At 46.9% G+C, this 283,880-nt stretch overlaps 11 protein-coding genes and 1 long non-coding RNA gene across 21 annotated transcripts in view; 7 read left to right on the top strand and 5 right to left on the bottom strand.

Moving 5' to 3' along the window:
* LOC309537268 (cationic trypsin-3-like) overlaps positions 1–10,443 on the bottom strand; it is a 13,062-nt gene extending 2,619 nt beyond the window's left edge. The window contains exons 1-4 of one of the 2 annotated variants that reach the window (XM_082232054.1): positions 10,426–10,443; positions 6,523–6,609; positions 356–536; positions 1–155 (exon numbers count right to left, since the gene is read on the bottom strand). The exon at positions 1–155 is cut by the window's left edge and continues 96 nt beyond it. In XM_082232054.1, coding sequence (XP_082088180.1) covers positions 1–155; positions 356–536; positions 6,523–6,565 — 379 coding nt within the window. In that variant the 5' untranslated portion in view covers positions 6,566–6,609; positions 10,426–10,443. Of the gene's footprint in view, positions 156–355; positions 537–6,522; positions 6,610–9,543; positions 9,577–10,425 lie in introns of those variants that run through there. The other variant, XM_082232055.1, reaches the window with a different exon arrangement.
* A 19,900-nt stretch (positions 10,444–30,343) lies between these two features.
* Positions 30,344–38,369, bottom strand: LOC309537588 (trypsin-like; the record flags this gene model as incomplete). The annotated part of the gene is made up of 5 exons (XM_082232484.1): positions 30,344–30,496; positions 30,923–31,059; positions 33,315–33,649; positions 37,168–37,327; positions 38,330–38,369. 5 exons carry the CDS (start codon positions 38,367–38,369, stop codon positions 30,344–30,346), a joined length of 825 nt encoding a protein of 274 aa, XP_082088610.1.
* A 7,086-nt stretch (positions 38,370–45,455) lies between these two features.
* On the bottom strand, positions 45,456–58,421 carry LOC309537272 (trypsin-like). 2 transcript variants are annotated; one of them, XM_082232065.1, is made up of 6 exons: positions 58,202–58,421; positions 54,818–54,916; positions 51,528–51,687; positions 49,312–49,565; positions 47,504–47,640; positions 45,456–45,960 (listed from the first exon to the last, which is right to left on the bottom strand). In XM_082232065.1, exons 2-6 carry the CDS (start codon positions 54,870–54,872, stop codon positions 45,808–45,810), a joined length of 759 nt encoding a protein of 252 aa, XP_082088191.1. In that variant the 5' UTR covers positions 54,873–54,916; positions 58,202–58,421; the 3' UTR covers positions 45,456–45,807. The 2 variants fall into 2 exon arrangements, with proteins under 2 accessions (XP_082088191.1, XP_082088192.1); XM_082232066.1 differs by lacking the exon at positions 58,202–58,421 and adding an exon at positions 57,784–58,067.
* Positions 58,422–80,305: 21,884 nt separating this feature from the next.
* Positions 80,306–90,831, top strand: LOC309537277 (trypsin-like). The gene is made up of 6 exons (XM_082232075.1): positions 80,306–80,345; positions 82,353–82,449; positions 83,949–84,102; positions 87,572–87,825; positions 89,330–89,466; positions 90,458–90,831. Exons 2-6 carry the CDS (start codon positions 82,401–82,403, stop codon positions 90,608–90,610), a joined length of 747 nt encoding a protein of 248 aa, XP_082088201.1. The 5' UTR covers positions 80,306–80,345; positions 82,353–82,400; the 3' UTR covers positions 90,611–90,831.
* A 2,255-nt stretch (positions 90,832–93,086) lies between these two features.
* Positions 93,087–97,029, top strand: LOC309537366. Its single transcript, XR_014221831.1, has 2 exons — positions 93,087–96,243; positions 96,633–97,029. It is a non-coding gene; the product is annotated as an uncharacterized lncRNA (long non-coding RNA).
* A 627-nt stretch (positions 97,030–97,656) lies between these two features.
* On the bottom strand, positions 97,657–123,202 carry LOC309537282 (synaptophysin-like protein 1). Its single transcript, XM_082232090.1, has 5 exons — positions 122,981–123,202; positions 104,324–104,442; positions 102,864–103,071; positions 100,487–100,672; positions 97,657–99,016 (listed from the first exon to the last, which is right to left on the bottom strand). Exons 1-5 carry the CDS (start codon positions 123,047–123,049, stop codon positions 98,885–98,887), a joined length of 714 nt encoding a protein of 237 aa, XP_082088216.1. The 5' UTR covers positions 123,050–123,202; the 3' UTR covers positions 97,657–98,884.
* A 6,245-nt stretch (positions 123,203–129,447) lies between these two features.
* KMT2B (lysine methyltransferase 2B) lies at positions 129,448–193,694 on the top strand. 2 transcript variants are annotated; one of them, XM_082231446.1, is made up of 37 exons: positions 129,448–129,909; positions 141,923–141,995; positions 143,795–146,049; positions 150,009–150,122; positions 150,406–150,568; positions 152,227–152,479; positions 156,070–156,125; positions 164,886–165,131; positions 165,973–166,067; positions 166,960–167,058; positions 167,632–167,745; positions 168,079–168,225; positions 168,982–169,077; positions 169,180–169,297; positions 170,206–170,319; positions 170,692–170,876; positions 172,139–172,231; positions 172,313–172,402; positions 172,601–172,674; positions 173,748–173,872; positions 174,744–174,847; positions 175,567–175,704; positions 177,309–177,467; positions 177,626–177,746; positions 179,159–179,237; positions 183,074–183,234; positions 184,256–184,471; positions 185,369–186,893; positions 187,069–187,164; positions 187,244–187,350; positions 188,372–188,509; positions 188,814–188,888; positions 189,372–189,549; positions 190,353–190,460; positions 191,398–191,481; positions 191,673–191,802; positions 192,788–193,694. In XM_082231446.1, exons 1-37 carry the CDS (start codon positions 129,580–129,582, stop codon positions 193,061–193,063), a joined length of 8,535 nt encoding a protein of 2,844 aa, XP_082087572.1. In that variant the 5' UTR covers positions 129,448–129,579; the 3' UTR covers positions 193,064–193,694. The 2 variants fall into 2 exon arrangements, with proteins under 2 accessions (XP_082087572.1, XP_082087573.1); XM_082231447.1 differs by having other exon boundaries at positions 129,565–129,909; positions 141,920–141,995.
* A 6,929-nt stretch (positions 193,695–200,623) lies between these two features.
* Positions 200,624–202,980, top strand: PSENEN (presenilin enhancer, gamma-secretase subunit). Its single transcript, XM_082232226.1, has 4 exons — positions 200,624–200,709; positions 200,861–200,935; positions 201,798–201,902; positions 202,618–202,980. The coding sequence occupies exons 2-4, from the start codon at positions 200,875–200,877 to the stop codon at positions 202,755–202,757; spliced, it is 306 nt and encodes a 101-aa protein (XP_082088352.1). The 5' UTR covers positions 200,624–200,709; positions 200,861–200,874; the 3' UTR covers positions 202,758–202,980.
* An 11,454-nt stretch (positions 202,981–214,434) lies between these two features.
* Positions 214,435–219,297, top strand: HSPB6 (heat shock protein family B (small) member 6). The gene is made up of 3 exons (XM_082229150.1): positions 214,435–214,742; positions 217,434–217,556; positions 218,687–219,297. The coding sequence occupies exons 1-3, from the start codon at positions 214,518–214,520 to the stop codon at positions 218,882–218,884; spliced, it is 546 nt and encodes a 181-aa protein (XP_082085276.1). The 5' UTR covers positions 214,435–214,517; the 3' UTR covers positions 218,885–219,297.
* A 9,915-nt stretch (positions 219,298–229,212) lies between these two features.
* On the bottom strand, positions 229,213–279,693 carry LIN37 (lin-37 DREAM MuvB core complex component). 6 transcript variants are annotated; one of them, XM_082231999.1, is made up of 10 exons: positions 279,689–279,693; positions 238,822–238,878; positions 238,516–238,591; positions 238,010–238,060; positions 236,580–236,609; positions 235,553–235,638; positions 234,319–234,485; positions 232,905–233,054; positions 230,502–230,575; positions 229,213–229,418 (listed from the first exon to the last, which is right to left on the bottom strand). In XM_082231999.1, exons 2-10 carry the CDS (start codon positions 238,853–238,855, stop codon positions 229,337–229,339), a joined length of 750 nt encoding a protein of 249 aa, XP_082088125.1. In that variant the 5' UTR covers positions 238,856–238,878; positions 279,689–279,693; the 3' UTR covers positions 229,213–229,336. The 6 variants fall into 6 exon arrangements, with proteins under 6 accessions (XP_082088125.1, XP_082088121.1, XP_082088126.1 ...); XM_082231995.1 differs by lacking the exon at positions 279,689–279,693 and adding an exon at positions 239,535–239,643 and having other exon boundaries at positions 238,822–238,876; XM_082232000.1 differs by lacking the exon at positions 279,689–279,693 and adding an exon at positions 239,326–239,528.
* Positions 242,590–265,539, top strand: PROSER3 (proline and serine rich 3). Its single transcript, XM_082232245.1, has 13 exons — positions 242,590–242,840; positions 254,703–254,806; positions 254,921–255,029; positions 255,581–255,879; positions 257,131–257,279; positions 258,176–258,237; positions 259,194–259,273; positions 259,415–259,533; positions 260,519–260,709; positions 261,259–261,765; positions 262,821–262,992; positions 264,000–264,081; positions 265,121–265,539. The coding sequence occupies exons 2-13, from the start codon at positions 254,796–254,798 to the stop codon at positions 265,185–265,187; spliced, it is 1,848 nt and encodes a 615-aa protein (XP_082088371.1). The 5' UTR covers positions 242,590–242,840; positions 254,703–254,795; the 3' UTR covers positions 265,188–265,539.
* Positions 271,105–283,880, top strand: part of ARHGAP33 (Rho GTPase activating protein 33) — a 52,092-nt gene continuing 39,316 nt past the window's right edge. For both annotated transcript variants that reach the window (XM_082231477.1, XM_082231476.1), the window contains exon 1: positions 271,105–271,375. In XM_082231477.1, the coding sequence (XP_082087603.1) occupies positions 271,370–271,375 (6 nt within the window). In that variant the 5' untranslated portion in view covers positions 271,105–271,369. The remainder of the gene's footprint in view (positions 271,376–283,880) is intronic.

The following is a 283,880-nucleotide window of genomic DNA, read 5'->3' as shown; positions in this document are numbered from 1 at the left end:
AAAGTCTGGCACAGGGTCGAAGTCGGAGAAGCATGAAATCCTTGTCATTTTGTCTCCGGTTGTACCCTGGGTACACTTTAACTTCAGCGATATCCAAGCACTGTTCTCCCTGTTCAACCCTCTTCAAGTTGTGCTTTCCTAAGCACACCTTCATTCTGTATGGGGGCACAAGGCAAATGCAAAACTGAACAAAAGAATAGATTGTGGATGAGCTGTGTGAATGCTGATCACAGATCAATCCAGTTTATGCCTCTTTGTCAGATTGCCAGGCTGTTAAAGTAAGGCTGTTGCTTGTCCCAGAGGAAGCATTCTTTCCCCCTCCGTGTCGCTGCATCTTGCTACAGCCTTCACTTACCCGGGACTGGGTCTGCAATGGGCTGCCGAGAGCACCCAACATGGATGCACTAAGCTTCCTCCACAGTAAATGTTCCAGTTGCCTCTGCGTCCAGTTACAATGGCCGCCTGGTAAGGTCTGGACTGTTGTGGACAAACGTACCCTCCAATTATTCGATCAGCTGTGCCTGGCTGGCCAAAAGCTGCAACAAAACAAAACAAAAACTTTGTGGTTACTTCCGTCATGTTTTTTTATACCAATGGTTTGTTTCAGGAGCTCGATTTCATGTAAGCTTAATGTGGGCAAGATTTTAAAAATTGTGAAATAATGAGAGATCCTGAGTATGTAATCTTGATTGGTGGACCACAGGATTTCTGCTAAAAGAAGGAACAGAAGAAGCTGCCTCAAAGCAGGTAAGACCATTGGTCCATCTAGCTCAGTATTGTCTACACAGATCGGGAGCATCTCTCTAGGATTTCAGGTGGGGAACATTCCCAGCCCTACCTGGAGATGCTGGGCTTTGAACTTGGAACTTTTTACATACAAAGAAGATGCTCCATCACTGACCTGTGGTCCTTCCTCATTCAATGGCCATTCAGGACCCACACAAAAAGTTGTTTTCCCAACCTGTGCTTCACAATTCACTCGTCAACATGGTTTGCCAGTGTCACCAATGCTCTTCAGAGTCTTGTGAAGGCTAGGCACATAGAAAAAATGCCATCTACCAGGGCAGACTATTTGTCCATCTAAGCACAGCATTGCCTACTCGGACGGGCAGTGGATCTCTCGGGTCTCAGGCAGAGTTCTATCACATGACACCTGCCTTTTAGTCAGAGATGCCAGGGATCAAAGCCAGGACGTTCTATGTGCAAGTGTGTGCTCTGCGTGCTCTACTACCACTGAGTTACGACCCCTCCATTATCTCTCTTCAGAAATTTCAGATGCCCCATATGTGAATGTGTGCAAATTCTGACCTATAGCAGATGGGAGAGGAGGCTGAGTGATGGGACTTGGCAACTTTCCCTGCTTCAGTAGTACTTATAAAGATAAAGGCAGGCTCTCCAATTGCAACTAACATGAGTTTGACCAAACTGCGGGAGGCAGTGGAAGACAGGAGTGCCTGGTGTGCTCTGGTCCATGGGGTCACAAAGAGTCGGACACAACTAAACAACTAAGCTACAACAGTTCTCTATCTTATAACAGGGGCAGCCAATATGGTGCCCTCCACATGAGGTTGGACTACAGCGCCCATCATCCATAGACATCAGCCTTGCCAGCTGTGACTTATGAGAGTCCAATAATACCTGGAGGGCATCTGTTGGCCACCCCTGCAGTACAGTATCATAGCTTCTTCCTATACAGTGCCGTGAGATCCAAATATGGAGGAAATAATACACATGGAGCATATAATTCTTACAACAGGAGCAAACAACTGTTGTGGGACATTATTGCAGTCAAACCAACAGCACATGGTTTACCGGCAAATTTAGGTTTGCCTGAAAAACATAAAAAGAGCCTGCTGGATCAAGCCAGTGGCCTATCTAGCCTACCATCCTGTTGTCACATTGGCCAACCAGATGCCTATGGGAAGCAGACAAGCAGAAGAACAGCCTTCTCTCTGTTTGTGATTCCCAGCAACTGACATTCAGAGGCATATTGGCTCCAACAGTGGGGACAGAACACAGCACAGGAACACAGGAAATTGCCTCATAGCAAGACATTGATTCATCTTTCTCAGTATTATCTACACTGGCAGGCAGTGGCTCTCCAGGGTTTCAGGAAAGAGTCTCTCCCATCTGGAGGTGCTGGGGGTTGAACCCAGGATCTTCCCCATGCAAAACAGAAGCTCTGCCACTGAGCTGCAGCCCTATAGAACAAACGGCCAGTAAAGCAGGTATGTAATATGGAAGCGTTCCAGGATCAGGACTGCCCATTGGTTAAGTAGGGATGTTGGGACAAGATGTCTACTGCTGTTTGATGTTAGGTATATTTATAATTGCTGTCTGATAGGCAGCCTGTTAACAACCTTGTTTATCGTTCCATCAACCTGTCTGGTAGGTCCTTATTACTTCCAGGTGAGAAATTGAGAGAGCGTGCCAGCACATTGCTGCCTCAGAACCCAGTTTGCCCAGCACTCTTTGATTACCTGTAAGTCTTTCCATTTAAAATCCACATAAATGGTTAAAACTTTTTTTAAAAAATAAAAATCACACTGGTTGGAATGTGGGAAGTTTCAACCAGAGAGGAAACCCCTCCCAGGTACCGAATACATAGTTTTTTTACCTGAGGCAAGGACAGATGACCCCCCCCCACTTTCATGAATATTACTTCATCACTGAGGTAGAAAGAGGCTCTTAAGGTTTCTGCTATCTGCCATTTTATTTCCCCAATACTACTACTACTTCTTACTATTATTATTATTATTATTATTATTATTATTATTAACCCACCTTTTACCCTAAGGCCCCAGGGTAGGTTACAATATTAAAACACAATATTAAAAACAGTTTGAAACAACTTACAATAGCAGAAATGGGGGGGGCGTTCCCTAAAAATATTCACGTGGAGTGTCAAATGCCAGGATGGAGAGATTCATCTTCAGAATTTGCTAGAAGCTTTAGAGAAAGAGTTACACGACTTAGGGGCTGTCACAGAGAATGCCCTCTGCTGGGCCGCCACCACCTTGTGTGTCTTGGGGGGCAAAGGAACTACCAAGAGGTCCCCGCCCTTGGCGATCTAAGCACCTGAGAGGGTCTGTATGGAAGAAAGCGGTCTTCCTGATTATTTGAGGGGCCTGAATCATTTAAGGCTTTAAACATAAAATGAGCACTCTGCAGTGGGTTCAGAAACCAGTGAAGCTGTTTTAAAACAGAGGTCAGAGCTGGCCTAAAGATGAGGCAGGGGGAAGCAACAGCCTCACATGGTGGAAGCGTGAAAGGAGCTGTCCTGCCCACCCACCCCATTGCTTCCACCACTAGCAGAACCCCAAACCCTCTCGTGAGAGGAGAGGCATTCCAGCACACCCTGTTGCCACTCAACCTCCCAGCCCTGGGGTGGAGAAGGTGAGCGGGAACACTTTGCAGAACGCCCCTTCTCTCGGAAAGTTTGGCAAGAGAAAGGGCATTGTGAAGGACAGGCAGGAGCCCGAAGGGGGGGCAGAGGAGGGGGGCAGGCATGAGGTAATCTAGGGGAAGGGGCCAGTGATTTGTGGGGTTCTGTGCCACCTGTGAAGCAGGGGGGAAAGGAAGAGGCCAGGTAGCCAGAGATGGGAAGAGAGGTGAGGCAGGCGATAGAGTTGCAAGAAGGCACAGAGGTGGGAGTGCCTAGCCATTAGAATCTGCTGAAGCTGCCATGCAGGAGAAGCGGCTGGCTGCTTGCATGCGCCATGTCAGAAGAAGGCGTTTAATGTGCTGGTGGAGATGAGGTCGCACTGCTGCTCCAACTGTCTGGGTTGGTGCACAGGTCTGAAGACACAGACGCCCAGCTAGCTATTTAGCAGAAGCAGTGCATGTGATTATTTCGTCCTAGAAGCTGATGTAGCCAAGTGCTTTGCCAATAAAGAACTAAACCAGGGGTTGGCAACCTAAGGCCCATGGGCCACAAGAGGCCCACGGGGGTCGTTTAACCAGTCCACGAGCCACCCCCAAACCGAGCCGCTCGCTCGGTGAGTCCCTGTGCGCTGTGCTAAACCGACGCAGAGCGGCGTGGGGACTCACTTCCATGGTGCCAAAAACTGCATCTGCACAGATGCAGATGCTGGAAATCGCAGGTGCGATCTGGCCCACAGAGGGATCTCCGCTGGAGTGAACCAGCCCAGGCAAAATAAACCTTACCGACCCCTGAACTAAACTTTCAATTGTGCGTCCTCATTGGGGGGGGGGGGTTGGGGTTTGCTCAGAACAGGCATTCTGGGGTGCTGCGTTGCCAGTGATCTTCCTGCCTCTGGGCTGGAGAAGGCGAGTGAGAACACCTTGCGGAACATCCCTCCCCTTGCAGAGTTTGGTGAGGTGGGGTGTTCTGATATCAGTGGAGGTGAGGGGTTGGAGCGTGGCAGGGGGACAGGGCAGGAGACAGTTCTTCCCATCTCACCTCAGGTGGCAAAATGGGACAGTTATTTGAGATCTAAACAGAACCGCAGTCAGTAATCTGGCTGCTGCATTTTGGACCAATTGAAGTTTCCAAGTCATCTTCAAGGACAGCTCCAAGTCACAGTGTATTGCTATACGCCAGTATGGAAGTTACCAGAGCATGGAGGACAGCGAACATGTCATCTCTTGCTCATCAAAGAATGTAGCCAGCAAATCAACTAGAGCTGGGGGGAAGGTACTGCTACCACTAAGGCCACCTGAGCCTACAGACAACAGTTTTGAAGCCAGGGGTACCCGCAAACTGTGAACCTGCTCTTTCCAGGGAAGTGCCACCCCATTCAGGGCAGGTCACCTCCTGTATGTGAAAACTTGAGACACATATCACCTCCATCTTTTTGGGATTCACCTTCAGCTTATTGGTCCACATGCAGCCCATCACCGCCTCCAGCACAGGCCTAGAACATCAAAGACCTCTTCTGGTTCAGTCAAAACAGAGTTGATATATAACATCGTTTGAAGGTGTGGGGGGGGGAGCCTCTGCAGGTGGCTCCAACCAGAAGGAAAACTACTCAGCGCCTCCCAAGACATTATGCTGCCTGAGGCAAAAGATAAGATGGCACCCTTCCTCCTCATCTTACCTCCTTCAACTGACAGGACTGGCAATGGAATCTTACTTCAGCACTGGGTTAAGACCCTTAAGGTCACTCCTGGCTGCCATCTTATTTCCCCCCAAGATGCCCTGGATGTAGTAACATCATCCTGGGTAGGGAAAGTGCAGTCTTCACTGAGGGTAAGTAAGTAAGTAAGTAAGTAAGTAAGTAAGTAAGTAAGTAAGTAATTGTCAGCACCCAGTGGTGGAGGAAAATAGATAAGGCTCAAATTACCACAGGTAAGCCCCTCAAACCCCCAAGAAATTTCATGGCTCCCCTTCTGAGAAACTGAATATGGGACAGAGAATTATGGGGGTGCACTCTGCGACCACTCAAACAGCCATGAATGTCAGGGGCTGGCTGGCTGAGGAAGAGTGGTGGAAACCACCCAACCAAGAGCCACCACCCCAGGGAAGGCACAGAGGAAGAGGAGTCTGGGGACTGGTGGTGGGACACTGGCCACACCTCAGAGGAGGGGATGAGCTGGGAAGTGCTAGAAGCAGGGCAGGGCACTTGAGGGGAAGCGAAGAGACAGAAACTGGCAGAAACTGCCCCAGCACAGGATACAGTGAGGAGGCTTCCGGTTTGGATGCAGGCACCGGCAGTGATGACAGAGGGGAGGTAGACCCAGCAGTTCTCCCTCAGAGCCACTCTGACAGCTTCTCTGCTGACAGCTTGCTGCCCCGCCATTCCTAGAATGAGGTGTTTGTTGCTTGCTGCCGAGCAGTGAGTCAGGCAGACAAAGAGGGAGTCCCCTTGAGCTCACTGGAGCAAAAGATCACAGAGGGAGCAGCCTGATGCAGAGGGCTAGAGAGTGAAGGAGGGGCTACACACCAGTTTCGAACAACTGCTTCATTAGGCAGCTTTACCTTTTAGAAGTCTCTGTTTGTTCTTTGTTTTGCAAGTTAGCCAAGCATCTCTCTCTCTCTCTCCATGGCCGTTGGCTAATGCGAATAAAGCCTATCTTATCTTATCTATCTTATCTTATCTTATCTTATCTTATCTTATCTTATCTTATCTTATCTTATCTTATCTTATCATCTTATCCTATCCTCTCTTCTCTTCTCTTCTCTTCTCTCTCTCTCTCTCTCTCTCTCTCTCTCTCTCTCCCCCTCTCTCTCTCTCTCCTGTGAATGACCTGCTCTGCCTGTCGGCTCCCTGACACTGGAGGGATACACATTTCCAAAATCAACAAATAACAACAACTTAGGAACATAACAAAGAGAGCTTCTCTTCCAGCATCCTGTTCTCACAGTGGCCAACCAGAGGTCTATGGGAAACCTGAAAGAAGGGTCTGAGCAGAAGACCACTACTCTCCCCATTTGCGATTCCTAGCAACTATTCTCATTGCTCCCAACACTATAGGCACAACAAGGGGGGGGAAAGGGGGGGAGAAAACAGTGAGCATGGAGCCGTTGCTGCCCCCATGTCACTTTGCTTATTTCCTTACCTCCAGAGCTCATCAGGAGCAGCCCAAACACCAACAGCTTCATCCTTGCACTGGCAGATCAAGGGACCAGTCTTCCCAAGGAACTTGCTGCAGGGTAAAACATTTACGGTGAACAATTGTGATGGATGGATGTCAGATTGAGTCACTGATACCGGTACCACAGCACACACCCAAATGACGATAATGAACAACATTATCATCAGTAATTGTTTATGTAAACAACTCACCAGTAGTTATTATTCATGATACATTATTGTTAGTGCTTATGCTGAAGCAAACGTCAAGGTAAATGCTTCCTGTTTGGTTGAGGACACGTGTGACCCCCCCACAGGGTCAGGGCTGAATGGAAAAGAGGATGAGATTTCTTTCCTATCAGCCTAACAACAACACTAATAAAATAAATGAAGGAGGAAAGCAATGATGATAACAGAATAGAAGAATTACTATGTTAGTTTAACTGGTTGTTAGCTGCTTTGGAGACTGAAGAGCAGAATGAAAAGTTATGATATGAATAGCAAACGCAAGACAAAGCTTTTAAAGCATTTTGAAAATCGGATGTGTTGTCCCTTAGGGTGGTGCATTATTACGAACCAATGCTAGTTCCACTCAGACCAGACCTATTGAAATTAATGGACATGACTAACTTAGGTCAATTGATGTCATTGGGTCTACTCTAGGTGGAACTTAGTTGGATGCAACCCCAGGGCAGAGACATTGAAATTAGTGGACCCAAGTTAACCATGTCAATTAATTTCAATGGGTGTACTCTGATGATGGTCAACACTAGATGCAACCCCAGGAATCCAAGTGAGAAAAAAGAGGGGCAGTGTGAAGTGATGAGAGAAAGATTGGGCAACTTGTTGCCCTCCCGGTGTCATTGGACTACACCTCTCATCATCCCTGATGAGATGGCAGTAGGATAGACAGCAGACACATTCTGTCTGCAGGCAGATGCAAATTCCAGCGGAGTATCATTGCAATCAGGTTGTAATCAGAGAGTATTTTTCATTCAACATCCCTGGTAATTGGGGGAGTAATTTTATGAGAGACAGAGCACTCTAGATTTACCTTGAAGCAGTCACATGGTGGAGAGGCTGCATGGTCAAAACGCAGGTGACTGCTAAAAGCTTTGTTCATTTACATTATGCTGTTGAAGTGAATTCCCTCCTGTCCTTTAATCTTAGCTGATTAGTGTATTTAGAAGCTATTTGATCTTATTGTTATTTTATTGATGTTTAATTATATATTGAGTGCGATCTTGCAGCTGGAGTCCAGCAACATCTGGAGGACCAGATGTTGTTGTCCATCTCTGTGTTAAAAGCCCTGGATTGGGGCAAGCCTGGGGACCCTGTGACCCTCTCATTGGTGTTCATCTGGTAGGTTGGGACCTGCTGCTGGGTTGCAGCTTAATCTAAGGCAATCTGAGACACAACAGCAGTACTACCATCATACAGACACAAGGGGGAATTATGGAGATGGGGATCTCCCAATGCATGTTTGGAATAAAGGTGGGTCTCAGATCTGAAAAGGTTAGGGAAATCCCTAACTCACCGAGGCTTCGACTACCCTCACGTGGTTTAGTCAGCCAGTTGAAGCCATTCCCAGAGTGTGGCCGCTGTTGCATCCGGACAGCTTCTAGAAGCCACAGGTGAAAGCTAAGCACAGAGTGGGGACCTAAGGTGGACAGGCTACCACAGAAGGAGCATGACATGTCCCCCACCAGAGGAACTACCTCTCCTCTAACCCTTCATACACCCCTGCTTATATATAGGTGCTCTCTGTATCTAACAGAAATTCACCTCTACTGAAAGCAAGCTAAATTCTAACAAAGGCCCACAGTATAATTCTGAAGCATAATTCCAAGAATTAGACAACTTCTTATCCAGGTGTCCATCAATACAACTGGCAATGGTGACCAGAAATGTAATTCTAGTGAACTGAAGGGAAAGCCTGTAGTAAACGCTACTGTGGGAATATGGTATTATTTTAAAAGCCACTTGGCGGGAGAGAAAGGGGTGGGGAGAGAGAAAATCTTTCAAAGTGACTGTGTCTTTTACCCTTTGCCTTCTGCAATAGTGGCCAAGGTTGCTTTTACTAATAGATAGATAGATAGATAGATAGATAGATAGATAGATAGATAGATGATAGACTTGTGGTAGCCACACAGCTTGGCATTCATCAGGCCAGCCAAAAATTTCAATCAATGATTACGATCACAGATCAGCCATACACATGACATATTTAAAACCTTGTCACACCACTTTAACATTCATGGCTTCCTCCCCAAAGAATCCAATGGAATTGTAGTTTGTTAAGGGTTCTTGAAACTGTAGCTCTGTGAGGGGTAAACTATAGCTCCAATGATTCTTTGGGGGAAGCCATGATGGTTAAAGTGGGATGAATGTGTTTCAAATATAAGGTGTGGAAGTAACTGCAGCCAACTGTGAAAGTTCAGACTCATCTGAATTTTGTGATGCAAGTCTCCAAATCATGTGTTTGAAAATTCACAGGCAAGATGGGCATAAATGCATATATTTGGATTCCAGAATTTCACATTTTGGGTTACACATTCCAACAGAACAATCCAACAGGTGCCTACTCAGAAGTAGGTTCCATTCAGTTCATTAGGGCCTATTCTAAGGGATAGCATGTCTAAATCCATGTTCTTATTTTGGAGTAGAATGAACACACACATGGGGAGAGACTACACATATTTTTGTGCCAAGACTTGAGTCCCAACAACAACAAGAGTAGCAGTGAACAAGACAACCAGATTTCACCAAAATTCCCAGTATTCTGATACTCTTAAGAAATTCATGCATTCTGAAATCTCATTGGGATGCTGTAGATATCTGAGTCATCCTTCAGTAAGGAACTCTGAAAACAATGGTGTATGGGCGGTATTCTCAAGTATCAGGTTCAATTCAACTCTGAACTTCAAATTGGAAACATTCACCAGACTCACACACAATGTCTCTTCAACTCTTTGAATCCAACTACCCTTCGTTAAGATCAACCCACCTGTAAGATCAACGCCCTGTAGCTCCATGTTGCATTTCTATCATCCAACTGTATAATCCACTTAGAAGCCAGCTGTGGCGTTAAGCAGTATGTAAAATAAATAAATAACTACCAGGATATATTTTTTAAAAAAAGAAGCAAGGAAACACAGGGATTTCCCCTTGCAAAATTGCCTTCCAACATCCTGAGAAACAGTAGCCAAGAATGACTCCCAATCTCTCCTATTGTTTGACTGCCAAGGCTGCAAGAGAAGGAAAACATAGGCATGGATGGCATGATGGATGCCTTTGCAGCTTAGCTCCTTGACAGCCGTGATGACGGATGGGTGTTTTAATTATTTATTTTAGGTTCTCCATCAAATAGCTCCCCAACGGCAGCCAGCAATATGCCGTTTCATATTTTGAATAGCACTCCCGACGACACAAACAGATAACCGGAAATAGCTGGAACAAGATATGATAGCCATGTTCAAATATATAAAAGGATGTCACATAGAGGAGGGAGAAAGGTTGTTTTCTGCTGCTCCAGAGAAGCAGACACGGAGCAATGGATCCAAACTACAAGAAAGAAGATTCCACCTAAACATTAGGAAGAACTTCCTGACAGTAAGAGCTGTTCGACAGTGGAATTTGCTGCCAAGGAGTGTGGTAGAGTCTCCTTCTTTGGGGGTCTTTAAGCAGAAGCTTGACAACCATATGTCAGGAGTGCTCTGATGGTGTTTCCTGCTTGGCAGGGGGTTGGACTCAATGGCCCTTGTGGTCTATTCCAACTCTATGATTCTATGATTCTAAGAATTGCCTGCTGATTAATAAGCACAGTTTCTTTGCCTCCTGGATAACATTCTAAACATAACCCCAAGAGCGAATCTATATGTAGGCTTACCTCCCGTTCCTGACGGAGAAACCCTGTGTGGAAGGAGCTTCAACAGTGATGTCTGGTAGGAGAGCAGGTGAATAACTAGTGGAGAAGTTAGCATTTAAATGCCAGGGGAGCAGGGCGGCCTTGATGGATTCCCTTCCTGGTGCATCACAGCTTTGAAGGCTCTCGCTGTGACTCAAAGCCGCGGCTGTCTATCTTCTGATCTCTGAACTTCAGCAAGGAAACCCACGTTAAGAGCTGAATGGGCCAAGCTGCTGATGGGTCCACCCTCCACCTCTTCATATGATTGCTCTTGCAGTCTTGCCAAGGGGCATTTGCAGGCAGGGCTCATCCCAGGATATTTATGGCACTATATGCAATGCATACCCAAGAGAACAGTGGCACCTCCACTGTACCTTTTTCCAGGGAAGGGTGGCGGAGGAAAGGGAAATATGAAAACCTTCCTTTGCGCTCCTGAAAAGATTGGCACTCGAGAAACCTGAAAGACAGGCTCTCCTTCACCTCCAAAGGAAAATCTAGATCTCTTGCATGCCCATCAATGTCAGGTATACAATCCACCCTTGTGAGAAGTTTCTATTACGCATGTCTGTTTTTCGTTTTCTGCACCGAGCAATGCTTCAGAAGAGACCTGGGCTTTTATCAATGTTCCAGGTAGACTCTTAGTGCAGTTGGATGAACCAGTGGCGTAGCGTGGGGGGTGCAGGGGGGGCCGGCCGCACCGGGTGCAACATCTGGGGGTTAGGGTTAGGGGGCGTAAATCCACGGGTTAGGGGGTGCAAATCCACGGGTTAGGGGGCGCAATTTACTTGCCTTGCCCCGGGTGCTGACAACCCACGCTACGCCACTGGTATGAACAGTGATTAGCAGGTGACCATCTATTGGAGCATCATGCCTTCAGGTTAAGACTTACAAGATGATTTCTGCATGTCAAGCTTCTGTTCACAGCAGGCATGGTGGGACCTGCGCAGTTTTGCTTATCACCTGTGAACGCTAGCCATGCTGGCTAAGGATGGGAGAGAACTGTGATTCAGTTCCCATTCAGAGGTATATTGCGTATTGCCACCATAACTTGTTGCAATTCATAAGACTCACCCTCTGTGGTTTTGCCTAATCCGCTTTGAAAGCTGTTGTTTTGCCTAATCCGCTTTGAATGCTATCAACACATCTTGCAGAAGCAAATTCCATAACATTGAACCCATAAAATAATGATACATTGTGTGAAGTTCCGTCTATCCTGAGTCTTTTGCCAGCCAGTTTCATTGGATGGTCCCAAGGTCTTCTTTCGTAAGTATCTAATGAGAAGCCCTTCAAATTGAAGCAGCTGAGTGGTGAAATGGAAGTTGCGATGAGCTGAGTCAACAACCCTGGGCAAAATCAGGAGCTGCTGACACATCCATGCCAGGATGAGAGATGGAGAAGAAAAAGCTGGTGGCTGTCTTTGGTGAGCAGCGTCATTCAAAATACCTTAGAGAAATGTGGTTAGGACAGCCAAGACAGGATTGATAATCAAAACGTATTGCTCATGTAGGAACAATCCCTGTGATAACCACCTTGAGACAGTTATAGTGCAGCCAGCATATGTTTGTATGTGTGAAAAGGCAGAACCCTCTCTTATGCAATATGGTAAGGGAGGCAGTAGTCTCTAATAATGAGGAATCAACAGTTCTGTGACAGCAAGTGTGTGGTTGAGCACACTGGTCTTTAGATGGTGGGTTAGGACCCACTAATCGTCATGACTTGATCTAAGGTGGTTGCTACAATGCACAACTACCAGACGAATATATGGTTTTTTTAAAAAAATCAAGAAATGGGCCAATGCATGTTTGAGTTCAAGGTGGTTCCCGGTCAGGAAAGGTTGAAGATTACAGGTCTATCTCATCCCTGTTCCTGGTACATCAGTCTAACCCCTCTAGATGACTTACCATTAATTAGAAAATTGTCTTTTATGAAAGTTATTATGACCGTTGTGCAAATCATGAATACCAATTGTTTCATAAATGAGGTCACTTCCAGTGACTATCTAGATCAGTGGTTCCCAACCTTTTTTGGCCATGCCTCACCTAAGCATCTCTAAAATCCTGGTGTTCCCCCCCCCATGACATATAATTCTTATTATTCAAAAAGTGAACTCCTATTCATGTGGAGGAAGCCTAAAAGGCCATTCACTGTTAAAAACTCATTCTTGAATTGCCCCCCCTTAAAAATCAAATTGCCCCCCTGTGGGGCGTGTGCCCTACATTGGGAACCATGGATTAGATGAACATGCCCAGCACAATACATGCTGGTGCGTGAGGCAAACCTCACTGCCAGAGGCCTCTGCCAGGGGCCTCTCCCTGCCAGAGAAGAAGTGGAGAGTGAGGACCTACATCAGGAACCCAGGGGTGAATAAAGATCTACATCAGGATCTGTGTTCCCAATGGATCCTGCCACCTGAGGTGGTTGCCTCACTCTGCCCCATGGGTGAGCTGGCCTGGAACATACCCAAGCTATGATCAGCATCTGAGACCCTGGTTTCTGGATTAGGGTTAGGGACAGGGCCTTTTCAGTGGTGGTACTGCTTTTGTAGATTTCCCTCCCTGGGGTGCTTTGCCAAGCCCTCACTCCCTATCCTTAGATAGTTTTTGAAAACTCATTTTTATCCAGGCTTTGTGGATTTTTACTGTTTGTGATATTAATTTATTTTTATTGTTGATTTATCATCCATATCAGGGTAGGGAACCTGTGGCTTTCAAGGTGTTGGTGGACTGCAACTCTCATCATCCCTGACCACTGGCTAAACCAGGGGTCTGCAACCTTTAAGACAAAAAGAGCCGCTTGGACCCGTTTCCGAAAAAAACAACAACAACTGGGAGCCGCAAAAACATTGCAACATTTAAAACAAATATAACACTGCATATATTGTTTCTGGCCTTAATGCTATATATACAGGATCGTGCAGTCAGCTGTCAATCTCAAGAAAAAAGGACAAATTAATAGCTAATTAAAATATTTAATTTACAACCAGGTAACCAGGTTAATGGGACTTTTGCTCCTGAACCTCAGTGCTCAGTATCTGCACATCAGGGCTGTAAGACGTCACCTTCATTTTCACACAGGCTTGCAAGCTGTCATCTGTGAGGCGTGATCGGTGTTTGTTTTTAATATAGTTCATGTTGGAGAAGACCTGCTCACATACATATGTGGAAGAGACCACAAGGGCCCTCGAGTCCAACCCCCTGCCAAGCAGGAAACACCATCAGAGCACTCCTGACATATGGTTGTCAAGCCTCTGCTTAAAGACCTCCAAAGTAGGAGACTCCACCACACTCCTGGGCAGCAATTCACCAAACTTTCACCTGCTTCAAGCAACTAAAAAGGGGCTTCAGGCAACTAACTCTACGTGGAATTCCACGCGACCGCGACTGCATAATCAATGCCACAAAATGCCAAAGAAAATTAACCAGGGCCCCAGTGAACCATAAATCATAATCAGTGCCTGATGTAAATAATAATTAATAATGAGGGCCCAATGTCATCCTCGTCATTATAAAAATAATCCCTCTCTTCGCGCCGCCCAGCCTCCCAAGAAAAAAACCCCACTTCAAAAGGTCACAAAGCACAAATTCCACGCGACCACAACTTGCTATGCCCAATAACCAATGCCCCAAAATGCCATAGAAAATTAATCAGGGCCCCAGTGTACCATAAATCATAATCAGTGCCTGATGTAAATAATATATAATAATGAGGCATTCGTCATTATAAAAATACCTTTTTTGACACTTTTTATTATTTCTTTGTTTGACCTCTCAGAATTACTCCTCCTCATATAAATAAACATTAAATTAACAAGTTTCCTTTTTTTGAGTGTGTGTTCTTCACTCCCCTTCAAAACAGTGACCAGTGTATATGCCCCCTTTCAATGCAGCCTGCTTACAAAGGCGGGACGACAAAGACCAGCAATAAGCTGTTGCATAACGTTAAGGAAAACAATTCACCAAACTTCCCCCTGCTTAAGTTTAAAAAGGGGCTTCAGGCAACTAACTCCCACGTGGAATTTCCTATAGTAAGATGGCGGCCGCCTCAGAAGACCACATGGGCAGATAAGATGGCTGCTGGGACGATCCGGTTACCCAGCAACAGCACAGCTGATTCCGACACTTTTGAAAGCAGCCGGCAAAGCAAGTGTTGGAGCTCCGAAGCCACACTGCTGCGCATGTGACCAAATAGCGAGGACTTACTTTGCTAGAGACAAGCCCCGACGCTACCACAAGCCTCCCTCTCTTCGCGCCGCCCAGCCTCCCAAGAAAAAAACCCCACCTCAAACAGTCACAAAGCACAAATCAGTAAACATAATAAACATTAAATTAACAAGTTACCTTTTTTTGAGTGTGTGTTCTTCACTCCCTTTCAAAACAGTGACCAGTTTTGAACAGTGGCTTCAGGCAACTAACTCCTCCGCCTCCTCCTCCCCTTGCGCCCTCCCCTTGACCCCGCCCCTCGCCTCCTTCCCTCACGCCCGCCCCTCGCCTCCTTCCCTCGCGCCCTCCCCTCGACCCCGCCCCTCGCCTCCTTCCCTCACGCCCGCCCCTCGCCTCCTTCCCTCGCGCCCTCCCCTCGACCCCGCCCCTCGCCTCCTTCCCTCGCGCCCTCCCCTCGACCCCGCCCCTCGCCTCCTTCCCTCGCGCCCTCGCCTCCTTCCCTCGCGCCCTCCCCTCGGCCCCGCCCCTCGCCTCCTTCCCTCGCGCCCTCGCCTCCTTCCCTCGCGCCCTCCCCTCGGCCCCGCCCCTCGCCTCCTTCCCTCGCGCCCTCGCCTCCTTCCCTCGCGCCCTCCCCTCGGCCCCGCCCCTCACCTCCTTCCCTTGCGCCCTCGCCTCCTTCCCTCGCGCCCTCCCCTCGGCCCCGCCCCTCGCCTCCTTCCCTCGTGCCCTCGCTTCCTTCCCTCACGCCCTCCCCTCGCGCCCTCCCCTCGCCCCCGCCCCGCGCCTCCGCCCCGGAGCCGCAGCAAAGGCTTTAAAGAGCCGCATGCGGCTCTGGAGCCGCAGGTTGCCGACCCCCGGGCTAAACTAACGAGAGTTGGAGTCCAGCAACATTTGGGAAGTCATGGGTTCACAAGCCCTCCTCTAGAATGATATCCTATATAGATGTTAGGGGTGGACAAATATATCAATTTCAGTTTCTCTCTATTTCTCCTTTTTCCAGTCTTAAATTGAGTTAACCATATTTCCACATCAGTTGGCGGTTTCATTTTAGAGCAAATTCCCCCACAAACCCATCTCTGCAAAGCAAGTTCCCCTAATGTAATGCACATTTGTATGTTATTTCCACTATTTTTTTATGTCCCAATATATGAATTTTTGTGCCTTCTATTCGGCTGAAGAACTGCACTGCAAAATTCAGAAAACTGCAAATTTCAAAGGATGGCTGTGATTCGGTTTGCATGTTGTTACAGAAAGTAACAAAGCATTTGTATCAAAATGTGTTTTGGAAGCTGAGATCAGTGAGATTACTGTTCAAATGACTTTGGTTCTGTTAAATATGCTTTTGGATAGAAATTTAGATCTTGATCATAAAGAGCTGTTGAACTATTGGCCGCACAAGAAGCGGTAACTCAGAAGTGGAAGTCACTGGAGAACATAAACCAGAGGTATCAAAAAGTATGACAATGTGCTCTTTTAGAGAAATTGACACAGAAAAGAAAAGCAACCAAGGGGCAAAAGATAAAGAAAATGCAGAGCTTTTGTGTTATCTCTTCACCCCAAAACCCTGCAAACAAAAATCCTGTAAAGAAAATATGAAGAAAGAACATATGGAGATTATCAGTATATATAGTCATTGGTCAATCTTAAGCCGGTTGTGGTAATAACTCACCCGTTGCACCTGTTTTGTACGTTTCATTTTTAATTTGTATCTTCCAGAAAGTTTAATAAAGAATTTTTAAAAGTGTGCATGTGGTAAGTTTGCCTTTACATGCAAGCTGAATTTAATTTGTCTTTCCTCCCTAGTAGCTGCACTGATTTACAATTTTACTGGTCCATCCCATCGTGGACCAATATTCAATACAGTATATGCTGTGCCATTTAACATGGCTTGTGTGGTGCCCTTCCGGCCAACCGGAAATCATGTTGCTAGTCATTGCTGTGACTATTTCAGTAATAGCACAACAATGCAGATAATAACTATGGTTGCAATCGAGGGGAGGGACTGGGTTATAGGTTACAGAAACACACCCAGAGGCCAGACTGATACTTCGAAATCCCAGCTGAGGTGTTCCAGGGAATCTCTGTGAATGGAGAAGCAGCCTTAATTGAGGTGTTTCTTTGGGCTGTTCCTTGGTGCAGATGAAGATGGAATAGTAAGAAACTCACCAAATTCCTGGAGAGGATGCACCTCCACAGGCACATACCTTCACATGTGGTGGGAATGTCCCCAAATCCAACTCTTCTGGACATCAATCATACAAGAAATATGCAAAATAACTAAGTAAGTATTAGAAGTCACCCCAGAACTGGCGCGACTAAATATCTTCCAAGATAATAATGCCCATTCACATCATAAAGAGCTCATAATCCACCTACTCTCAGCAGCCAGAAGCATCATAGCCAGACCCTGGAGAGACCTGTCAGGAATAAACATGGACCAATGGTATCAAATAGTATGGAAAACAGCCTTATTAGAAAAACTAACCAGTAAACTGAAACTGAAATAGAAGAAGATGCCTTCACTCCAGTATGGTTCCCCTTTATCACATACACAGCCCAACAAGACAATAAAAAGAATCCGCCAACAGCATACCAATCAATCTGGCTAACCTGATCCAAAAGCACGCACAACACACACACACACACACACACACACACACAAAACAAATCTCACTACAGCCAACCAAAGACAACCAACCAAAGCCTAGGCCACCCCCAACCTCTCTCATCACCAAGGAAATGTTGTTGTTGTTGTTTAGTCGTTTAGTCGTGCCTGACTCTTCATGACACCTATTGGCTTGTTGTATTGACTCCCAGGAAAAGACCCTGATGTTGGGAAAGATTGAGGGCACAAGGAGAAGGGGATGACAGAGGACGAGATGGTTGGACAGTGCTCTCGAAGCTACATACATGAGTCTGACCAAACTGCGGGAGTCAGTGGAAGACAGGAGTACCTGGCGTGCTCTGGTCCATGGGGTCACGAAGAGTCAGACACGACTAAATGACTAAACAATAACAGTGTTTAGTAGACTGAAAACCACAACAGCAGTGAATATGGATAGTATTTTTCTGGATTGATTCCCATTCAGGATGCGGAACGAATAAGCAGACACTATCAATTTCCATTTTCTTTGGAATCCTCCAGCGTTGATATTGAGAATACAGCAAAAGTTTTTTGTTTTGTCTTTTGCAGATGGGATTATCTTCATCACCCGCCTCCGACCGGATGAGGAGGCTAGAGAAAGAATCAAACAGGAGCAGGAAGTGTGCTGCTGTTGCAAACTTATCTTAAAGATACTTGTTTCATCAGATGATCTGTTAAGTGCATCTAAGGAAGGATTCTAGGAAGATAAAGACGAGGTTGGGGGCATGGAAGGCAACCAGCACAATGGGCAGAGCATCAAGGTTGACTAAGGTCAGTCAGGGATAGGGGATCCACCTGTCTGTTTTGTCCAAGAAGTCTGACAATGCTGGAAAGATGTAGATGTCTCTAACTGTTGCCAGCCTCAAGGCCCTGTTGCCACATGAGCAGGTACAGAGATAATAATGCAAACACTTGGCCGGGAGGGTGTGGGCAAAGTACATAATTTCTGGGTGTGGTTGTGACAGGTGTTGACGATGGCGACAGATGTCAGGAAAATGGGAAGCATGAATATGGAAAGTAGCAATTGCAAGTATGCAGGCAGGACGGAGTGTCCTGGCAATGGAGCAATTACTGCCAGGGACGCCTGAATGATCACAGGAAACCTCTGAACTGCACCAGAAAGTCGTTCCCAGAATTCCTGGGTGAACAGAATGTGAAATAAGTTCATTTTGGGGTAGAACTCTGAACAATTTCTAGTTCCTCTTCCAAGTTCATTTTCTTACAGGTTATTTTACTCTTTGGGCTTACTCCTAGGCCTTTAAACTTAAAGATCATATTAGTTGGGGAGAAGAAATTAAGCAATTTATATCCTACTGTGGTTTTGTTTTTTTTTAGGTTTATTGCTCTTCTTATTTTATACTTTAGCACAACAGCTTGCAGCATCCCAAGTGATTGATTGATTGATTGATTGATTGATTGCTGAGGAACATTTGGGCGAACCAGAATTGAACCTTGAACTTAATGTGAACTCAACTAGTCCATTTGATAAAGGGGGAAAATGTGATCCGGAATTAATTCCATTTTGAGGCCCACCAAGTGATTCTGAGAAGCACACAAGATGGATACAGTGAGTGGATTGAGCAGTGGCATCAGCCCCTTGTAAGAACATCATGATGTTTTTGCACATGACACACAAGCAGAGAGCGAGGGAGTAAGAACGGACAGCTCACGGAAGAACCCCGACCAAACCCAAGAGGAGGCGTGTAGTGGTGATAGGGGATTCCCTACTGAGGGGAACAGAAGCAGTGATCTGTGGGCCTGACAAGATGTCTCGGGAAGTGTGCTGTCTCCCCAGGGCTAAGATCCAAGATGTAACTGAACGACTGCAAGGAATCATAAAACCCACTGACGAATACCCCTTCCTCTTGGTTCATGTGGGAACCAATGACACTGCAAGCAATAGCCTCCAGAAGATCAAAAGAGACTACGAGGCTCTCGGCAGGAAATTGAAGCAACTAAATGCGCAAATTGTCATCTCGTCTGTCCTCCCAGTTGAACGACGTGGCCCAGGGAGAGAGGGGAAAATAGTGGAAGTGAACAGCTGGCTTCGCAAATGGTGTAAACAGGAACGGTTTGGATTCTTAGATCACGGACTGCAGTTTCTTGAAGATGGACTTCTGGCAAGTGATGGGCTGCACCTCACAACGGTTGGGAGAAATGTTTTTGCCAAAAATCTCAGAAACCTCATCAGGAGGGCTTTAAACTGACTAATGTGGGGGAGGGAGACAGTGCTCCTGAAGGTAGGAGTCTATCAATTAATGAAGATGATCATCCAAATGTCATAGACCAAATGGAGCAAACAGCACGCGGACCTAGTGGAGGGAGGAAAAAATCCTTAAATAAGAGACACGGGGGAATGATTAATGGACTTCAATGTCTGTACACTAATGCGCAAAGCATGGGAAATAAACAAGGTGAGCTTGAGCTCTTGGTACAGCAAACTAAATATGACATAATAGGCATCACTGAAACCTGGTGGGATAAGTCCCACGATTGGAATGTAATAATGGAGGGATACAATCTATTTCAGAGAAACAGACCAGACAAGAAAGGAGGAGGAGTGGCGTTATATGTCAGGGGTGTGTATACCTGTGAAGAGATCCAAGATTTAGAACCTCAAAGCCAAAGTGAGAGCATTTGGGTCAAAATTAAGGGAGAGAAGAATAACAGAGACCTCATTGTGGGAGTTTACTATAGATCCCCAAGCCAAACGGAGGACATAGATGATGCCTTCCTGGAACAGATGGCCAAGCATGCAAAAGGAAGGGAGATAGTAGTAATGGGGGACTTCAATTACCCGGATATTTGTTGGACGTCAAACTCAGCCAAGAGCATAAGGTCAAACAGATTCCTCACTGGCCTTGCAGACAACTTCATTGTCCAGAAAGTGGGAGAAGCAACAAGAGGAACAGCCATTTTAGACCTGGTCCTAACCAATGTTGATGACCTGGTTAGTGGGGTAGACGTGGAAGGATCATTAGGCGCGAGTGATCATGCTCTTCTGAAGTTTACTATACAGCGGACAGTAGCAGCCAAGCATACTAGGACTCAATTTCTTGACTTTAAGAAAGCCGACTTCATAAAACTTAGGGAAGTGCTGGGTGAGATCCCATGGACAGCAATACTAAAAGGAAAGGGAGTTCATGATGGCTGGGAGTTTGTTAAGACGGAGATAGTAAAAGCACAACGTCAGGCAATACCAATGAGACGAAAACATGGAAGGTGCCTAAAGAAACCAGGGTGGCTATCTAAAGAACTTTTAACTGAATTAAGATTAAAAAAGGATGTGTACAAAAAATGGAAAAGGGGGGAAACCACCAAAGAGGAATTCAAACAAATAGCCAGCACGTGTAGACACAAAGTCAGAAAAGCTAAAGCACAGAATGAACTCAGGCTTGCTAGAGAGGTTAAAAGCAACAAAAAAGGCTTTTATGGGTATGTTCGTAGCAAAAGGAAGAACAAAGAAACAGTGGGGTCACTCAGAGGAGAAGATGGTGAAATGCAAACAGGGGACACAGAAAGGGCTGAACTCCTCAATGCCTTCTTTGCCTCAGTCTTCTCCGATAAAGAAGACAATGCCCGACCTGAAGAATTTGAAGCAAATGATTCAGCAAAGGAAACACAGCCCAGAATAACTAAGGAGATAGTACAAGAATATTTGGCTAGTTTAGATGTATTCAAGTCTCCAGGGCCAGATGAACTGCATCCAAGAGTATTAAAAGAACTGGCAGATGTGATCTCAGAACCACTGGCAGTCATCTTTGAGAATTCCTGGAGAACAGGCGAAGTCCCGGCAGACTGGAGGAGGGCAAATGTTGTTCCTATTTTCAAAAAGGGGAAAAGAGAGGACCCAAATAATTACTGCCCAGTCAGTCTGACATCAATAGCAGGGAAGATTCTGGAGCAGATCATTAAGCAAACAGTCTGTGAGCACCTAGAAAGGAATGCTGTGATCACCAATAGTCAGCATGGATTTCTGAAAAATAAGTCATGTCAGACTAACCTGATCTCGTTTTTTGACAGAATTACAAGCCTGGTAGATGAAGGGAACGCAGTGGATGTAGCCTACCTTGATTTCAGCAAAGCATTTGACAAGGTGCCCCATGATATTCTTGTAAAGAAGCTGGTAAAATGCGGTCTTGACTATGCTACCACTCAGTGGATTTGTAACTGGCTGACTGACCGAACCCAAAGGGTGCTCATCAATGGTTCCTCTTCATCCTGGAGAAGAGTGACTAGTGGGGTGCCACAGGGTTCTGTCTTGGGCCCGGTCTTATTCAACATCTTTATCAACGACTTGGATGATGGACTCAAGGGCATTCTGATCAAATTTGCAGATGACACCAAACTGGGAGGGGTGGCTAACACCCCAGAGGACAGGATCACACTTCAAAACGACCTTGACAGATTAGAGAACTGGGCAAAAACAAACAAGATGAATTTTAACAGGGAGAAATGTAAAGTATTGCACTTGGGCAAAAAAAATGAGAGGCACAAATACAAGATGGGTGACACCTGGCTTGAGAGCAGTACATGTGAAAAGGATCTAGGAGTCTTGGTTGACCACAAACTTGACATGAGCCAACAGTGTGACGCGGCAGCTAAAAAAGCCAATGCAATTCTGGGCTGCATCAATAGGAGTATAGCATCTAGATCAAGGGAAGTAATAGTGCCACTGTATTCTGCTCTGGTCAGACCACACCTGGAGTACTGTGTCCAGTTCTGGGCACCACAATTCAAGAAGGACACTGACAAACTGGAACGTGTCCAGAAGAGGGCAACCAAAATGGTCAAAGGCCTGGAAACGATGCCTTATGAGGAACGGCTAAGGGAGCTGGGCATGTTTAGCCTGGAGAAGAGGAGGTTAAGGGGTGATATGATAGCCATGTTCAAATATATAAAAGGATGTCACATAGAGGAGGGAGAAAGGTTGTTTTCTACTGCTCCAGAGAAGCGGACACGGAGCAATGGATCCAAACTACAAGAAAGAAGATTCCACCTAAACATTAGGAAGAACTTCCTGACAGTAAGAGCTGTTCGACAGTGGAATTTGCTGCCAAGGAGTGTGGTGGAGTCTCCTACTTTGGAGGTCTTTAAGCAGAGGCTTGACAACCATATGTCAGGAGTGCTCTGATGGTGTTTCCTGCTTGGCAGGGGGTTGGACTCGATGGCCCTTGTGGTCTCTTCCAACTCTATGATTCTAAGAAACTGAGCATCCCCACCATTGCTGGAAGATACACTGCTCAATGCTCACAGGTGATACCGGGGATGTCAAAAGAAGCATTCAGGGCCAAAAGTGATGTCTAGACTTGCAAACTCTATTGGCAATCCACCTACGCTCAGAAATCTATGGAGCTGTAGTCTGGCTCAGCTGCCGCCACCGCCGCCACCGCAATCCTGCATCCTTCCTCCGCCATTTACGTACACCCAGACAAACAGCACACACTGTGAAGGCAGGATGGAGAAGAGATGCAGCTGTGGCGGTGGAAGAAAGCTCTTATTCTTGGCATCTTCATCCCTACCCAGTGAGGGGGAAGCCAACCTGGGAGTGTTCCTTGGCTGCTCTCATGTCCTTTCTCCCCACGCACCGACTCACAAGTACTTCCAGGAAATGATGCAGTTGCATTGCTCTGACATGGCTAATAATAAAAATAATAATAAATAATTTTATTTATACCCCACCCTCCCCAGCCAAGACCGGGCTCAGGGCGGCTAACACCAGGTATAAAAACAAATTGATTAAATACAACTTAAAAACAAGATTAAAATACAACATTAAAATGCAGCCTCATTTCAGTAGAAACTCAAATCAAATCGCTTATGTGATGATGCCAACTGCTTTGGAGCAGCGATGCATCTGGTTTGTGGTTCTAAGGCAGGGGTAGCTGATGGGGGTGCCCTCCAGACGCTGTTGAGCTACAACTCCCACCAGCCTCAAGCAGCAGGGCCAATGGGCAGGAATGATGGGAGCTGTAGTCCAACAATATCTGGAATGGCATCACATTGGCTACCCCTTCTTTTAAGATCTGTGGTTTTTTTGGAGGGGTGGTCTTCAGCGCTAGTGCTACTCAGAGTAGACCCATTGAAATCAGTGAGCATAGCTAATTTAGGTTTGTTACTTTTAACTGGTCTACTCTGAGTTGGACTTAGCCGAATACAACCCTCTAGATTGTTAGATATTTACATATTTCATTTTTGCTATCCGTGGTCTGTCTGTCTGTCTATCTATCTATCTATCTATCTATCTATCTATCTATCTATCTATCATCTATCATCTATCATCTATCTATCTCTATATGTATCTATCTTCGGAAAGGGCTGTATGCAGCGGAATTCTCCTGAGAGTAGATCCATTGCAATTAATGGGGCTAACTGTGTCATGCCCATAAATTTCAATGGGCCTATGCTGAGTTGGTCCGCCACTTGGACGCCCATGTCTCCCAAATTGGCATCTAACCATTCTGTAAATTTTGTACACAATCTGTAAATTGTGTACAAATCTGCACAGAATGTTGCTTAATGGTTGCCATTAATTTGATTTTAATTAATTTTATAATGAATGTTTTTAGAATGTTGGATTATTTTGATTGTTGTTAGCCGCCCTGAGCCCAGCTTCGGCTGGGGAGGGCGGGATATAAATAAAATTTTATTATTATTATTATTATTATTATTATTATTATTATTATTACACATTTTGGGGCAGGGCGGGGCCATAAGAGAACTGCGTAATACTGCCTTCCAGCTGTTCTCTGGGGTCACATTCTGCCCATCCACTGAATTTATTTTATTTTTATTTATTAAATTTATATGCCGCCCTTCATCAAGAGATCTCAGGGTGGTTCACAGAATAAAATACAAGATAAAACACAATCTGTCCAGATGTTCATCCATTGGCCATTGCTTAACTACAAGGTTGCTGTCTCTGATCAGTTCAACAGTTCCATGTACAATAACACATCCCTTACAGCAGAGTAGGTAACTGTTGGCCCTTTAGATTTTGCTGGGCTACAGCTCCCATCATGCCTGGCCATTGGGCATGCTTCCTGGGGCTGATGGGAGCTTTAGTCTGGCAACACCTGAAGGGCCAAATATTCCCCACACCTGCTTTACGCGTTCATTTTCCTAACAGAATGGATTCCCCTTGATCCTCATCATACATAACAATGAAGCCATCTGAGAATTCGGGAGCTTGTGATGTAGTCCTGGGTGTGTGAACATAAGGAGAGCGAAATGAAACTATTTGATCAGGTGTCACAGCAAAAAAGGATGTAGGCTTCTAATCTTATTTATTTATGCAAACATTTAAATCCCGCCCTTCGGCTGCGAAAGCACCACTTGGGGCTGCTTGCAACATTTAAAATTGCAGTTTGAACCACAATGTGATACAATGAACCAGGTGTAAAAACACCTGCCACATGCAAGAAAAGCCGGCCAAAATAAAATGGCCATTGGGTATCAAGGCCGAAGGGTGAGTTTTGCAACTCTGTTCCTCCTGCTTCTTTAAATTGACAGCATAATTCGAAATTGTCCCGGAAAAACCAGAACAACCCGTTTCCCCCCACAAGAGCACCAAGGCCATCACATGAGATCTCACCCTGGAAAAAAAACTTTGGGGGGGCTGTGCAGCCCTCCAAAACACATGTTTTGGGGTGTCATGAGGGCACAGCCCCCCAAAAGCATGTATTTGGAGCTCCATGATCTCACACGGGTTATGTGAGAAGACTTGTGTCCTGGTTCTGGGACTCAACATGTTGCGGAGTATGTGATGTTATTCTCTTATTGCAACAGGCCTCTGTGATCTACCAGCTGTGACAGCTGCCTCAGGAAACCACTCTCTGACAGGCCCCCTTCTGGGTCAGTGAGGTGGCTGCGGGTTGCCATTTTATATTTCCCTTAATGTCCCTTAGGGGCATTGTGGGAAATTTAAAATGGCCGCTTAGAGACCTAGCCACCTGGCGTAAAGGACTCAGGGCAGGTGTGAGGTGGCCAAGTGTCTTACGTTACAGTCCTCTGCTTTGGAAGGCTTTCATAGGACACGACTGGTTTCGAAATAATCCTCTCTTTTTTAAGAAGAAGAAGAAACCCTAAGGAAGGGAGAGCAGGAAGGGCCTTGGAGTTGCCTGTCAAGAGTTTGCACATGAGAAACAAACGGAGCAGGCACACAGGTCACTCGCTCATAGTTTTCTCAACCACTGTGAGATGTCTTGCATTTCCATCTAAATTGTAGTAATTCCGTCTACATTTTCATCGCTACATTTACATAAGCATATGCAAAAAATAATAATTAGCGCGTATGTGTCTTCATTTCTGGTGATGTATTTCCTTTTCTGTGGTGATGCATATGTTGCCACCCAAGCTGCGGTTGCTAAGATAGGGGTGGGGAGCCCTTTTCTCCCCAAGGGCCACATTCCCTTCTGGGCAACCTTCTGAAGGCCACATGCAAGTGGTGGGCAGGACTAGAGGCAAAAGCAGGCGGAGCAATGAATGCAAATTTTACCCTTATACAGCAGACTAGCTTCTGCACTCACACCTCTCTCTCCACCCTCCATCCAGGCAAGCAAGAGGCGTGATGAGCCTTCAAGGACACATTTGAGCCAAGCAGAAAGCTTGGGGTGCGAAGTAGGGCCAGCGAGGGATGTTGCCTGGTGACAAGGAGTTCCAAGGTCCAAAGAGAAAGGCCTGGAGGGCAACATTTGACCCCTGAGCCTGAGGTCCCCCATCCCTCCAACTAATGGAAAAGGCAATCACGTGACTAGAGACACTGAAAATGTGCAGCTCCCAGGTCAAGTGTATGGCAACAAGGAGCAGAGGGAATCTTCCAGGCAAGGGCTGTTGTTCTTGGCAAGTCTCGACAGGTGGTTAAATGAATGGAGCTGCAAAATAATTGGCCAGTGATGAGCTGCGACACCATTCCTCACCTGCAGCACTTCTTGAGGCTGGACCTTTCCTGTTTGGGGCAGGCTAGGAAAGCTGACTATGAAGAGCATTGTCCAATGAGGATAAGAATCCTATTAAGTATCTGTGCCCCTCAGTAATACCCTAGTGTGCATTAGCTGAGTTAATTATAATGCCTGCAACACAGCAAGCAACGCCTCTGTTCTGCTGGTGGGTGTGCAATTCCAGCACTGCCTCTGCGTCAACAAGACGATAATTATGCCAACCCGGCGACAACTGCTCACTCAGCAAATCCACACTTCCTGTGCTGGAACATCCTCTCATTCTTACTAAAGCACCTTTGAAAGATGGAAGCCAGACGCTGTGCCAAAGCTATCATTAAGATTCCACCTTGGCTTGGCATCCCTTTCCTCCGAGACTCAGGCAGCTGGATCATGTCCTCAAATTTAGCTGGTTTAAATGCCTCCTGGTTTGTGTTCATGCTTCCAAACCTGCTCCCTCCTATCACTTGACTGAGTGCAAACATTACGAGATGTATCCTTTCTCCCCTGATATATGTATAGAGGCGAGAAGCAGCTTCCAAACAAAAACACACACACCATGCAATCTGCATCAGGCAAGTTTTTTCCAGTTACAATCTGTGCCACTAGGATGGGTGACTAGGTCAATTTTGGTTACTCACAGTTTCTCACTTAGGTTCGATTCTCCTCATTGCCATAAAAAGGTAAAGGTAAAGGGACCCCTGATCATTAGGTCCAGTCGTGGCCGACTCTGGGGTTGCAGCGCTCATCTCGCTTTATTGGCCGAGGGAGCCAGCGTACAGCTTCTGGGTCATGTGGCCAGCATGACTAAGCCGCTTCTGGTGAACCAGAGCAGCGCACGGAAACGCCGTTTACCTTCCTGCCAGAGCAGTACCTATTTATCTACTTGCACTTTGACATGCTTTCGAACTGCTAGGTTGGCAGGAGCTGGGACCGAACAACGGGAGCTCACCCCATCGTGGGGATTCGAACCGCCAACCTTCTGATCGGCAAGTCCTAGGCTCTGTGATTTAACCCACAGTGCCACCCGCATCCCACTCATTGCCATATCCGTTTGCATTTTTTAAAAAAAGTTCTCAGGGAAATCCATCAGCCTTTTGGTACTTTTCTCTCCTAATATACACAGCTTAAGCAGTGTTTCCCAACCTTGGGCCTCCAGCTGTTTTTGGACTACAACTCCCATCATCCCTAGCTAGCAGGACCAGTGGTCAGGGATGATGGGAACTGTAGTCCAAAAACAGCTGGTGGCCCAAGGTTGGGAAACGCAATTTTGCCCAGTATATGCATTTTTGCAAAGGCTTTTTCCCCCTTAACACAATGCATATTGTATGTTAATTGCACTAATATAGGCATTTATATGCACACTTTACCTTACAATAGGCATTCTTGTGCACGTAACTTGGCTTGCAAAATTCAGAGAATTACAAATTTCAGAGGATGGCTGTGTTTGGGCTCACATATTGTTTCGGAAAGTGTGAATTAAATATGTTCACCTATAAGTGCGAACAGAATAAAATTCCCTCCTGTCCCTGTATGCCATTTAAAGTTGTCACTCTTCTTTTTGTCTAACCTTGACTTCTGTGTTTCAACAACAGCTTGACAGATGTCTGATGGTAGATGATGCTTTCCCCTGGTAAATGAAGTCATTCAAAAAGTCATATCCTAAATTTCTTCAGGGTTGTGCTGCTGTGAAACACGACAACCCTAGTGTTATTCAAAAGCTGGCTTTCAAAACAGTGTCCTGGGAACTTTGCTGTTTCTTTGCCAGAGATTCCACAATGAAGTCAGCGATGACAGACAAGCTTCTGCAACATTAACAATATTTCCTTCACAGTAGGGCAAGGGTGGCTAAGTGTGTGTTTTTTCCAGCCCAGGGCTGGATTCCCTCAAGGGTAATGGGTCAGGGGCTGCATATTGGCAGTGGGTGAGATCAGAGCCAGCCATAGGTGGCACTACTGCCACTCACCACCCAAGGCTCTTCCAGGAGGGCAACCAAAATGGTCAAAGGCCTGGAAACGATGCCTTATGAGGAACGGCTAAGGGAGCTGGGCATGTTTAGCCTGGAGAAGAGGAGGTTAAGGGGTGATATGATAGCCATGTTCAAATATATAAAAGGATGTCACATAGAGGAGGGAGAAAGGTTGTTTTCTGCTGCTCCAGAGAAGCAGACACGGAGCAATGGATCCAAACTACAAGAAAGAAGATTCCACCTAAACATTAGGAAGAACTTCCTGACAGTAAGAGCTGTTCGACAGTGGAATTTGCTGCCAAGGAGTGTGGTGGAGTCTCCTACTTTGGAGGTCTTTAAGCAGAGGCTTGACAACCATATGTCAGGAGTGCTCTGATGGTGTTTCCTGCTTGGCAGGGGGTTGGACTCGATGGCCCTTGTGGTCTCTTCCAACTCTATGAGTCTATGATTCTAAGAGCTGTTTATTGAATATTCTTCCTGATTTGCTTGCACAAAGTTTACACCCAGCCAGGGCTGGATTTAGGTTTGATGAGGCCCTAAGCTACTGAAAGTAATAGGGCCCTTTATAGGTCCAGGTGTCCTTTGTCAACAACAAATGGTCGCTGTTTTATGTGTTGAATATATGCTATATGGTAATTTATGGACCTAGTAGGTATCTAAAGCATTTGCACATGTTGCCATGAAACCAGTCCATGCAGAATGTAGGCACCCTATATATAGAAAGGAGCAAACCAGTGATATTTTAGAGAGCAGGCTAGCAGGTAGGCCCCGTTACTTACCTCATAGGAGCCTACACAACACAAAACACTGTTGCTGTATGTAGGTTTTATTTTATTTGTTTTTTATCTTATATTTTGGAAATGAACATCCAGGTTTTTCCCCCTTACATTTTTTTTTTTGGGGGGGAGAAAGTGGGGCCCTAAGCTATAGCTCGTTTAGCTTATACGTAAATCCGGCACTGCACACAGCTTAGATTACCGTATTTTTCGCTCTATAAGATGCACCAGACCATAAGGCGCACCTAGTTTTTGGAAGAGGAAAACAAGAAAAAAAATATTCTGAATCCCAGAAGCCAGGACAGGCAGCGGTCCCTCTGGCTGTCCTGGCTTATGGAATAGCCGCGTGCAGGCTCTCCCGGGCAGGGGATGAAGGCTCCCCTTGCCCGGGAGAGGCTGCGCGCGGCCAAGCAAGAAGCCAGGGCAGCCAGCGGGACCGCAGCACAGCGATCCTGCTGCCTGTCCTGGCTTATGGGATAGTGGCGCGCAGCCTCTCCCAGGCAAGGGGAGAGGCTGCGCACGGCTAAGGCTCCCCCAAGAGCCACGCGCCCTTTAAAGAGTGTGCGGAGTGTGTGTGCGGCTCTTGGGGGCTTTCCCCCTTCTTCCTCCTCGGGGAAAAGCCCCAAAGAGCCACACACACGCTCCACACGGCTCTTTAAAGGGAGCACTGAGCAGAGCCTCCCACCTGCATTCGCTCCATAAGACACACATTTCCCCTTACTTTTTAGGAGGGGAAAAGAGCATCTTATAGAGCGAAAAATATGGTATTTTATGCTTTTATTCAGCATTTCTTTGTGGGGGAGATTATACAAGAATGGGCATTCATCCTGATTTGTTTTCAAGATGATTATACACCTTCCTGTATAGTCATTCATTCAACACACACCTTTCTGTGCAATTTCTGTGTACTTTCCCAACTGAGAACAGACTGTTGTTTTTAAAAATTGATTTTTTTACACAATAGACACAGAGCACGTCAATTCACTTTAACTGCAAAACTGCAAAGCCGGCAACCTCTCCATCACATCATGAATCTTTGCACCTGGAACACAGCAAACCTCCCAGGACATCCTGTTACCTCCACACACTGCCCCATCCTCCTCTCTGCTGAATTCCACAATGGCAATGCTGAGAATAAGAAGGAAGAAGAGGACAGGCAATGCCACCTCCTGGACTGGAAGTAAATAAAAGGGCAAGCAGGTGGTAGCTGGCTGAGGGCAACCTGAGGTCAGTGATGTGGTGTCCCTCTCCCCCTAATGAACCAGACTCCACTGATTTATAGCAGGGTGCCACTGGTACAACCAACATCTGGAAGGACACAAAAGGCAAAGAGACAATACCCAAGACTTTGTTCAAGAGCCTTTATTTTGCAACCTGAGGACGGGAGGGATACTAGGTTGTATTCCTCAGAGATGTTAAGCCAAAGCCATGGTCTCCTGCAGCCAATTAATGTAGTTGCAGACCTTGACAAAGACGCTGGGGCTTTCTACCTGAGAGCATTTTTCAAAGCCCCAGGATGTGATGCCTTGCAGTGTGTTACGACAGACAAGGGGTGAGCCAGGGTCTCCCTGCGGAGGCAATGAAGAAATGCTGTTATGGAGTAAAAAAATCCAGCAATTCAAGGTGGCGGTACTGGGATATAAAGCCTGGGACCTGTAGCGACTAAAGGATGGCCTCACCTCCCATTTCAGGGGTGGAGGCCAGATCTTAATCTCCTCACCCATGTTCCTGGGAAATCCTGGGAACTGTAGTTTGTTAAGATTGCTGGAAAGGGTTGGTTTTTGAGGGGGAAACTACAGTTTCCAGGATTCTTTGGCAGAAGCCATGTGTTTTAAAAGTATTTTTGTGTAAACAGCCCTAGGCTCCATGCTTCCTGTCGTCAGCCATGTGCAAGTAAGTATCAAAGACTCTAGGAATAAATCAGGAGACACAGGCATTGGGGTGGCAGTGGTGTTTGATGGCTGGGAGAGGGTGGTAGGAATGGCCATGCTCACCTGGCAGGAATCAGATCCACCCATCTTGACAGTGGCACATAGCATGTGGCCCAAGTGGACAGCAGGATAGGCAGCCAAACATTCCTGGTCAGTCAGGGTGGTGATATTTCCACAGTAGAGGATGTCTGGTGGGTACTCTAATGGGGCAAGGGTAAGGGAGAGAGGAATGGATGAAGTAGGTATTTAACATGCTGCAAGAAAAGCTCACTCTCTAATTATTTGCTGGATTCCCCACCCCTGCCAACACACTTTAGCCTTTTCTCATGGGGCTGATTCACAGAGTTTGTGGCGGGTTCCTAGATGTAAGAAGGCATCGTTTTCCACTCCAAACCCATGCCTAGTCACATGCAGCGCTGTTTCCATTCCACTGCAATGCAGCTTCCAACAAAAAAAAATGTTATTCATCTCAGTGTTCACTGCAGCAGAATTTCATGGAATAAACTACACAGGTGCGAATCCAACTAAGTTTCACTCAGAGTAGACCCCTTGAAATCAATGGTCCTTCATTATATCCCTTAAATTTAGTGGGTCTCCTCTGAGCAGGACTAGCATTGAAGACAATCCATAATTAATCATGTTTTTATCACGGTATTCCACACCATTCATTTCAATGCAAAGGAAACACAATGCAAATGTAAGGGGGAAGTAATCAATTGTGTGTCATTTGTGGACTGAAAACAGCTACAGCAGCAAATACCGATTGTATTTGTTGGATTGAGTTTTGGGCTGAATGTGGGATGACTCAGCAAACATTGGCCATTTCTGCTCCCATTTCCATTTCCATTTGAATCCTCCGACATCTGTAGACCTCAAGCTAAATGCCTTCAGTCACTGTCACTACTGCCCATTTTCATGACCTTCTGCTCTGGGGCCAATGTCAGACTCCTGCACCCTCTTTCTCAGCCAGCTAGGGAGTGTTAGGACATTAATCCTTACAGAAAACCTAACCTATAACTGCTGTTTATAGATGCTTAATGGATTTTGGCAAAGTAGAAGTTGAGGAACTTAGAGGAGTGAGGAACAGGGAATTATAAGACATTATACAGCCTAAACAATGGGAAATTGCTATAGGATCTGTACAAAATATTTCCTTGGACCTGAAATTTGAGATTGATGCGGCAAGGATGAATATTTCAAGTATAAGAGGGCACTGTTTAAAGTACGAGGTGTAAAGCTGGGAATGTCTATTTGATGCATATGGAGTGGGTTTGTACAGTGATATATTTTCCTTTTGGTCTGAAGTTGTTAGTCACATCAATTTAGTATTGGCAAAATCCTTGAAATTTGCGGGTGTTCATGTACTTTCAAACTGTATCCCTGTAGTATGGGAATTAATAGTAGTAAAACAAGTGGGGTTTTCGTGAGCCATTATGATGACTAATAAACTTATATTTGATACCTGGAATAATACATACCCACTGTCTATTGCACAACGGTCTGAGCACCCTCACTGTCCTGGCTGCATGTGACCATATTGCATGCAGGCATCAGCAGTGCTATTTTTCTAGAAACTTTTCTAGAGGAACTCACCATGAACGCCTCCCTCTTTTTCTTATAATCGCAATGACACACACCTGCGAGGTGCCAGAACTCACTTGAGAGGTTCCGGAACCCACCTGAGAGGTGCCAAAACTGAGTTTCATCAAGTTCCCTCTGAAAAAAAGCCCTGGGCATCAGTGATGTGTGGCTACCTATCAGGACATCTGGATGGCTTATATTAAATTATATGTTTAATTTAAGATACCTATACTGATGCTCACTGTGTCCACAATGTGAACTGATCATGGTCTAGTATTGTTTGTATATTAATCGTCGTCGTCGTCGTCATCATCTCTTTCTTCTTTAATTTTATTTGACTTTTTCTCTTTTTCTGTTCCTTCTTAAGTTTTCAAATAAAAAATGAATAAGAAGGATGTTAATTCTGCCACATAGTGCATCAGGAAAATGGTGATCAGTGGAACTTGGAAGATAAGAAAGTGCAGTGATAGAGGCTTCTCCCACTTCATCAGCAATGGGGATTCAACCCCAGCACAATTTTAGTACACATTTTTTCCCAATGAGCACATTTTGTATGCAATTTTGCCAAATGTACACATTTTTACAAAACAAACTCCCATTATGTAATGCATTTTTGTGTGCTATTTCCCCTAATATCTGCATTTTCATGCAGACTTTCTCCTAATATACACATTTTTGCACCCATTTACTTGGCTGAAGAACCGTATTGCAAAATTCAGAGAATTGTGAAAGATGGCCACGTTTTGGTTTGTGTGCTGTTTCAGAAAATCTGAATCAGGTAGGTCCGCCCTTAAGAGCAAACTGAGTCAGAGTTCTCCCCCATCCCTGTTCACATCCTAGGTTCCTTCCAGCTCCCCACCCCCACCCCCAGTACCTTTCTGCAGAATGGGGGTGCCCCATCCAGCGACGACACAGTAGCTGCCAGGATCAACACAGCTGCTGGGCAAGGCTAGTGGCCGGACGCTGTCAGTCAACCTGATGGGGGTCAGGAGTTTGACCAACATGATGTCGTTATCCTTGTTGAAGCTGTTGTAAAAGGGGTGACGGATTGCCTTGATTCCGATCTTCATCTGCTCTGTCCCTTCAAAGCTCAGCAGGCTGTTTTCTCCAAGAGCCACATAGAAGAAACTGTGGTACAAGGAGCAGGTGTAAAGGACAAAGAGGCACCCAAAGGCATTGGAGCAGGTATGTGGCCCTCCAGGTCTCTCTCTGGCCCTTGGGAGTCTCCCTAGACCACACCCTCTCTCCAGCCACGCCCATCTTCCCAGGCCACTCCCCCTCACCAGCCCTGCTTTGTACCCTCTTGAGTGCTTTGGCATGGCTAGAATGTGTTCTGAGTGCTGATAAGGCTTTTGGCTTGCCTGGATGAAGGACAGTTTGCCTTCAGTGTCAGTATATATAAAAACTCCATTTCTCTGACCACTTTTGCCTCTTGTCTCACCAGGGCCAGCACATACCCTTGCACTGCTTGGCGAAACAGGAAGTCCTGCCCTGCTGCTGCCACTGCTGCCGCCCCCACCACCAAAGTACCATGCCTGCTCCTGCTTCCACCTTCACTGTACATTCTGCCACCTCCACCATTAGCAGAGAAGCATCACAGTCACCGGTGCCAATTTCGGGCAAGATTCCGGGGATTTCAGGGAGAGATCTCGGACAAAATCACACGAGAGACCTTGCACACCCCACAATATATTGGGTGATTTCGGCCAAGATCTCACCAGAGATTGCCACGATCTCTTCTAAAATCAGTGCTGATTCCAGCACTTCTCCACTGCTGGTGGAGGTAGAATCATAGAATAGAATCATAGAGTTGGAAGAGACCACAAGGGCCATCGAGTCCAACCCCCTGCCAAGCAGGAAACACCATCAGCCTCACCCCACCATCAGCCCCACCATCAGCCTCACCCACCACTGACATGTGGCCCTCAAATGATTGCCCAGAAAGGAATGTGGCGTTCAGGCTGAAAATTACTCCCCATCCTTGTTTTAGAGCACAAGGCTGCGCTCGCTACATTTGGTTCAGATATATCTGTTCCTTTCCCCAGGATTAAAGTCTGCCTCTAAACACGCCACGAATTGGTCTGATCCCCTTCTAAGGTCACCTAAGTGGGCACTCTGGATTTCGCCTTTGGCAGCCTTCTCCAAGCTGGTGCCCTCCATATGTTGTTGGGCTACAACTTCCATCAACCCCAGATAGGGATGTCAGAGGATTCTGATGAAAACGGAAATGGGAGGGGAAATTGCCAATATTCATTTTTGCTGTTGCTTTGAGCCTACAAACAATTATTTAATTGATTACAAACACCCCACTTTCCATTTGCATTGCACCTCATTGGTGCATAATACAATGGCAATGCAATTTACGCAATAAATTACACAAGTTACGTAGTTTTGCCACTGTGGACAGCAAGCTGAATAACAGACAAACTGCCTTAAACAGAAACAGGGCTAATATAGGGAAGAATGAACAATTATGCCTTTTTACATCCATAGCCCCAATCAGCATGGCCAATGGTCAGGGGTTGGTGGGAGTTGTACTCCAGGAACATCTGGAGAGCACAACTTTGGGGGAAAGCTGGCATGGGAAGAACGTGGCTGTTTGCCATTGGAAAATTGTGTAAGAGCTAAGTTGAGCCAGAGGACAGTAAGCTGGAATCTCCCAAGTTCTTTGTGATTAATGACAAGTCAAGGCAAACAACTTCTTGGCACGCCAATAAAATTTTCCCCCAAAGGGCCTCATGGCACTTCAAAGGGCATTCTGAAGCAGGGTGGCCAAATTTGCTCCCCATCCTGCTCCTGCACACCTTTGAACAGCAGCCTGACATAAAGGCATTGAGCAGGAGAAGCCTTTTTGTAGCATAGTGATGCACAAGGGGAGGGCCAGAGCTCAATGGAAGAGCATTGGCTTCACATGCAGATGGTACCAGGTTCAATCCACAGCATCTCCAGGTAGGGATGGGAGAAATTTGCTGCTGGAACCCTGGAGAGCTGCTGCCAGTCGGTGTAGACAATAGTGAACTAGGTGGGCCAACGGTGTGACTCTTTACTGGGCACCCCAAGACTGGCTCAATGCCTGGGGTATTCAGGGGAAAACAAGGTTCTATCAAGAGCAGCCACCAATGCAAACCCACTGAAGACACCTCACCTCTGAAAGGCATACATGGGGATCGCCAAGAGTGTCATTTACTCTCCAGGGTGAGCTCTTCTCAAAAAAGCTTAACAACTTTGGCTGGGTAAAAAGCCCTGGATCTAACCTTTGTAGACTTGGTTGCATTCCAGCCACACAAAAGCTAGATGCACTCCTCTCCCCATCCTGCATCCAGACAAGCAAGAGGCAACATCACAGTTCAGGGACACATTCCAGCCAGGCAAAGGCATGCAAGGAGGGTGTGGAGCAGGGCTGGTGAGGGGTGTGTCCTTGGCAGAGGGGGTGTGACGTAGGGAGATGCCCAAGAGCTGGGCAGAGAGGTCTGAAGAGCTGCATTTGGCCCCCATAACTGAGGTCCTCCCCCCTCAATATCTACCCTTCCCTCTCTCAGTTAGGGCAGTTCTGAATCTCTGAATAGCAGAATTTCTCGGGCTCTCTTTAATTCTCAAGACCAGGACCTGCCAAGCTCCCCTTCTTTATTGACGGCCCCATCTGCACTATACATTTGAAGCTCAGTGATACAGCTTGAAAGAGCCATTGCTTCCCCCAAAAGAATCCTGGGGAAGCCTCGTTCCTTGATGGTGCTGAGAGCTGGTAAAGGTAAAGGGACCCCTGACCATTAGGGCCACTTGTGGCCGACTCTGGGGTTGTGGCGCTCATCTTGCTTTATTGGCCGAGGAAGCCGGTGTACAGCCGGCGTACATGTGGCCAGCATGACTAAGCTGCTTCTGGCGAACCAGAGCAGCGCACGGAAACGCCGTTTACCTTTCCCGCCGGAGTGGTACCTATTTATCTACTTGCACTTTGATGTGCTTTCGAACTGCTAGGCGGGCAGGAGCAGGAAAATGGGAGCTCACCCTGTTGCAGGGATTCGAACCGCCGACTTTCTGATCGGCAAGTCCTAGGCTCTGTGGTTTAACCCACAGTGCCACCCGCGTAGGAGGCCCCTATTCCCCCGAGAGAGCTGCAATTCTCAGAGTGGGTGAACAGTTCCCCAGTTTCTTTGGAGGGAGCTATGACCAGGGCTGTCCACCCCATGATGCTCAGTGAGGCAGCTGCCTCAGGCAGCAGGCTCGGGACAGTTGAGAAGGATGGCAGATCCGGGCCCACGAGGACGATGGTGCTCACTGCCTCCTGTGCTTGTCACCTGCTGCCACTGACTCTTCCTCATTCTCCACCACTAGTGACGACTCATCCATCCCTGCCTCTTCTTCCACCACTGCCCATCCCGCAACTGGCCTCCTTTTCGGCCCTCTTTTTTCTCCCTTGCCACCTTCAGCAAACTGGGGCTTCCTTGGGCCACCTCAGGTGGCGGAGGCAGTGGCGGCAGAGTGGAGGAGTCATTGTCATTAGTGGCAGTGGCAGGGGAACATGGCGGCGGCGGCGGTGGTGGTGGAGGAGGCTGTTTTCTGTTTTGCTTCAGGCAGCAAAACATCCTGGTTAGGCCTGGTTATGATGGTGCAAAGTGGTAAGATGCAGCTTTGACTGTATAGCACAGACAGAGCCATAGTTCCACAATAACAGGCCTCCAGCTTGTCCTTCGCAACAAATGCAGCCCCTGCCTCCCAGTCACACATACCGATTTGTGAAGCACTGAGCAGCGGTGACCAGCCAGTGGCTGTTAATCAGAGTCCCTGTGCAGTGGAACTTCCCGCCATCAAACAGTGCTGCCGTCCAGGGCTGAGAGTTTTTGTTGCAGTGGAAACCCCTGAGCAATCCTGGTCCATTCTGTGCAGCCACTATAATAATAATAAAAATGGACAGGGATATCACAGCAAAGGGTTGGGAACGGAGGAAAGCAAATAATGTTCTTCTAGCTCTGCTGCAGCAAGGCATGGTCACATCTACACACCCACCCACCCTCCCAGCCGAGCAGAGAATACGGATGAGGGCAAATGCAACACTGCTCCACCAACCCCAGCCAGCCCTGCCTGCCTGTCTTCTTATTTGCGCCAGATCCAGGGGCTAGCCCTGCCTGGCTTGCCTCCCTCGCCCCCTGCGTTTCAGTGTTGCCCTGCATAACTCAGCCAGGGGAGGATGGAGTCAAAACTAGAATTAGTTGGCTCTCTTTGTCATTGGCTCTGGCACCACCCGCTGTTGGTCTTCCTGCCTTCTGTCCCACCAGTCCCAAAGCCACCAATGATACTGATAAAAAATGGTACTCATTTGTCCAGGTCGGCACCAGTGGCTTGGCATTGTTGGGCACTTGCTAAGAGCAACTCACCAGGAAGAGAGCAGGCATTGCCCATCTTTAGAGGCCCCTAGGCCCTGTTGCTTAAGAACACAGGAAGCTGCTATATGCTTGGGAATGAATCTGGGACCTTCTGCATGCAGAGCAGATGTTCTGCTGTTGAGCTATGGCTCATCCTCAAAGGAGTAGAGACACAGGAAGCTGTCTTATACAGACCATTGGTCTGTCTAGCTCAGAACCATCTCTACACTAACTGACAGCAGTTCTCCAAGATTTCCAACCAAGTTCTCTCCCAATGCCACCTGAAGATGCCGAGGATTGAACTTGGGACCTTCTGATTGCAAAGCTGATGCTCTACCACTAAGGTATAGCCAGTCTCCTCTTTGCTCCCCCTTCCTGTTCACCTGCCCTCTCTGAATGCACAAGCCGAGAAGCATGTATTGCCTATCTTGAATTCCTTTTTGAAGTAAGGCTGTATATAGTTTTCAAAAATAAATAAACAAGCATATCTGCTCTTCAAGTCTGACTCCCATAATATGCATGATCTTACCTGCTGCGACCAGAAGCACAGCCATTGCTGGAAGCTCCATGCCTGTCATCAGAACAGGCAGCAAGAGTAGGCTGTTGGGTCAACAGACGCTGGAAGGATTGAAGGAGAACTGTCATTGCCAGCTTGGGAACAAGGCTGTACAAAAGGGGTGGCCAATGTAGTGCCCTCTAGATGCCCTCCTCCACCTGACCTCTGGTCATCCATTTTTGCTGCTCCACATCAGGTCAGGGAGGGTTGAGGTCAGCATGGTTCGAAGGCACCGGTGGGAATGCCAACACATAGTATACAGTACATAAGCAAACAAAATAAATAAATTAAAAAAATAATTGTCCAGTAGCACCTTAGACATCAACTAAGTTTGTTCTGGGTATAAGCTTTCGTGTGCATGCACACTTCTTCAGATACATTGAAACAGAAGTCACCAGACCCTTATATATAGTGGGAGGGTGGGGTGGGGCTTTTCTCAGAAAGGTAGTGGGAGATGGGTGGTTGACTCAATGGGAATGGTAAACCTGTTGACGACTGTTAACGACTGCAGTTAGTCCTACAGGAAAAAGCAAGGGATAGTATGCAGATGACCAAAAATAGCTTTAGCATATGTAATGAGACAAGAATCCAATATCACTATTCAGACCAGGTCTCTCCATAGTTTTCAGTTTAGTAATAAGTTGTAATTCAGCAACTTTTCTTTCAAGTCTATTTCTGAAATTCTTTTGTAATAAGACAGCTGCTTTGAGATCCTGTATTGAATGTCTTGAATGTCGTAAGCAGTCCTTCATATATTGTTATTCGTTCAACGGTACACACACACAATGAATAGCACTCCTCCTGTTTCCATTTTTTTAATGTACCCTGGTTGTGGGGAATCTTTGGCCCTCCAGATGTTGCTGAACTACAACTCCCATCAGCCCCAACAAGCATGACCAGTGCCCACCCACCCCCACCCACCACGCACAGAAGAAGAGATTAGTAGGTTGGGGGGGGGACACCTCCAGTTTTTGCAGAAGTACAACAAAAAAACTTTAGGAGGAAGAAATCTAAGATGGTAGACACTAAAGAAATCCTAGTGAGGACTGAGCATGCTCAGTAGGCACAGGCTGCTGACTAACAGTTGGGGAGGAGGAACAGAATGGAGTGGCCGGAAAAGGAAAATGGAAGGAGAGAAACATAGCTTGTAAGGTCCACCCATCCCCTCGCTCTCTCGTCACCCCACACCTACCTAAGAACCAAGAGGTTTGAAGGCTTCCCTCAGGCAAATGCACAACATTTGTTATGGGCCCCCACGAACTTCAAAAGGTGGTATTCAACTAGGTTTTGCTCGGAATAGTTCCATTGCTGAAATTAAGGGGCCTAGCTTCATTCATTTCAATGGGTCTAAACTTAACAAAACTTAGTTGAATACCCCACCCATGATCATGATCACCCAGCCATGATCCAGCACGCCACTCAAAATGCCCACCACCACCCTGAAACAGCAGCTCAAAGAAGATGTAAACCCATCAAGTCACCTGAGGTCCCAATTTGAGATTTTGCTTTGAGGGAGGCTGTGATGGTCAGAAGCAGAATCCACAGGTAACAGATGATGGGGAGAGAGGTTCTCTTGGGCTGATCTCATGCAATGGGTTAGAGAAGCAACCATTCAGAGCAGAGCTTCACTTTCCTCCCCGCCCCTTTCACTGCCCAATGCCCATTGCACTGTTTGGAAGCCCAGCCTGTCCCTCCTTCCATAACTACACACTCCTTAGATTTTTAACTAGCTGTGCAGGTCAAGGGCATCAAGCAGCTGGTGGAATCTCTGGGATACCTCCCCCTCCATCATTAAAACTCTTGTGCTCGTTTCGAAAATTCTGCACAGTGACTCATTTTTATTTGGGGTGTCGCTGCTGCTTGGCCAAACTCACAAAGTGGGATTACGCCACTGATCTCATGCTGCAAACATGCACCGGTTGAGGAAACGCAGCAGCTGATTTGCTTCTTCCTCGCGTCGAGCACAACCAATAATTGCCAAGCGTGTTGGGAAGAACCAGGGACTAGGGATGGAGCGGCAGGCATCATCCCACAACGAAAATTAAGGTTGGAAGCTTCCATTCCTGGTCTCCTCAAACTGCACGGCAGTTAAATGCAGAAGAGAGAGTCTGGCTATTTTATCGTCCGATCAGGTGGCAACTCTGAGCAATGGCATTCCAAGTGATGGAGAACAATGAAGCAGATTGAAGATGGGATTTGCAAGGACATGTCCAGTAGGGCTGCACCAAGCGTCGTGTGCATGAATCAGGGGTAGGAGACCTCAGGTTCAATGGGGGTCAAACATGGCCCTCCCAAGCTGCACCCCCCCCCCAGAACACACCTTCCACTGACTTTGCTCATTTACCAAAGCAGAATGCAACCTGGAACTGCGATAAGCACTCATGCTTGCCTGGATGAAGGGTAGAGAGGGATGCCCATGTGTAGAAAGGAACATACTGAACTTTGGTAAAATTTAAATCCATTGCTCCATGCCCACTTTTGCCTCTGACCCTGCCTGCTACTGGAATGTGGCCCCTAGGAGGTTCCCCAGAGGGAAATGGTGGACCTCAGGCTGAAAAATGTCCCCTACCCCTTGTATAAATAATCAGTGCCAGGGTTGTGGAGGGCAAACAGGTCTGTGAGCAGTGGCAACAGAAATGCTCTGCATCAGCCCCAGGCAGTTGGGATTTGCCCTTTTGAATTTCCCTGTGTTATCCTGGAGTCATGCTATTCAGGAGACATTGAGGGTAACTAAACTGGTCACTCTCAGACCCAGCCACTTATTTAAAGGAGCGCAGGTGTAAACAGAGGGCTCTGCTTGGCTCTTGCTGTGCTGCCCAAGCCTGCTGGTGCCAAGATTCAAATAATTACTATGTTCGTGGCATTTTACAGAGGCAAAGAAAGACGAGGTCCCTGCCTTGAGGATCTTACAATCTAAACCACATTATTTATTTAAATAAATTCCAACAGTGGGTGTGAGGCTACAGAGGGTGAGGAAGGAAGGGAGTGGCAAAAGGATGAAGGCGTATTTGCATCAATGTGCTTAATAATGGTTTAATTTCTCTTTGCGTTCTAATACAGTCTGCTTATTTGTTTTAAAAAGGCTGGCAAGCAGGTATGGGCAATGCAATCAGGTATGTGCAACACGGCCCTCAGAGATTACCAAACATGTAGGATGGGGTCAGTCACATGGCATCATGTGACATCACATAGACCTGACATTCCATCATAAATTTGCGCAGTGCACACTCTAAGGTTCCCAGTGGTTCCTTTGCCTCTGTGGCTTCACTAGACACACCGTTGACATCAGATGGCACCAGGTGAGTGACAGGTGGGTGTGGCGGGGTAAATGGTCTTGTGGTCCTCATTTGCCCTGTGGGCCAGAGGTTCCCCATGCCCATTATAGGGAAAGATCAGAAGATCTTGTTACATTTGAATATCTTGATTACTATCAATGGCCAGGTGATGAATAGCTAGGGGTTTAATGAACTGCTGTTAATGTTCATTTAATGAACACTTAATGTTAATTTAATGATGTTAATGTTGGAAAGGAGTACACATTCTCCTGCAGAGAGTTGCGAGCTGAGAGTTGACTGAAGAGGAAGCTCCTTGAGATCCCAGGAATCTGATCCAGCTTAGGGACTCAGCTATACTGCTGCAAATAAAATGTTTTAAGCGTGTTGTAAGGTGCAATATACAAATGTGACACTAGATGGTGAAAGCGAGCTATGGCAAATTCAATATATTTTTCAAAACTTTTTTTTATAAAGCATTTTCACAAAGTTTTTTTTATATATGTGTAGATTCCACCTAGGAGTATTTGCTGCCTGCCGGAGGAGTCTCTGCTTGCATTGTTCTCTGCATGCATTGTTATAAATAAAACAATACTGCCTCAGGACCAGCAGCCACACATTTCCAAGCTCATCTTTTGTAGGCGTGCTAGTTGGGGCTAATGGGAACTGGAGCACACCAGGTCTGCGAAGGCTGATCTTAATGTGATAAATAATTGTGGGACTCATCCACTTTGGATTCACCCTGGAGCTTGTGTAAACTCATGATTTGGGTGCTAAAGTTCAAATCCCTTGGTGTTAGGACACTGTGTGACAGTTTCTTTATGCATGGAACAATTGTCCCAGTCACTCCCTTCTCCTTCTTGCGAGGAGAGGAGTGGTTGGTCACCCACGGCTATGGGTGATCTCACACTTCCAGGTTGCCATTCAGGGTGTTCCAACCTGGGGCACTGTTGCAGGGGATCATTAATGCATGTTTTATGATTTACTGTGCTGTAGAAGAAGCACAACGACAAGATATTGTTGCACTCCTCCCCGACCTCTGAGCGGTGCATGATTCCAGGGCCCATGGGGCCCGGGAGGAAACGGTTCTGAGCACAAAAGTGTTGGTGTTGATCTTTAAAGCCCTAAATGGCCTTGACCCTGGATACCTGAAGGAGTGTCTCCACTCCCATCATTCAACCCGGACACTGCGGTCCAGCTCCGAGGGCCTTCTGGTGGTTCCCTCACTGCAGGAAGTGATGTTTCAGAGAACCAGGCAGAGGGCCTTCTTGGTAGTGGCGCCTTCCCTGTGGAACGCCCTCCCATCACATGTCAAGCAGATAACCATTTATACGACTTTCCATAGACATCTGAAGGCAGCCTGTATCAGGAAGCTTTTAACGTCTGGTGTATCCTGTTACAGATGGGTAGCCGTGTTGGTCTGCCATAGTCAAAATAAAAAAATTTCTTCCTGTAGCACCTTAAAGACCAACTAAGTTAGTTCTTGGTATAAGCTTTCGTGTGCATGCACATAACTGAAGAAGTGTGCATGCACACGAAAGCTTATACCAAGAACTAACTTAGTTGGTCTTTAAGGTGCTACAGGAAGAAATTGGTGTATCCTGTGTTTTTTATATTCTGTTGGAAGCTGCCCAGAGTGGTGGGGGCAATCCAATCAGATGGGTGGGATACAAGTAATTATTATTATTATTATTATTATTATTATTATTATTATTATTAATAGGTTCCAAAACACAGGAGCCTCCATAATAGTGCCACTGTATTCTGCTCTGGTCAGACCTCACCTGGAGTACTGTGTCCAGTTCTGGGCACCACAGTTCAAGAAGGACACTGACAAACTGGAACGTGTCCAGAGGAGGGCAACCAAAATGGTCAAAGGCCTGGAAACGATGCCTTATGAGGAACGGCTAATGGAGCTGGGCATGTTTAGCCTGGAGAAGAGGAGGTTAAGGGGTGATATGATAGCCATGTTCAAATATATAAAAGGATGTCATATAGAGGAGGGAGAAAGGTTGTTTTCTGCTGCTCCAGAGAAGCGGACACGGAGCAATGGATCCAAACTACAAGAAAGAAGATTCCACCTAAACATTAGGAAGAACTTCCTGACAGTAAGAGCTGTTCGACATGTAAGAGCTGCTCTGATGGTGTTTCCTGCTTGGCAGGGGGTTGGACTCGATGGCCCTTGTGGCCTCTTCCAACTCTATGATTCTATGATTCTATGATTCATAAGTACAGACTTCCCCTGCTGCACACAGTTGCCCTTGAAAATGTGGAGAGTGCTGAGGGCAGGGGGTGATTGTTCAAGCTCCCCCTTTCTTGTCTGCTTATTTAAGTTAGGGGTGGGACACCTCAGACCTGGGGGCCACATACTAGCTCTGCTTCCCACCCTGAGTGTTCTTGCCTGAGTGGAATATGTCCTTGAACTCTGATAATGCCTCTTGCTTGTCTGGATGGTTGATAGAGAGTGGTTTTAGAGCATGTAGAAGCTAGACTACTCTACAAAGGCAACATTTACATTCATTACTGTACTTGCTTTGCTTCTGGTGCCGCTCACCACAATAATGTGGTCCTTAGAATGTTGCCCAGAAGAGAACACAGCCCTCAGGTCCTTTCCTGAGGTAATTCCTATTATGAACTCATAAATAGGTCTTGTGAGTTTGTGTATATGTGCACATGTAACAAACAGATAAATCTAGCTAGAGACCAACTGCCATTTTCCCCCCACCAAGAGGTTCTGGGAACTGTAGTTCTGTAAAGGAGCTGGGGATCTCAAATAGAGAATTTTGGGTGCCCTAACAAAAAAGGTGGGAGTTTTTGCATAGATTGATCAAAAGTCTTCCTGTTGTTAAAAATGAGATGTTCCGGATTTCAGGCAATAAGAGTCACATCACTGAGAGCTGCTATTGTGAGAGAGTTAGAGTCAAACTGAACCCAAAGCCTAGCAATTGTGTGAATGGGGTTTTTTTTTTAAATAAATTGCTGGTGGGGGTAAAGGTTCACAAACCTGGTATGAATGAATCTGCCAGTTATGTGTGTCTGCATTTCTTATCTTTCCCATCTTAAATTCAGTTTTTCACATTTCTGCAGCAATTTGTGATTTATTTTAAAAACGCATGAAAATTTGTCAGCATTTTAGTGTGAAATTCTCCTAATAAACACAATTTCACAGACAGTTTTGACTTGAATTAGGACTGCCATACATCCGGAATTTCCCAGACATAACCGGGATCTGCCCATCGAAAATAGCGTCTGGGTGGAACTTCTGGTCAGAGGTGTTGATTTTTTTTTTTTGCAATTTTCCCTTTAAAAATAGGTTAAAAACTTCAATCCCCCCCCCCCTGAGATTTTGCAAAAATAGTTCAACAGCTTTGGCCAAAAAAAAAAAAAAAGGTGTCTGGATTGAAATATGGCAACCCTACAAGAATACACATTTTTTCAAACAATTTCCCCTTACACGATGCATTTCTATGTGTTATTTTCACTAATATATGCATTTACACATATGTACACTTTACACTAGTATATGTGTAGAAATGCATTGCAAAATTTTGGATTTTGAAAGATGGCTGTATTTCAGTTGAGATCTTGTTTTGGAAAGTGCAGATTAGATAAGTTTGCTTTTAAATGTGCCAGGAATCATATTTCTCCTCCATCCCTACCCCCAACCTGCATGCTAGGGTCCCGTTCAGACTAGGGGCCCCACACCTGCAATTTACCTTTCAGTAGGCATTTGTTGTTAATTGCACAAAAGGTGGTGGTGTGTCTAATTTGGCCCTTTAGCAAAAAGCATTCATCAGCTTGAGGTGGTTTCAGAGGGCAGCAGAAGATTTGGTGGTCAAGACCAGGTTTTATTATTGTACATTTTTACACAGCGCCACAGAAGTGTCACAAACACCGCAAACCAACTTAGGGGAGTCTAGTGAAGTCCACAACAAAACATCAAGCATGTTCCCCCCTCACTTCAGAGTTTGTTCAGGACTGGAGGAGAAGCCGTAGCTTAATGGTAGAGCACTTGGTGGTGGGTTCAGTCTCTGGGATCTCCAGGAAAGGGTGGGATTGACCTCTGCCTTAAAACAATGGAGAGCTGCTTCTGGTCAGTGTAAACAGTACTGAACTCGATGGAGCAGTGCTCCAATTTGGTATAAGGCAGCTTCCTTTGCTCCAACTGCCACAGGATCATCAGTTATTGCGGATAGTTTCTCGGATCCAGTCCACATATCTGCATACATTCACATAGACGCCAGGCCTCCTAGGTTGTGCACAAATCTGGGGGCCCCAGGATACAAGCCCTTGCAGCTTCCCGTTGCAGACAAGGGGGCCGCCTGAATCACCCTGCAGAAAAAAACAAAACAAAGCACAATCACTTCTCCAGATCCTTCACTGACAGTTCACCTGTGAGGTAAATAAAGCTCAGGGAGAATGATTTGCACAAGGCCTGTGGCAGATCTTCAAAGTTTCTTATAACTAATTAGTGGTGTGTGTTTATTGTTGGGACAGGGCCTGTCCTACTATTAGGCAGATTTGGACAGCCACCTCAGATGGCAAATGCTGGAGGGTGGTATTGAGGTGCAGCAGACAAAGAAGCTCCATGTACTATATGGCTTGCCATCCTCATGGGTAGTGGAGGACTATGGGTTGTATACAACTAAGTTTTACTCTGAGTAGATCAATCAAAATCAGGCATAGGCAAACTCGGCCCTCCAGATGTTTTGAGACTACAATTCCCATCATCCCTGACCACTCGTCCCATCTCATGATGGGATGGGAGTTGTAGTGTTTGCCTATGCCTGATCAAAATGAATGGCTCTAACTTAGACATGTTTGTTCATTTCAGTGGGTCTACTCAGAGTAGGACTAGTCTTACCTACAACCCTATCAGCAGTATTGAAGTAAGATTCAGCTGCCACTTTGTTCAGTTTCTGTATGTGAATTGGTGAGGGCACCATTCTGTCTTTCGTCTCAGGCAGCTTGTTAGAAATATCAAGGGTGAATCTAGAACAGAAGATGTTTTGAAGACTGTGCTGGGCATGAGGAATTTCCATCCCATAGGCTGAATGTGACTCTCTGTCTGGCCCCTGGGACTCTCACTGGGATATACGCACACACCCCTCTAGGCTATGCCCCTTCTCACTAAGGCAAGACCCTCACTGGTCCTAATGCTCATTGAGGAGGAATGATGTCACTTTTGGGAGGCCAGCTTCATGGCTCAACCCTACCAAACAGAGCTATAGTGAAACAGGAAACCCAAATCACACCACAGGTTTAATTAACCACCAAGATGACACTGATAAAAGCCCAGATAAATGAGAGAAATCACAGAAGCACCAAACAATTATCTTTCAGCGGCTAATTCTGGTGGTTAATTCAGTTTGTTGTATGGTTCCGTTTCTTGTTTTACTGCTTTTGGTGGTTAATTTTATCACTTGATTCAATTTGCTCTGTGGTTTCATTTCTTGTTTCACTGCATCTCTGCCTCATTTGGCTTGTAGAGTTGGTTTCCTGCTATATGGGAAGCGTAATTATATAGCTTCATCACTAGGTGGCACTAGACTTAGTTCTATCTGCCGTTCTGTTCTTCTTCAAGAGGAACAATAAAGTTCTTGTTTAGCTTCCTGACTAGTACAGGTCTTCAACTGGTAGGATGTGACCCAACACTGGATCTTAACCTAAGACAGATCACAACAGCAGAGCTATCACAATAAGATCTAAAAACCTGAAGAACTGGGTCCTCAAATGCTTGATTAGGCTAAAGGTGGATTGTCTTAAAAGGTTAAAGAGTGCTAATCTACAAGATTCCAGAAAACACATTTATCCACTGGCATTCACCTAGTCCTCAGGAATATTCTCAGGCTTAGTGGAAATCAATTCAACTCACCTGGCAAGCATCTGTGCCTCCTTCCATAGCGCCAGCGCAAACCATGTTCTCATTGATATAATTAGGGTAAATGGACCGACAGTCGTCTTGACCAACAATGGTGACGTTTGCACAATGCAAAACACTGGGGAAGCTTGCTGTAAAACAACAACAACACAGTGTTTGGAGAGAGCGTCAAACATTACAGAATGGGTGGGGACAGAGCAGTATCCCCTGCTCCTTCTCATAGGAGCGTCTCCACCCCCATCGTTCTACCCAGACACTGAAGTCCAGCACCGAGGGGCTTCTGGCGGTTCCCTCACTGCGAGAAGCGAAGTTACAGGGAACCAGGCAGAGGGCCTTCTTGGTAGTGGCGCCCTCCCTGTGGAACACCCTCCCACCAGATGTCAAAGAGAACAACAACTACCAGACTTTTAGAAGACATCTGAAGTCAGCCCTGTTTAGGGAAGCTTTTAATGTTTGCTGTATTACAGTATTTTAATATTTTTTTGGAAGCTGCCCAGAGTGGGTGGGGAAGCCCAGCCAGATGGACGGGGTATAAATAATAAATTATTATTATTATTATTATTATTATTATTATTATTATTATTCTAGGACTTGGGGTCATTTGGTCCGATAACTGGAAGGAGATGCAGGACCTGACATCTTATGCATTTCTGAACACCTTTTTTCTCAAAGTATGCATTTCTAAATGCACTTTATCCTAACATACATACACACTTTTTTTTTTTTTAAAGATGAAACTGCAGCACAAAAGTCAGAGAAGTATGAAATCTGCGTTCCAGTCTGCAGGCTTTACTGGAGATTGCAGTTCAGATTAATTCATATCAGAATCCACAAATTCCTCAAGCATGCAGACCGTCATCACAGCCATCTCATTCACCCAGTGATGTCTGTCCTGTTCTTATTTATGCCTTCAGAAGAGGACGTCCATAAGAGAAATGGTGGGTTTGGGGTAGGGGTAGGGGTAGGGATAGGGATAAGGATAGGGATAGGGATAGGGATAGGGGTAGGGGTAGGGGTAGGGGTAGGGGTAGGGGTAGGGGTAGGGGTAGGGGTAGGGGTAGGGGTAGGGGTAGGGATAGGGATAGGGATAGGGATAGGGATAGGGATAAGGATAGGGATAGGGATAGGGATAGGGATAGGGGTAGGGGTAGGGATAGGGATAGGGGTAGGGGTAGGGGTAGGGGTAGGGGTAGGGGTAGGGGTAGGGATAGGGATAGGGATAGGGATAGGGATAGGGATAGGGATAGGGACTAACAAATGAAATGAGTAAAGGATTGTAGCCTTTGGTACAAGTGGGGAAGTACCAATCTATTAATTTCGGTTTCTCTCAGTTTCTCATTTTTTTCAATCTTAAATTCAGTTCTCCACATTTCCACATAGGCTTTCGATCTTTTTTAAAAACTCCTCATGAAAACTCATCAACATTTTAGCACAAATTTCTGCCAATGTACACAACTTTCACAAATATACACATTTTACCAAAGACTCTTCTTTTCTTATCTCTGCAGCTGCAATCACCTGGGTGATGCGGACGCCATTAGGCAGTTGAATGCGCATGCGTACTCCATTAGTTTCCCTCCCTGCAACCCTCCCTCTGCGTGGCTCCGGACTCTGGCAACCCACACTACGCCACTGGTTGGAAGTATTTAGGGGTGAAGATTTGGGAAATGGGTATTATTACTTTGTTTTTAACTGTTTTGTAATTTGCCATCCTTTGGGAGGAAGGGCGGGAATAAAATGTCATGAAATAAAATAAGAAATAAATGTTAGGTTGAAAGGACGCACTTTAAAAGGCAACATACCTTGTGGGCTTGTCGTGGTGCCCCATCCTGAAACGTGGCATTGGGTCCCGGGCACAGGGCAGCTGGTGGGCAAATCAATGACGTTGACTTTTTTGTTTAAGCAAACCGGGGTCAGCAACTTGACAAGCATGATATCGTTGTTCTTGGTCCGGGAGTTGTAGCCCGGATGCACAATGACTTTTGACGCTAGTTTCAGCTGCTCAGACCAGTCCAGTTGTGTGAGGTGATGTTCCCCGAGACGGACAGGAAAAGGACTAGGAGCAAATAAATATAAATGGCAAGTTAGGCTGGTAGGAGTGCTGCCAACAGTGCTTTGCTTTGTTTTTCTTACTGGACTTGATCCTGCACTTTTAACAGCATCACAGAAGTCCAGCAGGTGCAACGTTTTCCAACATGCATGCCAGACTGTTGCTAAAAGAATAGGAGCAGCACCTTTAGAAAAGTTGGCAACTCTACCTGGCAGTGAAAAAAGAGGTGGTGGTGGTGATGATTTAAATTTATATACTGCCATATACAGTGGTGCCCCGCAAGACGAATGCCTTGCAAGACGGAAAACTCGCTAGACGAAAGAGTTTTCCGTTTTGGAGGTGCTTCGCAAAACGAATCTCCTATGGGCTTTCTTCGCAAGACGAAAATGTCTTGCGAGTTCCTGCGGGTTTTTCCCCCTTTCCCCCACTTTTTTCTAAGCCGCTAAGCCGCTTATCAGCAGATCTGATAAGCTGATAAGCCGCTAAAAGCCGCTAATAGTGCTAATAGCGCTAATAGCGCTAATCCGTCAACGGGCTTGCTTCACAAGACGAAAAAACTGCTAGACGAAGAGAATCACAGAACGGATTCTTTTCGTCTTGCGAGGCACCACTGTACCCACAGGTCTCAGGACGGTTCACAGAGATGGTCAAGTATATCTATTTTTTTCACAGGAGGGATGGGGAAGCTGTGACCCTCCAGATACTGCTGGACTCCAACTCCCATCAGTCCTGAGCATTGGCCATCCTTCCTGAAGCTGATAGGAGTCGGAGTTGAACAGATTCTGGATGGCCGCAAACTCCCCTATCTTTGGTTTGTATGAACTGCAGTGAGACAGTGCAGGCAAAGCTCATCAAACATTCAAAAGCACTGTGCAAATGCCCATTATTATTAGGTCTTTTGGATGCAGCGCTAGACGCCACTTATGCAGGATTGAGAACAGAAGCAAGACTCCATTGCCGAGTGAGATCACTCACAATGACTATACGTGAGATTTACATTAATGCTGTGTGGGAATGCCTTCCATGTTGAAGTTTCGTAATGCGTGGCCTTCAGCTGGGTCGACGCATGCTTGCATATGATTTGCAGGGGCCTTGCTAGGTACTTAAAGGCTTGTGTCACAAGATTGCAACACATTTGCATATCCTAATTTGTCTGTATCAATGCCTCTGGAATATGAAGACTGTGGGTGGCTGGAAAGGCAACAGTACAGTGCCCAGCCTTCCTATAATCAAAGTAAAACAATGTTTGGAAAAAAAATTCATTTTTTAAAAAAAAGCAGGGGTGAGGCCCCACTGTAACAATGCCCCTGAGATTAGATGTGATAAATTCCCTGGGGAAAGGGATTGATTAAGACTACTCTGGAAAATGAAGCTCTGTGAGGGGAATTTAGGGCTCTCCTAACAACTCTCAGGTGGGATGCGGGTGGCTCTGTGGGTTAAACCACAGAGCCTAGGACTTGCCGATAGAAGGTCTGTGGTTCGAATCCCTGCAGTGGGGTGAGCTCCTGTTGCTCAGTCCTTGCTCCTGCCAACCTAGCAGTTCAAAAGCACGTCAAAGTGCAAGTAGATAAATGGGTACCACTCTGGCAGGAAGCTAAACGGCATTTCCGTGCGCTGCTCTGGTTAGCCAGAAGTGGCTTAGTCATGCTGACCACATGACCCGGAAGCTGTACGCCGGCTCCCTTGGCCAATAAAGCGAGATGAGCACCACAACCCCAGAGTCGGCCACAACTGGACCTAATGGTCAGGGGTCCCTTTACCTTTAACAACTCTCAGTGCCTTTAACAAACCACAGCTCCCATAATTATTTGGGGGGGAACCATGACTGAAGAGGTAGCATAGTGCTTTAAATGTACAGTGAGTGTAATAATACAGTGCCTCTCATGCCCACAAACAAACGCGTATTTTTCATATGTGTGCGCTGGCACACGCAAACCCCCAGCCCTCTCCCTGCCCGTGTACACTTACACTCCCATTTTACAGTGGGCAGCGGTGAGCACCCATCTGTTGGTGATCAGTGTCCCTCCACAGTGCAGTCTGAAGCCTGAAAAAAGTGCAGCCTGCCAGGGCTGGGAATTGATCGGACAAGGCCCCCCGCCAATTATCCGGTTTTCATCTGCTGTGGCAGCTGGAAGAACATAAAACCACAAATCATTACCATCTTGCCACATAAACAAAGCTCAATAGGTTACTACAGACCTCCAAGTGTCCCTATTTTCCATGGATGTCCCCAATTTAGAGAAACCATCCCAGTTTCTGATTTGATCCCAGAATGTCCCACTTTTCCTTAGGATGCCCCTATTTTCGTTGGAGAAATGTTGGAGGGTATATTACTATTAGTATATAAAGCACTTAACAGCTGGGGACCTGTTTACTTGTAGGATTGTTTTATCCCATATATGCCTTCTTGGTCACTTTGGTCTGCAGAACGTGCACTATTACAAGTGCTGCTGCGACATATAATACGCATTCAACACTTGTAGGAAACGGATCTTTGGACTCCCTTCCTGTTGATATCAGGCAGGCACCTTCGCTGTGCTCCTCCCAGTGCCTGACTAAAACATTTTTCTTTAGGCAAGCTTATCCAGACATGTAGAAGTTACACGTGTTGTTGTTTTTTTAAGTACCGTTGATTTTAATCATCTTCTGAATGTTTTCAAATACCTGTTTTTATCAATCATTTCAATGTTTTGTTTTATATTTTTGTAAACTGCTCAGAGGTTTCCTTACAACCAAGCAGCAATCTCAATGTTGTTAAATAAGTTAGACAAATCAAACAACTTTGTGTGATCATAGGACTGTTCACACGGTGAACAGAATGCGGCCACAAGCTGTCTCTGCACATGTACAAGCATTTGTATGAAAGAGTGTACACTAGCTGATTTGTACAGCTCAGCTATTATGCACACAGACACACAGATAGTACACTTGCTGAACATGTTGAATATGACACGTGAATAACTGTGCTAATGTACATCTCCGCTTTTTGGGTATGCTAGGATCGGCATATTTCAAAAAGTGAAAATCCGGACAGAATTTGGAGGGGGGGCAAGGGGTATGAAAGTTGTTGAGTTTTTTTTAAGGAAAATCATCAAAAGCAATACTGGATGGCGGCTAACAGATTGAGGTTGAATCCTGACAAGACAGAAGTACTATTTTTGGGGGACAGGAGGCGGGCAGGTGTGGAGGATTCCCTGGTCCTGAATGGGGTAACTGTGCCCCTGAAGGACCAGGTGCGCAGCCTGGGAGTCATTTTGGACTCACAGCTGTCCATGGAGGCACAGGTCAAATCTGTATCCAGGGCAGCTGTTTACCAGCTCCATCTGGTATGCAGGCTGAGACCCTATCTGCCTGCGGACTGCCTCGCCAGAGTGGTGCATGCTCTGGTTATCTTCCGCTTGGATTACTGCAATGTGCTCTACGTGGGGCTACCTTTGATGGTGACCCAGAAACTACAACTAATCCAGAACGCGGCAGCTAGACTGGTGACTGGGAGCAGCCGCAGAGACCACATAACACCGGTCTTGAAAGACCTACATGGGCTCCCAGTACGTTTCCAAGCACAATTCAAAGTGTTAGTGCTGACCTTTAAAGCCCTAAACGGCCTTGGTCCAGTATATCTGAAGGAGCGCCTCCACCCCCATCGTTCTACCCGGACACTGAGGTCCAGCACTGAGGGCCTTCTGGCAGTTCCCTCACTGTGAGAAGCCAAGTTACAGGGAACCAGGCATAGGGCCTTCTCGGTAGTGGCGCCTTCCCTGTGGAACACCCTCCTACCAGATGTCAAAGAGAACAACAACTACCAGGCTTTTAGAAGACATCTGAAGGCAGCCCTGTTTCGGGAAGCTTTTAATGTTTGATGTATTATAGTATTTTAGTATTCTTTTGGAAGCTGCCCAGAGTGGCTGGGGAAGCCCAGCCAGATGGGCGGGGTATAAATAATAAATTATTATTATTATTATTATTATTATTGCCAACTTGGGTTGCCAAACATCCAGATTTTCCCAGACATTCCAGTGATTTCTGCCTGGACACTGCTTCCGATGGCTGACTGCTGCCTATGTCTGGGAAATTCATGTATACATGCATACAGACGGTACACTAGTCAAATGTAATTTGTGAACACCCCCTAAGTTACACTTTTGTGAGGAATAGGTGCATGACCAAGGCCTGCTTCACAAGTTATGTTTTTAGGAGATATGAGTTGCAATACTAGAAAAAGAAACATATATATTGGGGTTTGATGGAGGAGGCAAAGTTCAATCTGGGGCAGAGGGAATTTTGGCTCATATGTTCAACTTCTGAAAGAGACATTTATTAGCTAAATATTTAAGATATTTGCATCCTGCTTTTCTGACTAACCTCACAAGGTGGATTACATAAAAATATTGAGACAAAAAGCATGAATTAAAACAAATAAGACAAGCAACTGGGGGTAGCCTTTATGAAAGCTAGATCTCTCCTTTCCTCAAAACATAATGGTTCTTGGGTAGCCTTGTGATGGCAACTCAAGGAAGAAGAGGCCACATCTGCAGCAATACTGGGAAACCATGTTGCTGTTAAAGATGGAAATATCTGCCAATTTTGGTTTCCCTCAGTTTCTCATTTTTAGTCCAGTCTTAAGATCAGTTCTTAGATCCTCCCTCTATTGTGTGGGCAGGTAATCCCTCCCCTACCTGGCCTGGTCTCCTTGGCAACGCTTCCCCCAGGCGGGATTGGACAACTGACTGGGGTAGGCGGAGACCTCCAGGTATCACACCTGAGGGAAGGCAAAGCCAAGCCTATGCTGTTGGGGCCGCTCCAGATCTAGGGGCTGCACGCGTCCATGCAAAGGGCGCCCCCGTTTTAAGCGGGGAGTGGTCATTACCACATAAAAAATATTAAAAGTAAAACTTTCAGGGAGAAAAAAGTCTACTCCCTGTTGGGCTTGCTCTTAATATCACCCTCCTGTAGTCTAAAATGGTACAGGCCACCCTCCTACCTCAGGATTCCAGCACCACATTCTGCTGGAAAAGAATGTCTAAATCAGTGCTACTTTCCTGGCCCTCAATGCTGCTGTCACTATTCCCTGCCCTCATGGATCTATTGATCTAACCTCAGTGGTTGGCCAAAAACACCAAACAGCTTTAAAATGTTTCCATGTGTTTTTCAACCACTAGATGCATCCTGTGCTGTACACTCTCAAACATATTTACCACACCTAAAAATACAATAACAACAACATCACACACTTATTTTGCCTGCCCTACAGATCTTACCAGGAGACACCAGGAACAAAATGGCAGTCAGCAATTCCAGTAAATGAGACGACATGGTGGTTGGGGGTGGGATGCAATTCTTTCCAGGAATAAGCTGTCCTGTAAGAGAGGAGATAATAATGCAATCTTTCCATTGTTCTAGGAGTTCCAGAGACACGGAGAAAGCAGTGGGAGAAAGGAGGACAGTTGAAGATAGCAAAGAGCCTCCAAAAAACCTGCTCCTTTTCTTTTCACCACAACTCCACAAATGTGAGATGTGAATCAAAATAACTGAGAGCCATTCTGCCCTTTACACAGAATGAGGTGTTGTTGTTGTTGTTGTTGTTGTTGTTGTTAATTACTGGCCCTTCACCCTAAGTTCCCAGCATGGGTTACAACAATTGGAAATGCAACATGAAAACAGTTTTTAAAACATACAATTCTAAAAAGCGCAACCACAAAAAAATAGGGTGGGTCATAAAAATTTACATCTCAGGTGCCCAAGGTTAGAGAAAAGAGGTGCACCTTTAGCATTTACTGAAAGCTGCAGAGTGAAGAAGCCAGACGCACCTCTGTGGGGAGGGAATTCCACAACATAGGGGCTGCCACAGAGAAGGCCACCTCCTGGACCACCCCACCCCATAAGCTTCTGAGAGCAGTGGAGCAACCCAGAAGGCTCCGTCTGCCCTGGCTTACTTAGGGCATTAAGCACTAATGTGAGCAACTTAAATTTGGCCTGAAAACAAACTGGCCAACCAAGGCAGGTGTTTTAAAATAAAACGGGGGTTTAGTGTCATCTAAATGGAACCCCAGCCAGTTACCTGGCTGCTATATTTTGGACCAGTAGACTGACATGGAAGGAAGACAGACTCTGCCATTTTATATCACAGGTAGGAGGTCCTGTTTTCAATTGTTCCTGCACATAAATGCTCCTTATATTCCCTGCATGGTAAACTAGGACATCACAGAGAAAGGTTAAATGCAGCCACTTCTCCCTGGTGTGCTATATTACTATAGGTAGAAAAATTCTTATGCGGAGGAGCATTCAAAAGTATCTCACTCACACACAGAGAGACCCCTGCACTCTGAAACAGTACCATTCAGATTTTACCACTTCATTCTGAACAATGAGTAGGACAGTGGAGTTAGTAATTGGCTTGAAGTCCATCTCCAGCCACTTGGGTAGTTATATCTGATCTTTTCCAAGATTGCTTCCAGACTTGAGTGATTTGCCAGTCCCCAATCATGGCTGTTCTGCTATAAGAGGGTTTGTGGATTAGCAACTCAGCTTCCACACTTCCGGAATCCAAATAACAACCTGTTGTAACCAAGAGGGCAGCTCGCCTCTCCCCAGCTTTAGTTGTCAGGGTGAATTTTCATTAGGATCACACCGTGGAGGGGGAAAGGGTTAAATACTCTCTTCCCCATCACTGCATTCCTGATCATGAGCCCCACTCTCTGTAAGCACACAAGGTGCTTCCAGGCTTAATGCTGTAAATGGGTCATTCAGATTTTTGAAACAGGCTGCTGGCAAGAGGTGTTTTTTAAAAAGGGGGGTGGGTTCCCCAATCCAAAAGGGTACATCCAGATTAAAGGGGATTCTGGCATTCTGGTGTCAAAGATGGCATGTGGACCCTACAATAAAAAACCCACAACAACTTGCATGCATAAGGAACACTGATCCCACAATATAAACCTGTCTGGAAGCAAGCACATACACACTTCAATTTAGGGACTGAATATAGATATACCGTATTTTTTGCTCTATAAGACTCACTTTTTCCCTCCTAAAAAGTAAGGGGAAATGTGTGTGCGTCTTATGGAGCGAATGCAGGCTGCGCAGCTATCCCAGAAGCCAGAACAGCAAGAGGGACTGCTGCTTTCACTGCGCAGCGATCCCTCTTGCTGTTCTGGCTTCTGAGATTCAGAATATTTTTTTTCTTGTTTTCCTCCTCCAAAAACTAGGTGCGTCTTGTGGTCTGGTGCGTCTTATAGAGTGAAAAATACGGTATATAAATGTCAATGTGACCTGGAAACGATTTGCCGCTCAGAACCAGAGCATCATGCAGGGCTGGTTCTTGGTGGCCACAACCTCTCCTCTTCCTCCTCAACCACTACGACAGGAACCAGCAAGGTTTACCTCGCCTGGGCCAGTTCATTCCCATAGAGATCGCTCCATGGGCCCGATCGCATATGCGCAGACATGATTTCTGGCATCTGCGTCTGCACAGGTGCGAATCCCTGCGCCATGGAAGCGAGTCCCCGCTCCGCACTGTGCTGGTTTAGCACAGCACACGGGGACTCGTCAAGTGGGCAGCTCGGTTCGGGGGCAGCTTGTGGGCCGTTTAAATGACCCCCATGGGCCATTTGTGGCCTATGGGCCACAGGTTGCCGACCCCTGCACTAAGAACTGTTCAAGGGAGGAAGTCACCAGCGGTGGCCATGGAAAGGCCATGGAGAGGCAACAGGATGCTTCCTCTCAGCTGCCACTCAGGGCAAGTATCAGCTCACCCTCCTCCCCAAAGTTGGTGGCAGCAACATTGTCAGAGAAATTAGGGACATTCCAGGATCAAATCCAGTGCTCTGGTCCATGGGGTCACGAAGAGTCGGACACGACTAAAGAACTAAACAACAACAACAAGGATCAAATCAGAACCCGGGGTGGCTTTTGTAATTCTTGAACTGTCCCTGAAAAATGGGGACACTTAGAGGGTATGTCATCTCCGCCTGAGCAAATTCTGCTACTGTCAGATTTTCGGTGTTCTGGGTTTAAAAAGAAAAGAAACTGAACAGAGAAAACATGAAAGGAGGATGTTCTGATTACTGCACCATGCAGATGCCCTCTAGAAAGCGAGCAAATAAAGATGCCAGGATCTAGATCTAATCAATCAATAGTTCTTGCAGGGCAACAAGCAGAACAAAGAAACAATATAAATCACTCCGGAGTGACTCAGTCTGTGCCATTCTTATCATGCCACATAACAAACCTTTTCAAATCCTGCACAGAAAGCTGTTGAGTAGACAGCCTAGAGATATATCTATGGTTTGCAGACTCCAACAAGAAAGCAGAAAGACGTATCAATTTGAGTCAACAGCAGGCAGCTCCTCGCTGAGAGGTTATGCTGGGGAGACGCTCCTTGACTGCAGGCTGCATCCAGAGGAATTTGTACAGCCTGCCCAGATCTGTTCAGATTCACCAAGTTGCAGATATTTCAGATAAGGAAACAAATAAATCAGGGTGTTGGCTATCAAGACAGAGATCTCCTGTCAGCTAACTCCCACTGCCTCCAGAGGAGAACCTTAAAGAGATGTCCCAGAGAAAATGCACTACCCAGAAAACAATACACCTAAGGTGGTTTTCAGACCTTGAAAACAGAAAGCCATAGAAGCATAGAGATGTCTTACCCCCAAAGGCTGCCGGAATCCAAGACACTGTCTCTCAGGCCCTTCTTGGCTTTTATTTCAACTAGTCCTGCCCTGGATTTACCCGGCTTTGGCTTTTCAGGAAGTGTTTGTTAACACCCCCGCCTTGCTCTTTCATAGCCGAGTGACTAGGACCAAATCCATTGTTCAGATTAATGCAGACTTCCCGATGATATAACAGGTGATTGTTAGAGGAGGAGGAAGAAGAAGATGCCCTCAGAAATCGCCTGTGTTGAGGGCTGAATCACACAGCCTCTCTCTGCTCACCACTGGACACCTGTTCTCCCTTGAGCAAGTTGTCTGAATCACTTGCCCTGTAGCATCAGCCAAAGATGGGCTTGCCCCACACTACCTGAAGCAGAGCCGGCCCTCCCATGAGACAAGGTGAGGTGGTTGCCCTCAAGCAGTATATTATGTCGGCGCTGTTATTTATGTGTGCATTCATTCATTCATTCATTCATTCATTCATTTTACACATTTATTCACAACATCTATTTTCTAGGCTACTGTCCATGCCCTCTCTGACCCTCAAAGCAGTGTATAGCCAGCCTCCATAAAACAATAAACATATTCAGTTTTAAAACACACCATTCCCAAATCTTGAAAGCAGAGACAACCAACAGGGTGATCTCCAAATCGTAACCCTCTTGTTGAACTCCAGTTCCCATCAGTGCCAGCCAGCATGGCCAGTGGTCTGGGGTGCTTAGTGGGTCTGTGACTTCATAATAAATGATTGCTGGGTCTGGGGTGATGGGAGTTAGAGTCCAGCAACATTTGGAAGCCACCACATGGGCTGCCTTAAAGAATGATTTTAATACAATCAATTGCCATAATTCTAACATCAGTAACCTTCAATACATAAGCCTCCTTCACCTGTGAATTTCATGATGGGACTTTGGGGCTGCACCTCTAACCCTGACCTTGAGGCCACATGGCTCCCCAACTCCCACCCCCAGTATCTGAGTATTATGGCTGGACATCTGCAGGGGAAAGCTAATGGATGAAGATATCTACATGTGTTGGCTTTCTGGTCCTGATTGCGCTGGGTTCTGGTTTGCATGAAAAAGCTATGCATGATGAAGTCTACGAGCATACGGTAGGTCATTCCTCAATATGTCCATGCCTACCTCATGGATGCCCAAGGTGGAGCCAAGGAGACGCATCTTCTCAGGAGCTGTGATGTGTCTTCATGAGATTCCTACACTGTTAGCACTTCAAAGGACTGCACAGACTTTTAGAAGACATCTGAAGGCAGCCCTGTTCAGGGAAGCTTTTAATGTTTAATAGACTATTGTATTTTAATATTATGTTGGAAGCCTCCCAGAGTGGCTGGGGAAACCCAGCCAGATGGGCGGGGTAGAAATAATAAATAATAATAATAATAATAATAATTATTATTATTATTATTATTATTATTATTATTATTATTATTATTATTATTATTACTGAAGTTGGTGGACTACCCTTCATTGGGGGGTTTTAAGCAGAGGTTGGATGGCCGTCTGTCATGGATGCTTTAGCTGAGATTCATGAGATTCATGCATTGCAGGAAGATGAACGAGATGACCCTGATGATTCTATGATTGAAGCACATATAAAGTAGCTTCCTATGTTCCTGTGTTCTTGTGTCCTTCTGAGGTGTGTTTGGTGTACCCAGCTGGCTTTGCTCTATATTTCTTTCTATACAGAAGCTTACTATGTTGGGCATGCTGTGAGTTTGGGGGCGAGGTTTTGAATCTTCTGGAAAGGCCACGTGAAGCTCCTTCATTTCCAGAAGTAGAGCCCTGCTGGACCAGACCAAAGGCCCATCTGATCAGCAGTCTGTTCTCACAGGGGCCAAGCAGAACGCCATTGGAAAGGCTCAGAAGCAGGACTCGTATCCAGGATGGCAAGGAACAACCATAAACTGGGTCATTGCATGAAATAGCCCCTGTTTAATGGCATTCACTTTCAGGTGACTTGACTAACAGAACACCAAAACAGCGCCACTAGTTATGATTCATGGAGGACGTATGCATGGAACCAGCAAAAAGGGTGGTAATTTGTTACCATCAAATTACCCAGCAGTGCTTTGGGTTTCTCTGTTTCTTTGACTTAATTACAATATATTTACTTCCCAGGGCCATGACATCTAAGGGTTGCTCAACTAATTCAGTTTCGATGCCTCCTGTGAAAGGGAACCTGCAAAGCTGGGAGACAGTGGCGAAACAACTCTCCCTGTGTCCGATGAAATAAATAAATTGGCCAGACCACATTATTACAGCCACTTTTAAAAGATGTCTTCTGTTGGCTGTCTAATGGCTGATCTTCAACTTGACACCTATCCTTACAGGAACCTGGGGTTGATATGGGTGTGAGAGCCTGTGGCGAAGCTCTGCATACTTCATCAGAACTTCTTATGACTTGTAATTGGAAAGATTTGGAACAGCTGCAACAGGTTATTTAGTCTAACACCTGTCCTAAGGCTGCTTGTGCACTAGGTATTTAGTGTGGAGCTGGCATGCCTCTTTTGATCACATTTTGCAGGGGTCCACGTGACGTTGTCGTCCATTTGCAACCCTCCTGCATTTTCCCAGCAATATGTGAGTGAGAGTTGGAGAGCTTCTCTAAACAGTGATGTGCTATGGAGATTCTGATTTCCCCCCCAAAAAGTATACTGTTGATTCTCTGATGTGTTGCATTCTGATTTTGTAGGTGGTTTTTGTTTTTTTTTAACATGCATCCCAGTGCATTTATCTGAGGTACTTATGAATAGGAAGGCGTCCCACAAAGAAGAATTCAGAACCTCAGTTGAGGCATCATTGGAAACAATTAAAACAGTAAAACTGTTCTGAAATCAGACAACAACACAGTTTAAACACACTTTTCTGATTCCTGTGTGGGGAGGTTATCTGATTTGCTTGTGGGGTGTTAACACATCTTCCCATTAGTCATTTGTGTGTTCCATACTTTTCAGTGTCCTTCTCTGTTGATTTTCCAAACCACAGAAAGTCCAATTCTTTTTAAAAAAATAGATTAGTTGTTCTAGAGCAGGCATCTCCAAACTCGGCCCTCCAGATGTTTTGGAACTACAATTCCCATCATCCCTGACCACTGGTCCTGTTAGCTAGGGATGATGGGAGTTGTAGTCCCAAAACAGCAGGAGGGCCCAGTTTGGGGGGGCCTGTTCTAGAGCAACAGAGAGCTCAAATCCACTTTAATTGAGCAAACCTCCTTTTTTTTTAATAGGTGCTTGAATTCTTCCCACAAAACTATGACAGTCTGGAGGCAAAAGCTCTTTCATTTTAGGCATTGCATCATGCTATGTGTCACAGCCTTGTCACCTGAGAAAGGAGAATTTTTCCCCCTCCCACACAGAAGGGATCCTTCTTTCAAGATGGTGCTTCTCGCTGGCAGCTTTTATAAGTACTTACATCTACTAAAAACATCCTAGTGATTAGCTGGAGCTACATTTTTAGTTGATCAGAATTATTAAAATTGATTGAACCGATTCATCTTCTGAACGCTGCGGCCCTGGTGGTTACTGTATGTGATCTGGTGGTCATCTTTATCTGTAGGCAGATAGGAGCACATGAAATTTCCTTACACCCATTCAGGCTATTTGTGCATCTAGCTCAATATTGTCTACAGGAGGGATGGGAGAGAATTTCACAATCATCACACATTAATGTGGTCTCTGCAGCTGTCCAGTCATTCACAAAGCCAGCAATTCAGTCGCTTTCCATGTATGGGCTGAGTGATTTGTTTTGGATCACATGTGCTGAAATGTGTATTCTATTGAACTCAGTTTCGCTGAGGTAATAATGGTAGTAGTAATAATAATAATAATAATAATAATAATAATAATAATAATAATAATAATAATAATTTTATTATTTACACCCTGGCCATCAGGCTGGGTTTCTGATATACACTACATATAAAACATAATGAAACATCAAACATTAAAAACCTCCCAATGCAGATGTCTTTTAAAAGCTGTGTAGTTCTTTATCTCCTTGACATCTGAAGGGAGGCCATTCCACAAGGAGGGCGCCACTACTGAGAAGGCCCTCTGCCTGGTTCCCTGTAATTTAGCTTCTCACAGGGAGGGAACTGCCAGAAGACCTCAGTGTCCGGACTGAGTGATGGGGGTGGAGACACTCCTTCAGGTATACTGTGTCGATGGCATTCAGGGCATTAACATTTATTCTTATGTTTCTTATCCTGTCTCCTTATTTACATAGCGCTCCAGTACATGGGTTTTTTTTGGGGGGAGGGGTTGTTGTTGACATCTGTCTGTCTCAAGAGACAATGACAGAGTGCACCTTTGGGGGTAAAGTCAGACCATTGGAGAGTGACAACGCCTGCTTTGACTGTGTAGACTGATAGAGGAGAGACATGTTTTATTGCAGGTGGGGCAGATGAAGGTGTTTGGTTTTGCTGCTACAGGAAGCACCATGGCGTTTCTTCTCAGGGTGTAGGGTTAAGGTAAGAATATAGGAAAAGCCTGCTGAACCAGGCCAGAGGCCCATCTAGTCCATCTAGTTCTATTCTCACAGTGTCCAACCAGATGCCTATGGGAAGCACTTGTGTCGTAAGCTAGCAACATTTAGGGCTTTTCCACACTTCTGCTTGTCCCATGCCTAGGAAACATGTGTTCTGGGCCAGTTGCCCCTTTCCCCACTCCTTTCCCAGGGAAAACCTACTCTTTAATGCCAGTGGCGTAGCGTGGGTTGTCAGCACCCGGGGCAAGGCAAGTAATTTGCGCCCCCTAACCCGTGGATTTGTGCCCCCTAACCCCCAGGTGTTGTGCCCGGTGCGACCGGCCCCCCCTGCACCCCCCACGCTACACCACTGTTTAGTGCTAAATCAGAGCAAACATCAATCCAGAGAAAACCTAAAATTGCTGTTTTTTCCAATTGAGCGCCGAAGAGCGGTTCCCACCCCACCCCATCTCCCGAGGGAAAGCAGCGGGACAAGAGGAAGGTGTGGAAAAGCCTTTAATTGTGGTATCGTTTTCACAAAGAAATAAGCAAAAGCATTTTAACAAAGATAATTGTTCTCTGAGCTTCTCGGGGTCACAGCCTCATGCGTTGCTGTACGAAAGCTATGTCAGTTTCACAACCCCAAAATAACTAAGGGAAAAGTCAGCTAGCTCAGTTCACCAAGTCTCTTCGTCATTTCGCTGTTTGGGGGTGGGGGTGGTGCAATCCCAGCCACGTATGCTTCATGTCCTTGCCTTCATCATCATCCGTGAGCCTCATCCTGTCACACACGCACCCCCATCCAAAATATTGGCAAATGTTTAAAAGAGTTGTCAGGGTAAATTGCACAATAACTAGAAATGGAGCCTTTAGTGTCATCAGCCCAGTATTGTGGAATACTATGCCAACAGAGATTTAGCAGGTGCCTTCTGCTTTGACTTTTTTTTTATGCACAGTGACTCAATGGAGATTTGCAGGGATGATGGAAGAGAACAGCTCCTCAGGTGCTTTGCCCTTGTCGCTTCCGAGGGCCACACCTGCCTCAACCTCACGGTGGCAGGTGGCAAACCCAGCTCACTGGCACCCTTGCCTGCCCTTATTGAACCTGACTGTCAAAAATGCCGTGCTGTTCACCCAGGCAAGCAACGTCATTCAGAGCCGTAATTACCTGCGACCTTTTCACTGGGGTCCCATTTGCATAATGTCTTCGTGGTATGCAGAAATCAACAGCCAAAGCTTCCTCTTCCTTCCCGGTCTCCCCCACCCAATTGTCACACAGCACTTTGTTGTTGTTTAGTCATTTAGTCGTGTCCGACTCTTCATGACCCCATGGACCAGAGCACGCCAGGCACTCCTGTCTTCCACTGCCTCCCACAGTTTGGTCAAACTCATGCTGGTAGCTTCGAGAACACTGTCCAACCATCTCGTCCTCTGTCGTCCCCTTCTCCTTGTGCCCTCCATCTTTCCCAACATCAGGGTCTTTTCCAGGGAGTCTTCTCTTCTCATGAGGTGGCCAAAGTATTGGAGCCTCAGCTTCACGATCTGTCCTTCCAGTGAGCACTCAGGGCTGATTCCACACAGCACTGCAATTATGCAAAGAAATGAAATGAACCTCTATCGCCAAGAAATGTTGTGCCGGGGACTGGCTGGACATTGAGGAGGATGAGTGGTGTGTGGCTGGGTGAGTGGGCACCTGGAGAACGATAGATGGAAACTCTGATTGAAGAAGGGATCCTGCCATTTCATAGAATCATAGAATCATAGAATCATAGAATCATAGAGTTGGAAGAGACCACAAGGGCCATCGAGTCCAACCCCCTGCCAAGCAGGAAACACCATCAGAGCACTCCTGACATATGGTTGTCAAGCCTCTGCTTAAAGACCTCCAAAGTAGGAGACTCCACCACACTCCTTGGCAGCAAATTCCACTGTCGAACAGCTCTTACTGTCAGGAAGTTCTTCCTAATGTTTAGGTGGAATCCTCTTTCTTGTAGTTTGGATCCATTGCTCCGTGTCCGCTTCTCCGGAGCAGCAGAAAACAACCTTTCTCCCTCCTCTATGTGACATCCTTTTATATATTTGAACATGGCTATCATATCACCCCTTAACCTCCTCTTCTCCAGGCTAAACATGCCCAGCTCCCTTAGCCGTTCCTCATAAGGCATCGTTTCCAGGCCTTTGACCATTTTGGTTGCCCTCCTCTGGACACGTTCCAGTTTGTCAGTGTCCTTCTTGAATTGTGGTGCCCAGAACTGGACACAGTACTCCAGGTGTGGTCTGACCAGAGCAGAATACAGTGGCACTATTACTTCCCTTGATCTAGATGCTATACTCCTATTGATGCAGCCCAGAATTGCATTGGCTTTTTTAGCTGCCGCGTCACACTGTTGGCTCATGTCAAGTTTGTGGTCAACCAAGACTCCTAGATCCTTTTCACATGTACTGCTCTCAAGCCAGGTGTCACCCATCTTGTATTTGTGCCTCTCATTTTTTTTGCCCAAGTGCAATACTTTACATTTCTCCCTGTTAAAATTCATCTTGTTTATTTTTGCCCAGTTCTCTAATCTGTCAAGGTCGTTTTGAAGTGTGATCCTGTCCTCTGGGGTGTTAGCCACCCCTCCCAGTTTGGTGTCATCTGCAAATTTGATCAGGATGCCCTTGAGTCCATCATCCAAGTCGTTGATAAAGATGTTGAATAAGACCGGGCCCAAGACAGAACCCTGTGGCACCCCACTAGTCACTCTTTTCCAGGATGAAGAGGAACCATTGATGAGCACCCTTTGGGTTCGGTCAGCCAGCCAGTTACAAATCCACTGAGTGGTAGCATAGTCAAGACCGCATTTTACCAGCTTCTTTACAAGAATATCATGGGGCACCTTGTCAAATGCCTTGCTGAAATCAAGGTAGGCTACATCCACTGCGTTCCCTTCATCTACCAGGCTTGTAATTCTGTCAAAAAACGAGATCAGGTTAGTCTGACATGACTTATTTTTCAGAAATCCATGCTGACTATTGGTGATCACAGCATTCCTTTCTAGGTGCTCACAGACTGTTTGCTTAATGATCTGCTCCAGAATCTTCCCTGGTATTGATGTCAGACTGACTGGGCGGTAATTATTTGGGTCCTCTCTTTTCCCCTTTTTGAAAATAGGGACAACATTTGCCCTCCTCCAGTCTGCCGGGATTTCAAGTAACCCAAAAGGCAATGCCTTGTTTCGGAAACAGGGTCCTTAACTTTGCCAATTAGAAGCAGCAGTCTCTAGGCCTGGTTCTTAACATCGCGGTATATGACCAGCTAAACATCACGAAATATTGGTATGTTGATATCTCGCCCAGCCCTAGCAATGTCATAATCCAAAATTACCTGTAACCAGAGACCTTTAATCTGCCCATCAGCAGCACCATGGCAAAAGTCCCCCAAAGTCTGTAACTTCTAAAAACAACAGAGTCTTGCGGTGCCTTTGAAAAAACTGGTCCATAGTGGCAGAAACACTTGTGGCTGGCTATCCTATGCATGTCTATTCAGATGTAAGTCCCATTGAGTGCAATTGTGCTTGGTCCTGGGTAGATGTGCATAGGATTGCAGTCTCAATCGGTTTGTCCTGAACGTGCCACAAGACTCTTTGTTGTGTTTGTTCTGATGCACCACAATGGAAATTGTGACTTCTGTTTAATATGTTTTTATTTATTTGTATAATAAGTGGCAAGTGGGGGAGAGATTAATACTGGTTCTCAGTCTTCTGGTAGGGATGAGGGTATTTATTGCCCTAAAATGGGGGGGGGGAGAGAAGCTCAGATCGCCATCAATTAACAATTGGTGGCAAAATATAAAATAAAAATGGCATGATGACCATGCAAACGAGGGACGTTGCTCAATGGCAGGGCAAATACTTGGTATGCAGAAGTTCTCACCCAGGGCTGTCTTAAGCATATGTGGTACCGGGGTGCAAAGATCCACCTGGCGCCCCCCCCCAGGTTGCCCAGTCCCAGGCATGCAGGAGGGAGGAGCTGGCTGGCCGCCTCAGCCTCTCACTGGCTCGGTCACCCCCGAACTTGCGGCACAAAGCCGCCTGCAGCAGAAGAGCCTGCCGCGGCAGTCCAACTGACTGGCGGACTCAACTCTCGGGCCCCGGACTCTTGGCCTGGAGCCCCTGAGAGCCTGGCGCCTGGGTGCCCCACACCCCTAGCACCTATGGGTAAGACCTTCTGCCCCAACTTTTCAAGCTTAAAAGGAATCAGCTGGTAGGCGATGAGAATGGCCTCTTCCTGGCTGATATCCTGGAAAATGGCAGAGATTGCGAGGAGGGAATTCACTGCTAAGGATCTTTGGGAAAGGAATTAAAAATACAACTCCCAATAACCACAGTGTCGCTATGTAAATCTACAGTGGTGCCGCACTTGGGATACTGAGCATAGTTCCGGATACTGCCCCTCAAAAAGGATATTACAGAGCTGCAAGAGGTAAGGGCATCCTAAATGATCAAGTGGGTGGAACAACTCCCTATGAGGAAAGGCTGCAGTATTTGAGGATTTTCAGTTTAGGGGGGAAGGTGAGTAATATGGTGGTCATGATCATACCAGGTGTGTAAGATTGCGAAGACAGTTGATAAAGGTAGATTTTTCTTCCTCTCTTGTAAAATTGGAACTCAGGGCCACTCAACAATGCTGAATGTTGAAAGTTTCAGGTGAAATCAGCGCTTTCTTCTGCCAATGCCATCTATCATTCGAAAAGTACAAGCAGGTTACAAGGACACGTTTAGGGTACATTGGGTTGTAGTGTTTTGGAACCATACCTACCCTAAAGAAAACATTTGCACAACTAGGTTATCAGTGCCATCAGTTCAACTCTTCTGAAAGTTAATGATACGTACATGCTTCTAGGAGCATAAAGAGTTGCTTTTCACCAAGTCAGATGGTTCTCCTTCCAGCCCATAATTGTCCAGAGCTTCAAGCAGGAGTCTCATGCCTTCTGCTTTTTGATCCTTCCCAGTGGTAGAGGGGTAAATTTTGAAGTGCAGGACACAAAAACATTGGTGGGGGGGAGAGAGACCAGACTGACCAAGGCTGCACAGGGGGATTTTGTGGGGGACTTGGCCCCTCTTGAATATTTGAGTTTCTTCCCCATAATTTTCAGTTTTCATCTTTCTTTCTTTTAAAGACCTCTCTTCCTTTTACTTGTGAAGCTTTGACCCAAAGCATGCAGACAAAATTGTGCAGATGGGTTACATTTGTTTTTAGATATTTCCAAGCCAACCCCAAGTTCCTAGTCCTTTCTGAGAACTTCTTGTTTGATGCATACTTTAATGAGGAGTAAACTCCTTCCCTGTGCACCACACCATAATTAAAGAAAAACTGGAAGCAATTTTCAGAAACTGGGTTGTTAACTCTGTCAATTTGACGCAGAAGTGTCATAATCCAAAATTAGCTGTACTCAGAGACATTTTAATCTCTTCATGCTGCAAAGTCACAACAGGGAAGTGTCAGAATAAATACTCTGTTGGATGTAGGGTGGTGGCTGTTCTCAGGATTTTTCACAGTAAATAACCCACAAGGAACCAACAACAACAACAAATGCATTGAGTACAGCACTTTGTTGCAAAATTAAGTTGTCTGGTTATGTGAGGTTCAGCCATATATTCCCTTTGGGATGTTGAGCTTTTGAAACCCTTTTACAGTGGTACCTCAGGTTACATACGCTTCAGGTTACATATGCTACAGGTTACATATGCTTCAGGTTACACACTCCGCTAACCCAGATATAGTGCTTCGGGTTAAGAACTTTGCTTCAGGATAAGAACAGAAATCAGGCTCCGGCGGTGCGGCAGCAGCAGGAGGCCCCATTAGCTAAAGTGGTGCTTCAGGTTAAGAACAGTTTCAGGTTAAGAATGGACCTCCGGAACGAATTAAGTACTTAACCTGAGGTACCACTGTATTATTGTCTGGCTAACCCTTATGATGGGACACAGGTGGTGCTGTGGGTTAAACCACAGGGCCTAGGACTTGCCGATCAGCAGGTCAGCAGTTCGAATCCCCGTGATGGGGTGAGCTCCCGTTGCTCGGTCCCTGCTCCTGCCGACCTAGCAGTTCGAAAGCACGTCAAAGTGCAAGTAGATAAATAGGTACCGCTTTGGCGGGAAGGTAAACGGCATTTCTGTGTGCTGCTCTGGTTCGCCAGAAGCGGCTTAGTCATGCTGGCCACATGACCTGGAAGCTGTACGCCGGCTCCCTTGACCTATAGAGCGAGATGAGCGCCGCAACCCCAGAGTCGGTCACGACTGGACCTAATGGTCAGGGGTCCCTTTACCTTTGACCCTTATGATAAATATGAGGAACTTCTGGCCTTATAGATGTTGCTGGACTGCAACTCCCATCATTCCTGATTCCAGCCATGCTGACTGGGGCTGATGGGAGTTGAAGTCCAGCAACATCTAAAGCAGGGGTGAGGAGGACATTGGAAGCTGCCTTATGCCTGATTATACCATTGGTCCATGTAGTTCAGTATTGTCTGCAGCAGCTTTCCACAGTTTCAGGTGGGATTCTCTCCCAGCTTTTCCTGGAGATGCTGGAGATTGAACCTGGGACCGCTTGCATGCAAGACAGATGCTCTCCTGCCGATTCATGCAAGGTAGATCAGGGATCTCTACCATAGCTGAGATTCCTGCATTGCAAGGGGTTGGACTAGATGGCCCTGGGGTCCCTCCCAACTCTATGATTCTATGAAATATCTGGCTGATGTGCTATGGAGCAGGAAGAGTTTCTGACTCCCAGTTACAGAACAGAACTATTTATTGCACTTGAGCTCAGTTCAGTTCTGAAAGCAAACTCCTGGGCGCAGGTGGGAGCGAGAGAGAGAGATGGCTCAGCTCCCACTGAAAGGTGAATCGGTCTAATTACCACTTCCAGAAATGAGAGGCAAATGGAAATATAACCGTCCCTCAAAATTTGTGCTTCTTTGAATTTTGCAGTGTAGTTCTCCAGCCAAGTACAGTGGTGCCCCGCAAGACGAATGCCTCGCAAGACGAAAAACTCGCTAGACGAAAGAGTTTTCCGTTTTTTGAGTCATTCTGCAAGACGAATTCCCTATGGGCTTGCTTCGCAAGACGAAACGTCTTGCGAGTTCTTGCAAGTTTGTTTCCTTTTTCTTAAAGCCGCTAAGCTGTTAATAGCCACTAAGCCGCTAATAGCCGTGCTTCGCAAGACGAAAAAACCGCAAGACGAAGAGACTCGCGGAACGGGTTAATTTCTTCTTGCGAGGCACCACTGTCATGCGTACAGAAATATCTATACAAGGGTGAAGTGCGCATGAAAATGCTACCAATAAAAGAAGAATGGCAGACAAAATTAATGCCCCCGGGACCACATAACACCGGTTCTGAGAGATCTGCATTGGCTCTCAGTACTTTTCCGAGCACAATTCAAAGTGTTGGTGTTGACCTTTAAAGCCCTAAACGGCCTTAGTCCTGTATACCCGAAGGAGCGTCTCCACTCCCATCATTCAGCCTGGACACTGAGGTCCAGCGCAGAGGGCCTTCTGGCGGTTCCCTCATTGTGAGAAGTGAGGTTACAGGGAACCAGACAGAGGGCCTTCTTGGTAGTGGTGCCCGCCCTGTGGAACACCCTCCCTTCAGATATGAAGGAAATAAGCAGCTATCTTCTCTTTAAAAGACATCTGAAGGCAGCCCTGTTTAGGGAAGTTTTTAATATTTATGCTGTATTGTTTTTAACACTCAATTGGAAACCGCCCAGAGTGGCTGGGGAAACTAAGCCAGATGGGCGGGGTATAAATAATAAATTATTATTATTATTATATAATGGACTTTGCAGAATTAGATAAGATGACCGGAAGGATTCGAAACCTGTAGGACCAGAGATTCACAGAAGATTGGAATAAATATGCGAACTATTTGAAGAGCAACTGTAATCAACAAATTATGCTAGTAGGACTACAAGAAGTTTTGTAAGGAGGAATATATGAAATATTGCAAAGAAGATAAAGAAGAGAGACATTAGTTATGATGATTAAAATTAATAGTGAAAGTAAGAAATGCAAATTAAGTGGAAAAGATTTGAAAATTTTCAGATGTGATTGATGGAAGTAAAAAAAATTGTATAAGATATAAAAGTATGTTTTATTACTGTTGAAAATGATATGTTAAAAAATTAATAAATATATATATATATTGATAAGGTTACCAGATTAAAAAAAGAAGAAGTGCGCATGAAAATGCATACTGTACTCTTCTGGACCAGCCCATCTGCAGAAGTGCCTGTTTGCCACGGAATCTCCCTGTTTCCCATGCAAAGAGTTGTGCCCATTCCACTCTTCAAAAGAAAGGTGCAGCGAAGGTATCGCTTGTTGGAACTACATCTTTGTTTGCACCTAGGCATGCATCTAAACCTTCTTTGTACCTGCTATACTTTGCAACCAGTGCCTTGTCTATGTACCCATTTGATTTGATAAACTCCCACCCCTGGGGGGAGCTGATGTTGTGGAGAGAACTTACAAGAGCTCTTTGCTGAGATGGGATCTAACACCCGGAGCTGGCCCTGGAGTCCATCCCAGTAAGGCATGAATTGTCCCCATTGATCAGATTGACCTTAGGGTCCCATCTGCACAAAGGCCTTACTTGCAAACCCCTCCAAAAGATGCAATGGCTCTGCAGCGTAATCCATACCTTGCATATTTGCAAAGCACAGAGATTGCCTAGGCCTCTCAACAGATGAGTTCTCAAACTCACAAGGGCTGGGTGTGACAAGGGGCAGCAAGGGCAGGGCATGCAATCCCAACCAGTGCCTTTGCATGCTGGTCCATGCCCCGGACCTTTGCATCCCATGCTGTTGAAGTGGGATGTCATTGCCCCCTCTAAGTGTTACAAAGGGCCTTCCATGCACCATGCAACGCCATACTTCCGGAAGCTGGATGTGAACACATTGCCCATTCCTGGAACACAAGGGCAATTTAGCTTTTGTCGCAGAAGCGACCTGCCGTTTCCTTTTCTGCAGGCAGCAGTGGATTGCAATGGCAGGGTGAAATTTGCAGGTGTTGCCTATGACCCAGAGTGAGTGGCTTCAGAGATGATGTCAACACACACATTCTTTTGGGATTTCACACAGCTGCCTACCTGTTTGAAGAATCACACATGCAGTTATTTTGCCACTCCTGCACATTCCTTGGTGGGAGAACGGCATTGTGAAATTTGGAGAAGCACAAATTTTGAAGGATGTTTCGGTTCGTGCACAGAAAGTGCAAATTGCATAGATTCACATTTAAATGTGAACCAAATCGCATTTCTCTTCCATCCCTAATTTTTATATTGATGGGTAGCAGCTCTCGAGGGCTTCGGACAGAGATCCTTCTCAGCCCTACCCAGGGATTGAACCTGAGACCTTCTGCTTGCAGAACAAATGCTCTGCCCCTGAGCTATAGATGCTCCCCTTCCAGTTTCCTAAAATATTAGCCATAGGACAGTCTTCATCACACTGGTGATCTCCAGATGTTTTGGACTACAACCCCCATCAGCCCATGGGCCTTCTGGAATGAATGGACCATCATCTGAGAGTCAGCTGTTCCTCTGCCCATGGACCACAGTTGCAATCTGCACTCTTCCATCTCCTCTCAACAGTTGGGGGAAATTGTAGGAAATAATTCAAAGCAAATCTCTGTCTGACCTCTTGACCTGGAGGAGAGGAGACTGTGCAAAACCAGTGACCTGCTCACCTCTCTCATTCTGACATGTCATCCCACTTGCCATTTCCTGAACACCAAAATGATGTGGTTGCAATCAGGAAATATGGTATTAATTGAAAGACAAGTAGAAAATGTGCCTCCAGCAACAGAGTCATTCTGGGAACTGAAAGCTAGTTTCACCCATAGTGACAAAGGTGTCAATTTACCAGTCTGTGCCTCCCATTGCCCGTCAGCTCTGAGTGCAAATTCTGCCCTCTGTGACATCTTCTGTTGACCCAGTGGCTGTGGCCCTGGAACTATCACCTCCATGTGTCATGGGACAGATTACTATTTCTTTAAAGCAACTGGCATATGGCTTTTCAATTTAAAATGCATCTCTGGGTTATTTGTGGGCATAGAAATTCATTCATTATTTTTCACCAAAATATAGTCCGGCCCCCCACAAGGTCTGAGGGACATTGGACCAGCCCCCTGCTGAAAAAGTTTGCTGACCTCTGAATTCTATTTATTTCAACAATTTGTTGTATACTGCCTAGTTGAGAGCCAGTGTGGTGTAGTGGTTAAGAGCGGTGGACTCATAATCTGGTGAACCAGGTTCGCTTTCCCGCTCCTCCACATGCAGCTGCTGGGTGACCTTGGAATAGTCACGCTTCTCTGAAGTCTCTCAGCCCCACTCACCTCACAGAGTGTTTGTTGTGGGGGAGGAAGGGAAAGGAGATTGTTAGCCGCTTTGAGACTCCTTAGGGTAGTGATAAAGCGGGGTATCAAATCCAAACTCTTCTAGTCACAGTTGTTCCTAAGCCATGGATAGGAGACCTAATAAACAAAGCTAGGGGTGAGTTAAAACTGTAATACCAGACTTTAATTAAATAGCTTACTAAGGGAAAATAAAACAAATAGCCTTTAGGAAGCACCAAAAGTTTTAAGCGGTGGGGCCTGTCTGATTTCAGTTGGAAGGGACATCTGATTTCCCACCACGAGAGCACAGCAGCCATTTTGGCTGCCTTGCTCTCTTTCGATTTCAGGCCAAAATTTCACCCCGAAAAGGCTTTTTTTTCCGGGTCTGCAATGTCATGCAGTGCCCCAAACGTGACGCACATAGGATTTTGGACCCAGAAAATGGTGTCCCAGATTTGGGCCATATCGGGTATGGTACTGTGGGGGAGAGGAAGCAAGCTTGCTGTGAAAGAGCACAAAACCATCTGTGCAACCTGAATTTGCTGGTATGGGGTTGAATCCGACCCAGAATTAAAGACAGTCTGGAAGTGCCCCTAATCATTTTGTTTCACCCTGTGGAAGAACGATTCTTTTCAAGATCGCAATACAGTAAAGGGGGAGGATTATCCTGTTGAGAACATACATTAGATTTTTTTTTTTAATCCCAAAAAAACCTCATAGCCAGGAACCACCAGAGAGCCAGTTTCACAGTCAGTTATCTGAAATATACATTAGTTATCATCCTTTTTACCAGGCAACCTTTTACCAGTTGAAGTTCCTTGTTCACATGTCCCAGAATTCTCTACTTTGATTGACAGAGCTCTCCATGATCTTAGGTGTAGGTTTTACTCATCACCCTGATCCCATCACCCTATATAGGGTTGCCATATTTCAAAAAGTTAAAATCCAGACACAGAAGTTGTTGGGCTTTTTTGCAAAAATCTCAAAATAATATATACAGTGGTACCTCAGGTTAAGTACTTAATTCGTTCCGGAGGTCTGAAGCACCACTTTAGCTAAAGGGGCCTCCTGCTGCTGCCACACCACCAGAGCACAATTTCTGTTCTCATCCTGAAGCAAAGTTCTTAACCTGAAGCACTATTTCTGGGTTAGCAGAGTCTGTAACCTGAAGCGTATGTAACCCAAGGTACCACTGTATAAGGAAATTTCGCCAAAATCTAGACTTCCAACACGGGTTTCCATATGTCAGGATTTTCCCAGACATTTCAGCAATTTTCGCCCTGTTTTTGACTGCCATATTCCGGCTATGTCCAGGAAATTCTGGACGTATGGCAACCCTAATTAATGAGCTTTTAAAAGGCAACAAGACTTGGTGGGGCCAGGGTCTTGGTGCATTTTGCTTATATTTTGAGATCTGGACACACACACACACACCAAAATGCAAAAGTGTACTGCAGTCTGCCTCCAGACGACTGCATCCAGGTGCACCTTCAGACCAATGACTGGCATTTGGACCACTTCAAAGGAGGAGAAATCACGGAGGCAATTTATGGGTGTTTGTAGCGTCAAGTACCACATGCAGTTAGCTCCCACTAACGGATCAGGGAAGAATTACATAAATTCATGATCTTATATAAGGGATAAATGAGATACAAACATTTGGCCCTTCACCTAGTTTATCCCTAATTTCCCTTTCATGAAGTATGATTTGCCTACAGGGACATTTCTTCAAAGAACTCCATTCCCATGTTTTTCATTCCCATGTGGCTTAAGTTCAGGGATGGGTGGGAAAGGGTCGTGACATACAGCTGCTCTGATAATTGCTGGGCCCTTCCAGGCTGTTGTGTTGTCGTTGTTGTTGTTTGGGTGCAATTCTGCAGCATGTCACTGATGCAATAATAGCGCATTCGGGGTGAATTTATACTGGACCAGCCACACACCATTCTGCTTTATTAGTTGCCCTGCAACGCTTCCCCAATGTTCATCCATTATTGCCACCTAGAAGGACATTCTTCTGCTATAGCAAAATGAGAGTGGGACACACAAAAAACAGAGAGAAGCGTTTGTGGCAGTTACAGGATTTCAGCAGCAAGTTATGGGCCCTGCGCTGGTAGGAAATGAAGCAGTATGTGTACCCTGAAACTTGAGGCTGGGGTCGTGTATAACTGCCCATGTACCATAATGGGAAGGAATCCTCACCAACTCGCAATTAAAAGGACATCTGAAGGGGGAAACTGCTTTCTTGATTTTTCATAGGAACATTGGAAGCTTCTTGATACTGAGTTACCCATGCTGTCCCTCCTACATGCCAGCATCTGCTGCCCGAAGTGATTGTCTCCCTCTGTCCAATGGTAGGGCTGGGCCTGGAGTGAGACACCAGGACGGAACCCCTGAGCTTTTTACTTTTCCTTCTGCCTAAATTGCCTCTCTTAAGAATATCAGAAGAGTCCTGCTGGGTCAGGACAATGGACCATATAGTCTAGCATCCTCTACTCTCAGGGACGCGGGTGGCGCTGTGGTCTAAACCACTGTGCCTCTTGGGCTTGCCGATCAGAAGGTCGGCAGTTTGAATCCCTGTGACGGGGTGAGCTCCCATTGCTCTGTCCCAGCTCCTGCCAACCTAGCAGTTCGAAAGCACACCAGTGCAAGCAGATAAATATGTACCGCTGCAGTGGGAAGCTAAACGGCACTGCCGTGCGCTCTGGTTTCCGTCAGTGTCCCGTTGCGCCAGAAGCGGTTTAGTCATGCTGGCCACATGACCCGGAAAGCTGTCTGTGGTCAAACGCCGGCTCCCTTGGTCTGAAGTGAGATGAGCGCCACAACCCCATAGTCGCCTTTGACTGGACTTAACTGTCCAGGGGTCCTTTACCTTTACTTTTACTTTTACCTTTCCCTTTACTTTCAGTAGCCAAATGGGACTTGAGTGCAACCAAATACTCCCCTCTGCAGCTGGAATTCAGAAACATTACTGCCTCCGAGAGTGGAGGTAGAATGTCAGGGTTACTAGCTAGTCATCAGTAGCCTTATCCTAGAGACCCTTTGGGCACAATCCTGGACTCCTGTTTTCTATGCTATGGCAACTATCGGGCTGTAGGAAGTGGTGTAACTGCTCCTGTTCCAGCGGTGATAGAGCTCTGCTGGTAGTGACAGGTATGTTGATGAAACTCACCTGGAACACCTGAGGCACGTCTGCAGCCACCCACCCCGCCATAGCTGTGGGTGATTATTATGAGATCAGCAAGCCTCATGCATGCAAGCTTTATTTGTGTTTTTGCCATTTAATCCACATTTATCCTTCCTGTGGGGAAATACAATAAGTTCTGCACTGTTCTTCCAGGGCTACTGCCATTAGAGGTACATCCTGTATCTGCACAAACCTAAGATGACTAATAGCTCTCAGGATCTGTGGTTTGGTTTCTGTCATTCTGTTTTTACATGTTTTTATTTTGCTTTTAATTGCATTTTTTTAAAAAAACAAAACACTTGGTGTTTGAAGCCCTGGGAAGGAAGGGCGGGATATAAATTCAACAAATAACTCAATATCCTCCTAGGCCTTCCTGTTTTTGTTAAGCTGCAAAAACCACCCTAAGGATTGGTGTGTGTTTATGTACTGGTGACGGCACGGGTGCTAGCCAATACGTGCCCACCACAGCTGGCTTTCCTCCAGTTCCAACAGAAGCCGACCAAAAATCTGGCAGAACTGGTTTCCCCAAAGATTGCTGCACAGCAGGGGAAATGTATGTCAGTCTGGAGTGCAGCAACAACCCTATAAAAGCCACCTCCACTCCCTGAAATGTTACATCTGTGTTTGTGGGTCAGACTGTTCCCATCCCTTTCTCTCACTTGTTGACGTTCAGTTTGAGACATTCCTGTCTCTTCCTCTCCCTTTGCTCCTTTTGTTCTCTGCGTAGGGACCAACGGAGCCCCTCCCTAACCTTCATGAAATTCAGTGCTGTCCCTTTGACACTAGAACAGTGGAAGACGGAGGAGGGGTTCAGTCAAACCCTGCCGTGTGCTCTTTCAACACACAAGGAGGCTGAGAGGTTGCCCAGTCTTGCCATCTTGTATTTCCCTCCCCCACCAGTCATGTCTTTGGTAGCCGTGTGAAGGGGCTATATGTAGGGAGAGGGGAGAAATCTGACTTTGAAGGTGGCCCTCCCTAATTTGTACTTTCTGGAACAAGAAAGCAAAATTCAAATTTCTTTGAATTTTGTAAAGCAGCCAAGTAATGCCTGCAACTTATGTGCATTTAAGTTGTGCACATTCAGCTTTATGAGCTTAGAAATCATCATCATCATCATCATCATCAATAAGGGGGCAGAAAGGGGTCCAAGCATCCAGGAAAATAAACTTTGGCAATCCCACCCACCATTGCATCCAAAGAACTTTGATTTGGGCTTTATGTGTGGTCCCTGGAACGTAAACCTCACATAGGTTTTGGGCCTACTGTACTTCTGTGAAGTGTGCATAGCAATGCATAGATCAGTGAAAGTAACGTACACAAATGCATTATATTAGAGGAAATATAAATATTAGGGAAATATTATACACTTTGGCTATTGTGCATGTTAGGCAAAAAGGCATATAAAAATTAGGAGAAATTCACTCTAAAATGCTACTGAATTTTCACAAGGATTTTTTTTAAAAAAAAGATATTAAAATGCTAATTAATGAGGAGAACTGACCTTAAGATTGGAAAGATAAGAAACAGAGAATGTTTTCGCTCCTGATCTGTGTGTCACAGTTTTGCTCATGAGGGGGAAGGGGTCCTGATCCATGGATCATATTCTTGCTCTCTCTTTTTGGAGTCCCAAAGTCCCCAAAATGAGAGAAAACGTGGCCTGTGTGTCAGCGCAAAAAAAGTGAGAGAAATCACAAGAGCGAAATCATTCTTTCTAGTCCAGATCTGTTGTATCTGGCCCATGGCATCCTTTTCTCCCCGCACAGTGACCAAGCAGGATCTGAGCACAAGAACACGCTCCCGTTCTGTGGGTTCCAACAACTGGTATTCAGAAGCATTTGTGCCTCTGACTGACCATGGAAGCAAAAAAATAGTTATTTTGGCTAGCAGCCATTATGTCTGCATTTCTTAGTACAGAAAGTATTGATCTGATGTGTTCTTTCCTGTTCTGCTTAGTTAAAGAGGGTTCTGGAAAGTTTTCTTTCTATGTGAAAGAAACAGGCAGAAGGTTCTTGTTTGGGTTATTTCTTCCGGGAAGCTAAGCACAGCTGGTTTAAACAGGTTCTGTTATCTTCCTGTCAAGGGCGTGCTGACTATAATAGTAAGACCAGGAGGAGCCTGGGCCTCATGCACTTTTCTCTTTCTGTCTCTCTGCTCTAGATTTTTGATGGACTGTGCCAATCCTGAATGTACTGGACTTGTGACCATGATGCTCATTTGCCTTCAGTACCAGCAAAGCTCAGATGAACAACAGATAGCTCTATTGTCCATAAATTTGTCCGATCACCTGGTTTGGTGACCCTCACTGGCCCCTGGGGGAGAAAATGCCAGAGTTTAAGTTTGTGCTGCATGAATTATTACTATTAAAATAAAATTTAATATTTAATTTAATTTAAAATTAAAATTAAAATTTTAAAATTATTATTAAAATTCATTCATTCATTCATACAATGAAAAACACAAAAATACATAACACAGTACAAACAATAACAATACCCTCTCCCCTACACACATACAGCTTAAAAGGCCACAGATTGTTTAATTAGCCAAAGTACTTTCTTTCCTCTGTCTTGAATCTTCCAACATTCAGCCTCCTTGGCTGTCTAAGGAAGTTCTAAGTGTTATGAGAGAGGGAGAAAAGCTTCATCTATCTACTTTCTCTATTTTATAAAATTCGATCGTGTCCCCACTTACGCACCTCTCCCCTAAATTAAAAGCTCTCAAACGCTGCAAACGGGATGCCCTTATATTTTGGATGTTCTCCTGCTCAGAAGTAAGTCCTCCTGAGTTCAGTGGGATTTAGTCCCAGGTAAATGTGCAGGCAAATGTCCTGGCAAATAGAAGGGGAAGAAATGGAGGCAGTGAGAGATTTTACTTCCTTGGGCTCCATGATCACTGCAGATGGTGACAGCAGTCACGAAATTAAAAGACGCCTGCTCCTTGGGAGAAAGGCGATGACAAACCTAGACAGCATCTTAAAAAGCAGAGACATCACCTTGCCAACAAAGGTCCGTATAGTAAAAGCTATGGTTTTCCCAGTAGTGATGTATGGAAGCGAGAGCTGGACCATAAAGAAGGCTGATTGCCGGAGAATTGATGCTTTTGAATTATGGTGCTGGAGGAGACTCTTGCAAGAAGATCAAACCTATCCATTCTTAAGGAAATCAGCCCTGAGTGCTCACTGGAAGGACAGATCGTGAAGCTGAGGCTCCAATACTTTGGCCACCTCATGAGAAGAGAAGACTCCCTGGAAAAGACCCTGATGTTGGGAGAAGGAGAAGGGGAAGGCAGAGGACGAGATGGTTGGATAAAGTTCTCGAAGCTACTAACATGAGTTTGACCAAACTGTGGGAGGCAGTGGAGGACAGGAGTGCCTGGCATGCTCTGGTCCATGGGGTCACGAAGAGTCGGACACGACTAAATGACTAAACGCAACAACAAATGTGCAAGATTGCAGCTTTATTACCTCTGATTTTGACCCATTGCTTCTGCTGACTTTAAAATTATTTAACGACTTTAAAATTATTTATAGACTGCTCCAATTGCTTGCATACTTATTAAAGAGCCAAACCGCACGTTTAACGTGGCATCTGCTGAGTCATGATCAGTCGACTGATGTCTCGAGAATGCAGCTGTTCCATAGGTTCCCTGTAGGCTTAATGGCTGGACCATTCCAATCCTAAATTAGAGCACGCAAAGGGAATTCCACACAGCGATGATGCACAGGAAAATAAGTGTCAATTATACGGTAGAGTGCTTAGTGATGCTAGAGGGCCGCGGTGTGCCAAGAATCCTGCACACCGGCCCATTCCTCTGCTATTGGGTGCATCTGCCCATGAGGCTATTTCATTTCCAACTGGGATGGGAAGGTGCCAGCCTGAGAGATGGCACAAATGATAATGACAGATCAGGAGGCGTCCCCCCAGCCAGTAAATGCCACCTGTCACCTGAGGGCACCTGCTGCGGGGCCCAGGGCGGGTTAAAAGCATGTGGCATAGGGAAAGGCCAGTCGTGAGTCAGAGGCTACAGGAGCCTGGCCATCGGCAAGGAGACAAGCTGCTGGGAGGTCCTGCCAACAGAGGGTTGCATCCCGGGGATTCTGCTTTTAAGCTGGTAAGCGCAAGGGGAGGTGTTACTAGCGATAGGGGAGAAATTCAGCTTTGTTTGCATTTCGGTGAGAACCTAATTTGAACTTCCAGAAGCAATAGGCAAACCAAAACCTTTGAAATTTGCACTTCTCCAAATTCTGCGACATGGCTCTGCAACCAAAGAGCGTGTGTACAATTGCACGTGCTAATGAACCCAGAAATAGTACCTCGGGTTAAGAATTTGCTTCAGGTTGAGAACAGAAATTGCACAGCCGCGCGGCTAAAGTGGTACCTCAGGTTAAGAACAGTTTCAGGTTAAGTACGGACCTCCGGAATGAATGAAGTATTTAACCCGAGGTACCCCTGTATATTGAGGGACGCAGGTGGCGCTGTGGGTAAAATCTCAGCGCCTAGGACTTGCCGATCGCATGGTCGGCGGTTCGAATCCCTGCGGCGGGGTGCGCTCCCGTCGTTCGGTCCCAGCGCCTGCCAAGCTAGCACTTCGAAAGCACCTCCGGGACCGCTATAGGGACCGCTTACCAACGGGAAGGTAAATGGTGTTCCGTGTGCTGCGCTGGCTCGCCAGATGCAGCTTGTCACGCTGGTCACGTGACCCGGAAGTGTCTGCGGACAGCGCTGGCTCCCGGCCTATAGAGTGAGATGAGTGCACAACCCTAGAGTCTGGCAAGACTGGCCCGTATGGGCAGGGGTACCTTTACCTTTACCTTTTTACCACTGTATATACTATGTCAAGAATGAAACTTGAATGTCTCCCTCACCCCACTTTTTCTGTTCCTGTTTTTCTATTTCTCCGTTTTCTCTTCTCTCTCTCTCTCCCTCTCTCCCCACCTCTCTTTCCCCCTCAAACCCATATTACCTACAACAACAAAAAATGTTTCAAACTGACTGCAGTTGGCTTCTATGACGGACTCTACAATTTGAAACAGAGACAATGAATATACCTCTGTTACTTATGGAAAACCTTTCATTAAAAACATATGAGGGGGGGGGAGATATGACACGGATTGGCAGTGTTTTTCCAGGGATTCAGGCAAGGAATCTCTCTTGGCCCTAAATGGAGATGCTGGGAACTGAACCTGGGACTTTCTGAACGCAAAGTTGGTTCTCTAGCACTGAGCTACAGCTCCCCCCCCCCCTGCATATCATTGTGCCAGGAATTTTTTTTTTCTCTTGCTCAGCTTCTGCACATCAGGATGCTGTTTCAAGGTGTGCAGGAGCAAGACGGAGAGCAAATTTGGCAACACATCCGCTCTGCCTCTGAGCTTCAGCCCTTCCCGCATGCTTTTCCACTGAGTCACGGCACCTCCTGATCTTAGGAACTGCCGCCTTACAAACTCCCACAAAGCTGCCACAAGCGGCGCTCTCTACAGCCAGTTTTCAAAGCCCACCCTTGACTTGGTGCCCAAGCTATGCCAAAGTTTTTATTGGTGTTTTTTTTGGGGGGGGACTCCTAGGAGTGTTTTTTTGGGGAAAGACTCCTAGGAGTGTTTGATTTGTAATAATAATAATAATAATAATTTATTTATATCCCACCCTCCCCAGCCGAAGCCGGGCTCAGAGCGGCTAACAACAGTAAAATAATACAGCATTCTAAAATCAATTCATTATAAAATCTAAAATCAATTCATTATAAAATCAGCTCAACTTGATGGCAACCATTGGGCTAGAGTTCTGTGAAGAATTACCAAAGGAGAGGGTCAGGCACAACACAGAGCACAACTACTTTATAACATGATCACAGGACATCCAGAAACAATTATTCTGATATGAAACTGTGCCACACTGAAATGTTCAAATGTTTATTTGATTGTCCTTGAATCTTCCGGCCACACTTGCCGTCCTCCCCTGCCACACCCTTTGAGAAGCGCTGCCTTAGACCATGCAAAGGATGCAGCTGTGGCTCAAGAAGGCAAAATGTCTAGAGCCTCCTGAGCTATCCAGTCCAATGCAAGTCAAGAGAGTCCTCCTGATGATTCTGGATAACAAATGTTTGGTTCTCCGCCCTCCGCAGGACGGATCCTCGAGAGGTCTCCAGCCACACTCCACTCTGCTTGTGACAATGGCAGGCGTGAGGCAGCTGGCTGTTGCATTGCTCCTTGTCTCTGCTGGTAAGTGCAAAGTGCAGGCACAGCGAGGGGTGGGGTGGAACCAGTGGCCTCGGGGTGGTGCTGGACCACAGCTCCCATCAGCCCCAGGCAGCCTGGCCAGTGATCAGGAATGATGGAAGTTTCTAATCAGAGGTTGGGTGGCCATCTGCCATGGATGCTTTAGCTGAGATTCCTGCATTTCAGGGGGTTGGACTAGATGACCCTTGGGGTCCCTTCCAACTCTACGATTCTGTGATGGGGTTGTGGCCCAGCAACATCTGGAGGGTTACAGGTTCCTCACCCTGTTCTCTGCCCGAAGCTACAATTTCCAGAGTGAATAATGATAATAATTATTATTATTATTATTATTATTATTATTATTATTATTATTATTATTTTATTTGTACCCCACCCATCTGGCTGGGTTTAACATTCAATCCCTCTTCCCAGGGGACTCTGAGAACTATAGCTCTGTGAGGGAGGTAGGGGCATACTAGCAACTCTCAGCACCATTAACAAGCTACAGTTCCCAGGATTATTATTTTAAATGTGTAGTGCAGGTGGGGCCAATATTTCTCTTGACAGTTTAAAAGGAGCACCATGCTCACTTTTCTGGCTTTTAAAAATACCCAGACAAAAAATTCCAGCAGGAAGTGATGGATTGGAGCAGATAAGGAGTCCCCCCCCCCCCGCGAAGTGTAAGGAATAGATATATATCTATATAAGTTCTGAAAATGCTCTGCAAAAAGCAATTGTAAAGCTCACAATGGAAAAATATCATTGAGTTGCGATTTCAGCTCTCCAGCGCCGTCTGGTGTCAAAGTGTTATAACACATTTTGACTAATGTACATCTGAGTTCCCTCTTTTCTCCAGCTCTTTCTCTCTCGATCCCCTACAGCAGGGGTGACCAACTCCCAAGAGACTGCAATCTACTCACAGAGTTAAAAACTGGCAGTGATCGACCCCATTTTGTGGGGTTCAGGTCAAAGATCTTGAGCTTTTTTTAGGGAAGCCAAAGTTGTTGAGGTTCTTTGGGGGGAGCCACTGATCTACCAGCGATCTACCACAAATGTCCACTGATCTACTGGTAGATCACAATCTACCTGTTGGACATGCCTGCCCTACAGCAAAAAGCATCCTGGAACCACCTGATCCAGCAAAGATTCCATAAAAATGGCTAAAAAGAAGGTAGGGCCTGAAGCCTGATTGTTCCCTCCCTGTTCCTCAGAGTCTCCAACCCTACTTTAAATAATTTACTGATTGGAATAGAGGGACAGTGTCACATAGTGGTTAGGGCGTTGGGCCTAGGACATGGGAGATCAGGCTTCAAATCCCCACTCAGCCCAGAAGCTCACTAGGTGAGCTTGGGCAAGACAACTCTCAACCTAACCTGCCTCGCAGGGTTCTTGTTGTCGTCGTGCAGAGAATACAGAGATGCAGAGAACCATGTATGCCCCTTGGAGCTGCTTGGAGGAAAAGTAGGATATAATGCAATAATAATGTTGATGTATTTTTGCAGTGTGCACCCAAGATGACGAGGGAAGGATCATTGGAGGCTATCCCTGCCTCCCCCATTCTCAGCCCTGGCAAGCATACCTGACTGGCACATACACTTGCGGGGGGACTTTGATCGCTGACTCCTGGGTAGTCACTGCTGCGCACTGCTATGGTGGGTGAGTCTGACCATGCACCGGAAATAGTCTTCTGCTGAGTCCGATTGGCCCATCTAGACCTGCCCAGATGACTGGGTGCAGACAGGGGCGAATGAAGGCGTTGTGACACCCGGGGCAGGGCATCACTACATAGGGCGCATGTGCGGTGTTGCTACGTACGACGCATGCACTGTACGTAGCGACGCCACACATGCACTGTACATAGCAAAATAAAAAATTCCTTCCAGTAGCACCTTAAAGACCAACTAAGTTAGTTCTTGGTATGAGCTTTCGTGTGCATGCACACTTCTTCAGATACCTGCATGCACACGAAAGCTCATACCAAGAACTAACTTAGTTGGTCTTTAAGGTGCTACTGGAAGGAATTTTTTTATTTTGACTATGGCAGACCAACACGGCTACCTATCTGTGGCTGTACATAGCAGTTTGCCAGCAGCGGCGCTCCAGCGCCATACAGATGGTGCTGGGATCCCTCCATCGCCACTACAGCCACAAACAGAGGGATCCCACCACCATCTGTACGGCGCTTGAGCGGCGCCGGCAGCAAACCGCTATGTACAGCGCATGTGAGCCATTGTTACGTACAGCACATACGTGTGACACCGCACATACGCTGTACATAGCGGTTTGCCGCTGGCACTGGGATCCTCTGCTTGCGGTTGCAGCTGCGAACGGAGGATCCACCACATGCAGCTGTGGCGGCGCGATGGCTGCTTGCACCGCCGTGAGCCCACGCTGGGTGCCTTCTTGTCACCCTCCCAGACATGGCACCTGGGGCGCACCGCATGCCCCCGTGTTGTGACGCCACTGGGTGCAGATCTCCAGGTACTCAGGGCAGATGTCTTACCCTGCCTTGCCACAACCCTGAAATTTCTTTAATGGAAGATGCTGGGGGATTGAACCTAGATCTCCTGTATGACAAGTAGCGTGTGCTCTGTCACCAAGCTTTAATCCCAATCAAAGTGAGAAGAGGAAAGGGCAGCCATGTGCCCAGCTTGATAAGAGGACAGCCCTCAATTTGAAGGTCTGTCAGATAGGGGTGGGTGGCTCTGTCCGTTTCGGTTCTTTCTGTTTCTCTCCCCACCCCCCACCCCCATCTTAAATTCAGTCCTCCACCTTTATGCAGCAATTTGCAGAAGGAAGGAAGGAAGGAAGGAAGGAAGGAAGGAAGGAAGGAAGGAAGGAAATAATGCTGCTGCCCTGGTCAGTGGTCAGGGATGATGGGAGTTGTAGTCCAGCAACATCTGGAAGGCCACAGGTTCCCCATCCCTGCCGCAAGGCTTCTTGCCATTCAAATCCTGCTGAATCAACCATGTGATGAAAAAGACATTGCTGAGAGCAAATGCAAAGCTTTTGCAAATAGGTCAGGCAAAGGGTTGTATTATACACAGATGAGCAATGCCATCTGGTGGAGTGATTTTTACATCGCAAATCGTTACATTATTATCAAAAGGCTTGCAATCCGCTGGGTTTGGAATATTTCATAGAAACATTGTTACGTATTTGAGTGATTTTCAGAAAGAAACCATTTTCCCACAGAGATGTTCAAAAGCAGCAATTTTTAAAAGTTCCTATATTTTATGATTTGGCTTCAGGATTTAGGGTGGTGACTTTTCCTTCCCTCTTTCTGCAATTTTCACTGGGACAGGAAGCAGTTGATGGTGGAAAAGAAGTCTCTCAAAGCCGGTTTTGAACTGGAAATAAAGCCCCAGTTGCTTTGCAGGCACAGATCTAATTTTTGTGGGTGAAGCTGTAGTGAACTATCTCCTGTATCAGTCTGCCTTGGCTTTATGAACAGCCTCAGAGGTTAGGACCAGCCCTACTGTTAGGCAGAGTGAGACGGCTGCCTTAGGCAGCAGATGCTTGGAGCACTGAGCAGTTGTGAGATGTGGGAAAGGCTGCATTTCCTAAGCAAGCATGCTGCCCTCAGGTGCCCTCGGTTGCACCATTATGCAGTGGCAGCTCCCCATCTTAGGTGCAATGGAAGACACTGTCCTGGCACTAGATTTGAATGGCAGTCCTTCCACTTCTGTAGGTGGACTGGAGTGTGTGGGTGCCCCTTTGTCCTTTGTGTCAGGCAGCAAAGAGTCTTGGGCCCTGCCATCATCCTGAGCCACCTGGAGAGTGAGCATGAAACACGGGGCCTCTTCAGTGGTGGCACCATAATTCTGGAATAACCTGCCAACAGAATTCTTGCCATCATTTAAAATCTTCTTACCAACAGGCTTTTCATGCTCAATTGTAGTGCAATCTGGCTTGCAGTGTTTCAGACTTCTGCTTTTCATTTAATCTTTGCAATTTTATTTTATTTTTAATTGTTACATGCAACCTCCGTCTCTGAACAGTAATAAATCTCTGGGTTTGGTTTCCTGGGAAGGAAGGTCACTGGAGGTGGCTGGCATTAATAAGGGTTATTTACACATATATGAAGGATGGGTGCAAGATGGAAGATTCCCAGCATTAGCACCCCGTCAGATCCTGCTCCTATTTTAGGTATTGGGGGAGAGCACTGGATTCTCGCAGAAAGCAAATCTGGCTTCTTAGTCTCCTTCTAGCCCAGTTCCAGGACAAAAGTGCCAGGTTATTGTTGCTTCACATCCACACACCTTGGTGACCACATGTGGAAACAAAAACCATATCCAGAAATGGCTTTCTCCTTCCAGACGAGCCCATCCATCTTCTCAGCAGGCCACTCTGCTACAGTCATCAAGGCACACATGCCATATATTTAAAGCACATTTAAAGAACTCCCCCTTCCCACAAATCCTGGGAACTGCAGTTTGTTAAGGGTGCTGGCAGTTGTAGCTCTGCAAGGGGTAAACTACAGTTCCCAGAATTCTTTGCGGGGAACTAATGTGCTTTAACAAGAGACGCAGGTGGCACTGTGGGTTAAACCACAGAGCCTAGGTCCTGCCGATCAGAAGGTCGGCAGTTCGAATCCCCGCGACGGGGTGAGCTCCCATTGCTCGGTCCCTGCTCCTGCCAACCTAGCAGTTCAAAAGCACGTCAAAGTGCAAGTAGATAAATAGGTACCGCTCCGGCGGGAAGGTAAACGCCGTTTCCGTGCACTGCTCTGGTTAGCCAGAAGTGGCTTAGTCATGCTGGCCACATGACCCGGAAGCTGCACGCCGGCTCCCTTGGCCAATAAAGCGAGATGAGCGCCGCAACCCCAGAGTCGGTCACGACTGGACCTAAGGGTCAGGGGTCTCTTTACCTTTAAGGGATGCCTCAGACAATGTGCGGACTACACCCTGTCCCATTCCCCCCCACACACACACACACAACGCACTTTAAAACATATTGATCATATTGTGAAGCTACTCTGGGAGCTTTATGCTGCGAGCAGAAAAGCAGAGAGAGCAATACGTTGAATGATTTACTGATGGCATACTCTGGTTATGAGCCAGGGACAGCATGTGCAGTGGTGCTCTCTGTACAAACCAGCTTCTCTTCTCTCCTTGTTGCCTAGCAATATAATCGTGCGGCTGGGGAAACACAACCTGGCGATCCGGGAAGAAGGGGAGCAGACCCGGAGGGTGGTCAGGTACTTCCGCCACCCGCGTTTTGACCCCCGTACCCTCAACAATGACGTCATGATGCTGAAGCTGGAGAGGCCAGTCCCCTTCACGCAGAATCTACATCCTCTGGAGTTACCGAGAGGCTGCTCTGCCCCTGGGACGGAGTGCCTTGTTTCTGGCTGGGGCACCCTCACTACGCCACAAGGTACACGCACAGGCACAAAAGAACCAACTCTTTTTGCTCACCTTTATTGCACAGCTGGGGAACCTCTGGGCCACCAGATGTAGCTGGACTACAGCTCCCCATCATCCCTAACCATTGGCTATTCTGGGCTAATGTAAGGTTGCCATTTGTCCTCATTTTCTAGGACACGTCCTCTTTTTCAGGTGTAAAATTTCAGTCCAGGTGGATTTTTTAAATTTTCCAAAACACATCTGGCTATACTTTCTGGATGACACATAAGACACATAGCTGGTGCTTTCCTCTTCTCTTCTCCTGCTCCCCTTGGCAACATATCACAGCTTCTATAGCCTACATATAGTAGGGGTATTTAAAATGAGAGTCGTCATAGTCATCCTCTTTGTTGCTCTTCAGAATATGGCAACCCTAGCTGATGGGAATGGGATCCAGCAACATCTGGAGGGACAAAGGTTCCTCAGCACTGCCTTAATGCGCAGGTTGCCAATGCGCTGCTCACAGGCCCATATGCAACTGCAGAGGCCTTCCCTGGTGCACAAAGTGGGGGGTGGGGGGATTAAATGTTGCACTATGCTGATCATTCAATCATTGCAAGCATCTCATGGAACAATCTCCCCTCCCTCTACATCCCGTTCTGTGGGTTCTCCCCCACCCCCCAAAAAACCTAGAGCCAATTTCCAGGGGCACATTGAGCAAGTGGTCTTCCTTGTGGGGGCTTCGACTGGTGGGACTCATTAGCTGAATCTTGCCCAGGGTCCCGACTTCCTGCTGGAATTAATTTTGAAAGAGGCCCCAAGCCTAATTGTTGTGTCTCTGTGTTGGAGGTCCTGGGAAATGCAGCTGGGGAGAGAAGATTCATTTTGCAGGAAGATGGCCCTTCATTAACCACACAAAACCACACACACTTTTCTCCAGCCTAATTATTGGCAGGAAGAAGAGAAGGGGTGTGATGTGCATGTGTGTAGTATATGGGGTGCCCCATGGCGGTTTCTCCCATTTGCAAAAGTTTCCATGGCCCTGTAAAGGTTGGAGACCCCTTAGAGCTCCTCCAGACCATCTGCTTATACATCCCAATTTTCTTGCATAGTGTTTCCCGATTGGTAAGATCTCCTCATTCTTGAGAATTCATTCTGGTTTGTTTACAGGGTGGGTTATGCGTCAACAAGCATTCACCTCAATTTGCTGGCCAGGTGTTTACACATCTTCCCATTAACCATTTGTCCACCCCGCGCTTTTCAGTACATTGCCTGTCACTTTCCTAAATGCGAAAAGCATGGCTTTTTAAAGATAAGCGAATTTGTGTGTGCTAAAGCGACAGAAAGCTTTGATCCACTTTCACCGCGCAGACCTAAATTTTGGGCATGCGCTTGAACTAGTAGTGCAAAATAGTGATGGTCCACAGGCACCCTTTGTGCACAATCAGAAAATCACTCCGTCATTAAGCGTTGCAGATAATTTGGAAATTGAGCAGCTATTAAATGGGGAGCGGGTGGTGTTGTCTTTTCTACAGCCACTTTCCCAAACATCCTGCAATGTGGAAACGTCAGGATTATCAGCTCAGAGAGATGTTCAGCTTCTTATCCTAACAGCATCACGAATGGGATGGTTTGTGCTGGTGTACCAGAAGGTGGAGTGGACTCCTGTCAGGTAGGATGGAGACATGGCATTGCTACCAAAGGCCGTCTAAAGAGAATTTTCTCCCACCTTCCATTCTTGCATGTTCTTATTCTCAGTGCCCATTCTTCTGTGTCATGCCTTGCCGATTGGGCTTGCTGATCGGAAGGTTGGCAGTTCAAATCTCCACGACAGGGTGAGCTCCCGTTGCTCTGTCCCAGCTCCTGCCAACCTAGCAGTTCGAAAGCACAACAGTGCAAGCTGATAAATAGGTACCGCTCCGGCGGGAAGGTAAACGGCATTTCTGTGCACTCTGGTTTCCGTCATGATGTTCCGTTGCACCAGAAGTGGTTTAGTCATGCTGGCCACATGACCCAGAAAGCTGTCTGTGGATGAACACTGGCTCCCTCGGTCTGAAAGCAAGATGAGCGCCGCAACCCTATAATCGCCTATGACTGGACTTAACCATCCAGGGGTCCTTTACCTTTTACCTTTTTACATTGTCCCCCCACCCTGGCCCTCCTGCTGATGCCATCCTTTTTCTCTCTCTCTCCCATCCATTGTTGTGCAATTATCTATCCGGCTTGCTTTCCCCTGCATTTTATTCGCTGTGCATGCTTTCATGTCTTGTCAATGATGCCAACCAGGGCAGGACTTTGGGGCAGACACCTGGGCTCACATCTGAAGGGCAGCATGCTGGCCACTCATAGACTATACTTATATTTAGTACCAGTAGTTTGCTGGCGCCCAGTGGGACTTGTGGGGCAGACCAGCAGTAGGTGGAGCCAGAGTCAATAACTGGCAGGACCACCACACACACACACACACCAACTGGCTGCAAAGTAAGATGGCAGGCAGATGGGGACCAGCTAAGGGTACCCTGGTGTTGGTGGGCGATGCTTCATTTGCCAGCCTGCCATAGCAATACCACTGTTGTAACCAAGTGCCCTGCTCTGCTGCAATGCTGCCCCCTGTAGGCCAGACGGCCGCAATGCAATGTCAGGAACTGTGCTGCCTTTCACAGGGCGACTCTGGAGGGCCTCTCGTCTGCAATCAGCAGCTGGAGGGGATCGTCTCCTGGGGCTTGGAGAAATGTGCCCAGCCCAACCGGCCAGGGGTTTACAGCAGAGTATGCAAGTATGTCAACTGGATCCAACAAATCATGTGGAACAACTGATCCCGAGGAAAGAGCTCGTCTTATCCACATTGGTGTTCTGGCAATAATAAACAATTACCTTTTTTGGTACGGGATTTTAAAGTCTCTCTTTCCGTGAATTCTGCAAATATATATATTCTGCAAGTATTACAGCCAGTGGTGGGTAGAAGAGGATAGCTTCCCCTCTTTGAAATAAATGTAAATACTGGCTCTGCTTGTTTCTCTCCTCTCCAGTGCAATGCTTTTAAGTGCGGTACCTCTGCAGTGCAGGGTAAAAATACTTTTTAAGATGCTGTGGGAAGAAACTGCACTTCCTGTGTAATTCTATACACAAAGGTCTACTGTACATACAACAAAATCGCTCCCCTCGTTAGAACAGTAGCCTTGGTTCACTTTCTTAATACTCCTTATTTGCATGTGTGTGTTTATGACTGTTTAGACGTGTGAATTTTTTAAAAAAGGATTTCCCTGGAATTCTCTTTTATAAATCCACAGATATAGGACAAGTCGTAAGTCCACCTGCATTTCCAGGACAAGGAGGAATCATTCATCCCTCAGCTTATGAGGGTGACGTAGACATGTTGGTCCTGTATATTTGCCTAAACACACTCTTGTGTTTAAACCCTCACTTCATGCAATATCAGCAGTTCACTTCCTTTTAAAATCTCAATGAATAGCCCTTCCTATACTAGGGCTTAGGTTCACCAAGATTTTAATTTTTGTTTTGTTTTTTAGGCCTGTGGGCATATTTGTATTTTTGTGCAAGTGTTGTGGGTACTACCTTCCCAACAGGGACAAAAAAAAAAAAAAAGGTGCACCAACTTCATGGGTAAAGGCTGTAATTAATCTGAGCCACGAAAAGCACACAGAGCTGGAAGAGGAAATGAGAAAGAGTGCCACTCTTCCAACTTCCTGCTTTCAGCTCTATGTACTTTTCAAGGGAGGAAAAGGTCGGCACCATCTCATGGACAAGGAGGCAGTGAGAGGTGGAAACTCAAGAGGCTTCACAGAGGTGCCAGAAGACCTCAAGGGCACCATTGACGACCCTGGCTTAGAACACATTTCAGAATATTTTGGAATATTAGACAACTCCTCTTTTAGACAGTTGTCTCCCAGAAATATCTCGTACCAGAAATATCGTGTGGTTGCCTTGGGTGGCTGCCACTAGGAAGAAAAAGCAACCATTATTTAATTCTAACTCCCAAGGGGTCATTTTTTTCTTGGCGTTCTATCAATTGCCACCAGTAGTAGGCAGATTGTGGTGCACAAAGAAGCTTGTTCAACCTCAGAATTCCTCTCAGTGTGCTACTCCATTTGCTGGGCTCCAGACTTACACGGGTGGAGCTGTGGTCTAAACCACAGAGCCTAGGGCTTGCCGATCAGGTCGGCAGTTCTAATCCCCGCGACGGGGTGAGCTCCCGTTGCTCGGTCCCTGCTCCTGCCAACCTAGCAGTTCGAAAGCATGTCAAAGTGCAAGTAGATAAATAGGTACCGCTCCGGTGGGAAGATAAACGGCGTTTCTGTGCGCTGCTCTGGTTCGCCAGAAGCAGCTTAGTCATGCTGGCCACATGACCCGGAAGCTTTACGCCGGCTCCCTTGGCCAGTAAAGCGAGATGAGCGCCACAACCCCAGAGTAGTTCGCGACTGGACCTAACGGTGAGGGGTCCTTTTACCTTTACCTTTTAGACTTACCACACAAAACACACACTGCTAGCCCCATATGATGACAAGGCTTTGGGGCCCACTTTGCAACTGGGAAGACCAGTCAGCCAACTGGTGTTCTCCCTTTCTCCACGACTGTCCTTGAACAGAGAAAGCTGATGCAAACAAATTGCACACTCCTGAGGGGCGGCAACTGCGATTAGTTTTGTTGCGGTGGGTGGGTAGGTGGGAGAAAGAGTGCCCGCACGGCTAAGAAGTGTGTATAATATGTAAGTTTGTGTGTGCCAAGTACAGCCTACTTTGTCAGATGCATCTAACAACGTGCATTCTAGTCTACAAAGCTTAATAAATCTGTTAAGCCTTTAGATCACCCCCCAAAAGACAGACAAAAAGTCACACACACCCAAAGTCACCTCAAATGTAAAGGATGTTGTGTTGGCCCATAAGAAACATTCCTAAATCCATTAGGGCAAAACCCTTATTAAGCACCAAAAACATCACAAACTAGACCCAGGCCAATTCCCCATTACCCCCACCCCCAACACAGAAGATGCACTGCTGCAGCCAGTCAGTGAAATTTACTTCTTTTTAATCAGTGTAAATTCATTTGACTGACTTATGATACTGCCAGTTTACGGGCAATCAGCAGAGCAATCTGCTTTCAAGTTGAACCTGCTCTATACGCCTAAAGATTATGACAGCTGCCTCATTTCCACCTTCAGCTAACTACTGCCCTGGTTTCTAAGATTGTGTTTACCAGAATGAGAGCTAGAAACATGCTTCCCGCCCCCCCCCCCTTCAAATAAAACCTGAGATTTATTAAGGACATCACAAAAGCTCAGAACAATACACAAACTCAAGCCCACTTGACACACTGGAAGAAAGAGAGCATTTGCAACTTTAATACAGTCACTGAGCAATTTGTTTTATTACATTTGTTGTGTGTGCAGAACACATACAGGGATCTCAAAACAATTCTTGTAAGAGACAGGCAAAAAAAAAATCTATATAAAGTAAAAAGGTGTGTGTTTAAATGATAAATGCATTTAGCCTCCATATTCTGCCATCGCAGGGGAGGAAAACATGCATATAAAAAGCAAATGATGGAATCAACTGCAATTCCACATGAGCTCAATTGATCAGCAATAGTCACACTGCAGTTCCATAGTCATGTAACAAACACACACAGCTCACTGCTAGTGGATTTTTTTTTAAAAGGCACAGCCAGATTTCTTTACAAGAGAAAATAATGTGAATTTATTTGTGCTATCTACATCTGGGGTGATTTAGGAAAGATCTAGTATCAAGGGGTAAAAAATTGTGGGGTGTTATGCTATGTAACGTGTCCCCAAGTTAAAGTGTGTGGGGGGGTGTTGTTAGCTATATTTCATTCCAGCATTCTTCCCTCCAAATGTGCTTGTTTACAGCATTACTAGAAAGCAGCAAGCATTATTTGCATATATTTGCATAGTGAAGTACATCCAGTGTTTTAACAGTTTTATAAGCATTCGAGGGGCTATCTAACACAATCACTTTATGAATTTCTCCCCCTTCATACAGCTGTTGTGGGGGGTGCCACCACAGGTTGAGTAGACTAGCGGCAAACTGATTAGAGGAATAATTTTACTGTACCAACCCCACCGTTTTCATCACCCTATTTGATGGTAGCAAAAGTGTGTGGGGTGTGTGCGTTTTGGTTATTGGGAAAGGTTCAAGGGGCGCCCAACTCTGCTTCCTGTGCTGCCGGCTGCCATTTTGAATTTCCCACAATGGCCCTGAAAGATGCCATGTCAGTGCAATGCCATTGGGAAGGAGGGCAGGGAGCTCACGTTGGCATCCCACAGCACGGGAGCCAGAGAAGCACCAGTGACTTTTGTATAAAGGGCTTCCCAATTTGTTCTTCCCCATGAAAGGGGATGTGGTTTTGTGCACCCTCTTTTGTCGTGCCCTCAACCTCCTGCTCCCAATTCAAGCCCAAAGTTCTCTTTTGAGATCTTGTAGGCCAACCTACAAAAGGCTTCCACTGATACACCTGAATGGTTCTTAGGCCAGGTGTTTGATGGGAAAATCCACCCGGCTGGTTGGAGGCGAGCAATCTGTGCGGCTGGGGTCAGTTTCAACCAACAGTATTGCCCCACATGGCAGGCCCTGAACCCAGATCCTGGCCAAAGAAAGAAACAGCAAGGTGATAGGCCACAAACAGGGTGTGTGATGAGGCCCAATTCCTATCAAAGTTCGCAGGTCAGGGTTATCTGCTTGTCTGAGCTTGGGGGTGGGAAGAATCTTTGGAAAAACAACTTATTCTAAGACCCTTTGGTTCATCTACCTCTATACTGTCTACACTGACCGGCAGCATCTCTCCGGGAGTCTTTTCCCAGCCCTACCCAGGGGATTGAACCTGGGACCAACCTGCTTGCATAGCTCTGTCACTGAGCTATGGCCCGTCCCTAAGCCCCTACTCCCGATCTAGCAGAAAATAAGGTCTGATACCTGCACATTCATGTCAAGCAATGGCGGATGGAGAGGGCCATAATGAGTAATAATAATAATAATAATAATAATAAAGGCCCCCAAAGGAACACGACTTCAGCCCTGAGAAGTGCAGAGAACCACCATTCAAAACAAGCAGCAGAATATACACACAGCAGCTTCATAAACGTATGAGGCGTCTCCCTGTGGTAACTTGGCAAGGCATTTTATTTCTTCATGCATTTTGCTCACATGCCTGGAGCAAGCAGGAAACAATTGTTAGGGAGGGAGAAGCAGCATAAACAAAAAGACGTAGAAAAATATATAGAGATATATATATAGGCACTGAAACTTAGGATTCTGCCTTCGAAGCGACAATTCTCCCCTCTTCAGCACTGAGCACCGTGCAGATTTCCAAACACCCTGAGTGCAGATTAAGGCTTCAGCATATGTATGTGATGAAGAACATTGCATAAGAAGCTAGGTGTTACTGGGTCTTGGTTAGAGCAGCTTGTTTTAGCCATGTGAAACATGTATCCATTGCTATGTGAGAAGCATTCCACTCGCGCAATGCAATTGCTCCTTCCTCTACCCTCAGGAAGAGGGTCACCTGACCCTCTGAAGCAGATTTTGAGGGTAAGGTCTGCAGGAGAGAGGAGGAGATCTGCTTCACAAATGGAAACCTGCTGCGTGAGTCAGACAGATACAACCCATAAATAATTTGAGTTAGCTTGTTCTCAGGATGGTCAGTTCATTTCAAGATCTGCCAAGCAGGGCTGTGAATCTAACTCACAGTTTTATGGGAGCATCTGATGTAACAATGCGCACAAATCCAGATTCCTGGGAATCTCAGCTTTTCAGTTTTAAACCATGTTCACAAGTTTCTAGCCCTTATGGGTGTGATATAAGACTTGGAACGCTGCAAGTCACGCCTCTTGGCATGCTGAGCATTTAAGTGAGAGGGGAAGCAGTCCAGACTCATGTGCCATGGCTGCTTCTCCAGATTTCTCCCCACAAGTTCGGATACAAGAATTCTATAGCCAGAGGCACCCATAAGCAGTTTTATTTTGTGTCATCAGTTTGGATAATGATTTCACTGACAAAAAAGGGGGAAGCAATCACCAGTGCAATTCATCAAAAAAAGAAATGCATATAGAATGGTTGGGAGCAAAAAAAGCAAGTTACTAGCTATTTCATTTTAATTTTCAGTTATCTATTCAGGACTGCTGTAGTTTCCCAAAAAACATAAAAGCAGATCACGCTGCTTTGGGAAACACATTTTCTGTTAGCAAAATGAGACAGTTGTTCTTTGCCTGTCATATCAAAAAACCACAATCTGCTAACACTTTTTCATTGTTTCAAATCACTGGTTTTCAAACAGCCAGGGTTGTTGTTGTTTTTTGGTTTTTTGGATGCTTGTCACTCAGTGAAAAGTGAACATGAAAAAACTCTCCGAATTTCACAACGCAGTTCTCCAGCCAAGCAATGTGTACAAATATATATATATATATATATATAATGGGGTAAAGTGTATGTTAGGTAAAGGTAAAGGTAAAGGTACCCCTGCCCGAACGGGCCAGTCTTGACAGACTCTGGGGTTTGTGCGCCCATCTCACTCAAGAGGCCGGGGGCCAGCGCTGTCCGGAGACACTTCCGGGTCACGTGGCCAGCGTGACAAAGCTGCATCTGGCGAGCCAGTGCAGCACACGGAACGCCGTTTACCTTCCCGCTGGTAAGCGGTACCTATTTATCTACTTGCACCCGGGGGTGCTTTCGAACTGCTAGGTTGGCAGGCGCTGGGACCGAGCAGCGGGAGCGCACCCCGCCGCGGGGATTCGAACCGCCGACCTTTCGATCGGCAAGCCCTAGGCGCTGAGGCTTTTACCCACAGTGCCACCCGCGTCCCTCAAAGTGTATGTTATTATGCACTATATTAGGGGAAATTGCTCTGCAAAACTGTGTTTTAGGGGAAATTGCATGCAATTTTATGCATATTAAGAGAAATTCACACTAAAATGCTGATGATTAAAAAAGAAAAAAATCACACACTGAAGTGGAAATGTGGAAAATTGAACCTAAGACTGGAAAAAAGTGAGAGGAACCAGAACTGTCAGATTTCCCCATCCTTACTCTTAGCATCTTGCTGGGACTCAAGTCTCCTACCAGCTCCAGCAGCCACTATGATCACTGATCAAAAATCCTGGGAGCTGTAATCTAATCTAACAATTTCTGAGGGTCCCAGTTTCCCCATCCCTACTCCCAAGACATCTTACGATGAAAATCCTACTGAATCAACAATATGATGGGGGGGAAACTCTGCTGGGAGTTCATGCAAAGCTTTTGTAAATACATCCATCAGAACGGGGGGGGGGGGGATCATATGCCATGAATAGAGATCATAGCAGAAATCTCCCAAAGTAATTACATTAATTATGACGGTGAATTCTGAGCACCATTAAAATATATGCAGCTATTTTCCATAAATGTGCTCCATATGCATGCTTCCTTCTGCATTCCTGTTAAATTCTGCAACTTTTCCAGAATGTTTTGGCAAACTAGCAGCTTAGAAATGGGAGATCGTCTATGAAGCGGGCAGTGGAGGAACAGTTGGCAATGGGGAGGTTTATCAGAAATCATCCATCCATTCTCCAAGCTCTGCAGCATCATTTTGGCATCTGTAACCATGACAGCTAGAACCCTGCATTTTTAAAGTAATTTGAAGTAATAAAAACTAAGATCCATAGGAATCCAAACTGTGCAGAATTCTACTGGCACAGAAAGACAAACTACTTGCAGCTTTTTAGCTGAGTTTGGCCAGGAGTTCCAGAATGCTACGCTAAACGCATGATAGCTTCTGAGCTCTGTAATCACAAAACCTAAATTGAGGGCGTAGGGGAATTAACCAGATAATGAAAATTTGCAATCTCTACTAGCAGTTGTTATGATTTTACATGCCACTGTGTAATAATTTTCAGCAAGCATGGTTTCTTTGGTTGTTTTTAGAAGAAATTCGAAATTCCGAGTTCAGTTGGTTTGCGAAGCACTAGATGAAGCCTGGATTAAGGCAAAAGAGGTGTGGAGTCAGGGAGAGAGGCTGATTGTTATCTTAAATGAAGCCTCACATTTTCTTGCTACCTGCAAGGGCTAGAAATTCAACATTGATTTGAAGGTTAGAGTTCCGTTCAAGTTTCTGGAGCTTGCTTCAGATGCCATTATTTTGTGCAGAGCTCCTATCAACAACTCTTGCATATTCTGGTCTATATAGACTATGTGCAGAGAAATGCTTTTTGTCTCTCTACGTGTGTGGGAAACCTGTGGCTTTCCAGATTCTGTTGAACGCCAACTTCCAGCAGTCCCAACCAGCATAGTCAATGGTTAAGGTTGAAAGAGGGTTGTGATCAAGCAATAGATCCAAGGTCCACAGGTTCCCCAGCCCTGCTTTCTTCCATTCCTAGAGTTACAGGTCTAAAGTTTGGTGACAGGAGTTTCACATACAGACACTGTCCCAGGCAGTCACCTAGACTCTTCCTGCTACAGAAGGACAGCAGTGTAACCTAAGAACAATGTACATCTCTTGAGTGTTATGTACAATTCCTATCTGCAAGGCAGCCAAAGGCATATATACATATATATATATATGTGAGCCTTGGTCTCACCCAAGCATATATATGTGTGTGTGTGTGTGTGTGCTTGGGTGAGGCCAAGGCTGCAATCCTAAGCATACTTGCCTAGAAGTAAGCCCCACTGATCTCAACAGGACTGCCTTCTGAGTAAACATAGACAGGATCAGGCTGCAGCTTACACTGAGCAGCACAACTCAGTGCACACAGCGTGTGTTGGCCTGCGCAGCCCTTGGAAAGCTGTACAGCTAAACTCTCCCAGGCTTTAAATCAAGAAACTTGTGTCCTTATTTTCAATGCACAGAATAAGCTTCAGTACAGTAGCATGATCTGTTTGGATGCACACGGGGCTGAGCAGAGATCTCCATTCTTTCCTCTTAGACAGAAATTTTAGAACAACAACAACAAAAGAAACCCATCCATTTTTCACACATCAATTGCATTATCAGGAGGGGGGGGGGTTTACAAAACAACAACAACCTGCTGCCACGACCATCCTGCCAGCAAGAGGTTGCGCCCCATAGCGGATGGCTCTCCATGCTCCTTACATCCCCGAATGAGGTGGGGGGTTGCCAGGGGTCGGAGGAGCGGCAGCCGGAGGGTTATGCAAGTTGGTTTCCTTGTAGACAAACCAAGCGTTCCCTGCCCAGAGGATCAGGTTGAGGAAACCAATGACCTAGGAGCAAGAAAAGGAGAAAAGAGATGGAGGTTTGGGCCTAAGAAGGAACTTTCAGGCAACTAGTGCACCTGCCTCATCCTACCAGCTGCATCCCACAATTTGCAATTCCGACATGAATTCCGGGGAGAAAATAATGCAGTGTTAGACTCCCAGAACAATCATGGAATGGACCTGCCCCAGTCCCTTCCTCCCCATCACTCCCATGAGAACTACAACTAGCTGGGGATCATGGGAGCTGTAGTCCAACAACCTATGGAGGGCTCCATTTTAGCTGTCCCTGTTTTAGCTGTTAACCACTCAAGGTCAGAAGAAAACATTTTCCCCAAGGAATGTTGTTTTAACCACAAAGAGCTGCAGGAAGTAGCTATCCGGACTGGGTGTTTGCCTCAGGGCAGGACGCAATTATCTCTTTCCTTTTGGGCCAGTTTTCTTATTTTAAAAAATTAATTCTCCCTTGAGCTTTTTGTCCTGCAGCGGAAGAGGTAAAGGTACTCTTGATAAGAAAAACTGTACGATTTACAGAAACAAGGGGGGAGCACCTAATCTACCCAGATACTTCCGATTGAAACTGCAGCTTCCTGCAACTGTTTTCTTTTTCTTTTTTACCTTCAGGGGAAAATATTTCTGTGACTGAGCAGACTATGCCATTTGAGCCAGAGTGTCCAGGAAAAGCATTTTACTGTATCGTATTAAACAAGAACCTCCTCCAACTTCAAAGCTATTGTCACCAAGACCTCAAAACCCTAAAAAAACAGAGTCACAGAAGTTCAGAATATGAAAATTGACCGGTCCCAATGCATCTTGCTCTGAAGAGCTGTGTATGAATCCAAACTGATGCACTGGGATTAATATTTTTTTATTAGAGGATGTTTGATTCCAAATCAATCTACAGGAAGTACGGCAGCATATATCACCCCTGAGAAATTTGGGTGTGCACAGAAGTGTTTTCAGCAGGGGCAACAGGAAGAAGAATATAATAAGTCATGCAAATCCTTCCAGGATGGACGAGTGGTAGGTCAAGGTCAAAACCCAGTTAGTGAATGTTGAATTCGGAGAATAGCCAGCCTACACTCCTGTCTTAGCCAAAAGGTTGAGATGCCAAGGATTGAACCTGCGACCTTCCGCACCTAAAGCAGATGCTCTACCACTGAGCTATGGTCCTTCTACATGCTCTGAATAAATTATGTGAAGCACAATTGCCTTGCTGGTTCCTCAAGACCAGGGACAGCTTATGTGGTGCCCTAAAGATGCTCGTGGGACCACAACGTTCAGTGGTCCCAGCCAGCATGGCCAACAGTCAAGGGTGATGGAAGCCGTAGCCCAGTAACATCAGGAGGCCGCCACGTTAGCTATCCCCAAACTAGACCAGTATTGTGTCTCCTGGGACAACTCTCAAAGAAAGAAAACATGAGGATGGTGGCTATTTCTGGTTGCTTGTAGCCCCAGCATCTAGTAATGCATACATACCACAGAGACATTCAAGGAACCCAAGCTTCTGATGTCATTGAATTGACATCGATTGGTTTGGCTCACGCAAGGTTGAAGTTCAGTTATGCTGTGTCCGGTGGATGTTTTGATGTCTGTGAGGGCCTTAGCCCAGGCTGATGTGCTCACCAACCACAGGAAAGAGACGACTACTGTGATAACAAAGTCCTGCATCAGGAGAAAAGACAAGCACCCTTAGCGGTCTTTTCTTTTCTTTAAAAGTTTTTATTTATACTTTTCAAGTTTATACATTTCATTAGTTTTACAGTCAATTTAAGATTTCAAAGTTTGACTTCCTTCTCCCTCTTTCTGTGGTTCCTTAAATTAATTTTTTAAAAAATATCTTCTGCATATCCAAATTCATTTAATTTGGAATCATTTAATCATCTACTTTAAATATATACTCTTATGAAACTGCAGGTTATTACAATAATCCTGCTAATATTTTTATCTGTTTGCAATTTATCTGTAAATACTCAATAAACCATTTCCATTCTTTTATATTAAAAGTTTGTTATCTTGATTTCTTAGTTCTTCCGGTAAATTTGCCATTTCTACATATTCCATAATTTTTTGTATCCATTCTTCCTTTACTGGGACGCCTGCTTCTTTCCACTTTGGGGCAAGTAGCATTCTTGCTGCTACAGCAGCATACATAAATTTCTATACAATTTAGGTAGTTCTGTCCCTATAATTCCCAAAAGAAAATCTTCTGGGTTTTGTTTTGTTTTTTACAAAAGTTGTTAGCTGTCTGTTCTGGAGGGAACGGTGGAAGATGCACACAACTGGTCACCAAACCAGGTCACTGCTAAGGTCTACCCAGGGCTGATCCACACATACACCTTTATTATTGCTCAGTGACACAGCAGCTGAGCATGTGGGTTGCTTGCAGCCCTATGTGGAGATGCAAAGCTGGTGCTCTACCAATGCACTAAGGCCCTTCCCTATTGCTCCCTTTAGCTGGAGAGGTCTTAAGACTGTACCTCGGACCTTATACATGTTGAGCACCTGCCCTGCCACTGAGGGATAGGCCTTAATGTTTCTGTGCTTAAGAAACCCCGTAAAGAAAAAGGTTGGTAAGCTGGAGTGGGCCCTGTCTTGGTGTTCAGAATGCAACTCAACATGCGAAAGGAATGCCACACTCACCAGAGCTCCTGCAATCCCAGCGGCAAGGAGAATAGAAAGAAAGAATCATTGCATCATAGTTAGAACATCTGGAGTGCACCACACCTGACCAGCTTCAAGGGTAGCCTCTTGAATACATCCAGAGGTCAGGTATGGGCCCCGGATTCTTCACAACCAGGAAAGGCATATTAAATAGTACAAAATGCCCATATGTTGTGTATTAAGGTAAAGGTAAAGGCACCCCTGACCATTAGGTCCAGTCGTGGCCGACTCTGGGGTTGCGGCGCTCATCTCGCTCGACTAAGCTGCTTCTGGCGAACCAGACCAGCGCACGGAAACGCCGTTTACCTTCCCGCCGGAGCGGTACCTATTTATCTACTTGCACTTTGACATGCTTTCAAACTGCTAGGTTGGCAGGAGCAGGGACCGAGCAACGAGAGCTCACGCCGTCGCAGGGATTCAAACCGCCGACCTTCTGATCAGCAAGTCCTAGGCTCTGTGGTTTAACCCGCAGCGCCACCCGCATCCCATATGTTGTGTATTAAAATAGCTTTCATTTAATCAGAAGTTAACTTTTGAGAGATCTCTAGGGTTTTAAAGAGAACTCCTATCTTCCAAAACAATCCACTTCCAAACACTTTTTAAAATAAGGATTTAAAAGTGTTTCGTTTGGTAAAATATCCACGGTTAGTAACCAAGAAGCACACAGAACAATCTCTAAAGCTGTGCAGAACCAGCTATGTTGACTGGGCTGATGGGAGATGGAGTCCAACAACCTTTGAGGGTCGCCGGTTCCACCACCATCTACTACTAACAAAAATGGTCCATAAACAAGTGACAATCTGAATGTAATGATATTAAGAATAGGAATCACCGATTTTATTATTATTATTTTTTGTGGTGGTTGTATTGTTCCAGACAGTGCTTTTTTTCTGGAGGGACGCAGGGGTACCCATACCCCTAAACATTTTGTGAATCTTTGTACTTTTGTCCATTTACTGTATTTATTTTCCCCAATTTGAACAATAAAATTGTGATTTTCTTGAGTCAAAATGAGAGTACCCCTAAACATTTTTTTTTAAAGCACTGGTTCCAGGTATAGCAGCCCATTTACAGCTCTCTCTTGGAGCATGGAACACACAAATCAAGTAGACTCAATGCCCAACTGATAGGCAGCACACATATCCTTATTGAGTCCTATAAATTATGGGGAAGCAAGGCGTTGCCAACTTACAATCATGGGGAGTTTACCAGTGCCCCGATACAAGTGCAAGTAACCCACGTAGAGCACCAAAGCAGCCATGCAGTACAGGAACACGAAGACTGCAAAAGTGACAAAAAATTGAGCGGGAGAGGCAAAGTCTCCCACCAGGTAGTAAGTACTGTTCCAGATGCTGAGACACTGCTTGCTTGAAGGATTGTCAAACGAAGACTGGTGCAACCTTGAGTTCCGGGGAGAGAGAGAGAGAGAGAGAGAGAGAATGCTGAAGCTCAATTTTCCATTCGCAAGATTCCCAACCAAACGGGGGAAATGCAAAATAAATCCCCATGCAACATTTCAGCCTGCGCTTCGTAGCTGACAATTGTTCTTTCCTTCAACTTTGAAAACCATAGTAACTTTTAAAACTCTTTTAAGTTTAAAACCATCTTGCCCAGAAGCTCTCACTCTGAAGAAGATCCCCCTGGCATTTCTCAGAGGAAGGAGGACGTTGAATAGGTAGCAAAGAGCCTTACTTCACTTGGTGGGTAGGTGGCCAAACTAATATTAAGGTAAGCAGGGGTGGGAGGGAGGCACCAATTCAGCATAGGGCTCTGCCATAGGATTGTAGCCTTAGTTGCAAAAAAAAAGAAAGAAAAAGTATAAGAGCCTCTGTAGTAGCTAATGTTGGGTTTTTAAAATTAATTTAATAATGTTAAAACACGTAAAGAGGAAAAGGATTACAGCTGTCAAAACAATAGCATACACTTCAAAGAAACAAACCTAAGGCTGCAGGCCAATAAAGTTCTGAACCCCTCTTAACACCACATATTAACCAGAGATGTGGGTGCTCAGGAATGATGTTATATGGTCTAAAATGTTATATGGTGGTTACTCGTCCTCAGGGCCCACCTTGCTGCTGGATTGGGACCTCTTCTTTCTGACCCAGGGCTCCAAGCAACATCAGACACCAGAATAATCACTGCCATTTGACTTTCCCAAGATGGCCCTCCATGATGCAACCCCAGGGGATTGTGGGAAACTGAAATGGCAGCCAGACCCAGCTGTTGTTGCTGTGCTGCTGTAAGAACCACTGTGGTCTCCCATCAAGGTCAGCGAAACGCATTTTGCTGCCCGAGGCAGAGCAGCAAATGGTGCCACCTTCCCTGCCCCATTGCCCAAAGCCAGTCAAGTTATTTTGGCGCCTGAGGCAGAAAACCCCACAAGCCACCTCATTCTGCTCAGCAACAAGGCTGGCATTGCCTCTCACGGTGAAGTAAGCTCTGAAGGTCTCAACGACAGGCCCCAGCTTCGAAAGGAACCTTGCCCACAGCCTCCTCAAACCTGGAACCAGCCATTCCTGTCCACACACACGACATTCCCCAAGTCTAGGGCAGCTCTTTGGAGAGAGACGTGTTTGTTGCGTGGACAATTAGAAGGGCCTCTCTCTTTGTGCCACAAGTGGCAGCGTTCCTCAAAGGGATAGATGCTCTTACCTGAAGGGATACGCAAAGTTGGCTTGAAGAGAAGCGTTTGTGCCATTGTAGCAGTTGAGGATAAGGGAGGTTTTTCCACTGTAACCTCCACAGGTGGCAAATGCAAAGATGGCAAAAATCTGTGAAGACCCAAGACAAAAGCAAATGTACGCGTTAGTGCAGTTTTCGAGCGCATAGGCATGTACTGTTAGGATATTTCCGTTCCAACTTAAAAGGGAGCAGGATGTTTGTGTCACAGCCTGCGTATTTCCTGTTTTCACAGGATGTTTCTGTTGTGTCTTTGCTTTCGTTTTCTCTCTCTGTCGGAGACACTGACGCAGGCAGTCATGTCTTTCTTTGTTCTGATCAATGCTAAATAAAGCTTGTAAATGATGCTCTCCTGCGTGCAACTTTCGCTGTGCATTATCTGCTGATAAGAGTGTGCATGAGCTCTGGAATATGGCAAGATATTTCCTAGAAACTCATGTCGCTAAATTGATGATACTGCGTGCCTACGGGAGATCGATGGATCGTCCGGCAGACGGTTTGGGGCCATGATGGACTTTATCTCCCTGGCAGTATCCCAACATGTACATCATAGAGGAGGAAATGCATACTTTCTGGGGGCCCTTTTACATCATAAAAAGTTCCTATGCTCTGACAGGGTGAGCAGTAATGTGTGATCTTGAATTGTGGACCTTCTGGGAGCCTGTTTGTTCCCCTCCGTTTGGATCCACTGCTTCTCTGTGATGCCACTGGGCTCAAGAAGCTTTGCCACCTTTCTGCCTGATTATCACTGTAATTATAATTGTTGTGACTGTTAATTTATAAGGCGCCTAAAGTTGCACATCATCCTAAATCAGCTGGGGCAGATGGGAGTTGGAGTCCAGCAACATCTGCAGGGCCGCAGATTACCCAACGAAGGTAGATAGACTCTTGGGGCAAGACTGTGTACTCCAAGCAGGGGGAGACAATTCTTAATACTCCTCAGATTTATTTTATCTTAAAAACTACAATAGATTCTTTTGGCTGATTAGAAAGAAAGGCACCAGCCCATTCCAGACTCTAATATTCACGCTATCAACTTGAAGGGAGGGATTTTTTTTTTTATAAAAAAAAAAGTTTATTTTTTTAAGAATTCAGAAAGATGATTCCCCACTTGCAGTCTGAAATGGTACAACGCATTCTACCGTTTCAAGAATCTTAACACTTTTATTTGACAAATTTATAGCAAATAAAGTGTTCTCAATTGCTGGTTGAAAGATAAAGTCCAGAAAGGACCAATAAAGCAACAGCAATGAAACAATGAAACATTGTTAACGGGGCCGATGGAAAAGCAGCTGGCGTTAAGACAATATCTTACTCATAAAAGGGCTTCTGAGAAGAGAAAGGTCTTGACAGCTTGTTTAAAAAAGAAAGAAAAGAGGCTAATCTTCTGGGTCTGCAACACCAGATTCACTGATTTGAGAATCTGATGGCTAACAGTGAAAGAGTTTGGGGTCATACCTGTACCCTACATTCAAAGTACATGGATACCACTTTAACAGTCATGGCTTCTCCCAAAGAATCCTGGGAATTGTAGTTTACACCTCACCATTCACAAACAACAGCTCCCAGGCTTTGGGGAGCGAAAGCGATGTACTTGTATGGTATGAGTGTGGCCTGGTGAATTGGTGGTGCTAGACTGAAAAAGGATGGGACCGCCAGGGAATCTCTCTTTGCCTCTACAACCCACCACTTTGAAAGAAAGGTCTAACCTTGCAGAAATCAAGCTTCCTTTCTCATTCAAGAGGCCCTGAGCCTGCCATGACCCTGCTTGTAGAGAGACATATATATTTTTTGTGCCGCACAAGGTTCACATGAACTGTGCCAACTGGGTTGACCCACAGTCTGTGGCCTGCTAGGTGAAGCAAGCAGAGAATATCCTGGAAAGCAACCCTGGGCAGCTGTACCACGGAAGTGCGGTAATTAGCCTCCTAGAAATGCCAGCTCATGTTGCATAAACCGCAAATTTTATAGTCCTAGGTTGTTACACAGGATTAGCCTTCCTGTGCTTCAGCATAATCTCAGCATGCACACTGACTTGCTTTGGTGAAGGTAAACTGTCCTCCATCAGTTTATTTAACACACAACTTACAGTAGCCTAAGACGAGCTTTTCCCAACCTTGGGTCTTCTCCACCTGTTGTTGAACTACAATTCCCATCATCCCTACATAGCAGGACCAGTGGTCAGGGATAATGGGAGTTGTAGTCCAACAACAACTGGGGAACCAAGGTTAAGAAAGGCTGGTCTAGACTACCTTATAGCAACATAATCTGCATGGGACTAACTATGAAGTTCCTTTGGGAACTTCCATTGATCCCAGAATGCAGCAGCAAGTATGTAAGCGGGCACCCACTCATATTACACTGATCTTGCAGTAGCTCCTCTGGCTATCAGCTTCTGGGCACAATTTAAAAATGTTAGGAAATACCTTTTAAGCCCTAAGTGGCTTGGGTCCACACCAAATGGACCACCTTCTCCTGCATCAGTCTACCAACTCCCTAAGCACTAGTGAAGGGACCTTCTCTGTATCCCATACACACTGAAAGCATGGTCATCAGGGCCTTCTCAGTGGTGGCACCCAAACTGTGGAACATGAGGTTCAAGTGACCCCTCCTGAGTTGTCATTCAGGAAAGATCACTTCATTCCATCTGGCTTTTATCTGAAGATGTTTTATCTAAAGATGGCGGCTTGTATTCAACCGTGTTCTAGTCACAGAACAGACCTAATGAAAATAATGTCCCTGTGTTCGTAGTGCCCATTAATTTCAATAGGTCTGCTCTGAGTTATGACTAATACTGCATATAAAGTTGTGTCTTATCTGCAATGCCCATCTCTACTTGACCTGTCCAATGCCACTTTTATTGGACAGTCCCTGGCATGTCGAGGCAAAGACTCCTTCCTGAAACCCTTGAGATTAAGGCTGGGCTATATCTGGTTTTCAACATCCTGATATATCACCAGCTGTTAACTCTGTAGGCTCAGCTCTCTCCTGCCTCCTGCATGGGGTGACAAATCACAATAGCAAGCAAAGGCAAAAAACACGTTTTCCCATGCATCGTGATTTGTATAAATATTCAGTGTCACTTGGGATAGGAAGTGATGGCCCTAGATTGGCTGATTGCTATCAGCCACATGCTAGTTTGAAAATAAGCTATTTCCAGTTTAACAAATTGGGGGAGGGGTTTTGTTGAAAAAGGCTGAATTCATTGTATAAATCTTTCGCAAAAAAGGAGGGTTTCTGTTTTGAAATCTTAACTGGCAGTCATCAGAATGCACTTAATGCCCTGGGGAAACTGTGGATTCAACAGACCAGGTTCAACGGAACTGCCTTGCAACCATTTCCGGCCTTGGGGTGATATATTGCCCCATATCTCACTTTTTAGGCAGGCAGCAGTGAAAGAGTCAATTCATTTCCCCATGTCTCCATGTACTTCCTCCTCAACGCAATAGATTTATTACCCAATGTCAGTAGTATTACTAGAAGCATGGAAATGGCATTTATGAACACCACCACCAGCCTAGCCTATATCAAAAACAGCAGACACACAAAAATGATAGCCTATGTTTGCAGAGCCCAGATCCAGCAACGCAGGCAGCAAATTAAATTGGCCAGATCTGTGCTGCCTTGCTTATTTCATATTTGGTGCCCCAAATGTTGCTGCTTACATGTTGCCTTTATGTTCAGCATCCCAATAAGCAGGATATTTTTGGTACTCCCATCACATATACCAGTGGCTGTTCAACCTGTGACCCTCCAGGATGTTATTAGACTCCAACACCCATTAGCCCCAGTCAGCATGACCTATATGGACAAGGATGATGGGACTTGGGTGTCAAGCAACATCTACAATATTAAGTTGTGGGTTGACATAGCAGCCGGCACAGCGATTCCTTCAAGTAGCTCTTTATTAAGGTAAGCTGGAACAGAACTGACTGCGAACAGCTCAGCCGGCCTGTATTTATAGGCAGCCGGCTGTCAACATTGTAACCACAACAGCCCAGAGTTCCCGCCTAAAATAACTGCCGCGGACCTGAGTGAAAACTATCTACAGACCTGAGTGAAAACTATATACAATATCCCCCTGTTGGCCCAGGGTGAAACTACACTACATAACACCCCTCCCCACCGAGATAAGGCGTTAGTTACAATCGTAATGGTTTCCTTATATACAGCACTACGCGTAATGGTTCAATTAGGCACAAAAGCATATCGGTTACATTTCCCATACTTAGACCAACAGTGATACCTGTCCAACAACATAGTCCTTTAAATAAGTTGGGCGCTTGGAAACTCTGCCAGACCGCCGGGGACTGGTAGCCAAGTCCGGAGGGCCACACAGTTCTCGCTGAGGCTGTGGTGCGACCCTAGGTGGCGTTGGAACCAACTCCCCTGGATCCGCTGCTGTGGGCGGAGCCTCCGCAAGTGGAGTGGTCTGAGTCTGTTCTGAAACGGCTTGGTTCGGCTCCACGCTGGCAGTTTGCGAGGGAGGTGTAGGTGGGGCCTCGCCATCTGTACGTGTCTCTTCTGGAGCCGCAAGCGCAGTTGGGGGCACCTCGGTAGTGTCCAAGTCGACTGGCAGTTGTTGATAGGCTTGGGCAAGGTCCAGCTTAGCGAAGACCTTACCCTCACCCAGGGAATGCAGCAGGTGTTGGACAACAGGAACCGGATAAGCGTGCTGCGGAAGTGCCTTGTTGATCGTGCACTTGTAGTCAGCGCAGATTCTCACCGACCCATCTGGCTTGACAGGCGTGACGATGGGGGTTTCCCACCTTGCGTGGTCAACCGGCTCCAAAACTCCTTGGGCGATCAGTTTGTCCAGTTGTTCGTCCACCTTAGCCTTGAGCGCAAAGGGAACCCGGCGTGGCTTTAGCTTGATGGGGGCGACTTGTGGATCAAGGCTAAAGGAGATGGGCGTACCTGTATATTGTCCCAAGGTGCTGTCAAAAACCTCGGCAAAGTCTTTGACCAGACCCTCAGTCTCTGCGTTAGAGATGCAGTTGATGCCGGTGACTTCCAGGCCGAGGGCATCAAACCAGTCTAGCCCTAGGAGGCTTGGCCGCTGACCTTCGACCACCACCAACCGGAGCAGGCCCGAAAAATCCTTGAAGGCGATCCGGAACCGGCCAACGCCTACCACGGGAACGTCGTTTCCCTGGTAGTCTCTCAGGTGTACGCGGTGAGAGTCGAGTTGCCTTTTGGACACTCTGGGTACCAGTCTTTTGATGGTGCTCCATGACACGATGGACAGGGCAGACCCGGTGTCGATCTCCATGTCACATGGAGCTCCTTCAATGAGCACCGTGACGTTCAGCTTGCGTCGCGTAGGCGAGTTAGTTTGGCCAATCGTGGTTCCAGACGGGCAGCGGCAGTTGGTGAGAGCAAAACAACTTTCCTTGGCAGACTGGAGTGAAGACTTGAACTTGCGAGTCGATGAAGGGGGGGTGTCAGACGGAGCCGATCGGCAGACCTTAGCGATGTGGCCCCTTCTGGAACACTTCCTACAGATGGCGTCTCTGAATCGACACTTGGCACGGGAATGGTTGCCTCCGCAGCCAGCACATTCCGGTTGGCCCTTGGACTTCTGTTGGAACTTCCTGCGCTCCCGCTTTGTCTGGTGCACGTCATCGTCTTCACTGGAGGATGCCTCATCACTGCTGGCCTCTTCATGATGCACCGGAACTGGCTCCCTATCAAGAAGCGGGCTGCTGGACTTGCGGATCTCCTGGGCGGAGCGTTCAGCAGCTTCTGAGGCCACAGCCTCCTCAATGGCTTTCTGTAGCGTGAGGTCTGGCTTGGCTAGGAGACGCCGTTGCAGATGGATGTCCCGGACCCCGCAGACGATTCGATCCATCAGGGCATCGTGTAAGTCTCGGAACTCACAGTGCATTGCAGCCTGTCGCAGGGCGGTGGTGTAGTTGTTGATTGACTCCCCCTCTGCCTGGTTCCGGTGGTAGAACGCATGGCGGGCAGCAATCTTGGACGGCTTCGGTGCGTAGTGGTTGCGGAGCTTCTCTTGGATCGTGTCCCATGGTGTTGCCTGGACTGCTTCAGGCGCAACCAATGCTCGGGCCGTCTCAAACACCTCAGGCCCACAGAGGCTGAGGAATAGGCCCCGCTTCCGATCCGTTGATACTGCTGTCAGCTCGTTGGCTTGGAGGTAGCAGTCGAACCGAGCGAGGTAGGAGTCCCATGATTCAGAGGCTGGCGCAAACGGCGGTAGAGGCACAAGTGAAGCCATGATTCCGATGCCGGCGTGAAGGGCGATGGATGGAACACAGTGCTCTAGCCAGAACAGTCAGCTCTGAATTGGTTCTGCCCAGTGATTTCGCTCAGTGATTTCGCTCAGTGATTTCGCTCTGTGATTCAGCTCAGTTCAGAGGCTGGCCGCATCTGGCTGTGCTCTGATGTCCATCAATCCCACCCTCGTCGCCAGTATTAAGTTGTGGGTTGACATAGCAGCCGGCACAGCGATTCCTTCAAGTAGCTCTTTATTAAGGTAAGCTGGAACAGAACTGACTGCGAACAGCTCAGCCGGCCTGTATTTATAGGCAGCCGGCTGTCAACATTGTAACCACAACAGCCCAGAGTTCCCGCCTAAAATAACTGCCGCGGACCTGAGTGAAAACTATCTACAGACCTGAGTGAAAACTATATACAATATCCCCCTGTTGGCCCAGGGTGAAACTACACTACATAACATACAAAGTCACAGATTCCCCAGCCCTGATGTACCCATAGTGAATTCAACTCTCCCACTGCTCATCCTTGCAGCCAAAATGGTACAGTCAAACCTTGGTTCCCGAACGCCTCCATTATCGTATGTTTTGGCTCCTGAAAGCTGAAAACCCGGAAGTAAATGCTCTGTTTTTTGAACGTTTTTCGGAACCCAAAAGTCTGACATGGCTTCTGCTTGAGTGCAAGGAGCTCTTGCAACCGACTGGAAGCCACACCTCGATTGTCCAACATTTCCGAAGTCAAACGGTCTTCCAGAACGGATTACGTTCGACAACCAAGGGATGACTGTACCATTCATACATACACAAGGGAGAAACATCCAACAGGCATGGGAGAAACCCAAGGTTTGTTGACATAAAAATATTTCCAGGCAGGTTGGAAACCTAACAGGGGAAAGGAAACCCCAAAGCAACATCGTGAAGACTGAGCATTTTCAGTGGGCACAGAACACAGACTAATGTTGGACGAGGATGATGACAGAAGACAAGGGGGGATGAGAATGCAATACAGTATCCTGGACAGGAAGACTTCGCAATTTACTGTAGGCCTCACCTGTTAAATTTAGTTCTGATCTTGCAAATGTTACCCTATCCCCCATTTGTACATTTATTCCTATTAGTGCCTTTATCTTGGGACTAAGTGGGTTTTTTGCGTACCTCCACACCATCCGATCAGCTTAAGAATTTGTTTAAATCCTCAAGAATTTTAACGGCTGAGCATTGTCATGAGGAGGCCTAGCAAGGCTTCAAGGGCCGGCAGCTCCTCCTCCCTCACACTCAGGAGGAGCCAGTCATTCAGGCCGTGCCATACTTGGCTCTGCGCTCAGCCTCCTTGCCCTCACAATACTGAGGCAAGAAGGGGCAGCTGCCCCCACATAATCATTAAAAAGCAATAGCTGCCATATTTTTCGCTCCATAAGACGCACCTGACCATAAGATGCACCTAGTTTTTAGAGGGGGAATGCAAGGGAAAAAATATTCTTTAAAGGGAGCACTGAGCAGAGCCTGTATGCATCCCAGGCTCTGCTCAGAGCTCCCTTTCACGAGCCGCGTGGAGCGCATGTGCGGCGCTTGCAGGCTTTTCCCCAAGGAGGGAGAAGGGCAGCCCGTCAGTGACTTTAAAGGGAGCGTGGCTCTTGAGGGCTTTTCTGGGAGGTGGAGAAAGGGACAGAGCCGCATGCTCTGTCCCTTCTGCCACCTTCCGCAAGAGCCGTGCGCTAAGCCATAAGCCAGGACAGCAAGCAGGATTGCTGCGCAACGATCTCTCTTGCTTTCCTGGCTTATGGGATAGCCATGCACAGCCTCTTCTAGGCAGCGGAATGAAGGCTCCCCCAAGAACCGTGCACACGCTCCACGTGGCTCTTTAAAGGGAGCACTGAAGAGAGCCTCCCGCCTGCATTTGCTCCATAAGACGCACACACATTTCCCCTTACTTTTTAGGAGGGGAAAAGTGTGTCTTATAGAGCGAAAAATACAGTAGCGGAGGTTCTGCCCCCCCCCCCAACAAAAGGCCTGCCCCCCACTAACAAAAATCCTGGCTACTTCCATGCACTGAAGGGGTCCAGGCCCCACCCCAAGAGATATCGGGGGAGACAAGACCCCTCGGTCCCAAAGAGCCCACGTCCCTGCTACCAAATGGTACCCCCACCAATGGTGCGACTCTGGTGCCTGAAACCCTTCATTCAGAACTCAAAGCTGATTCAGTCCCTACACTTGATATAATTGGGACTGTTTCCATTCCTCTTTTTGGTATGCTGGAAATTCTACGTGGAATCCCAAGAATGTCAGCTTTCATTTGCGAGAGAGAAGCCTTGAGGAATCTGTCTGCTCTATCTGTTAACCGTTTTCCAATGACACCTGGAAGGAACTCTTGCAACCGTCTTATTCACTGTGTCTCCGAAGCTGTGTACACACGATATATTTAAAGCATATGCCCCACAAAAATTATGCAAAGTGCAGTTTACCTCTCGTGGAGCTACAATTCCCAGCACGCTTAACAAGCTAGAGTTCCCAGCATTCTTTGGCAATGTGTTTTGAACGCATGGTGTGTACATATCCTTGCAATTCTTACTGTATGGTCAAAGACGCCGTAAAACAAATTAAAACACCAAGATCATACAGTTTCCAACACAAAGCATTAAACGGTACATTTCCTATCCTGCAGGAAATTGTTCTTAACGGAGAATATCCAGTTTCCGGTTCCTCTCTCGCGGCCACCTCCTGTTCTAACAAAATAGTTACCTCATCATGAAGCTTAAGCCTCAAAATGGCTACTTGTGGAGAAACAGGAGTCTCAGTCAGAATGGGGGGCAGGGGCAGGAAGCACTTCAGATTCCTATAGTCAAGAATCCCCTTTTTAAAACACCAACATAAATTTTTTTGCCTACACCTTTATAGCTATGGGAAACATGCTGAATTTCTCAGAGGTCTACATTATTTTTGAGCAGCCTTCATCAACCTGGTGATCTCCAGATGTTTAGGACTATGGGCACCCCCAGACTGTCAGTTTTTTGCGGGAAAGATTCTAGCATTTACCAAAACTTTAGGCTTCCAAAGTGGATTAACGTGCTGGTGCCTTGTGCAACAAATCAACAACAACAACCACCTGTACTTTTTCCAGTTTAGAAAGTAAGGGTGGAATGCACTGAGAAGTGTGGGATAAATGATTAATAGGGAGGCATGTTAGAGCGTAGTGCCAAGGTTACAGGTTCAATCCCCGTACAGGACAGCTGCAAATTCAGGTTGGACTAGATGATCACTCTATGTCAGGGGTCAGCAAACTTTTTGAGCAGGGAGCCGGTCCACTGTCCCTCAGACATTGTGGGGGGCCGACTATATTTTTTTGGGGGAAAACGAATTCCTCTTCATGTAAAAACACCAGGGAGGCCCCACAAATAACCCAGAGATGCATTTTAAATAAAAGGACACATTCTACTCATGTAAAAAAACGCTGATTCCCGGATCATCCGCGGGCCAGATTTAGAAGGCAATTGGGCCAGATCCGGCCCCCGGGCCTTAGTTTGCCTACCCATGCTCTATGTAAACAACCTGCAAACAAAATACGAGGAATTCTCACTGCCTGGCAAACAAATCGGAGCAAATACTCAGTCAATACCAGACGTTTTGTAACCGCCATGTAAGCTCTGTGCAAGCAAGATTCGGAAGAACGCTCAATAAGTAAGTTGCAAGGAAGAGCCCTGCCTCCCTCCATCAGCCACAGGCAACACGGCTGTGCTAGCTGAGGCTGATGGGAATTGCATGTCAAATTATCCCAAGGGCACCCCGTTGGCGAAGGCTGTTTTAGATGCTTTTGGCAATAGAGAGCTCCCTTGGCTCCAGCTCTTCCAGAAAAGTTGAGCACGAAATGCTACTGTGCTGCAGAAATGAGACTTTTAATTCCCCAGCAGCGTAATTCCTTGGAGAGGGAGAACATGCAGGTATCCATGCTACCTTCTGTCCTGAAGTTCAGACCACACAAACAGCAAATGAAAGTTGGGAGATGAGATGCCCTGATTCTCTTTACTTTCCTGGGTGTGGCATCTTCAGAACGATCAAGAGGAGACTCTCAGGAGACGTGTTAAGAGTCCATTTTCCAGCTGTTAAAATTGCTTGCGAAGTTACACCACCAAACGTACAAAGTACACGTCCGGCTTTTTTAAAAAAGACAAGCTGCTTAGACGCAACCATTCCGTTTCTTTCAACACACACAAAAGCTAAAACAAAACAGCAAAACAATAACACACACACCCTTCCTAGGCACATTTAAAAGGCTGTAGAATATTAATCAGAATATTACTCAGCCAAAGGCCTGGTCGAAGAGGAATGTTTTATACAATTAATTCTATGGAATTCAAATTGTAATACCACATGAGAAACAAGAGAAACAATAAAAATACAATTAAAAAGTCATTCAGCATCTAGGCACAGCCCTTTACAATTGTTATAATAGGCAGGAACATTATTAAGCTGTTCAACCAAGGCCCGCAGCAATTTTCAAACGGTCACTGTGGGGCCAGAGGAGCTTGGGAACTCGTAATTTAAACTGAGGGAGTGTTGGCCCTTCCATGCATGCCAATGATTCAACCAGAAACACCCCGATAGTCCTCTAACCTAGTAACAGTCTTATTCCTTTCTATTTATACTGTCCTCTTCTGAATAAAGTTCTTGCCGGTTTTACCAGATGTTGACCTCGAACGCCTCCATCTGCACATCTGGAAGAATTAATTTGTTTGTATGTTACATTTCCAGGCACTTAAAACATCTTGCACGCTCTAATGTTCCAGCATACCCCATAAGTCTTTGAAAAGGAAAGACGAGGATTTTGGAATAAACCTGCCGCCGGAATTGCTCCAGCAACCAGAGAGGGAAAACAGGCTGTGAGGGGGTGACTTTCATCAAAAAGGAAGGAGGGAAAACCCATTAATTCAACATTTTGTTCTGCCTACCTAAGCATGTATCGAAGAATTTGTACTATTAAAACAAACATGTTGCAACTTGAAAAATGTCGTTGCCTCCCCCTTTCTGATCGCTACTAGCTCTCTTGATCTCTCAGGGTACTTGGGATATTTTTGCACCAGAGCTGGCGCAAGACAATTTGCTGTCTGTGGCAAAGGCTAAGATGGCACGCTCCCTTCATTTCATGAACAGAAGCAGACTGGGCTGGCAGCTGAATCTTAGTTCAGCACTTGCAAGGAGACAGGCTAGATTAGGAGGTCTAGGGCAGGCCATGTGGAATGCACAAATGCATGCCCTCCAACATTCCTCAGATGAAAATAGGGTCATTTCTTACTCCCCTCCCAACCCTCCTTGACCCCCTCCTGGCCCGCTCTCCAACAACTGCTACGAACTGCCCAAGGAAGGAGGGCAGCAGCAGCAGCAGCCATGGAGAGGCCACAGGATGCTCCCTCGCGGCCACCGTCACTCAGGACAAACGCCGCCTCATCCTCCTCCCTCACCTCGGCAGTGGCAGCACTGGCAGGGGAAATAGGGACATTCCAGAATAAATCAGAACCTGGGAATGGCTTTCGTAATTCCAGGACTGTTCCTGGAAAATCAGGACTTTTGGAGGGGATGCAGCCGTCTCAAAAACCTGCCAGTGCTCTCCACATCTGTTGCCTGAGGCAACTGCCTCACTCTACCTAACGCTAGGGGTGGCCCTGCCTTCTGGACTGGGAGGGCATCCTTGCCTACTCCAGACAGGCTGTCACAGCTGATAGGCCATTGGGCCACATCTGTGCCAGAAATAAATGTCCAGACTTCATCAACCGGCTGCACAATGCATACCCGTAAAGAGTTTCAAACACCCTCTGGCTTTTCCCCGTCCCCTGCCTCGCAACCCTCTGTTAAGGGCTCACAAGAGGAGTAAGGTGTCCGCGGTCAAACCAAATTAAAAGCAACTGGATTGCAGCATATAATGCACTTCACTTCCCAGCATCTGACCTCAGCTCCAATTATCCACAAGATGGGTGGGCGGGCTTTAGGCTCACGGGAGTTATGTTGTTTTTGTCCTAGATCCCTCAGGTCTGCCAGCTGGAGTCAGGTGCAAAATACTACCAAGGGTGGATGGAGGAAGAAGCAAAACGGTGGCTCAGGGCAAAGCCAACTGCCTGCTTGCATATGATATGCAAGCTTGAATGTGCAAGGACAAATCTATATCCAATTTGCAACTAGGGATGGATGAATCTGTCAATTTCAGGTTCTCCCAGTTTCTTTTTCCCCCCAGTCTTCAACTCTTCGCATTTCCAGCTTGTGCTTTTTTAGAAAAAAAAAGTCATGAAAATGCAGCAGCATTTTTAGTGTAAATTTCTCCTAATATACACGCATTTGTATGAAATTATGCTTAACATGTGCATTTTCGCAAAGGAATTTCCACTAATGTGATGCGTTTTTGCATGTTAAATTTTCTAATATATGCATTTCCATGTACACTTTATCCCAGTTTGTACATTTTTGAACACATTATTTGGCTAGAGAACTGCACTGCAACGCTTGGAAAATTTCAGTTCTCGTACTGTTTCATAAAGGTGTGATTTAGGTATGTTTGCCTTTAAATGCAAACTGAATCAAATTTATCTGCCATCCCTATCTATAAAAAGATCAGAGTTTCTAACAGGCCGCTAACTGGTAAGAGGGAAAATCTTCCGTGTTGCTGTCCTTAAACAACTGGGAGTCAGCAATCTAGACTAAACTATTGCAAAATCACTCAGCTCTATGCGTAGATCCAGATCTGCCTCCCCCAGCACCTCACTATGCAAACACTCTTGTGCGTTTCCATAGGACATGAAAAATTCAACCTCATCTCACAAGAGACTGAAACTGAAAGTACTTTCTAGCAAAGGTATACTATACTTCATACTCTCATTATAGCCCTATTTGAAACTCAAACTTTCTTCCCTTTTTAATATTTTTTCCCTGGGTCATTATTATTTTTTGCAAAGTATTTTTTAAATCAATTTTAATGAACTGATACATAAACATACATTTGAGAGTTAAGCTTACACTATTGCAGAGCACATCAGTAATGTACACTCATATTAGGAACCATGACTCAATATATTAGAAATGGTTGGAATGAAGTTATATGGTTTTAGCAGAAATGTAATAAAGAATTAAGTAAAAGTTGATTGATAATGGGCAAAAATGGAAAAATTGAAGGATAGACTGTTAAGATAAATTATAGAAAATAAATTGAGAAAGATGGAAAGAATTTGCTGAAATAGTTAACTCAACTAGAATACAAAAAGGGAGGTGTGAGGAGGTAGAGGAAACAAGTAAATGAAAAGTAAAGATATGGAATATTGGCTGTGTTCTTAAATGTTTTTGTTTTTAAACGTTTTTGCTTTTTTGTTTCGATGTACTGGTTTTTCCTTTTCCCCCCTTTCTTACTCTGGTTTTCATTTTCTTTTGATGTATTGTATTGTAACTTTTTACTGTCTTCCTTTTTTTTCTTTTTCTGTAATTGTTAAACTTTTAATAAATATCATTAAAAAAACAAAAAAAAATATTAGAAATGAATGGGGTATAGACTGGATGCTGCATCCAAGTAAAATTTAAAGAGATAATGTGATTTATTTATTTTTTTAAAGTGGCTTTACTAGATCAAATAATAAGTGAAGGTAGGAGAATATTTATGAATTTTGTAAGCTTAACTACACGTCTTACAACACAATCCTATACATATTTACTTAGAAGAATATCCCATTGAGTTCACTTGAGTTCACTCCCAGGCTGAGCATATCACTGCAGCCCTAATCCCTTAAGGTTTGCATTTTCGTGTGTTTGCCGCACTTTGCAGGCAACATAGAATCATAGAGTTGGAAGAGACCACAAGGGCCATCGAGTCCAACCCCCTGCCAAGCAGGAAACACCATCAGAGCACTCCTGACATATGGTTGTCAAGCCTCTGCTTAAAGACCTCCAAAGTAGGAGACTCCACCACACTCCTTGGCAGCAAATTCCACTGTCGAACAGCTCTTACTGTCAGGAAGTTCTTCCTAATGTTTAGGTGGAATCTTCTTTCTTGTAGTTTGGATCCATTGCTCCGTGTCCGCTTCTCTGTAGCAGCAGAAAACAACCTTTCTCCCTCCTCTATGTATCCTTTTATATATTTGAATATGGCTATCATATCACCCCTTAACCTCCTCTTCTCCAGGCTAAACATGCCCAGCTCCCTTAGCCGTTCCTCATAGGGCATCGTTTCCAGGCCTTTGACCATTTTGGTTGCCCTCCTCTGGACACATTCCAGTTTGTCAGTGTCCCTCTTGAATTGTGGTGCCCAGAACTGGACACAGTACTCCAGGTGAGGTCTGACCAGAGCAGAATACAGTGGCACTATTACTTCCCTTGATCTAGATGCTATACTCCTATTGATGCAGCCCAGAATTGCATTGGCTTTTTTGGCTGCCGCGTCACACTGTTGGCTCATGTCAAGTTTGTGGTCAACCAAGACTCCTAGATCCTTTTAACACTCAACCCAAACCATGGCTGAGAATGAATGAGCGAGCCAAGAGAAAAATCACAACCACTTTTCTCCTCCTCCAATCCTGTTGGCTGCTGCAGCTGCGCTTACTCAGAGCTAAGCCATGGTTTGGCATAGTGTTACATCCAAACCCTGGCTTGTGACTTGTCTGTCCCAGACAAACCATGAGCAGTAACCCAAGAACGAACCTTGGCTACAGATCATACAGCCATACCTCATGTTGTGTCCGCTTCAGGTTGTGTGTTTCAATCTTGCGTCCCACGGCAACCAGGAAGTACCGGAACGGGTTACTTCCGGGTTTCACCACTCGTGCAGAAGCGCTAAATCGCACCACGCGCAGGCACAGAACTTCAGCTTACATCAGTTCCGTGTTACGAACAGGCCTCCGGAATGAATCCCGTCCATAACACGAGATTCCACTGTACTTTGTTTGGAGTGAGACAAACCATGAGCCACGAGGCTCAGATGGACTGGGGAAGGAGCAAAGTGGCTGTCATTTTTCCTCTCGACCTGTCCACTCACTCATTCATGCTTAAGCCATGGTTTGGCTTAAGACCACATGTAAACAAGGCATGCATGTTTAAGCACCTACTAATTTAAACCTCAGATATAAAAATGCCCGCTGTTGCCAGGCTTAAGCAACTGCCCACAGTAGCTAGAGACTCATAACCTTTCTCTCCTCCTTTGTACTGCAACCCCAAAGTGACCACAATCTGTCTAACAACTTTGGGAATCCCTGGAAATGCCTATACAGTGGTGGTACATCGGGTTAAGAACTTAATTTGTTCCAGAGGTCTGTTCTTAACTTGAAACTGTTCTTAACCTGAAACACCACTTTAGCTAATGGGGCTTCCTGCTGCCACCGCGCCACGGCTGCACGATTTCCGTTCTCATCTTGAAGCAAAGTTCTTAACCCAAAGTAATATTTCTGGGTTAGCAAAGTCTGTAACCTGAAGTGCCTGTAACCTGAAGCGTATGTAACCTGAGGGACCACTGTAATCAATGCCACGAAAAATCAGTACTATTTTTCTAGGAAAAGAGGTGTCAGAGCTCACCATGAACGCCTCCCTTGTTGTCTTTTAATGGCAATGGCGCCCACCTGAGAGGTGCCAGAACTGAGTTCCTGTGAGTTCCTGCTGAAAAAACTCCTATGAAAAACTATTTAACCCCCTCCTCCCCATTAGTGTCCAAAGTTATTCCAACTCCCGCATCTCCAAATAAAAAGCAAAGGATAGAGCCATTGTGCAAATTCCAGATGTTGGGTTTGCCAAGGACCTACAAGATTTTCCTACAAGATGGCTAAGAGGTCTGGGGGCTGCTTTGTGATTTGGGGGTTCCTCTCTTTCTCTCTCTCTCTTAATTTACTTTAATGGATATTTATGCACACTTTCATGTGCCCAACCAGGAGTGCTTTTCATATTTTGAAAATAAATGCTCAAAATAGCCAGCGGCACCATTTATGCAAGCCTGCACCACTCAAAATGCAAGGAGGAGAAATTGAACGATTGCATACTGCCTTAGGTCTAAAAACAAAATAAAACCTCAACCTTGAAAAACCATGGTGTGTCAGGAAGACGAGTTGCAGACCAGCCTTGTTACTGACACGATTGTTTCCTATGCACAAATGAGAATTGGTTTTCACATGGAGAAGCATTCAAGCATGCCCTCCACACCTACATTCTGCAAGTCTGTACCTGTCAGAATACAGGTGAAATAACTGTGGTGGAGTGCTTCTCGTGATCCAAGAACCCTATGTAGATACAGTATCGTGTGCACTTTCCTTAATGTGTAGATGCTTTCTCTCCCAGTCTTGGTGAGAGGGAGGTACAGTGGTAACCTTGGTTCTCGAACGGCTTGGCTCCCGAACAAGTCAGCTCCCAAACGCCGCAAATCCGGAAGTGGGTGTTCCAGTTTGCGAACGTTTTTTGGAAGCCGAACGTCCAATGCGACTTCCGATTGAGTACAGTAAGCTCCTGCAGCCAATCGGAAGCCACGCCTTGGTTTTCGAACTGTTTTGGGAGTCAAACAGAATCCTGGAACAGATTAAATTCAACAACCAAGGTAACACTGTATTCCAGAAACCCTTGTGGAGTTTGCCCCCCATCCCCGCTCGTAAGGGGAAGCAGTGCTTGACGCTCCTGTTGTTCTTTTTTAAAAAAACAATATTTTTTATTAATTTTAACATATAAATTATAATACATACCACAAAGCTTCACCACTTATACGATCTTTTTTTTTTTTTTGGACTTCCATCAGCACCACTGATGATCCACCGTTTTAACCACTTCTTATGCATTTCTTAAATTCATATTGCCTTTAATTATCTTAACTAACCATCCTCCCCTTTATCCATCTTTGCAATAGTTCCAATAATTCCCCACAAAACTTCTTGCAAACCTACAAACGTAGTCTGATAATCACAATTACTTTTCAAATAGTCTGTTAATTTACACCAGTCTTCTGTGAATTTCTGGTCCCGCAGATTTCGAATCCTTCCTGTTAATTTATCTAGTTCTGCATAGCTCCCGCTGTTCTAGGTGCATTTCGCAACATGGAATTTCATTAGTGCGAGCCGTTTCTGAGCTCTGGGTGCAGTACTGCGCCTAAATTTTCATATTAAAATTGCAGAGTGGAAGGAAAAGAGGACCTTTTTCTGCCTCCCCACTTCCAGCTACTCACTGAAGACTGGAGAAGAGACCCTCTTAAGAATATTAGCAGGGTGGGCAGGGGAAGGACTAGACCATGTGAAAAATTATTTTAGGTGCAGTTCATTCATTTTCAGCTTTGTATTCTTCGTTATTTAAAAAGCGCACCTAGACGTTCCGTTGTCGCGCCCATAACCTAGGTTTAAGGTGCCATTTAGCTCCTAGCTTTCATATCTTAGTTTCTAACACTGCTTACAGAGTTCCACATGCTGCACCTCCCCAGCGTGGGGAGCCTCAGGCGCCAAAACATCTCAGGCCACAACCTGTTCCTTCCTACTTATAGGAACATAGAAAACTGCCTTTTAACTGATAGTTCAAGGTGGTCTCCTCTGATTGACAGCGGCTCTCCAGGATTCCCAACAAGGATATGCTAAGGTCCTGCATGGAATTCCCTTGAAGTGACTTGACAGAGGACTGGCCTCAAGTACAGTCATTGGGTTCCCTTTTGTCCCCAGAGTAAAAACTCCTTTGAGCAAGAATAATCCTCAGCCTGCATTAGGAGAGTGGGCCAGTTTCTACTCCACGGCCCACTGACCTAAAGAGACTGGATCTCCTCCACACCATGAAGTTCACCCGCTGCAATCCCGCTAAAAGTTCATTACCTTGCAGGGCATAAAACTACAGGTCACTTTTGGGACACGTGCTGCTCCTTCCAACGTGACGCACGGAAGGACAAGTCCAGGTTTTGCACAAGCGGCTGGGAGCCGGAAGGCGACAGATCCATTAACCTGCCTGCGTGATCTCTCGTTCCCAACTCCCTCCAGCCCTCCCATGACCAGATCCCCACTCTGAAGCACATGGTTTGCTTGGAAATAGAACACAACAGACGTCCCCGCCCTGCACCAACTATGCAAGGGTGTGTGTGTGTGTGTGTGTGTGTGTGTGTGTTTAGAAGCGGCCCAGAATAGATCCCTGCAGCGGGGTGGGCTGGAAATACACGAGTCCGCTGCAAATCTAAGCGAGCTTCGAAAAGTACAGGCCGGAGGCCACGCCTGTGTTTATGAAGGGAGGAAGGCAGGAAGGAATTCCAGCGGGAGAGCCAAACAGGGCTCGCAGCCAATACCTGCCCAGGGGTGGGGGTTAGGGGTGGGTAGGGTAGATCCTGCCAGGAAACGCGGTGATCAACCCCCTCCCCCCCAAAAAAAAAACCCGTTACCCCTCTGTGGCCACTGGCCCATCCCCGCTCTCCGATCCCCTGCCGTCGAGGACTCACCCACTCGAGGACTTTGATGAAGCCCAGCGGCTCCTTCACGGGTCCCAAGTTGATCTGCAGCCCGGACATTTTCTGTGCGGGAAAAGAGAGGCGGCGGAGAGGTGGCTCAGTCTCTCTCTCTCTCTCTCTCTCTCTCTCTCTCTCTCTCTCTCTTTTCCACCGAGAGGGGAGGAGCGGAGCAAGAAGGGGCGTTCACAGCCCGCTAGCCTCCTACCTGACTCACTCGCTCCAGGCTGGGCTCGGCCCGACGCTGCGCGTGCCCCGCCCCGAGAGCGCCCCGCGGCCAGAGCGCAGTCCCGGCCGCCCCAGGGGAGGGGCGCGGCTGCCCCAGCCCGCCTCCTCGCGGCGAGCCCCGCGCGCCCGCCCGCCCCAGGTTGCCATCTTAATCTCTGCTGGAGAGCTGCTCGACGTGGAGCGCAGCCGCCGGACGGGAGAAGCTGTTCTATGGCCGGCTTGACTTCCCTGGTGCTGCGGCGGCGGTTCTCTATGGCTGGCTCGCCTTCCGCGCTTCCTTCCTCCTATTGGTTTTGGTTTTGTTTTGTTTTTGCAACCGCGCGGTAGATATCCAACAGGTGTTGCTGCTTGCCCAAAGTTGGAAAGACGACAAGGTCCCTGCCAGAGTGAACTGGCAGACTAAATGAAAGGTTTGTGCAGAGATGGCAAGAATGACTGGGGAAATCAGAAACTAGGAGGATCAAAACTTCAGCAAAGAATGGGAGAAATTTATACAGTATTATATTTGACAGAGCACTGTAAACACTTGAATCCTTTGGCAGGTCTTAAATAACTCTTGTTATGGTACATAGACTTTGGATATAATGGAGGACTGAAAAATTAGGAGGACTTATAGTATGCAGTTGAAAAGGTTAACTGAAGAACCCACGAAGGGCAGGAGGGAAGTCTGAAGATTCGAAAGAATCTTGTGTAATTTTTATTATTTGTGATTTTGAGTGTGAACGAATTTGTAAAATCAAATAAAAACCATTCTCAAAAAAAGGGAGAAAGAAATCCAACAGGTGCAGCAAGCTTTGCTACCTGTGGGATTTCTGCCTTTCTGAAAGCACAGCCCTGCCCAAAGATGAAAGAGGCATCTCCTTGATGGTCTACAATTCAGGACCAGGGGTAGGGGATAGCTGCGAACCTCCACATGTTGCTGGACTCAAACTTTCATCAGCCCCACCCATTGTGGCCAATGGTCAGGCATGATGGGGGCTGTATTCCAATGGCGTCCATCACTGCTACAGGAACATAGGAAGGTGCCTTGGCTCCAGTCAGGCTATTTATCCATCAAGCCCAGCATCCTGACTTCAAGATTTCCTCTGAAGTCTTTCCTATGAATTCCTTCCTTCTGGAGATCCCCGAGATCGAACTTGGCATCTTCTGTATGGAAATCACGTGCCCCTTGTCACTGAGCAATTGATATAGGATCTCCTTGCTAAGCTGAGGCAAGGGTGTAAACTTGAATAAATTATTGGGGGGGGGGAGAGAGGGAAAGCACTACCCCGCATAATCCATCACATGACACTGTGCATGGACACCATTTGAACGGCAATGCCCCTCAACTTTGTGGTGGGGGTTGCCTTCTCAAATATTTTAGGGGGGGCAAAGGGACTTTGGCCCCTTGGAGTTGGCTCCTATGCACTGAGGCCTGCTGTGTTCACCCAAAGGTGAACTGTTCCAGAAGCTCTGCTTCTGCCATGTTGATAGTCAAAATGACCCCATCCTTAATTGGTAGTGGCTGTAGCACTTAGCTCATACACAACTTGCTTTGATATCCACTAATTGGCCTGTTGGGATGGCACCCTTATCTGTGGGCCAGGGAAGTTGGGCGCAGAGCCCAGAAAAGAGAAACACTGGTAATGTTTGAAGTATCGGACACCTGTATTCCCATGTGAAGTATATGCTGGACGAAGAACGGGAGTATCTTTGTTTGGATCCGAACAGTCCATCATCAGACAAGTCATCTCCTTGCTGTGGAGTCCATCCCACAGGTGCTGTTTATAAGCGGAGCGGAGCTGGCAGATTGCTGTTGCTGTAAGCCTTTTCCTTTCTCTTTAATAAAGCACTAGAGCAGATCGCTCTGGACTTTTAGACTTCTTCCTGGGTTCTTCTGCAAAATCTGAACTCCTGTGAACTCTCCAGCTCTGCAGGGTGCAACACCTACCAGGTCCTAAACATGGTTCTTCTCCCACACTCGGGCCCAATATTTGGCCTCGTCGACACCACCCATTTAAAGCAGTATCATACAACTGTAAACAGTCATGGCTCCCTCCGCAAAGAATCCTGAGAACTGTAGATTGTTAAGGGTGCTGAAAGTTGTTACTAGACCCCTGTTGTTGTTGTTGATCAACTCCTCACAGAGCTACAATGCTCAGAGTAGTTTAACAGTCAATTCCTCTTCCAAGGGAATTATGCTACGTGTAGCTCTGGGGGGACAGGGGTCTCCTAACAACTCTCATCACCCTTTACATTTCCCAGGAATATTTGGGGGAAGCCACAACCACTTAAAAGTGGTCCGATACCACTTTTGCTGTACAGTGCAGATAGGGGCCTATATCTGAGCTCAGCCCTGAACTTTCTTCTTAATCCAGGGATCTTCCTCAAAACATGTGGAGTGATTTCAAAGTGTCCATGGGCATGTGCAGAATGGTCTCCCCCCGCAGAAGAGTGACCACAGCTAGTCTGCCCCCTCCCACATATGCACACGCTCATATTGGTTTGATGGTGGTTTGCAGACACATAATAAGCCCTGACACCTCTCCTTTAGAGATCCACACTTATTTTTCTTCAGTTACTACATTTATGTACTGTTCTACAATAAAGCTCTTTGAACACTTTACAATAAGGCGTCTTTTAACAACAAGAAAGGAGAAGGAAAACAAATCTGAAGAATGGCCTTACACAATCAGAATGGCTCCCATTGAACTCAGTGGCATTGACTTCCAAGGAAATACATTTTGCAAATATTTAGATTAGATTGTATAAGGTGACTTATACCACAATCTCTGTCTTTCCTCTCTGTCCTCGGACTCACATAGTGCTGGGATTTCCCCCCAGCCCAAGGGCCACATTGCCTCATAGGTAACCCTCTGGGGGCCACATGCCAGTGGAGGATGTGGCCAGATGCAAGAGTGGGCGGGGCAATGGATGTCACTGTCACCCAGTAGGCTACATCCAGGTGAACGTCACAGTTCAAGAACACCATTCATCTCTGACATTCCCCTCCTTGATGCCTGTTAATAAACCCCAACCATCCTTTTGTAGGCAAATTAAATACATTTATTTCATTGCACCATTTCCAGACACACTTAGGGCTTTGTTTTCTTTTTACTTGCTTTGCTTGCTGGTTTCATGCCTATCAAAGCTTTATATTGTTTCAGTAGTTACTATATTTCATTTTCCTTCTTGCAAACTACTTTGAGAACCATGATGGTCGAGAAGCAGTATACAGTGTTACAAACTGCCTTCTCCTGTGTGAACTTCTCCAGTTAATTGAGAGAGCCTCCTCAACAATTTATAGTGTTTTTACTGTCTGTTGTTTTTAGTGTGTGCAGCTCCCACAAAGTATCATGCTAAAGGGTAGTCTAGATGTTTACTAAGCTGGGGCAACTGATGTAGTTTCCTTCAGATGTTTTGGACTGCAACTCCCATCAAGGAGTTGCCTTGAGATGAAAAAGCAGAATATCGGTTTTTTAAAGGAATGTCTTTCTTCCCCCTGGTGGGAAAAGATTTGTGGGTTTTTATCTCTAGGGCTGCAATCTTATGCACTCTTACTTCCAAATGGTTGCATCTGTTTATTACTTGTAGTGTTTTGCTTTAGTGATGTATGGAAGTGAGAGCTGGACCATAAAGAAGGCTGATGGCCGAAGAATTGATGCTTTTGAATTATGGTGCTGGAGGAGACTCTTGAGAGTCCCATGGACTGCAAGAAGATCAAACCTATCCATTCTGAAGGAAATCAGCCCTGAGTGCTCACTGGAAGGACAGATCGTGAAGCTGAGGCTCCAATACTTTGGCCACCTCATGAGAAGAGAAGACTCCATGGAAAAGACCCTGATGTTGGGAAAGATGGAGGGCACAAGGAGAAGGGGATGACAGAGGACGAGATGGTTGGACAGTGTTCTCGAAGCTACCAGCATGAGTTTGACCAAACTGCGGGAGGCAGTGGAAGACAGGAGTGCCTGGTGTGCTCTGGTCCATGGGGTCACGAAGAGTTGGACACGACTAAACAACAACAAGTGTTTTGCTTAGCGGCATTGTAATGGACCAATAGCTGCTCTGATCCCATTTAGAAAAGAACTGATTAGTATTTTAAATAAAAAACAAAATAAGGTGTTTTGGAGGGCAAGTTCAAAGAGTAATTCTATGTGTCTATTAAGACTTAGGAGTAACAATGTGATTTCCAAGAGGAGGATTAAAATGTAACTGGCAGATTATGTAGCAACCTTGGGTCTATCAGAAAAAGCCAGGTTAAAAAGAGAAAGAAAGATGACACAAAGGAAGCCAAACAAATTCTGGCAAACATGCCCTTAAACATTGTGGGAGACTTTCTGCTCAGGTAGAAAAATTAACAAAACGCTTAAACACTACCTGCCCTCCTTCAGTTTGACAGTGTGTTGGACTGGTAACTGTGCAGTCTGATTCTGTGATTCTGCTGAAACCGTAAACTAGCTAGTCTGCATCTGCATCATATACTTAAAGCACACGCCTTCCACCAAAGTATCCTAGGAGCTGTAGTTTATTAAGGGTGCTGGGAATGGTAGCTCTGTGAGGGGAAATCTAGAGTTCTCAGGATTTTTTTTTTTTGGGGGGGGTGAGTCATGTGTTTTAAATGTATGTTAGGCACGCAACCCTAGTTGGGGCTGCAATCCCATATACAAGCTTGCCTGGGAGTAATCCTCTAGGGTTGTGCCACTGGATCTGGTTTACGCAGACAGCTGGTGGAGATGGAGAATATGTGTTAGCATCCTAGGGTGTCAGAAAGAAATGTATGACTTCAGACGGCTGGTGGTGGTTGGTTTTTGTTTTGTAATGCTTCCTTGGGTTTTGGCTTTTTAAGCACCCTATACCTGGTATCATAGCATATCGGGGAGCAAGGTGTGCTAGAAGCTTTCGCCATGGTTCCCCCCCCCTTAAAGAATCACTTGTACGTCATGTTTTGTTTTTAAACAAAATAGCAATTTTTAAAGAGCAGTCTGACTTGCAGCCCAAGTGGTGCAGTGCATTCTGGCATCTTAGTCGGCTGAGAGAGAGAGAGAGAGACGTTTCAACATGAGGGAAGACCGGTTTGGGAGTTGGCTGATCCTTTGAAACATAAATGCACTTGTAAATGTTTCATTCAGCCTGAACACGAAAGTGGCCAAAAACTTGCGTTTCCCCGAGGGAATTGGGAGGGATGAATAGACCGAAAGTGTCTCTCCCTCAGCCTCCACTCCGCACCTTCGTAAACATTCCTGTTCCTGCTTCGTGAAATCTTTTGTATATACAACAACGTGATAAAGATCCTGCTTTTTCAGGTTTATCTGCCTTTTCGGGGCGGGAAAGCTGTTGTACCATTTCCTCCCCAAATTCTCACTCTATCCCGCACGCGTTCCGTGTCTCACTCGCACAGCCCCAAATCTCGCATGCAGAGGCATTCAGAGAGTGGTTTTGTCTGTCCCGTCGCTGCAGCTTCTTTACTTCGTCGCGTTCAGGGTGCGCGCGCGCGCGATCTTCATTCATTCATTCTCCCCAGACTTCGGCAACTTTTAAGTTCAGAGCGGGAGGGGACTTGTCGGCTTAACGTGGCTTCTCCACTGTCAAATGGAGGGAAACTGTCTGTGTTTCTTCTCTCCCCACCGCGTTAAATGGTCGCGGCGATGCTCTGTGTGCTGCAGGACGCTATTCCTCAGGGCTGCTCGCTGGGGCAGTGGCGCCCTTTATTTCATCGTCCCTTCGGGGATTTCTCTCTGTGACAGCATTCTACGGGCCGCGCCGTCCAGCCCCTCCCCGACTACAACTCCCAGGGTGCATTCCAGGCGAGACCCGGCCTCGCGCTGCATGCTGGGAGCTGTAGTCTTGTCGCCGCCGCCGCGCCTTCCCTCTCGCCCCGAACGCGAAATGGACTCGTTCCTCATTCGCTCTTTCAAGCCTCCCACGGCTTCCTGCCTTCATTGCCCGGGCTGAACCCGACTCTTTATCCCTCAGGCACACGAGCGGACCTGCGCCCCGCTCTTCACCCCTCGCGCGAGCAGCCATTTACAGCCGCCTCAGTCGCCCACCACGCCGGAGGGCAGCTTAGCTCGGGTGTCGGCCGCGGTGCTTGACGGGAGACGTAGTCCCTCCCCTCCGCCCTCTTCGCTTCACGCGGCGGGGCTCCGTCCCAGCGGCGGACTTCCCTTCCCATGGTGCGCGGCGGCGACAGAGGGCCACTTCCGGGGCGCGGCGGCCGACGGGAAGCGCGGTCCCTTCCCCTCGCGCCCTCCCTCCCGTCGCATTGCACAGCCCCCCTCGGCGGGACTCGGGCTCCCAGGCTGCCCCGCGCTCGGCGCTTGAAGGCTCCTGCGGAGGATTGTTATTGTGGCGGCCCGGCCCCCCTGGGCTCCTCTCAGTGTTTAAAGATGGCGGCGGCGGCGGCTTCGGCGGGAGGCGGCGGCAGCAGCAGCGGCGGCTCGTCCGGGGCCTCGCAGGCGCGGGGCCGCTTCCCTGGCCGGCCCGGCGGGTGCCGCGCGCGGGGCGCAGGGGCCGGCAGCCGCGCGAGGGTCTCGCTGCTGGCGCCGCGCCTGCTGGTCTGGGCCGCTCCTGGGGACGGGGAGCGGGCCGCGACGGACACCACCCTGGGGATCCTCCTGGGCCTCAGCCGGAGCTGGCGCCGCCTGCAGGGCCTGCTGGGGGACAGCAGCAGCAGCAGCAGCAGCGGAGGCGGCAGCAGCGGGGGCGAAGAGGAGCCGGTGAGAATCCCTGCAGCTGGTGGGGCTGGGAGGCTGCGGGCCCCGTCTTGACAGGGGGCGCGGGAGGCGCTGCGGAAGCTCACGCACCCCGTGGGGTGGGGTCGCGCCGAGTGCACCCGCGCGATGGTGCTCAGCTGTTAAAGGGGGGGGGGTGCAGAAGCACCGTAGTCGTCCTCTTCTCCGGCAAGACCTGGGCTGGAACCGCATTGCTTTTTCACTCCCTTCATCGATGCATTTCTCCAACAGGAGCGTGTGTTCGTGGTTGGTTTAGTTTCTTAATTGCAGTGGGGGTGGGGAGGCTTGTTGAGGCTGATGCGAACCCTGCCACAGAGCTCACCTGCAAAGTAGGGCAGGATCCCTGGAGTTTGCGCCCCTCCTCCTCTCTTTTTTCCTGCTTCCTGGGCTGGAGGCTGGAAGCTGGCCTTAAATCCCATGTTTCTGCTAACTGGGCTTCTGCTCCCCCCCCCCACAGGAAATTGGCTTTGGGGGTGTGTGCGTGAGGGTAGCGCTGGTGGTGGGGGTCTATCTGGCTTGTGAGGATGAGCTGGGCCTCCTTGCAGGGGAGATAAGTTCGTCTGCTGGCACATGGTGACCTGCACTGATGATGTGGGATTTGAGGCTGCAGGCATGTCCAGGAGCAAGTCCTGTTGAGCACAGAAGGGATGCTTCTGTGTCAACAGACCTGCACTATAAGGGGGTGCAGGGGATCAGCTTTGTTCAGCTGTCAGGATCAGCTTCTCCTTTATGCAGGCTGTGCCTCCCACTTTGGATTGCTGCATGCAACACTTTTATCAGGTAGCCATGGTGAACAGATGCTGCCCTCCTTGGGGGGAGAGACAGGGGAGGGATTGCCTTTGAGCTTCCCTGTTGTTTGCACACAGCTTCTTCTTCAATAGGTGCTTTCAAACTTAAGGCGGTTTGGGCAGAATGGCCCTGTCTCTGGCTAGGCAGGGGTGTGGTGCGATCAGACATATGGGGCTTTTGTTCCTACCTTGGTCCTTGAAAGAAGAAAGCTGACAGCGCTTAGTCACCTGCTCTGCTGTCTCCTCCCTGCTCCTGTAGCATTAGACACATGGGAGAAACTAGCCTAACCAGGGATGGCCTTCACCCTACAGAGATTCTTCCAGCAATTTGGGAAAATAACTTCACTCTTCGAAGGTTTCAAGCTGCATAGAGGTAAATTGTTGCTGTTCACCAGGGAACAAGGGGAATCAATATGACGGTGATGGAAGGCTTGTGTTGGAAGAATGGATCTTGGGGTTTTCTAAGGTGGGGAGGATGGGTGTTTGGGTGACTTTCGAGTCCCCGGAGAAATATGCTAGAAAGGATTGTAAAGAAATGTCAAGAAAGGAAGCAGTTATGACTGAGCTGGGCTACTGCTTGTCTTTCACTATTGTACACCTATCTCGGCTGATTCCAAATGAGAGTTAAAAGTTAATCTCCTGAAATCTTGCTGCAGTGCAACATGGGGCACAAACATTTAGCAGAGTCTGAGAGTGAAACTGAGGTAAGGGACAAGTTATCGGCTGACTGACTAGCTGGTATCTGGGCTTTATTTAAGAAACTATTAAGTTTTGTTCTTCTCTTAGTCGCTAACTGAATTTCAGGTGCTGGTTTTCTCTTGAAGGATTTCAGTTTCTGCTTTGGAAGATTTGCATCCTATTGGTCTGACTACCTCTGCCACCAATGGGAAAAGCCTAGCTTCCAGAATTCAGTGTCTTTGGCCTGGATGAAGTTGCCAATAACTACCTGTTGTTTCATAATTGTGAAAGTGATGCCGTTTATGTATGTTGCTAGCACAGGGGGTGGTGCCTTCAAGAAAAGCACTGGCATTGCAATGGGGTGATCTTTTCTGTGTTCCCAGGCGTGTATCCATACTCGTTTATGTTGTGTGTCCTGGGACAGCTGTTTAGGTGTGCCTCATTTCAGGTACAGTACAAACAAATTGCCAGTGCTTGGTCTGAGAGCCTGTGCAGTCTGTGATTTATGGAATAGCATAGGAAAGCAGAAAGACTCATTTGTGGTAGTTGCAAGTTGCTTCTTTGCCCTCAGCTGGTAAATCTGCTGGGTGGTGGTAGGGAGCTTGATCAAATCTCTATATTAAAACAAAATACAAATATATTTCCACATAGAGAACTTGGGTATTTGGCAGCGGGGGTGGGGGCGGTTTCAAGCCTTGCCTATACCCTGGCATGTGAGTCTTGTACATGGTCGGACTCTTTTTTTTTTTTGGTGTATGAAGAAGCATTCTGGCATGTGAACCCGCATCTGCCCTATGAAGTGTCCATTGTAGATGGAAGTGTATTTACAGTGTGATCGCATCTTACATCAGGGTTTGGTTCCAATGGTTCTGTGTATACATAAAAATTACACATACCCAAACCCTTGGAGCCACCTTGCGGCTACTGGGTGATAGGAAAAGAGAAATAACTCTCCCCGCCCCAGTACTCCCATAGCTCGCACACCAAACAGGCCCTGCCTCGCAAGCATGGCAGAGGTCTTAAAAGCTATTTTTTCACACTGGGTTACCCCCAGCGGACCCAGTTCGAAAGAGCTTTTAACTTTCCACCTTGCTTGGATTTAACTTGTGCGATTTCAGCTATCTATCTTCAACCATGTATGCTTGAAATTGTGCAAGTTAAATGCATGTAATATGTGATTGTACTGTGCTTTATCTATTCAGTTTATAGTCTGTCCTTCTGAAGGAGCCCACCACTTTTGTTTTGTAAGCATCTCGTCTGACTAGACCTTTGCAGATTGTCTCCTTTCTGTTGTTGTTCAAGGGAAAGCCCAGGATGGGTATTTTTAGATGGCAGATTTTGGTCCCCTAGTAAATTAAAAAAGTATGCAGGTGCCTAGCAGTTAGCTTTCCAGAAGATGCAAAAGGGACCAGTTTTGAAAGCACCCTAAACTAAGAGGTTTGAGAACTATTTGGCACAAATTGGGCTTCTTAGGGTGAGATGGCCTATTTTCTAGAAAGACTTGAAATGTTTGTAGGAGAAAGGAAGAGGGCTACTGAAGGTAAGAAAGCTTCTGTTGACCTGCCCTTAGCACTAGAAACTTAGCTGAAAGCACACAAGGACAACTAGTGACCAGAGATGCATGTTTTGACACCTTGATAGATTTTGACTGGGTGGGCAGAATATACTGGAAGGCCATCACCTTGGCAGGGAGTGACTTCAGCCTTTGGAAGAGGGCTTGGTGAAATCACTTGGGTAATCAGCTTTCCTTGCGATTAAATCCATCTCTTGCTAGTGGCTGTTGCTGTCTTCGGTCAACATGGGGAACCTGCAGCACTCCAGATGTTGCTGCATTTGCACTTCGGTCAACCACAGCCAGCATGCCCAGTGGCTAGGTTAGGATGGGAGTTGTAGCACAGCAATCTGTGGAGGGCCACAGGTTCCCACCCCTGACATAGGCACTGGAAACTGATATGTGGTTCTCAGCACTTGTTGGGCTACACAGTTTGGGTTCATCCATAGAAAAAGCACTGATGGCATTTTAAGGTTTCCTTGGTAAGAGGTTTCTGTCAACCACAGATTGTCTTGTAAAGCATGCAGCCACAAAGGGAGTGTTGAATGTATCCTAGAGTACAGTTCCAGTCTACATGTCTTGGTGTGTGCACTCGGTTCATTTAGGGCAGGGGTGGGGAACCTTAGACTCAGGAGTCAAATGTGACCCTCCAAGCCCCTCTGTCTCTTGAGACTGTCCCCAGGGTGCACACCCCCACTGACTCTGCCTGGCATCCTCCTTGAGTGTGGTGTTTTTTGTTTTTTTGCAAATTTGGAATGTGTCCCTGAACACAAGACCCTTGCTTGCCTGGGTGGAGAATAGAGAGGAAAGTGTGAGAGGGAAAGAAACAAGCATACTGTACTGTACAAAGGGGGAAATGTGTATTCATTGTTCTGCCCCCTAGGCAGGTTGTCTAGAAGAGAATGTAGGCCTCTGGCTAAAAGAAATGGTTCCCCAGCTCAGATTTAGAGCAACAGGCACCTTGTGTAAATGCAGTGTGCCATAGAATGCGCCCCAGAATCCTATGCAATGTGCAGGGGATCCTGAGCAGACAAATTACTGTAAAAAGAAACGTTGGAAGCTTATGGCAATAAGAATTGGTCACAATATTTAGTGTACAGTGGAACCTCGGTTTTCAAACTTAATCCGTTCTAGAAGACCGTTCGGTTTCCGAAAAGTTTGGAAACTAAGGATCAATGGGCTGGCTGCAAAGTCAATGGAAAGAAATGAAAAACGTATCTTGGAAGCCATTCGGCTTCCAAAAATCATTCAAAAACGGAAGCATTCACTTCCGGGTTGTCGGTGTTCGGGTTCCGAATTGTTTGGCTTCCGAAGCATTCAACAACCGAGGTTCCACTGTACAGGGGGCTTGCATGCTTCCTGATGACAAAGGAGATGTGAACTGGGAATAACAGCTGAGGTCGCTTTTAAAACACCCTCTAATTTACAGGCAGTGCAGAGAAGAGCAGATCCCTCCATCGTGTCTACAGCTGGGCATAAAATCACCGGCTTCTCCTGCAAGTTTAGGTAATCCCTACCATATGAGTACTAAGAATTCCACCTTCACCCAAGGGGGGAAAAACCCAACCAAATACTAACCATAAAAGAACTGGTGGTGTGTGTACCCACATATTTCTCCCTTGTTGAGTATGGAAGCACATGAAGTGCAGTTATTTTCTGTTTCTTTGGCTGGTTAAATAGCTAATATCTCAGCTCTTTCAAGGAGAAACACCACCAGTGGTAACTGAGCCTACATTTCTTTATGCAGGTTGCCCCTTTGCCATGAGTGAAATGCAGTCATCTTTGTATCTCTGGTTCATGCAACAGCTATTGCACAGCCCCTGGCCAGATCCTGTTGTGTTTTGCGTTTCCACAAGATGGCTGTACACGTGTGGAAAGTTCTTACTCGCCACAGACGACGTGGCTGCAGGTGTTTTTCAAACCTGTTCCATCGGGTTGCCCTTGGAACAGAGTTTGGGTCACAGCCGTGCATGTGTCTACTGCAGTCTTCCCCAACATGGTGTCTTTCCTTCCAAATATTTTGGAATGAAAAATTCCGTCACCCCTGAGTGTGGGCCAAACTGGCTGGAGTTGACAGGAGCTGTAGTCCACAGTGTCAGTAGGGCACCGGGCTGTGGAAAGCTGATGTGCAGATAACAGCTACTCTGGTGCTTTTCAGTAGTGGCTCCCCATTTGTGGAATGCTCTCCCCAGGGAGACATCACTAGATATCTTTAGGTAACAACATTCCATTTTAACCAGGCTTTTGGTTTTTAACTTATCTATGACCACTTGGAGTGGAAGGGATGTTTTTAATGTATCTCCCCCCCCCCTTTGGTTTTGATCAAAATAAAAAAATTCCTTCCAGTAGCACCTTAAAGACCAACTAGGTTAGTTCTTGGTATGAGCTTTCGTGTGCATGCACACTTCTTCAGATATTTTCTTCAGATATACTGTGTATCTGAAGAAGTGTGCATGCACACGAAAGCTCATACCAAGAACTAACCTAGTTGGTCTTTAAGGTGCTACTGGAAGGAATTTTTTTATTTTGGTTTTGATGTATGTATTGAGGGAAGGGGTTGTTAGTCACTTTGAGCTGTTGTGGAATAATAATAATAGTGTTCCAGTAAGCTGTTAATGATGTTTGGTATACCAGTCCATAATGTGACCAGTGTCAGAAATGGCCATGTGAGGTTGAATGGCATTCTTCCTCGCAGCCAGGTAAGAGCTAGCTCCAGTTACTGCTACTTTGATAACCATCGTAACAGACACATGGGAACGGTCAGGAAACACTTTCCCTACTTGCTATTGTGTTGAAATAAAATATTCTTTAAAAAACACACACACCTCGGAAGCCCTTCAGTAACCTTTACCAAAAGTGTAATACTGGCACACCTAGACAGGGCCCTTGTTTGCCTCTGTTTCATCAATTCCCGTTTCCTCCACTTTCTGTGTCTGTAATGGACAATTACCCACAACAGGTCAGGGAGGGCATGGGTGGATTAAGACACTTTAGAGCAGGGGTAGGCAACCTAAGGCCCATGTGCCACAAGCGAGCTGCCCACGAACTGAGCCGCCCACTCAGTGAGTCCCCCCGCGCTGTGCTAAACCGGCGCGGTGCAGGGATTCACTTCCGCAGTGCCAGAAATCGCGTCTGCGCATACACAGACACTGGAAATCGCATCTGTGCAGGCACTGGAAAGCACTTCTGTACAGACGCCGGAAATCGCATCTGCACAGATGCAGACGCCAGAAATCGCGGCTGCACATGCAGTCCAGCCCACGAAGGGCTCTCCACTGGAGTGAACAGGCCCAGGCAAGGTAAACCTTGCTGACCCCTGCTCTAGGGATCAGTAGTTGGCTTGATACATATTTGTTGAATTTTTTTTTCTTCAGAATCACAAATCAGTGATAGAGAGGGGGAAATACACCCTAGGATTGCTCCTCAAAATATAAGGATGGTTGGTTCATCGTCTTGCTGTTCTTGAGTCTGGGTTCAAGCGTTCAGCAGGAGGCGTTATGCAGTGTTTCTCAGCTTGAGCATGCATATGAGCGATAGCCTATATGGAAGCATCTTTGCATAATCTCCCTATTGTTCCATCAGGGAAGGAGTTTTGACAGGCTGCCTGCCCTTGGAGTGCCAGTTGCATGCGTGCAAGAAGATTTCGACACTGCATTTCAGTGTGCAATATCCCTGTGCCTTCCGTGACAGCAGAGCCTTTGTGAACCCAGTCCTGCGTGTCCTCTGTGATCTGTGAACAATGTGACCTTCACACCATGAACTTTGGAGTTAGCTGTTTCCCCCCAGTAAAGCTGTCCACCCGTTCAAATAAATGTTGGCTGATTAATTGGATGAGTTTTGGTTGGTTAATGGATTAAGATCCATCAAAGGGTACATGTCTGATGGGAATGCATCAGGTGTTCCAAAATGCATTTTTCTTTCTCCCACTAGGAAGAATCTCATGGCACCTTGAAGGCTGGAAAATTTATTATGGCATATGCTTTTGTGGACTAGTGTCCTCTTCACCAGATGCCTGAAATATCATTGGGATTGTGTGTGTTTTAAGGTCCCAGCCACACCATACATTTAAAGCACATTTATGCCACTTTTAACAATGCTAGGAATCATAGGAACTGTCGTTGGCCCCCCAGCTTACTAGTGCCAGGAGCTTTGCATTATTGCCAACCTTGTCTTGTAATGGTCACTCACTTAGGTTTTTTCATAATTTCTCTGTTATTTATGCATTTTGTTTCCTTCCGGCTTCACTGCTCCCTACCACTGCTCTCAAAAAATGTACATACGTCTCTACCAATTATTAAAAAAATGCTTCATACATCTGACAAAGTGGATTCTAGTCCATGAAGGCTTATGTCTACCTTAGATTAGTCTAAGGTACTATAGCGCTCTTTGCTGTGTTTGCTGCCCTTCTGGAACTGCCCTATTGTGATGGTCATCTGCAATTTTTATGAACACTTGTGTTAAAGTAGTATTAAAACAATTCACTCGCTTAATCAGGGGCACCTTTTAAAGGCGATTGTTCAGTTCCATTTCCAAAGTTTTAATCAAACGTTGCCTCCCTAGTGTTTTATATTGATAAATGACACATGTGGGGGGATGCCTATTAGGATGTGTGGGGTTTCTTGTCTGGAAGGAGGGCTTGCCAACCTGCCAGTGGGTGCTTGGCCACCCAGGTCTGGAGGTGCTCTTATTGCGAGAATAGGGAACCTTGGGGCCGATGTGCCCCCTACAGCCTTCTCTGTGTGACCTTCAAGAGTCTCACTAGGCCACACCTTTCAGTCCTCCCTCATTCCTTCCTAAAGTACCTGATGGCGGATCTTGCCTGCCTGGGTGGAGGTAGCTATAGGTGTATAGACACCACTCACTTTCATGTGTCTGGAACGTAGCCTACTGTCACATCCATTAACATGCCTATTTGGGTTGCTGCTCCCACCCACCCCAAGCATTCAGCCCCAGAAGATTGTCCATTAGGAAATGACTCCCTTACCTTCCCGTAGGATTTAATGGCAACCACTTGCTTACATAGGAGAAAGCCAAAAGGTGCCCTTGGAGACATCTTTGTGGAGGGGCCTTGGTCTGATCCCTGCCCCTGCTCCCCTGCCTTCCATCGCTGAGGCTTTCTTCTACTAGAGGATTACCAGGACCCAAACCTTGGTATTTTCTAACTATATAGTGAGAGGGAGAAAACACAGTTCTTGAGAGAGGAAAGGCACCTCCCTCTTTCTTTCTCCCCCACCCCCAAATTCTCCAGGATACTTGCTGTAAGCTGTCAGGCCTTTGGCAGTTCAGTTGTCTTCCCTCTCCATCCTCAGTTTGTTATCAACGGACGCATGAACATTTCGCATACCAAGCTTCTCTCAGCCCTGGACTTCCTGGATAGACTTGCACAAGCTCTAGTCCGTCATAGTTATGTGTAGGGTATACTGGTGTTGACGCTGGAGTGGGGCAGGTCTAAAAGCAGAAGAAGTCACCTGCAAGTGCCTATTTGCATGCAGAGACTCTGTATGATTGGGAAGCCTAGTTGCATGGAACCCTTCTCTATGAGTTGGTGTCTGCACAACACAGCATGTTGTTGCAGAAGGACAACTCAGCCGGGGGTGAGGGGAGACCTGTGTGCATGAGTAACACCTGAAGAGGGCGCTTCTGGCTGAATTCTGGTTCCTTAGACCAGGGCTTGGAAGCTTACACCCAGGGGCCAAATGTGGCCCTCGAGCTTGCGCTCTGAACTCTCCCCGGACCACAATCCTCACTGGCCATGCTGTGCCCCCCAAGTGCTTTTGCCTGGCTAGAATGTTGTTGCTGTGACCACTTTGCCTCTGGTTCTGCCCACCAATTATATTTCTTCCTTAAATGGTGGCCCTCAGGCTGAAAAAGTCTCCCCATCTCTGCTTTAGGGGTGTGGGTGTAGGGGTAGAGTAGTGTTTCCCAAACCTAGGTCTCAAACTGTTTTTGAACTACAGTTCCCATGATCCCTGGCCACTGGTCCTACTAACTAGAGATGATGGGAGTTGTGGTCCAAAAAACAGCTGGAGAAACACTGATGTAGAGGCTCAACTGCCATAATGATCCTCTTAAGCTCACAGGTTCATGTTAGGTGGTTTGGGTTCTTTTCTTTTCCTTCCCCTAAAATGTCGTTTTGATCACAAACTTGCATCTTCTTTTATCTATGATTTCCCCCAAGTATGTGGACGCTGATGCCTTCTTTGTTGGTAGCCCTGTTTCTTTCCTAAACTGATAGACTCTCAGCCACCTGATTTTACTATGAGATTGAGAGAGCAATGATGCTACCTGAAAGCCCACCAGGTTTGGGGCGGAGGAGAGGGTTGCAAGATCCAGTTCTTCTCCTGCCAACCCTGTTTGCTACCTCCAGTTCCCAGAAGTTGAAACCACCACTTGCTCCTACTGTTGCAGTTTGCACAAAAAACAAGGCATGCACTTATAGACTAAAGCGAAACAAAGTGTTTGGTCCATCCCCCCATTGCTGCAGTAGCAGTGCCAACACTGAAGTATGTACGGATGTGGAACTGGGAGCACCTTTTCTACCTCATCACAACCCTGTTTCTAATTTTCTGCTGATGGACGTTAAAATATATTGTTTTCCCTCTTCCTGCCGCCCAGAAGTGAGACCAGTCTGAGCTGTATGGATGAAGGGAAAGTTTTGCCCCCACTGTAATTCATTTCCCACGTATAGCTGTTTCCCCACAGGAATGTACAGCTGCCATTCATTTCCATGACATAAAGTATAGGGGTGAACTGGTACTACACCTGCCCTGCTGACCTCTCAATTAAGAAGCAAGTTTGCATCTAACTGCATAGTCCTATCCTAGTTTCTGTTTCTTGGCCAAATCACACCAGGTGCTATCACTGACATTTGTAAGTTGCTCTGGGGCCCTCTTTTTGACTGAAGGATGGGGTAAAATAACAGTTGCCCCACCTGCCCTGCTGCCTTAGCTGAACACAGGTTTGGTCTCACCTGTCGGCTCAAACATACCGAGAATTTCCCAATGGAACCCAGAGTTCTGTCTCACACCATTCATTGCATTGAACAGAGAGCAACAGTTAGAAAATGAAGAACTCACAAGAATTATAAGGAACTTTCATTTCCTGGCTGGTTGCTCTCTACTGCAGTAGTAGACCACATGTTCTGTGGTGCATTTTGAGATGATCCTGCTGACCTCTCTTGGTGCAAAAGTGCCGAAAACTCTTTCTGGAACAATGAGCAAATTCTGAATAGTAGGCCTTCCTTTGACAGTCTATTACAGCTATACTATATGCACACAGTGGAGAGAAAGGAGGAAGCATTGGCTAGGTAGGTGTTACTAGGTTTGCACATATGCCATACCCAAATCAGCACTGAATAGCAGCATCTAGCCTAGGGTTGAGGAACCTTTGACTCTCCAGAGATTGCTGGTTCAACAGAGCCCATCATCTCCGACCATCCGCCAGGTGGGCTGGTGCTGATGGGAGTTGGAGTCCAGCAACGTCTAGAGGACCACAGGTTCCACAGCTCTGATATAGACTAAAGCATGTGCTGTGCTTATCCACAGCTTACAGCAGCTGTCTACTACCAGTAATGCTTCCCCTTTGCAGCACAGTTCCAAGAACAGCTGCATGGGGATGCAGAAGGACTTGAATTCGAATTTAGAAGCTGTTGAAGCAACCACCCACTAAGAGAATGTGAGAATCCACAAAAAATAGGTAAAGAGGAATAATGACTCTTATGCTTCCCTGTTGATCTTCTTCAGGAGTTGCTCCACCCATAATCTGTTGTACATTTTGCATACCTTCTGTCACCCAGCGGCCATTACCTCCAGCCTTGCATGCAGTGCCTGAGAGTTCCCTAAATTTCTTTGGGACCTTCAGAATCAGACCCCCAACATGGATAAATTTCTGGCTATGTCTGGGGTTTTTGTGTTTGCTGAGACCCAGACTCTCACCTTTCAGAAGAGAGGGACAGCAGGCCCAGGAACTTTCTCTGCACATCCAAAGATGAGTCCAGTATGTGCTCAGATGTGGGTCTGAGGTTACTTTGTATAGATGTGGGGAAACTGGTACATAGCACTTGGGTTTCCATGTAAAGTTACCCATGTGTTGGGCCAATTCTCTTATATACAGTGTGTCAGTTGTGCATGGATCAGTCATCTGAGACCCTTCTTTGTGTGGAGGGTGCTGGAGGGTGTCAGCATGAGAACAGGCCTTTTTTGAGGTAGCTCCCTCTTTGTGGAGTTCTCTCTCCAGGGAGGCTCCCCTGGCACCTTTGTAAGATAACTTTAGGCGCTAGGCAAAAACATCCCTCTCCCCAGGCCTTTGGCTAATTAAACCATCTATGGCCTTTTACAATGGGAGTATTGTTTTTGCTTGTTACTGTGGTGTGTATTTTTGTGTCTTCATATTGTAAACTGCTCAGGGATTCTTGGATGAAGGGCGGTATAGAATTTTCAAAAATAATAATAAATAATAAATAATGACTGACTTGCCCTGTCTGTAGTAATCACAGCAGCCACATACGGAAAAAGCTTTGATTGCTGCTCCTCTGAGAAGTGCAAACTGGCCATTTTGCACAAAATTCCCAGTAGATGTACACAGGATTTGGTGTCTTTATGTCCATACATTTGAATAAGCTCTGTGATACAAATCTGAATGATGCCAAGGCGTATTTTTGAACACGTGTCTTCCTGCTCTGCCATTAACACTTTGTACACAGCCCTGCCCAGGTGTTTTGTCTATTGTACGCTACCCTGGAATCTGATTGAATAAAGTGTGACTTAGAAATGTAAATAAATCCTCCCCCTTTATTTTCAAAGAATCGTGTGGGCAGTGGTGGTGATGGGGAGGCACCCCAGAGTTGTGCAGCAGTGTTGGAAGAAAGGGGTTTAACCTTGGCTACATGGGTGATCTGCTGTAAGGAAAGGGCCGGGTGGTTTCTTCCTTGAACGTGACCCTCACTTGTGACTCCAGTTCCTTCTCTCTTGCCTGGCAGAAGGAGTTCCTGGGCTTCCATTCAGAGGATGACGGCTCTCAGAGCTCGCTGCGTGCTGCTCTACGTTTTAAAAGAGGTAAGGGTGCCATTGCGGGTGCCTCTTGGTGGTTTTCTGGCTAATCTGACAGTGGTCTGGAACATCTGCACACACATTTAAGTCCCAGCAATAGCAACATGGAAAAACAACACATAAAAAACCGATTAAGTAATTCTGTTGAACAGAAACAATCATAGTCAGACTAAACTAATAATAATAATAATAATAGTAATAAAGCACAGCATTCTGTCAGAGGGCCAGACTACATGTTACATGTTAATAGCATGTTTAGATAATGTGTGACTCTCTTAGAAAAAAAAGCAGGCACAGGGAGTCTAGATGTGTTTTTTGTTACAAGAAAGCTGTCCGAAGCAAGCAATTCATTATATTAATTTAGTTGCCCTGCTTGTGTGTCTTGATCTTCAGCTCATGGAACACTGAGATCAACTTTATGTAGTGAAAATAGACAGCTACATCTACCAATGCCATAGTACAAGTGAGAAAATGAAACAGTTACAGTATAAAAGCAGCTTCCAAAATTTGAACTAAAACAACAGCAAAGGTAGCCTTTGGCTAATTAAGCCAACTATGGTCTTTTAAACTGGGTGGGTAATTTTTTTTTTGCTACTATGTTATGCATTTTTGTGTTTTGATGACGTACACAGCCACCCTGTGATCCTTGGATGAAGGGTGGCATAGAAATTTAATATGCAATGAGAAGCCCGGCTCTTTTACCATCTTTTTGTCATGCTGTTTGCCTTAGCTCAGTTGCATGCTACCAGATACGGAATTTCACCTTTGTTCCTAGCAAATTGTGTCTTCTTGCTTTCTATTGTTACAAGGGCTGCCAACCGATGGAAGAACGTTTAACTGGTTCATCAGCTGACTTACAAAGAGCTGATTGAGATTTTTTAAAAATGTGTATTATCCCAGCTTCCCTATAGGTGCATTCTGGGGAATACTGAAGAGAATCTGAGAGAACTGTTAGCTTCATTTATTTAACAAAATGTATTGACCACTTGATTTTAAAAGAAAGAACTCTAAGCAATTTATATAAAATAGCATTTCCTTATTACCATATTTTTCGCTCTATAACACGCACCCGACCATAACACGCACATAGTTTTTAGAGGAGGAAAATCCGTAGGCATGCCACCCGTAGGCATACCCTCCATAACACACACAGACATTTCCCCTTACTTTCTAGGAGGAAAAAAGTGAGTGTTATGGTGCAAAAAATATGGTAATTGTTTATGTATATTGATCAATTCAACAAACTTTAAAAGCAAGTCAAAATGTGGATAAAATCAGCAGCTTAAGGACAAGTAGACATAAAAAATAAAAATAAAAATTATGTATCTGGGTAGGCTTGCCTAAACAAAAGGGAGTTTTTAGTAGGCGCCATAAACAAGACAGTGACTGTCATATCAACAGTTAGGGAGCTCTGGAGCATAGGTGCTGAAAAGCCTTGACTCCTCAAAAGTGGGGAATACATGTTACTAATCATTGGCCGAAGAAAATGCCTTCTTCAGTGTCCTGCTATGTTTTCCTGCTAGTAAGGAATTATGGGTGCTGCCTGTCTCGGGGCACATGCTGTCAGTGGTGCCACACGTGCTCACCTGGAAGCAGTTGTTTGCTTACTGTAAGTGACCACTCCAAGTGTTTAACTGTTTCGACAAAACTGTCTGCAAGTTGAAGTGTTGAGAATCCTTCTGCTCTCTGGAGGGGCGCTTCCCAGCATGTTATATCCAGGGCCTGGTGCTGTACACACTGCTGCCCTTGTAGGTTGGAAACTCCAGAGGCATTTTGACAGCCAAGGTTTCCTTCTCTCCTTACAGGCGCAGGGCTGCCAGTACGTGGTCGGAAAAAAAGGGGGCTTGCTGAGGACCCCCTTTCCAAGCGGCTGTCGAAGCAGAGAGCTGTGGAATCCCAGAGGGAGCGGATGGTGAAGGCTTTGGCTGAGCTGCTTCAGAGCAACAAGGGGTCTCCAGCAAGGACAAATCGGCTGTCGGCTTCCAGCCCCCAAGCTGGCGGCATGCTTCCTGAGCAGCCTGAAGCAGACCCAGAGCCTGGCGACCCCACTAAACCCTCCGTCTCCCCTGCCCTCCCGTCACAAATGGAGAAGGACCTCAACTCTGTTGTGTCGCCCAGGCCGCGAGGCCGGCCACGGGGCTCTTTCACAAAGAGGCTCGTTGCGAGACCCAAGCCTCCTTGTCAAAGCACCAAAGCTCCAGATTCCACCCTGGAACCCAGCAGCAGCAGCAGCCCTCGGTCACCCTCGCCGTGCCAAGCGGCCAGCCCCTCCCCTCCGCCCCAGGAGCCCCCGAAGAAGCCGCCACTCATCCTGAAGTTCTTCTCAAAGGCCAAGCGGCACAAGTCTGGCCAGCTGGTGGTGACCCACGTCCGGCTAAAAACTCCTGGGCACAGGCGGGGCCGCAAGAGGAAGTGGAGCGTTGTACCGAGGAAGGGAATCTCCCCACTTCCTTCCCGGTCTGTATCGGAGTCAGAGGCACCTTTGTCAGAGTCAGACGGGTCTGCCCCAGAGCCGGAACAGAAAGAGGAGTCTTCTACTCCAGAATCTCAGGCAGAAGTCCTTTTCCCAGAGCCAGAGCCCCAGCCAGAACTTGCTGCCCCAGAGCCAGAGCCAGAGCCACAACTGGAGGTGATTGCCCAAGAATCTGAGCAACTGTCAGAGGCTCCTGTCCTGGAGCTGGAGGCTTCTGAGCCAGAACCAGAAGCTCCAGCACCAGGAGGTGGCGTTCCTGCTTCACGCAGTGAGATAGCTGGCCAACAAGAGCACCAGCAGCCCTGCCCGCAGAGTGACGGGTCAGGAGTTGTTTCCGAGGAGGGGACTTCCAGCATTGCCCTTTCCACGCGGGCGCAGTGTTTGAAAAGGGGTCGCGGGCGTCCTCCCCTGACCGCTACGCAGCGGGCCCAGCGTTTGGCTTCTCAGCACCTGCCGGCCAAAGCCAGGGAGGAGGCTCTAGCAGCTGCCCAGCAGCCTGGCGGGCCTGGCTTCGAAGAGGCGCCAGGTCACAAGGCCAACTTCCTGAAGAATATCCGCCAGTTCATCATGCCCGTGGTGAGCGCCCGCTCGTCGCGCCTCATCCGGACCCCCCGCCGCTTTATGGACGAGGTTCCGCAGAAGGCAGCCAAGCCCGTGGAAAGCGCTGCAGCGGATGGGCCTTGTGCAGACAAGCAGGAGACTCCCATGCTGCCGTTGCTGGAGACTCCCCTTCAGCTGACTCCCCCAGCCCCTAGCTCCCCTGATAAAGATACCTCTCGGGCCCTGTCGCCCCCGCCTTCCCCCAGTGTGCCCCTCCTAACTTCCTCCATTCCCGCCCTACCTGAGAAGCGCCGTTCCATCCTTCGGGAGCCCACCTTCAGGTGGACCTCGCTGAGCCCCCCGTCGCCCCCCAAGGATACGGGCAAGGCGCTCTTCCATCTTCCTTGTGAAGATTCGTCTCCTTTGCTCAGCACTCCAGCGCCAACCCCATCTCCCCCGGCCAAGCGGACCCCGCTGCTGCGAGCCCCCCAGTTCACACCCAGCGAGGCACACCTGAAGATCTACGAATCTCTGACGGTGTCTCCTGAGGAATCTGATCTAGTGCCTGCGTCCCCCGAACTCAGGAGGGATCTCCCCGCACTCCAGCAAGAGGGTCTCCTGCTCCCTTACGAGCCAGTGGTGACCCGCAGTGGCAAGAAGCTGTTGGGAAGGACGAACCACCTTGCCCTGCCCCTCTTCCCAGAGGTTTCTAGGCCTCTTGGGGCTCAGGGCAAAGAGCTGATCACTATGGAGGATGTCAATTCTCCTGGCGTAGTTCACAAGGTGGCCATCCGGAGGATTCTGCCTCCGTCGGCCCAAGTGGAAGAGGAGGAGGAGGAGGATGAGGAGGAGGAGGTGGCAGCTGAGAGTTCAGAGAGTGAGGGAGAGCCAGCTAGCCTGCGCTCGGAGGCACTGAAGCCCCCTCCAGAGGAGCCCAAGCCCCTTATTACCCAGCTGTCAAGCATGGATAAGGTATACAGCTTGCTCACTCGTGCCAAGGTGCAGCTGTACAAGATCGATCAGCAGAAGCACTTCAAAATGACGCCGGTAAGAGAAGCCTCGGGTGGGAGTGGCAAGGCTTTGGCGCAATAGGCAAGGCTGTGCATTTATAGAAGGAAAGGCCGGTGGTCTTTGGGGCCTCGATTAATGATTTTGCTTCATCTGTTTTGTTTTTAAGGTCCATGCCCCCCCCCCACTGTGGTACTGTGTACTGTTCATCAAGAGACGTTGTGGGTAAAGTTAACGTTAACCCTGTATAAGGGTCCACATCGGTCATTTTTTCCATTAAAACAGAGATGGGGTACTTAGAATCATAGAATTGGAAGGGACCCTGAGGATCCTCAAGTCCAACCCCCTGAATTGCAGGAATATACAGCTGTCCCTTACTGGGATTGAGCCTTCAACCTAAGCATTATCAGCACCATGCTCTAACCAACTGCGTTATTGAATTCCCATCAGCTGCATGCAGCATGGCCAGTGGTCACAACATTGGAAGGACCACAGGTTCTCCATCCCTGCATTAAAAGAAGTTGTGATATTTGGGCCAGCCAAATAAGGCTGTGACCTAAGAATCTTTCTGGATGAGACCAAAGGGTCGTCCAGTCCAACAACCTGTTCTCACAATGGCCAAGCGGGACCTGGGAGCAACACCAGGTCCCACTTACGCTTTCCAGGAACAGGTAGGTTCAGAGACGAATACAGCCTCTGATCCTGGAGACAGGGCACAACCATTGTAGTTGCTAGCCATTGGTAGATCTGTCCTCCACCAAGTTGTCATCCAAACTGGTGGGCCATGACCAGTGTTAGAAACTGAGATATGACAGCTAGGAGCTACGTGGCACCTTAAACCTAGGTTATGGGCACAACAACGGAATGTCTAGGTGCACTTTTTATAACAGGAATACAAAGCTGAAAATGAATGAACTGCAGCTAAAATGTTATGTTCATTTTTCACATGGCCTAGTCCTTCCCCTGCCCACCCCCCCTAATATTCTTAAGAGGGTCTCTTAAGAGTAGCTGGAAGTGGGGAGGCAGAAAAAGGTCTTCCTTTCCTTCCACTCTGCAGCTTTAATCTGAAATCTTAGGCACAGTACTGCACCCAGAGCTCAGAAACTGCTTGCACTGATGAAATTCCCTGTCGCAAAATGCGCCTAGAACAATGGGTGTTTCGAGCACTGGCTATGACTACATGTTGGGGCAGGAGATTCCATAGTTTAACTATGCTCTGTGTGAAGAAGCATGTCCTTTTTTCCTATCTGGATTCTTCCAACGTTCTGCATCCTTGAATGACGCTGGATTCCAGTATTATGAGGGAAGGAGAAAAACTTGCCTTTTCTAAACTAAAAGTCCCAAATATTGTAACCTTTCCTCATAGGTATAGTTGATACATCGCCCAGCACTGGTTTGAGGGCCAGAGTGTGATGGTGCCTTCACCTGGGGGTGTATTGTGGGTGAAACTGCCATCGCTCCTGAGTTACACTGCCACCAGCACCTGGAAGGAGAAACAAGCTGCATTGGCCAGGGGCCCACAAGACCCTGGGGTGAAACTGCTGGCATTCCTGCTGAGGCGGCTTCACCCCAGTGCATCGTGGGGCCCCCACCCAATGCAACTTGTTCCTCCCTCTGCTTTTCAACATCGTGATGTATCACGATATCATGGTGTTTGATTGGTGATAAATTGCAACATTGAAAAGCCCCAAGCCCCGGGATCATTTTGATTTAACTTTTCCGTGCCCTATGATATCCTTTTTGAGGTGTGGTAACTGGAACCGTACGCAGTAATCGTGAGTGCAGGCACACTATATAGATTTGTATGACGGCATTAATACATTGGCAGTTTTATTTTCAATCCCTTTCCCTATCATGGAATTTGCCTTTTCCACACTGCTGCTTGTTGGGACTGCAATTGCATCGAGCTATTCCCCATGGCTCCAGTAACCCTTTCCCTGTTACTCACTGCTGGTTCAGAACCCCTTAACCATATATGTGATTTTTTATTTTTTTTACCCAAGTGTGTGCCACTTTGCCCTTGTTTCATCAAATCGCATTTGCCATCTTAATGCCCATTCGCCTAGCTTGGGTGCATCCTTTGGGAGCTCCTCGCAGTCCCTCACCATGCTGTACACTAGGGTGTCATCAGAGAACTTGGCCACCTCATTGCTCATCCCTAAATGCAGGTGATTTATAAACAAGCAAAAATACTGATCCTTGGGGGAATCCGCTTCTTACATTCCTCTGTCGCGAGAACTTCCCTTTTATTTCTACTCTCTGCTCTGCCACCAAGCTTTGGCCCTTCCCCCAGACAAAAAAAGACGTGCACAGCAGTTCTAAGAAAGACCAACACATGGCATGGCCACATCCAGGGCAATGTGCTAAAGTAATCAAAAGTCCTTTGCAAGGAAAATGGTGACCTGTTTAGATTATGCAGATTAAGCATAATCTGTTTTGCATAACTTCACGTTCGCTTGTCAGGGCTGGAAGCCAGGCAGGGTACTGAAGTCCAGCCCCTGGCCACGGCAAAATCTACATCTCTTTCCCACCATCAATTGATCGTTTTATGTGCATGTCGCTTTCCCAAAGTTAAAACAGTGCTCGAGGCGGCTTGCAACATGAAAACATTTCATAATTACAAATATAACAGAAGTCATAAACAATTAATGGAACATCAAAAAGTACACATTGAACAATTTCCATGTAAATCATAAGATCTAAAATAAAGAACTGAAAAATTAATATCGATAACGGCAGCAAACCTCCCTTCCCCACGAAACCTGCTAAATAATACTCCAGCCAAAGAGTCTGTTCAACAGCCTCAGCTTTTGTAACTGGAGTCAGTCAAGGCCCCGGCTTCCCAGAGCAGGTGGAAAAAGGCCTGTAAGGTAGGGAGCATGTCTTTCAAACTCGCAGCTGAAATGGTCTCCACAAAACACATACACCTGAGATCTGATCAGTTGACCACACACCTTCAAGCCTGTGATTGTAATCTTAGGAATGTAACACTAGCTTTTAAAAGTCTGAAAGTGGAGAGTTTCTGGATGCTGAATTCTGCATTGTAGATTATGTTCTGTGCTTGACTCTTACGTGGGAATACCTTTTCTACTTCAATCTGTGTCTAAAGAGTCTGGAGTTGTGTTTAAATAAGCTAAACCTTATATTCTTTGAACAACCAGAATTTCTAGGTAAGTGAAATTCTCCATTTTGCATTCAGAAAGCACTCTTTGATTTTATTACATTAGCATAAAGAGCAATTGTGCATAAATGCATGTGCTTCCATTTTGAAAGCTTTGTTTCTGGTTGTATAATTAATGTTTGGGGTCCCCCCCATAGCTTTTGATTTTTGTGTGTGTGTTGGGGAAGAAAAGCCAAGAACCCTGAAATAGACCAGTAATGCATTGCAGGGGGTTGGACTAGATGACCCTCAGGGGAAGAAGGAGGGAGAGAGAGAGGCTGAGGCTGAAGGTGGTGATTGAGATACAATAGCTATACTGAGAGTAGAAGTCACACAGCTCCCACTGAAGCGCCTCTTGTTTTCACGAGTCCCACGCAAATGGCCTTCACTTTTAGGGAGCCAAGACTCTGGGTTTCCAGTGTCATCTTTGTTTTGCTTTTTAAAGAGAGTCTGAATTTTTAGTACCAGCCATTGGACTGTTCAGAGGGTGTGTCCAGTGCTTTGCAGTGCAGTTGTGTCTCCATAAGTTAGCCAACATGGTGCCCTCCGGAAGTTGTGGACTATGTCTCCCAGCATCCCTGACCATTGACCATGCTGGCTGGGGCTGATGGGAGTTGGAGTCTCAGCAATATCTGGACAGCACCATACATATAGGCATGTTCTCTGTTTGTGCAACTGGCATTACAGATCAGTTTCTACAAACACATTTGCAGGCTGAGAGCTGCCATTATGATGGGGAGCGGCCAGTGTTGCTTGGGACATTTGGTATACGCAAAAAGAGTCTCAAATGCTAACTAACCCACTAACTACCTTTCATCTGTGTGTCTCTTCTCTATAGGGGTGTCAAACAGTCAATACTGAGCTCTTTGAGACTCCAAAGGTTCCCGTTAAGCAGGAGGTGACTACTGAACTCAAAGTGGCAGAAGAGGACAGGAAAGAGGACAGGAAGCAGGTAACTATTTGCATGTATATACAGTGGTGTAGCTGAACTCCGGTTAGTGACAATGATTCTGGTTTCCAGAGCAATGGCTCCTATGTAGACACAGGCATCCTCTGTGCAGATTGCCTTTCTTGGCCTGGCCTGCCAGTGGCTTTTAGCAGTGCAGTCCTTCTCTGTACTCCTGGCAAGCGCCGGGTGGTACAGGTTCACTGAGAACTGGGGGGTGGTTTTTCAGGGCCGGCCCTGCTGTTTACCATTCATGCCCATGGCCAATCCTAATTCTCTTCCCTTGCAGGGCCAAGAGTCCCCTGTGCAGGGCCCTCGGATCAAGCACGTGTGTCGGCATGCCTCAGTGGCCCTGGGGCAGTCTCGTGCCATGGTGCCAGAGGATGTGCCACGCCTCAGTGCCCTGCCGCTGCGGGAGAGGGAGGAGATCGCTGCATCGCCCACAGTAGAGGGTGAGTGGTTGTGTGGGGATGCCAGCTTGAAGCTTTCTTTCCTTTACGCTCTGTGGCCTCTTTTTAAAGGGTGAGCATGATAACGTGAGAAGTGCTGAGCTGCAAGATCACAGGGCTAATAATGGGCGCACTAATATGTGGCATCTCCTTCTGTAGCTATGTGGCAAAGATGTTTATTGATCCTCGGCGGGATAATCAGGGGAGCGATAAGGAAGACTGGAAAACCAGTGTTAGCTCTGCACAGATCCTGGAATGCACTGCCATCATGCCATATTCAGGGGACACCGGTTTTGGCTAGGACTGATGGTAGAGCTGGGCAATATATCACTATATCATCCAAAACCGGTTTGAATTCCGTATCGTTCTATCGCTTTCATAATTTTTCACCTGGCAATACATGGCAAATCATGATGTGTGTTAGGGTTGGGCAATATAGCATACAAAACCAGTTCGAAGTCCGTATTGTAATTTTTGACCTGGCAATATATCACAACTTATTATGTATATGTGTCTGTGCTATGCAAACATCACTATGTGGGGGGAAAAAACAACGGGAAGCCAGCCATTGCTTCTACATAGCCCCATCCTTATTTCAGACATTGTGGTATATCAGTATATCACGTTGCTTAGCTGGTGATATACCGCAATGTTGAAAACCAGATACAGTTGTAGCTTGGATCCCGAACTTGGAAAATTTTGGCTCCCAAATGCCACAAACCCGGAAGTGAGTGTTCTGGTTTGCGAACATTCTTTGGAAGCCGAACGTCTGGTGTGGCTTCCGCGGCTTCCAATTGGGTGTATGAAGCTCCTGCAGCCAATTGGAAGCCGTGCCTTGGTTGTTGAACATTTTTGGAAGTTGAACAGACTTCCGGAATGGATTCCATTCGACAACCAAGGTACGACTGTATTGCCCAGGCCCAGTTGATGGAGGTGAGGGGCAGGGCCTCCTCCGACAGAAGCCCCATGGGTGGGGACTTCCGTGTGAACAGTTCCTCATTGCTCAAATTCGAACTTTCTTCAGGCCTCAGAGGTTGGTGCAAAGGCTCCTGGGATTGCTGGGTGCTGTTTCCGTGCCTTTTTTGCCCCTTCTGGGCTCTTCTAGGCCTGTTTTGTCATTTTAAAATTCACTTCCGCGCATTTGTGCAGTTAGGCATCAATCAGAGGCATGTAAACAAGGAGTTGCCTGTACTTTCTTTGGGAGGAGCAATTCCATACTTAAGCCTTTAGTGTCAAAGTGAAAATGCAGGAGCCTTTACATGGGCTGAGTTCCCTTCTTGCCAATAGCACACAGTCTTACCTAATTAAAAGTCCAACTCTTTGGAAAGCTGTTCGCCAGTGGAACGGTCTCCTTTGGGAGATCGTGGACTCTCCTTCCTTGGAGGTTTCTAAGCAGAGGTTGGATGCCCACCTGTCATGGATGCTTTAGCTGAGTTGGGGTTGGACTAGATGACCCCAGAGGTCCCTGTCAACTCGACAATCCTATGATTCTCTGACCTAATAAGTGAATGAGATCCTTTTGTGGCCTGGTCCTTTTTACATTGTCTGCACCGAGCTTTTCTTGCGCCCATAGAAATATTTGGGTGACATACAGAGAAGTTCTCTGGGGCCTCGAGATGGAGCTGCATTTCGGTCATCTTTTTGAACTTTCCGTTCCGCAGAGACCTCCTCAGCCTCAGAGAGCGAAAGCAGCCACCAGAAGCAAGTGAAGGCAGATACGGCCGTCAAGGCTGCGCCACCCCCTGTGCGTCGCCACGTCTCCCACCATCACCACCACCACCACGGCAAGAAGAACAGAATGGCGCGCTGTGGGAAGTGCAAAGGCTGCCTGAAGCTGCAGGACTGTGGGGAGTGCATCAACTGCCTAGACAAGCCGAAGTTTGGCGGGCCAAACACCAAGAAGCAGTGCTGCGTGTGAGTATGTCCTGGGGGGTTCCCAGTTCGTTGCTGACTTTTGCCCTCCGGCTTCTCTCTTCTGTGCTGCTTGGGAACTGGGAGCTATGGCCGAAGAGTTCTCTGCTCAGCCAAGAAAATACCGTATTTTTTGCACCATAGGACGCACTTTTTCCCTCCTAAAAAGCAAGGGAAAATGTGTGTGCGTCCTATGGAACGAATGCAGGGAGGGAGGCAGGCGGGAAAAGCCCCCAAGAGCCGCACACAAGCTCCGTGCGCTCTTGCGGGCTTTTCCACAGGAGGGAGAAGGGACTGACTGGCGGCATCAGTCCCTTCTCCCACCTCCCAGAAAAGCCAGGAGAAGCCGCGATATCTTTAAAGGGATTGCGCGGCTTCAGCGGGCTTTTGCGAAAGGTGAGGGAATCCCCCCACCTCCCAGGAAAGCCAGGAGAAGCCGTGCAGCCCTTTTAAAGGGCGCGCAGCTTCTGCCGGTTTTGCGGGAGGTGGGGGAATCCCCCCACCTCCCAGGAAAGCCAGGAGAAGCCGTGCAGCCCTTTTAAAGTGCGCGCGGCTTCTGCCGGTTTTGCGGGAGGTGGGGGAATCCCCCCACCTCCCAGGAAAGCCAGGAGAAGCCGTACAGCCCTTTTAAAGTGCGCGCGGCTTCTGCCGGTTTTGCGGGAGGTGGGGGAATCCCCCCACCTCCCAGGAAAGCCAGGAGAAGCCGTGCAGCCCTTTTAAAGTGCGCGCGGCTTCTGCCGGTTTTGCGGGAGGTGGGGGAATCCCCCCACCTCCCAGAAAAGCCAGGAGAAGCCGTGATCTCTTTAAAGGGGTTGCACGGCTTCTGCGAGCTTTTGCGAGAGGTGAGGGAATCCCCCCACCTCCCAGGAAAGCCAGGAAAGCCCTGCGCAACCCCTCCGTCAAGGAGAGGCTGCACAGGGCTAAAGGGGAAGCCAAAACAGCAAGCGGAATCCATCCCGCTCGCTGCCTTGGCTTGATCCATAGCTGCGCGCAACCCCTCCGCCGAGGGGAGGCTGCACGGAGCTATGGCTTCTTTAGCCCTGCGCAGCGTCTCCCGGGAAGGAGAGGCTGCGTGGGGCTAAAGGGGAAGCCAAAACAGTGAGTGGCATCCATCCCGCTAGCTGCCTTGGCGTGTTCCATAGCTGCACGCAACCCCTCCAGCAGGGAGAGGTTGTGTGCAGCCTGTACGCTGCTCTTTGGGGCTGCGGGGGGGGGGGAGATTTTTTTCCTTGAATTCCCCCCCTAAAAACTGGGTGCGCCCTATGGTCCGGTGCGCCCTATGGTGCGAAAAATACGGTAGGTTATGTCCAGTGGTTTTGTGGCTGAGGTTAGGTCGATCCTGGAGTTGCGCAGCTCCCATTCAGAGCTCAGTTTTGGCTGCAGAATCTTGCCTGCTAAATGCCTTGGCAGCCACTACCTGCAAAACAAGTTCCCGGACCTTAAGGCGGGGAAGATAGGCCTGTAAGTGTGTAGACGTTTGCCCCATTTCGACAATGGAGATTTGCATACTACAACAGCTTGTCTCTTGTTGGATTGGGGAGCACAGGTGCATATTTGCCCAACCACGTGCCAATTCCAGTGAAGTCTGGAAGTGGTTGGGTGGTTTGTTTATTTAGCATACTTATGTCCCACTTTATAGGAGTTGTAAAAGCAGCTTACGCAGGATTCTTAAAATAAAATGGTGCCCAAATCGAGTGGAAGAACAGAAATAAAATGGTGGTGCCCATCTGGAATCAGGATTATTTGGGCAGTGTTTTCTGCCCTCATCCTTATTCTTCCCTTGCACTATATTTGGTAGCAGCTCCCATTCATTTCTCTTGAAATTCCATTAGGGAACGCAGTCCTCAGCCTGAAAAAGGTTCCTCACACCTCACCTGCTTTTCATGGTGAACTCAACAGCTTCACCTTCTTGCATGCAGGTAGTTCTGGCAAAGGTGAGCTGTTTGGTTTAATCTCGAGTTGAGGTATCTAAACAGCAGTGGTAGAAAGCAGGGACTAGCTACTTTTTTTGGGGGGGTGGGGAACCTGGAGATGTGCCACATAGCCTTGGGAAGCTGCATCCCCCTCCCTTAGCTTCAGTCATCCTCAGAAGGGTGGACAGGTGTCAAGGAGGATGGGACTCCTGTGTTTTTAATAGCTATGCAGAAGAGGTTTCTGAGCCAAGGCAATTCTGTCATGCAAGAAGGTGAGAGGATGGCTATCTGTTATAGGGCAGTAGGCTCCCCCAGGAACCTATTTATAGAGCACGCGTCCTGATTTGCTTGTGGGGAGGTTATATGACAATGAGCAACCATCCTGATCTGCTTGTGGAGTGCTTCATGCATCTTATTCCATGATGCATTTTCCCATCACATTCCTAACTCCAAAAAGTCTGATTTTTTAAAATAAAAAAGTGAATTAGTTGCCCCTAGGGCTGCAGAGCACTTTAATCCACTTGTAAATTGTGCACACCAATCCCTCCCACAAAATATTAGCAAATCTGGAGGCGCCTACTGTTTCCCATAGCTGCGGAGATTAGAAGCACGTTGTTTTAAAACAAGGACCTGAGTTACTATCAGGGACGCGGGTGGCGCTGTGGGTAAAACCTCAGTGCCTAGGACTTGCTGATCGTATGGTCGGTGGTTCGAATCCCCGCGGTGGGGTGAGCTCCCGTCGTTCGGTCCCAGCTCCTGCCCACCTAGCAGTTCGAAAGCACCCCTAAGTGCAAGTAGATAAATAGGTACCGCTTTATAGCGGGAAGGTAAACGGTGTTTCCGTGTGCGGCACTGGTGCTGGCTCACCAGTGCAGCTTTGTTACGCTGGCCACGTGACCCGGAAGTGTCTTCGGACGGCGCCGGCTCCCGGCCTCTTGAGTGAGATGAGCGCACAACCCTAGAGTCGGTCACGACTGGCCCGTACGGGCAGGGGTACCTTTACACTGTGCATTTGTACATGTTATTGCTTTGTTGTTTTGTTTTACTTGTTTGTATCCTGCATTTTATTCTGGGAACTGCCCTGAGATCTTATAATGAAGGGCGGTATAAATAATAATAATAATAATAATAATAATAATAATAATAATAATAATACAACCCCAGTCCCATGGAAAGCTCTTCCAGCAGAGATTCAGCAGGCACCTTCTGTTTTAACCTTCAGGCATTAGCTTAAACTTGCTGCTAGGCTTATGCAGACAATTAAGAATACATCTTCTGTAATTGATAGCTGTGTGCGTCGGGGGGGTTAATTTAAAAAACCACATGCATTTTATTATATATGCTGTAAACTGCTTTGATATTTTCAATGAAATTGCAGCATACAAATCTTACAAACAAATGAATGCCACTGGCAAGAAAAGAGCCTTTCCTTTCTCAGATGGGGCTTTCTTCCCCACTGAGGAGTATTTGGCCAGCTGTCCATCACTGCTGGTGTCCAGCTCCACAGTCTTCTATCTGCTTTGAGCAAGACCACATACTGTGGGCCCTGACCCTTTGCTGCCTTGGTGGGAGGGTGTGGGCCAGAGCTCCTTCGGCTCCTCCTGCGCTGGTGGACCAGATAAGAGTTTCTTTGCGGCTGATTTCTTTGCTCTGACCATGTCATGTCTGGCTAACTGGCAGGTATCGGAAGTGTGACAAGATCGAGGCGCGGCGGGTGGAGCGGCTCTCTAAGAAAGGTAACGATTGAGTGGCTGTACATGGGTGGACTGATCATGTGCTGCTGTGAGTTGGCTGTGTGATTATGTGTGGCCTCTTCCTTGGCGTTGTTACGATATGATACAATATCTTTATTGTCATTGTCCCATACAGAACAATGAAATTGAAAAATCTACGTAAGACATTCAAAAGCCCCCAAAAACTCTGAAACCCCATTTTAAAATACAATATACTATAGAGACTCCTTATGCTGCGTTTAGAACCAGAATTGCATTTTCGTAGAACTGTTTCTCAGGCGGCTAGTCCTGGTCTTTATAACCCTATACCTTCTTCCAGAAGGCAGAAGCTGAAAGAGATCATTTCCGGGGTGCGTACTATCTGCGTACTGCAATCTTCTGGTCCAAGGGCTCTGTGAACATATTTCTACCTGCGTGTAAACCTTTTGGGTCCAGTCCCACGTATACAGTGGAGTAGGGGTTGGGTTCAGGAGTTCTGTACTGGATACCCAGCCGTGAATTGCAATAAGCATTGGTTTCTACATCGTGATAGAATGGATGATGACATTCAGCACTTAAAAGACATATTCTTGTTCTAACAGGCTTTTGATGTTTAGTGGTCCGTCACTTATAAAGTTTTGTGTTAGTCTGGGGCTGCTGTTTTCATTGTCGTTATCTGTGCATTTTGAAACTGTGTGTTTTGATATATCTTTAACTGTTTTTATCGATATGACTAGCTATGTTTGTTTTATCTTCCTGTAAGCCGCTTTGGGCAAAACCTTTCTGTGGGAAAGTGGGGTGTGTGTGCAAATGGACTTAATTCTTCTGCTACTACTTACTTATTGTCCTTCGCATTGTGTATTGGTGGGTTATATTTTGCAAATTCACGTATTAAATTGTTACACGTTGTTAAACAAGCTCTGTTTTGTGGAGAAGTTGAAATTTGGTGTCTAAGCCTCTTTCAGAGACTGGGAAGAAAGGTTGAAGCTTGTGGATATTGGGTGGGGAGAGAGAGAAAAAGAACGGGGTGTTTAGTGCCAGTCTTGCGTTTAATGACTCTCCTGGTAGCCCCAGACTGCCAGAGAAGGGGCAGATCTCCCTGTCCCTCCACCATCAGGGCACTTGGCGGAAGGAAATATTTTTAGTAGCCTGCTAAGAGTCTAGTGGGCTGCATTTATTTCTGTGCTGGCTGCAGAGAGGAAGCTTTCTCCTCTTCTCCACAGCTAGCATACAACTAAAGGTTGGTAGTTAAAAGAAATCGTAGGCTAGTGACATCTGTAGGCTTCTTTACAAGTCCAATTCACAAGCCATGGTAACTGCGCTGAAGGGAAGAGTCCTTCTCCCACAGACGTAAGATACTCTGCCTGCTTCCAGGGGATTTGGGGCATTCCCTTTAAAACATGGTTTTCATGCATCATTTACCAGTATACTTTTAAAACTGCGAAGTCAGGAACACATCTTGTGTATACAGAAAATAAATAGAATATTAATCAGAATGAACCCACTGGAATTTAATGGGCATGTCTAACTTAGGTCTGTTAATTTCAGCAGGTGTGCTCTGAGTAGAACTGACTTGAATGTAACCATCTGTGTACAGGATTTGTTCTAGCAGGTCCATCCTATATCCCGTGGCTTCATGTGCAGAACTCGAGGTGCTCTGTTCAGGTGGCTCCAACCTCACTTGGTGCCAGTGGATACTTCTTCCATAGCGCTGTATGTTTGATCTCTCTCCCTGGGACGTGCCCCATGCGGTTTGGAACAGAGGTAGCGTCCTTGTTTTGACCTTCAGCGTATAGGAGGTTCCAAAGCATCCTTCAATAAGCCTCTAGTGCTACTTGTTCCAGAGTATCAGAGTTGTGTGTATGTGTGTGTGAGAGCTCATGTGGCCACAGTGATATATTGGGGCTCCTTTTGCAGCTTAGCTGCCTTCTGTGCCCTGTGGAAACTTGTGCAGATGGCATCCAAGCATGCTAGCAACCAGGCTCTTGGTGATTTGCTCCTTAGACACTCTGATTGTTCATTTTAGGGACTGGCTTTTCATTTGGCTGATTTAGATCTGTAGCCTGTCCAGTCCCAAGAGCTCAGGGCATATGAGAGAGAGAGGGGGAGAGAGAGACCTGCATTCTTTGCTCCATTTTTTTAAATAGGATACAGTGGTACCTCGAGTTAAGTACTTAATTCGTTCTGGAGGTCTGTTCTTAACCTGAAACTACTGTTCTTAACCTGAAGCACCACTTTAGCTAATGGGGTCTCCTGCTGCCACCGCACGATTTCTGTTCTCATCCTGAAGCAAAGTGCTTAACCCGAGGTACTATTTCTGGGTTAGCGGAGTCTGTAACCTGAAGCGTCTGTAACCCGAGGTACCACTGTACAACACTTCCATAACAGTGACTCTTTCCGCAAATTCATATTTGAGTTCCCGTTTGGAATCTGCCTTCACCTTGCAATGAAGGAGGGGACCCTGGGATGGGTTGCCTCTTCCATTCACACCACCAGGAAGGAATGTGTAAACTGAGACACAGTGCCCTCCTAGTGGGATGGGCAACCCACTTCCTTGGCTCCTCTCCTGCTGAGCTCCACCGCAGGACTGGGGCATGTCCCATTGTGAGAGATCGAAAGCTCTGCAGGCTGGTAACCTCTTTTCTTTTTTTCCTGATCATTCCTGTGGGTATTGTCAGATCTATTTAAAAAAAAACCCTCTCTACTACTGAGATAGGGGTCTTCTTGCAAAGTAAGGCACCTCTAATCATATGGAACATAGGAAGCAGCCTTATACAAGGGCAAACATACTTGTTTACTCTGGCTTTCTCCAACCTGGTGCCCTCTAGATATTGCTGGTCTATAGCATCCCTGACCATTGGTCATCCCTAGTGGGACTGGTAGGAGTTGTGGTCCAAAGGATCTGAAGGGCACCACGTGGTCTACTCCAGGGTCTCAGGAATAGGTCTTTCTGATCCCTCTAACTGGTGACACCAAGGGTAGACCCAGTGACCTTCTGCAAAGTAGGTGATCTACTTCTAAGCTATCATCCTCCATTGAGTAGTCAACAGCTTAACTTACTCAATAATAATAATAATAATAATAATAATAATAATAATAATAATAATAATTTTATTGTCATTGCCCCCTCTCGGGGACAACGAAATTACTTGGCTGCTCCATCCACCCAGGTAGGGCACTCCACACAAAATCAAAACAACTATAAAAACACTAATTAAAACAATACAGTATAAAACTTTGGTTGTATGCACACTGTAACTGTAAAGCACATTCTTTCCCTCAAAGGATTCTGGGCACTGCAGTTTACCCCTCACCGAGTTGCAATTCCCAGCAGCCCTGAATAAACTACAGTGCCCAGAATTCTTTGAGAGGAATGTGCTTTAAAGGTTAGTGTGTGTGCTGCCCCCAAGTCTCAATTGACTCCTGTGTGTATTGTCTGCAAGTGTCATTCCACTGAAATTGAGTGGCGGCTGTTTTTCCTAGGTCAGGGGTGGGGAATCTCAGTCCCACGAGCCAAAAGTGGCCATTCCTCCTGACCCACAAGTTTCTCCCACTACCTCTGCTGGCTCCAGCCTTTACTGGCTCTGCTCCAAGCCCTGCTTGAGTGCTTTTACCTGGCTGGAACTGATATTTTATTTATTTATATATTTATTGCATTTATATCCCGCCTTTCCTCCAAGAAGCCTCAAGGTGGCATACGTGCATGGTTCTCCCCATCCTCATTAAATCCCCACAACAAGCCTGAGAGGCAGGCTGAGGCAGCCCAAGGTCACCCAGCGATCTTTATGACTGGGTAGGGAATTGAACTCTGGTTCTCCCAGGTCCTAGTCCAACACTTTGACCACAACACCACACTGGCCATCTTTTCCACAGTGAGCTGTGTGCCCAAAGTGGCTTACAGCAAACATTCAGAATGCAAAGCCTAAAGGGAAGTCACCAGTAAATCCAAACAGGACAAAAACCGACAATTTTAGCAAACAGAATAAATTCAATATGACAGAAGGAATGACCTGGACTTAAATGTATAAGTTCAGAGCAGAAAGACAGTAAAGTTGTAGGGGCTGATCTTGCTTCACTCCACAGAGTCATCATCATCATCATCATCATCATATAATTTTTATGTATATCCCGCCCTCCCCAGCCAAAGCTGGGCTCAGAGCTGGGCTCAGAGCGGCTAACAGTAAAAATAGCACAATTTACATAAAAGCACAGTCAATTAATTGAAATACATTCTAAAATCAGTTACAGAAGGAGGAGGTTAGACTGTGCCTTGGTCAAAGGCCTGGTGGAACGGCTCTGTTTTTCAGGCCTTGCGGAAAGATGTCAAGTCCTGCAGGCCCTAGTCTCTTGTGTCTCTTGTGACAGAGCGTTCCACCAGATCGAGGCCATGGCCGAAAAAGCCCTGCCTCTGGTGAAGGCTTGAATGCATTCAGAGAGGGAGGGAGTGGTCTTCTTGCCAGGCTAGATGACTTGCAGCTGGATCCTTCATCTGACTTCCTGGGAGTGGCTTCCTGCGATGAAAAGGAAATGTTGGGGAGGGCAATGATGGTGGAAGTTCCACTGCTAGTCTTAACTGCATTCCAAAAAGCCCCAGCAGCCCATCTGAAATGAGGAGAGGGTCTAGATTGCTTACAGCTAACTCCCTCATCTCTCCTCCAGAGGAGGCTGACAGCAGCAAATGGGAAATTCTGGGGAGGACAATGATGTTGAGTCCTCTTCCCCTGGAAGTTGCAGGTGCTGGTCTTGGAATGTGTCCTTGAACAGTGATTATTATTATTTCATTTCATCATCTGGTTGCCTTTTAGAGTAAGAAATAAAATGCAGCAGCCTCCCCGTCCACAGTGTTAGGACGTGCAGGTTTATGTGCCTTTTCTCTTCGCCCTGTCCTCCTCCTGGATGCTTTTGAGTTCTTGGCTCTCATAAAATGTAGTAATTTCTAATGTGGCTATTGTAATAAAGTGATTTTTTTTTCCACCTGGGGGATGGGCACCAATACAGCTCCTTGCCAACAGTGCAAGGAACCCCAAGAGAAAGACAGTATCACCTCCCCTGACCTTTTGTTTCCTCAAATGAGGGATTTGAGAGGCAGGGCGGAAAGGGGGGGACAACTTTGCAACCTTGAGGCTGCTATACTGCTCTGTGCTATCAATGTGGGGGCCTTGGAACCTGACCTGCAGTGACTCTTAGCCTTCGCTTTTGAGGAAAACCACAGCTATCAAATCTCCAAAAGGGGGCGGACCTTCCTTCTTCCACCATGTCTAGCCACAAGCTCTTCCTGACCCTTCTTGTACTCTGTCTCAGGGCAGATTTCTGTGGGACCCTCTGCCAATGTGGAAATTTTTAACTCTCTGGAAATGACTATTAAAATGCTGTTCTCCTTTATCTAGCGTTTGTATACTGCTTTCCAAGTGCTTTGCATCCGTTACCTTGTGATCGTTCTTTAACAACAACCGTGTGAGGTAGGGTAGCACGATCAGCCCCATATTGCAGATGGCAGGAGGGGCCCAAGGGTCATCTAGCCCAGTGCAGTACAGTCGTACCTTGGAAGTGGAACAGAATTCATTCCAGAAGTCCATTCGACTCCTGAAACGTTCGACCTCCAAAGCGCGGCTTCTGATTGGCTGCAGGAAGGTCCTGCAGCCAATCAGAAGCTGCGTAAAAAACCCTGTCGGACGTTTGGCTTCTAAAATAACGTTCGCAAACCGGAACACTCGCTTCTGGTTTTCGATCATTCGGGAGCCGGAACGTTCGACTCCCAAAGCATTTGGGAGCCGAGGTACGACTGTAATCTCAACTAAAGCGTTATAAGAAATATGTAAAGCATCCATAACAGATGGCCATCCAACCTCTGTTTAAAAACCACCTTCTGAGGGAGTCCGTTCCATGATAAAGACTTTGTTCGAATGGCTTTATTTTTGTGTATATACAAAGGAAGGAAGCTGTGATGTCAACTGCTCCTTTAGCAGCAATCCCCCTCCCTAACCCGAGTTCCTATTCCCTACTATAACTAAGCCTTCTCTAAGATAATTTCTTAATCCAGGTGATCACATTTTGTCCTTCCCCTCCGCCTCCCCTTCCTTCTCTTGCCTCTGTTTCCCACCCTGTTTCTGAATAATAGAGTGTAAGCTTCTCAGGGCAGGGACCTGTCCTCTTAAAAGGCTGCATGTACACCATATATTTAAAGCACGTTATGTCCCCCCCCCCCAAAAAAAAGAATCCTGGGAACTGTAGTTCACCCCTTCCAATGCCAGCACCCTTAACAAACTGCAGTCCCTAAGATTCCTTTTCTTTTGAGGGGTTGGCTTTAAATGTATGGAGTAAACACAGCCATGAAATGACATGGCTGTAAGGAGAGCAATCCCATCATTCAAACAGGTTGAGAACAATTGTGCTATAATGAAGAGGGTAATCTGCCCCCTTCCTCCTTCTCTCCCTTCTACTTTTTGCTGGGGGCAATGGAGACTGCTAAGTTTTGAAAGTGCGTAGAGGAAGCACAGACAGACTGGGTGGAATTTGCTGGTCAAGGACAAAGATAGGTGGAGCCCTGCAAACCACAACAGATAGTTCCGGGACAATGGATTTGAGGATTGGGGGAATGTGATCTCTTCCCAGCTTGTGGATGGGGAGGGGGAAGTGGGCTTGCCTCAGGAAGAGGTGGGGCCTGGTTTTCCCAGGGAAGCCATTCCAGGTTGAACCAAGCACGAGCCCTGCCTGGTGTATGTGTGGGAAATGGCATTTCTTGCCAGCAAACTGAAGAAGCACTGATTATGTGAGCAGATGATCTTGGGAAGAAGGCTGCGATTTGGGGGTGGGGTGGGGGGCAGGGAGGGAGGGAGGGAAAAGCAAGGAGGTGGGCCGGCTTTTATTGGATCAGCTCTGGGCAGAAAGATGGCTGTAGCAGCGGAATCCAAGACTCCTGACCTCTCTATACTCAGTTGGGGGGGGGAGGGAAGGCAGCTATAAATTTCAGCCTCAACATTGAAGCCCTGCAAGGGGGATTCCCCCTTTCCCTGACCTGTGTCTGTTCCTTCGCTGCCCCATCACTGCATCTAATATGGAAACTGAGGCAGGGGTCTTTACTAACCCCCACCCCCACCCCCAAGAAAAAGGGTTGATCTCTGGAGTTTGTAATTAATTTCACATGCAATGTAAGGGAAGGGGTGCAATGCAAAAAAAAGAAGGGATTTGGGGGTGATGACTTAATATAGCAAAGACACCCAGAAAGAGTTTTGTAAGACTAAGAAGACAGATTCCCTGCAGCTAAAGTTTCATGACTGTCTGCTTTGAGTACTGTGGTCTTTCAGGCTGTTAGATTTTAAGATGCAATTTTTATTTTTTTAAAAAAATGGTTGCTGCTACCAACCTGGGCTGCAATCCCCTCCTGCATTTAAATGGGTGTAAGCTCAGAACTTACTTCTGAGTAGGCCTGAAGAGTCTTGTGCTGCATTACAGCTCCCCTTTTGGAGTTTGTAGGGAGGTTTTGCTGGGAACACTCAAGCTGCCTTGAAATCCTTGTGATGGGAACAATGGCCCAGACCCAGTCCTGGCCAGGTGAATGCTTAACTAGCCTTTGTATTGGAAATGAGGTAGTTGAAGAGACTGCCAGATTCTCCCTGGGGGAAAAGAATCAGTTTTGCCTGCCTATTGAGAAAGGTAGGGTGGAGCCACAGCAAAATCATTATATCAGGAGGGACAGAGAGATACTCTCAGAACCAGATTGTTGGGAGGGAGGGGAGAAATAAATGAGCAGTTGAAGAAGAGGGAAAGATAAGACTTCTGTAAGGTAAGTGAGCTTATTAAAAAGGTTTTGCTACAAGTGAAATCCTGGATAGTATTGCTGTTTTACACCCCAAGCAGTGTTCGAAACTCCCATTGTTCTAGGAGCATTTTGCGACAGGGAATTTCTTCAGCATGAGCAGTTTCTGAGCTCTGGGCGCAGTACTGCGCCTAAGATTTCAGATTAAAGCTGCAGAGTGGAAGGAAAGGAAGACCTTTTTCTGTCTCCCTACTTCCAACTACTCTCTGAAGACTGGAGAAGAGACCCTCTTAAGAATATTAGGGGGAGTGGGCAGGGGAAGGACTAGGCCATGTGAAAAATGAACATAACATTTTAGCTGCAGTTCATTCATTTTCAGCACTGTATTCTTGTTATAAAAAAAGCACACCTAGACATTCTGTTGTTGCGCCCATAACCTACATTTAAGGTGCTATTTCGCCCCTATCTTTCATATCTCAGTTTCTAACACTAACCCCCAGGGAGCTCAGCAAATTAAGAGCTGTTACGAGGTGTGTTATTTCTTTTGTTAAATTTGTATCCTGCCTTTTCTCCAGGGAGCTCAAAGTTATTATTATTGCTATTAATATTAATAATTACCCACCATTCACCCTAAGGTGAATGGGTAGCAACCATTTAAAATACAGCTTGAAACAAATTGCAGTCACAATAATTGAGTGGATCTTGAAAATATATATCCAAGTGCCAAAGGCTAGGGTAAAGGGTATACGTGGTTGTTCCTCACAACAACCTGGCGAGGTTGAGAGATGGTGACTAGCCCAAGGTCATGTAAGGAGCCTCATGACTCCAGCATTCTAACTCCCTATACCACACTACACCAGCCTTGCCCTGCTCTGATGTGCACAATACTAGTGGTTATCCCTCCCACATCCCTTGCAATGATGGCAACCTTCTGTAGAGTGTGTCAGGGTGGAGGTGAATGGGAGAATCTGGTCCTCCCAGACAGCACCCGCCTCGTGAGACTGCTCACTCCATGCCTTTGTCTCCAGGCCGTACGGTAGTGAAGCCCATCGTCCCCTGGGATTCGGAGGATTCTCAAGAGGAGTTCCCAGCCCCCTGGGAAGTCATGCTGGGGGCCACGGAGACAGCGGAGCAAGACTCCCTGCTGCAGCGCAAGTCAGCCCGGCGCTGCGTCAAGCAGAGGCCTTCCTATGACATCTTTGAATCCTCTGACTCGGAAAAAGAGACGGTGTCCGGCTCGGCCACGCATCGCCGGAAATCCTCCCGGGACTCAGGTGAGAGAGAGGGGGAGAATTCAAGGCTGCTTTGCATTAATCCTGCGTGTAGATAGCCCCGTGCACCAATCCTACAAAGGAATAATGTTGCTGCATGCTCATTGCAACTTCCCATGACATTTGTGTGGCGGGGTCAGTGTGCCTTGGGGGTCTGCATGCTGGACTTGCACCACAAGCAGTTAACTTTTCTGGATGATTTTGGCTGTGTGTGAAGCAGCCTTTGTTGTTCTGTAACTCTGTGGCTGTGTGAGCCACCCTACCCCATTTAATGGGCTTAGCTGAATGCTGCCCACCTCTTCCGTCTCAGTGGGGAACAAATGCTCCGGGGGGGGGGGGGTGTCATTGTCTGAGGCCTGCAAATGGAGTCAGGCAGGAGTTCTTGCCTGCCCCTACTCATGGTACTCATGGTAATTCCCAAGCATGCTGCAAAGCAGGATGGGGGAACCTTTGACCCTCTATATCAGTGTTTCTCAAACTTGGATCCCCTCCTGTTGTTGCACTACAACTCCCATTATTCCTAGCTATCAGCACCAGTGGTCAGAGATGATGGGAGTTATAGCCCAACAATAACTGGGGACCCAGGGTTGAGAAACACTGTTCTAGATTATCTTGGACTACACCTTTCCCCATCCCTGGCCATTGGTCTTGCTGACCAGGGTGGATGGGAGCTGCAGTCCAAGCAGCTTGCAGAGAGCCAAAGGTTCCTCAGCCTTGTGGTAAAGGCTAGCTGAGTTTCTGTGCTTTCGAGGACAGGAATAGGACCTTATCCAGTTTGGGACTGATCAAAACTGACAGGGAAGAAAAGAGCTGGTTGACCGGCAGTTCCTGCTTTCATTTCCAGATCTGCTTCCCATGGATTCGGAGGAGCAGAGTCGGCCCCGCAGGACCCCCCTCCAGCCTGTGGTGCAGCTGAAGGCCAGAAAAAGGCCAGAGAAGGTGAGGCTTGGGCAAGGATTAAGTCAGAGCGGGCAGGGACTAGCCCACATTTATTGTTTAAAATGCAGCAGTTTTATTGTGATCCACATTTTATTCCACCATTATAGCCCTTTGTGGGCAGCGGAGGACAACTCAGCCCAAAGATTTAGTGTAAAAAAGTGCCTTTTGACTGAGTGTGCGTATGTGTTTGTTCCCAATATCAAGTTGTTGTCTTTGGGAAGAGGCCGTGACTTCAGGGGCCAAAACCGAATCTCCAAAGCAGGTCTTTAAAAACCTGCATCTTTCAGAAGTCTCTAGGCTGCTGAGGTAACCCATAGGCAGTCCAGACTTTATTTGATGGCTGCTGAGGTTTGATGAGAGGTTTTTCAGTTTTTTTATTTCCTTGCTGGTTTTTTTAAAAAAATATATATTCTTCTTCTTTTGGTATATCACTAGCTTTGAGCATGAGGAAAGCAGCCTATAAATGCAAATTGGACCTGCAGAAAAACACCCAGAATTGTGGAGTGTTTCTATTCAGGGTTCAGCCAGCTAGCCAACCATGCCTTCCTTCAGAATAACCTCTTCCAGGGCTAGAAGCCCTCCCATCTGTCTCACCATCCTTACCATTGGCTGTGCTGGAGTTAAGAGTCCAGCAACAACTAGAGGAACATAGAAATCCTGGTTTGTATCCAGCTAAGATTTGCTTGCAATTGACCCATTAAAATTGATGGACCTCAGTTGGTCACGCCCATTAATCTCAGCAGATCTACTCTTGTGTAGAACTACCCTGGGATACAACCTCCTGTCTCCTTTTCCTCTTGGTCTGAGCTTTCACCCTGTTTAGGGAAATGACCACACATTGCATTTCCTGCTGGACTCTGTTCACTTGCCTCTCTGTCCCTTCCTTCTGTAGGATGTCCCATCGGCTGGCACACTCCCATCTGTCTCCAATGGCTGGAACGGGAAGCAGAAATCCACGGATGGCATCCACAGGCTCAGAGTTGATTTCAAGGTGTGGGGTGGGGAGTATCTTGTTTGAGAGATGCATCTTTGAAATGATGATATTGAAACACGAGACAAATTATGGGCCACAAAATGCTCTTTGGGGCACCCCTGCAAATCTTTCTGCTGGTGCAATTCAAGCTCAGCCAACTGCATATGAGCCAGAACGCCCTAAAATCTGCCCCCTACCTACCCCTCATTCACAAATCACACATACCCATTGTACTTTGAAGAGCACAGCTATGTCTAACTTGATGGCATTGCCAGAAATAATCTGGCTTTCCTAGCTGCTTGGGAGCACTGCTTTCATACCAGCAGGGTAGAGTTGGGTGGGGAGAGAGAGAGGAGAGGAGGCTGCAGTGAGCTTACAGCGATGCAGTGGCCACAGGTTTTGGCAACCCCAGCCATTTGTGGCCAAAGGCCAAGAATGATGGGAGTTTCAATCCAGTAACGCTTAAAAGAGCCACAGGTTCCCCACCTCTGGGCTTGATGATCTCCAATCCCTTTCAATTCAGAGATTGGCTCCATCTAGCTCTTTTCACAGCTATCCCTCTGCCCCCACCCCCACTTGTGTCTCTTGTAGGAGGACTGTGACCTGGAGAACGTCTGGCTGATGGGTGGCCTCAGCATCCTCACTTCGGTGCCGGTCACCACGCAGGTGGTGTGCCTGCTGTGTGCTAGCAAGGGGTTCCATCAGGTAGGCCTTGAGGAATGGGGTGAGGATACCTGGATTCTGGGATTTCCAGCATCTCAGTTGTGTGGGGTGGAGGGAATGGATTGCGAGCCCCATTCAGAAGGTTGGGGAAGGGGAAACTTGAGGTCTTCTATCCAAACATAGATATAAACCTGCTCCTTGACCTCAGGAACCATCATGCCTAATTGGGATACAAATGCATAGGAAATAGACCAGGCCTTGTTTTGTACCTGGAACAGGGTAGGGGACATTGGGGTTGCTTCTAACTTGCAGAGAGTTTCCGGCTTCCGTGTATCAAAGCACATCTAATGCATCTGCCCACCATGTGCTTTGCAGCTTGTGTTCTGCCAGGTGTGCTGCGACCCCTTCCACACCTTCTGCCTGGAGGAGGATGAACAGCCGTTGCCCGAGCAAGAGGAAAGCTGGTGTTGTCGCCGCTGCAAATTCTGCCACGTCTGCGGTCGCAAAAACAAGGCATCCAAGGTAAGGCGGAGTTCCTCCCCCCCAGTGTGGGATCTGTGCAAGGGGGGAGGGTCTGTGGAAGTAAACATGGCTGCTTACAGGGGCTGCACACCCCTCCCATGCTCTCGTGATCCCTACCAAAACACAGCTGGAGATGGAAGGGGTGGCCTCACCAGTTCAGGAATGCAGGTCCCAAGAGATTACCCACAAAGCAATGTAACCCTAGGCATTTAAAAAAAGAAGAAAAAGACACCCCCGTCGCCCCTCAACTAGAGTGTGAGCAAAGGTTTTTAGCAGCATGCAAGGAAAGGGGATATCTAAGTGTTTTAAAGAGGAACAAGGAGGGTTTGGCAGTGTCTTGGCTGTCTGAAGAATAGGAATGCGAGGAATGCATGACCCCAAGATTTTATGCATTAAAGGCAGGTGAAGTTATATCCATAACATCATGGGGAGAAGTTTGGACAGGGATGGTAAGGAGAAGCATCTTTGTCATGCTATCTGATGCCATGACCCTTTGGTTTGAAAGGATCCCAAGAACCTGATTTCCCGGGTAGGTTCCTACATGTGAAACCAAGAGCCATGGCCTGCTCTCTGCATTTTGATCACCTCTGTAAAAGCAGAGGCATATGCACCCGCTTTGCATTGTTCTCTCCTGCCTGTCTTTGCATTTCTCATTGGGATTTCTGTCGTACCTGTGATTAGTTGCAATGAATTCCTGCCCCCCAAAATATGCGTAATGGCCTACTTTCCCTCTCCTTGTTCCTCAACCTGCCGCAGCAACTGCTGGAGTGTGAGCGCTGCAGGAACTGCTATCACCTGGCTTGCCTTGGGCCCAACTACCCCACTAAACCTTTCCGTAAGAGGAAGGGCTGGGTAAGTGTCTTGCAGATTCCCGGCACCCCTCTAGTTCGGCAGAGCCTTCCCTCGCTTGTGTTGCAGCTGCTAACCTGTCTCCTTCATCCTCTCCCTATTCAGATCTGTTCGGCCTGCATCCGCTGTAAGAGTTGCGGGACAGCTCCAGGGAAGAACTGGGACACGGAGTGGTCTAGTGACTACAGCTTGTGCTCTGCCTGCTCTGTGCTCTACGATAAAGGTGAGCATAGCGGAATTGCCTGGGAAATGCCATGGGTTTCAGTTTCAGCTGTGCCAGGTAAGGCATTGCGAGGGGCTGACATTCCACAAACAAGTTCACATATTTTGCTCACACAATGCATGTCTTCCTTTGTCCTAGCAGCAAAGCCTTACACAGCACTGCAACCCAAATAGTTGTACTCTTTCTTTCCTACTAGTTCACCCATTCATTTACATTGTCCTCTGAAACTTCTCTTCCAGGGGCCTCTCCTCTTCTGGGATTTAATGGGCAGCTACTGGGGGGGGGGAGAGAAAGCTTTTTTGGGGGGTTGGCCTCTCACCTTGCCATGGCTTCCCCAAGGAGGCATGACAGATGTCTGTTCTGGTGATGTTCAGATGACAGGCAAATCCTGGACTTTTAGAAATCCTACATTTTTATTTTGTTTTTAAAAAATTATGCACTTGATGTAGAGGCTGTCCTGTTTGAGTTTTTTTATGTTTTACAAGCAGCCTTGTACCTGGATTCTAAGAAACCAGAACATCAGTGAAGTTTTGAAATTGGTGTTTAAGATCTTAATTCTTAAGTCTTAATTCAAAATTGTATCCAATCATAGACAGAAGCCTACTCCTTGATCTCAGGAACCATCATGTCAAATTTGGATGCGGTATCTGAAGAGGTGTCCTGATGCATAGCGAACAGGCAAACAACTTTCCAAAGCGTAGATTGATGATGCTGTTTATACTGCAATTCATTGTTTTATATTGATTAGCTTACCTGATTTTGGACTCAGAAGGTGTCGGATATATACGGAGCAAATAAATAAAGGGGGAACGAATACACAGCTCATTTTGGGAGGGCTTTGAATCTCACCTGACCTGCAGAAGAAGATTCCATTAGCTTGTTCTCTGCCTCCCTCTTTTCCCATCCAGGTAACTACTGCCCAATCTGCTTGCACTGCTATGAAGACAATGACTACGAGAGCAAGATGATGCAGTGTGCCAAGTGTGACCACTGGGTTCATGCCAAGTGTGAGGGACTCTCAGGTTTGTTCTGAACCCAGAGTAACATGACCTTAACTGCTGCTGCTGCATCACAGATCCCTCTCCCTCCTTCACATCTGCTTACCTGCTTACATCTCAAATGGCCGGGAGGAGAAATAATGTGGTGGAGAGTTGTGGCAGAGTCAGGAGAAGACAACAGAGGCAATTGAGAAGCGAATGCAAGTCACAGCCTCTGTTAAATTGCCTATGATATGCTCCCCTTTTTGACCTTCTGGCTAGGTCTTTCCCTTGACAGCATATGCCTGCCCATCTTGCTAGCGTTGGTGTGTGCAGCAGGGTAGCCTGAGAACAGCATGACAGTCTTTGGGCTAAGACTGGGCACCTCTGATGTGTTCCCACCCCCCTCTTTTACAGATGAAGGCTATGAGATCTTGTCCAACTTACCCGAGAGCGTCATATACGCTTGCCGGCCCTGCTGCGGCAGTGACAAGGCCAAGTGGCGGGAAGTCCTCACCTTGGAGTTGCGTAAGGGTCTCCGGCAGGTGCTTCAGGGGCTGATGAGTTCCAAGTGTGCCACCCCGCTGCTTCAGTGCACACAGGTATGTTCTCTCCAGGACATGCGTAACAGCAGGGAGTTGTGCTTTTAAAATCACCGTTCTTGATCTGGCTGCCCTACTGAAGGAGATTTTTCTTGGCCCCATTTGCAGGCACACTTTGGGCATGGCTGGGCTGGACGCATCCGTGTCCAGCACTCTTCAAACACAGTTTCACTCCTTCCTTTGTCCTTTGATCTGGATGCCCATTCCTTGGCTAGGTGGGAAGATGCTGGGATAGCTCAGTCGGTAGAGCATAAGACTCTTAATCTCAGATGCTCAGAGTCGTGAGTTTGAGCCTTGTGTTGGGTGAAAAGATTCCTGCGTTGCAGGAGGTTGGATTAGATTACCCTCGTGGTCCCTTCCAACTCTATGGTTCTATGACTTCAGCTTTCCTTGATATTTGAGTCTGTAGGTTGCTTACATGATAAAGGGGGGGGGGAATGTAGTATCGAGTGACATCCCTAAGGATAAAAGGAATGTATTCCTTTACACAACCGCGGCAGCCAGAATCGTAGTGGCAAAAAATTGGAAAACTGATAAAATACCAGAATTAGAATGGAGAACCAAATTTCTTGAATTCGTGGAGATGACAAAATTAACAGCATCAATTAGAGGCTACTCTAATCAAAAAATTAATAAAGAGTGGGAATGCATTAAGGAATACATGAAAAAAGTCGGTGCTGGAGTTTAAAAATTAATATGCAAAAGTTCAAAAGGCGCAAGGAGATAGGATAATAATATATTAAGGATGGAATAACAAATAAAAGTGGATAACTCAACAATAACAAAAATAATAAGAGGTAAAGAAGATTGTACACAGGTGAAGGGAAGTACTAGGCTGTGGGGGAGGGAGGTGAAGGGATTAATTGAAATTGTTAAAGATTGGTATAGGATTTAAGAGATTTAAATTTTTATAAAGATCTATAAGGAAAGCAGAAAGCATCAAGAAATATCAAGTAAAGGTGTCGGAGAGGAGATCAATGTAAATGAAAACATGAGATTTACGGTTTTGTTACATATTATTTTATTTTGGAGTTGTTTGTTGCAAAGAATGTATATTATGTGAATAAAATAATAAAGGATATGAAATTGGGGAGAAAAGATAAAGGGGTGTGTGTGTGGAATCTTAGAGATTATGGGAACTGTTTTGATTTATTGCAACACAGGACCTTTATGTCACAGAGTTCTTTGCATGCTGTAGGCAGGGGTGGGGTGGAGACTGCAGAACAGGTGGCAGTGCTCCATTTTTCTCTGTCCTTTGCCAGTGCTGCCCGGATGATGGCGTGAAGGTTCACCTGCGGCCCTGTGATCTGCGCACTGTCAACAAGCTGTTTGAACAGGGTCACTACTCGTCCGTGGTGAGTGTTGGGAGCAGGGATTCCAGGCTGGAACGGGAGCAAGGCCTCTGACCTCGGCTGAGCTGCTTTCTCTCTTTGCAGCATAGCTTCAATGAGGACATGGTGGGGGTCCTGCTGGGGCACATGGAAGAAGACCAGACCGGCCTTATGGCAAAGGCACTCTACATTGAGGTAACTCTGTGCGATCTGGGTTTGGTGGGGAGGAGGGATGTGTGGTCGGGATTAAACTAACTTGAGTGGGAATTGGGGGGGGTGCGGGGGTGTTTGTGCATGTGCTCCACGCTGGCTCCCCTGCACTTCCTCCCCTGCAGTTCGGCACAGCCTCTCTCCCTGAGCAGCCTTGTGATTGCCTGCTTTTTATCTTTCCAGCTGATGGAAAAGTTCTTCAGCTGGTTTGATGCTCAGGATGTAAAGCACTGGACCCGCAGCAGCACCCTTCCCAAGTGAGTGCTCAGTAGCTGAAAGCACCGAAGTCATGCCTCCCCCTCACCCAAGGTGTCCATGCACCTGGTGCTTTTTTGGGGGGTGGGGTGGGGGGGAATTGGAGGATTCAGACGCACCACGGACCATTGTGTGCAATTCAGTATGGAAGTTCCAACGGCATTTTGGGAATCTGTAGAGGGGCTCAAAATAGGAGCTGTGTACAAACTACAAATGGGACACGGGTGGCGCTGTGGGTTAAACCACAGAGCCTAGGGCTTGCCGATCAGACGGTCGGCGGTTCAAATCCCCGCAACGGGATGAGCTCCCGTTGCTCAGTCCCTGCTCCTGCCAACCTAGCAGTTCAAAAGCACGTCAGAGTGCAAGTAGATAAATAGGTACCTCTCCGGCGGGAGGCTAAATGGCATTTTCGTGCGCTGCTCTGGTTCGCCAGAAGTGGCTTAGCCATGCTGGCCACATGACCCGGAAGCTGTACGCCGGTTCCCTCGGCCAATAAAGCGAGATGAGCGCCGCAACCCCAGAGTCGGTCACAACTAGACCTAATGGTCAGGGATCCCTTTGCCTTTACTAACTACAAAAACCATCCAGGCCCAACATAATCTGTTTTCCTTGAAATTTGCTGCTACTCCAAGTGAATAGAGTGGGAATTAGAATTGGTTAAGGGCGTGGAATATACACAACCAGGTCTCCTCTTCCTTTTTGTCTCACTTTTTGTTTGGTAAGGTGACACTGGAAATCTGTATTCTCACCACAGTCTAATTGTGAGTCTATTCCATCATAGGTGCAGATGAGAGATAAGAGGGTGAGATCACAGTAAATTCATGGGGATGGGACAGACTTGGCCCTGTGTCTCCCAGTGGCAAGACGTTTTATCTGTTCACAGATCCCACAATTGGCTTTAGATCCTGTTCTTTTCTTACCACCTCCCCTTTTTATTTTTATTTTTGCATTTCAGTCGCTGGCTTCAAGCCTGTTCTATATCTATTCCTGTGGCCTGTTTCAAACTCTGAACTGGGGTTTCCTTAGAACCAGAGCTTCTGCAGCCCCTGACAACTTCTTCTTTTCTCCCCAACAGTGGCATGCTTCCTAACGCTGTTCTGCCTCCCTCCTCTGACCACATCTATGCTCAGTGGAGGCAGCCTGAGGAGGTCATCTCGGCTGCCAACAGCCACCTGACTTCTACTGGGTCTGAAAAGACAGGTGAGATTTTGGTTTTCATCAGGCATAGGCAAACTCAGCCCTCAGGATGTTTTTGGGACTACAACTCCCACCATCCCTGACCACTGGTCCTGTTAGCTAGGGATGATGGGAGTTGTAGTCCCAAAACATCTGGAGGGCCAAGTTTGCCTATGCCTGGTTTTCATGGAGTAGAAGCTGCCTCTCTACATGCAGACTCCCTTGGTTTTTACAATTGCCCAGGAGAACTTTGGCTGCTGCTGTTCTCTTGCTAGAAGGGAACATAAGAAGCTGCCTTATACCAAGTCAGGGCATTGGTCCAACTAGCTCTGTATTGTCTACACTGACTGATAGTGAACCTCCAGGTATAAAATGGGTCTCTCTTAGCTGTACCTGGAGATGCTGGGGACTGAACCTGGGATGTTATGCATGCAAAGTCGTGTGCACTATGCTTGAGGCTTGTCACTCTGTATTTCCTTCTTTCTCTCCTGGTTCCCTCTACATCAGAGTTTCCCACACTTGGGCCTCCAGCTGCTTTTGGACTACAATTCCCATCATCCCTAGCTAGCAGGACCAGCTGTCAGGGATGATGGGAATTGTAGCCACGCTGTTTTTGGAGACCCAAGTCAACTGCTCTACGTCAAAGGTTGGAAACCCATGGCCCTCCAGTTGTTGTTGGGACTCCTACTAATCTCCAGCATGGCCGCTGAGGATGTGTGATGGGAGTTGGAGTCCAGCGACATCCAGAGGGCCAGAGATTCCCCACTCATGCTCTGCACAGAAGATCTCTCTTTCCTTTCTGGAAGATACTCCCTGAAGGGATGTTGGGGGTAGGGCTTCTTGCCCTCCAGCGGCTGAAGCTCAATGCCTAACTGCTTTCCTTCTCTCCCTGTAGCTGGGAAAGACTCGGAACATGCCGTGCTGCAGCAGCCGTTGGATGACCCTGAGGACAAGAGACAGTGTGCCTTGTGCCTCCAGTATGGAGATGCTCCTTCCAAGGTGAGACTACACCCTTCTGCTTTGATAAAAACATAAGAAGGACCATTTTGGATCAGACCCAATGGCTTGTGCATCCTGGCATCCCTGTTCCCCACAGTGGCCAGTTGGGAAGCCCAAAAGCAGGATATGTGCACGATAGAGCCCTCCTGCTGCTGTTGTTCCTCTAGTGCAGGAGTTGTCAACCTGGTCCCTACCGCCCACTAGTGGGCATTTCAGGATTCTAGGTGGGTGGTAGGGGATTCTATGGCACAAGCCGAATCCTCCTTCCATTGAACACTGGTGGGTGGTGAGGAAATTTTACCATCAAGAAAGATGCATTAGTGGGCAGTAGGTATAAAAAGGTTGACTACCCGTGCTCTAGTGACTGGCATTCTCGGGCACACTGTCTCTCAGCCTGGAACTATGTAGCCATCGGGGCTAGTATCTTACCAATGGAAAGTGTCCTAGCTGCACCTTTTTGAGGCTATATTGAGAGAATAAAGGGAGAAGTGTGGGAGAACCAAATCCACTGGCTTTGTAGGGTGGTTTTGTTTGTTGTTGTGGAGGAGGCAGCTTAAGTGGAGGGTTGGACAGGGCCAGGAAATCTATAACCCCTGGATCCTGTCTCGTGTCCGGGAGGTGACCATCTGAACCCCTTGCAAATCCCTTCCTCGTGGCTAGATCTTGAGGTGTTGCCTTCCCCCTCCCTCTTCAACATGAGCTCTCTTCCTGCCCTCCAGGACGCAGGGAGGCTGCTGTACATCGGCCAGAACGAGTGGACGCACGTCAACTGTGCCATCTGGTCAGCCGAGGTCTTTGAGGAGAACGATGGCTCCCTGAAGAACGTGCATGCTGCCGTAGCCCGGGGTCGGCAAATGGTGAGTTAGGCTTCTCTCCATTCAGCTCTGTAGAAGACGGGATAGGACCAGACCCTCCTTGTGGCCAGAGCTGGATTTATGTACAGTGGTACCTCGGGTTTAGTACTTAATTCGTTCTGGAGGTCCGTTCTTAACCCGAAACTGTTCTTAACCTGAAGCACCACTTTAGCTAATGGGGCCTCCTGCTGCCGTGCCGCTGGAGCACAATTTCTGTTCTCATCCTGAAGTAAAGTTCTTAACCCGAGATACTATTTCTGGGTTAGCAGAGTCTGTAACCTGAAGCATATGTAACCTGAAGCGTATGTAACCCGAGGTACCACTGTATAAGCTAAACAAGCTATAGCTTAGGGCCCCACTCTCTTGGGGGGGGGGCAGAAAAATTTAAAGGGAAAAAAACCTGGATGTATATTTCCAAAATATAAGATAAAAATCAAATAAAATAAAACCTACATACAGCAACCGTGTTTTGTGTTGTGTATGGACCTATAGCATATATGTAACACAAAAAACAGTGGCAATTTGTTGTTGACAAAGGACAGCTGGGCATATAAAGGGCCTCGTTAACTTCAGTAGCTTAGGGCCTCATCAAACACAAATCCGGTCCTTCTTGTGGCCTCAGTAGAATTCCCACTATAAGCGAGGGTCCTGAAAACTTCATTGCTGAATAGGAGCAGGGAAACTTTTATCGGTCTACATTGCCACAATTCAAAGACACGTTCCAACCAGGCAAAAGTATTCAAGGAAGAGGGCATGGGAAGGGAGCCTCGTGATAGTTGGAGTCAGGGGAGATGGGGGCGGAGCCTAAGGAGGCTTCTGTGGGCCAGATAGAGAGGCCTGGGGGCATTTGCTCTTGAACCCGAGGCTCCCCACCCCTGCTGTAGAGGACCGAACTAGCCTGCTCCTGAAGCAACCCACTGATGCTGCCCATATTTCAGCCTTAGTTTTGCAGTCACTGCTGCTCAAAACCTTTCTTTAAAAGTCGATCTCTGAGATTCTTGGTATGCTGAATTTTGCTCCAGTAATTGAATTTCCACAATTGCACACAGCATATGAATAGCGATGTGGACATGATTGTTTAACAGCTGTCCAGTCTTTTTCGTCAGCTGGATCTTATGTTCCCTGGACCCGCTTCATACTTAGAGCCTCCACTTAAATTAAGAATCAAAGCTCCTCTCCCTCCCACCCACCCCCCGGCCAGGGTGGAGCTGAAAACTCCTTCCAAGTGTTCACTGCTGTGAGAACAGTGCTTGGATATTACTACAGATCTTATCAATCAACTAGAAAGTCCCAGCAAGACTGCATCGTCAACATGGCTGCTTTCTGCATCTGATTGCATTGATGTGTAGGGTGATCTTGATGATGAGGAAAAGAGAGGAAGGAATGGGGTGTTCGGAGTGCATGTTTGTCTCTATAATGTGTGTATAAATGCCCTCCCCAAATTACATCTTGGTCAGAAATGAATGCAGACTGATGATTTTGCTCCTTGGGGACATTTTGGCCCTCTGCGTCTTTGCTTAGTGCCACACACTTTATCCCTTGCCCTGCTGCAGTGGCGTTCCTTCCACACCTTTGACATACCTCTCTCTCCCCACCCCACCCCTTAGCGCTGCGAACACTGTCAACGTACGGGGGCCACGGTTGGCTGCTGCCTCTCCGCGTGCATCAGCAACTACCACTTCATGTGTGCTCGCCTCTGCCAGTGCACCTTCCAGGATGACAAGAAAGTCTTCTGCCAGAAGCACGTTGACCTCCTGGATGGGACGGTAAGTGGGGAGGGCACCATCAGGGTTCCTGCCGCCTCTGGGATGAGTGGGTCGTGGGTGGGACAGTTCTGTTAGGCCTGGCAGTTTTGTCTTCTGAAGCTTGGTCACTGCAGATAGAATTTAAGAGGCTCCCTTGGCCATGTTGTCTGCCTTTTTAGGAGATAGTTGCTGAAGATGGGTTTGATGTCTTGCGCCGCGTCTACGTTGACTTCGAGGGCATCAGCTTTAAGAGGAAGTTCATGGTGGGCCTGGAGCCAGACACCATCAACATGATGATAGGTAATTATTGTCAGCATCGCCCTGGAGAGCCAGTGCACCAACTGGACTGCACCTCAACCTCGACTGGGCTAGGCGAGCTGGGAAGCACCGCCAGAGACCTCCTTCTCACAGGAACAGGTCACAGTGCTGTGGACTCACAGTTTAGAGCTGAGAGCACCGGATTCACTGTCTCAATAATACAGTCGTTGCGCAGCAGAGTTTTGCAGAGTCTTGCAGAGTATAAACCACTCAGAGAGCAGCTCTGTAGAATATCTTCCTTTTATTCTGTAACTACAACTATGATACAAAACTATATACAGAGCTGAATATTCTAAGCATAAATCAATGCTACACTGAGAGTCTGCAGCTGCACTTAGCAGCAATCTTATCTCTAGAATCTCTAAAACACTCACTTTCTCCGATACACTGACTGACTGTCTCTCACTCACACGCACAATGATATGTTGCTGGGCAGAATAAGTAGATAGGCAGGACACGCCTCCTCCTCTCTGGAGAGTCAGCAGAGACCATCAGGAGATCATCAGGAGATTCTTGGGTATGGGAGGGGTGAAATCTCCTCAATTATATGGGGAGAGGGCAGGAGAGCAGCACTTTGCTGTGCAAACACTGTGGGTCCAGAGTAGATGGGATTTTCTTCTCTAGCAAGTGGGTGGTTCTGCAGTTGAACACGCAGGGAATAGGAGGGACCAGCTTGCTTCAGAATGGAGCGGAAGGATCTGCAACTGGAAATGGATTCATCACCGCTCTTTGCTCCTTGTATCCATCACGCCTCTGTTCTGGCAGTGTCTGCGCTGGTTATCTCAAACGCCAGCAAATAAGCTTGTTGTTAATACTTAATGGGAGCAGGGAAAGGGAGGGAGAGAGGGCGTCCCCTACAAGAGAAAAAGTAAACTCTGAAACCATTGGGGTGGAGAAACATTTGTCCCCTCTGAACTATATCTTAGATTGCATCTTGTCCCATAGTGCCAATGCCAGCTAAGCCAGCCCCTGTCTGCGTGCCTACACCTTGAGTTCCTGCATCTTGGCTAGGCCCATTCTGGGAACCCAGAAACTAACTTTCTTGGTTCCCTTGTAGATGGAGTGTAGGATACCCTAATTTAGCCTCTCCAGAGGTGCCTGAAAGGCAGAAAATCTTAGCAACTATTCTTTATCCTTTCCCTTTGCTCATGCGCTAATTACCATGGGACGCCGTCCATTGGGACATTCTCAGGTACAAACTCCGTTGAAACAGAAGTTTCTGCAGCAGAACTCTCCACAGTGGATTGTATCCATTAGGTCTGATAGGTTTTTCTCTCTCTCGTGCTCTGCCATCCGTAATAGCCCCCCTAACCCACATCTGGGGCAACTGCCTTTCTGTTAGCTTCATTTTCGCTCTGTTTCTGGCTCTCTGCTCAATGTATTTCTGCTTCCAGGCTCCATGAAGATCGACAGCTTGGGCATGCTGACAGATCTGTCCGAGTGCGAAGGACGCCTCTTTCCCGTAGGCTACCAGTGAGTATCCGCATTAAAGTTGGTAGCAACCTCACACCCACCTTAAGTGACAAAGAAAGAACAATCCCATGCTAGCTGTCCTGAGGATCATCACCAGGGGAGCCGTTATTGCAGGGGCGTGTATGGATACGAGATGGCTTTTGGCAGGGGATACCCAGAAGAAAAGGACTGGGCAGCTGCTTCTGTGCCACGCTGCTTCAAAATTCTCTGCCAGCTTTAGGAGTCCTCACAGCATTTGGGGCCGTTCTTTCAGCTCTGATTTGGTCAAGCATGAAGAGTAAGACCCAGTTTCCAAAATCGCATTGAGACCACGTTTTCCTCTGAAATCATGCTAAAATCACATTTACTGAGCAAGCAATGCTTGCCTCTTGCATTTGATTATGAGGTCGAAAGACCCTGAGCTCCTTTTTAGGCAGTCAAAATCCAAAAGCACTCAACACGTGGAAGTTGATCAGGCTGCCTTCACTGTGTGCCCAGGATTCCTGGATTTCACCCATGTGAAAAAGGGTTTGGGTGAAGCTAATTGCACTCTTTCCAGGGAGCTGCACTCAGTCCTGGCTCCTGGATCTTACCTGTGTGGTGCCTGCTTTTGCAAGCACTGGTTTGTTGCATTCACACTCCCCATATTTGGGTATGGATGGATCTTGAGAGAGACACTCAAGAATTGAAAATGCAATTTGTGTCTGAAGCATCCCTTGGTGGTTTATGTACTGAACTTTTTGAGTATTGAATAGGAAGGGAGGTGTGTGTTAATGTCGCTCTTCTCTTAATACAGTATTAAATTAATGGTATCAGAAAACTTTCCCACTGTGGTTGCTGCTGTGCGGATGTTTGCAGCACTCTGCATCCCTCAAGTAACCTCTCCAGATGAAAAATTGCCCACCATTTGCCTTCCTTAAAAGGATTGTCATACAGTTTCCCATTTATAATAATTACGGGCTAGTGAAATAATAGAAATACAGGTTTTTTAAAAATCATTTCGCTCCTTATTTTAGTCTAAACCCGTTCATTTTATCTGGCATGAAGGGTTCTACTGAATAGATGCTGAAGCAGATACTGTCTTAGCATGGATTAGCTTACCCTTTACGCCATCCTCTTGGCAGGGTGGCTCAAGAGAAGGGAGGGACTTTATCCTCCTCCACATCTCCTTGGGAGATTTCGGCACGTTTCTTATGGTTGAAGAGATTAGGTGATGGCGGGTGTGAAACCAAAGTGTGGTCGTTATTCCAGGTGGATTAATGCACAGTGTGGTGTGTTTAGGTACCTGCACACATGGCATGGGGGATTACCGTATTTTTCGTTCTATAGGACGCACATTTCCCCCTCCAAAAATAAAGGGGAAATGTGTGTGCGTCCTATAGAGAGAATGCAGGCTGCGCCGCTAAGCCCAAAGCCAGAACAGGAAGACGGAGCACTGCGGAGCGCTCCGTCTCGCTGCTCTAGCTTGGGGACGGCTGCGCTCAAACCTGTGCAGGGCAGCGGGGTGCCTTCACCCCGCTGTCCTGCAGAAGCTAGCAAGGCTGTTCCCAAGCCAGAACAGCGAGAGGGAGGGCTCCGTCTCACTGCTCTAGCTTGGGGATGGCTGCGCGCAAACCTCTGCAGGGCAGCGGGGCGCTGCGCTCCAAAGGCTTCAGGGATCTTTGAGGCTGGCGGTGGGGGAAAGCAGCGCTTCCCTCCACCGCCAGCCCCACAAGCTCTGGTGAATGTACCTTGAACGCACCTTGTTTTAGAGGGGGAGAACAAAAAAAAAAATTCCCTGTTCTCCCTCTCCTATGGTCCGGTGCGTCCTATGGTCCGGTGCGTCCAATGGAGCGAAAAATACGGTATTTGCAACCACTCTTTTCCTTCCCTCCCATTTTTTTAATTTTACCAATTGGAAAATGCTTGTAACCGATCTCTGTTTCCCCCTTTTAGTGTGAATGAGGGCTGTGTAGGATGCAGTTCAGGATGCTCTGCATCTCACAGCGGCCAATCAGATACTGTGTAGTCACCTGTAACGACATATGAGATTTGTAGCATAGTGTGGCTACATGGGTCACAGCAGCCTTTGCCGACCTGGTGCCCTCCAGATGTTTCTAACCACAACTCCCAGCCAGATGCTGGGAGCTGGTGAAGGCTGGCTTTCAGGTCCCTACCCAGCAAGCTTCTAAATAGCTAACATCTTTTAAATTTGCTGTTACAACATTTTCTCCAGAGAGCTCAAGTTGGAGGACATAGTTCTCCTTGTTATCCTCACGACAACTCTCTGAAGTAGATTAGAGTTGGGGGTTGGAGACACCCAGTGAGCTTCAGGGCCTAGTGGGGATTTGCACTCTGGTTGGCAAGGTCCTAGACCCCAAACCCTAGTCATCATACCACATTGGCACTCAACAGATTCCCCAGCAGTCAGAATCCACTCTTGCAGCTGTGCAGAAGGATGCGCCTTGATTTGACCAGCTGCCATGTAGATTCTTTAAAAGCTCCATAACAACCAGAACCAGAAAGCCGCCTTTCTCCTTTGCCCTCTCCACAGTCTTCTCTCGTTTGCTTCTTGCTGTGTTCTGTCTAGCAAGAGCCATGGAAGTGTCTCCCATTTAATTCTGCAGGGTTTTGCCAGACTTGGGAAGAGTTTCCCTGCCTTTGAAAAAGGACAAAAGATCCTAGCGATCCTCTGCAGTAGCACACACAGCCTGGGAAACTTGTTTTTCAGCAGGTATCCTTTTCCCTTTCTTTAAAAGGGCAAGGCATGTCTCTACCTGAGGCCTGGGTGCCAACATGTCTGCTTCCAGGTGTTCATAGGAAGGTTGACAGCCATTCTCGGTATGCCAGTGCCCTGCAATTATGGTCTGTGATGCACAAAGATAGCTACTCTTTACACAGCCTCTGAAAATGTTTTCCTGGTTGTGTGCCTTTTCTTCCCACTGGCTCTTTAAACGTTTGCTTTCTGGAACTGCCCACTTGGCTTTCATCTGGCAAAAGCAAATCAAACGTCACGTGAAAATCTCTGATGCTTGCTTCCTCTCTGCTGGTCAGGGATGCAGAGGCGAGAGAAGTTCTTTTTCTTCTTCTCTGAAGTTGTGTGAATGGCTCTCTCTCTTCCCCAACCTGGTGGGCGCCGGATGTTTTGGACCAACTCCCATCAGTCCCTGACCAGCACAGCTGGAGGGATATGCCATCTGAAACATCTGGAACCCACCAGGTTGGGGAAGGCTGAAGTATCTGTTGGAATGTGCCAACAAACATTCACAAATCGGTTTTGCAAAACCTTGGAGCAGGGCTTTTTATCTGTTTATGGATAATCTGCTCCACCCATGGTGAACCATCTAAAGACCCTATCCGAAGGATGGAGAACCTGTGGCCTCATCTGTGAGGTCAGGCTCCAACTCCTATCATCCCCAGCCAGCGTGACCAGTAGTCAAGGATGATGGGTATTGTAGTTCAATAACTTCTGGAGGGCCACAGGTTCCCCATCCTTAATTCCAATCCCCTAACCGCTAGGCATTTGCCACCAAGGATAGGAGGCCACTTGTTTGCAATGGGGGCTGGTCCATTGGGGCAAATGGGGCACTGCCTCACCAACCTTCACCTTGAGGTCTCCTAGCCCACCTGTGGTCTTACTTGCAACCATTCCAAAGGGTGGCTCTAGCTGTCTTGCTTCTTGCACCTTTGCCTCGGCGTTACAACTAAGTAGGGGCGGGTGCAAAACTTAGTTGACTCTGCCAGTCATTGGTTCCACTTACTGTTAGACACCTTGCTTTCCTCCCAGCAATCCTGCGCCACTGCTTTGAGCAAGCAGCCCCATGGCAGCCAGAAGGCGATTCTGATGGGACTGCCTTTGTATTCCTTCCACCCCCCAGGTGTTCCCGTATTTATTGGAGCACGGTGGACGCCCGCAAGCAGTGCTGGTACAAGTGTCGCGTCCTGGAGTACCGGCCGAAGCTGAGTCAAGAGGAGCCTGATGCCTCGGGAGTGCAGGAGGAGAACCACACGATAGTGCACAGCCCAGCTGCCCCTGCAGGTAAGGGGATCTGGGATGTGCAGCTGGGCTGGCTTTTGGATACCGTCATCCTCTCCATCTGCAGTAGGAAGTCTGGGTGGTGATACGTTTTCCTGCCCACTTGCATGTTGTGGGGGGACGCTCTGCATCCAGCTTTACCTGACAAAGAGGTTAAAAGTCAAATCCTTTAAGCCAGTTTAGTGGTTAAGCTACTTCTCTGGGGCAAGTAAAGGTAAAGGGACCCCTGACCATTAGGTCCAGTCGTGACCGACTGGGGTTGTGGCGCTCATCTCGCTTTATTGGCCAAGGCGTACAGCTTCCGAGTCATGTGGCCAGCATGACTAAGCCGCTTCTGGCGAACCAGAGCAGCGCACGGAAATGCCGTTTACGTTCCCGCTGGAGCGGTACCTATTTGTCTACTTGCACTTTGGCGTGCTTTCGAACTACTAGGTTGGCAGGATCTGGGAAAGAGCAATGGGAGCTCACCCCATTGCGGGGATTCGAACCGCTGACCTTCTGATCAGCAAGTCCTAGGCTCTGTGGTTTAACCCACAGCGCCACCCGCATCCCTATCCTTTCTGCTCAAAACCAGAATACAGTTTTACCTTGGTTGCTGAACTCCTTGGAACTCATACATTTCGGCTCCCGAACAATCGAAAACCAGAAGTGATTGTTCCAGTTTTCAAATGATTTTCGGAAGCCACCTTTGAACGGTTCCGGGAGTCGAACGGACTCTTGGAACGCATTCTGTTTGAGAACCAAGGTTTGGGTTGGGGCCTGTCGCCCTTCAAAGTTTTTGGACTCCAACTCCCATAAATGGGGAGGGGGGGCTGGGAGAGAAAAATAAAAGCAAATGTATAGAAGAGTACAAGTCTTCAGCCCATGTAGACCACATGGGCAAATAATCTGTTCTGGAATAAGGCAGTTTTCTTGGTTCTGTGCTGTCTTTTCTCAGAACAAAGCCCACAGTAAGGGTTGCCGGCTTCTGGGCGCTGCCATTGCCATGCTTGGTCTCTTGTCATGTGCCTTTTCTTGTTTTCAGATCCTAAACTTGGGAATGAGCACCTTCAGGATGTGCCCCCTCCACTGCCGCCGCTGGAGCGCCACTCCCCCGCGCAGAACCCAGGGCCTCTGCCACCCCCGGAGTCTGCGGCCTCCAAACACAGGTCTCTCACTGGAGCTCGCATCAAAGTGCCCAACTACTCCCCTACTCGACGACCCATAAGTGGGGTGTCATCCCGCCCGCTGCCTTCTCCTGGTGAGTAGCTTCAAGGCCACGTAGGCAGAGTAGGCAGCGCAGAGGCAAGAGGGTCTGAAACGGAGGCCAGCAGCTGGATACGCCAAGGCCAATTCTTGCTTTGAAACAAGGCTAGTGGAACAGGAGAAGCAGGAGAGGAGCATAGCGAGTGCAGGGAGTATGGGGCATGGGGCATGAGCCCATTGGTGCTTCAGAGATGGGGAGAGGTTCTGACATGCCTGTGCTCCGCTGCCGTCCTTTGCATGTGGGTTGTGATATTGTTTTGTCTGAGTGGCTGGCTGATAGAGAGGGTGTTTGAGGTAAACCCTGGGAAGCCCTGGCCAGTCAGCGTAGACCAGGGGTGAGGAACTGCAATGGCTGCATTCCTTTCTGGGCAACTTTCCAAAAACCACACAACCGGGGGGCGGGCAGAGGCAAAAATGGGCAGAGCAATTTTGCCTTTGTTCAGTAGGCCGGTTTCTACATACACAAACACCTCTTTCTATCCAGAGGCCTTACCAGAGTCTAAGGGCGCATTCCAGCTGGGCAAAAGCACTCTGGGTGTGGAATGGGGCCAGTGATAGAATTGTAGATTGAAAGGGGACCCCGAGGGTCATCAAGTCCAACCCCCTGCATCCATGACAAATGGCCATCCATGTGTTGCCTGAGAAGTGTTCCCAGAGCCAGAGAGAGAGGCCTGGAAGGTGGCATTCAGACCATCCCAATACTGAGCTAGACAGACACAGTGCTCTGACTCCAAACATAGGAAGCCGCTGTCTACTAGGTTCCTCAAAAGTTGCAAGTTATCACATGGGGGAGGGAGGCGAGTTGTTCCCTGTGCGGCTAGTGCATTTGTGCATCTGCCTGTTTTGCTTCCCACCCCCTGTTGACATGCTCTTCCTGTTCCCTCCACCACAGGGAGCGCATCATCCATGTCCCACCACATCTTGACGGTGGGCGACCCCGACTTCCCCCCTCCACGCCGCACGCAGCGCCTCAGCCCCCTGTCTCCCAGCAGCGTCCCCCATGCCCACCGCTCCCCCCTCCCGCCGCAGGCCGCTGCTAGCAACAGGACTAGTCCCCCCAGCACCTCTCTCAGGGCCATGCCGCCTCTCCCGGACAACCCCCTGGCGGGGAGCGGCTTCAGGCATACTTCTACCTCTGACGGGCAGCGCCCCCTACCTACCTCACCCCCTCCCTCGCCCCCGCCCGTCCCGCCAGAGCTGGCTTTCGAGCTCAACGTCTCCGACCTGGAGTTTGACGACAGCCTCCTGGACGAGCCTTTCCAGGAGGAGGAGCTGGGCGTGCCGCGAGCCTGCCCCTCGCCCAGCCTGGAGCTGCCCCAGCTGGACGGCCTGGGCGACGGCGAGAGCGAGGAGGAAGGGGAGGCCAGCCGCTACTTCCGCTTCCCCCGCACGGTGGTAACCCGGGAGCCGCCCCTGCCGCCCTACCCACTGGACCTCCCTCTGCCCCACATCCACCAGCTCGACGGCATCGATGACGGGACCGACAGCGAGGCAGACGGGGCAGGGGGCCACCCTCCGGCCAAGGGCAAGCAAGCGGAGCCGAGAGTCGAACGGGAGCTGGCTGGCCCTGCTCCTGCGCCGGAGGATCTGCCCTCGGATATCGTGGACTTCGTCCTGAAAAATATGGACACGCCGGAGAGCAAGGCGCCGCTCTCCTCCTGCCTCAACCAGGCGGCCTCGCCGCCACCAGCACCCCCTACCTCTGCCAGCCTCAACGGCACCGAGGCAGCCCACCCCAGCCCCGCTCCAGACCTGGCCCCGACCCTGGGTTGTGCCCAGGTGCCAGGCACCCCTGAGGTCAAGCTGCTGGGACCCGAGGGGCAGCTGCCCGGCTCCAGAATCATCCTCGTGAACAAGCTGGGACAAGTGTGCATGAAAGTGCAGGGGGAGGAAGGCGCCTTCAGCACCCCGGACGGGGAGCAGGCCTCTGGCTGCAAGGCCGTGCCAAGCCCAGCGCCGCCACCTCCTGCGCCCGTGCCCAACCTTGGCACAGTCATATTGCGAGCGCCCCTGGGCCTCACTTCCAGCCCTTTGCCCACGTGGACCATCCGGGGCCCGGTGCTCAGCATGGTGCCCATGATGAACGTCGTGGGCGCCGCCCCTCAGGCCGTTGGCGGGGGCCAGCTGGCACTGGGCACTCCAGCTCTGGTGACGCCCTCGCTGGGGATCCCACAGACGTGTCTGCTTCAGCCGGTGGCTGTGAATTCCGGCGTGCTCAGTATCCCCGGCTTGGTGTCCTTGCCGGGCCCCCGGCCGGCCATCCGGGTCAAGAGGGTCTCCACCTTCGTTGGAAGCATGCCTGTCAAGAAGGCCAAGGTGGACGGCGCCAACGAAGAGGAGCCGCTGCCCGTGTTGCCCACCGTCACACCAGATCACTTGGTGAATAACTGCATTTCTGGCAGCACAGCGGGCTCAGGGTAAGTGCGAGCATGTGATCTCCACACTCTTAAGCATGGGAGGGCTAAGGAGAAGGGGTGGTCCTTTGTGGGTTTGTACTTCAGGCCAAGCATGGCTTCTCTGGATTCTTCTGGGTAGCCCCCAAGCTGTGTGTTTTGTTTGTGCCTGTGTTCACAAGGACTTCTTCCCCTGCAGCTTGGGAAGGGTGCGGATGAAGACCCCCACAGCCAGGGGCGTCCTTGACCTGGATGCGCTCAAAGAGGAGGCAGGCGCTGTCGGCGAGAGTGAGCTGTGAGTGTGAGGTTGGAGGCTGCGGGATCCTGTTCCTTGCCTGCCGCAGGGTTTTTAAAACAGCCCTTCTTTCTTTCAGGTCTCCGATGGACCATTCGCCCTCCTTCGCAGCATTACATTCCCATCCTGGAACGCCGGAACCAAACCAAGAGGCTCTGCTGGAGCCAGTCTGGCATAGATATGCAGGTACTGGGATCTCTTGCCTGCCCCGCTCTACCTTCGAAATAAGGGTGGTCGGTACTGAGCTGGGAGGCTGTGGGCTGGCACACAGAACCAGGGATTAAATGTCCACATTTGCTGTATCGGGCAAATCGCTGTGCACATGGTACTAAGAGCCAGGGTGGTGTGGCGGTTGAGTGTGTTGGAGAAGACCAGGGAGACTTGAGTTCAAATCCTCACTCACCCCTGTAACTTGCTGCAAGTCATTCTCTCTCACCCTAACCTACCTCACAAGGTAGTTGTGGAGACTGAGGGTGGGACGAACTTGAAGGAAGAGACAGGATAGAAATATAATAAAGCATTAAACAGCTATGTATCTCTTGTTCATTTGTTTTTAATGGTGTGGGCAGCTACCCCTTTCAAGTTCCTTTTAGAGATGTGCATCTCTAATCCCTACATTGCACACCAGATTTTATTCACACCAGCTTTCTCTGGTGTGAAATCCCTCCCTAGCTGTCTGCGCCATATTTATTTATTCTCAATTTTATATTTGTTATGTGGTACGTGGCTCTGGTGCATTTTATGTTAAGCAGTATATAAATTTGTGCAATAAGTAAAAATAAAATAAATGGTGTTATATATACAGTTGCTTTTTGTAAGCTGCTCTGGGAGACTGTAACAAAGGCACGGAATATGAATGCTGGAAATCAGTTTCTATACAGAAAGTGGGTTGTACCCAAGCGCTGCTCAATGTAGACCCTTCACAATGAACGGATCTGTCTAGTCATGTACATTAATTTCAATGGGGCTACTCTTAAATGTGACTAAGGATACGGACTGCAGTGTTCCAGCCTGCATACCAGAGTTCAGAAAGTGAATCCTGGACCTGATAGGTCTCTGCTTTGTGAGCTTGGGTTTTTATTTTAACCCTGCTGTAAGTCTATTCCTTCCTGTGAATTAAGCCCTTTCCCACAGATGATGACTCGACAACAGCAGAGCTAATACGCCTGGGCCTCCTGCTCTTCCCCCCCTTTTTCTCCCCTCCCAGGGGATCTCTCCAGCTCAGACGAGGACAATCTGAAGCAGGAGGACAAAGAGAATGAGATGCCCCGCAAAACGCAGCCCCACCTGTGCTTCGAGATCACCAGCGAGGACGGCTTCAATGTGCAGGCTGACAGCATAGATGGTGAGGAGGAGAGAATCACATCGGTGGTAACGTTCCTTTGGACCTCTCAGCTGGCTGGTTGTAGTTGTGCTGCTGATGCTGCTGGAAAGAGGGACACACTCCACAGACAACTGGGGGATTGTTTTTATCCCGGGTACAAGCAGGAATTGTGTTATGCGTTGCTCAGGGAAGCCACAAGAGACTCTGGGGAACAGCAACACCTTGGACCTCCTTTACCCAGTGATACCCTTCTGATAATTATTTTGCTTTGGGTCAGATGCCTGCCTCTTACAGAGTAAATCACGGTTGCTTTCTCCATGTTTAGGTGCCTGGAAAGCGGTGATTGAGAAGATTCAGGAGGCCCGCACCAATGCCCGGCTCAAGCACCTCTCCTTTGCAGGTAATAAGGTCCTCTTTGAAGGCTTCCGATGGGCATCTGGCTGGCTGCTGTGGATGTTGGACTAGAGGGCCTTAGGCCAGATCTGGCAGGACTCTTACTTGGTTCATAGGTTGTTCTGTTCTGGTTGGAAATTACTTTGCAGCTGCCAGGCTAGCCTACCAGTCTTTTGGCTTTTTCAGTTCAAGGCCCAGAGACAATAGAAAGGGGAACAATCTCTGGGAGCAGAAAACTGCCCAGAATAGCTGCTCCAAAAGAGGGAAGACTATAAGCATAGGAGCAGTACAGAGGTTGTATGTTCCAAATAAATAAGAGAGCAGATGATGTAGAAAAGCAGAAGCAGGAAAAGCACACCAAGAAAGCAAAATTTGCATTGGGGAGGAAGTTTCTGGGGCTCTGTTCAGAGGCTTTGGGATAGGACTGGTTCTCTTGTATTGAAAGGGTGACTGGGTGCTGAATCTTAGGTATTATTGACTTTTCTGGCAGGGATGAACGGGGTGCGGCTGTTGGGGATGCACCACGATGCCGTCATCTTTCTGGTGGAACAGCTGTATGGTGCCAAGGCCTGCCACAAATACAAGTTCCGGTACCACCAGCATGAAGGCGAGGAGGAGGAGCTTCCGCTCAACCCCCATGGCTGCGCCCGAGCAGAAGTCTACGTCAGGTGAGGAATGGCCTTGCTTTCTCTCTGGGGAGGAGGAGTGGACTGCAAATTTCTCTATCGCCCTTCATCCGTGGATCACAGGGCGGTTTACAGTATGCCAGTTGGATCAAACACCTCTCTGAATTTTGCACAGGGCAGTTGGCAGTGTGCAAAGGGTGTGTGCAATCATATATATTTTACGTAAAAGAAGAGTTCGAAATGCATATTTTACAGATGAATGCATTGAAAAGATTGATACAGATGCATTAATTTGTATAATTTGTTGTGAACTGCCCTGAGATCGATGGGTATAGGGCGGTATACAAATTGAATAAATAATAAAAAAGTAATCAACATATTTATTTTGTATTCTTTTAGATAAAATGTGAATTTTTGTGCATTTTTACACACTGAAACGACTGCAAAAGTGCATACAAAATGCATACAATTTAAATGCAGACAAATAATAATAATAATAGTAATAAATAATAACAATAATAATAGTAATAAATAATAATAATAGTAATAATATCTGCACAAAACAGGAATGACCTATAATTGAGCACCAGTTGGGGCAGAATTTGGCTGCCCAGGCCATCCCTTACAGTTCCCATCATCCCTGGTCATTTGCAGCTGATGGGATTTGTAGTCCAGAAACTAGTCACTGATTCATCCCTTATTCCTAAATTGCAATCCTTGCAGCAAAAGGAGTTCTTTCTTGAGTAGGTGGAAATGCAGATAGTGTTACAGACAGTGTTTAAAAGAGAGAAGAGCAGGGAATCCAGAGGCCTTCTGAGATGGGCAACCTTCCACTTCTTTTGCAGGAAATGCACTTTTGATATGTTCAACTTCCTGGCATCGCAACATCGTGTGCTTCCTGAGGGAGGCCCTTATGACGAAGAGGAGGATGAAGTGCAGCTCAAGTCCACCAGGTAAGAAGATGCCTGTCTTCTGCTGTCCTGAAGCTGGTCAATCTTGACTTTGTCCCTTCATATGGTAGGCTGTGAAAACTCAGCATTTGGTAATATGAATCTGATTAGATAATGCCCATGCTGCGTGTACTGCCAGGGAAGCTTTTAAAAACAGATGCTTCTCATCTTCAGCCTGTGAAGCTTATGAGTTGTAAAATTTCCAAGAGGATTGTTTTTCTCCAAAGCACTTAGAAGTAGGGGCCCATGTTTCCTTGCCCAGATCTCATTTCTACTTGATTAAAATGCATTGCTTGCTTGTAGTCAGTTGTCTTTCGGCCTTCTAGCCAGGTTTATGTAATAAAGGTGATTACCTGCTTTCCAGCTCCAGCTTTTTTGCTGCCAAGGAAGCCCAGTGAGCCCAGTCCTCTTCTGTGCACCAGAGAGCACAGCAAATAGCCCAAATTAGCATTGACCCAAAAAAGAGAGAGCTCACATACCACTTCTGCTCCCTGCAGAGAATATCCTGGCTAGGGCCATAGCTCAGTGATAGAGCATCGGTTTTGCATGCAGGTCCCCAGTTCAATCTCAAGGCATCTCCAGCTAGGGCGGGAAGAGACCCTTTTCTGAAATCCTGGAGAGCTGCTGCCAATCAGTGTGAGCAATATTGAGCTAAATAAGATGCATAAGACAGTTTCCTACGTTTCAGGAATTCCTCCCCCCAGAAGGGAAACTTTACTGTCCATTCCCACAGTTTGTGCCATGATCTGCTACTGCTGCTGCCGCCACTCAAGTTTCCTTCTCCATCACTTTTTAAACTGTTGTGCTGCACCCTAAACTTCTGATTTTCATCCTTGTGATTCTTGCTGGGAATCTGTCCATCTTGAATCCATTTTTACTGCAAAGGCAGCTCTTTTGGCATAAGCTTCTAAGTCTAGTCTGGCCTCTGCTTCTTCCTTAGGCGAGCCACCAGCCTGGAGCTGCCCATGGCCATGCGTTTTCGGCATCTGAAGAAAACCTCCAAGGAAGCTGTGGGCGTGTACAGGTAACAAGGGCAGCTGCTGCTGCTGCTTGCTTGAATCCTTCCTAAAGAGGCCACTTTGTGCAGAGAAGCAGCCCTGCTCCACGCTCGCCTCCAGGATGAGCCTGAAAAAGAGAGTACCCAGTGGCTGGCCCATCTTTGGCCTGCCTTGCTAACTCTCTTAATGCTGATGTGTACCTTTCTCCCCACTCCAGGTCAGCCATCCACGGCCGGGGCCTGTTCTGCAAGCGGAATATCGATGCAGGCGAGATGGTGATCGAGTACTCTGGCATTGTGATCCGCTCGGTGCTGACAGACAAGCGCGAAAAGTACTATGACAGCAAGGTACTGAATCAAGAGAATTGTAGAGTTGGAAGGGACCTCGAGGGTCTTCTGGTCCAATCCCCTGCAATCCAGGAATCTTTTGCCCAACATGGGGCTCGAACCCACGACCCTAAGATTGAGAGCCGCATGCTCTACTGAGCTGATGGTCAAGGGACAGGGGAGCCCATGATTGAGTTGAGGACAGGGTATAAATCAGGCATAGGCAAACTCGGCCCTCCAGTTGTTTTGGGACTACAACTCCCATCATCCCTAGCTAACAGGACCAGTGGCCAGGGATGATGGGAGTTGGCCAATTGGTGCCAAAGAAAGACAGAACTTTTTTTATGTACGCTACCACAGCAGCAAGAGTACTCATCGCAAAGCATTGGAAGACTCAAGATCTACCCACTCTGGAAGAATGGCAGGTGAAGGTGATAGACTATATGGGACTGGCGGAAATGACCGGCAGAATCCGCGACCAGGGGAAAGAGACGGCGGATGAAGATTGGAAGAAATTCAAAATTTATCTTAAGAAATATTGTAAAATTAATGAATGCTAAAATGTTGAGGTTTTAGAAAAAAAAGGAATTACAGCTGTAAAAGATTAAGTAAAAGAAAAGAATAAGGGGAAAATTTGATAAAACCAAGGGCTAGGATTTGCTGAAACAAATTTGGAAATTGGGATGTAGAAAGGGGAGGTATGGGGAAGTAGGTGAAGTAAGGTTTAAGAAAAAAGGATATGAAACTATACATGTTTGTTTGTGTGCTTGTTTGTTTGTGTTGTGTATTGTTTGTGTTTATAAAAACTGAAAAACCAATAAAAAATTTTATTTTAAAAAAAGGGATGATGGGAGTTGTAGTCCCAAAACATCTGGAGGGCCGAGTTTGCCTATGCCTGGTATAAACAACAACAACAATTATTTTTAACAGGACCAGTGGAGGAGGGAGGAGCTGGGCTCCCCAAATCGTCTCACTAATCTGAGCTCTCTTTTTTTCATCCCGGCAGGGCATAGGCTGCTACATGTTCCGCATCGACGACTTCGACGTGGTGGACGCCACGATGCACGGCAACGCCGCCCGCTTCATCAACCACTCCTGCGAGCCCAACTGCTACTCGCGGGTCATCCACGTGGAGGGCCAGAAGCACATCGTCATCTTTGCCCTGCGACGCATCTTCCGGGGCGAAGAGCTCACCTACGACTACAAATTCCCCATTGAGGACGCTGGCAGCAAGCTCCCTTGCAACTGCGGGGCCAAGCGCTGCCGCCGTTTTCTCAACTGAAAGGCATTTTTTTTTGACCCGTGACCTGATTCCTCAGCTCTCTACCTTTCTCCCAGCCTGGCGTCAGTGAGGGGGGACACCAAGAGGCATGCAGGGAGTTTAACCACCTCTCTGTAGCTTTCCAAGTGGGTTGCTACAGGACTGACTCATCCCCTTAGTACCCTGAGGCACGGAGATGGCTCATCTCCCAGGAGCATCAGTGATGCCCGTTTTGTCTGGGAAGAGGGGATGCTCTTGGCAGTGGACCTGTCTGTGGCTTGAAATTATGGCAAGCAGAGATATGGGGCAAGTGTGGGAAGGGTAGTCCCCCCGGTCCCTTATCTGTGCCCATCTGCTTCATAGACCTGATTTTCTTTCCCTCTCCCTTGTGGGGTGAGAACAACTTTTTCTTTAATTTTGTACTTCTAACTTTTGTGATTCTCTTTCCTTTCCTGCTAAGGCTTTCTGTTTTAAAGTTAAAAAACAAAACAAAAAAAAAACATCAAACCCAGGAGGATGTAAATATTTGTACAAATTTCTAAACCTGTTTATTTTCTATGCACTTTTTTATTTAAGATGCTCAGTCAACTCAGACGGTAAAGGGTTGGATTCTTGTTGGTATAATTTTAAATAAAACGCAATTTTGACACAAGACTGTCACGTGGCTTCCGTTGTAGCCTGAAGGAGTGGGGGGGGGGAGTGTGCTTGCGTGTAAACAACAAAGCCCATCCATCTGGAAACGGAGACAGCAACCATCTAGTGATTTCATATCAAAACTATTTGATTCCAAAATGCAAAGGCACAGGCTGCCTTACATGTTCCAGAGCTTTACATATGAGCTCCCCAAAAATATAGTGGTCCACCACCCATGTTGGTTATGCATTTGTACTGCACACATTAATGGTGGAGCCCACGTGGATCCATATCTAATGGCCTACTCCTTTCCAGAAGAGTGGCGAAGAAAATAAAAATAGAACCATTTATAGAGCCCCTTATGTTATTCGTTTGCTGAGTTCCTGTAGAAAGCACTTTGAACAGTCAGGTGGGGTACCTCCAGCTCATTGGCTACCTCCCCATTTGACCTGAGAGGCTCTTTTGTGCAGGCCACACACGAACAACCAACACCTGACATATGTGACTTCAGGTGTGAGGGCAGGTAAGAGCAGGGTTTCAAATGAAGTCCTTAGACTTAGAGAAGTCCTTGCAACGTGGACTTCAAAGCGCAGCATCACCTTCCTGGACTGCTAGGGTTGAAGAGGGAAAGATCTGGCCAGGCAGCCAAAAAAGTGCCCTACAGAGATTGGGGTGGGGGATACAAAGGCAGCTTTTCTAGGTATTGGGTGTGGGAGAGAGTTAAGTAGTCAAGGAACAGGCCCTGCCAATGTCTGATGCCTGGCGTTGCTGTGGGGTGGGGAATGAGGGTTATGCCCTAAAGAGGTCCCTCATAAGGAACGTAACAGCGAGACTTTAGAAAATGATGTGTTACCTTAACCATACTTTGCTTGTAGTATAATTCATTTTCAAAATTATGATGCACCTCGCATCTAATGTGCATCAATAAGGAGCAGGTGGCAAGTCTATGGGGAAGTGCACTTTACACATGCTCAGGAACATACTTCCTATCTGAAATCTGATTGTGAGGCAGAAGCTGGAGAAAAGGCAATGGGTGTTCAGGTTTTGCCTCCTCTTTGTTGGCAAAAACATGGCATAGCAAGAAGCAGCTGTGGTCCTGCAACAGCGTTTTACCTTTAAAATCACAAAATAAAGAAAGGAAGAGCTGCTCATGTCGCTACTTCGCCATCTGGAGGGTTGAGGTGGTAGGGCTTTGTTGTTGTTTAGTCGTGTCCAACTCTTCGTGACCCCATGGACCAGAGCACACCAGGCACTCCTGTCTTCCACTGCCTCCCGCAGTTTGGTCAAACTCATGCTGGTAGCTTCGAGAACACTGTCCAACCATCTCGTCCTCTGTCGTCCCCTTCTCCTTGTGCTTTCTTTCCCAACATCAGGGTCTTTTCCAGGGAGTCGAGTCTTCTCATGAGGTGGCCAAAGTATTGGAGCCTCAGCTTCAGGATCTGTCCTTCCAGTGAGCACTCAGGGCTGATTTCCTTAAGAATGGAGAGGGTTGATCTTCTTGCAGCCCATGGGACTCTCAAGAGTCTCCTCCAGCACCATAATTCAAAAGCATCAATTCTTTGGCGATTAGCCTTCTTTATGGTCCAGCTCTCACTTCCATATATCACTACTGAGAAAACCAGAGCTTTAACTATACGGACTTTCAGATGTGTATCTGAAGAAGTGTGCATGCACACGAAAGCTTATACCAAGAACTAACTTAGTTGGTCTTTAAGGTGCTACAGGAAGGATTTTTTTTATTTTGTATACGGACCTTTGTTGGCAAGGTTGGTAGGGCTTTAAGGAACTACAACTCCCAGCAAGCTCTTGGCCCCTGCTCCCTATTATCCGCCGCAAATAAATATATCCCAGCATGCGCTGCGACAGGGCGTTGTTTTGAACCATAGACTTAAAATATAGACCAGCGCGTCGTGTCTGAATGCTGCGAGCTCGTCTTCGGAGGTCCGAATGCCGCAGCTTGCAAACTAGGGAAATTTAGGAATTGAGCAGGCTGCTGTCCCTCAAGCAAAAATGAGTGTGTGTGTGTGTGTGTGTGTGTGTGTATATATATATATATATATATATGCTTTCGTAGATTTTCACGGGTACAGGAATGCAGGTTTTGGTGTCTTCGGGTGTCTTCCCGTGTAAGAGTCGGGGTGTCTGTGCGACGTTTTGACGAGGTCTCACTCGTCATCTTCAGGCTGGTGCTTTCGGCTTCTTGTTACTGGAACAGAGCAGAGTCTGGTGTTTGAGTTCCTATAAATACTGTTGAGGGGTGTGGTGTATAGCCTCCAACGTTCTGGGCAGAGAGGAAGTTCCTAGATTAGTGTGCCTTTTCTTCTTTTGTTCCTTAATTACTTGAGGGATATCTTGGGTGATTTCATGAGTGATATTCTGAATACCACTGGGTGGGTCATTAAGTGTAGATTAGTTGCTAAAGCATGTGTTGGTGCCTTTTCTTCTTTTGTTCCTTAATTACTTGAGGGATATCTTGGGTGATTTCATGAGTGATATTCTGAATACCACTGGGTGGGTCATTAAGTGTAGATTAGTTGCTAAAGCTTTCGTGTCTTGACCTCTTGAGCTTGTGAAGAGTTTTTCTGAGAAGATGGCTGTGCTGCATTTAGTTGTGCTCTGGCTTGGCTTCGTGTATAGGGGCGAGCTGTGGTTTTGTGCCTTGTGCCAGCCAGATCTGTGTAGGGATTGCAGGGGGGTGCAGCATCCGGAGGTGCCACTATAGTTTGGCTACTGGATGGAGTCTGTAATATGTCTGTGGAGAGGGTCTGGGTTTGGGTCTGGTGTGGTTGATTGGTGACGGCGTTCTGTGTGCCTCTGGTTCTGGTTAGAAAAGGCACACTAATCTAGGAACTTCCTCTCTGCCCAGAACGTTGGAGGCTATACACCACACCCCTCAACAGTATTTATAGGAACTCAAACACCAGACTCTGCTCTGTTCCAGTAACAAGAAGCCGAAAGCACCAGCCTGAAGATGACGAGTGAGACCTCGTCGAAACGTCGCACAGACACCCCGACTCTTACACGGGAAGACACCCGAAGACACCAAAACCTGCATTCCTGTACCCGTGAAAATCTACGAAAGCAAATATCTCACCTCTACGGGGAGGAAACCTTCCAGCTGACAAGAACCTACGAGAAACTAGAAATCCGAAGAGCCACCATCTTATGTGATCTCCTGTTCCTACGCAACTGCCGAGACAACAACTTAACTCCCACATGCTTCCAACTTAAATTCCACTCTAAAACCCCAGCTACCGAAAGGATCCTGAAACGAACTGAACTATCCCTAATCAGAAACGAAATACATAAGAAAAGATACCTACTAAACCAAACCAACAAAGATCTGCTCACTCTTCACCTCAAACTATGTAACAAAATCCACCCTGCACTCTGGGACAAATGCAAACAACTAGCCGTCTGGAGAGCTGAAACTGAGACCTCACATAAGACAGACAGACACACCAACAAACTCTACAAACTAGAGAAACGCCAGAAGCCCAGCCACCCTCCACAACAACCCATGAAACAAACAGTACATAACATATCAGACAGGATCCTCACCCCAACTGAAACCAAAGTACTCTCCAAAGGTTTCAACTTTGCAGTCGCCCCGAGACGCATCCCCACGGAAAACATCATATGCGGAGTCGAAGCTAGCCTGACCAAAATCGACCCAGATGAAGCCAATAAAATCAGACTTGAAGTCACCAACATCCTCTGCTCCAGCAAACCACCCAGAAGCAATTTACACAAAGAAGAACAGAAAGCACTCACCAACCTGAGGAAAGACAACAACATAATCATTCTCCCAGCAGACAAAGGCAACGCCACTGTTGTGATGAACACATCGGACTACCAAGCAAAACTATCAAATCTACTCCAAGACCCTACCTACCAACCTATAAAAACAGATCCCACCACCTATCTGGAAAAAACCACCAAATCCAAAATAAAAGCCTCTCCTATCAGTGAAGAAATCCAGCTAAGAATCATCCCCAGAGAAAAATCATCCAGATGCCCCAAACTCTACGGTCTCCCCAAGATACACAAAGAAGGAACACCACTCAGACCAATAGTCAGCTCCATAGGCTCACCTCTACAAAATCTCGCTAAATTTCTCGCTAAGCAACTTCAGCCCTATGCAGAATCCATCGCTTCACACGTTACTAACTCCTTCCAGTTCATAGAAACAATAAAGAAGCAATACCTACATCCCGATGACCTACTTGTGAGCTTCGATGTTGTATCTCTCTTCACTCAAGTGCCCATTAATGAAGCCTTGACAGCCATTCAAAACAAATACAACCCCCCCAAATACATCCTGGACCTGACCAACCACTGCCTAACCAACACGTACTTCATCCACAATGGACAAAGATACAAACAGATAGAAGGAGCACCTATGGGATCACCCCTCTCACCGGTCATCGCAAATTTGTACATGGAACACTTTGAAACCAATGCTTTAGACAAGTCAGAACACAAACCCAAACTTTGGCTCAGATATGTTGACGACACCTTTGTAATTTGGCCACACGGGAAAGAAAAACTAGATAGCTTCCTCACACATCTCAACAGCCTACACCCCAAAATACAATTCACTATGGAAATAGAAGACAACAACCAACTCCCCTTTCTTGACGTCCTAATCTACAAAAAACCTGATGGCTCCCTAGGACACACTATCTACCGGAAAAAAACACACACCAACCGCTACTTACATGCACAATCACACCACCACCCTGCACAAATAAACTCCGTAGCCAAGACTCTCATCTCCAGAACCAAACGCCTGGCTGACAAAGACCACTTGACAACTGAGTTACAGAATCTCTCAAATGTGTTAATCGCCAATGGATACCAGAAAAACAGGGTTACGAAGCTAATCCAAAAAGAAACACCCCCCAAAAACCAAGACACAGAAGAAAACAATGGCATGGCCCTCCTTCCTTACATCAAGGGCACTACAGACAAAATCAGCAAAATCCTCCATAAACACAATATCAAAACAGCCTTCTGCACCAACCAAAAAATAGCCAATATCCTCAGAAACCCAAAAGACAAAATCCAGCTGGAAAACCAAGGGGTCTATGAAATACCCTGCAAAGTCTGCCCAGCCACGTACATTGGACAAACAAACAGACGAATAAATGCACGTATCGCAGAACACAAGAATGCCGTCAAAAAAGAAGAAAAAACTTCCTCTCTTTTCCAACACATGAAAGAAACAGGACACGAAATTAATTTTGCAGATTCCAAATTGCTCTTTAACATGGAACATCACCACAAGAGAATAATCATGGAAGCCATCGAGATAGAGAAACACCCTCACAACATGAACAAGCGTGACGACACGTCCCGCCTGCCAGACATCTGGAAATTAGCCCTCCCCACAAAAACCGACACCAGAACCAGAGGCACACAGAACGCCGTCACCAATCAACCACACCAGACCCAAACCCAGACCCTCTCCACAGACATATTACAGACTCCATCCAGTAGCCAAACTATAGTGGCACCTCCGGATGCTGCACCCCCCTGCAATCCCTACACAGATCTGGCTGGCACAAGGCACAAAACCACAGCTCGCCCCTATACACGAAGCCAAGCCAGAGCACAACTAAATGCAGCACAGCCATCTTCTCAGAAAAACTCTTCACAAGCTCAAGAGGTCAAGACACGAAAGCTTTAGCAACTAATCTACACTTAATGACCCACCCAGTGGTATTCAGAATATCACTCATGAAATCACCCAAGATATCCCTCAAGTAATTAAGGAACAAAAGAAGAAAAGGCACCAACACATGCTTTAGCAACTAATCTACACTTAATGACCCACCCAGTGGTATTCAGAATATCACTCATGAAATCACCCAAGATATCCCTCAAGTAATTAAGGAACAAAAGAAGAAAAGGCACACTAATCTAGGAACTTCCTCTCTGCCCAGAACGTTGGAGGCTATACACCACACCCCTCAACAGTATTTATAGGAACTCAAACACCAGACTCTGCTCTGTTCCAGTAACAAGAAGCCGAAAGCACCAGCCTGAAGATGACGAGTGAGACCTCGTCAAAACGTCGCACAGACACCCCGACTCTTACACGGGAAGACACCCGAAGACACCAAAACCTGCATTCCTGTACCCGTGAAAATCTACGAAAGCATATATATATATATATATATATATATATATATACACACACACACACACACACACCCTACACACAATAAGACCTGAGTTAATTAGAGCGCGAACTCCCATCTCTGCTGCTCATTTTTGCTTGAGGGCCCCTCAAGGGGATCCTTGATACTGGATTCAGGGGGCTCTGCCTGCTCCTCGAGGTCCTTGTCTTTTTATTCATCCCCAGAGGTTTCAGCGTTTGGCACCACCTCAGGGCTAGGAATGGTTGCCCCCGCTTCCAATCACAATTATTTTGGAGAAGGGTTAAAAACTGTTTGATTCCCACAAGGGTTTGTGCCTTTCCCTATGCAACTCAATGGAGAGCTCTCCATTGTATTTCCCCTTTTAAAAATCTATGGGAGAAGCTTACTCCCACCCACCACCAAAGACCTTGGGGAAATAGGAACATTGCAAATAGGTGCAACCTGCGGGGTGCTTCTCGTTGACGAAGACTTCGCGCTGGGGGGGGGGGTCCAAGCCGTTCCTGGCAAAGCTGTCACGACGTAACACTTCTTGCAAGCTTACCTTCCCACCCACCTACCTACCTACTTGCAAGCTTGGACAATGCAGTCCAACGGCATTCTGCATTATTATTTTTCGGGGGGGGGGCAATAAAAAATCAAAAGGAGCCTTGCTCTCTCGAGTGCGGCGGGGACCAAACGAAAGAGCCAGCGAGGGATACCCGCCACCGACTACTCGTCGCGCTGCTCTAGACGTTTCCTATCTCCGAATTGGTGAGAGCGCGGACGTTTTCCCAGCAGCCTGCGGGGCGAGCTGGTGACCAGGAACCGCGCAAGTTCCGCGTTGGGGAAGCAGAAGCTGCTCTGCAGGAGGAGGAGGAGGAGGAAGGGGTGAGTCGTTGGGGGAGGGGAGGCTCACCCACTCCACAATTTGGGGGTGGGGTGGGGGATGGGCCCTGCCCTCCAAGCCAGAAGAGGGTTTGGGGGGGAGGCTTAACCCCGAGCTCCGCCCTGACTGCGAGGGTCCCTCTCTTCCTCCTAGACCCCAGTCGCACCATGAACCTGGAGCGCGTTTCCAACGAGGAGAAGCTCAACCTCTGTAGGAAGTACTACTTGGGTGAGTGGCTGGTTCCAGCGAGAGGCATCGGTGGTGGTTAGATCTTTATTGACACCCGATCCTGACGATCATTGGGGGGGACGGGACGACGACGACACACAATTAAACGTTAATAAAATAGAAGGCACGCGGCTTATTTCTCTCTGCGTCCAGAATAGTATACGCCAGATGTTGGAAAAGAAAGTGAAATCCCCACTATCAATTGACAGAATTTCCATTACTTCCCAATAAGACAGCCGAAATAAGAAATTTGGGTGGAAAAAACCGGATAAAGGGGCGAGTGGGAAAGCTTTGGGGGTTACCTCAAGAAGAAGAAGATACTAAATTTAATGTACAAGTAGGGGTGATCACATGAGCAGCCAATCAAGGAGTAAAAGGGATAAAAAGAAAGATGGATCATTAAATGGAGATGCAGCACACCTTGGGTTTATTATGAATGCTGTGGAGTGCTAGGTTGGGAAGTCTGTACGTAAATATTTAGCGTGGAGGGAATGCGATGTGCAAAGGGAAAAATGGAAGACATACACACACACACACACACAGAGAGAGAGAGAGAGAGAATGATTGCTTAAAGTTGTTGTTTTTTATTTTAAAAAGCACTATTTCGCCCAGGTGTATAGAACTTTTGAATTTCTACTGTGGTAAGAGCTGGTGTGTGTACATTTTGGTGCCTTATTAGAAATGTTATGTTTTTGCCAACTTGCTTAGACGGTAGGCAGAGGTTTTTTCAGTAGGCAAAGTGAACCTTTTGGAAAAATAAAGACCTTTTTTCATTTTTGCAGCCTCTTTTAAAATAGGAAAGGTGAAGGGGTTTAAAAACACACACATATAAATGAGTCCTTTCTTTCCTTTGTTTCTCCAGGTGGCTTTGCTCTGCTGCCTTTCCTGTGGCTGGTGAACGTTTTCTGGTTTTTCCGAGAGGCCTTTCTGGTGCCGGCGTACACTGAGCAACTACAGATAAAGCGCTGTGAGTTGTGCAAATCCTAGGAAGTGGGAGGGCAGGGGGCAGGGCAGGTGTGGGGTCCCTCCACATGTTGCTGAACTACAACTTCCATCAGTTCCAGCAAGTATGACCAGAGACCAAGAATGATGGGAGTTATAGTTCAGCAACTTTTCCAAGCACAATTCAAAGTGTTGGTGTTGACCTTTAAAGCCCTAAACGGCCTCGGCCCGGTATACCTGAAGGAATGTCTCCACATTCCTTCTGGACACTGAGGTCCAGCTCCGAGGGCCTTCTGGCGGTTCCCTCAATTGCGAGAAGCAAAGCTACAGGGAACCAGGCAGAGGGCCTTCTCGGTAGTGGCGCCCACCCTGTGGAATGCCCTCCCATCAGATGTCAAAGTGATAAACAACTACCTGACATTCAGAAGACATCTTAAGGCAGCCCTGTTCAGGGAAGTTTTTAATGTATGACATATTAGTGTATTTTTGGTCTTTGTGGATGCCGCCCAGAGTGGCTGGGGAAACCCAGCCAGATGGGCGGAGTACAAATAATAAATTATTATTATTATTATTATTATTATTATTATTATTATTATTACTTGTGGAAGGCCAAAGATTTCCCACTTCTGCGCTAGGAGGAGAGCCCAGGCCATCTATTTGGGCAGTGCCAGATAGCATAAGGATATATGCTTAAATGGAGGTGACTGTGGTCATGGTTTTCTTATCTGTTTCCATCCCAGATGTCCAGCGTTCAGCTATGGGGCTTCTTTTCTGGGTGATCGTGCTCACCACGTGGATCAGCATCTTCCAGGCACGCCGGGCAGAGTGGGGCGAGCTTGGCGACTACCTCTCCTTCACCATCCCCCTGGGCACTCCATGACCAATCCCTCCTCCCTTGATGTCACCAGCGTGGAGCTTTTAGGGTTGTATTTTTTTCAATGGACTCCCTGGGTGGCATGCCGCTCTCCCCTTTTATGGAACCAGAGTGGGATTGTGCCATGGTGAACTCCGGGGAGGCTGCCTCTCCTTGCAGAATCCTCTGTTCAGTATGCCCTGATCACAACCTGGGGCAGAGATGATTAATAAACCTGGGGTTGCCTACATCTGCTTGCCCACAGTGTGGTGGTATTGGGAAGAAGTGAGAAGGGAGAGAAGAGCCTGCAAGATCAGGCCAGCGGCCCATCTAGTCTCCCTTAGGCATTGCATTAGGACCAGTGGCAGTCCTTGCCCGCAATTTTAAACATCTTCCTCGGCTGCATAAAGCAGAGAGGCAGGGGTACAGTAGAAGGGCAAAATGAATTATTTCTCTGTGGACCTTTGGGCTTTTAAAAAAACTATACATATCTAAACATATAGCAAAATAAAACAATTCCTTCCAGTAGCACCTTAGAGACCAGCTAAGTTTGTTATTGGTATTAGCTTTCGTGTGCATGCACATTTCTTCAGATACCTCTTTAGTTACCTACCTGTAACTAAACATATAGCAGGATATTCTTAGACTCAAGTGGTTGGCCATCAGGGATTTATTCTTCCCAGAAAAATCTTCACTTTTCTGCCTCTTGTGCAATACTAACAATTTTCCACTAGAAGACACCCGTGTGTGTGTGTGTGTGTGTGTGTGTGTGTGTGTGTTTGGTTTCTAAGTAAAATTACTGTGTTTAATTCAAAAGAAGTGATTTCTGACTTAGCAAATCTATCTAGTTAGATGATAATATACTATGGGTCTTTTCCCCTACCTCAGACAAATCTCTCCAGCACACCCTTGTATATCTAGGGACATCCCTTCGGTCGTAGTGGGGGCTGGTAGGTAAGACCCAAGTCAAATCACAATGTATCTCCCCCTGTCCCACTTCCATTTAGCAGTGGTGGTCTCCCCCCCCCCATTTTTTTTTTATATGAATGCTGCTTCAGCAGTACCTCCTCCCTCCCTGCCTTGTCCCAGGAAAACATCGGGCGGAGAACCTGGCCAGGTTGACAAGAAGCAGTGGGGCTGGGGCTGCCAGTGCCAGGCAGGGGCAGGGAACACAGGGCAGTCATCATTATTCGCCTTCCCCAGGGACCGCCCTGTTTCCAGACTCTTCAGTTCCCATCATTCCTGTTGTTTGCCATGCTGGCCAGGCCAATGGAAGCTGAAACCTTATCAATGTCTGGAGGGTCACAGGTTCTTCATCCCTGTTGTAAAGCATCACGCACCTAGGCAATCCAACCGTTTGATTCAAACCCAAAAGAGATGGAGGCTTGACGAGGTAGGTATCACGCTTTCTAAAGCCTGTTGCTCCCACGTTATATCTTCCTGTGTATTCAGAAACCTAAGAAATGCAGCCAGAAAATTGCTAGAGAATCATCTTGGAAAAGATGGTGGTGACCAGGGTTGCACACAGTATTTGCATGAAGGGGATCGCTGATAGATCTATATCAGGGTTTTAAAAAAACTCTGTTCCTATGCGCTCTCCATTATGTGTGACTTACTCTGCTACTTCTTGCATTAGGAACCCGGGAGGCGCTGTGGTCTAAACAACAGCCTCTTGGGCTTGCTGATCGGAAGGTTGGCAGTTCAGATCGGTGTGACAAGCTCCCGTTGCTCTGTTCCAGCTTCTGCCAGCCTAGCAGTTTGAAAGCATACCAACACAAGTAGATAAATAGGTACTGCTGTGGCAGGAAGGTAAATGGCGCTTCCATACATTCTGGCTTCTGTCATCGTGCCCTGTTGTGCCAGAAGCGGTTTAGTCATGCTGGCCACATGACCTGGAAAGCTGTCGGTGGACAAACACCACCTCTCTTGGCCTGAAAGTGAGATGAGCGCCACAACCCCACAGTTGCCTTTGGCTGGACTTAACCATCCAGGGGTTCCTTTATCTTACCCTTCTTGTATTGTTTCAGTCCAGCAACATTGGGAGGGCCATAGCTCCCACATTCCTGTTATGCTCTGTTGACTTCCATGAAAATTAGAGGTGTGTATATGTGTGTGTTTACTACAATGATGGGGTTTTTACATATATACATATTTAGATTTCTTGATGGGCCTAGTTCTGCTCTCCTTTGCAATTGTTGCTGAACAGCAACATGTTTAAAAGGTAAAGGGACCCCTGACCATTAGGTCCAGTCGTGACCCAACTCTGGGGTTGCGGTGCTCATCTCGCTTTATTGGCCGAGGGAGCTGGCGTACAGCTTCCAGGTCATGTGGCCAGCATGACTACGCCGCTTCTGGCGAACCAGAGCAGCGCATGGAAATGCCGTTTACCTTCCCACCAGAGCAGTACCTATTTATCTACTTGCACTTAGACGTGCTTTCGAACTGCTAGGTTGGCAGGAGCTGGAACTGAGTAGCGGGGATTCAAACCGCCGACCTTCAGATCAGCAAGTCCTGGGCTCTGTGGTTTAACCCACAGCGCCACCAGCATCCCAGCAACATGTTTACTTGGAAGTAAATCCTATTGCGTTCAATGGGGCTTACTCCCCGAGTAAAAATGTATATAACTGGATGGGCAACTGGATGAACTCCACCTTCCATCAGTCCTAGCCAGCATGCAGCAAAGGGAGATGTAGCCCAACAGCACATAATGTGCCACAGTTTCTCCCTCCCTCCTCTTTTAGGATGGCGACTTCAAGGGCCTCATTCTTCCTTTAATGAGCAGCCCCCAACTGCCACAGTTTAAGCCTGTGCTGTATTCCCCCAGTGCAATATACGGTAGACACTGGAATAGATCAAGGTCTCCTGGCACGGAAGAAAAGTTGCATAAAGAGAAAAAGCTTCACTTGGAATCTGCATTCTGAGTTGCTGTTTTCAAGGGACAGGCGTGGGGCGATGAAAGGAGGAGGAAAGTTGGCTGCTGTCCTAGGAGAGCCTTTCTCCTACACCTCCGTCAGCTGATTGGGATGTAGGATGGTGTGATAAACAGTGGAGGAAACAATGAGCCCAATGTTTCCCTGAGCCGCTGCAGCTTGCTCTGCAATTTAAATTGTGTCATTCCAGCAGGCCAGTTACAGTCTAGTGTCTCAGAAAGGGATGGGGGATCCTCCCTGCTGGTTAGGCAGCAGTGCCCTGCGCAGGCTGGGTGGGGAAAGGGGCATGAGCTGAAGGGCAGTGATGTCAGCGGAGCAATGAAGTAGCCTACAGCAGGTGTTGGCCTGCCTTGCATGAGGTCACTATCTGGCCTTTTCCATTGTGCTCAGCGGAATGGGGAGGCGCAGGCTTCCTTCCAGCCATGAACTCATTGCAGGTGTCCCCAACCTTTTTGGGGGGGCGGGACATTTAAAAATCTGAGCGGAAACTTGTGGGCATCACAAAAGAACCATTTCTCAAAAGGAAAATAGGCGGAATTTTGTACCCGCTGCCTCACATCAAGGACAACACAGACATGAAAAGCAGGCGACTTTCCCCAGCAAAACAAAACTAAAAAGCCTCTCCAACCTCAATTTTACAAGCCAAGGAGAGAAAAGAAGGTTATGGGATGCCAATGGAGATTTCAGAAGGCCCATATGTACAACGTTGGGGACCTAAAGCTCACTGAATGTTAATTACAACCAGTCTCCCAGAATGGTTTCTGCCTTGTTATTTTTTTAAGTACTTGTTTTTCTACGTGGAGATAAACCTCTGGAAGCAATTATGCAGAAGCTGTGGAGGACACGTGGTTGTGCCTAGGACAGGGGTGGGGAACCTTTGTCCCTCCAGAGGTTGCTGAACTGCAGCTCCCATCGTCCATGGCTGCTGTCCGTGCTGCCTAGGGTTGATGGGAGTCGTAGGTCAGCAATATCTGGAGGGCCAAAAGTTTGATTTTGTTGGTTTCTGATATTTCTATACCACCTGACGACAAAAGTCCTATGGGCAGACAAGTTAAAACCTTAAAACGTAAATTGAAATAGGAAACAGAAAAAATCTAACAGAATAAAAGCAGCAATAGAGAATGGCATCCAGTGCAACAAAAATAAAAAGCAGTAAAAAATATATTTACAACTGAAAATGCTTTCACCTAAGTAGACCTCTCTGGGGGTGCCAACACTTGCAGCCAACATTTGTTTCCTTTTGTCCTGCATTCATACCTGACACAACTGGCAGCAGAGAAGTTCACAAAAGTTCCCCAGACCTGATCTAGGAGCAAGAAAGTCTGAAGAGCAGCAGCTGAGCCAAGTGATTTGTGAGCTCGGAGGCCCAGCTGTTGGAACAAGTCTTTCATCCTCACCCTGCAATGCTAGGGTTGGGCTCTGAGGTGCTACAGATGTTGCCACTTTTCATTTCTCTTTCCATGACTGGTGAACATCAGCGGGCGAAGCTTTTCCAGGTATTCGAGATGAAGTGATTGTGTTAAAAAATAAGAAGTATTCTAGATATTACCTGTCAAATGTCATTTGGCTGATAAGGCCATTGGGGTGCAACCAGGCTAAGTTATCTGAACAAGTCCCATTGAAAATCCAACCCATTGACTACAAAATATAAACCAGCAGCAAGCTGCAGTATGTCCATCTTGTTTGCTTCTTTCTCTTCTTTCCATTTTTTTGTTTTCTTTTTATCATTGCTACTCTTTTTATTTTTCTTGGTTCCACCTGCTTTGTTATCTCTGGAGCTGTTGACACAAATATACCAACTATCAGGTGTGGCTAATGCACACCCACTGAGGCTGCACATCGCCCTCTACCAGAGAAGTTTGTTGTTAAAAGGAGTGGAGATGCCACCCAAGGTGGGTGCAAATGAATGGAGGTATCTCGTCTGACCTGAACTGGCAGCCTCTCTAGCTTTTCACCTCCTTTGCCTTCTTCACCTGATTGCTGGAGCTCCTCGCCCCGTCTCCTTTTTTCCATTCCTTCCTTGAAACCTGCTCAGGGTTGCTTTGGCGTTGAAGGCTGTACATGCACAAAAGCACATTTCATTTTGGATTTAATTTACCTCCCTTTGACAAACCAATAGCTAATTCAGATTGAAACCAGCGCTTCACAGATGAATCTGTACTTCTAAGATGGGAGGGATGGAGCAAACATTCTGTTCTTGCATCTGTATGTGAAACAGTAATGTACCACTTGGCCATGAAGTTTGTGTCCCAGGTATTTGAATCCTGGTCTCCTGGGTCCTAGACCCATCACATGTGGGATGGAAGTAGGGGGAGTTTGTCTGTGTTTGCCTCTCTTTATTGGGAAGCAGTTCCTGCTGTTTGAGGATCTGGGATTTGGAAGTCATTTCAGTTCATCTCATTACCATTACATATCAACAGCTATCTGTCTGTCTGCTGCATATACAACATACATTTAAAGCACGTGACATTTTTAAAATTCCATTTATAGTCCGCCTTTCTATCCGAAGATCCTTACTTCATTTCCACAACAGCCCTGTGAGGTAGGTTAGGCTGAGAGCCCCAGTGTCACCCACAAGCTACATGGCCGAATGGGGATTCAAACCCTGGTCTCCCAGGTCCTGGTTCAGCACTTGAACCACTGCACCACTTTGGCTCTGCCTCAGTTCGTCTTGCCAAATGCAAGATGGTTCTTTAGGAAAAAAGATTCAGAGGCAATACAAAACACCAGTGAGAAGATTTAAGAATGTATTCTAAACAGCAAGCAATATATACATACCAAGCAAGAACTTCAGTCTACCACTTGGAAGCCCTCCAGAAGTGGCAAAGTGACTCTCTCAGGTAGCCTGAGGTTGCACGGCCCCATGGCCATCAGTCCGTGCACGAGCTTCTCTGAACTCGGCCCAAAATAATCTGATTTATAGATAGCAAACCTGTTAGCCTATGGCTTGCCTGACTGACCACATGCTACTAGCCACCTGCAGATTGTTCATTAGCCGCTTCTGCCAATGCCTCACTTTCTTCAAACTATGTCCAACTTCAAAAGAAGGTACGCATCAATATCACTTCCTCCCAACAGATTAGGACTAGGAAATTAAAGGCTGTTCTCAGTCATCATAGAGCTTAACAAAAGATAGGGAAAAGGAACAGGGGCAGGAAGAGGGATACCGAATTAGATCACTGGAAATACAAATATATTCTGAAGAGATTGCCCATACAGTCCTTTATCTACATAACGTAAGATAAGTCAACCTGGATCAGACCAAGAATTCATCAAGAACCCTGGTTGGGGACCTCAGACCCAGGGCCATGTGTAGCACTCCAGACCTCTCTATATCTGGTCTTTGGGACTCTCACCAGGCCTTGCATCAGCCCACCAGCCCTGCTTTTCATCCTCCTAGTGTGTTTTTGTCTAGGGTGGAATGGGCTTTTAAAGCCGAATAATGCCTCTTGCTTGTTTGGATACAGGATAGAGTAGCACATGAGCATGTGGAAACTAGCCTGCTGAACAAAGGTAGAAATTACATTCCTTGCTCTGCCCATTTTGGTCTCTGGCTCCACCTACCCCTGGCACCTAACCTTCCATCCCCGAAGGTGTCCTAGAAGGAAAAACAGACCTTGGAACAAAAAAGGATTCCCAACCCCTGATCTAGGATCTACAGCAGCGGGGAATGAAGCCGACAGCCTTCCCTTGTCTCTTCTCCTTCATGCCTGGTATTTGGGGCTAAACTGCTTCTGCATCTGGAGGCTCCATTTGCACGTTACGTCTAATACTGCTCCCCCCCCCCCAGTATAGCTGCCCACGCTCCATAAATTCGCCTGATCCCATTTGAAAGCTGCAGCCATCACTGCATATTGCAGCAGCAATTTGCATCAATTAATGACATTACGTTTCAACGTTTAGGGGACTCTCTCTGCCAAACGAGAAAACCTAGAGAGGTTTGTCTGGCGTCTGTCTTCCTAGCAGCGCCAGGCGAAGGACTCCCCACCCACCCCCTCCACTGCCACCAAGCTTTTTGGGTGCAGTTTTAACCCCCTTGGCTGGTCTGTGCTGCTTTCATGATTACTGTATCTGGCTTTTAGCTTATTTTACTGCTTTGCTTTGATGCTTTTAAGTATTCTGCTCTTTCTGCTAACTGCCATGGGAACAGGATACAAGAGTAGCATAAAAACCGTGTTTTATTTTTTAAAAAAGCAACAACTGAGAAATGGGCTAGCAGTAGAGAGAAAATCCTGCTTGTTTTTTCTTCAGGGAAGGGAGAAGTCTTGTCGAGGTTATACCTGGAACGGCAACACACCTGTTATCCAAAAGAGTTGAGAGCAGCATTCCAGCCTTTTGATGTAATCCAGAGGATGCTTTGGAACAGTCCACACCCATTCCCAAGCTCAGTAGTCTGACTGTGAGCTACCCTGTTCTTCTGAATGCTTAGATCCCACTGCAGCACCACTGATCTCATGGGGTAACTGCCCCACCTAGACCCAGAGGCAAGCAGTCGGACTCCTTGCGGAAAACTGTGCTGCAGCTCTTTTAAAATCCTTTGAGAATATGTGTGTGCCAAGCTTCTGACTGATGGAAACAGCACGCGAGCTTTGCGAGCAAGGAGGTTGCAATATGGCATTATCTAAAAGCGTGTGGCTTTTAGAGCATTGGACTAGGGAGACCAGGGTGTGAATCTCCCCACTCATCCACAAGGTCCCTGGATGTCTCTCCACCTAACCTGCCTCATAGGGGTGCTGTGAGGATAACATGGAGAAGGAGGGGAACCCTGTGTCACCCCGAGCTCCTTGGAGGAGAGATGGGATATTCGTATGAGAATAAGCTGCTTCTAAGCTATTTGTTTTATAAATAAATCATTTTAATGCATTTTTCTTAAATCAAAATGGAACATTCCCTACAAGCCGGAAACAACTCTGCACATTTTAAAAATATTATTTTTATGGTCAGGCCATGCCCCACTACTCCAATATTCTGGGTTTCAAAATGCATTATATAGCCACGTAAAGTTGGGTGGGGGAAGAGTCTCTGTCCTCAAGTAGAACCAATTAAGTTACCCAGCTACCAAGATCAATAAGTGTTAGCATATAATGCCCTAAATGGCTGGGAACCCCAGTCCTGAAAGGAGTAACTCCCCAGCCATCTTAGGCCCTACAATGGACAGAAGAGGACCTCTGGCCGCTGCCCACTTAGTATTGACCCATGACAGGGCCTTATCGGTGGTGATTCCCCATTTGTGGAATGGTCTCCCTGGAGCAGCGAAGCTGTCTCCCTTGGTATTGGCGTTCAGGAGAAATTCAAGGACATTCCTGTTTACGCAGATCTTTGATTATCAGCTATTGCTGTATCTATCCACTACTGCAGTTGCTTTTAGATGTTTTTAAAATAGTTTTTAAAATGCTTTAAATATGTGCACAACATTATGTTTATAATGTGTTGTATTACTGTTCTGAGATTGAGCTCCTTTGGGAGGAAGGGTGGGAAACAAGTTGAGTAATAAATTAGTAATGTGTCCCCCTCCCAAAGATATGCAGAAAGAAAGTACATTCTAGTGTTAGGACATTGCCTCCCCCCCTTCTTCATTGAATATACAGTGGTGCCTCGCAAGACGAAAAGAATCCGTTCTGTGATTCTCTTCGTCTAGCGGTTTTTTCGTCTTGCGAAGCAAGCCCATTGACGGATTAGCGGATTAGCGGCTTTTCTGCTGATCGGATCAGCTGATAAGCGGCTTAGCGGCTTAGAAAAAGGGGGGGAAGGGGAAAAAACCAGCAGGAACTCGCAAGACATTGTCGTCTTGCGAAGCAAGCCCATAGGAAATTTGTTTTGCGAAGCACCTCCAAAATGGAAAACTCTTTCGTCTAGCGAGTTTTCTGTCTTGCGAGGCATTCGTCTTGCGGGGCACCACTGTAGTTCATAGTACACACTTTTATCATCTCCTTGAGCTAGAGAAAAAATATCCCCTCCCCTTTAACATATTCCCTGCCCCTGCTGCTTCTCAACTCTAAATTATCCTCTCCCCAGGCTGCTTTTTCACTTTAAAAAATTGTGTTGGGGCTTCACAGCTGCATTCATTTGCAGGTAATGTATAATTAGCCCCTTTTAAATAAATATACTTAAGGTCAGGGGCACATCCTAAGGATTTCAATAAGAACGTTTTAAGTATACACTGACAATTCTCCCAGTTGAAACTGAGAGCAGCTAACAGTGCCAAAAGATTGGAACTTTTGTGCTCATTATGCCACAGATGTTAATTTTGTAAATTACTTTTCAGGGAAACAAAACAGCTTTACTAGTCTCACAACAATTAGCCTAATAAAGGCCTTGAGCAGGAAGCTGGGCTGCTATCCCTTCTGCTTCAAAGGTGATTTGGCATTTGAAAGGTGTGTCTCCCTAACCCAATCCCACGGCTTGCTATAGGAGGCGACATTGTATGCTCAGCAAGAAAAGTGTGCTTGTGGTAGGGAGAGATGACTGCTGTATGTAAACTGTGCATTAGAATGCCATTTAGTATATCTTTCAGCTGGTTCCTACACTTGTGGACCAAACACCATGGAGAGAAGTTCAAGCAAGTCAGAAGGCATGATCCTGCAGGCTTGTTTTATATTACAGTACTTTCCAACCAAGGTTATTATTGCATTCACCTGTGAGCCAGGTGTTGACCAGTTGTGTGGGCTACATGTCAAGATCCCAGGCTGCATATTGAAAAAGCTGAACCACAAGACTCTTGTTTGTGAAAGCCTCCAAATCTTGTTCCTCTATAATATAGAGTCCCTTCTTTCCAACTACCTTTGCTTATAAAGGAGCAAAATTTGCCGTGTGTGTTCTCCCCCAGAGATTTGGATTAGAGGTGCGAAATATTTCCCAAAATTGGTGACTTGAGGGAAATACCTGTACTGTCGAGAAACTACAGGACTTCTGCAGTAGGTGGAGGTGTGAACCAGTCCCTTTAGCATGCTATGTCCCATTAAAACAAAGTGGGGTGATTTGTGACCCTCCAGGTACTGCTGGACTCCAACTCCCATCAGCCCAGCCAGCTTGGCCAATGAGACAGGGATTATGGGGTTGTAGTCAGATAACATCCGGAGGGGGACAGGTCCTGCAGTAAATGAATGAGTTAAGCATGTTTACATCTTTTGGAGCAGACCTCCTGGGCTTCCTGTATCCCTTCCCTAGTTGGCATTCTGGATTGTCCTGCTTTGTGAAGGAAACCCCCCAGGTCCTTTGCAAGCAGTGCTACATAAAGGGAGAAGCTGCTGAAGCAGCTAAGCATGCTGGGTATGTGCTGTCTCTTCCATCAATCCATCACCTGGTCCTTGCAGGGTTGGTCCAGTGAGCTCAGGGTTCTGCCTTGGGCTGAGGAAGGGCAAGCAAGTATCTACATGTTGCCAGGCCCAACAGGGATGCTTCCACTTGCGCTGAAAGGCAGCATAAGCATTTTAAATAAATCAAAATAATGCTTTGTGAACATTTCCAAACTCCTTTATTAGGTCATGTCACTGACACACACCATATATTTAAAGTGCGTGGCTTCCCCCTCCCCAAGGCTCCCGGGAGCGGTAGAGCTACGATTCCCACCAACACCCTTCACAAATTACAGTTCCCAGGATTATATCAGTCTAGAAGGCAAAGCCAGCAGGAAGGGAAGGAAACAAGCGAATGTGGGTTGCAGGAAACGGTGTTAGGGACATAAAAGTGGAGAGTGGTTGTTTTTTGTAATGAGATTTTATTGCATTTTAGAATATATACAAAAACCAGAAGAACTGATGACAACTGACGGAAAAAACCATCAGCACATAGAATATGTACATTTACTTCTGCGGCTTAATTAACAAAGTCCAATTCATGAAAGAAAAAAGAAAAGTTGTCTTCACAGTTAAAAAAACAACAACACGCAGAGACATTTAGTGTTATTTGACTGTCAAGTGAAGTTCAGATTTGGCAGGCTTGTGTCCATGTTTGTCTTCAAAATGAAGGGTGTCCTGCCTATGTGACAAAGGAATGAATGCCAAATGATACAAAAAATGTCTGGATTTGTGGAAATCTCAAATTATAGCGTACTTTCCCCTATGCTAGTTTTATTCCACTGCGAGTGGTTGAAAGCAGAGACCGACAACCCTACGCCATTTCTTTTCTCTGAATTGTTGGTGGGGAGGGTCCCTAATTATCATTCGATGTAAACACCACAAACCTCAAGAGTGCTCACTTTACATTCCGAAACAAATATTTAAAAGATCTGTTAACGCGCGCTCTCTTTCAAAGGACTCACATTTCTTCCCTCGGTGTATTTTCGGCTCATCATCGTTTTGCTTCTCACGTGTATAAAGGTAACGTCTGAAATGGGGCCGGGGCAGCACTGACCGACGGGAAGAGAAATGATGAGCTTTCCCCCCTCCCCCATCTAACCACCTGTCCCCAATTCAGACGTTACCGTTACACCGCCCTCCCACTTTGCAGGGTCTTCATTCAACGTGGGAACGGGCTGAATCGGAGCTCAAAGCCGGGGAAACGCCGAGATAACCTTCCCGGCTCCCTCCTTTCCAGAACAGAATCCTGATGACACGGATGATCCAGGCACGCCTTTCCCCGCTGAGCCGCGCCTCCGCCTATCGGTTCCCACGTGAGCCTCGAGGCTAGGCGAGAGCCAGGCCCCGCCCCTTTTCGGTGGCCCCGCCCCCCGGGCGCTTCGCGGGGCTTCCCGCTCCGTCCCGAAGGCTCTTCGGCGTTCCAGCGGCTTCCAGGGGGCGGAGCCGGCCGGGTATAAAAGGCGCGGCGGCGGGCCGGGCTCGGCGTGCGCTCCCCTGGCCGCGGTCCGTGTTCTGCGCGTCTCCGGCTACTCGCCCTCCCGCCTTCGCCTCTCCGCGCCATGGACATCGCCATCCACCACCCCTGGATGCGGCGGCCCCTGGGCTTCCCTTCGGCCTTCCCGTCGCTCTTCCCGCCGCGTCTTTTCGACCAGAGGTTCGGCGAAGGGCTCTTCGAGAGCGACCTGTTCCCGGCCACGCTCAGCCCCTATTACATGCGCACGCCCAGCCTGCAGATGCCTGCTATGCCTGCGATGCCGCAGATGCCGGACACAGGGCTTTCGGAGGTAGGTGCGCCTTGCGTTAAGCTTTGAACCCATCTGGGGCTTTTGTGCGGAATTGCACCAGAAAAGAAAAGAAAAATCACGGGAAAAGTTAGTTTTATAATCCCCCCCCCATGTATGTCGTGGTGCCTCTGACCATGTGCAGAGTGCTTTTCTGGCCGATCAACAGCGCAGCAGGTCCCCCGCCTAACTGGAGGCTGCTGAGGGGGCTTGCTTAGGATTAAAAGGGAGCAGAAATGCCCGAAGATGGGTAGCGCTCGGTGTCTGGACCTGCGTCGTGGGAATGGGTGTGCCTGCGTGTCGGGAATGTGACGCTTCCTGCGGGGAAGCGGTCTGCGGACTCTAAAGCAGTGGTGCTGCTGTTGCCAATTGGTGAAGGTGCGCGCTTGAAAGAGGAAAGGGTGCCAAGGGGCTGGCAGGCTGTGCTTACCTATTATGGTAACATTCTTCAGCCTCCCCAGCTGGCCCTATGGGGGAGCAGGGTGGGGAGACAATGCCAGCTGGGTTGTCTTGCCCTGCGGGGAAGGGGCTGGCATGCAGGATGCAACCCGCCCCCCGCCCTCTGGACTCTTGCTATACAGAAGACACACTGTCTTGCTGGCTCCCTGCCCACAGCTGCCTGGAGTTACTTATCAGCATGGGGGCATAAGAGGTGGCCTTGCCCCAGATCAGATTATTTGTCTGTCTAGGCCAGCACCACCTGCTCTGACCGGCAGTGGCTCTCCAGGGTCCCCAGGGAGATCATTCCCCATGTTGCCGCCAGATAGCTGATCCCGAACGGGAGGAGTTGGGAACAGAACCTTGGACCTCCTCCATCACCCCAGATAGTTGTTGCCTATATTAGAGATGCTTCCTCGCTCAGTTGGACATTGGTTGTTGTTCCTGCTGTCCACACTGGTGGGGAATCCAAAGAATTTCCCCCACCCCCAAGTCCCTTCTGCTTGCGGTTAGAACGGGGGGGGGGGAATGTTGAACCAGGGTCCTTCTCTGCATGCAAAGGAGCTGTAGTCACCGGCTCCATAAATAATAATGACTAAATAATATGTAATCGGACCTGGGAAACGAGGGGTGCTTTTAAGGACTGTGGCATTAAGACTCAACTGTTAGAATTCATCCTTGGGGAGATTTCAGCGCAGCCTTGCACTCCTGCTGCTGCTGCTGCCGCCACTTAACTCCCCATGCATGACTGGCATACTTTGGCTTTTTCTGTCTTGCTTTTTCCAATGTGCTTCATCACACCCCTTGGCAGGGAGATTGCTCCTGTGTTCTTGGCGCACTGGCTCTAAATATACAGTGATCCAATCTAGAAGACCCTGAGGGATAGCTCAGTCGGTAGTGCCTGAAACTCTTTGATCTTGGGTTCGAATCCCACACTGGGCGAAAGATTCTTGCATTGCAGGGAGTTGGACTGGATAACCCTCGTGGCCCAACTCTACAATTCTATGATATTCTTAGCTAGCTACAAAAGGGTGTAAAATACAGAGCATTCTCGCCCATATCGTAAAGGGTTGTGTTTAGCCTGTAGGGGTTGTTGCTGTGTTGGTTTCTGTAACTGCTACCCAGTGCTCATAAAGCGGCTTCATGGTAGCTCTAACTTATTATTTAACAGTTATTAAAGTTGCTAATTTCTTTCCTAAGCACTGTGCATATATTAAAAGATAATATCAGAGGCAGGGAACTTTTGTCAGCCCAACGACGCTGTTCCCTTCTGGACAACCTTTTGTGTTGGCAGGCGAGGTCAGAGCCGAGAATGAGCAGAGCAGCGAATGTGAATTCTGCCTTATGCAGTCAGCTAGTCTCTGCACACCCTGGCATACCTGTTTGGTCCTCCATCCAGACAAACAAGAAGCCTTAGCAGAATTCAATGACGTATTCCACCCAGGCACAAACCCTCAAAGAGGGTGTGGTCTTGGAAGAAGCGTGTGAGTCTTGGGGCCAGATACAGACCTGGAGGGGGCGGCATTTGGCCCCTGGGCCTGGGCATCTGATCCCTGGATTAAGACAGTTGCTGCTCTGGTAAGGCGTGATATAAAAGGAAGAAGGAATGGTAAGGGAAGAGGAAAGCAAGCACTGTGCGTTGGCTGCGTATGTTACTAGAGCACTTACTTTCTTCCCCAAGCTTTTGATGGACTGCGGTGGTGTTTGCTATTAGTTGTGCTTCTGTTATTGGGGATGTCCGTCCCCCCTGTAGACGTGTTTTTATTATAATGTACAGTGGTACCTCAGGTTACAGACGCTTCAGGTTACAGACTCCGCTAACCCAGAAATAGTATGTCGGGTTAAGAACTTTGCTTCAGGATGAGAACAGAAATCACATGGCAGTGGCAGTGGCAGTGGGAGGCCCCATTAGCTAAAGAGGTACCTCAGGTTAAGAACAGTTTCAGGTTAAGAACGGACCTCCAGAACGAATTAAGTTCTTAACCCGAGGTACCACTGTACTTGCGTTTATTGTGCTCTCAGTATCTATTTTGGGGGAGACTTTGTTCAGTGGGCAACTAACAAGTTCAATGAGTTATAATCATCCTTGCTAAATATGCCCAGTGGTGTTAGTGCCTACCCTGTGGCTTGTTGAAGAAAGCAGTAAAAGGGTGTTGGCTTGTCCACAACAGCACCCCTGGGTGCAGGGACAGCTGGCCTGCAGAAGATGCTGTCTGTTGAATCCAGTTTTTACTTTGTTTCCCCCCTTCCACCCAGGTGAAGATGGACAAAGACAAGTTCTCTGTGTTGTTGGACGTGAAGCATTTTTCACCTGAAGAGATGAGCGTGAAGGTGATTGGGGACTACATCGAAGTTCATGCCAAGCATGAGGAACGGCCGGTATGTGGCTTCATGGGTTCTTTGTGGGGTGGCCCTGACCTAAAAGATCCCTGTGGTGGCCGTAGGCCAGTGTTCTTCAACCTTGGGAGTTGTCGTTCAGCAAAATCTGGGGACCTGCCATCCTTGAGCTGCCATTGGCTAAGCTGCCTGAGAATGATGGGTTTTGTGGTTCAGCAACTTCCGAGGACCTGAGGTTGAAGAACACTGGCATATCCAAAAGCAGGAAGTTAAAGCTGCCATCCTAAGTCAACCCCGGAAGCAAATCCTATTGCACTCTGGAGTCCACTTAGTCTGTACACAGGGATTTGGAAACCTCAGTAGCTGGAACTGCCTGGAAAAACATCTGCTGCTGCACCACCAGTGTCCAGAGCAGAATCCGTGGCCCTCCACAGGTTGTTGGAATCGCAACTTGCATTGGTCCCAACCAACAGGGTTTATGGCCAAGGGTGCAGGGAATTGTAGTTCAGCAACATCTGGAGGGGCCACAGATCCCGCCCCCCCCCCAAGCCGTGTCTGAAATGTCTGAAACTACATGCATCAGTAAATAGAAGACATCTGAAGGTAGCCCTGTTTAGGGAAGCTTTTAATGTTTAATAGACTATTGTATTTTAATATTCTGTTGGAAGCCACCCAGAGCGGCTGGGGAAACCCAGCCAGATGAGCGGTGTATCAATAATAAATTATTATTATTATTATAAATAAGGCATGTGTTGCCGCCTGAACTTCCTGTTTGTGTTGCCTTGGGCAAGCAAGATAAAGCGACTAACCAATTTAATAAATAAAATAATTAAGAAGTAACTTTGAAACTCCCTGCCTATTGATATCAAGCAGGTGCCTTCACTGCACACTCTTTCAGTGCCTGCTAAAAACATTCCTGTTGAAACAAGCTTACCTAGATACTTAGAAAGCTGAGGCGATTTCATTGTTTTAGTATTTTATCTCTAGAAGTAGGGTTCTAAAATTTTACTTGGGGTTACTGGTTTATCTTTCCGTAAACTGCTTTGACCTTTTTTAAACAATCAAACGGCGTATAAATTTTGTGAAGTAAATACATAAATTTCTTGGTGAGAGTGCTGGTTTCTGGACCCCCTTTAGTCACTTGCCTGTTTTTGCATCTCCGTTCTTTATAGGATGAGCACGGCTACATCTCCCGGGAGTTCCACCGCCGCTACATGATCCCCAAAGGTGTTGACCCCGCAGCCATCACCTCGGCCCTGTCTCCTGACGGGGTGCTATCCATCACGGCACCGACTGCCCAGGCTCTTCCCGGAGTGGAGCGCAGCATCCCCATCAGCCGCCAGGAAAAGCCTGCCGTCACCGGAAAGTAATAGGGTAGCAGCCTAGCTTGGCTTTTTGCTCTCCGTTTTTACCGGAAGCCAGCAAGCACCTCAGGCCTGCTCTCCCCTCGCTAGTAGCTGCAAGGGCTGCTCACTCTTCACAGAAGTGACATTCCCCTCTGCCCGCTCCCTGCTGAGGTTCTGGCAGCAGAGACTATATATTGCCTCTAGGGTGGTGATCCTTTAGTGCAATTTCCCTACACTCCAGTAGGACCTTCCTGGAGTAGAGATTGGGCCCTTTCTTCCTCTGGCTAGGAGTACCCTTCTGTTGCAGGCTTACTCTGTGCACCACTGTTTATGCCAGACTCCTTGCTTTGTATAAATAAAGATGCCTCTTGGGTACATGTACTTGCTTAAAAAACAGATGTCACATTGATACTTGCTAATAAACGTGGTGTTTCTGCCTTCTGAGTGTGTGATTGCATCTGGACGTGGGAGGGCAATGAACCTTAAGGCGGCAACCAGCCGGGAAGGTGGGTGGTAGCAAATTTCCACATCACTGACCATGGCATTGACCGCTGTATTCCAGATTAGAGCATCAGAGCATGGCAGGATCAGGCCTATCCAGCAGCATATTCCTTCAAGTGGAAGTGAAGGAGCAAGGCATGGGCATAAGCGCCCTCTCCCTAGCAAATCCATAAAACACTCTAAAATGGATAGTTATTTTGCAGAAGCCATGCTGATTCTTCTCTAGCAAAGCTTGTTCTTCTATTTTCTCAGTGCTTTCCACCAGTTTTCCCAGGACAGATGTCGGGCTAACTAGTCTGCAACAGCCCAAATCCCAATATATTTCCCAAATACTTAATCTTACACTAGCCACTTTCCACTCTTCGGGTACAAAGGCTGATTAGAGACAAGCTGCATGTTCTTGTTAGAGCAGCAGTTTTGCATTTGATTTCTCTTAAGAATGCTCTGAGGGCTGCCATCTGGACCCGATGACTTCTTTTGAATTGGTTGAGGACGCCTAGAGTATCATTGTGTGATGCCAATATTTGCAGTAGAACCTGGCAAGAGGGTTTGGTTGTTAAACCCCTGGGAATTGTAGCTCTGTGAGGGAATAGGAGTCTCCTAACAACTCTTGGCACCCTTAGCAAACTGCCCTTTCTATAATTCTTTGGGGGAAGCTTTGATGATTCAAAGTTCAAAGTGCAGATGGGACCTAGCATAGACCCATTAATTTGAGTGGGTTGCGGGTGGTGCTGTGGGTTAAACCACAGAGCCTAGGACTTGCCAATCAGAAGGTTGGCAGTTCGAATCCCCGCAACGGGGTGAGCTCCCGTTGCTCAGTCCCTGCTCCTGCCAACCTAGCAGTTCGAAAGCACGTCAAAGTGCAAGCAGATAAATAGGTACTACTCTGGTGGGAAGGTAAGCGGTGTTTCTGTGCACTGCTCTAGTTCGCCAGAAGCGGCTTAGTCATGCTGGCCACATGACCCGGAACTTGTCTGCAGACAAACACCAGCTCCCTCGGCCAATAAAGCGAGACGAGGCCGCAACCCCAGAGTCATCCGCGACTGGACCTAATGGTCAGGGGTCCCTTTACCCTTTACCTTTACTCTTAGCAGAGCTTATCTCACACTCTGCCTTATGTAGCACCACAAAGCTCTGTTTTGTGCAGCTGCAGCCATGTGAACCTGAAGCTTAACAGTCTCACTTTAATTACCCTCAATGCCCAGAACAAAGGTCTATTGCCTCCGTCCTAATTGCCATTCAAGCTTCTGATTTTGAAACTACAGTAATTACAAAAAAGCTTTGCATGCAGTGTTTAAGACGCGTGAATCCTTCCACATTTCCAGATGTCTCCTCATGTATAGGCAAGTAGCAAACGTGCTTAAAATGTACCGTGTCTTAACATCTGTGGGCACTGTAGTCCCGGCGGAGACATGCAATACGCATTCCACAAAGGACAGAAACTTGGCGGGCTGCCTAATCTGTTGTGCCGATGGATTAAATATACTTATTTTTGCAGAGGAGTTTTGTGGTGTTAGGCTTTCGCAGCTAAACAATCATGTCACTTTGCAAGTCTTAACAAATTGGTTATGGCGGAAGTTTTTTGCGGGCTACAGTTCTAACTTTATTGGGTGCATCTGATACTGGAACATTCTGCTTGGGGAGCTACCTGGTTCTGCCTGGGTGGCTATTACAGGCACTGGGTATGACAGGATTTTGGTGTGATTCAGCAGGGATCTCCTAGGTGTGGCCTTATTTCAGCCATGGAAATAAGTGTTGGAAACATGCCCCAGGAAGGCTACCAACTTCCCAAGTCTTCAGAGCGTCTCTCCGGTGGTCCTCCCTGGCTGTAAATCACCCTCAGCCCAGAGAGAGTGGTGATAAGTGACCTTTCTCTTCTGAGAAGAGCACACTAGTCTTCTGGTACAGTGATAACTCGGGTTAAGTACTTAATTTGTTCCAGAGGTCCGTTCTTAACCTGAAACTGTTCTTAACCTGAAGCACCACTTTAGCTAATGGGGCCTCCTGCTGCCGCCGCGCCGCTGAAGCCCGATTTCTGTTCTCATCCTGAAGCAAAGTTCTTAACCTGAGGTACTATTTCTGGGTTAGCGAAGTCTGTAACCTGAAGCGTCTGCAACCTGAAGCGCATGTAACCTGAGGTACCACTGTATTTCATGGCAGAATAAAGATTCGTAGTTCTAAAATTACTTTATTTACAGTCTATGTACAAAGACTCCATCAGCACGTCTGTGCTCTTTGAACACCAGTACAGAAAACTGTGACACATACAGAAGTGAAACTAACTTCCAACAGTACAGGAAGAGATAATACAGACTTCCTTTCTCACGCTCTCTCAGACACTCACATGAAGACCACAAAACATAGTACAATAGTGCCACTCGCTGGAGCAGCTCGGATAAATAAAAATCCTAACAATAAGTTCCCCAGAGTTACCAGGTTGCAAAATTTTACTACTCTCTTTGCCCTTGTAGATGGGGACAGAATCTGCTTCAATGGCTGCCTGCTACATTTCTATGCCCTTGTACTGAGGAGTGGGCTTTCTTGTCAGTCCACTCACTTTCTGTAGTAAGCATAGAGGAGAAAGTGTTCCACCTCTTTGGCCTGCCTGCCTCTAACTCCTTGCCTCCCTGTGGCAAGTAGTCTAGTATTTAAACAGCCTATCATGGCACCCTTAGACTCATTGTTGTTGTTTAGTCATGTCCAACTCTTCGTGACCCCATGGACCAGAGCACGCCAGGCACTCCTGTCTTCCACTGCCTCCCACAGTTTGGTCAAACTCATGCTGGTAGCTTCGAGAACACTGTCCAACCATCTCATCCTCTGTTGTCCCCTTCCCCTTGTGCCCTCCATCTTCCCAACATCAGGGTCTTTCCAGGGAGTCCTCTCTTCTCATGAGGTGGCCAAAAGTATTGGAGCCTCAGCTTCAGGATCTGTCCTTCCAGTGAGCACTCAGGGCTGATTTCCTTCAGAATGGATAGGTTTGATCTTCTTGCAGTCCATGGGACTCTCAAGAGTCTCCTCCAACACCACAATTCAAAAGCATCAATTCTTTGGCGATTAGCCTTCTTTATGGTCCAACTCTCACTTCCATACATCACTACTGGACCCTTAGACTAGCATCTGTTAATTTGCTTAGTTTGTACTGACTTTGCCATGATGGTCAAGAAGACCATCTAATCTCTGCAGGTGGAGAGAATCTCTTCCTTAGCCCAAGGGCCACATTAACCTTCTGGGGGCCATATTGTCATTCTTTTCTTTAGGGGGACTTTACATGCAGGCTGCCTACAGCCTCCCGGATAAAGCTCCACAGCTTTGTCCCTGGTTTCTGTGTTAATGCTGTGTTATTTTTTTTAACACTGCTAAACTAGATGCTAATCTTCATGGATGGAAGAGGAAGTGTTGTAGATTTCCCCAAGCAATTCAAGGAGGAAACACAAGACTTCATGCACTTCCCACGACCAAGATATAATCGGTTGGTTCAGCCAGGCTAGCTCTCAGTATATAAGCCAGTAAGTGAGCAAATCTAGATGCAAAGGTGGGCAGAAAAGTGAAAAAACAAAAAACAAAACTTTGTATAGAAGGCTAGCTTCTACATCTACACGCATGCTCTCTCGCCCACTTGGCCCTCCCAAGTTTTTTCCAGGGACAGTTCCTGGATTTACAGAAGCTGTCCCGGTTTCTGATTTGATCCCAGAATGTCCCACTTTCCTTGGGACATCCCTATTTTCATCAGAGAAGTGTTCTTCTAGCCAGGCAAGAAGGATGAGAAGCAAGCTAGTTAAGGCATGTAGCTCAGGGAAAGAGGGTGTGACTTCGCAGTGTCCCCTGGCCCAGGTACAGAGATTTGGAGGCTTAAAAACAACAGGGCTTTCTTGCCCACCAACAAAGGAGGTGGAGTTGTGGGCTGTGGTTCCACCAAGCAAACATGACAAATCTTTCACACTTGACTTTTTTTTCTAGCGCCACTGTGTTGTAAGAAACAGACTTTTTCAGCGAAGGCAGTGACCACAAAATAGCAAATAAAGGGAACAACACTCGAGCAGAGTCAAAAGTACTATTACAGCTAGTTTGGACAGAAAACCCTCTGCACCAGCGTGTAACTCCTAAAGAACGGAATAAAAAGGGACACATTCTTCAAGTTGTCAGTGCTTGCCTGTGTTAAAACTTAATGAGCTTTGGTCCAGAAAGCAAGTTAAAAGAAGAAGAAAAAAGCTGGCAGCCACCCAAATGAAAAACCACAAGTTTCCTCTGCTTTGCCTTTTCCAAAAGCAGAGGTTGCCAATGTGGTGCCCACAGAGTCTCCCCGCCCCATTGAAATTAGGCTTGAAAGAAGTGCGCTATTGTAGCCAAGAGAAAATAGGTTGTGGTGTGTGCTTGGCTGCAGTATCTCTGCTTTGCAAATGTGCCTACTGACCCAGAAAACACTGGCAACCCCTGCCCTTATTGCACTGTGATCTACTACATAAATACAGGGATATTTCTGCAGGGCAAGCTGGCTGTTGATTCATGGAATCCTAGATCATCCCTGCTTATGCACACAAGTTTGGTTTTTTTGCAGCCTCTACATATCGTCTCCTTCAAAATGCCATTCCACTTCCCCGCTCCCCCATGTAATCTGGATTTACTTTTGCTTACTGAATTTCCCGCAGAAACATTAAACCCACATTAAATGGGGGAATCTGGGGTGATGTTTTGAAGGGGGAGTGGTAGAGCATCTGCTTTGCATTGAGAAGGTCCTGGGTTCAAACGCCGGCTTCGTCAGGGAGGGCTGGGAAAGAATCACTGCCTCAAAAACCATGGAGGGTTGCTGCCAGTCAGAGTAGACAGTATTGAACTGGATGGACCAATGGTCTGACTCAGAGGCGCTGACTTGTGTTCCAGATTGTGGGTGCCCAGGGGCACACATGCATTTGACGCGACATCATGATAATAGTTGCCCGTGGTCTGCACTTCTGGAAGCAACTGAACAGAGCTTGGTTCTGAAAGGCTTTCCCCGTTGGGTAACTTAGTGACATGTGTCTATTTTGTTTTAATTCAAATGTATATGCTCTTTCCTTTTTATTGTGCATTGCCTTGAACCACAGTGCAGAAGGCGGTTAATAATAATACAATGGTACCTCAGGTTACATACGCTTCAGGTTACAGACTCCGCTAACCCAGAAATAGTGCTTCAGGTTAAGAACTTTGCTTCAGGATGAGAACAGAAATCGGGCTCCGGTGGCGCGGCGGCAGCAGGAGGCCCCATTAGCTAAAGTGGTGCTTCAGGTTAAGAACAGTTTCAGGTTAAGAACGGACCTCCGGAACGAATTAAGTATTTAACCTGAGGTACCACTGTAATATGATGATGGTGTTGATGCACTAGCTACAAGGCATTGGACTGTCCCCACTGTGTAATCTTGTAACTTAAGTTCTTCCCCTGGTATCCTGGTCACCTTCACTGCTATGACACAGCAGTTCTCGTGACTCTTCTCAGCAAGGCCAAGACAGAAAGATCCATGGTCTCAAGAGTGCGTTGGCTTTGGACGTGGGAAAACGCCAGGGGAAATATTTGCCCAGTCATGGAGCCTGTTGGCTGGCAGCCTAACTTCAGAGGTAAACTGAGAACCCCATGTAAGCCATCCCCAGCTGCTTGGAGTAAGGGTAGGATACACAATTGTCTAATAGTCTATATTTATATATCTCTCTCTATCTCTCTGTGTGTGTGTGTGTGTGTGAGCTGGTTTCAGCTTCGTCACATTCAAGAATAGGGATAAGTCCCCCACCCGCCTGAGGGCTATATTCTAGGGTTGCCATACATCCAGAATTTTCCAGACATTGCGGGATTCGGCTGTCGGAAATAGTGTCCAGGTGGACATTGCTTAAACATCCGGGAAAATCCAGACATACGGAAAACCCATATCGGAAGTGTAGATTTCGGCGAATTTCCTTAAAAATAGCTTTGAAACTTCTTTTTCTTGTTGAGATCTTCCAAAAATAGATCAATGACCTTGGTGTCCGGATTTTCTCTTTTCGAAATACGGCAACCCTATTGTATTTCCTTCTGGGCAACTTCCCATAGGTCACATGACAGTGGTGGGTGGGGCCAGAAGCACATACCCTCCAATTGAAACCCTGGAGAGTTACTGCCAGTCAGGGAGCCACTGAGCTAGAATGGACCACTGATCTCTGTTTAAGGCGGTTTCCCATGTTCCTATGGCATTAATGGACCTAAGTTAGTGATGTCCATTCATGTCTATGAGGCTACACTGCTTAATAGTGGATGCAACCCAGTATGTCTTTTCCCCACATCAGTTAAGCGGATGAAACGAAGACAGCTGTGCGCTTGAGTGCGAAAGGAGTGTGAGCTCAGTTCAGTTCTGGAGACAAATTCCTAGGCGAAAGATGTGAGCCTTGTTCTTTAATCCTGACCGTATGTTGTTTGCACCTGGTTCTGGTTGGCAGATCTCGAGGTTCTAGTGAAAAATGAAATTGACCCAACAATTTGGATAGTTTGCGCATGCCTGATGTGCAGGAGAGCTGCAACCTGCACCCATTTAACTTGTGCACATTCAGCTTTACGCATTTGGCAAAAAAATTTTTAAAAAATTAAGGGTGCGGGCATCTGGGGGAAAAATACATTGTCAATTGCCCAAGGGTTAAGGCTTTCTGGGAAATGATCTATAATGAGTTAAAAAAGGTATTTAAATATACCTTCCCTAAGAAACCAGAGGCCTTCCTTTTGGGCATTGTAGGCCAAATTGTGTTAAAGAAGGACCGAACTTTCTTTATGTATGCGACAACAGCAGCAAGAATACTCATCGCAAAGCACTGGAAGACTCAAGATTTGCCCACTCTGGAAGAATGGCAGATGCAACTGATAGACTATATGGAATTGGCAGAAATGACTGGCAGAATCCGAGACCTGGGAGAAGAGACAGTGGAAGAGGACTGGAAAAAAATCAAGGATTATTTGCAAAAGCATTGTAAACTCTATGAATGTTAAAATGATGCAGGATATAAAAACAATATGGCATTAGTAAACTAGTGGAAAGGAATATGAAAATAATTGAAGTATAAGAAATAGAGATGAAATTGGAATAATATTATGTCAAGTTTAAGTATCTAAATATTTGACAACAAGAGGTAAAATTGGAGACATAATTGTTGAAACTTACAATTTAAAACAATTTTTAAGAGAAGGTGAAACATTGCGGAATATGATTTTGTAATTAGGAACACAGAAAAGGGAGACACGAGGGAGTCACGAAAGAGGGTTATGAAAATGATATTTAAGAAAATGAACTATTTTTTCTTTTGTGCTTTTTAATGTATTTTTACTTGTATTTTTGTATGTTTTTTATGCTTCTTTTTTCTTTTTGATTGAAGTCTGTTGTATTGTTTGAATTCTTTAAAATCTTCAATAAATATTTTATAAAAAAAAGAAAAAGAAAAAAACATTGTCAATCCCACCTGCCATTACACCCAAAGTGCTTTGACTATGCGTGATTTTGGCTTTGTGCTCTATCCCTGGAACATAAGTTGAGAGTCAACTGTAGTAGAGAATACCACCTAGCAGAGCAAGGCTTTGGTGTGGTATGAAATCCTTCCAAAGGAGCTTACCAGGGAAGGAGAGGGGCAACAATAGTTCTGCATAGGAAGCAGCTGTCAGGGACTGTGCTGAGGATCAGGGTCCTCAATCTTCCCAGGAGCAGTGGGACAGTATAGATTTGGAACAGTGGTTTGCAGAGGGACATAGTTCAGAAGACAGAAGTTGGGAAGAACTGGGTGGTGAATAGCTAGGAGAACTGGGAGAGAGTTAACAGACTCACTTTCTCTGGAAAGTGTCCATTAGCTCAGCCCAAAGTCAAGGAGAACAGAGTGGGTGGCAACACAGAAAGCACAGTGGTTGCAAGACGAGGAACTGACGTGGGTGACGGGGGGGAAGCAGGTGGAACCCTTAATTGGGAGCACCTTCATTCCTAGGAATGGATTCTTTGTTCTCTCTCTGTGATCATTAATATCTGTAAATGGTAAGAGACTCCTTTTGCTTTGTTCTGCTTATCTACTGCCAAAGGGGGTGGGGAGTAAGCCGAGTCCCTGAAGCCTGACAGCAGCCTTACGTCAAGGCGGACCGCTGCTCAGTCTAGCTCAGCATCGCCTGCACTGACCGGCAGCAGCTCTCTGGTGCTTCAGTGAGGCGTCTTTCCCACTCCTACCTGGAGATGCTGGGGAGGCCATTTGCACACATGTGCTCTTGAGACCTGCTAGTGAAGGGCAGGAAATAATTTTAATAATAAAACGTGCTCAACCACTGAGCTACACCCCTCTCCACCAAACATCACAGCAACACAGGAAGATGCGGTGAAGGGGAGGGTGCTCTTGAACTCGGGTCCTGCTTGCTGGCTTTGGCATCTGGTCGGCTGCTATAAGGAACAGGCTGCTAGGCTGGGTGAGCCCTGAGCCCCATCCAGCAAGGTCCTTCTTCTGAGTCAGACCCCTAGCTCTCCACGCTGGCTGGCAGAGGCTGCCCAAGATTTCAGGCAATATTTTCTCCCAGCCCTACAAGGACACGCCAGGAATTGAATCTGGGGCATCCTGCACTCAAAGCAGGTGTTCTTCCACTGCATCACAGTCCTTCACACCAACGGGTGTTCTCCGAATCCAGCCCATAAAAAGCCACTCTGGGGATCTCCGGCTGTGTCACACTCCACTGACTCACCGGGCCCAAATGTTGCTCTGCCTATCAAGCCTCTGGCGACCCGCCGAGCGGATTTTTGCTGCCGGCTTGCTATCGCTGAGAAAAAGGGCAGGAGCTGCCAAGTCCTGGCATAGCAGCTGTGCAGGCCCATTCCTCTCTCCTCACTAGGCCCATGAAATGAAACTCAGGAGGCGATTTAGCTGGACTTTGTTCTCATCATCCTCCTTTTCAGAATTATTAGGTCTCTAGACCACCTTTTATATGCCTGTTGTCTTTGTCCACGCAGTTTTCAGACCCTGATGTTGGGAAAGCACAAGGGGACGACAGAGGACGAGATGGTTGGACAGTGTTCTCGAAGCTACAAACATGAGTTTGACCAAACTGTGGGAGGCAGTGGAAGACAGGAGTGCCTGGTGTGCTCTGGTCCATGGGGTCACGAAGAGTCGGGCACGACTAAACAACAACAAAAAGCCAACCTTTTCTCCAAGAAACTCTTCTTTCCCTTCACAACCATGCCTATAGGTGAGCTGGGGGTATAGGACAAAGCCAGTACTCATGAAAAGCCAAGAGCAGGGGTCAGCAAACTTTTTCAGCAGGGGGCCGGTCCACTGTCCCTCAGACCTTGTGGGGGGCCGGACTATATTTTGAAAAAAAATATGAACGAATTCCTATGCCCCCCAAAAACCCAGAGATGCATTTTAAATAGAAGCTCACATTCTACTCATGTAAAAACACCAGGCAGGCCCCACAAATAACCCAGAGGTGCATATTAAATAAAAGGGCACATTCTACTCTACACTGATTCCTGGACTGTTTGCGGGCTGGATTGAGAAGGCGATTGGGCCGCATCCGGCCCCTGGGCCTTAGTTTGCCTACCCGTGGCCAAGAGGGTAAGATCAAAGTGCAAGTCAGAAGAACAGAGGGTGCAGGTAAGTACTAGAGCTAAGGAAGATCCTTGATGAGGCAGAAAACTCTTTACATTATTTTCCGCCTTAAGAGGACTCATTAGGCAGCCTTGGGGTGGGGGAGCCAAGGGGACTTAGGAATCAAGTCTAGGGTCTGAAGAAGCTGCCCAACCTCACACAGATTATCAACACCTCCTGACAATTCATAGCATCCTGGTTTACCTGTGTGGGTCCTCCTCAGCTCCAAGGAACGGATATATACACATATATGTGGACCTATTCCAAATACTGTGTTTATTGTTCCATAAAACTGAAGCCAGTTAATGCCAAGGCAAAGGACTCCAGGGAAGGGGAGATTTAAAAAAGGTTGTTGGCTATAGTCAGATGTGTCTCTCACTGCCGTTCGTACATCTCCTTCAGAATCTTCATGCTCTCTGAATATCGCAGCTGGTTCTTGTGCGATCCCTCTTTCCATCTGTGAATAGCGGAGGCCACAGGTCAGCCACACAGCCCCGTATGTCTCTTTGTACCCATGGCTCTCTCAGATCAGTTGTTTCCCACGATCCCCACAAACAGCGGTCGCTGGTGCCCCTTGAGGCTGGTAGGGTATAAGGCGGGGAGACCAATGGTAGGTGGCGCTAGAGACTTATGGTGGGCGGAGCTACCTAGTTCTAGTTTTGTCTCCGACTTCCTCCCTGCTAAGCTCTATGGCAGAGCTTCCCAAACTTCTCATGTCAGTGACACACTTTTTAGACATGCGTCGTTTCATGACACGGTAATTCAGTTTTACTAGCAAGCCGGAGGTTAAACTAACCCTTTATAAGAGCGTTCACACAAGCACGCCTACGCATGGCAACTGAAGCACTAACGTGTCGCGACACAGAGTTTGGAAAGCTCTTCTGCTCTACAGGAATCAAAGGAGAGGAAGCCAGGGCCACTCCCTTGACTGGCCGCAGGTAAGGAGGGAGGCAGGTAAGGGGCTGGGCTGAGGGCAGACTGAAGTTGGTGGCAGTGGCTTTGGTAATATGGTGCCCTGAGGGAGGACAAAATCCCCCCCCCTCTTATTTTCACAATAATTCATTTTGGTACAGTTGATTTTTTTCTATACCCGTATGTAGGTCTTATTATTTGGCGTCCCTTCAGCTTGGTGCCCTGTGTGGGAGACCAGCTTGCACCACCCTAAATTGCCTGGCACCTTCATTATACACCTTTAGGTGCCAGGCAAAAACATTCCTCTTCAACCAGGCCTTTGGCTAACATCCTATATCACTGAAAATGTGTTTGTGGGAGTGCTGGGGAGGGGCAGTTATGGGTTTATTTCATCCCTGTTTTTATTATGTATTTTGAGTTTTTACCTAGTATTTTTATGCTCATGAAGCTCCCTGAGATCTACCAAGGAAGGGTGCTAAACACATTTAATAAAGGACGATGGTCATAAATGAATCTGGCACAGTTTGTGGGGCGGTGCCCCAGTTTGCCTTAATGGACCAGCCTCTGCTGCAAAAGGTTCTCTGCCTCATGCTCTTCTCCTCCTTGCTTCCAGAGCCGAGCATCCTACCTTTGCCTGATCTTCTTCCACCGCTCCATGTTCTTGTAGATGAGGGAGGACATTGATGGTACAGCATCAGAAGCCTGGAGTTGGGGGGAGAGCGAGAGAGAGAAAGAGAAAGAGGATTTCGTCAGCACTCTGCTTGGCCTAAAGCCCTGTAGGGCTGACACAGCGGCCTGGCAAGCAGAATAACCCAATCAACTCAAAAGCTATCCAAAGGCCAAGAAGCAAATGAAATGAAGATGCAGTAACCCCCTTAGTTGGAGAAAAAGAAAACGCAGAGATATTTTCTTGCGGAAATCACAGTCAACATGCTGAGAGTCCGTTGACTTTAAATAAGTACCGTATTTTTCGCCCTATAGGATGGACTGGCCCATAGGACGCACCTAGATTTTTTGGGGGGGGAATAAAGGGGGGAAATTATATCCCCCCCCGGCGCGGGGCTGGGGAGGGGGAAGCCCGAGCTTCCCTCTCCCCCAGCCCCCAGAACGCGACTCAGAGCGATGCCGAAGCTGCGTGCAGCTTTGGCATCGCTCTGGGAGCTTGCGGGGCTGGGGGAGGGGGAAGCCCTCTGCCAGCCTCCAAACCAGGTCGGGAGATAGTGGGATGGCGCGCTGCGCCTCCCCCTGTCCCCCGAGTTTGTTGGACTGGCGACGGGGAGGAGCAGGCTTCTCTCCCCCCCCCCGCCAGCCTTCTAACCAAGTTGGGGGACAGCGGGATGGCGGTGGGGCTCTCCAGGCTTCAGAGAAAGCCTGCATTCGCCCCATAGGACGCACACACATTTCCCCTTCATTTTTGGAGGGGAAAAAGTGCGTCCTATAGGGCGAAAAATACGGTATCTTTACTTGTTATAAGAAATGAAATGTTTAAAATGGCCTATACATTCAATATTTGCATGTGTAAAATTTGTGTATTTATGCGAGTGCAGCTGCCACCAGTAGCAGGCAATACTAAGCTTCAGAGATCAATGTTTTGGTTGGTATAAGGCTTCCTATATGTTTATTGGCTGCCGTCCATTTCAGATAAAATGCCACCCTCAGTTGACAACTCTTATCTACACACATGTAAAAAGGGTGGAGGGGAAGAGAGATAATGTGAACAGTGGGAAATCCCTGGTCTTGACAGAGCCCCTAGTGAACAGAATCAAACTTGCCAGAAAATTCTAGTTCATGGTTGTTCAGCCTTTGTAGTTATTTATACAGTACTCAGCTTTCCTACATAGCTCAAAAGAAGCTTGCAAATTTGAGATGTCATACTAGTGCAATGATAAGGAGAAAGAAGAGTTCAGTCCCCAGTCTCAATAATAAAACCCAACAGCACTCAATATTGCTTAGAGCAAACTGCAAGCTCTTACAAATTTCCCCAGGTATTCCAGAAACTAAGGGAACACTGTGTTGAATTGCAGTACATGGCTGGCTAGCCTGGCTAGCCTGGCCACGGATTATAACTCTGCAGCAGGTGCAGCTGAGGCTCTCATCTGCACAATTCGTTTAAAGCAGTATCATGCCACTTTAAACAGTCACGGCTGCCCCCCAGAGTCCTGGGAACTGTGATTTAATGCTGGGAGGTGTCAGGAGACCCCCCTCCCAATTTGCCTCCCAGAGCGACAATTCACAGAGTGGTTTCACAGTCAGACCCTCTTCCTGGAAATTGCAGCTCTGTGAGGGGAATGGGGTTTCCTGACAGCTCTCAGCACTACAGTTCACTGGATCCTTCAAATGTTATTAGAATGTTTTTAAACTGTTTTATTGTGGATGTGTTTGCTGCTCTTGGCTGCTGCAGGAGGAAGAGCAAGATATAAATATGAACAGTGCTTTTCCCCCTAAAAAAATGTTTAGGGGTACTCTCATTTTCCAACTCATATTGAGATACTGCCCCTCAAAGAGGCCAAACTTAAAGATTCACAAAATGTTTAGGGGTATGCGTACCCTGCGTCCCCCCAGAAAAAAACTGAGTATAAATATAGGTAAAGGTAAAGGGACCCCTGACAATTAGGTCCAGTCGTGGCCAACTCTGGGGTTGCAGCGCTCATCTCGCTTTATTGGCCGAGGGAGCCGGCGTACAGCTTCCGGGTCGTGTGGCCAGCATGACTAAGCCGCTTCTGGCGAACCAGAGCAGTGCACGGAAACGCTGTTTACCTTCCCGCCGGAGCAGTACCTATTTATCTACTTGCACTTTGATGTGCTTTCGAACTGCTAAGTTGGCAAGGAGCAGGGACCGAGCAACGGGAGCTCACCCCGTTGCGGGGATTCGAACCACCGACCTTCTGCTCGGCAAGTCCTAGGCTCTGTGGTTTAACCTACAGTGCCACCCGCGTCCCTGAATATAAATATAAATTGCTTTAAATCAGCAGAGCCTCCCACACTCCTTTTCTCCCTTCTCCCCCACCTCCCTGCTTTAGGGTGCTCTGACCGTGTCAGCAGCTACTTTCGCCTTGTCTTCGGGCTCTAGTGGGGATGGGATACGCAGGTTTACTGGTTCCCCTGCGGCATTTGTGTGGCAGGGAGCAGGAGGCGGCAGCTTGTACACATCCTGGCTCTTCCCATTCAGACCTTCGGTGCCCTAGGATCAAAAACACGGGGAAAGAAGAGAGGCACAGGCTCAGTATCTCTTCGACTGTGGACTCGACAAGCCAAAAAGTTTTCCCCCATTCATTTCCTATGTTTATACACCACCCGTTTCCCAACTCGAGGCAGTATACATGGGAATGTTCCCATTTCCTGATCGCAATGTAATCTGGGAGGTCGGTTAGGCAACGATTGGCCGCTGTGGGGGGCTGAGTAGGAATTTGAGCCTGGGCCTCTGCAGTCCAGGTCCAAACCTTTTCTTTAAAATATTTTTATTAAGTTTCACATAACAAATTTAAATTCAAACACATCGTTCACCTCCTCATTTAGACTCCTCTGAATCCCTTGACTTCCCTCTGCCCTTCCATGGTTACCATTGTCAATCTTTCCCCCCCCTTCATGTGCTTATCTTATTTTCTCTAATTTGTTAAAAGAATAATAATCTATTTTCCCATAGTTTCTCGTACATTACAAGCACCACTCAAATCCTGCCAAAGTTTTTAGTTGTTTACAGTGTTCTCTTAAGTACATTCTAATTTTCCCCATTCCTTCTTAAAATTCTTCTCTTCCTGGTTTCTGATTTTCCCAGTCAGTTTTCCCATTTCGGCATAGCCCATCATCTTCATCAGCCATTCCTCTTTGGCTGGAACTTTATCTTCTTTCCATCTCTGAGCCAGGAGCCAAGACCAAACCTCTAACCACTATGCCACACTGCAGGGCTGGCCTCATCATTGGGCAGAGTGAGGTGGCAGCAAATTATTGGTTATTTAAAACTCAGAAGCAAAGCGGCTGTGTGAGCTCCTCTCTGGGAGGCCTGCAAATTTGTGTGGTCTTGCTGAGCCAAGGTTCGGCCTAACATGTTGAACCTGGCCAGTACACACAAAAGAGTATTAGTCAAAAAGAGTGGGCTTTGTTTTCATGGCAGCCAGGTAGAATTCTGCCCAATGTCAGTGCAAACCGACCACAGCCAACCCTTCCCCTCTGAAGTTTTGTGGTAATATTATTTGATGTTGGATTAGGTGGTAGTAGCAGAGGCATTCCTAGATCCCTTGAGGTAATAGTAAGCTGTAACAGTTCTCTGGGCCACCTTTGCCAGGCCCTGCCACACTGAACCAAGATGGGCAGCAGCGGATGGGGGGAGGAATACCAGTCTGCTACCTCCCCCTTGTCTGCCACCTGTGGCAAAGGGCTCACTCTGCCCAATGAGAGGACTGGCCCTGCTGCACAGTTTTCCTAAGCGAGGGCCTCTTATTTAGTACCTCCTCATCCTCCAGTAGGACAGGCAGATTCGGGCTGGGAGATCGCTCCTGCTCCCGGACCATGGGGCTGTTCCGCATCCAGGCCCGACAGATGGGGTACAGCGGGGTGCTCTCGGAGAACTGCGCCAGGTCGACGCTCCGGTCAAACAGCTTGATGACATAGGTGTCTGCGGGGGACAAGGCAGCAAGACATGGCTCTGCAAGGCAGCCCTTTAAAAATGTCATCTGGTTCTTGGGGTTATATGGAAGCCACTAAGGGCTCCATTTATTATCAATCAATCAATCTTTATTACGGTCCAGAGACCCAACAAATCGTTACAAAGCAATGCACAATTCAGGCAGCCTACCTTCAGGTTAAACAAGCATTTTGTTCAGACTTAAAGATAGGAATCACTGGTTCTTGCAACCACTGATTAAAAACTTCGCCACTGCTAATGTTCTAGCATTTGTCAGTCTTCCAATAGGAACCTGACATGGTGAGCCTCTGATTTTCCCGGGAAAGGTACTAGCAAGGGTAATATCAGTTCAGCCCTGGCTTGCTCATATTTCGCACAGTGCAGCAAAATATGTTTTATGGAATCGATGTCTTGAGCACACGAGCAAAGTCTGTCCTGGTAGGGAACTCCTCTCAACCTGCCATCCAACACGGCAGAAGGAAAGACGTTTAGTCTGGCTTTGGGGGAAAACCTTCGATAATTTGGTACTGTCAAGTTTTTAATGTAAGATGTTAAATTAAAGACATGTCCATTATTATTATTATTATTATTATTATTATTATTATTATTATTATTATTGCCAGTGTTGGTAACAATAGGTGAAGCCAGAGCCAATGACACATGAAGCCCAGTGGCGTAGAATGGGTTGTCAGCACCCGGGGCAAGGCAAGTAATTTGCGCCCCCTAACCCGTGGATTTGCGCCCCCTAACCCCCAGATGTTGCGCTCGGTGCGGCCGGCCCCCCCTGCACCCACCATGCTACGCCACTGATGAAGCCATGACCTTAACAGTTGTAAGGAAGGAGGCAGGGGATGGCTAAGGCCAGAATGAGGTTGATGGGGCAGTGCCCCATTTGCTCCGATAAGCTAGCCTGCACTGGCTTCAAGGATTGCCAGCTTCAAGGAGGGGATAGGAGTGGCCTTCTCACAGGCTCCACCCACATCCTGATTCGGCCAACTCTGTGATCAACCACATCTTTCGGGGGAGTCTTGCTGGATCAGCCCCCTGTTTCTACTCACTCTGTTTCTGCTGCCCACCCTCCGTCAATCCATCGTCCGTCTCTTTCCTCTTCTTGCGGCGGTGGTGAGAGAACCGGCTGGACGGCCTGAGAGCAATGCCACAGTTTAGAAACCGTGCAGCTGGCTGACTCGCTGCACAAGTGTCAGAAAGGCCTGGAGGCATTTTCCAAGCCCTGGGGGCAAGCCACAGCATCACTTGTGCAACTAAAACGGAAAGCCGCTAACACTGGCTGATTATTACTATTATTTATTAAATTTGTATACTGCACAGTTCACAGCATAAAATTACAATAAAAAAACCACACAATACAAAATTTGATGGGAATGCTGCATAGTGCAAGCCTTAAAGCATTGCAAGCTGCACTGCTTCTCAGTCTCAGTGTGTGCTCAGGCACAAGATCCCAACCTTTCCTCAAGTTCCCCCTGCATGTCAGTGGATGGTGTTGGTGGCAAATACAAGCAACAGTTGGCCAACAAAGCCAACCAAAATGTGTGAGCCCATGAAGTAACACAGGGCTAACTCAGTTTTACTCAGAGTAGGATCCACTGAACTTAATGGACCTAAGTTAGTCATGTCCATTAATGGCAACCGATCTACTGAGTAGGACTAACACAGGATACAACCGACAGTGTGATGTTTGCAGCAGCAATAGTTTCAAGCATGAGAGACCTGTGCTAGAGAACCTCCAGGAGGTGTATTTTGAGTGATAGGCTTACTTAACTTGCTCATTTGAAATCCAGTTCCGGAGCATCAACCGGCCAAGCCACACTGCCTAGTTCTAAATGCCATTTTGCGGTGAATGAGTACAGCGGAATAATAGACTCACAGAATTGTAAGAAGGGACCACGAGGGTCATCTAATCCAACCCCCTGCAACACAGGAATATTTTGCCCAATGTGGGGCTAGAACCCACAACCCTAAGATTAAGAGTCTCGTGTTCTACCAGCTGAGCTAAGAATGGTGAAATCTGAAATCTCCCATGCTATGGTTATCAACAGGTGGGGAAGACGCTGTAAAGAACCATACCTCTTTCCTGTGGCAGTAGGAGAAGAGTCCCTGAAACCGCAAAGCAAGAGGATTTAGGAATTGCCCAGAATGCAATAGCTTCACCAGCAAGAAGAAAAAAGGGGGGGAAAACCCTACTCCCCAGGATAGCTGGTCCCAGGAGAGGATTAACCATTCTTAGCATTTTGGGGCCCCCAAGAACACTCCTCTCCCATGACTTTCAGTAGAAGTCGGGACCATTTTTAAAGCCCTTATATAAAAATAAATGTCCCATGGCAACTTTACAAATTAAGATCTTTTTTATTAGCCCTCTTTGCAAACACAGTAGCTAGGTTTGTTTGTTTTCTGCAAATTGTTTTATGCTTAACCTATTAGGATATTTAGGGCAAAGCTGTGGGGCTCATTTTCACAGGTTCCTTCCATTCTCCTAGACCAGGGGTAGGCAAACTAAGGCCCGGCGGCCCAATCGCCTTCTCAATCCAACCCGCGGATGGTCTGGGAATCACTGTGTTTTTGCCTGAGTAGAATGTGTCCTTTTATTTAAAATGCATCTCTGGGTTATTTGTGGGGCATAGGAATTCGTTCATATTTCCCCCCCAAAATATAGTCTGTCCCACCACATGGTTTGAGGGACGGTGGACCAGCCCATGGCTGAAAAAGGTTGCTGACCCCTGGACTAGACACTTTGGAGAGAAAAGAAAGGAAAGAAACCCAGAGAAGAAGCAGGAAACAAAAGCCAACTGTCTAAACGCATGATTCTCAATAGAAGTGGACCTCTAAGGGGGGGGGGAGAAATCCTTCCTTTATTCAGTTTCAACATATGCCTGGGCAAGTCTTGCCCACCTGTTCACATTCGGTGTAACACAGGAGGCATGTGCAGTCATAGGGGGTTTACTGAATTCAATGGGGCTTACTCCCAGGTAAGTGGGGCTACAATATCAGCCTCATCCACCCAACCCTATTCTGCTGGGAATAAACAATGAGGTATGGTCATTACCATTCTGCACTGCCACAGCAGTTTTTAAAATATATTTTACTTCTGCAAACCTAGAGTTCTCCCAGGTCTAACTTTTGTGCATGGGTGGTACCATTCTGGCAACCTCAGCCCAACCATCAGAAATAAAGGGAATGGTGTTGTTTGCTGCCCAGCATCCTGGAGACAGGATACTAGACAAAATGTACCTTGGCCTGATCTAGAAGGGCAATTCTTAGTTCCAAAGTGGCAGGACCACAGGATCAAAGAATTTTAGTGTTGCAGGTCATCTACTTCAATACAGGAATCTCCTCCACCCACCCCAGTTTTCCCTGGCTGGCAGGCATAGCTACAATATTATTTTAGCTATCTAGGAGCTGGCCCTTGGCAACAGCCTCCTCCCCACCGAAAAATCTGATGGCATGGTACAGCAGTCAAGGGCAAGTGAAGGCAACTAGGGAATGCTTGAGCGTCTTACTTGCTGAGTACATCTGAGGGAGTCTTCCCAGAGTCCTCTTCCATCTGCTCCCTGTGGAGATGAGTCAGGAAAAGGGGGAACAGGATGTTAGTGTCCGAGGGGGAAAACTGGCATCTCATTTGAGCACCCACTTCTTGGAGCAACTACAGTGGTACCTCGGGTTACATACGCTTCAGGTTACAGACTCCGCTAACCCAGAAATAGTACCTCAGGTTAAGAACTTTGCTTCAGGATGAGAACAGAAATCGTGCAGCGGCAGCGCAGCAGCAGGCCCATTAGCTAAAGTGGTGCTTCAGGTTAAGAACAGTTTCAGGTTAAGAACAGACCTCCGGAATGAATTAAGTACTTAACCCGAGGTACCACTGTACTCCTTGCAGGAGAAGGAGCTAGTTGCAAAGCACGCCACAAGGAATCTAAGGCCTCTTCCTTCTAGGCGACGGTAGATAAGAAATTGCAAGCTAATACATTGCCTACTCCTGAACCCAAAAGAACCTGGCAATACTTACCGATCAACCTCAGACTTCTCCAGTAGGCATTGCAGCACAGCATCGAGGCGGTTTCGAGCATTGGCCGTCTCTAGATCTGGGGAAGGTCCACAGGGGAGAAAATCATTATTCTGGCAGAAAGCGTTTACCCACCCCCTCCACTTTACAGTACAACATAGGATCTCTTTTTTCTCCATAGCGGCTGTCCCCAACCTCGTGCCCAGTGGGTGCTGTGGGGCTGCAATGATGAGGTCACTTCTGCACTGCCCTTTCAGCCGCTGCTGCTTTCCCCTGACTTTCGTGGCAGAGTTTTCAGAGCCCCCCTACCTGGCTTTTCCGTTTTCACCTTCGTGTGCAGCATGTTTACCAGAATCACAGTTCCCTGCAAGAGAAAAAATAAACCTGTGTCTCACTTGATACAGAGGATTCTGGCCATTACGGCCAAGTGATATTGAACGTTCAAAATAGGAAGATATATTGTATGAACTAAGGAGGGAAACAGAAAATACCTTAAAGGCAGGATGGGTACCTTTAACAAGCATGGGATTTTGCAAGGAAGGGCCACATTTCTGGCCTCCGTGTTTACAGCAGCTTTACCTTTCTACCTTACAGCAGTTTCCTCTTTCTCTACCGACCCTTCACGTGATCGATGAAGCGGGATCTCTGGGATCTTTTATTTTTATTTTGCCAAGCTCCTGCCAGGTAGCCAGCCCTGTGCGCTCTTGCCCGGCAACAAGCCCTACTGAACTCGGTGGGGCTTACTCCCGAGTAGACACACGCGCAGCATTGCACTGCCCAGCTCGTCCCGGGCTCCAAGGTGCCGGAAAGGCTTTCGGAGCTGCTTCTCTCGCGCCGGACAGCGTTGACTCCAGGAGAGAGGGCAGAAGCCGGTCCCCGATTCTCCGAACCAAAGAACTTTGCTGCTTGCTTTGCTGCTGGCCTTTCTGCCCTTGCTCCCCGTCGCCCCGCCCTCGCGCGATCCCGGACACCCCCAAGCGAAGAAGCAGCAAAACACCCGCAGTTGCAACAGCAGAAGCCACCTCTCTGCCAATCGCTCCTTCCCTGATGCCAGTTCGCACGAATGCAGAAAAACCGCCTCTGGCCCGCTGCATGCTGGGAGTTGTAGGCGACTTTTTGCCGGGGGCGGGGCGGGGGGCGGGAAGCTTCAGCCAATGGGCTGCCCGCTTCCCTTCTTTGAATTGATCTCTGCGTTCTGTGCGTGTGTATTTTAAGGAGCGGGACACAGTGTAAGATTGGGAGTCATGGGGTTGGTAGAGAAGAGTGTATTTATGAACTTAACAGTGCTTAGTTTATTATTTTTTTGGTTGCTCTTTTTGTAGAACAGTCCAGTTGGAAGGGATATTGAGGGTCCAACGCCGTGCAATGAAGGAATCCTGGGTGGGCTCCAGCCACCAAACTTCCGGCCAGCAGTCAGATGTTGCCTAAGCCTCTCTGCAAAGATTTCGCATTTTTGGTTACTGTGTAGTAGTTGCAGATAATTGACCCGTATGGAGAATCTGATCCCACCGCAGGAAAGATGCCTCTTGATTGCTAGGATGGAAGGGAGGGCAAATAGGGCTGGCTCCAGGTCTGGTGGGACGCGGGTGGCGCTGTGGTCCAAATCACAGAGTCCAGGGCTTGCCAATCAGAAGGTTGGCGGTTCGAATCCCCTCGACAGGGTGAGCTCCCGTTGCTCGGTCCCTGCTCCTGCCAACCTAGCAGTTTGAAAGCATGTCAAAGTGCAAATAGATAAATAGGTACCGCTCTGGCGGGAAGGTAAACTGGTTTGCCAGAAGTGGCTTAGTCATGACCACATGACCTGGAAGCTGTATGCCGGCTCCCTCTGCCTATAAAGCAAGATGAGCACCGCAACCCCAGAGAGTCGTCCACGACTGGACCTAACGGTCAGGGGTCCTTTTACCTTTACCAGGTCTGGTGGGACCCCTGCCTGGGTCCCCTTTTGTATATCCCCACACTGTTCTAGGTCCTTAATGGGGACCCTGCTGCTAATGCTTTCCCTAAAAATCTAAGCATCCTAAACGACAGTAATGAGTATTCTTAGGGTAGTGACTCTCATTGAACTCAGTGGAACTTGTTTCTGCTTAAATAAATTTAGGGTCAGGTTTGCAAATTTTCAGTTCTATTGTCTTGTTTTGCTGTAAATAATAAATTTAACTGGTGTTGTTAATATTGTTTTATAAATTAAAAATGCCGTGTTGATTTGTTAATCATATAATAGGACTTTTGCTTTAATTGTGATGCTTTGAGAGCCAGTGTGGTGTAGTGGTTAAGAGCGGTAGTCATGTAATCTGGGAGACCGGGTTCGTGTCTCCGCTCCTCCACATGCAGCTGCTGGGTGACCTTGGGCCAGTCACACTTCTGTGAAGTCTCTCAGCCCCACTCACCTCACAGAGTGTTTGTTGTGGGGGAGGAAGGGAAAGGAGAATGTTAGCCGCTTTGAGACTCCTGAAGGGGAGTGAAAGGCGGGATATCAAATCCAAACTCTTCTTCTTCTTCTTTGCTTTGTTAAGAGTGTTTTATAGGTTGCAATTGTTTCACAATATGATTTATGCTGTATTTGTGATATTCTGTTATGTTCTATTGTGTTATGGTTATTTATTTAGTTAAGTGCAGCTTATGGTGGTGAGCTAAAGTCCAGAGATTTACATTATGCCCATCTTGTGGTTGCTGACAAGTTTCTCCCTTTAGTTTGGGCTCCTGTGTTTTTTTTAACACCTGCTGCCTGGCAGAGAAAACAGTTTTGTTTCTTTGGGACTTTTGGGACTAAGGAAAGTTCATCAAAGGGGGACTCCCCCCTGCCACCCATCTGCTTCCCACACTCCACCCTTGGTCGTGCATCCTTGTGAAGAGTGCCACCTTATGCGCAAGCTTAACAGCATCTTGGCCCCCAGCAGGAGCACCAGTTCTGGATTGCTACCTTAGTCTGCAGCTTGAATTTTTGCTGAACCAAGAAGTGGTAATTACAGGTGCTCACAGTGCTGTAGGGGCTCCCGTGTAGGTGTGAAAGGAGTATCGTTTGTTCCTGAGCATCATAAAATATACTCGGTGTCACTCATTGCAGCAGGCATTCTTCTCCCACCCTTGCTGGACACCACCCTATGAAACAGCAACTCTGAGATGCATATTTTTTATGCGGAAGGAAACGGTTGGCACTTGGAGAGTCTAACTTGGACATGGCCATCTGTGCTGCATTTAAGCAGGGCTCCCTAGTAGTTTCCTTTGCTGCCGTCAGTCTATTTGTTGTCTCAGAGGACTTGTAGGAGCACATTATAATACTGTAGACACTTTTACGAAGAACATACATCTCTAAGATGCCTGCCCTGCCTTTTGTTAGAAATGCTCACCTGCATTTTCGGTATCATTGCTGGAGGGCTGTATTAGTGCTAGAATAGTGTTTCCTAACATTTAATAATTAAAAGTAATAATATTCAAATCTAATGCTTTGTGTCCTCCTTGCCTCAGTGGGTGGGAAGAAGAATTGTTTCCCGATGAATGAATGAACCGATTTATTTCGGTCACTGCCCAGAGTGTACTCGTTTCCCGATATCCCTTTTAAATACTTCTAAAGTGCTTCCAAGTAAACAGGCCACAGGATTACCCTAGCTAGCGTACGTGCTAATTTTCAGAATTGCTCAGCCCTAGTGTTACAAATACATTTCAGGACACTATTGCAGTTTGTCACGTACTTGCAGCGCCTGCTTAAAAATAAGTCGAGCTGAGTGTAATGGGACTTACCATGGGCGTAACCAGGATTTTTGTTGGGGGGGGGCAAACAGTTGAGCTTTTTTGGGGAGATCACGGGTAAAAATGCCTCCCCTCCCAAAAAAAGAGACCATTACGGGGGGCAGACTTCTGCTGTGTGGGGGTGCAGAACCTTAGTTTATTGAGTATTTTAAATGCTTTTCAATACTTTTTGAGGATTTGCCCCCCCTCTCACTTGGCTTCGCCCATGAGACTCACACCCAATCAAGTAGTACCAGAGCATGACGGTATTTATAGTTTGTGCGCCCGACCGGAACTGAGAAGCCACCTGGCGTATATTCCCCTCCCGGAGGGCTCGGCGCGCAATGCTTTGTGGGAATCGTAGTACTGAAGCCGACAGGTCGAGGAAAAAGCCGCGCACCCGACATCCTCCGCGGGTAGCGACTTCCTCTTTCGGTTGCTAGGCGACGGCCAAGGCGGCAAACTCATCTCGGGTTGAGCGGGAAGAAGGGCTTTAGGCCCCGGGGAAGGGGCGCCAGAGGGCACTGAATCCGGGGCCGCTCTCCAGGCGCAACATCCCGAGGGACTGCTGCAGAGGAGTATTCCTTGGGGTTCACTGTCAGGTAAGTGTGTTTTAGCGGTGTAATCCTACGCAGGTTTACACCCTGGTACAGTGGTACCTCGGGTTAAGTACTTAATTTGTTCCGGAGGTCCGTCCTTAACCTGAAGCACCTCTTTAGCAAATGGGGCCTCCTGCTGCCGCCGCGCTGCCAAAGGACGATTTCTGTTCTCATCCTGAAGCAAAGGTCTTAACCTGAGATAATATTTCTGTGTTAGCGGTGTGTGTAACCTGAAGCGTATGTAACCTGAGGTACCACTGTAATGGTGTTTAGGGTAGCACCATCGTAGAGCTGGAAGGGACCCTGAGGAGGGGCTGCTAAAATGCTGAGCTGTGAACAGCTAGAGGCAGAGAAAAACACACCTATATACAGTGTTCCCCCCCCTGGGCGGGCGCATACCCCTAAACCAGCCTTTCTCAACCTGTGGGTCCCCAGATGTTGTTGAACTACAACTCCCATCACCCCTAGCTACAACTCCCATCACCCCTAGCCATCATCAGGGATGATGGCAGTTGTAGTCCAACAACATCTGGGGACCCGGCCTAAACATTTTGTGACTCTTTGTACTTTTGTCCATTTACTGTATTTATTTCCTCCGATTTGAACTATAAAATGGTAGTTTTCTTGAGTCAAAATGACCCTAAATATTTATTTAGAAAAAAAGCACTGGAGCACTAGTTGGAGAAAGTAACAGGCATGGAGATTTCAGTGGTGGAAGAAGCTTCCTCTGCTAATCTTTGGCTCCTAGTAGTCCTATTAAGGGCACATGAGCTGGGCCTTGCGGGGGGGGGGGCGTGAAGGAAAAGGGTGTGTGTGGGACTGGCAACCTAATCTGTTTGTGTTTGTGTAGTAAACGAAGCCAGCTCTATTCCCTTCAGCTGTGGCTGTTAGATTTTCTTGTGTGCAGGGAGTACAGTATTGTTTTCAGAAATGCAGGCCCCATTGGTGTGAATGCTAGTTTAGGTTGGAGATTATCCCGGAATTAACTCCCGCAGAGCAGAAGAGATTGCGCTGTGCATTGAAAGACGCCATCCCAGAGCTTTATTCATTTCTAGACTTGCTTGTTTGGGATTTGTTTAGTATGATTCTCAAAACTTAACACGTTTAGGCCATTTCACACGTTACCTGGCAACAGACCTAGGTTTGTCCCTGTGCATGTATTTTCAAGAGGGAGTTCTGATGTGTACCTATTTGCATTTGCAAACAAGCTTACAAGCTTGTTGCATTCAGGTGTTTTTTTTTAAAGCATATCCTTAAATATATGACATGTAAAGTGGTCCCACCTAGGTTGTGTTTTCTTGCAGTGCTTTGATAAACACATTGAAAACATTTGGTTATTATCTGAATATTGCTCCAGGCTATAATCTGCAGGACCTCTCTATTTTTAAACCAGTGTTTGGAATGTGTTAACTTTGCTTTGGAGCCTCTCGCTCATCAGAGGCTTTTAGTCTTGTAGCTATGGGTCTGTGACTAGCTGGAAGCTTTCTGCTTTAAGACACCTGTAGCTTCTGGCTTTATGTGACTTTTGTTGATGCTGAACTTTCTGTACCTCAGATTTGCCTTGGGTTGTGGGATCATAAAAAAAATAATCCAGCAATTTACATGAATTGTAAATTGGCTCTGATCAGGTTTTGAGTTGGAAGTGAGCGACTGACATATCTCCAAAACTTTGAAATGACTTATGAGGCTTAGTTAAAATTATGGGAAATCCCTGCTTTCTCTTTAAAAAGATCTAGATTTCTGCCTCTCCAGGTTGCAGAAGTGTGAATCTGTGGATGGTGAAACCTGTAATGAAATGAGTTTTGTTTTTCAAGCCCCAAACAAGTTGGTCGCCTTCCGTGGCCTAGATCAAAGCACTTGCTGCATCCTAGGTAATTGCATGGCATTGAGTTGTAAATTGTGATGAACTTTTGGCTAATCATGAAATGCTATGCTGAAAAAGAGGGTAGTTGCCAAGTTGCATGTGGTATGTGTAATAATGAAATGTGTTTGAGCACAGTGCACAAGCTATCTTTCTTCTGTGATGTTAGCTGAGCAATTAGTCAGGTCCTGACTCAGCTACACAGCTGCAAATAAAACACTTTAAATGTGTTGTAAAGTGCAGTATACAAATGTGACACTAGATGGTGACAGTGAGCAATGCAAAATTCAATGTATTTTTCAAAACGTTTTAAAATAAAGTATTTTCACAATGTTTTTTAAATGTATGTAGATTCTACCTAGGAGTGAAAATTCTTATGACAGATGTAGGGGTGGTTGTCTGTTCATTGAAGGTGTTTTCTTTCTTGCACCTTAATAGCTCAACTACCTCTGCCTGTTTCTTTGACAATCTTACAGGTTGACTATATTCATGCTTATCTGAAGTCATGTCACACTGATTTCAATGGGAGTTACCCTCAAGTAAGTGTGTGTTAGATTGCAGTCTTCAAGAATTGAACTTTTCTAATAATAGTTAATGTTGGGAGCAAAGCACCACTACTTATAACCAGTAATCTGAACCTGGGGAGGGCAGGCAATAGACAGAGAGGAAACCTATTATTCCCTTTCATAATCCTGCATAAGTTACCACTGGTTGATATGTAGATTCCCACCCCCTTTCAGAAGTTACTTTCTTTCTTCTCCTCCAGTTAGTTAACTTCATGACTTCATAATGGTCACATGTATGTTTGTACTCATAATGGTTTTGTGTTCCCAGGAGTAATAAACCTTATGTGTATGCCTTTATTTTGTCAGACTATTCTGGTAAGGGGTTATTGGTTTGTTTTTGTTTTATTATGCACTTTGTGTTCTCACTTTGTATTTTTATGTTGTAAATCACTCTGTGATCTTTGGATGAAGGGTGGTATACAAATATTATGCACACACAAACACACAGTGGAACCTCGGTTTTCAAATGCTACAGAAGCCGAACAATTCGAAAGCCGAACGCAGACAACCAGAAAGTGAATGCTTCCATTTTTGAACAATTTTCGGAAGCCAAACGACTTCCGAGGCACATTTTTCATTTTATTCCATTGACTTTGCAGCCAGTGCATTGATTCTCGGTTTCCGAACCTTTCGGAAGTCGAACAGTCTTCCGGAACAGATTAAGTTCGAAAACGGAGGTATATATGTACAGTGGTGCCCCGCAAGACGAATGCCTCGCAAGACGGAAAACTTGCTAGACGAAAGAGTTTTCCGTTTTGGAGGTGCTTCGCAAAACGAATTTCCTATGGGCTTGCTTTGCAAGACGACAATGTCTTGCGAGTTCCTGCTGGTTTTTTTTCCTTCCCCCCTTTTTCTAAGCCGCTAAGCCGCTTATCAGCTGATCCGATCAGCAGATAAGCCGCTAAAAGCCGCTAATAGCGCTAATCTGCTAATCCTTCAATGGGCTTGCTTCGCAAGGCGAAAAAACCACTAGACGAAGAGAATCACAGAACGGATTCTTTTCGTCTTGCGAGGCACCACTGTAATAATAGTAGTACTCATTTCTGCAGTCAGCTGTTAAATGTACTAAACTACAGTTGCTCATTCGGTGTTGCTTCCAAATAAGTTGCCACTTGGAAATCCAGTCATAGTTCTGAGCATCTGGCATTTTTAGAGCTCATGAAGATGGTGCTGAGGTTTGGAGCAAACATTTCTGTCCTTTTGACCCCAATTAATTGGTTGCGGCTAGTTTAGAAATACAGTTGACACTCAATTTACACTGGGGTTACGTTATGGGGATAGCGCATAACCATGTAACTTTTTGGCAAATGGGAAGTATTGTTCCTTTTCAAGCTTATTGGCATGCTGCAAATGACTGCAGTCCTGCAATCTTTCTTACCTGGAAATAAGCCCCATTGAATTCAACAGAATTTACTTCTAGGCAGACAAGGTTAGGGTTTGTACCATTACAGTTGTATGTGTAGCCCAATGGATTAGCAACCTTTATGGCCTTATTTGCAACATTGGGCCAGGACATACTTGCCAGGTGGAGCAGTCTCCCATCAGTAGCAGGGAGTAATACATATGTATTAGAAATGTGGAGTGTAAGTCTATAATAATATGTGGCTTGTTTAGCTATTCCTAGGGCTTATGGTTTCTGAGGCTGTAGAGCGTGGCTGTTGTATCTGTTAATGGACTGCTAAGAATGGGATGACCTCTTTGCACTAGTATGCAGAACTCCCTGGTTTTATTTGGAAATCATAATCCTACCTGCCTTCTCTGAAGCTTTCTGGCAAAGTGAAAGCAATGCAACCTGGCTTGTCAGCAGAGTGAGCCAGCTGTGGCCTCACCTGCAGACGCAGGGAGTGTCCTGGGAGCCAGTGCAAGAGAGAACTGATGGGGTGTGTCCCTGCCCATTCCTGTGTAATAGGATAGGTTGGGCCCTATGGTGAGAGTATGAATTGCACATCCGTATGTTATCATCTCTTTAGAGGAATGTCCTGATCTCTCGGGAAGGCCCTAGGAGAGGCTGCTATTCGTGCCCCTTAATGTCTCAGTGACCAGGGTGGTGTACTTAGTTATTTCTGCATTTAGCCCTTTTTTTACCTACCCCCCTCCAATGGTTAATATATTTTCTCTTTCCTAGCAGTCCTTCACTATGCTCTGGGTTTGTCCTCTCCTGATCTTCTGCAGGAGACATAGAAAATTCAGTGGCACTTGTTTTATTCCCCGCAAGGCAAGGGCCCTTTGTGTTTGTGCTCACAGAATTATAATCTTAGGACCTGTAGCTTCTAGAAACCTTAACAACGGAAAGAAATAATATTAAGCTTCCTTGTTCTAATGCCAATGATGTTTCTGATTTGTACTAAAATCTAGTAAGTTAATTAGTCGAGGACTATAAACCACAGAACCTAGGGCTTGCCAATCAGAAGGTCGGTGATTTGAATCCCCACGATGGGGTGAGCTCCCGTTGTTTGGTCCCTGCTCCTGCCAACCTAGCAGTTCGAAAGCACGACAAAGTGCAAATAGTTAGCTAGGTACCGCTCCGGCGGGAAGGTAAACAGCGTTTCCGTGCGCTGCTCTGATTCACCAGAAGTGGCTTAGTCATGCTGGCCACATGACCCAGAAGCTGTATGCCAGCTCCCTTGGCCAGTAAAGTGAGATGAGCGCTGCAGCCCCAGAGTCATCTGCAACTGGACCTAACGGTCAAGGGTCCCTTTACCTTTACCTATATATGAAGCACTTTTCTTTTACTCCCCCCCCCACTAATCTTATTGGGTTAATAGGTTCATTTTAATTTTTAGCCAGAAGGCCATAACACTTTTTTTTTTTTTACATAAGAAACAAAATACTTAAATTACATATTACAAGAATTGTGTGGTTCAGAAGCTAAGTTGCATAGCCAACATGACCTAACTATAGAAATGATTGGGATAGTAATATACTGTGTCTGGGTTTTTAAAAAAGTATCACTAATCTTTGGTGTAACTGTTGCGAACTACATAACTTTGGATGGTATAAGAATGCATGTAATTTTGGGGATCTGGTAAAGAGGAATATGAAGAATTTTTTTTGTCAAAAAAGCAGAGCTGTCACATACTAATGTGGAGGACTTTCAACCACAAATCATAGATACTGAATTTGATCCTTTTGAGGAAAGGACTGTGTTTATGATGGGCTCCCTGACCAACTGAAACGTGGACCTTTTTTATTAACTTGAGTGGAGCTTGACTTGCATTAGTAGCCCCCGGTGTATGTAGCAGCTACAGTAATTGCACAAGGGGAAGGTCGAAAAGAAAACAGTAACAGAAAATGCTGGGATTCTTTTCGTTCACCCCATAAATGCTGACAACTGGGACTTCTGATGCCAAAAAGCAGGACAAGCCAGAAAACAGGCAAGAACATCTACATTCAGTGAAGACCGATTCAAGCCTGAGCAGGTGCCATAAAGTAAGCCACAAGCAATTTATTTAATCCATCTGGGTTGAAGATTTTCTCTTCCTTTGTGCCACCCTATTAAAATGCAAAGCCAGCCTGCTTTACGTGCCAACCCACAGTGGCATTCTTTAAACCTCCCAACCTAAAGATGCCAGTTTGAAACCAAGCGAAGGAACATTGATGCAGCCTTAACTCTTTTTGCCAGCGCATGACAAGGCTCACAAGCTTGCAGTTCGGAGATGCACTGCTCACAGCACCAGGACCTGTGTGAGAATAATCAATAGCTCCTGCTATATCTGTAGGTAATGTGAAGTAGGATCTTGGTTTGCCAAGGTTGAAAAGCAGGATGGGTGGTATGCTGGAGAAGGAAGGGAAGTTGACATCTCCAGCTAATGAAGCAACCTCCATACCACTGCAGAGATGGCGAAGTTCTTTGCTAACTCTCAGTGCTAGACAGGTCTCTCGTAGCTGTCTGCTTAAATTATGAATTATGCACGTCCATGTTTCGTCAAGTGCTGTGGTGTCAAATATTCAAGGAAGAATCTCTGTGCTTGCTGGGGGTATTGCAAGAGGAGGATTATCTTTGGGGCCAAGGAAGACTTTTTGAGCAGCAGCATGGATTAAGATATTTAAATCTTTGCTTCTGTTTTAAGGCTTTGCTGCTTCCACTCCAGACCTTATTTGAGATTTGTGGCAGATGAGTGGCCTATTTTGAGGCATACAAAACACTCATCTGATCTGTCTTTTTGGCACCGAAAGACCATGGAAATCCACTCAAGTGCATGTTTACTGTGCTTAGCAGTTTAAAGAGGGGCCTGCTTCTGTTCTTTAATTTTCTTTGCCACACACAAAAAAGTGAATGGAATTGTTGCAAACTGGACCTGGTGATTGCCTAGAAGTGAAGCTGATTATGTCCTTGTGTACTTGCCTGGTTCCCCATTTACCCCTCGAATGCTGCATAAAGGCTCTGCCAATAGCATGGTTTAGCACTAAACTGGAATAGTGGCAGAAATTCTCAGAAAAATAATTGTGGGGGGTGTTTTTGCACAGCAATCTCAGAGGAGTCTATAGGTTTTTGTGTGCGTGCGTGCCACTCCTTCTGTTACCTAGTCTACAGTTTAAAATAGAACAGCAGAATTTCCATTTGATCCTGTTGAATCAACATATCTGGCACCTATCGGGACCATATAACACCGGTCCTGAGAGATCTGCACTGGCTCCCAGTATGTTTCTGAGCACAATTCAAAGTGTTGGTGCTGACCTTTAAAGCCCTAAATGGCCTCGGTCCTGTATACCTGAAGGAGCATCTCCACCCCCATCGTTCAGCCCGGAGACTGAGATCCAGCGCCGAGGGCCTTATGGCGGTTCCCTCATTGTGAGAAGTGAGGTTACAGGGAAACAGACAGAGGGCCTTCTTGGTAGTGGTGCCCGCCCTGTTGAATGCCCTCCCATCAGGTGTCAAGGAAATAAGTAGCTATCTTATTTTTAAAAGAAATCTGAAGGCAGCCCTGTTTAGGGAAGTTTTTAATATTTAATGCTGTATTGTTTTTAACACTCGATTGGTAGCTGCCCAGAGTGGCTGGGGAAACTCAGCCAGATGTGTGGGGTATAAATAATAAATTATTATTATTACTGAAAACTCTGCAATGAGAGTTCCCTAAATTGTGTTGTTCTTGTACACTGCAAATGCATTCTAAATCCATTTTGACCTCTTTCCGTTTAGACTGCTGTCTGTCTCTCATTGACTCTTCACAAGTGCCAAACTAAAGAATTGGAGAACTAAATAATGCACCAGTACAGTTTGGAGAATGAATTCTAGCATTTCTGTACTTTCTCAAAGTGCAGGGTAGTCTGTTGGAAAGCGGTAATGGAAGCGGTCACTGGATCATCCTTTCTGTATGTCATCTGCTGCCAATGCAACGTGAAGTTGTTTTAGGAGATAGTATTCATGCTTGCTAATGGTCTTTGTTCTGCATTTGCAGCATTTGGGCTAGATTGTAGCCACTAAAAAAAAATCATTAATGCTTCCTCAAGCATTATGAAGAAATGGGCCTGGCCAGCTGAATTTCATGTACAAGTGCAGTGTGGGGGAGAAATAAAGAGGACAATCCTTTTGTCCTTTGGCAGGAAGAGATGTCCAGTTAGAATGTTGTTTGGCATGGAAAAAATACTTTCCATTCCTTGCCAGTGTTTAGGTGCCTATGCAGGGCTAAAACTGATATTTCAATTTTTCCACCTTATGTTATATGTCCATTGTGACTCAGGTAAGGGGTCTGGCCCTAAAGTGAACCCCTATTTTTCTGGTAACACCATATTTAGTATTGTTAGCTGTAATCACTACAGTCATACCTTGGGTTGCGAACGCTGTGGGTTACGCACTTATGGGTTACGGACCATGCCGAACATGGAAGTACTGGAACGGGTTACTTCCAGGTTTTGGAGGTCGTACATGCACAGAAGCGCTAAATCATGCTTTGCGCATGTGCAGAAGCACCAAATCGCGGCGCTGCGGGTTGCGAATGTGCTTCCCACACAGATCATGTTCGCAACCCGAAGTTCCACTGTATTCTGTTTGATAAGGCATAGAAGCCCGGGGCTGAATTGCTTATGGCAACCCCAGTTGTGGTGTGCGCATTCTCTAACAGTGCAAGCCTATACATGTCTACTCAGAAGTAAATCCCTTTGACTTGAGGCTTGATCCCTAAGTGTAGTAGTAATACTACTACTACTACTAATAATAATAATTAATAATTAATTACCCGTACTTGTGTCCCATCCATCTGACTGGATTTCCAGTCATCCTGTGCTGCTTCCAACAGAATATATGAAAACACACACAAACCATGGTGACATTAAAAGCTTCCCGATACAGGGCTGCCTTCAGATGTCTTCATGTAGGAATGCAGCCTAAGTAAGGAATTTCATTTTCACCATGCCTTCAATTCTGCATTTGCTTCTGGGAACAAATGTGTAGACAGGATTATTTCCCCCTAGAGAGGCTGAGCCCTCTCAACGCACCAAAGTCCAGAGGTCTTTCAGTCAGCATATACGGTACCTCACAGGTGTACAAGCAGCTTCCTGTTCATCTGCTGACATTAGCATGTCAGAGGCCTTTGTTGTTGTTTTTAAATAATTTTTTTATTAAAGATTTCTTGGTTTACAAATGTACGTGCTATGTCTCTCTTTTCAAGTTACGTTTTCTACAGATCAGTTTCATTTGTTGAGACATTAGATTAGAGACTGCAATCTACTCAGAGTTAAAAACTGGCAGTGATATACCCCATTTTGGGGGGGGGGTTCAGGTCAAATGGAGAAGGAAGGCCCATTTTTTTGGGGTGCAGGGCAAGAATGTTGAGGTTTTTTTAGGGGAGCCAGAGTTGTTTGGCTTCTTTGTTGGGAGTCACTGATCTACCAGTGATCTACTGGTAGATCACGATCTACCTGTTGGACGTGCCTGGCCTAGGGTATGGTTGGTTGTCTTTGTTTGGCCATAGTGAAATTTGTTTTCATGTGTCTGCTGGGAAGCCCCATTGTCCTCCTTGTCAGTACAGTGTTGGGACAAGGTGTGGCTTTAAAGGTACAAGCCAGTGCAAAAAATGAGGATCAGGATTGGCACAGTCAGCACAGTTCTATCCTCCAGGCAGAAGGGCTCAGGGGAATGGACTGTCCCCACCTGCCCCTAGGGCCACAGATTGCCATTGGTGAGATCTGACGTGTTGGCTGCAAGTAGCCGCCTGTTAAGTTGTCACAATAGTTAGCAAAACAGGCTGTCTTGGTAACCATTTCAGTTTGGCTGGCGGTTCTGCTATGAAGGGATTTTCACTGTTCTGTGTTTGAATGATTGAACTATCCTCCCAGCATTTACTGCAGCTGTGCCTGATGTGTGGGCCTAAATAAGTAAGAACTCGCTTTGGCTACAGCGTTTCTTACAGTGTAACTCCATTTTACAGGTGGACAACTGAGACCTGCTTTGCTGGGAGATGCACAGGAAGATGCTCTAAAAGCACAGAGATGCTCTCACAGATTTGTCAATTGATGGGTGCACTTAAAGAGTTGAATTTTCTTTCCTCATTATTCTGTCCAGTTTTCATAGCTCTGATCTTCCAGTGATAGTCCTAAAGGCTATACTATCCCATACCAACCAATCCAGTTGCTTGCTCTGTTTTGCTATAATAGGAATTATTCCACCTTTTGATCAGATGTTAGTTGGAGTCATAACATTTTATTCCAGAGCAATGGAATTCATGCTGTTCATCGTTTCATAGTATGGCAGGGTCAGTGAATGGGGTACTTTCACGGGGGGTGGGGGGGAGAACAAAAACTGTTGCCTTGGCAACTGCACACTGCGCAAACAAGTGCCATGGAAATTTCCTTCCTAGCTGCAGGAAGGAAAGAATTCATTTATGCAAATAATTCATTGCTCTGAACCACAGCTAAGTTGGAAATTCATAATATCGTGCAGCAGATTAGCTGCTCTAGAACATTTCCCAGGTCTGGATCTTGTCACAATTTGGAATTGTTTTGCTTCTGTGTCAATGGATTTATATAAAGTTCCCTGGGCTGGATTAACAGATAGACTACACATACCATAGAGTGAGGCCTTAAGTTTGTATGAAGGATGATTTTATCCCACCTCTGCAGTGCAGGGCTCTTCTTTCTTTTTTTAACGTTCCCACAGTTGAGAACGTTGTGGTTGGTTTCTTTGCCAGGCAAACGGTGGCCAAATTCCTGGCTGTGGAGAAATGTTAAGGTGGTTGGAGCCTGCATAGCCCAAGGAGCAGACTGATGATGTGCAATGAGGCAATTTCAGGTGATAAAGTAGCAGGACATAATTTTCTGTTAATTTATTGCATTTATATTCTGCCTTTGCTCCATGATGGTACTTGAGATGGCATAGATGGGCAGATGGAAGCAGAGAGTGGCATGAATTAGAAGAGGGTGAGACTTTGAATATGACTCCTTGACTTTATCTTTTAATCTTCCCGAGTTACATGTTGACAGAGGCAAGGTACAGGGGGTGAGAAATAGTTTCCAGGTCGACATGCCAACTTTGTATTTGAGAGCCATTGTAATAGTGATGATGAGTATGAGCTAGAGCTTCTCAGTTCAGCCGTGTGTTTGTCGGGAGCCATTGATGAACCACAATCTCTGAGCCTCTTGTCCCCTAGTTTACCTGCAATGTGGGAATAATAGTTCTGACCTTTAAATGATTGTTTATAAAGATTACAGTCATACCTCGGGTTACAGACGCTTCGGGTTGTGCGATTTCGGGTTTGCACCGCGCCAAACCTGGAAGCACCAGAAGAGGTTACTTTCGGGTTTCGGCGCTTGCATATGTGCAGAAGCGCTAAATCACACTTTGCACATGCGCAGAAGTGCCGAATCGCGACCCACGTGTGCGCAGAAGCGGCAATGCGGGTTGCGAATGCTGCGCGTTGCGAACATGCTTCCCGCACGGATCACATTCACAACCCGAGTGTCCACTGTACTGAGCCAGTGTATATGAAGGGCTTTTGAGCACTTAGAAAAAGCAGTGACCTGAGTTCTCTGAATAAAAAAAATCCTTCCAGTAGCACCTTAAAGACCAACTAAGTTAGTTATTGGTATGAGCTTTCGTGTGCATGCACACTTCTTCAGATATCTGTGTATCTGAAGAAGTGTGCATGCACACGAAAGCTCATACCAATAACTAACTTAGTTGGTCTTTAAGGTGCTACTGGAAGGATTTTTTTTTATTTTGACTATGGCAGACCAACACGGCTACCTATCTGTAACTGAGTTCTCTGAGTGCCCCTCCTTATGTTGGCAAAACTGCATCTTAATATTTTTGCCCCCATTCTTCATGCCTTTTTGCCCCTTTCCCCTCCTTCAGCTAAATCATGATTGCCAGAAATATCCCAATAAAAAACAAAAGGGAAGGGTGGAGGAAAAGCCTATGGACATTTGGAAACAAAATAAATTACGTAAAAGAAGTAAAGCCTATCCCAAAATGTATGTATTTATTGTTTCTTCTGTTTACAGCACAAACTTTGGGAAGCCTTCGATCATCCCATGAGGAAAGCGTGTAGAGACCACATCCGCAGCCATCAAAGCTGAACACCTGGGTGTAGAATAATGGATTCCAGGTATGAGAGCTAGCGGAAGAAAAGGGTTTGACCTGATGGGTTTCCTTCTGCTAAGAAGTGCCCAGTCTAGGCAGGGCAGGGCCTCACTAACTGGAATTCCTTGCTTGCCCGCAGTATGGCTGTTTTCTCCACCCTGGGAAGCCCCTTTTTGGAGCAATCTTGTTCGCGGAGCCATTACCACCCTTCCCAGGCACACCCACTGAGGCAGGAGCAGCGATATACGGTGAGATGGGGTGAGGGGAGACAAGGTGGGCAAATAATGCTGCAGAGTCACTAGCGGGGAAATCAAATGGAGCAGAGCTGCTAGCAGGAAGAGTCAAACAGGTCTTTTGGATCTCTATTGAACCAGTCCCTTTCGGGAGCTGGATAAAAATTCCATGGTGTTGGCTATCCAGTGGAACATGAATGCTCCTCTTTGGGTATTTCTGTATTCTTGGGGGTTGAGCTAGGCCTGGAAAGAGCCAATAAAGTATATTGATTAGAATGCTGGGAGTTCAAATCCCTGCTCAACCATGACATAGACCATTCATCCTTTCTTAGCTTAGCCTCCCTCGCAGGATTGTTGTGATGGAAAAGGATGTGGGAGCAGGAAACCACATTTGATGCCCTCAGTTTTTTGGAGGAAGTGTAGGATAAAAATGTAATGACTAAACAGTTGTCAAGTGGAGCTATAGGAAGAGGCAGTTGTGTTACATCTTGGCTTGAACGTTTCTGGAAGGTTTATGCCAACCGTTTGGGCCCACCAACTCTGAAAACACACTTTCCTTCTCCTAGGCTCTGAGTCCGTCTCGTTTACGACACAAGAATTGCCCCACCTCTCCCAAGAAGGCAGAAACACAGAGTCCTCCAACCCCAGGTTTGCTTCCTGGGTCCAGCTACCAGGAGGTGAAACCCCCAGAGTCAGACTCCACAAGCCCCTTCAATGAATCATGGCCCTCGACTGAGCGCAGTTCTTCCTCTCTGACTCCCGAGGGAGCAAAGGGCCTTCCCTCAGAGCAGATAACGGGGATCAAGGCACTGGCTTCACCAAAGCCTCCAGAATCTGTTTCAGACAGTGATTCAGTTATTGCCAGGTAAGCCTGCTAGCTAAGGGTTTCTTCTCGGGTGGGTGGGCAGAGCAGCAAGTTTACTGGACTGGTGTGGGGATGGGAGTCCTGGGTTCAAATACTACCTGGAAGAAGAACACATCTGATACCCTCAGTCAAGTCTGTTTGTAGGATGCAAATTCTCATACTGGCTTGTCTCAGAGTATAGTGGTACCTTGATTCTTAAACTTAATTTGTTCCAGAAATCCGTTCTAAAACCAAAGCGTTCCAAAACCAAGGTGCACTTTCGCATAGAAAGTATTGCAAAATGGATTACCGTAATCTGTTCCAGACTTTAAAAAATAACCCCTAAAACAGCAATTTAACATGAATTTTGCTATCTAACAAGACCATTGGTCCAGAAAATGAAAGCAATAATCAATGTAAGGTAAAGGTAAAGGTACCTCTGCCCGTTCGGGCCAGTCTTGCCAGACTCTAGGGTTGTGCGCTCATCTCACTCTATAGGCCGGGAGCCAGCGCTGTCCGCAGACACTTCCGGGTCACGTGGCCAGCGTGACAAGCTGCATCTGGCGAGCCAGCGCAGCACACACGGAACGCCGTTTACCTTCCCGCTGGTAAGCGGTCCCCATTTATCTACTTGCACCCGGAGGTGCTTTCAAACTGCTAGGTTGGCAGGCGCTGGGACCGAACAACGGGAGCGCACCCCGCTGCGGGGATTCGAACCGCCGATCATGCGATCAGCAAGTCCTAGGCGCTGAGGTTTTACCCACAGAGCCACCCGCGTCCCTAATAATCAATGTATAAAATAAATAAGACAGTACTGTAGATGATAATTAAAAAAAAAAAAATCTTACCTGCGCTGATGATAGTCATTGTTTGGATGGGGGGCTTTTATCCATTTCCACAGTCACATAATCAATCAATCAGTAGCTGAACTGGGTTCCACACAGTCACAAAAACAAATTAACCAAAAAGCCTCCAAAACAAAAATGCAAAATAAATAGCAAAAACAAAAGTGCCAAACTTAATTTGTTCCGGAAGTCAGTTTGACTTCTGAAATGCTTGATTAGTGCAAGCACCCCAGAAACAATAGCCAACAGCAGCATCGGATGTTCGGTGTCCGCAAAACATTCGAAAACCGGAACACTTACGTTCCAAGGCGTTTGAGAACCAAGGTACCACTGTACTGAGTCTCTAGTCTAGCTTGGGAGTGATCACTACATTGAAGTAAAGTTCTTTGTCCATGTCTGTGATGCGGCACCTTTGATCCTTTGGCAGGTATATGGAGCGATTTCGTTACAGGCAACCCACAAGCCGCAGGGAGCGCTGGGCACCAAATGGTCACTCTGCACAGTTCTGGTGGCTTGGCCACTCGTTTCCCCCTGAATGCAGCATCTCCAAGAAGGAGACATCGCCACCAACTTCAGGTACTTGAGCCCAACAAGAAGGGTGCCGAAATGGGGAACACTTTTATCAAGGCAGACCAGGATGAGTGAGCCCTCGGAAAAATTGGATTTGTGTTGGAGCAGTAGCTGCCATAGCCAAAAGAGTGGTTGCTATTGGTAGGAAAAACTTCAGATTTGAAGACTTGCAGATTTAGATATGGACACACACATTGGAGCTGTGTCTTTGTCCAGCACTTACGTGTTAATTCCTATGAAGTAGAACTTTTTAGCAGTGGTGGGTAGCGCTCACAGGTCGCTCCTGTCCTAGCTTTTCCCATAAGAGAGACATATGAGACCAACTTGGGACCAGGTTATCTGAGAGAATGCCTTCTACACAGACCCGTCTGCTCAGTAAGATAATCTCAGAGGCCCTCCTCATCGTGCCACAGTCTGCAGGTGCCCATCTGGCATCAACTGGGAAGAGGGCCTAAAATAAATAATAGAAGTGTGCCAGGATTTTAAAAATCACAGTATTTAAATCTGTCCCCTCTTCTCTGTAGTTATCAGATAACTCTGCATATGCTCTAAGGTATTTTCTTTAAGGTATCAAAGCAATCCAAAGTGTGACGGGGGGCTCTGACGGCCCCCATTATTACTTGGGAGTTCTGTGTAATTTTAGCACCCATTTCTCACAACCAAGCAACCCATCCAAAGGGTGGATTCATGTTGGCCTTTTTCAGGGTTCTTCACCTATAATTTAGAAGATAACTTAAAGTCAAGCATATAGTTTTTCAGGCCTATGGATGAAAGGGGAAGGGAAGGGAAGGAGGGAGGGAGGGAGGGAGCCTAGAGCCACCCAAGATCTAAAGATTAGGCTATTTGCAAAGATGTTTGAACTGTGTGAGTCAGAAATCTGTAATGAAGGTGTTTCCTTGCAGACAGTAGCCAGAGTGAAGTGGGGCAGTCTCTCTTCAGTCCTGCTCTGGACCAGTCTCCCTCGGTGAGTAAGGAGGTTCTCTCTAGGAGTGGGGAGGAATCTACTCTGTCCATCAGAAAAGGAGATAATATAGTTATGTTATCTTTGCGGATCACTATTAATCTCAACCCTCAGGGTTGAGGAATATTGTACAGAATCCAGAGGCATGGGTTCTAATCCTTGCTCAGTGATAAAGCTCATTGAATGACCTTCAGCCAGTCATATCTCAGAGCCTAGCCTTCTACACAGGATTGTTGTGAGGATAATATGGAATAATCACACATGCCGCCCTCGTCTCCTTGAAGAATATAAACATGATAAATGGGGAAATCATATGCATAAAGTTGGTCCTGCTTTGAGGCCTGTGCTCTGGGTGGAGAAAATTGTGATGTTCACTATAGCACTTCTCAGCAGGATGATTAGTTTTTGGTTTCCCATTTGGATCTTTTATTAAGAACCAAGCAACCTTAAATTTTCAGAATTGGCAGGCAGGCAGGAGTCTTTCTTGGTCCTGGTTTGGCTGATTACTTTGACAGATCAGAAGACCATTTTCAATTTCCTCTGTCTCAGTAGCTCCCTGCTTATTATTACTGGTGACTGTTTCACCTTAACTGGTGTTCTTCTGCTTTCTCTCCCTACTTTGTCTGCACCAGTGGATCAAAGTACCTTTGTCCCATTGGATTGACCATCTTCTATTTTTTGGTCATGAGCTTGCTAACACTAGGCACTCCATAGGTGCTGCAGCTTCTCCCCTTGCCCTGCTGCCAGAATCCTGACATTCTTTTCCTTATAGAGGTGGGGTGGGGAATGTGTGACCCCCTGGATTTTGTTGGACTACAATTCCCATTATCCCTGACCATTTGCCCCATGAGCTGGAGCTGATGGGAGTTGTAGTTCAACAACATCTGGTGGGCCACAAGTCCCTCATCCCAGCTATAGAGTCTCCTATCTGACCCATTCCTTTGTATGCTCTTTTGTAGGGGGACTCACAGGATTCTTCCACGCTGGACCCTGAGACTGTTAAGCTCCAGGAGAGAGCAGCCAGGCTGTTACACAGAAGGTACTAACCTCCTTTGTATTTCACTCATCATCTAGGCTGACCTTCCTCAATGTGGGCCTTCCAGCTTCTCTTTCTGTTCTCTCCCCAGCTGCCCCTCATTCCTAATAACCTGCCTGTCCTCATATGTTTTTCTGCATGCAGCACATCCCCGTTGAGCAGCTCCAGGCATGCAAGCTGTACCCCCACGTCCACCATCACAAATGCTGACACAGACACGACTGGTCATGCTCCACATCACCTTGGCCCTGGCGAGCTGCAAGGTAAGACATGAGATCCAGGACCTTGCCTCTTAAGGCAGTGTTTTTCAACCTGGGGTCTCCACATGTTGCTGGACTCCAATCTCAACAGCCCCAGCCAGCTTAGCCACTGGTAAGGGGTGACTGGAGTTGTAGTCCCAGCACCTGAAGCCCAAGGTTGAAGAACTCTGTCTTGAAGGAATGCCAGTGTTGTGGACAATGACAGAAAGTGAGTGTTGTTGAGGGGGGGGGGAGTGAGGAAAAGAAAGTTGGCTGGACTAGTAACTGGCTGAGTGCAAGTCTGATTGCCTCCTAAACAGTGTGGATGTTCTTATTTGGCGATTTATGAAGAATGATGACTGCTTTAGTACAAATCTTTAGACTGCCCTATCTTTCAGTGCATCACTCAAAGGCAGAATTTGGTAAGGGGCATCCCAGTAATCTCCCCTTTCATTTACAAACAAACAAATTGCTAGCCCTTCAGGCAATCCTTGGTAACTTTCAAAAGGCCAGAGGGGTTGCTGAGCAGGATCTTGCATGGACAGGGTAACAGCAGCTGAATAAACTGGGCAAAACAGCAACTGTTAATTTGTATTGCTAAATTTCTAGAGGTCACAGAATTACTGGTATAGAATTCGTGTTGTCTTGATATTAAATCGATTCTTGTTCAAAAGCACACATGCCTTATCATATGCTGGTTGAGTTGAATGGGCTCTTTTGGACTCCAGGTCCCATCATCCCTAGTTAGCATATAGCCAGTGGTGAGGTATGATGGGAACTGTTGTCTAACAACATCTGTGAAGCCATGGGTTCCTCCTGCCTGCTGTAAAAGATCCAGTGACTGATATAAGCCATCACCAAAGGAGACAAATCAATATACACTTTTTCAAAGATGATGATCCCAAAATGAAAACAGCGATGGACAATGCCTGTATCTTGCAGAACTTTTTCAGAAGTTCACTGCAGACACTCCATTCATGTGCACCTCTCTCTCTCCCTGCCTCCCTAGGTAGTCTGAATGCTTTCCCTTACTATATCACTCAAAGATCTCAGCCATGTTCTTCTTCAAAACCAGAGGATGATATCCTTTTCCAGTGGCGACTGCGGCGAAAGATGGAGGAAGCGAGCCAGGCTGTTGCTGTGATGCCCCCTCTAGCTTGGAGGAGTCCACATATCCAGCCAACCCGTGCTTCTAGCCTGGTAAGAGTTTGAGGTGAATAGGTTTGCCATTGTTCTGTGCTGTGTAGCTGCAAGGCAAAAGCCTTGGAAGCAGGGGATGGAGCCATGCTTTCAGTGCACAACAGGATGGAGAAGCACAATCAGTAGGCAGCGTGTGATGCATGAGAGGACCACAGCTCTTGCTACCTTGCTGTTGAGAGCTGAAGAGGAAGAAACCTTGCAAAGTTCATGCACTGTTTCAGGCCACTTCATAATAATAATAATAATAATAATAATAATAATAATAATAATAATAATAATAATAATATCTTTATTGTCATTGCCCCCTCTCGGGGACAACGAAATTACTATAACTCCCAAGATGCTTGTGGCTATTCCACCTCACCCTACTTCAATTGTTTTGGAGTTGATGAGGTAAACAACTTTCCCATCACAGTATTGATCCTATACAGTATGGCAAAGCGTTCAGAGAGGAGTGGATCTTCTTCTAAGCATCTCACTACTCCATCTCAGAAAGTCCAGTAGATGCAGTCTGAGTCATGTATATTTTTCAATCGTTGTTCCCTGCAGGTAGAAAGAACGGCCCAGAAGCCATCAGAACCTGCAAGTTGGAAGAGTGAAGGTGGAAGAGTGCAGCCAACATCGGAAACCCAGCTGCATGTGAAATCCACCCTCCGTGATTATCATCCCTGCTGCCCCACAGACTCTGTGAAAAATGGACCATGCTCCACACAGCTCATAGAAGCCTCTCCCTTCAGCAGTGGGATTGTACTGGTTGGAAGTTCAGAACCAAAGGGAGAGCAAGGAGTGAAGGAAGTAACTCTGCAAGAGGATCCTATCCCTGCATACCAAGACTCTCCTCCCCTACCAAGGCCTGCAGGAACCAGCAAGCTTTTGGGCCAGAGCACTTTGCATCAGGATCAACAGGCAGCCCGCCCTGTAGAGAGAGTGCACACTGAGCCCAGAGGGAACCAGAAGGCATTCAGAACCGAGCAGGGCCAAGCCAAACCAGTCAGAGACTTCCGGGGGCCACCAGTCAGTTGCACAAAAGATTCTATTCAACACGTCTTGGGAGAGGTATAAGCATATGATCTGGCAATCTTTGTGGCTGTCATCACAGTGTGATGTAGAGGCCTATCATGCAGAATAGTGAGCACTTCAGTTCGGATGATTTTTCTAGTCCTCATGGTTGCAGAGACAAATGGGAATGCTTTTATTGGCAGCTACTGCTAAAGATTTAGGAAGAAGGACTAGGCTGAGGTTTCCATTAATCTCAGACAGGACTCCTTGACTCAGTGCAGGCCCCTCCCCAGTTCTACCTAGACACTTTCTATCCTTAACACTTTTCTTGCCCTCTGATTCCACCCCCCCCATGTGTTCCAATTGCCCCCACTTCCTTTATGGCTAACAAAAATTTAATGCTAAATTGTGAAGTATCCCCACATTATATTTCACAGGAACAGTGGTTTTCAAACTGTGTTCCAGGGAGGTTTATGTGAGGCCCTTCATGTGGGAGGCAGTGACGATCAGTTCTGGCAGACAGAAAATTCATTTGAAAGACGGCTTATTCATCATTATTGACCTTCTGCAAAGCCGCTGGAGAGAAAACAAACTCACAGGCTGCGCTGTGAATTCAGACAGGAGTGAATGGGAAACTTTAATGCCTCCAGTTATCAAACTTGGTTTAGTAGCCTGCTCCCCAACTGCTTCCCTTCAGGCTAACCAGACTGACTTGTGGCCTGCTGTGACATTATCTCAAAGCACTGGAGGCTGCAGCCAGGTTGGTTCAGACAGGAGGCAAGCATCAGGCCTTCTCTGCATGGACATCTTGGCAGATGTTAAGGAGTTTCTCAGTAGGTAATGTGATGTTGACCCCTTAAAGACCACTGTGCCAGAAAAAAGCACTTTCAGAAAGTTTATGTAGATAAACAAAATGTAATCAAGTAGCACACTTGCAGATTCCCCAGTGGGTTGTGGGGATGACTTTACTACTTTACTATAGAAATGGAAGATGAACCATCATCCAGCAGCTCCATTTAGCTGCTTGGGGGTATCTGAAATGGGCTCTTCCACTTCTGCTTTCCTTCCCAGGAGGACAGGAGGAGATTTCACTAGCATTCTCTCTCATGCAGGTGATTGCCAAAAGACTTTTCTCCCCACCTGATTCTCCAGGTCCTCATAGGGACAAACCAAAGAGGAATTCAAAGAGTCAAAGCCTGGACGAAGCTCGGCCAAGAGCTGTTTCTGTTCCCTCACATCCCCAGCTCCTGAACATGGCCGCTCAGCTGCTGGAGCAGGCTGAAGGTGGGATAGTTGTGGGAATGGCAGATATGTGGATTTCATGGAGGGCTTTAAACATTCATGGTGTGGTCCATTTCGTCCCACCCATGCAAGCTTGTTCATTTAGTTCCTGCCTGGCTTTACATTTCATGAACTCTGGACAGGAAACCTAGACCTGGGCTCTGGACCACTGGGTGGCTGTCACTGGCAATGGGCAATGATGATGCTCTCTTCAGTTTCCACTGGGCAAGCATGAGCTTAATTCCAATTTTGCAACTATTCTAAACACACTGACCAAATCAGTAATGGGTAGAATGGAAATGGAGATGTGGCTAGAGAAGGAACAGAGTAAGCAAGAGACTGGGTGTCTAAGGTATCTACACCAGCAAGGTATTTTTTTGCACAGACCTAGAACTACAGATGTTGTGTGTCATAGTGTTGGTGCTGTAACAGGAGCTATTTGCAGCATGCCTCTAGTCAAAGTACAAGCATAGCCAGAGGCACAATACAGGCACAGCCCAGAAGCAGAGAAAAATGTGTGGGCTCTATGGGAGGGGGTAGAAGATGAAGAAGGCTGGAGCAAGAGCAGGGGACTATGTGGAAGCGGGAATTGAGCAGGAGGAATTCGTAAGCACCTGGGTAGTGGGTTACAGTGGTACCTTGGGTTATATACGCTTCAGGTTACAGACTCCACTAACCCAGAAATATTACCTCGGGTTAAGAACTTTGCTTCAGGATGAGAACAGAAATCGTGCAGCGGTGGCTCAGCGGCAGCGGGAGGCCCCATTAGCTAAAGTGGTGCTTCAGGTTAAGAACAGTTTCAGGTTAAGAACAGACCTCCAGAACAAATTAAATTCTTAACCCGAGGTACCACTGTATTTTACAGGTTTGCACTGATTGTTTGGTTCTAAGCAAATAAACAACAGACAGCTTGGAACATCCCTGCAGATATTTATTGGAGAGCTCCATAGCCTTGACTGGTAGGAAAAGGAGAGAGCACTTAAAGTGGATTTAATTTTTCTGTCTTGCAGACTCGGATGGCACAGAGTTTGAGGACGACCCCCTGTTACAGGTGCTAAGGGGCCAGAGGGAGTTGCTGCGCAGCCAGCTGAGGTGGGTCGCTGCTCATTGCAAACTGTCTAGAGGCATTCTCTCTTGGGATTGCTGCGGTTTCAAAGTCTTCGCTAGCTGCTGAGAATGGTTGCCTTACGTTGCCTGATGTCCTGCCAGGCTTTACGTGCCCCTCTCCCTTTGGCTTTGAAGCATAATGGGTACCTGAGAGCAGATTGTTAGAAGTGTTGTCCCCTTTGTCATCATCCTTGGTGCCTTTGCAGTGTCAACACATTCTCCGTATGTGTCTTCTTTCCACCCACCCTCAGGTTAAGTACTTAATTCACAATCCTGTGAGTTAGGCTGAGAAATGATGGCTGGCCTAAAGTCATTTGGTGAGTTTTGTGGCTGGGTAGGAATTTGAGCTGGAGTCTCTCTGGTCTTAGTGCAGCGTTGCAACCATCACACCACACTGTCTCTCCATAAGGATCTGTAAGAGGTTGCTTATGTTTTAGCATCAGGCAAGAACTCAAGGGTTTATAGTTCTTATTTCATCCAGATTTAATCCTTCCCTAAAGTACAATTCTTTGTATGGACAGGATAGTGGATATTCAGTGATTCTAAGCAATCACTTAAATAATAATAATAATAGAGAGCACAGAATTCAGCTTTTTTTGATGGCCTGTATTCATTTTTGCAATGTTTCTAGTCTTTACAGCTGTGACAATTGAAAGCATGTAGGAAATATCTAGTAATCTCAAAAGTCAGAAGTGTGGCTTATGTTTATTATTTTTTTAGTGGATTTAGGCATCACACATGCCATTTTGACACTTTTCATATGTGAGAAGCGGAATAAAGTATGCAGGAAATAGAATGTGCTTAATTTATGCACATCTTAGAATTTATGATAAGTTGGCACTTTTTAGTGCAAAGGGCATTTTGCTTTCAGCTATGAGCGGTTGCTGAGTGCTGTCCCACTGCTTCAAACAAATTGCAGCTGCCTGGTCTGATGGGCAATTTATTCTGTGACAGTATGGCTGTGTTGCTTTGGTCTCCTCCAGCCCTTAAAGGTGGTATGCATTTCTACTCTGTTCCCTTGCAGAGCTGTGGATGTCCGGGTAGCTCAGCTTGAAGGCTACCATTCTGATCAAGACTTAGCCCGTCGATGACAGATTCCTGCACGATCTTCTCTGCACCTTGAGTGTGGTTGAAGGCTCTCCAATTCATAATTTGGGATTACGGCAGTGGACTGGGTCCTGTGCTCCTTCCTCAGACACCTCTGGATGACTTTGGCGACAGGCTTTGGGAGAGGTTCTTATTTATGCTAGCACCCTTCTGGTTTTGGCTGCGCTGCCTGTACCCAACAAGCTGGTGTGTTCATCAAAGTCAACTGGGAGTGCAAAATGACCAGGCACTGGTGTGTAGGGATGTGCCTAAAGCATAAACAGTGCCTTGTTTCCATGGTTTCATTGTGTATTTTTGTGGTGAGATTAAAATAAAAAGTGTATTTTTGGATCAAAATGAACTGTGATGGTTTGCAGTAAGATGACATAACCTTATCCAGTACCTCCTGTCCAATTAAATGATGATTAATGAAGTCTAAAACCATTTGACTTGGAGAGGAGGCACTAGGCAAACATTTTTAATTTATTTAAGCCACCTTTGGAATGGGGAAGACGGATGAACTTACATCAAATTGTGTTTTATTGGATTTTAAACAATGTAATCCCCAAAAACAGTAACAAAAACCAACAGTAACACCAAAACACTAGGAGAGTTAAAACTGGCAATAGAACTCTATTGGGGAAGGCACAGGAAAACAAAAAGGTGTTTACTTGGGCCTTACGTGTGCCTCTTTGGGGAGGGTTTTTCACAGGACCTTTTCAGTTGTGGCACCTCATTTCCAGTAGTCACCTGCCTAACCTTCAAGAGCAGGGATACTCGAAGGAGTGCTGACGACTGCAACAAACTGCAATATTTGTGCAGGACAAGGCAGTGTGGATGCTATCCTGTAGACCAGCTTTGTACGTTTAGTCCCTTCTGCAGTAACCTGCTGCATTTCTGTGCTTAGTGCAGAGGATTGGAAGTGAGGGGCCTCTGTCTCACCCCCACCAACTCACTGCCATGCAGTTCCTTGTCACATATGCCATTCCCAGGCCAGTGATTAAATACGCTACAGCTGAACGTGTTGCCCCTGCTCAGCCAAAGAAGACTGATGGGGAGATGCGAGGTGGGACATAGATATAAAAGCATCCATTTAAAGTGTCATAAACTGTTTCCTCCAAAGTCCTGGAAATCATATATGTGTGATCCCAGAGCCTCCAGCAGCAAATCTGTCCTGTCCAGAGAGATATTTGGTGCCCTTTTATGCAGCAGCAATGTTAAGACTGCCAGTGCTTAATATAGGAGCCTTGTAACAATATGAGGGAAGATCAAAAGACTCTATAAGGAGCTCCTCTAAATGACCAGGGAAAGAGGAAATAGATGCTGGCGGGCCAGCATAGAATAATCCCAAGAAAACACAACTTTCCCCATGGCTGGTTTCTTATAGCACCCTCCCTGTCCCTGTTGTCTATTAACAGGGAGCTTTATGGGTGAGACTGAAAGCTCATTTAGTGCAGTATTACGTTGCCAACTATGATGGCCTGTTCCCCCTTTGATCCCAGCATCTGGTATTCAGTACACAACAGCTTCCATTTAGCTATTGTGGCTAATATCCATTGGCAGTGTTCTCCTTGTCTAAGCCTTTAAAAAAGTGATCTAAGCTTGTGGTCATGACCACATTTTGGAGGTAAGGAATTCCATAAGTGAATTACGAGTTTTGCGCTAAGTACTTCTTTTTGTCAGTCCTGAAACTGCTGCCAATTGGTTTAAATATTGGTGTAAACGCCGCCCCCCCCTCCCCGTTCCAGCATGAGAAAATGGAAAAGGTTTTTCGATTTGCAGCCCTTGGGCTCTTTAGGTTGTGATGTCTATGGGTGGAGAAAGGGAACTGAACACAGGAGTATCCCTGCAAAAGATTATTTATTGTCTAAGCTGGGCTTCAAACGAGAGAGAATAAATGGAATACTCTTGAGTGGGGCAAATGAGCAAGCTAGGAATGTAGCACTCTACTACATTTTTGTTCTGTATGAAACACACACACACACACACACACACACACACACACACACACACACACACGAGTGTGCCCCATTGTCTTGCAAAGCAACTGGGCCAAACACAGGTAGCTGGATGTCACAGACAGATTGGCTATAGAGGAATATGTTGGGGTTACCCCCAATGGAAGAAGGCTCAGAGCCAGGGAATTAGGGGTGGGATGACGATGAGTGGTTAGATGGAGAAGAGGGAGAAGACTGGGAGGAGGTGGTGTTGGAAGTTGAAGAGGTAACACAGTTTAGTGAGCGGGGAAAGTCTATGGCACAGCGAAGTCCAGAATTACAGGCAGAAGCTGATGTAGGAGAGAAGGCAGGCCCAGAGGCAGAGATGAGTCCGGCTGGTGAAGAGGCACGGGTGTCTCCCCTTCCTGCTGTGACAAACTGCCCTCTCCCCAGTCTCCCAGAACCAGGAGAGGCATGAAAAGTGCAGAGAAGTTAACTTCACACAGGCACAGTCTCAGATTGCTTGGGGAAAACTGGAGAGGAGGGGACTTAGGCAGCTGTGGGGAGGCAGGGACCTTCAGTCTTCGCAACCGCTTCATGGGGACAAGACCTGCCAGAGATTAATTGCTGGGCTCATTAGGCCTGGCACACCTGTGCAGATCCTGTTTTTGCTAATAAAAGAGTTAACTCCAATGTGTTCGGTGTGATTTACTGCTGGCTTGCTCCTGTCACTGCCTTCTATTGAGTTAGACCATTCATTCATATTCCTCAGTGTTTGCTACACTTGACTGTCTCTCCAGGGTTTCAGGCAGGGTTCTTTCCCAGCCTTACTTGCAGATGCTGGAAGTTGAACCTGGGGCTTTCTGTTTGGAAAGCAGATGCTGTACCTCTGTGCTACGACTTCCTCATCATCTCGAACATCCAGACATTTGAAAATTCTGTCTTTATTTGGTCACTTCTTTCCCCCTTCCTGAGTCCACTTACATGATCTATTTATGGGCGTGTCCATCTGTCCCCTTGAGGGACACTTACCTATACACACACACTCCTGAACTGATGTTGGCATCTCATCCCATTTTATAATATTTTAAATATTTTGTTGGAAGCCTCCCAAAGTGGCTGGGGAAACCCAGCCAAATGGGCGGGGTATAAATAATAATAATAATAATTATTATTATATCCCTATTCTCACGGCATCTAAGTGCCAATATGTGGCCACAATCAGCAAATCAGAAACCTGAACGCTCCCTTATCCTTTGATTTCTGACCTTCACCCATGTTCTGCATGAAGCCATCGCAGGTTGACTTGTGAGTTAACTTGAACTGTGACTGACTGGATGTCCATCTGGAGAGGCCACATGAATTATAGCAGTGCAGGACAGTGTGGGAGCTAGCTGGGATGGGTGGGTGTTGAATGGGCACAGCTGTGATAGCCTAGGTAGTGCCAGGCATCGAGATGGCCGTGTCTGGCAAAGAACAAGGTACTTTTTGTTGTTTCGAACCACTTTGTCACATTGCTCCCTCAGTCGTCCTGCCCTCATCTCTTGTATTTTAATATTTTGTTGGAAGCTGCCCAAAGTGGCTGGGGAAACCGAGCCAGATGGGCAGGGTAAAAATAATAAATTATTATTATTATCATCATTAGCTGAATATTGGCCCACTTTTAGGGCAACAACTTCGTCACTGAACTTCTAAAGTTCTATTAGTTTTTCTGAATTTTTGTTCAGCGAGTGGGATTTGGACAGTGACCTTTGGAGACCTAGGCTTCCTGTCTGTAGCTGGCAGGAGCAGAGATGGCAACTCATTCTTGCCTGCAAATGCCTTGACCGTAAGATATTATTCATGTAGCTAATGGTCTGTGTTTGCATCAAAATGACTCTTGCGCAATCTTCCCACGTAAGATTCCTTTAGGTTTCTGGCACATTCTGAAGGATGTGGATGTGATAGGGATGTTGCGAGGGTCAAATTCAATGTGGGTTAAACTGGCATTTATAATGCAGATTCAGTTTTTAATTTGGGATTGCGTCGAAGCTTCAAGATTAATGTGACATGTTTTACAGGTATTCCGTATCTCTGTTCTGTAGCAATATGAGTTTTTCAGCAATATGGTCCTTGACATAGGGCTTCTATCTAGTAAAGCAGGATGTCTGTATGGTAGACTGAATTAGGTGGCTTTACAGGGGGACTGGACAAATTCATAAAGGACGATGCTATCAGTGGCAACTCGTCATGATGACTTTATGGTACCAGATTCAGAGGAGATAAGCTGCTGAATTACTGGTTGCTGAGGAACTATGGGAGAGGCTATTACACTTATCTCTTGTCTTGTCTTTCCAGAGTCGTCTTTTTACTGGCCACCATGTGACTCAGGATGCTGTGACTGGATCAGTGTGATCCAGCAGAGCTCTCCTTTATGTTCTCAACCTTATGAGTTCTCCAAAACCTATCCAGCTTGTGTTGCGTCATGGAGCCAATTTACTAACCCACCAGATGACCTTGCATGGAAGCGTGAGGTCTTTATGCGAGCAGGTTCTGAGGGGTTGGGATTATCTCTGTGTGTGTCTTGTACCCATACATCTGAGCCATCCGCCGGGGTGGACTGATGAATGCAGCTCCCCCAGGGCACCCTGTCTGGACTTGTTGCGATGTCAGCAATCGCCTGGTCTGACCTCCATGTTGTCTACCTGGGAGGGCTGGTGAGAGATGAGGCAGCGGTGACAGTGTCTATTAATAAGAATGTCACTTGTCGTTATGTAACGAAGTCCCACTGTGCCATACCTTCCTTTGTCGCATTTGTGAGGTAGGATCACACCTCCCCCCTATTTTTTTGTACCACCCAATTACATAAAGGCATAATAAGCCATTCAGTCGGTGCATATTAAACAAGGCTTTTAAGTACTGGCAGCGGTGGTTCTCCTTTGGACTCTGGTGATGATATTTCGCGGAGATATATCACAAGGGGAGCTCATGAGGCCTAGTTCCCAGTTCCTCCTTCAAAATCCACACAAAGCGGCAAGGAACGCCTGAATCACCAGGTATCTCTGTCCGTCACAGCCCAACTCCAGCAGCCTGTCCCTGTAAAGGGTGGGGAGGGGGCAAGAGAAGAATACAAGGATCCCCAGTCTATGCTTGCATTCCTACAGAGCAAGCTTTCACATGCACATACTACTTTGTAGTAGCAATCCAGCAAATTTGAAGGGTGCGTGTAAATGCATGTGTGTGTGTGTGTGTGAGAGAGAGAGAGAGAGAGAGAGAGAGAGCAGGAGGAGGACATAATTCAGAGAAAGGCCTACCTCCAGAAAGGTGATTTCCTTGTGGGGAACAACAGCACGAGGCCCTTTTTATAACTTGGCTCCAAGCGGTTAGAAAGGGAGGTGTCTCATTTGCAAGGGTTTTTATTTATTTATTTATTTATTTAACAAATGGGAAAAGAGCGAGGGAGAGAGGGAACTCCTAGGACGCCTGGGTCCTATTTACCATTCCCGAGGGGCAGATCTCCTGAATTAGGGCGAGGCAGAACTGTGTCCCGTCCCCCCCCCCTCCGCCAACCTCAGCTATATATACAGTATATGTATTCTCTCCTTTTGAAAGAAAGATGGGGACTGCCTATATAATAAATGGCTGAGGTGGGGAAAACGTTGGGGCGCCTCCCATCTATGCTCAGCTCTTTTGAGGGGGGGGTTGGAGAGCGGCCGGCCAAGCTAACAGAAGCCCCTTTGTGCCGTCCCTTCCAGCTGCCCCTTTTGTTTCAGGGTTGTTGTTTTTTAACCCCCTTCGGTGCGATCGCACGGCGAAAAAAAATAAATAAGAGCGGGTGGGTGGCGGGGTTCAAAACGAGGAAGGGCAACGTGTGTGTGTGTGTGGGGTCGCCTGTCGGATCCCGCGCCTGCACCCCCTACCTCGTTTCCTTGCGCCCCTTTTGTTGCACGCCGTCGATAGCCCCCCCCCCTTTCCTGCCGCCCCCTCCTCCTCCTCCTCCCCGTCTTTCTCCGAGCCTGATCCCGCCCCCGCCCGCCTGCGCTCCCCGCCCCGCCGCTGCTCTGCTCGCCCGCCCGATCGCCTCGCTAGCTGGCTGGCTGGCGCTCCCCAGCCGGAGACGGGCAGGAGGACGGACGCGCATCCGAGGGGCCGGGCCGGAGAGGATCGGCTGGCGGCGTCGGGCAGCCGCGCTGCTCCCTCCCCTATTGTCTCGGCTCGGCCCGGGACTGGCCCGGGCTGCCGCCGCCGGGGCACACCAGGATCGCGGCGCCATGGTGGTAAGTGAAGGCGCCTTTCTCTCTCTCTGGCTGGGGTGGGGGGTAGGTGGGGGGGGGAGAGGAGATGTGGGGCGGGCTTAGGGGGCGCCTTCTCTGCCTCTCGCGCGGCATGCACCTGTTACCATCGAAACCCACATCGGGCGCCCCTAGGAACACACCACCGCGCCCCGTCACTCTCCTCGCCGGGGCGGGGTGGAAAGAGAGGTGAAATTGGGAGCCCCCCCCCGCCCCATCAGATTTCAGCAAAATGCAGAACGGGGAAAAGTCAGATGAAAACCCCTTATTTTTCTTCCGATAGCTTCCTCTCCGCCTCACCCCCCCTCCCGTGGCATTTTTTTTTGGGGGGGGAGTGGGAACCCGTCCCTCCCTCAAGTCCTGAAACTCGGGGAGATCTAGGTCAAGGGAGCGCTTTGGATGCCCCCTGCCAACCCATCAGCGCCGTGGCGCAAGGGGGAAGATTCCTCTGCCCTAGAGAGCAACCGCAATAATTCACCAAGACAGCCGACCCACTCTCCTCCCCACCCACCCCCCACGCGTCGCCACCACTTTCTCCCCATCATTAGGAGTTGTGCCTCATCCATTGTAATTAGAACATCACACACACACACACACACAAATGCACTCCACAACTTCCCCCAAATAATTAGGAGGCTGTTCTCTGCTTCACTCAACATCAACTGTTGGGAGTGCAGCAGCAGCAGCAGCAGCAGCAGCAGCAGCGTTGCTAGGCCCCGGCAGCTGGATTTGCAGGAAAACCCCAGAAACAAAAGGTGAAAAGCCAATGTCAGGAAGCAGGCAATTAAGACTAGAATTAGGTGATTAGGAGCACTGGCTACTGTAGCCTGGAGAGGGATCTATGATGCTGTCCACAATTTACAGTGTGTTGGAGCAGCTACTTTCTGCCATTGTCTTTCTGGACAGTGGGAAAGAATTCCCTGTGATAAAGGTTGACCAGAAGCACCATTAACAGACTGGCTCATTGGTAGGCACAGTGGGGGACGGACGGACACTGATATACAGAGTCTTGATCCGCTCAATTCTGAAAGAAATCCCGAAAAACAAAAATCACCTCTGTTCCACTTACCAGTGTCTTTGTGGTGTTTGTCTGTTACAGCTCCAAGCAGTTTTGCACCAGACTAACAGAGGCATTGAGTGGAGATGGATGGTGCTTTCCTTTGCTTAAAAGGAATTGGAACTGTCTACAGAGAGGCTTGGCTTCCCATGCTGTCTCTCTGTGGTCAAACAGGTCTTGCAGGGTTTTGAAATGATGCAGAACCCTGCAGAACCTGTTTTGCTGGAGGCGAAAGTAGGGTTGAGTGTACATGCACCCGTGAGCGACAGTCTTTTTCTCCCAGATTGCCTTCAAATGCTCCGAGCCAGATTCCTTTAAGATGGGGAACCTGTAAGCTTTCAGGTGCTGTTGGATCACAACTCCCGCCATTCTTGCACATCAGCCGCGCTAGCTGGGGCTGATGGGAGCTGGAGTTCAACAGCGACTGCAGGGCCACAAGTTCACCGTCTCTGCTTCAAGTTGAGGAATAGCCAGTGTTTCTATGCAAGGCTTGACATTACCATTCCCTCCAGGTTCTGCCAGCTTACCTCCCCCCCTCCCCATCACTCCCTTAGCTTCACTTTCCCCTTAATCCCTTTAGTAAGAGGTAGGGTTTTTATTGATGGATTGATAAATAGGAAGTTGTAAAAACAAAAGGAAAACAAATCATGTTTCCACATTTGCTCCAGGAACAGCCACAACAAAACAAACCCATGTTGCATATGTGCAAAGAGAAAAATGCGAATGTGTGTGAAAAGTCAGTACACCTCGGTGTCTTTTCTGCTAGGTGGGGTAGACAAAGGCCGTAAGAAGGAAAGTGGGCGCAGGGTGGCCAGGAGAGGGAAGGAAGGTTTGCTTGAGTTGTATGTGGTAGCTAGTATAGCTGTGTGTTGAATGCAATTGTTTGCATTTATTTTGAGCTATACGATCAGTAGAACAGATGCTTTTGGTGGCCCTGCCACTGCCACTGGCTCCTGCCCAGTTGGCATTGACTCATGAGAGGGCCTTCTTGGTAGTGTGCCCCATCTATGGATGTCTTCTCTGGTGCGGTGGGTCTGTCTCCCTCATTCAGGAGGAATTTAAAGACATTCCTGTTCACCCAAGCATCGGAGAGCTGAAATATGCTGTTCCTGGCAACCTTGAAAGGCTTAGCTGTGGGGATATGTAACTGTTTTTAGAGGTTTTAAATATTTCATAAGTTTTTTATTTATTTTACTTTTAATTGCTTGGCCGTTTGTTGCCCTGGGCTCCCTTGGGAGGAAGGGCGGGTTAGAAATTAAATAAATAACAACAAGTGTGCTTTGCAATTATATATTGCCTGCCCTTCATTACACAATTCCGGGTGCGGATTGCGACGTAATTAACAACGATCATTCAAAAACAATTAAGGGCAGATGAAAAGACATGGTTTAAAATTCACATCACAGTTCAGTCCAAATGTAGCTAACATCCCATTAATGAAGTGGAGGTCATCTCTGGGCTGGCGCCACAGAGGTGGGTGCTCACATTTTACTTCCCTGCTTCTCTTGTTTCTGGACCGCCAGGGGCCACAGATTCATTCATTTAAAAAACATTTAAAGCTCATGACTTTCCCCAAAGAATCCCAGGAACTGTCTGCTAAGGATCCTGAGTATTGTAGCTCTGTGAGGATGAAACTATAGCTCCCAGGATTCTGGGTGGGGGATAAGTGAAGTGTTTTAAATGTGCACCAAATGTGCTTTAAATATATGGTGTTGATCTGCTCTGTGTGGTCCACAAGCTGGAGATACTGAGAAGAGGTCAGTGCTGACTTGCTATCTTGGCCGCTGGAACATATAGCTTGAATTCTGCAAGCTTTCCAAAGTGGGAACGTCAAGACTCAAGACTGTGTGTGGTTTTGCTCCTATCTTCGGGCCTCTGTTAAGGGCCTCTGTTAACGCAATTCTACGTCAGGAGTCTTGAGTGTCAAAGTTTATCTCTGCTTTTGCAGAAATCGGTGTCTTTGGTTGCAATGTGTACCAGAGTCAGGCTTTCCAGTAATGTGAAAGGGACTGCTGATTGTTTTCTTTCTCTTGTCCCCTGTTTTGCAAGAGAAATGCGCAAATAATAAACTATTCCCCACTTTTCTAGAGATCAGGATGCCTTGGGCCATCTGCATGAAAAATTTCAGCTTTGTAGCTAGTGTGGACTTGCTGTAACCATTTCAGGGCAGGCATTATGTCACCCATTTTGAAAGAAAGATGCACAAATTCCTCCCTTCTCAGTCCTATTGTTTGATTGTCCCCTAATGATTTATATGTCATCTAGTAGTTTCTGGCATTTTCTAGTTATCAGGGGACCTTGGGTTACATCTGTGCCAAATCTCTGGTTTCTTAGTAGCATTGATGTATCGTAACAGTGGTCTTCTTCTTCTTCTTTGGTGATCACTCGTAGCTGAGTAAGATTGTCTTTCATAAACATGGTTTTAGCAATGAGTCCGTAAGTGACTCTGGAGGCCAGTTCACGAATGGCACTACAAGAGGCACCAGCAACAAAATGTTGCAGAGAGGAGTGCTCTTGGATAATTTATTGTTAAACAAAATCCATATACCACTTGATTGTAAGAAAACCTCTAAGCAGCTTGCGAAAGCATGAAATAAAACATTAAAATTGTTGATTAAAGCAGTTAGAAACAGGTATTTAAAAATATCCAAAAGATAGTTAAACAGCCTTGGCCCAGTATACCTGAAGGAGCATCTCCAGCCCTATCTTTCAGCCCGGACACTGAGGTCCAGCTCTGAGGGCCTTTTGGCGGTTCCCTCACTGTGAGAAGGGCCTTCTCGGTAGTGGCACCCGCCCTGTGGAACGCCCTCCCTTCAGATGTCAAGGAGATAAAGAACTACACAACTTTTAGAAGACGTCTGAAGGCAGCCCTGTTTAGGGAGGTTTGTAATGTTTGATGTTTCATTATGTTTTATAAGAACTGTAAGCCGCCAAATGCGTGGGGTATAAATATCATCATCATCATCATCATCGTCACCATCATCATCAAGAGAAATAAAAGCAGATATAACTTCTACCTGTCTGGATAGGCTTGCCTAAACAAAAATGTTTTAAGCAGGTGCCAAAAAGAGAACGCTGAAGGTTCCTGCCTGCTATTAATAGGTGTAATAAAAAAGTGATATAGATGCAATAATTAAACAAAATTTGCCAGCCTGCGTTCCCTTTTAACTGGAGAAACCAGCTTGCATAGGGTCAGCCCCTTGGCTTGTCACTGAGGCAAAAAAAAACCTGCTTGTGAGTTTGAGATACAGAAAGATTTTTGAAAACTGCTGAATAGGCCAGTTTTGGTATTAAGTGCAGAGCTAAGTCAGAGGTACTTCCCCTGAAACGGGGAAAATAGCTTGGGAGGAGGTTTCTGCTTGATTTCCTGGAGACAGCGGTAGCTTTTCTTGATCTGTTGCTGTTAATGCAGGGCTGTGGGAGGAAAGCAGATGAGGGTCAAGGGAAGTCACCATGTCTTAGGCAAGTGTGGGATTTCAGTGGGGGAGCCTCCCAGAAACAACTCCTTTTCCATGTCAGGCATTGGGACTTCTTGTTCCTAGCTTCCAGATAACACTGAAATCTCACCGGGAACACAAGCCTTTCCTACAAATTGGAATGAACACTTTTTGAAGTGTGCAGGAGGCGCTCCAGATACAGACATCTGTACAAAAATGCACTAAAATTCTACAAACAGGGAATCCTCAATTCTTTCTTTGTATTGATTAAAAAATGTAAGCCACCTTGCCCCCCCATCAAACAAATTCAAAGCATCTTACAACGCACCCAACCATCGCATTAAAGGTAAAGGGACCCCTGACCATTAGGTCCAGTAGTGACCGACTCTGGGGTTGCAGCGTTCATCTCGCTTTATTGGCCGAGGGAGCCGGCATACAGCTTCCGGGTCATGTGGCCAGCATGACTAAGCCGCTTCTGGAGAACCAGAGCAGCACACGGAAACGCCGTTTACCTTCCCGCCGGAGCAGTACCTATTTATCTACTTGCACTTTGACGTGCTTTCGAACTGCTAGGTTGGCAGGAGCAGGGGCCGAGCAACGGGAGCTCAGCCCGTCACGGGCATTCAAACCGCCAACCTTCTGATCGGCAAGTCCTAGGCTCTGTGGTTTAATCCACAGCACCACCCGCGTCCCAACCATCGCATTGCAATATGAATAATTATCCTTGTGTTTTATCTAAATGACCCAAAGCCCCCATTTGGAAGCATCCTAGGAGCCAATGAAAGGATTCTAGATTATCCTTTCCCCTGAACCTGTAGCCTACCAGGTGTCAGACTACAACTCCCATCTTCCCTGACCACTCCTCATGGTGGCTGGTGCTAGTGGGAATTGTAGTTTAAGGTTACCCACCTTGTCTTAAATGATAGTTTTCTATTTGTAGGCATCATATAAGGCCCCTTCCCTCCACTGCAGACTAAAGTGCTATAACTGAGACACAGGTTTATAGCCTTATTGACATTAAGCCAAAGTATGGAAGAGTATTTGAAAGTTATTTAATGACTGCCTGTACTAATATGAAGCTTCGTGGGTCTTGAGAACCATGCATCATGGTATGTTAGAGTGGCAGACGAGAAAATGAGACTTTTTTGGTGTGGTGGCCCCATATTTGTCTAACTCCCTTACTTGGGAGACCGGGGATGGGAATAAGATTGATTCACTGGCAAAATATACCGATAATAATATGCAAACCAAACACAGCCGCCCTCCAAAACCGACATGCCTCTGAATTTTACAAAGCAGCTTGTCAACCAAAAAAATTACAGAAATGTGAACATTAGGGTAAAGTGTGCATATACATGCTTATATTAGTAAAAATAGCATACAAAGTGCATTATTTTAGGGAAATTCCTTTGCAAAATGTGTGCATTAGGCAGAATTACATGATTTTCTTTATGTTGATCTTGTTCCGTGAACTGCCCCGAGACCCCCATAGGGTGGTTTATAAATTCAATCAGTAGTAGTAGTAGTAGTAGTAGTAGAAGAAGAAGAAGAAGAAGAAGTATAAAAAGAATAAATCCTTACTAAAATGCTGATGAATTTTCATGCGAATTAAAAAACAACAACTCTGCAAACTGATGTGGAAATATGAGAAGCGAACTTAAGGCTGGAAGAATGAGAATTTAAGAGAAACCCCAAACAGATCAACCTAGCCTTAGCTGATACTTCTTCTGCTTTCAGAAAACCATTTTTTTATTTCAAGCTGCTTTAAAATATGTAGTGCTCTGCATTATTTCAACTACTTCTGTTTCTTAATTTATTTATTTTTGTGATTTTGTTTTTTAATGATTTGTGTTTTGTTGTGTTGTCTGCCTTGTGGACCCAGAAAGTGGCATCAAAATCTTTGAAATGGTGAACTGAGTGAGATGTCTGGAAAGGTGCATTCTTACCCATATTGTGCAGAGCTAATGATGGTTGTCTACATGGGGGTGTGCATTCTTCCAGCCATGTGCTAGACTCTCTACTATGATCAGCTGTTGCAAGCCATCCACACAGCCCTTCTGCCATGGGAATCTGTGAACGTGCCCTCCTGTTGCGTGTGAGCGTTTCAGTCTGGCAAGAGACTCTTTTCACACAAAGCTCAATCCTTATATGAACCTATTCAGGACAGATAAAAGAAAGCGCTTCTTCCCATGGTTCATAGTAAAACTATGGAATTTGCTCATACAGGGGCAGTCGTGACCACCAAGTCAGATAGCTTTAAAGGAGGAGTAGACAAATTCATGCCCTGGGTAAGATAGCTCAGTTGGTTAGAGCATGGTTCTGATAACAACAAGGTTGCCGGTTCAGTCCCTGTGTGGGACAGCTGCACAGTCTAGTGGGTTGGATTTGATGGGGATTATTATTATTTATTGAATTTCTATACAGTGATACCTCGGGTTACATACGCTTCAGGTTACATACACTTCAGGTTACAGACTCCGCTAACCCACCTCGGGTTATAGTACCTCGGGTTAAGAACTTTGCTTCAGGGTGAGAACAGAAATCGTGCTCCAGCGGCGTGACGGCAGCAGGAGGCCCCATTAGCTAAAGTGGTGCTTCCGGTTAAGAACAGTTTCAGGTTAAGAACGGACCTCTGGAACGAATTAAGTACTTAACCCGAGGTACCACTGTACTGCCCTATACCCGGAGGTCTCAGGGCGGTTCACAGACAAAGATCAACTTAAAAACCACAATTATATAGTCAAAATAAAAACAGCAACCCAATAACACGCCCCCCTCTAAAAAAGAACAACCTTTTAAAATGGCACAGGATGTAAATCAGATCAACCAAAGGCCTGGTTAAAAAGGAACGTTTTTGCCTGGCGCCTAAAGGTGTATAATGAAGGTGCCAGGTTAACTTCCCTGGGGAGAGCATTCTGCATATGGGGAGCCACTGCAGAGAAGGACCATTCTCATGCTGCCACCCTCCAGACCTCTCAAGAAGGAGGCACACGAAGAAGGGCCTCAGAAGATGATCTCAGAGTCTGGGTAGGTTCATATGGAAAGAGGCGGTCCTTGAGGTATTGCAGTCCTGATCCTCAGGGTCCCTTCCAACTCTACAGTTCTATGATTCTATGAAGGATTATAAGGCTACCTGGAAGCAGTATGCTTCTGAATGCGAGTTGCTGGAAATCACAGGAGAGGAGAATGCTGTTGCTCTCAGATCCTGCCTGTGGACTTTCCAAGGCATCTGGTTGGCCATTGTGAAGATGCTGGATTAGATGGACCACTGGCCTGAGCAGGATGCTGAAGTAGCTGAGCCACTGCAGGCCTGTTCCTGCAGGCTCTTCTTATATTCTTAAGTCCTTGCTATTCAGGGGAAAGGGTCAAGCATTGCACCACCAGTGCACATCATGGGTCATATGCCTTTACAGAATGTCTGGATCAACTAGGGATGCAGGTGGTGCTGTGGTCTAAACCAGTGAGCCTCTTGGGCTGCCGATCAGAAGGTCGGCTGTTCAAATCCCCGCGACTGGGTGAGCTCCGGTTGCTCAGTCCCAGCTCCTGCCAACCTAGCAATTTGAAAACACACCAGTGCAAGCAGATAAATAGGTACCGTTGCAGTGGGAAGGTAAACTGCGTTTCATGCGCTCTGGTTTCCGTCACGGTGTCCCGTTGTGCCAGAAGCGGTTTAGTCATGCTGACCACATGACCCGGAAAGCTGTCTGTGGACAAACGCCGGCTCCCTCGGCCTGAAAGCGAGATGAGTGCCACAACCCCATAGTCGCCTTGACTGGACTTAACCATCCAGGGGTCCTTTACCTTTTTTACCTTACCTAGATCAACTGATGGATTCTGCTTCACGTATGGCAGAGGGAAGGCATTCAAGATTTCTGGAGCAATGGCAGATAATGCCTGCATTTGGATGGCCCACCCTGTGGTTTTCTGTAAGGGCTGATGGCGGTCTACTCATAAGTATTCCTGGGAGGGAGAGTTTTTCGAGAAGAGGGCATGGCTCAGTGGCAGAGCATCCATTTTGCATGAAGAAGGTCTTGGGTCCAATCCCTGGCATCTCCAGGTAGGGCTTGGAAAGGCATCCTGCCCAAAATCCTGGACAGCAGCTGGTGCTACCGGTCAGCATAGACAATATTGAGCCAGATGGGTGCATGGTCTGGCTTGATACAAGGCAACTTCCCATGTTCCAGCTGAGGGTTAATCAGAGAGGGAGTTTCCCAGCAGATCTTTGTAGGGGAGAGGAAATAGAGAAGTAGAGGGGGTCCTGGGGCAAGGAGTATGAGTAGAGGAAAGGGAAAAAGCGTCTCAGCTGATCATGCATCCCAGCGCACAACAGTCTTCCTCCTGTTGTAGCATGCGTAAGCCAAAAACATCCTCCACAGTGCACACTCGGGTATTTCCTCACCACAAGTCACAAGGGCAGCTCAGATGCCTGTTGGATTCCTGGTGGTGACAAAATAGCTGTAGATCTCAGCCTCCCAGCTGCCGGTCAGCTGCTTGCGCAATCCTGCTGCGGTGTGTGGTTGAGCTTTGTGCCTGCTACCAACCTGTGTCTTTGGGTTGCTCAGGAGCTGCAGTCTGGTCCAGAACAATGGGATGCTTTTGGGAGCTGTCATTGTATAGCTCAGTGGTAGAGCATCTGCTGTGCTTTCGGAAGCTCCCAGATGCGATCCCTGCTGGCATCTCCAGCTAAAAGGGTCAGGTAACAGACTCTGCCCCAGACCCTGGAGAGCCACTGCACAACTAGACTAGATGGGCAAAGAACCTGCCCTGGTTGAATTCACCTTCCTATGTTTCCTCTGAGTAGCTGCAAAGTTTCTCAGGAAGGTGCGTGATACCTAGTTAGCTGTGTTGATTGTCAGTCTATCTATAGGGACCGGAAGTGAGCTTTGGATCTCTGCGATGAAAGTATTTAGGTAAAATTCTCAAGCAATGCCAGGGCTAAGGCTGCTAGTCCGTCCATCTGTCTAATATAACAAAGAAACAAGAAAATGTCAGGGCAGTTTTGAAAGGTTCAGTCCGCCATCTTGATTCAAAATTGCATTCTCACTAGTTCCCAAGGGGGGACACTATAGTTTTCCAGTTCTGACAAAATGGAAAACTGCTGTGGTTGGAATGCATTTTCTGGTTTGTTAGCTCGCTGAAGTTAGGGAAGAGCTAATGGACCGCAGGTACGATTCACAGTCTTATTAATATCTTATTTACCTGATATGTGATTGTCCTAATGTGGTCCCTGTACCAGCCTTTCCCAACCTGGTGCCTTCCAATTGTTCTTGGACTACAACCCGCCCCGTACTTGACTGCCAGCCATGGTTGCTGGGGCTGATGGTAGATGTAGTGTAACAATATCAGGAGGGTGCTAGTCAAAATAAAAAAATTCCTTCCAGTAGCACCTTAAAGACCAACTAAGTTAGTTCTTGGTATGAGCTTTCGTGTGCATGCACACTTCTTCAGATACGTATCTGAAGAAGTGTGCATGCACACGAAAGCTCATACCAAGAACTAACTTAGTTGGTCTTTAAGGTGCTACTGGAAGGAATTTTTTTATTTTGACTATGGCAGACCAACACGGCCACCTATCTGTAACAGGAGGGTGCTAGGTTGGAGAAGGCTGCAACAGCCCATAGAGAATTGAGAGAAAAACTGTCTGACTTTGTATCAGGCAACTTCCTGTGTTCTTATTTACAGCCAAGAAACAGCACAAACAAAACAGAGCTACAGTGAAATTAGCAGAAGATTGTAGTATCAATTCATTCAGGTAAATTCCTGTAAAAATACAAGTCTTTTTATACCTAAACTAGAGTTTCCATATGTCCAGAATTTCCCAGACATAGCTGGTATTCAGTCCGGGGAAATCTGGAGATATGGCAGCCCATGTCGGCAGTGTGGATTTTGGTGAATTTCATTAAAAAAAAGCTGAAAAACTTGTGGTTTTTTTTAAAAAAAAGATTTTGTAAAGGAAGCTCAACAACTTTGCCAAAAAACCCTCAACAACCCTAACTAAAGGATTAAAGTGAAGTGATTTATTCCATGATAGTCATAACTCAAAATAGAATCAATGAAATTAATGGACATGGTTAACTTCAGCCATCAATTTTAATGGGTCTACTCTGAGTAAATCTTAGTTGGATACAGCCCTTGGTAAGAGGTAACTGACATCTCTGAGGAGGGTGTTCCAGAGGTGAGGTATTTTCACCAAGAAAGCCCTATTCCTGGTTGTCACCTGCTTGACCTACCAAGGTGGGGCAAGTCAGCTGAGGATCTGAGTAAACAGACAGGGCTGCTGGAGGAAGGTGATCCTTGAGCTATGCTTGTCCCAGGCCATTGAAAGCATGATAGGGCAAAATGAGTTCTTTGAATTGCTCCTGGCACTGAGTAAATGGAGGATGACTCAATTTGCTCCTGCAGAGGAGTGTTATTCCATTGACTGCCGTGCTTTTCATCGCTGTGAGCAGGGCACCTGGGCTGAATCACAACAGGCTTTGTGCAAAACTGGAACTTTTCCATGTGGCCGTCTCCAAAACCACCAGCCTCGCATCTTCTCTCCCCTAGAAATGTGTCGTAATTAAACAAAACACCATCATTTTCAGTTCCCCCATCTCCGCTAGCTGAGGAGGCTGACCAAATGGAGCAGGGGAACACCGGACACAACGGCAACACCCCATAACTTTTTGTCTCACAGCGCATGACTGGGGGAGAGAGGAAGAGATGTGGATTTGTTGCTCTGAGCTGTTCTAGACTGCATTGGCAGAAATATTGTGTCCAGATCATGGGAAGCAGGGAGACCATTGTCCTCTAGCCTTCCTTGGAGCACTGTGTTCTGGGCGCTGCAGTTGAAGAAGAAAATCAACAAAGTCGAAAGTGCCCAAGGAGGGCAAGGGAGATGGTGAGGAGCCTGGAGACCAAGCCCTAAAATGAAAGGTTGGAGGAGTTGGGTATGTTGTTTAGCCTGGAGAAGACAAAAGGGTGATGTGATAGTCATCTTCACAGCACATAAGACTGTCAGTGGCTACCAGCCATGAAAGCTATGCTCTCCCTGAATGGTCAGAGGCACTAAAGGTTCTGAATACCAATTGATGGAAACCACAGGAAGGGCAAGTGTTCTTGTGCTCAGATCCTGCTTAAGGATTTCACTCAGGGCGGTTGCTGTGAGAACAGGATGCCTGGACTAAATGGGTCACTAGCCCGATCCAGTGGTTTGCATTATGTTCAAATATTTGAAGGGCTGTCACATAAAGGAAACAAAATTTATTTTCAGCAGGGGTAGGGAGCCTCTGTCTTATGGGCCAACTTTGGCCCACCAGGCCATTCCCGGAAAATCACTCCCCCCGTCTGATGTCTGACGTCTGACGCAGCATCAGGAGTGAGGCCAGTACTGGCATTGCTCCAAAGGATCATTTCATGGAATCGTAGAGTTGGAAGGGACCGACCACAAGAGTTATCTAGTCCAGTCCCCCGTAATACAGGAATCCTTTGCCCAACGTGGGACTCGAACCCACAACCCTGAGATTCAGAGTCTCATGCTCTACTGCCTGAGCTATTCTGGATCACAGAGGGGTTCGCATTGAACCCCCTCCATTTTAGACTCTTTAGCAAGACTCCTCGATGGCACGCCTAGCGTGCCTCCAAAGACGCTTGTTGCCTGATGTCATTGTGATGTCATGTGATTGACAGGCGGGTGGCCTCCACTCACTTTTTATATCTAGACCATGCCTGCCAGGGAAAAAGGGTTCCCTACCCCTGCTCTAGAAGGCAGGATTCTAACACGTGGGTTCAAATGACAAGAAATGGGATTTTGAGTAAACACTAACTTCTTGATGGAAGGACCTGTTTCACAGTGTCCAGGCATAGGCAAACTCGGCCCTCCAGATGTTTTGGGACTACAACTCCCATCATCCCTGACCACTGGTCCTGTTAGCTAGGGATGATGGGAGTTGTAGTCCCAAAACATCTGGAGGGCCGAGTTTGCCTATGCCTGGTGGAAGACTCTCCTTTGCTAGAA

Source organism: Podarcis vaucheri (assembly GCF_965113315.1).
Source record: "Podarcis vaucheri genome assembly, chromosome: 7".
NCBI lineage: Eukaryota > Metazoa > Chordata > Lepidosauria > Squamata > Lacertidae > Podarcis > Podarcis vaucheri.
This window is presented reverse-complemented; position numbering and strand designations above follow the sequence as displayed.

Coding starts and splice junctions, on each gene's coding strand:
- LOC309537277 (XM_082232075.1), top strand. CDS start 82,401: ATGGCAGGCGTGAGGCAGCTGGCTGTTGCATTGCTCCTTGTCTCTGCT. Junction 87,826..89,329: donor CACCCTCACTACGCCACAAG/GTACACGCACAG, acceptor TCTTTTCTACAG/CCACTTTCCCAAACATCCTG. Junction 89,467..90,457: donor GTGGAGTGGACTCCTGTCAG/GTAGGATGGAGA, acceptor TGCCTTTCACAG/GGCGACTCTGGAGGGCCTCT.
- KMT2B (XM_082231447.1), top strand. CDS start 129,580: ATGGCGGCGGCGGCGGCTTCGGCGGGAGGCGGCGGCAGCAGCAGCGGC. Junction 183,235..184,255: donor CAGCCCAGCTGCCCCTGCAG/GTAAGGGGATCT, acceptor TCTTGTTTTCAG/ATCCTAAACTTGGGAATGAG. Junction 188,889..189,371: donor CAAGCACCTCTCCTTTGCAG/GTAATAAGGTCC, acceptor CTTTTCTGGCAG/GGATGAACGGGGTGCGGCTG.
- LIN37 (XM_082231995.1), bottom strand. CDS start 239,606: ATGCAGCGGGCCAGAGGCGGTTTTTCTGCATTCGTGCGAACTGGCATC. Junction 235,639..236,579: donor CCTACTGCCACAGGAAAGAG/GTATGGTTCTTT, acceptor CATTGCTCTCAG/GCCGTCCAGCCGGTTCTCTC. Junction 230,576..232,904: donor CGAAAGTAGCTGCTGACACG/GTCAGAGCACCC, acceptor CCCCAACTCCAG/GCTTCTGATGCTGTACCATC.
- PROSER3 (XM_082232245.1), top strand. Junction 258,238..259,193: donor CTCTGGACCAGTCTCCCTCG/GTGAGTAAGGAG, acceptor GCTCTTTTGTAG/GGGGACTCACAGGATTCTTC. Junction 261,766..262,820: donor TTCAACACGTCTTGGGAGAG/GTATAAGCATAT, acceptor TCTCTCATGCAG/GTGATTGCCAAAAGACTTTT.
- LOC309537282 (XM_082232090.1), bottom strand. CDS start 123,049: ATGTCCGGGCTGCAGATCAACTTGGGACCCGTGAAGGAGCCGCTGGGC. Junction 104,443..122,980: donor TCATCAAAGTCCTCGAGTGG/GTGAGTCCTCGA, acceptor GGGTCTTCACAG/ATTTTTGCCATCTTTGCATT. Junction 99,017..100,486: donor GTTCCTTGAATGTCTCTGTG/GTATGTATGCAT, acceptor TCTTGCTCCTAG/GTCATTGGTTTCCTCAACCT.
- LOC309537272 (XM_082232065.1), bottom strand. CDS start 54,872: ATGTCGTCTCATTTACTGGAATTGCTGACTGCCATTTTGTTCCTGGTG. Junction 49,566..51,527: donor GCCCACTGTAAAATGGGAGT/GTAAGTGTACAC, acceptor ATTTGCTCCTAG/TCCTTTTCCTGTCCGTCTCG. Junction 47,641..49,311: donor CACCACGACAAGCCCACAAG/GTATGTTGCCTT, acceptor GTTGTTTTACAG/CAAGCTTCCCCAGTGTTTTG.
- PSENEN (XM_082232226.1), top strand. CDS start 200,875: ATGAACCTGGAGCGCGTTTCCAACGAGGAGAAGCTCAACCTCTGTAGG. Junction 200,936..201,797: donor CTGTAGGAAGTACTACTTGG/GTGAGTGGCTGG, acceptor TTGTTTCTCCAG/GTGGCTTTGCTCTGCTGCCT. Junction 201,903..202,617: donor GCAACTACAGATAAAGCGCT/GTGAGTTGTGCA, acceptor TTTCCATCCCAG/ATGTCCAGCGTTCAGCTATG.
- HSPB6 (XM_082229150.1), top strand. CDS start 214,518: ATGGACATCGCCATCCACCACCCCTGGATGCGGCGGCCCCTGGGCTTC. Junction 214,743..217,433: donor CGGACACAGGGCTTTCGGAG/GTAGGTGCGCCT, acceptor CCTTCCACCCAG/GTGAAGATGGACAAAGACAA. Junction 217,557..218,686: donor CCAAGCATGAGGAACGGCCG/GTATGTGGCTTC, acceptor CGTTCTTTATAG/GATGAGCACGGCTACATCTC.